The sequence below is a fragment of the Pholis gunnellus genome (assembly GCF_910591455.1).
Source record: "Pholis gunnellus genome assembly, chromosome: 17".
NCBI lineage: Eukaryota > Metazoa > Chordata > Actinopteri > Perciformes > Pholidae > Pholis > Pholis gunnellus.
The window spans coordinates 12,330,068-12,570,987 of record NC_136544.1 but is presented as its reverse complement, the minus strand read 5'-3'; the positions used below and the strand labels follow the sequence as shown (position 1 = coordinate 12,570,987).

At 42.7% G+C, this 240,920-nt stretch overlaps 15 protein-coding genes across 16 annotated transcripts in view; 12 read left to right on the top strand and 3 right to left on the bottom strand.

Annotated features, from left to right (window-relative positions):
* Nucleotides 1-361: 361 nt before the first annotated feature.
* pam16 (presequence translocase associated motor 16) lies at nt 362-3,028 on the bottom strand. The gene is made up of 5 exons (XM_079177522.1): nt 2,919-3,028; nt 2,409-2,493; nt 1,907-2,043; nt 1,474-1,539; nt 362-524 (listed from the first exon to the last, which is right to left on the bottom strand). Exons 1-5 carry the CDS (start codon nt 2,919-2,921, stop codon nt 438-440), a joined length of 378 nt encoding a protein of 125 aa, XP_079033648.1. The 5' UTR covers nt 2,922-3,028; the 3' UTR covers nt 362-437.
* Nucleotides 3,029-3,506: 478 nt separating this feature from the next.
* Nucleotides 3,507-97,634, bottom strand: coro7 (coronin 7). 2 transcript variants are annotated; one of them, XM_079177518.1, is made up of 28 exons: nt 97,513-97,634; nt 95,546-95,642; nt 95,347-95,427; nt 95,087-95,157; nt 94,121-94,307; nt 93,083-93,159; nt 89,330-89,380; nt 71,423-71,506; nt 70,454-70,536; nt 9,718-9,772; nt 9,566-9,623; nt 9,314-9,459; nt 9,093-9,191; nt 8,912-9,004; nt 8,660-8,816; nt 8,370-8,545; nt 8,171-8,279; nt 7,973-8,059; nt 7,703-7,845; nt 7,421-7,525; nt 7,192-7,277; nt 6,919-7,060; nt 6,714-6,803; nt 6,447-6,563; nt 6,177-6,312; nt 5,946-6,037; nt 5,735-5,821; nt 3,507-5,275 (listed from the first exon to the last, which is right to left on the bottom strand). In XM_079177518.1, exons 1-28 carry the CDS (start codon nt 97,570-97,572, stop codon nt 5,267-5,269), a joined length of 2,778 nt encoding a protein of 925 aa, XP_079033644.1. In that variant the 5' UTR covers nt 97,573-97,634; the 3' UTR covers nt 3,507-5,266. The 2 variants fall into 2 exon arrangements, with proteins under 2 accessions (XP_079033644.1, XP_079033645.1); XM_079177519.1 differs by having other exon boundaries at nt 9,093-9,188.
* On the top strand, nt 28,459-51,517 carry vasnb (vasorin b). Its single transcript, XM_079177520.1, has 3 exons — nt 28,459-28,620; nt 35,117-35,178; nt 47,455-51,517. The coding sequence occupies exon 3, from the start codon at nt 47,462-47,464 to the stop codon at nt 49,538-49,540; it is 2,079 nt and encodes a 692-aa protein (XP_079033646.1). The 5' UTR covers nt 28,459-28,620; nt 35,117-35,178; nt 47,455-47,461; the 3' UTR covers nt 49,541-51,517.
* Nucleotides 97,635-98,016: 382 nt separating the features above from the next.
* dnaja3a (DnaJ heat shock protein family (Hsp40) member A3a) lies at nt 98,017-102,419 on the top strand. Its single transcript, XM_079177521.1, has 11 exons — nt 98,017-98,278; nt 98,747-98,883; nt 98,979-99,062; nt 99,156-99,362; nt 99,518-99,670; nt 99,760-99,907; nt 100,259-100,323; nt 100,505-100,633; nt 100,726-100,841; nt 101,008-101,105; nt 101,620-102,419. The coding sequence occupies exons 1-11, from the start codon at nt 98,032-98,034 to the stop codon at nt 101,640-101,642; spliced, it is 1,407 nt and encodes a 468-aa protein (XP_079033647.1). The 5' UTR covers nt 98,017-98,031; the 3' UTR covers nt 101,643-102,419.
* Nucleotides 102,420-103,097: 678 nt separating this feature from the next.
* hmox2b (heme oxygenase 2b) lies at nt 103,098-108,096 on the bottom strand. Its single transcript, XM_079178280.1, has 6 exons — nt 108,035-108,096; nt 106,766-106,876; nt 106,555-106,672; nt 105,894-106,385; nt 105,450-105,573; nt 103,098-105,343 (listed from the first exon to the last, which is right to left on the bottom strand). Exons 2-6 carry the CDS (start codon nt 106,846-106,848, stop codon nt 105,216-105,218), a joined length of 945 nt encoding a protein of 314 aa, XP_079034406.1. The 5' UTR covers nt 106,849-106,876; nt 108,035-108,096; the 3' UTR covers nt 103,098-105,215.
* Nucleotides 108,097-111,721: 3,625 nt separating this feature from the next.
* Nucleotides 111,722-116,179, top strand: tedc2 (tubulin epsilon and delta complex 2). Its single transcript, XM_079178425.1, has 10 exons — nt 111,722-111,987; nt 112,586-112,644; nt 112,758-113,012; nt 113,127-113,250; nt 113,341-113,394; nt 113,486-113,564; nt 113,797-113,941; nt 114,557-114,643; nt 115,580-115,773; nt 115,911-116,179. Exons 1-10 carry the CDS (start codon nt 111,884-111,886, stop codon nt 116,058-116,060), a joined length of 1,251 nt encoding a protein of 416 aa, XP_079034551.1. The 5' UTR covers nt 111,722-111,883; the 3' UTR covers nt 116,061-116,179.
* A 3,565-nt stretch (nt 116,180-119,744) lies between these two features.
* On the top strand, nt 119,745-122,400 carry LOC306709748 (uncharacterized protein). Its single transcript, XM_079178016.1, has 2 exons — nt 119,745-119,794; nt 119,916-122,400. Exon 2 carries the CDS (start codon nt 119,999-120,001, stop codon nt 120,380-120,382), a length of 384 nt encoding a protein of 127 aa, XP_079034142.1. The 5' UTR covers nt 119,745-119,794; nt 119,916-119,998; the 3' UTR covers nt 120,383-122,400.
* A 4,134-nt stretch (nt 122,401-126,534) lies between these two features.
* Nucleotides 126,535-137,500, top strand: ccnf (cyclin F). The gene is made up of 17 exons (XM_079176887.1): nt 126,535-126,719; nt 127,501-127,652; nt 127,778-127,884; nt 127,995-128,062; nt 128,187-128,383; nt 128,687-128,740; nt 129,055-129,159; nt 129,416-129,493; nt 129,947-130,101; nt 130,924-131,088; nt 131,308-131,431; nt 131,722-131,902; nt 132,056-132,143; nt 133,217-133,316; nt 133,418-133,551; nt 135,024-135,202; nt 135,490-137,500. The coding sequence occupies exons 1-17, from the start codon at nt 126,707-126,709 to the stop codon at nt 135,936-135,938; spliced, it is 2,349 nt and encodes a 782-aa protein (XP_079033013.1). The 5' UTR covers nt 126,535-126,706; the 3' UTR covers nt 135,939-137,500.
* Nucleotides 137,501-139,221: 1,721 nt separating this feature from the next.
* On the top strand, nt 139,222-171,418 carry abca3b (ATP-binding cassette, sub-family A (ABC1), member 3b). Its single transcript, XM_079177687.1, has 40 exons — nt 139,222-139,475; nt 140,544-140,642; nt 142,627-142,873; nt 145,055-145,182; nt 146,785-146,950; nt 147,667-147,926; nt 148,007-148,123; nt 148,358-148,478; nt 150,694-150,867; nt 150,981-151,162; nt 152,742-152,888; nt 152,988-153,117; nt 153,247-153,401; nt 153,714-153,869; nt 153,966-154,176; nt 154,361-154,511; nt 155,129-155,227; nt 156,354-156,552; nt 156,650-156,956; nt 157,049-157,322; nt 157,762-157,966; nt 158,112-158,331; nt 158,767-158,925; nt 159,509-159,681; nt 160,899-161,033; nt 161,161-161,355; nt 161,451-161,638; nt 161,757-161,927; nt 162,810-163,006; nt 163,163-163,236; nt 163,584-163,711; nt 167,843-167,951; nt 168,067-168,229; nt 168,492-168,641; nt 168,900-169,060; nt 169,558-169,737; nt 169,825-169,966; nt 170,293-170,477; nt 170,765-170,906; nt 171,008-171,418. The coding sequence occupies exons 2-40, from the start codon at nt 140,589-140,591 to the stop codon at nt 171,193-171,195; spliced, it is 6,543 nt and encodes a 2,180-aa protein (XP_079033813.1). The 5' UTR covers nt 139,222-139,475; nt 140,544-140,588; the 3' UTR covers nt 171,196-171,418.
* A 3,879-nt stretch (nt 171,419-175,297) lies between these two features.
* Nucleotides 175,298-180,881, top strand: LOC306709236 (cytochrome P450 2K1-like; the record flags this gene model as incomplete). The annotated part of the gene is made up of 9 exons (XM_079177303.1): nt 175,298-175,489; nt 177,020-177,182; nt 177,865-178,020; nt 178,099-178,259; nt 178,408-178,587; nt 178,699-178,840; nt 180,136-180,320; nt 180,463-180,604; nt 180,685-180,881. The coding sequence occupies 9 exons, from the start codon at nt 175,298-175,300 to the stop codon at nt 180,879-180,881; spliced, it is 1,518 nt and encodes a 505-aa protein (XP_079033429.1).
* A 6,422-nt stretch (nt 180,882-187,303) lies between these two features.
* Nucleotides 187,304-203,908, top strand: LOC306709235 (cytochrome P450 2K1-like; the record flags this gene model as incomplete). The annotated part of the gene is made up of 14 exons (XM_079177302.1): nt 187,304-187,418; nt 187,500-187,660; nt 187,796-187,975; nt 188,081-188,222; nt 189,676-189,860; nt 190,013-190,154; nt 190,231-190,410; nt 196,924-197,084; nt 197,646-197,787; nt 199,093-199,277; nt 199,431-199,572; nt 199,653-199,832; nt 203,420-203,507; nt 203,851-203,908. The coding sequence occupies 14 exons, from the start codon at nt 187,304-187,306 to the stop codon at nt 203,906-203,908; spliced, it is 2,061 nt and encodes a 686-aa protein (XP_079033428.1).
* Nucleotides 203,909-207,374: 3,466 nt separating this feature from the next.
* Nucleotides 207,375-210,610, top strand: LOC306709506 (cytochrome P450 2K1-like; the record flags this gene model as incomplete). The annotated part of the gene is made up of 7 exons (XM_079177684.1): nt 207,375-207,489; nt 207,575-207,735; nt 207,904-208,083; nt 208,299-208,440; nt 209,864-210,048; nt 210,202-210,343; nt 210,411-210,610. The coding sequence occupies 7 exons, from the start codon at nt 207,375-207,377 to the stop codon at nt 210,608-210,610; spliced, it is 1,125 nt and encodes a 374-aa protein (XP_079033810.1).
* Nucleotides 210,611-212,316: 1,706 nt separating this feature from the next.
* LOC306709507 (cytochrome P450 2K1-like) lies at nt 212,317-217,801 on the top strand (the record flags this gene model as incomplete). The annotated part of the gene is made up of 9 exons (XM_079177685.1): nt 212,317-212,532; nt 213,713-213,875; nt 214,637-214,792; nt 214,878-215,038; nt 215,205-215,384; nt 215,599-215,740; nt 217,045-217,229; nt 217,383-217,524; nt 217,602-217,801. Exons 1-9 carry the CDS (start codon nt 212,341-212,343, stop codon nt 217,799-217,801), a joined length of 1,521 nt encoding a protein of 506 aa, XP_079033811.1. The 5' UTR covers nt 212,317-212,340.
* Nucleotides 217,802-218,911: 1,110 nt separating this feature from the next.
* On the top strand, nt 218,912-233,191 carry LOC306709234 (cytochrome P450 2K1-like; the record flags this gene model as incomplete). Its single annotated transcript, XM_079177301.1, has 17 exons — nt 218,912-219,103; nt 220,361-220,523; nt 221,094-221,249; nt 221,336-221,496; nt 221,655-221,847; nt 222,027-222,161; nt 223,433-223,617; nt 223,761-223,902; nt 223,980-224,159; nt 228,437-228,465; nt 229,007-229,169; nt 229,740-229,895; nt 229,982-230,142; nt 230,672-230,813; nt 232,435-232,619; nt 232,773-232,914; nt 232,992-233,191. The coding sequence occupies 17 exons, from the start codon at nt 218,912-218,914 to the stop codon at nt 233,189-233,191; spliced, it is 2,685 nt and encodes an 894-aa protein (XP_079033427.1).
* Nucleotides 233,192-237,460: 4,269 nt separating this feature from the next.
* The window catches only part of LOC306709508 (cytochrome P450 2K1-like), a gene marked incomplete at its 3' end in the record, with an annotated part of 5,430 nt that continues 1,970 nt past the window's right edge, over nt 237,461-240,920 (top strand). The window contains exons 1-6 of the mRNA XM_079177686.1: nt 237,461-237,667; nt 238,809-238,971; nt 239,733-239,888; nt 239,962-240,122; nt 240,289-240,468; nt 240,683-240,824. Of these exons, the coding sequence (XP_079033812.1) occupies nt 237,476-237,667; nt 238,809-238,971; nt 239,733-239,888; nt 239,962-240,122; nt 240,289-240,468; nt 240,683-240,824 (994 nt within the window). The 5' untranslated portion in view covers nt 237,461-237,475. The remainder of the gene's footprint in view (nt 237,668-238,808; nt 238,972-239,732; nt 239,889-239,961; nt 240,123-240,288; nt 240,469-240,682; nt 240,825-240,920) is intronic.

Genomic DNA, 240,920 nt, shown 5'->3' with positions numbered 1-240,920 from the left:
GAAAAGTGTTTAATAAAGTTGTATTTGATACAACTTGTGTATTCATTTCTGTTCCAAAAATATAATTTCCATCTTATAGAAATGTGCATATACACCATCACACACGTCAACGGAATAAAAACAATCATATCATCCTGATTAATAGTCGACAAGCTGCACTTTCATTCACTGTATTCAGTGTGTCGGCCATTAATATCCACAGTACCTGAAACAAAAATACATTTCTTTTTGGATTTAGGTCATTTTAAACCATAAATACCATCTTACATATGACTCATCTAAAAAAAAGAAATAAGCCCATATTATATTGTTTGTGCTTAAAATGACATCCATTGCCCACAAAATGCCACAGAGTCAAGACTAGAGAAAAAGAGAAGGCTTTTATTGGGATATAATTTACAGAGGATGGGGAGAGGAGAGAAAGGGTAAGCATAATTTCATGTTTCCGTTCTCGGCTGTGAATGCGGTTTGTCTTGCGTCTGAATACTTAGTTCCTCATCTAGACGCTCTTTAGCCCGCACCACCTGCACACAAACAATAACAATAATGACCGAGTGAAAGAAAAGACACTTAAAATAAAGAGAAGACACTTAAAATAACACTATGGTTCACTCAGAGCAGAGAGCGAGAGATAACAGTAACGTCATTTTAAACACGACACAGTTCAAAGAGTGGATTCCTCCCACACATTTCATTTGAGTCATTTTTTTATATTTTGGCCTAAATTTTCTCTTGTAAACTGATAGTTGCAACAGTTGATGTGTTGAAACTGCAAAAAAAGATGTTAAATATTTTGGTACAGCACTACACTGCCACACTACAATGACTAAAGCCATAACTTCACGATATGAAAGGCAAAGGTTAAATCTTCTTAGGAGAATCAGAGAGTCAGTCAATCTTAAAAAGAATTTACAAAACTGTGCCAACATTCAACTTCTTATGGTCATCAGCTGGACTGCAGGTTTACATATAAGGTATCATCTTAAACCAAGGAGGTGCTAATCTTACTGCACAATATTTGACGTGCTAAAGGGACGGTTTAGATATTTACAAGTGTGGTTGTATGAGGTACTCATCCACTTCTCCATAGTCAGTGTTGTACCTCAGTCTGTAGACGGTGGTCAGCAGTGTGCTGCTGAGGACAGTGGCAGCAGCTAAACAGGTATTTAAACCACCTAAACATAATGAAGATACACTGACTATGATAACTACCTCATTCAAACCCCACTTCACAGAAATCAAAACTATTCTTTTGAGGTCTTAAGCCATGATTTAAAATATTTGGTTTGATGGCTTCCTGATGCCGTATTCGTTCTATATGTTCTGATGCTGTTTTTGTATTTTAGTGACCTAAAACACAATTGCAATAAAGTAATATCCGGTTCTCCTCTAAATGATAATTTGCCTTCACTGTCCACTCAACGACACATTGGAAAATCATTGTGTAGCATCCTAAAAAAACAGAATACTTACTTTTGATTGGAGGTAAAATGACCCGCCCACTGACTTGTCATTGGATTTAAAAAGGTGCTCGTAGTTCTGGAAGAGAAAAACACTTTTTAGAACAAGGAAGGAACCGCGACCTATTTTCTGATCATTGTTACAACACAAGGTAAAGAAACATTTGATAATGTTGATGAATGGTCTAATAAACTAAGAAAATAAACCATGCTTATTAAAACTGTGTTCCTGATGTTAAGCAACACGTTATGGGGGCTTTGTAGCACACGCACGCTACAATGAAGGGAAATCCTGGAAACGTGAAACACATTTTGATATGGCTAAAAAAGATCTGTAACGACCGGACCAATGCTACATTGCTAAAAGGCTCGATGGCTCTGTAGCTTACTGCCAACACTTTGTTAGCTACAAAACTCTAAAAAGGAGACAGCCGGTGAGTTTGCACCTTCTCAATCTCCTCAGGGCTGAGTGTGGAGATGTTGAGGATTTGTTGTGCCTCTTGCAGGCTCATCCCAGTGATGCTAGAGGCTGCGGCAGAGTGCTGACCCGCACTGTTCCTGGCCTTCGCTGCTGCTTGACTGGCTGCGAGAGAAACAACACAAAAACTCACAACTTCAGTTCGGTAGACAACACAAATAAATGTAAAGGGCAAAACGTGTTTTTCATAGAGCTAAAACGATTTAACTAAGTCTCTCTCCAATTGACCTCCATTGTTGTGCACACCAAAGAGCAAACCTGAATCCTGTCCAAGCTCTGATTAAGTGATTTGATTGGTTACAGGTGTCTTCACAGGTGCATTCTGGGTGCAGGTGATTTCAATGGTAGTGTTGAGCAAACACAAGTTGTGAATGTGTCCAATGTAGATAACCGCGTGAAGTTATTTGCAAAAAAGTGGTTCAATAACATTTGCAAAAAATATATAGTAATATTAAACACATGGATCATACCTGCAATTTCCTGCTGTAAAGCGCGAGCAAACGCACGTCCCACCACCTGTGCTCCCATCACAATGATCTGTGCAAGATATTTAGCCTGCAGAGGAAACGAAACAACGTTTGCAAAGTGTAAATCACAAAACGCAATTAGCAGACGTAACTCCACATTGACAGTTATGGAAACCTAAAAAAGAGAGCGAGTTAAAGTCACTCAGTTGTCCTCATTTTGAACAGTGACGTTAGAGTCCCACATCAGTCCAAAATCAATGTCATGATAAGGTAATGAGTGTCTGCAGGTGATGATGTAAGGAGCACCTTTAATTTAGCTGTGGACATTAATAAACATACATTTTGGCACATTATTTTCTCCCTAAATCAAATTCACAACGTCCCTGTGAAGAGGCAGCTACCTTATGTAACGTTACATGCGACATGACACCGCTGAAACACACGTCTCATGCTAATGCTACTTAGCATGATAGCCTGACTCACTAACGTTAGCGACAGCAAACGTATTCTTACCATTTTATAAGATTACACAGATCCTCGAGACAGTGAGCGGCTGTCTGTTGTCACACATGTACCCCAATGAAGGTTAGTTAAGGGTCAGAGTTCAAGGAAGCGCCAACAGCACAGAGTTCAAGAGAAAGCAGGCGGACAGCGTCGTTTATAATACTGCCACCTAGTGGCCTGGAGGTCAACTGCAGCTTATTTTCTCTCTCTCTCGCCTACATTATCATACCCCTTATTCTAATAACTTCACTTTATTTCTCTTTAGCAGGTAGACATGTTTACACATCAGAAAAAAATATATATTTTAACAGCTCTTTATTGTATTATATTAGTGTATTACTGAGCAAGAGTTAGTCTAGAAGGCTCATTTCCATCTGTCGTCCCTGACCAGATGTTACCCTCAAACTATAATAAAAATGTATTTCATAACATTAATATAAACAATATTATGCACAGTATAGTAAAGAACACAATCAATTTGTTTGTATATTTATTCTTTTTTGTATAGCCAAATGTAAATGCATCTAATTTATTTTATGCACTTGTATATTTTCTGTCTCCACCGAAGAGACAATAATGCAAAAAGGAAAAGTAGTATTTGGTTCAAATATGTTTTTATTGCGAGACAATATTGAAAAAGATTCCACAAACCATTCCTCAAGTACAACAGACAAAACAACAACAATGCTCTACTCAGTGTATAAAAAGGAAGTTATCTTTAACACAATGGAAGGCAGTTAATCCAATCCGAATATTACAAAGTATGGCATTTGAGAATCACAAGCACATACAGTGTACACCACACAAACACAGACGACACCTGCAGGTCACCTGTTCAACACGACGTGCATGACGTGCATGACCGTGCACGGCTGAATCGATGGTCCATCAGAGGTTGTTAACAGTTGGTGGGTTCAAGACTTGATTATTGCTGCAGCCCTGATTGGAGATTACATGATACCTGTTATGCAAGTTATTAATACTATACTGTTATTGGCTAATTAACACCATGAGTTAACATTAGATAAGAAAATTAGCTCATTTAAGTGAGGAATATCCCCAAACAGTCTGGCAACAAAGATCATGATTAAACGTTGCCCAGCACAAAAGAAAAGAAAGAAAGTAAATAATCATCTCAGAGTATACAAAGGTCCCTCTAAAAACTCTAAAAGAAAAGAGGCGGTTTGGCACCTTAGTTTCATTAACCTTTAACCCCGAGTTATAAGACTATAATAAGACTACCGCATGGCAAAACATTTGATCAATTCTATGAATAACACAATATTGTTAAAATGGCATTTTACTCTATCATTGGCTAACAAAGAAAAAGTGAACTTAATGTTGTCATAAGAAATCCCAGTTCATGGCCAAACATGAACACTGGTGACCCTGTTGTATCCTCAGTGTGGTTTTTGCTGCTGAAGGCTTGGACATGTTACAGTAATCCTGTGTGTGTGTGTGTGTTTTACCTGATCGAACAGGAAGACGAGAGATTCACTCATGCAACGAGATCATTAACAACATTACATCCTTCAAAAGACACATTGTGAATAAATGATCGGCCAGTATAGAAAAAAGAAAGAAAGAAAAAGCAAGCAGTGGTCCACAGCTGGAGGTAAATGTGCACTCACGGAAAACAACTTTGTTACGCAACGACACACAACCTGGCATCTTAGCAGAAAATAACAGACTGGGCACAAGAGGAGGCCATTCTTTTGAATATATCAAGACACCTCAGAGTGTTTTACCGTGCTTAAACCCTGGCTGCATATCACAGTGTGGTCTGTTACAACCACTGGTCCTGACTTAGAAGGTTGCTTTACCAGTTTTGAGGCGTCCTGATTTATGATTTCAATGGACTATTTTCAGACTATGAACTATTTTCTCATATTTAACTGTTGTATTATCCGGCATGGTGGGATTTCTTTCCAAATATCATGAATAGTAGCTGACGATATAGTAATAATAGTAATCATTCAGAACAAAGCAGTTACTATGTCAGATTAATCCCAGAATGATTTCAGAAATAATGAAATCATTCAGAAATCATTCCTTAAATCCTAAAAGATGATTTTCATAAAACATTTCATGCAGTCGGATATGATGAACACCAAACTAGACAACATGACACTTGATTTCCCAAACCTTTACAGATATAGTGATGGATACTGATACCAGAGGGTGCTAAGATTATTGAGATTTTTTTTTTTCCCCCATATCATTTTCACATCGTACAGTATTCTTTGTGCGCGCCGTAGGATGAGATGTTCGCTGATTAAGCTCCGAGGACCGTAGATAAGTTCTCTCTTCTCTGCAGTTGGCACCAGGATTGAATCAAAGGCAAGATGGCGTCCGCTCTAGTCATCCTGGACGACACAACAGGCACAGTTACCAGAGATGGATTAGAGACTTGTAATACATTTGCTTTACTCGAGTACCTCGTCGGCCCCTGCTGTGTCAATACTTTAGTAGTTAGTTAATAGTTAGTTTCAATAAACCAAAACGAGAAACCAAAATTATAAAAACATTAGCAATAATTGTTGGATATTAGTTTAAGCCACCTAGATAAAAATGTAAAGGTTTTTCACATTCCTTAAGTAATGCTGGAAACAAGAGCAAGAGACAACACATGATAAATATCTTATACAAATATCAAAACACAACCAAGTTACATCATCCAAAATCACTGAGCGAAACTGACGATGAGAATCACATCAGTGGCCTTTCCTGCACATGTGCACAGGGCTTCATTATACACCGGTGGTAAAATAACTAGCTTAAAGCATGACATCGAGTCGAGAGCTGCTTCCATCACATTCACTCACCCACTCGTCCTCGTCGACCCCCTGGAAGGAATCCTGTGGCAGCGGCTCGTCCATGTTCCCCAGCTTAGCCACCATGGCACTGAGCAGCTGGGCCACACAGACACACATTCAGCGTTAAAACACAAATATGCCGCTACGTTTATTCAGCGGTGGGATTTTGACGTGCGTCGTAGATCATCACGACACACACGAGATGGAGCATCATCCTCACCTCCTCTTTCTTCTGTTCATCAGTCTTCTCCTCCAGGTAAACGGACGAGGGCAGATATTTCCTCACAGGAGCCTCTTTGGGGGCCTCACTCACTGAAAAAACACACAAGAGTCAAAATCAGAAACCACAAATCCAATATACGTACATGTAGACTGTAGCATCTCCATCTAGGTAGAGAGATGTGTTGGACAAAGCCCAATGGTGTGTATTGCATATGGTCCATGTCAGCACCTGGCGTCATGTCTTTAGGCTTTAGGCTGATCTTTTTGTGTTGGCCGTTGGAGCCCGACAGCCAGGCAGAGGCCGTCAGTGCTGGTTCCCAGGAGACAGCGGTGTCGGTGTACACGTCGTCTTGGAAAAACTCTTTCTGGAGACACAAAGTCACACACACACACAGTTATTTATATTTTATATAGTAAAAGCAATAGCCATTTATTAGAAATAACCATCAGGTAGGAAAGTATGCAGTATTAAATCAACTATGTGGTGTAGCTGGCTCACTTTGACCCGTGGCACCCGGAAGGCCACTGGCTCTATAGCCGTCTTGGTGATTATGAGTCCCACAGCTATCTCCACATCACGCACATTGCACTCTGACTTGGGCAGGAAGGCCAAGCCCTGCAAACGGGAAACAATCAGGAAGTGTCAGAGTTTAGCGAAGGGTATCGTACCACTCTGGCTGTCCATGTGCAGCATGCAGACGTGTGGTGACAGACAATTGAAATATGACGAAGATGAATGAAAGCACGAGGGAGTTCAGCTCAGTACCTTGTGTGGCTCGGGAGAGTTATAGCTGCTGCACTCCATGAAGTACGGATCTTCAGCGACAATCTCATAAATGTGCACTCTTGTATCACCCTGGAGAACAAATCAAAACACACAGGTTGCATCTAATTCTCATGTTGTTGTCACTTTTGGTATTCAAATGTGCCCGATATGCAGTTATATTTAGTCTGTTTTTATTGTTGCTTACTTTTGCAGTGAGGATGACCACGCTGGTGTCGGGGTCGTAGAAAGGGATGAGTGTGGAGGGAGAGGTGTCTATGTTGGTGCAGGCGATGGATCCAGAGGACACGGAGTCAGCAGAGTACAGGGAAAGTATTCTCTCACTGCGACTGCAGAAGGACGACAAGGAAGAGTTCATGGTCTTCTGAACACGTACATCGCTCTTACATATACTGTATATTACAAATGTTTGCCAGCTTTGTAACGCTTTGACAAAGAAAGTATTTTCCATGCTCAGTACCTGTCAAATCCTGACACCAACAGGTACTTGCCCTCACACACCCACACCACACGAGCTCCCCTGTGGCCCTCAGGACCTGGGCCCTCCTAAAGAAGAAATATAAGAGAATTATTCAAAGATTTAATTAGTTAATGAAACAAAAAGAACATGTGCTAATACACACCTAAAAACAAATCTCATCTTTTCTTTTAATTGCATGCTCCCATATTCTCTGATGGGCTGTACATACCTGCACAGGCGCAGTAGACTTGCGGGGGTCGTAGATGCGAACTTTCCCATCTTTGCACACTGTGGCCAGGAGCTTGCCATCTGGGCTCCACGCCATGCAAAAGATCTGAATACAAGCAACAAGAAGGAAGAAGAATGGGAAGCTCAGAGGCTACAATGGACAGTTGATGTATTTACTCCAGTGTGTGTAAAGCGAACACATTCAAAATGTCCAAACTGTCATATGTGATGTTTTACTCTTGTGTTCAAAGATTTGATAAAGTCGTGGATCTTGGTCACCCACCTGGTCCTGGTGTCCGGTGAGGAGTTTGACCTGTTCTCCGTTCTCCAGGTTCCACAGTCTGACCGTGAGATCGTAGGATGAAGACGCCAGGACTCCGCTGGCCAGAGGGTGGAACTCGATGGAGTAAATCTTCTCCGTGTGGCCTACGAGGGGTTCACAGCAGCTGTCAATCAACTTGACTTCTACTGTTGTTCGTCAGGCTTGTCAATCAACAATCTGTCATACAGAAAACTAAATTGGGGTAATTTCGGTAGGTGGGCCCGGTCCTACCTTGCAAGAGGACCTCAGGCTCAGTCAGGGTCTCTTTCAGCCCTCCTTCTGGTATCTGCCACACCCGGATCTTTGCATCGTCACCAGCTAGCACGAATCACACACACACACACACACACACACTTATCAGGTCAGACAGTCGATAACAACATACAGCTGCAAATGCTCACACCTACACACTCTAACGTATTGACTTACCCACAACAAGCCGCTGTGTGTCAAAGGGGTCCCAAGACAAGTCCACCACGTTAACAGAGTTTTCGACGGTGGGCATGGCTGTGTCAGGTAGCCTGCCAGTCTGAGAGCGCTGAGGAGAGGAGACTCAAATCAGTCAGTCACTCACTCCACATGGATACCGAACACAGTTTTTAAATGTAATCTCCGGCCGCTGCCGTACCTCACAGACGGCGATCTGGCCCCCGGAGATAGCGAGGGGCACTGCCACGCGTTGGCGGTTGACACAGAAGCCGTCGGACTCGCCCGGTGTCGTCAGGTTGAGGCCTCGCAGGTTGGTGATGTGAGTGTCCCGGTGCATCACTGCACCCTGGATGTGACGGAACTTGGAGGTCGGCCCTGGATCAGAGATAATTGTAATTCAACAGATTTGTCACTAAAGAAACATTATTATAAAAAGGCCGACACCAAAATGAGGAATGAGAGATTTTGTGTGTGTGTGTGTGTTTGTACCCAGCAGGCTCTGGAGGGCCTTGGTGCTCTGGCTGGGACTGGGGAGGAAGCCTGAGGAGAGACCGGAGGTGGAGGAAGGAGAGCGGGACGGGGCAGCGCTGCTGCTGCTGGGAGTGCTCAGAGGACTACTGGAGGTGGAGCAGCCACGGGCCGGATCCTGTGGAACAGCAGGGTGGCCGTTAACTTAATTTAAAAAAAAAAGATGGCGGTCGATAAAGCCTTAAGGGTCAGTAACACTTAAACGTTTTCTACCTCCTTGCTCCCCCCGCTGGCCAGCTCCTTCTTTTTTGCTGGTGCAGCCTTTGATTTGGGCGGTTTGTCTGGTTGGAGGCTGACTTTCTCCACCTGAGGACAAACAGAGCTGACAGTTTGAGTTTGCGTCCCTTCAGTGTGACGACTGGATAAACTTGTTGAGAGTGTAGCGATCCTTTACCTGCTTGTTCCCTCCCTTCCACCACTCCTCAGCAGACATGGCTGGAGTCGTGCCCACTGTATCTGGGTAAAGATCTTCATGAAACTCCTGGCTTGACTGCTGTTAAGACAATGAAGCGCACACAAGCATGCGGATGTGAAAACAAAGATGTAAACCACTCGCATATGTTATGAATCTGCTGTACGTGTCGGCACGTCAGTCATTGCTGTGCACATACGCACCTTGCGAGGGACTTGATAGCTGATCGGCACAATGCAGCTGTCTGTCAGCTGAAGGACACGCATCACCTCGCAGGACAGGACATCCAACGCATGCTTGGGCACCAAAGCAACTCCGCGTGATGAGGTGTCCGTCAGACAGTGGCTCACTATAAAATGTACGGGAAAAACAAAACAAAAGAGAGCGGTCAAATACCCGGAGGGAGAGCTGAAATAATCGGAACCGGACAGATGAACGGAGAAACAAAGCTTTACCTTGCGTGAAGAAAGGATCAGACGCAGACACTTCCAAGCAATCGATCACAGCTTCTCCCTGTGTGAGAGGAGACATCGCTCAGTCATACACTGTACTGCAAAGCACGACTGTCAAAGAAAACCAACAGTTAGAATAATAATTAGTGTCTCACCATGCCAGCCAGTATGAGCAGACCGGTGTCTTCATCAAACAGAGGGATCACCATCCTGAAAGCAAAGAGACGAGACACGTTCAAATGATGCTCACAAACAGCCCACTGGTGTGGTGCACTTTACTCTTTACACCTCAGTATGTCACAGGGTCGGAGGTTCTACGAAGGCGCCACTAGATGGAGCAGCGTGCTCAGGTTTAGGGTAACAGTGGTAATACATTGTCCAGTCACATCACACAGCTTGTGTTGCGATTTCTTCCACTGATCTGTATCTGCCGTTTAGGAAAAGAGTCAGACTCTGTTGAAAATGTACAGCTAAAGTACAAATAATAAAACGCCACATAATAACCAGGCTAAAAAAATATGGGTTTTTGGTTTACGTTTGATAATATCAATATGTTCAGCTCCTCTCAGATCTATGGAAGGCTGAAAGCTGCATCGCCAAAAGTTTTGTCTGACAAAATGTCCCAAAACCCAAAGATATTTAAGTTCACTATTAAACTATGAAAAACGACAAATCCTCACATTTGGAAAAGCTGCTACAAAACGCAGAAGAAATAACTTGAATTACAAATCAATTAGCAAATCGACAAACCATTTAAGCTCTGCCTCAAAACCTTCACCCACGCTAAACAAGGCCACAGTCACCTGCTTCCTCTCGTGGTCTGAGGTAAGAAGATTGAGGGATGAGGAAACTCAATGAGCTTTAGACTCAATGGGGGGAAAACAACTGGGCTTTAGTAAATAAACTAAACAGGAAGTAATGGCTTCGACAGAATCATACTTGCACAAACACAAGCAAGGCTGACAAATCTCTCCCTCTCTCTCTCTCTCCGTCTCCTTCGTACTGTGAGTCTTTCAGTCTCTCACTTCATCAATGAGCAACAGTCAGCATCCAAAGAGGACAGAGCGTGGCGGCTGATCTGACCACTTCACATCACAGAGAGGCCGAAAGAAGTGGAGAGCGCTCAGTTCCGGTGATTGGCTTCTGACGACGACCTGTATAAAGTGCTCCTCGTGAGGAATATGCCTCCACGTAAACTGAGAGCGACAGACTGGTGATGTAATGCTCCAATTATGACAGTATAATGACAGACCTGGTTTGGGTATCTTAAGCAACTGCGCTTGGTGACACGCAACGGTTTGTGCTGCGTACAGGAGTCACACACACAGAGAGAGAGTCTGAATGTCAGCGGTGTCGTTATATGAAAACAGATTTTCAACAAATCTACTCGAGTCCAAGATTCACTCTGTCACTAAAAACCTGCTGCCACGAGGCTGCGGTTGGAATAGCTCACATCCTTTTGTTGGGCTCACAAATGTTTTCCAAAACAACGACGACAAGAATTTGGGTCTTATGTTACAGTTTGGGAAGTGATTTTGCTCTCGGGCAGTTTTTAGCAGACGGAGAAACAACTGAACGCCGGTCGTGATTGGGAAGGCGTTCAAGTATTTGGTAAACTAACCTGCCAAGAGGAAATGGTCTAGAAAAACGAGAGCGTATTTGTATACTGTATTTGTGTGAAAGGCCTCTTTATTTGGCAAGGATCAAAAGATAAACTTTATTGATCTCACAAAGGGAAGTATAGATAAAGAAGATATTTATAAAGACGGATAACTTTAACTCGGAGAATACTGTGAATGTAAATCTCATGCTAAAGCGTCGCTATAACCGAGGTATTTACACAGCCCCTCTCTCCTTGTTTACTCTACCTCTCTTTATTCATCCCAAGCATCTGTCTTTCAACATTATAGGCCAGTCCCAGACCTGTACCCCCTCGTCTCTCTAATACCTCTCTCTCTCTCTCTCTCTCTCCCTCCCTCTGTCCCGGGCCTATAAATTCAGCGAGGGGCGGCCACGCTTCGTTAGGGCGACTGTGTGTTCCCATGTCGGAGTCAGTCCACAGGGAGTCCCTAAACACCTCCATTCCCACACCCCTCTCCGCTGCCCGTCTTCCACTTCCTCCCCAAACCCGTTCCTTTCCTATTCAACGACACCGCCACCTTTCTCCCCCCGCGGCCTCTTTCTGCCTCCAATCCCAAATTGGTGCCTCCAAAATTCCCTCACTTTCTCTGCAGAGCCTTATCTCTAGTTTTCTCACAGTAAAACGGACAACAAGTCAAACAGCCACATAATAGGAGCGGAGCTTTATCACTGATAATGGCCTCTGTTTACTATCGCTTTCATGCTCCACCTCACCAACAGCCCATTTTCCCACACAGGAAAAAACACATACGCACATGCATGTGCATATTTACGCCCACAGATGGAGAAGCACACGAACATACATGTGCTTCATGCTGTATGTGCGCATGCAGTAATGAGAGAGTAACAGTGGGTGAAGTGTGGGAGCGAGCAGGCTTATTGCGAAGATCTCCATCACACGGGCTGATTATGAATGAAAAGAAATTCTATTACAGGCCTTACTCATGCTCTTAGGCGAGAGGCTGAAAACAGGAGTGTGTGTGTGTGTGTGTAGTACCGGATCCAGCCTGACACACTAATCCAGACATAAGCCCTTTTCCGTGTTGGTTGTGTGACTAGGACAGGTTTAACCACACACACACACACACAGATACACACACACACACACACACGTGCCCTTAAATAATATGGTATTTATATAATGCTGAGGGAAAGCTGTGTGACATTAACAGCTAAAAAGGATTTCCCCCAAAAACCGACAGACTACGGCGGCCAAGTGTCACACTCTCAGGGCTATCTGCACCCACTAACTTCTCAACACCTCTCCAAGCTCTTCCAGCACGCCGCGATGAGCCCCCCTAGACGCTTCAGAAATCCCCCCCCCACCCCCCCTTGGCTTCAGTCTGTCACTGACACTCTGCTCCTATCGGAGTTTACACTAAACAGAGAGCGGAGAGAACACGCCTCCCGCCTCGTCTGCCATCGCCTCGCGCCGCCTCTCTGACACGGACCCAGCGGCACATCATAAAATGAGACTTCTGCCCATGACAGCAGCCTTCAGCACCAGCAGATATGACGGGCATATTACTCCACTCTAATGTGCATCTGTGTGTGTGTGTGTGTGTGTGTGTGTGTGTATGAAAGGGTCAGAGTCAGCCCAGGTATATTATGATTATGAGAACTTGCTTTCGTTTGATAATGGAAGCGATAGGGTGACTGGGTGGAATAACTGACTAATAGAGGGCCAGACGAATGGATGTGCGAATGACAGACAAGCGCATGAACTTGTGCGTGGCTATAGGTGTGCGTTTGAAGTGCGGAGTGCACGCGATTGGGCATCTGCAGCTGTGGTTGTGATGGAGGGAAACCTCAGAGTTGATGAGAGTTCAACCGAGCAAAAAAAAAATGTCATTGGACAATAGGAGCAGGCACTGCGTCAAATTATAAACACACACGACAAAATCATTCCAGAAACACAGTCAAGTGCAGAGAGGTGAAATACTGCATTGTGAAAGAATGCCGCGTATGTGCTTACAAGCATGACAAAATAGGTAAAAGTAAGAAAAATGCACACACGTCAACGCGCTCTGTACGCTTGTGTGAGCACATATGGATCCAGATAGCATCAGACGCACAGAGAAGCGTATTATATACAGTATATAGGTAGAGCTAATGAAAGCAGTCTGCAGAGGTATAAGGTTATGGGTTGAGCAGCAATGACCAGATCGGTATCAGTCAAAGGGACCTTTCTCCCGTTGCATGAGATCATGGCCTAAAAACACACATTAGAGAGCACAATAAGCTCCAGTCGACAGGTAGGAGCTGGACAGAGAGAGGGAGGAAGTCTTTAGGGAATATGAAACTAAAACAAAGCAGCTGCTTGTCTACATCCTTTTCTTTTTTCTTTAAGTCTTCAGAGGGTCACTCTATTGCTCTTAGGCACACACGAGAAGAAATCCAAGCATCCTAACAACCTATGAAAAGAAAATAAAAGTTTCTGTAATGAACTGCTTCATCCTCATTCTTTTTTTCTCTCAATTGTAAGTTTGATACACATATTTCTGTCTATTTTTGTATGTTTGTCGCTGTTTTTGTTTCCCGTTTAAGTATTTTTTTAATGTAAATTGAGGGTCTAACTATAGAGGCTGCGTATGTTGTACGGATTTGACTAGATTCCAGTCGAATGGTGGTAATTTAAACTCTTAACATTTGTTCAAATCACAACCATTCTGACTCCTCCTAATCTCAGTCTGAAGGTGAGAGATCTGATTCATAAATCTCACCCGCTTTCACGGCCAAATCATGGTCATAATTAGGCTTTGAAATTAGGTGGCGTGACCTCTGCTTTATTTACTGTTCCTGTTATTTACATTCCCTCCTTTTCCTCTACGTCATCCACTCCTTCTTTATCAGTCCCCTGGTTATGTCATCCCAGTCAGTGGGAGTGAGCGAGTGGTGAAGCAGTATCTGGAGGTGAAGGGTCTGCCGATCTGTGAACTCAAGCAGTCCACTCTATCAGCCCTCCTGCCTCAAAAGACTGCGGGCCTGCAGCTCGTCCAGCTGTCCCAGCAGGCCTCTGCTGTCCCACTGACACAGCAGTGACACAGTGCTTTAGGCTGAAACTAGAGCCGCCATAAAATAATGTTTGCTTTATCGCACAGGGTTACGAGGACATTTAGGGTCGGCCACAGCAGGAACAGAGGACGTGTTGTTGGGAGCCTTTAATCACAGATTCTAAAGTGTGAGAGCGCACATTTGTTATATCAGGTCAATACACTTTTCCCACACTCACTTGGACATCAGATTCAATGAAAGCTCAGGTCTTTTTGTCTTTTTAGTAAGAATATTTTGGTCTAAGATATTATTCTGCTCAAAATTTGACATCAAAGGTGACCGTCGAGCATCACGATGAAGTGATTCATTACCTGCCGCAACAGCAACGCCGGTATCGTCCTCCGAGTCTGTGTGTGAGTCATCGCGGCCAAATGTAGTCCTGGAAACGCTTACTGTAGCGGGAACTATGTACCGCGGAAGCCGGTTTGAGTACTTTGCCAGGTGCTTTTATTTTATGTCTGTGGACAGATTATTTCACTGTGATAGCGTCGCAAACCGTGCAACATGCAGTCACGACACTTTACAGGCGTGTCGTCAAGTTCACAACGAAGGCCGAGTTAGAAGATGGCTGTGGTCCGAGAAAGGGCGCCAGAGGTAGGGCGGTAGGAATTGGGGAGAGGGCCAGTATAAATATCCATCACAGGGTTTTACAGAGACGTGTGAATAAATGTGGGTGCTATATTGAATATATCTACCGATCTAATATGTGTTTTCATGTTACAATAAAACAGGACTCGTGTCTACAGCCTTGCAATCTGCTCTGTGAGACTGTACTAATGTCAACATGCTAACACGCTCACGATTACAATGTCTGTGCCAAATTTGATGATAATCAATCCAACAGTTGTCAAGATATTTCTCTAAAAAAACTAAAATATCAACCTGGAGGCAAATCAGAGGATCACCAATGCCGTCAGGATTTATCCTTGAATGTCTGTGCACAATTTAAGGACAATCCATCCAATAGTTGTTGAGATAATTCCGTCTGGACCAAAGGACCGACTAACACACTGCTGCCATTATGACCATTATAAGAGCACGAGGCGGACCATTTTAGGACTTGCAGGACAGAACTTCATCTCTCCCACACATACACACAATCAGCAGCAGATTAATAATGTGGCGGATCTGTTGTAGTATGAAATTAATCAGTAAAAATATGCGGTATGATGAACAGTTGGCTGGAACTTAACAGCTGCGTCTGCCATTTGAAAGTATGACCATAAAAGCGCAGGCCTTTCCATTATTTTTCGTGATCACTCTCATATAACCAGCAGATTATCTATTTCTTCTTATGATAACCTGCCGTCTTCCTGTCTTTATCGTTTGTTGTGACAGAACACACTCAGTTGCAGTGTTATTGCTCTTGTTTAAGGGAGTTGGACACAGCTAATGGTTTTATGCACACTTACGCTGCAGGCCCATGGGTGCTCACATTACCCCGACAAAAGAGGGATTGGTGCGGAATAATCCACTGGTGATTAAATTCACAACGGAACGACACCAGGCCTGCAACACCGTCTCCAGGATGGTATATCCTGGGTTGGTGTCCAGTGTTCTGCAAATATGTGAAGAGAAGTCCTTTCCATAGGAGAGCAAATGTTTCAGAGGAATTTGTGAAAAGGTCATCTAAACAGCAAACAAATGGTTTGGCGATGATTGGTCCTTTCAAACTCCGAAGCATAACAATCCCTTAAGAAAAGGACCAAAGTGTGCCAAAAGCAAATAAACAATCTATCACAGCAGATGAACTTTGCCACCTTTGTAAGCTCAAGAGAATCACAGATCAATCAAAGCTATGCACTTGTTCTGCCTCGATGTGTACAAATGTCTCCATTAGCAGCATCCGCGCTCCAAAGCCGGCACCACAAAAGCTGAACCGCAGGGTCACAGCGAGGGCGACGTCAAGAAGGCTTCAACTCACAAGGATTGAATGCTACAGCGTCATCAATTCACATTCATTCGACCGTCCTCACTTAACACCAGTTGTACCAGTTGTGTTGTTTATCTCTGGACACGTGGAAGCATAAAGAATGACTTGGTTACTTTTAGCTCCAGCAAACAGAGCTGAGAATCAGTTTACCTCAAAGAGGCTCTTTAAGAAGTCCTAACACGGTTTTTAAGGTATTTCCAGAATCCTCAAAGGCTATTCTGCTCATTTAAATAAATAAATGTTCCGTCCACTGCATGATAACAAAGAAGTCGACTGTGATTCCAGATAAAGAGATATATGTCCTTATTTCTTTTGTACGACACAAGACAAAATAAATCACTTTTATCTTTTTTTAGTGTAAATGCATACTTAAATTCAATATTTTCCTATCCAGCTGGTCTTTAAGTATTACCTTTGAGACAGGTGCTGTTAATCATCTTTCGGAATAACTGATCTTTCGCTCTGGGGCTCTATTCACAACGATAACAGATAAGAGGCCCACACTGGGCTCACTGTAGCTTCTCATATGGTCTTAAAGGCTAAAACACAGCTCTGGTTGTTGTGGCACTGAATGCAGCTTCTAAGTCACGATGAGCTCGAAGGATCCTCAGCAGGAATTTAAGTCCAGCTGCACAGTCACAATGCAGAGATGTGAAATGTTCTTAAGTGCAACATTCTTTCTCTCCGCTGTGTTTGAGCCTGTGTGTTTTGTTGCCAGCGTGTGTGTGTGTGTGTTTAATAAATATGCCGGGTCTGCCTGCCTAGCTACCTTCAGTAGCCAGTTCATTAGAAGGGAATTAGAGTTGACGCACTGCGTTCCTGAGAAGGAAAGAAAAGCCAGGATTGTTGGTGGAGGGGCCAGCTGTGGCCCCTCTGAGCACCAGTGACGAGGCTCTCAGATAGGCTGCCAAGCGGCTGCTCTCCCCTCTCTCCTCGCTTCACCGGGCCCCGTCTTCTGGCCCCTGACAACCAGCACACACACACACACACAAGTACATGTAGTGGCACACATGCATGCATGCTCAGGATTTAATTAAACTCACTGAGTCCCATGTCAACAGGTCTGCAGTGACCCCTCTGACACCCCCCCCCCCACACACACACACACTCCCAATTCCACATACGACCACATGCAAAGTTGCCAAAATGCAACGGCTTCGGCACTTATTTCCCTCCTGTCCACAAGAAGCAGAATAACACTTACATTACCATGCCAGCTTGTCAGTACAGCTTCATCTTCACACTGAGACAAGCAGCCCCAATCGGGCGCTGAACATCTCTCGGTTAATCCCTCTTTGCAGGTGGAAACAACGAGCCCACACCGTGACAGTCCTACCGCCTTTGCAAAATCTCAAGCATGTGTAGAAAAACAACCCCTCGCAATATAGTAGACACTTAGAGACAGACTGTCTGACCGCGGCATGTTTTGGATAATGTCGACATGATGAATTGATAACCTAATTGTTTTTTATTACAGAAGGTGACCCAGAGGGAGAAAACACAGGGCTCTAACTGGTGAAACAGATTACACAGACCTATTTAACACACAGAGTTTTACTTATCCCGGGTAATTAAGAGATACATCAGAAGCTAATCTTTAAAGTGACACTAAATGTCTACGCACACACACTCACAAATACTCGGCGTGGTAAACTGGGTCCAGACTGGCTGAGCTATAAAGCCGCCAGGTCGCTGGTCGTAAAGTGGCGAGAGACCTCAGCGCTGCTCTGTGGACTGGGAGGGCCGAAGGTGGGGGGTGGGGGTGGGGGTGTTGCAGGATGTGGGTGGGCACGGTATACAAACTGAATGGGAGGAAAGGTGTGAGAATACTGGTGAGAAACCTTTAAAATGCACACGATAAAAGAGAGCTTTAAGGTGGCTGACAATAAACAGCATGTGTCCAGTATATTAGAATGTGCGGAAGCTGTTGTTTACATCTGTAATGTACGAGGTGCGTCTCTGAAGTGCCGGTGGCTGCTCGCTGACGGAGCCCCAGGAAGAGATGCGTTCCGCGTTAACCCCCGGGGTCCAGCATCAAGGGCCCCGACTAGATGACCATTAAACGACCTGTCGGCGTGGGCCTGGGAACCGATCAGCAGCCGCGACGGCCTCACAGGAGAGAAGAGAGAGGAAGCGCAGGCACAGGACGACAGAAAGAGGAGAGGTGAGGGTCACGACTGCAACGGCCCTCTCAGCGGAGGAAAGCCCGGTTTCCCGTCACAGTTGCATTTGAAATGCCCGAACACAGACAGAGGTACACATGTTTCAGAGGAAGTGAGAATAGAGAGCAACCTGTTCTGCACTCTCAACTAGCAGCTGATGGATTATCCACCATTATTAGTACTTCACAGATGTTCTTTGATCGGCAAACTCTTTGCCAGTGACGCACAAATAAATTATGAAAAAATGACAATGAAGTCTGGAGGCTTCTCTACTTTGACAGCTCACAAATTGTCTGAAGAAATATGCTTTTGGCAATATAGAGTTGCCAAAACCATAACTCTCTTTGCGAGACTTTCGCCTCGAGTACAAACCTGCTTAGTTTGCAAGTTCAAATAGAGAAAATCAAGTTTTCCATTCAGTTATCCCCTTTCATTAACAAACATCTGTCTCTTCAGGTTAAGCGTTTTATTAGCAGGCTCATTACCTTCTCTCTTTAAAATACAAGCCAATACTAATGGCAAAAACAGGAATACTTTTTTTTAACAAAACAACATGAAGCCAGGGTGGGAAATCCCAATAATAAATCTGAACATAAGATCAAACCAATGATGAATGAATAAAACGTATTTCTTTGATATGATGCAGATATAGTGGACATTTAGATTGCACATAATCTGTACCAGTATCTGACCTAAAAGTACCTCGGTTTAAATCCACTTATTCAGTGAATAAACCACAAAATAGAATGTCAGGCTATGAATCAGTCGTAGACATAATGCATTGCACAGTAATCATTCTGCATGCCAGAGGTTTAACTCAAAAGTAATGATCATAAGTTCAGCTTTGACTTGGCTCCGCTGGGTCAGTCACTCCACACGGCTTGGATTTGTTTTAGGGAACGATGTCAGTCTTAGGTGCACTCTCGTCTATTTTTCCTACCGTGGAAAAGCCGCAAGTGCAAACTGTTGCCGATCTGCCATGCACACACTCAATAAGGTCTGCTTTTTTAAAAACACAGTCCAGCAGCAACAGGCTCGATGACTTACTGCCCCGTACAAATCCTCACCAGCAGACACTCTCGAACCGACACTCGGCTGCAACAGCAGCATCAACAACGGCCGACGGTTTGGAGTACGACACAACACGGCGATATCACATGATCCCTTCGTTTATTGATGAATATTTTGTTGCTCAAACGCTGGCAGAGCTTGACTTGGTACCAAAGCTCACATTGGACGATCCAAAGCATTTTCAGACCGTACACATGCCCTCATGTGTGTGTCTGTGCGAGTCCTTCACGGACCGCCAAGGCAGAGTTATTGCAAATGCTAGAACCATAAAACCCAGTGATTTACGGACACAAAACATTACTGTTCAATATTTGTTTTTCCTTAAAAAGCCAGAGGACATGTGTGCAAATGAGAGAGAGGGGTCGACTCGAGAGAGGGGACGAGAAAAATAAAGAGAGAAATATAAACCCTAAAACAACGTCTTCAGCTCGACTAGAGCTACAAAAACATTCTTGAGGCCTTCAACAGAGCGCCTTTCATCGATCGGCATCCGCGCATGTTTTGGCTCCGTGGTGTCTTCCACGTCTGCTTTATCAGAGTCAGTTAACAGAGTTTATCAGTCCCGCTGTCTCCCAGCCGGTGGGTCTCTGGAGCCACGTGATCTGACTCATCTCTCTGTGACACACACACACACACACAAAAACACACACACACACACACACACTTTGTCGGCTGCGACTCTTTGTCCATACTTGCTCTATCTGGTCCATTTAAAAATGCCACTTTATCACTCTCTTCCCCTGCATTGCTCTCTCTCTCTCTCTCTCTCTCTCTCTCTCTCTCTCTTGTCTCAAAAGCAGACATTCCATTTCTGCTGTGTGAAAAACTAGCATCTACAAAAAAAAAAACACACATTTGGAAAAAGGATTTATCAATTGTACGGCATTCCAAAAATAAAAGAATCATCATTTTTCTAAAGGTTCAACAGCCTTAAAAATGATTTCAGCATCGTCCCCTCAGCCCGCCTGAGGCCCCAGACCTTGGCCTCACCTTTCCACTCTGTCCCGGCTGGACCAGCTGAGCACGAAAGCCTGTGTTTTACTGTCAGTGGGTCCAACACACCCACACTAAATCATCTGCTTTAATGACCGAAGAAGGGATTTGTTCAGTGAAAACCAATAAAAAGCTCACAGAACGGAGCAGATTTACTGTATCGGGAGACGGCGAAAGGCTTAGGCAGGGAGCAAAGAAAGAGATAAACTGAGCGAGACAGAGAGTAGTGAAGAGATAAGATCACTATCACATTCGTGCAGTAAATCATAACAGCTATGTGTTTCCTCATACGTGTGTGAGTGTGCAAGTGCCCTTATGAGAATGCTTTGAGCTTTATCACGGTACATCTCGGCAGAAAAGAGAAAGTTCGAGATTTTCTGACCACCCATGCAGAGTAACCATAGCTGATCCACAGTGTAGTGTTGCAGTCGTACCAGGCAAACATACATCAACCACTTCAAGTGTATAAACCTCCCATTGTGAAGAGAAGGGGTTGTGGTCAGAACACAAAACTATGCGTTTGACAAAAGGGAGATGCAGTGACGATGCGATCCACCATCTCTGACTAAATGTTTGCAAGCCCACATCCAGCCTCGGCCCGAGCCCTTCCACCGCTGCATGACGGGGCCGCTTTCGGGCAATTTGTTAACACAGCAGATGCGTGTTCCTCTGGAGGATAAAGCTAAGTGGCGCTCATGTTGCAGTGAATTGCGCTCAGATGGGCTTTAGCCTCGCAAAGACAAAAAGGAGGCTGGACGGTCATGAGATGAAAGAAGAAGAAAAAATAAAGAAAATCCAAAATAATAGACCTTAAAACAGCCGACAATAGAGACAAGACGCTCTTTCTTTTCATTGAATCAACTTCTATTTGACCTCTCCTCCACGTCACGGCCTCCGCATCCATCTTTTCCATCCATCAGCGCTGTGTGTCACAGCTCTGAGGAAGGCTTGTTATCTGTGCGCTTGAGTGTTTGTTTTTATTTAACCTCCTATATTTAACCAGGCAGGTCAGCGCCAAACTACTCAATGATCGTCTGGCAAAAGCCAAAAAGCGCTGTTAAAAAGGAGGCAACGGTATCGTCATCAAAGAGAGGCCGAATGAGAAGGAATGAAAAACGAAATGCATAAGTGCAATAGGAATGGCGCCACAACAGTTTGGAAACAAAGCAGCAAGACCACACAGTTTGCATGATGGGTGGTGGGAAAAAATGAGATAAATAAATAATGTTAAAGAGAAATACCTGTAATAGTGTGTGTGCATTTGACTACATGAGTGGTGGGACTGTGTGTTTATGGGGAATAAGGACTTGCATGCAGCATGACTGAGTTTTAAACATTTCCCAGTGATTTCTTTTAGAACGACCTTCCTCTACAAAGGACGGTGCGCTCATACCACATCACATGACCAACCAACCTTTCTGTCTGCCAGAGGGCTGAATAGGATCTGACTGACGGTGAGTCAGAGCGGTTGAACTCTTGAAGTTGCTTCAGAGATATGGATTTACATTTTAGAGAAAGGGCGGCATCTGCACTCCGAAACAAAGTGCAACTGCATGACCTCTATACTAATTACAAATATATGCAAAGAATATACATATGAGTAAAGTAAAGTTCACTAAAACTTTTGATATTACACACACAGCCTACACAGACGCATGTAAATTAATTCACAACATGTAAATGACCCGTCTGACCCGACGTGACCCGGGACACATAGTTGCTCTCATCCCTCTGATTGAGTTTCTGTCACAGCGCTATTACAGCAGTGCAGTCATAGTGAACATACTGTACCTAAGCTGCAATTACTTCCTTGCATTAAACCACAGGCATGCTGCTGTTTCTCAATACCTGACATACCGGAGTGCAGGGTGAGAGGAAGAGTAAAAGGTAGGAGGGAGGAGTCACAACAGGGAAGCTAGGAAAGGAGGAAATGAAGAGGGGATTGGGAGGAGGGATGAAGAAGAAAGGAGGGTGGAGTCTGAGTAGAGACTATATTTTGTTATGTTGCTTTTTTCATGAAAGCCTTGCTGTCAGATTTAAGTTGAACTGAAAAAACAAAGAGTGGGAAAAATTAGGGAAAGAAAGAACAACTACAACGACGACAAAAAGAAAAAGACGGTCATGGGAAACTGCCACTTCTGGATGACCTCCCTCAGTAACCGGGGGATGGGAGGTCACCCACGCGCTCCCTCTAGCCGACCTCTTCACTCTGCATCTCACCCCTTCTCCTTTAGGCATCGCTGCACTCTCTCCTCTTCCATCGTCACTCTTATCAGAGCCCCAGCGACGAGCAGAAATCCCTCTCTAAACTGCTCCATCACGCCAGAGCAGCCACAGCAGCCACACGCGTGTCTAGTTTAGCAGACTAGAAGGCTGAGGGGGAAACATGTTCTCAATAAGCTCGGTAATGGAAGTTTGTTCATGAAGGCTTCTTCATCCTTTCAACAATAAAAAAAAGGAGTGCACTAATGGCTTGTCCAGCTCTGAGGCATGCACGGCCCAGCTGTGCGATCTGTGTCTCTCCTTAATGAGAAGTGCCAGCGAGCACAGAGTCAACAGACTAGTAAACCTCAAAGTGAACTGTGGGCCGACCTCTCTAGGTCTCTCTCTCTCCGTGTGTGCGCTTGCTGTCTCGCCCTCCTCTGCGTGAAACAAACAAGCTCCTGCAATCATTAAAAGTTTCGGGAACAGATTTTGTTTTTGGAGGTCTTTGTGTTTGAGGGCCTCTTCGTGTTGTTCACGGAGATAAGTGGTTTAAATGAAGCTCTCAGCTTGCTCCAATGAGGCCCAAATGCCATGACGGGGGGGGGCCAAGAGGAAATGACAAAAAAGAATTACACTGAAAAGCACAAAAACAAAACTATTAAGAAGCGACAAACAGGAGCCGGACTTTTTCATATTATGATATCCTGTCTGTGTTTCCTTAAAGCACGGGTTGTTAACACAGCCTGTCTAACACTCCCTCCAACTGACAAATGGTGAGAAAGGGCAAAATGATGCTTTGGGGTGAGCACCCCTCTGCCCTCTTCACCTTAAAACTGAACTTCAGTTTGGGACACATATCACCCCCCCCCCCCCCACCCGTGAGCCACTTTGGTTTCCAATTAACCAAAGATGAACTACACAGTATGTGAACAGGATAATAAAATGTGCACTTGTTTTTATAGTGTTATACACAAAAGGTTCCTGCACAGAAGACAGCTTTATGGGGAACAGATTGACTTATGAAGCTCGCAAGAGACGATAGGTGGGAAGAGTCAACATTTCACTTTTATCTGATTGGGTGCATTTGATTATAGCATTACGTGTTTGTTCTCACACAAACAGTGACAACTTCTGCTTTGAGTACACTCATTATTCCCACTCTCTGTTGGCCGTGTTCCTGGTTCCCATAGCAGCAGCTAATTAACCATGGATGTTCCTAGCTTCTCCCTTCCCAGGTTTCTCCTCCTCTGCGTGGCACTCCTTCCCACGGATGTTTTTTTTTCCTATACCTACCGGGCGCTGAGGCGCTGTGGGAAGAAAGGCAGCCGGGGTCGAGTCTCACGGCAGCCCACACATACTGCCGTCAGAGCGCATTTACGTGTGACGGGAAGACGTGTAGTTTTGGACAGAGGTGGGGGGGGGGGGGGGGGGGGGTGGCATATGTCTGCACAAAAACACACATGAGCGCAGATACCAATACATATGCAGATATACTAAACACTAACAAAGAGCACACTCACATTCCCACCTCAGCCTCTAAAGCACAGAGAGAGAGAGAGAGAGAGAGAGAGAGAGAGAGAGAGAGAGAGAGAGAGAGAGAGAGAGAGAGAGAGTCTGGGAGAATAATGAGCTGGGGCTCTATCAGAAAATAACCCAGGACGATCATTCCCAGGCTTTCCTAATGGGAACGCAACGCATCATTCCCAAAACCGCTCCCCTCGTCTTTGTGCTCACTAATTGTGCTGAAACATGACTAACTCCGAACCTTCCTAGAACACAAAAGCAATGTCAAAGGAACAGCCCACTACACAACTGAAATGTAATCATTATCTACCCACCAAACCTTTATAGGACCACCAAACATAAAGCTGTTCCGCCCACAAACTTGTTCTTTGTTTATAGAAGCAGCAAAAAAAAAAAAGTCATCTCCGTCAGCTGTAGGTAAAATAATTATTTTGCATCCCACAACAGCAACTTCTTCGAGGACTAAAGCTTTGTTACTGAGGAAACATTAACACGTTATATGTTGGATAAGAAAGTGGCCTTGTTTGGCAACAGAATTCGCTGCACAAGCTGTTTTCAGACATTTGAGGGACACTTCTGTTTGTGGAGCTGTAAAAAGATCATCCCGCCATCTTCAATCTCTCAAATTGTTGTTTCAACCGACAATGTGGGAAGTGAGGGAATGAGGGAATGAGTAATTTTGTGGTGAACTACTCTCCTACACTCATTCTCGATGACTCTCTCCTTATCTCCTCCTGCAGCGACACTTTCCTCGTTTGCTTCCTACTTTTCAAAAAGTAAAAGCCCACAGGCATGATGTGAACAACTAAACACAAACACCTGGAACCAAGACGTGTGCTCGTGTTTCTGAATGTGCAGACAAGAAGATGGAAGGTATGACTGTGGAGTATGAAGTTGTGTTTTCATGTTGGTCTACAGTATACAGTATACAGTATACAGTATGATACAAACATATAATTAGTGACATAAGAGTATAAAAAGCCACTTTGCTTAGGGTTACTTTTTTCAAAGCAAGTACAGTAATAGAAACAAGATTCTACCACTTATTAAAAATGTAAGAAAAAGCATACCAAACTGTAAAAAACAAAACTCAAGGACAAAGACAGATTAGTCAGTTAGAGTCAGTTAAGCCTTTCTGATAAGCTCTTTGTCCCTGTTAGCACCGAGAGATAAAACTAATCCATCAATCGCAAATACAAGTGTTTCTATCTCTGCGTGGAGTTAAAATATGATCTGATCTTCACAGTCATTTTGATTTGGCAGTGGCAATACTTCTGCATCTGCATCTTTGACTTCTACCTTGAAGCGTGCCTGACAAAAGTATAAATTCCAAACAATAAATCACGTCTCAGATAAGATCCTGAAGCTGAACTTGAAATGACGTTGAGCAACAGTGTAAAAGTTACAAGAAAAAATGAAGTCATGAAGTCAGAAATGATGAAGCAAATGTTGGGAAAAAAAAGTGAGGCAGTCAAAAACAAAAAGGCCGAACTAGGGTGAGGAAAGAGAAAGTGATGAAAGTCTGCTGGTTGACGAAACACTTCAGCGTTGAGTTTGCGCACACACACACACATAACAAATTTGCACATGAGTGAACGCAATAAAATCTGAAGAGCAAGAGAAAATGTGAGTATAAGTTCAGTGGTAGAATGTGGAAAGGGTATTATTGGTAGAACTAAATCTGACAAGAAGAAGAAATCCCTGTCACCTCCCAAATATAACCAGCGTGATGCTGTGTGGTGCCCCGAGCTTTTAAACCGTTAGCGGGCTGCGGTTGGCTCAGCAGCAGACCAGTGTTTTTACTGGTTCCCCCCTGGGCAGCGTTACGGAGCCCAACGTGCTGACGGAACATTCAGTGATGCCGTTACAGCCACCAGACTGTGATTTACCACCGCCGACCGAGCGCCTGCGACCGTCCTATGATGTACAAATGTGTGGAACAGACTACACAAGACTTTCCCGCTCTGGTCCTTTCACTGCAGAACAAAGCGGTGGACTTCAAACACGACGAGATGATTTCTGTTTTCGCCACATCTGGTTGTTTTCATATTTCATATATGCTGCTGAGAATCTACTCCAAGTGGGTCGGCAAATAATTCATTCTCAAATATTATGAATTGAATGTTAAAATAAATCCTGACATGTAGAAACATTGTCAGGGTTGAGGGGGAGATTATATTCTATAATTACAGTACACAGAAGGCATTGTGGGTTTTGAGGCATGATTCTGATAAATATCATTCAATATTAGATTAACAAATAATCCAATAATGTAATATCTCCCCACAATGATTATATTCTTGAAGTATGGAAAGGGCTTTGTAATAGCATTTAAACAATTACAGCAGGGGGTAAGAATTACAGAAATATGACAGAACTAAATACCCGAATTAATTTAATGAGTCAAAATGAAAATAATCAGAGAAGTTCAGGCTTTTGGTGGTGGCTACTCAACCATGTATTGAATCAATTGATTTCCAGTTTTGTAAAATAAATAATGATGGGGTGGAGATTTATTTGAATTGACAAAATATTAACCCATATTTAAGAAATATCGAACCACATATTAAGTTAAATGTCAGAGTTAACTCTGCCATTACCTCAATATGGATGTTGGCATTGCAGCACTGTGTTTAACACTGGACTCACTCATCTATTTATTTATTCTAGTGCGAGTTGTGGCAGCATTCAAATCACGCCGACTTTGAATTGGAGATTCTGCAGAAAATAAAAAAACAGCCAGTTGCCAGTTTGAAGGAGAGTCTTTGAGTACCTGAGCTCAACACACATGAACTGAACGACTGAGATGAATGACTCACCCTCAGTGTTGCCTGGAAGACCTCCGCTCTGGTGTTATTGTTTGGACACGGAGCTTTATGTTTATGGGGGAGGAGAAACAGAGATGGACAGAGAACGAGCCCTGATTTTGGGAGCCCGTGTGATTAAGTGCAACAGGGTAAGATTTACTCCCTTCTTTATTTCTCCAGAACACGTAAAACTAAGTTGTGGCTACGACTGAGGAGCCACATCTGGAACCCTGCGGGACGTGCGTGAAATCATTTCTCTATTCCTGCAATTTACTGTAATGCCTTGCAGATGGCACAGTGCATGTGTGTGTGTGTGTGTGTGTGTGTGTGTGTTACATGTAATAACTCTTACAGTAGGAGCACAGGGGGGCAGGAGAAAGGCACGAGACTTTGTGGAGACTGCTATCAAAAAGTAAACGGTCCAAAATACATAGAAGCATGGCTCAAGTGGAAGTCAAAAGTGTTCCTTGTCCAGAGGATACTGAGGGCGGTTTCAGGAGACACGTGCTCCAGTCTGGGGGCCTGTTCGTTGAATATTTCTTCCTGGAGTCTCTACGGCTTCAGCACATGGGTGAGTGACATCACCACAAGGAGAATGTTGCCCTGGTTTCAATTATTTTTAACAATTTCTTGTCAACATGTGGAGAAAACAGAAGCTCGGCACAAACGTGTGCATGGGTCAGACTTGCGCCAGTATATAAAGCGCTGCACACAAGAGGCCTCAGGTGTCCGGTTAATTCTGTGACATGCGGCTAAAAGTACACGTCGGAGGTGACCCGTTTCCTGAGAGCTATCACCTTACTGCACCTTGTTGGGACAGGCTGACATTGAAATAGGCTGCCAGCTGCCGACGGGTAGTTTGTCACTGGCGTTAGGAAGTATTCACTAGCTTTCTCTGTGAATGAAGCGACCATATGCGCTAATGTACACTGCGTATACGCTGTGGAGGCAATGGTCAGTATATTCTCATATGTCAATGGACATATATCACTTAACAACTAATGTTTATTATGTATTCTAGTTTAAAGGGATGTTGTGCTTGATTTGCCCTTTCAGACTGCCGGTAAGCATAATACTGAAGCCTCTCAACTCCCTTACTTTTCCTGCAGAGCCGGTAATTAAAATTCACATTTGAAAAAGCAAAGCAAGGTAGTTATTAAAGTTAATAGTCATTCAAGTGGATCGTAACCAATCTTTCTGGACAGCAAATAATACGCGTCACTGATGTATTTAGCTTGAAACAGGTCGTGCAGGTAGGCATTACAATAACTGAAAGGAGGCTGGAATGTCTGTCCTTAGCACTCACACGAGCTGCAAGGTGAGCTGCTCGCTGCTCTCGGGTCTGTGCAGGAGTGCGCTCTGCTGCCGCGCGCCTCGCCCCGCCCCTCCCATCCCTCCCAAACTCTCCTCTGCACACCAATAAAGCGCTTTTTGTCCGGGGAGGCAGCACTTGAGCGCATTCCTTGACGTGGAGGTCGGTGTATCTCTCCAAGGATTTGATGAAGACCGTCCGTTACAAGTTTGATACGTTCAGAGAAACTTTTTTTTATTGAGAGCGCGCGCACACGGAACACTACAAGGTCTTGGGAGTTATATCGGCGAACTGCTCCGCTTGGATAAAGACACGAGCGCGACTGCGCTCACAACTTTACTTCTTCGAAGTTCAGGGTAAGAGATTACTTTGGCTGATACAATAAGGATCGACATGTAGTGTGTTTGAGCTCTGACGCTTGGAACAGGACCAAGACGTGCGTAAAGACGCGTTAACCGGGTTACGTTGACGAATGCAATACGGTGGAGTATGATCAACTTAAAAAAAAACCCATTTTAATAGATTAACTGCGCCAACAGTGTAAAATACAAACTATTTGTCAAAGTTTATGTCCCATAAATATAAGCCACCGCTGATCGGTGTTCATTCGTGCAACAACTCCCTTTACAGAAACTCAGAATAATTCAGACACTCACCGTGTGTCTGTTATGCTCAACAGTAAGGTAATAAAAGTATAAACAATGCTTGTAACATACAGTGTTTTTTTTCTCTTCAATAGACACATAGCATCCCTGTAAAAATGAAAACAACAACCTATAGTTCTTTGTTGTAAGGAGTTACAAATCAACATGACCGCTCCAGTGTCTTATTGAATGTAACATGGTTTTATTGGCGATGTGGGTAATGACAATAAAAGTGTATTTGGGAAGGCGAGCGTGTCCGCGGAGCAAAAAAAAAGCAATCGGGGCGGTAACGAGGCGGGCTGGTGTGGGACCGCAGGACGCCGTGCAGCATGCAGGGGCCGAGCCGAGCGTCTAGACCGCACCGAGCCTCGTTCACCGCAGGGGAAAAGCTGTTTGGACCCACGCTGGGGACCGTCTCATAACAACAGAGTTCAATAGGACACAAGCGTTGAAATGGTTTCTATACGCACGGGTCAGATAATGCAAGTATGTGGGCGGCCAAGTGTCAGTCATACGCATAATTGGTGCCACCCTACGATATAAAATAGATCTATAAACAGCTGCTACGGGTATGAAGATGGATCCATGATTTAATTAGAATAAATAAAACATTCATCATTGTTACCACTTGATTTTTAGCTGAAGGCGAAATTATGTGTGCAGCAGAGCAACGAGCGATGAGGTCAAATTCCTGAAAGATTAAATCTCAGAGTGACCCCCCCACTCCACTCAATAAACTAACATCCAATGAAGTGACATGACACAACACGTTTGGAGCTACAAAGACCCGCAAGTGCATCTGTTTTCTCCAGATAAATACCATCTCATCTTTCCAAATGTTATGCCAATGTATTCTGTGATTCTCTGAGAGAGGGACCCTTATATTCTTAGTTTTCAGCAACAATCATGGAAGTGTTTGTACTCTGGGCGATAACCACAGAAACAAAAGATCAAACCAGTCCTCCTTAAAGAGGTAATCTCACTGTAACACTGTGTAAAATAACAATTTAATGATTCTTAAATATATTATTATATTTGATGAAAAACCAGAACCAACCAGAAGCCCTAAAACCAAACTGGGAATCAGTAATCCATACATATTTTGTCTGAGATGCTAAATTAATGTAAGCGCAGTCTTCTGACCACGACCCCTCCAGCTCTTAGTCCGATTACCATCTTTTACACAGCCCCCCACAAACAGGCAAGGAAAATTGCCTAATCTTTCCTGGGGGCAAATCAGGCGGCGCAAACTACTCCAACAGCCCCCGCTATTAACCCCTACCGCTCGTTTCCTCACAGGCTGTCATTATGCTATAGGAGAAGCTACTGTGTCATTGACAGTATATAACAGTGGCAATTGGTTTATATTAGGCTACCAGACACAGCAGAGCAGCCACAGGAGGCCAATTATCCGTCACTAATGTGGAGAACTTTCCGGCTACACGACGATGCACAGATTGTAACAGTTACAGCGGTTGTTATTTACTGGTGTGAAGCTCACTGCAGACCGTTGTGTTCGAACGATCGCTTGTTGTCACTGTGACACTGAGGGGAGACATTACGTCGCTATATGAGGAGAGACACGGGGAGAAGGAATAAATGAGGTGGGGTAAAGTTTACCTGTGATGTAAAATTAAAGACACAGCTTGCCATCAATATTAGTTTGACTTTGGCGATTAGGTGTGCAACTGTGTGTGCTGGTGTGAGCGAGACACACATATGCACACTGGGTGGATTATCCCGACCTTTCATGTCTTTAAACGTCGGTCCATGGACGGGAAGCATGACGAAGGCGAAGTATAGCCCTCTGTCCTAAAACCCAATTTAAGCAATTAAGCACAGCCCTGCTGTCGAAACAACACTACTCCTCCGGGATCCGGTTACCACCATTGTGTCAGTCTGTACTTTCTGTTAATCACGGCTGACATTTCATTATCTGTGCCAAAGAGCTCGGGTGAAAAGAGCACCGATGTCTAAATCTTCTGCCGACGATGAATGACAAGTTGTTTTTCTTCATTAGCTGTGTTGAGACATGACTATCTGCAAGACATCTCACAGGAGAGCCCCGTGACGCCTGTAAATATTTTTGCCGCTCGTCGTCTATCTCCAAGCCGGCTGAGAGCAGAGGACTTTTCACATGGCCGGAGCTCCGTTTTACGCCAATTAGGGGCAGTGCCTGAAGCATCTTACCCTCTGCATCAGAGGGATTAGAGGGTTAAAAGTCAGGTGCTGAGGCGAGGAGGCCTCGGGAAGGGAGGAGAGGAGGGATATGGGGAGGTGGAGGTAGAGGAGGACCAGAGTGGGCCACTCACACAGCAGGCAGAGAGAGGGAAGTCGACAGAGCAGAAAGCTGGAATATGTGGGTGTGTGTTTGTTTTTCCTCAAGGCCATGTAACAGTGAGGGCTCATCTCACAATTAGCAAGTGTGTGGAGAGAGACAGCGAGAGAGAGAGTACTAGATGTTCCTCCGAAGAATTAAAGGCTTTGGTGTGCCCGTTGTCAGGTAGTGTGTGTGTGTGTGTGTGTGTGTGTGTGTGTGTGTGTGTGTGGGGGGGGGGAGGGGGGGTTCCCTGGTTGACAACCAAGAGCCGCTCTCTCAAAGAGGCGTCTTAAATAAAACCCCCGGCTTCAAATGGCCTCCGCCTCACACATCAATGCTGACCCAGCGGTATGCGGAGGCAAACCCCAGCCTGTACGCCTGCCAAGCTAAATTGAAGAAGAGCTTGCCGATGCAGCCAAATGATGCGTTCAGAAGAACCACTTCAAAACCTTGCATAAATACACACACACATGCGAAGGGATCTGAGGGCTTTGGAGTGCCCCAGTTTGAGCACAAACCTCAAATAACGGCTGTCCTCCGTGTCCACGGATCCAGAGACACACACACACACACACACAAACACACACGCTCACTGTCGTCAGATCTGTCTCCTAAAGCAGAAGAAACTACTCGCTCAAGCTTTACCTTAAATGCTATTTTTTAAAAACAATTTCACTCGAGTTGGAAAATCTGCAAAAAGCCCAGAAAAATCCCCCAAACTCCTAAACCAACAGCAGTGAAGTATTGAGGGAGAGCGAGAGAGAGAGAGAATGAGTGAGAGAGAGAGAGGATGAGAGGGAGGATGATCATCCCAGAAAGCCACCACAAATTGCTGCATTTCAATGAGCCCATAAAAAAAAGAAAAGAAGAGAAACAGCTCTTAATCTTAGGTTGTAATTACCTCTGGCCAGCACTGTAATTAGGAAATGAGCCTTGAACCAGATCTTCCTGGGCAAGAGCAAAGCAAGGGCGCGCACACACACACACACACACACACACACAAACACTGTTTGGCCAAAACCAGAAGTGGGAAAGACAGTTTGAGAGGAAGGTCAAATATTGAACCGCCGAGATTAACATTAATGTTTTACTGAATATGGATCGAATGATAAGACGGCGGAGTAAATATGTGAGGTGTGTAGCTACCTGCGGGTCAGTGTGTTCTACTCGCCCTCAGGTCACGGACTGTCTGAGACCTCATTCATCACAGAGTGGTGACACACACACACACACAAACACACACACACACACACACACACACACTCTCTCTCGCTCTCATGTAGGCACATCATACATACAAGCTGGCACGTACGCGCGGAGCCGCTTTCTCGCATTACATCAGTCGACGTTGCCGTTTTCTCGTCCCCTTTTGCTTCATGTCTATTTCCGTCGCAGCCAGCGACACAAATAGTGTTGTTATCTGCTGCTGTCCGCACCTTGACAGAGAGCAAGAGGCAGCGGGCGAGAGAGAAACCTGTGCACACATACGTGCAAATGTGTTCATCCGAATGCCGCTGTGCGGATCAGCCCAAATCTCAATCACTCAACACTGAAATCAACAGCCGAGCGGTTGCGACGGTGCCTCGTGTCACAGCTTGTCACTGGTGTGCAAATTCAACGTGCGAGAAGCGCGGTAAATATCAAGCAAGGCAACACACCTACAGCTGAACAGGAAGCTTTGCTCTGTTTATCCCAACCGTCATCTGCAGGTTTAGGGTTTGGACTGAAGCTTTGAGCTGTAATTTGTACAAATTGCAGACAGTTTTAGATGATGCCACTACAAAGTGGTTCAGACATGGAGACCAGACTGCTCCGCTACGAGATTAAACCAGGTGGTGGGGGGGGGGGGGACACAGAGAGAAAAAGAGAGACGGAGGAGGAGAAGGGTGAGGCGATATTTATGTTTAACAGATGAACACAGAGGAAGAAAGAAAATTATAGTGAAGAGAGAAGTATCAGTCCTCTACAGAACAGCTCCTTTAAAAGAGAACACATATACAAGTAAACAAATGATGGCGAAATGTGAGAAAATAAGAGGTACTACCAATGATTTGGCAGTGTGTTGTGGAAAGATGTGGAGAAGGCGGCCTGAGCTTCAACGGCATAGCAAGACGGGAATATTGTTGTCGGCAGTTTTGTCTTTTACGAAAGCGCTCCAGTCACTCACGAAGCTTAGTGGCGAAGATGATTTGAATCTATTTTTAGTGGCGAGTTCCACTCTGTGAGCTAAATATTTACAGCGCAAGTCAAGGGATTGTCTTAGAGGGAGACACAGTGACCCTCGGGAAACTGACCGCGCACGAGAGGTTCAGCGTCCTCAAAACAGTAGTTACTCACAGAAGGTCGGCCGTAACCCCTGCATGCACTCACCCACTACCACGCATGCGTTTACCTGAACAGACCAGTGAAACGTATGCGAACAATCCAAAACTGGTCACACACACACACAAAAAAAGCATGCACAAAAGCCTCTTTGCGGCAAAGCGAAACCCTCCCACAGACAAATAAACACGTGGATGCAGAGAGCAGCGAAGGCCTCGCAGTAGGTCAGCTACGGCACATTATTCTCAGATGTAAACACCGCGAGCTGCACGGTGACTCAGAGATGGTATATGTAGAGTGAGGTGAGGTTTCAGGTGTTACACAATCATGTAGAACACGTGGTTTGTTCGTCACGCTGTTTCTTCTTTTGTTTGACTCAGAGCTTAGGTATATGAAGTATGGCTTGAAAAGTGGAAACATAACTGGAAGAGTGAGTCTAGCGTCGCTAGTACGACTAGAGATGATATATGTGCACAATTATCTCAGAAACTGTTTAATGGCCGGGCCTTCAATCAACTTTATGAACATTTTAAAAGTCTGCCGTTGTTAAAGAAGTGTGGGGAGCTGCTCTTTGGCGAAACGTCTCCCGTTAATAAAAACGGCTATCAAGTGGTCACTTTGAGTTTCCCCAAAACCGACTCGCAAGCCCGATCCAATAACCGCCGCTCAAAAATAACGTTCAATACCAGTTAATACTGTATTCATTCAAAGCAACAAACAAACGGGCGCACGCACAAACCACTCTGGTCACGAGTAATGAGACGCTAATCAATAAAAACACAGACAGTGTGGTCAATTTGGGCCTTGCCCGCTGACATCACATACAATTAAAGCTGCTGTTGGCTTTCATTGGAGAACTGAGGGCCTGGATTTGTCTTAAACGCAAACACACACACACACACACACACACACTTAATCAAAACAGTTGAGGTAAAGCACAGGCAAAGGAAATCAGAGAAGTAAAAACGTTATACCCGCTTTGAAATATTAACAAATGTTAGTCTTTGTCGGAAATGTCGATGTATATCACTTTTACATTGGATGAACACCTCATTCAGGAACAGCTTAAGTGAAGTGAAACTCAATTAATCTTGCAGATCACACCAGAAACTGTGCTGCAAACACAGTACAACACATAGGGGCTCAAAGAAGCAGTCTTGTGTTTGCTTAAGTCAACGCTCCACACACACACACACACACGCACGCACGCACACACACACACACACACACACACACACACACACACACACACACACCTACTCACACACACACTCTCGGGCCGTGGGTGATGCGCTGATACCACAGCACAAGGAGCTGACAGAGTGGAGAGTGGTCGGCCCGCATTCTTCCGCTCCCGCTCTGTCATTCTCTTGTGCTGCCACACGGCCTGCCAGCACTCAGCACGCTCCCGCACACAGCTGGAATCCAACCAATTAACAGGCAAAAAACTTCCTGTTTAGCTTGCGAACAATGCATGACAGGACGGGGGAGGGAGTGCTGGATTCCAAATAAAAAAATACGTACACACTGTCTGGCTAACAGGTACAACTGTTGTGTTGTTTCCAGGGAAGGAAGAGCCGAAACCGAGAGGAGTGGAGCGAGAGTAGAGGAGGAAGCTTCTTCACTGGGTGAGTGAAGTCATTAATTACATCTGAGATTATGAATGAGCTTTGGCCGGGTACCAGACTACTAACCTGCTGTTGACTCGCAGGAATAGTTTGTCATTGTAATACAAAACAAACAAACAAAGCCAAACGGAAGCAAAGACACACCTCATAATAATACACTTTGACGATTTGCATCTATAAACCCCAAATCACACGCTGTAGGCGGTCCGTAATGTGTTAACTGTAACACCCTGCTTCCTCAACAGGGTCCTTTCACACGACTCTGAGCCTTCTTTACAAGACTGGCAGGAGAACAAGAGCAGCTCTCTTCACACACACACGCACACACACACACACACACACACACACGCACACATATATACAGGGTTACAGGGAGGCTGTGTAGGGTTGCAGACTGAGGGGAAAGGAAAAAGAGAAGAAGGGAAGAAGTTTGGAGTTTAGCGGGCCTGTGTGGTTGCTGGAGTTGTCCCAGAAGTGGGCAGAGTGTAGACTTCTCAGTGCATGCAACCTTGCAAATATCTCCAGTAGTCGTAAAGGCTCATGGTGTGTTTGTGTGAACATTTCTTTGGACAGAACTTGATCAATTGAAACTAATTTTCCCTCTATGACCAGTCATATTTAAATGAATACGTCTGATCCTACTATATTAGGAGGAGCTATTGTCATATTATAATGATTGCCTTTTTATCCAAAGCCTGGTACATCTTATTCCTCTGTGCCTGTGTATTGATTATGTGTTTCTGTTAGAAATGGTATTTTTAAACGTTTGCCTGTTTTACATTCCCAGAACGTTGTTAGAACAAGAAAAAAACTAAACTAATAACCCTCCTATATGTGCCGGCGTTATCTCCTGCTATCGAGTCTGCTGTAAAAACTCTCGCTCTGATTTTCTTTTCTACTTTAAACCCCCCTCACCCTCAATGGTGCCTCATTCCTGTGTTGTGCTAGTTGTCAATGAGCTGTGACAGGAAGTGTGTGTGCTTGTAAAGACACACACACACACACATAGCGCAGGACAAGACCGTAGCCTCGGCCCTCTGGACGCACACCGCTACTCTCGCTAATTGCCTTACAGCTCCCTGCACGTCTCTCTGAGCAGCCCCCTTGTCCTCAGGGGACAACAAGAGAAGAGAGCAGTGGGGGTGCACAGTTCTTATTCTGAGGTTGAGGTTCAGGAATTTGCGTATAGTGCTGTAGATTATTTGCTATACAGGCAATTCTTCAATGTTAAAATAAACAGTTTCTGCCTTGATCCTTTAATTAAAGTATCCACATCAAAGCCGGTACCGATGAATTGAAGCCAATCCTGCGTGTGGTTCACCTGCATTTCGCTGCCACACCTAATGTAATGTATGTTTGAGCGTGCAGTAATATATGAGTGCGTGCACGATACGAGGCTCCGAAACGCTGTTAGCGGTCTGAGTTTTCCCATTAATGCGACTTGTAGCTGCGTGCGTTAAAACATCCAGACATGGTGTTGAGTAACAGCATAAACACAACTTCTCCCACTCAGTCGGTTTGCCCATTAATTAACGTCCCGACACCACGGCGAGCATGTGTAATTGTCGGTTAATATAGTCGATATGTTCTTTACCTAAAAGCAAACATGGAAGAGCAAACAAGGGTGCAATGCAGATACTCAAACACACACACACAGACTCATTGACATCAGAACACACACAAGCAGATCAGTGAACGCACACAGGTACGCATTGTTCTGCATGTTACAGGTCAGCTCAGGAATCTACTGTACTCCGTTAATGACGCGTATGAACGGATGTGAAAGCTAACAAACTGCTCTTTATAGAGACAAATTGCCATTCACTGTTACAATAACAAAGCATCATTCATTCCCCCTCTCTCTCTGTGTGTGTGGCAGTCTGACAGGTCGTCTCAGGTTCTCCGTTTATGACACAGACATACAGACACAAATCCTGCACACTGAAGGCTTAAATCTCCCTCACAACAACACCGAGAGGCCTTCTTTTGCTAAACTCAATGAACGGCTCAAGCAGGCGTCAGGGTAAAGGGCCCTTTAAAGGGACCAGTGGTTTGCTTGTTTATCCCGTTTACTAGAGATCACATGGCAGGCATTCATAGGTTTCCATTGACTTTGCATACAGTATGGAAATCTATTTACAGACTGTTGAAACTTGCTTGAGCTGTAAACACAAAGTCTGCATCGTTTTCTGAAAAGTCTTAACTGTTGTTACGACGAGGTGATTCAAATCAAACTGAACTGAACCTGCACAGTGACAACGTGACAAACCGATAAATCCAAACCTGTTCTGTGTGATGTGGGAATTAGAAGGAGTTCATAGTAATTTTGATGGTCTTCTAAGAACTGCACAATGACTTCCTCAGTGTGCCTTCGGCAGATTTAAGCCTTAAGGCTCACTTATTTATTTCTCCACCTCTGTCACTACCCTCTTCTCCCTCCTTCTCTCTCACACCTTGTCTGTGCTGAATATGAGGAATCTCCCGGCAGTGAGCACCTGCTGCAGGCAATTGTGGAGTTGAGGGTCAACGTTGTCTTAATAGACTGTTGCTGACTGATGTCTTCACACTCGCTGCGATAGTGGGGCCCACTCGTTCAGTCAGTGGCGCACGCATGTCAATGTGACAATCAAACTATACGGATTAAAGACTGATTTTGGCCTTCGATATCAGACTTCCTTAAGCTCACAGTGGAAAATGAGAATTTAATTCAATCTTATAGGAAGTATATAAAAGTTCTCCAGCTATGGAAAAGATATGACCACATTATTCAAATCAGATGTGTGTCGAAGCAGCCACTTTGAATACCTAAAAGACAATCCCACTGGTAGCAATTCTGTAAAAAAAACAAGTCTTGGGTACAGGAGGTAAAGGCAGGGCGACCCGAGGCCATGCAGGAGAGTCATGTCGGGGGATCTGTGCTGCCTGACTGCTGGTTTGCCAGCCAGCGCTGGCGCTGTACCAACACAGGCAACCGTTTCACAATGAATTCCTTTGTGGCATCTTAATCAGCAGCAGCGATCTTCATTTCACATTTACTTTGTATGTGTAGGCGCATTTTTATTAGAAGGAAAAAAGCCTCCAGGCCAGAATGACAAGAAAAATCACAAACGGTAACTCTCAGAAAAGGTGGGGGTGTGAAGTAGGGGGGGGGCCTGAAAAACAGGTAGCGCTGCACAAGGCCTGGAGGAGGCTGCGGGGAAAAAAACGTTAATGCGGAAAGATCACTGTATACTTACAACATCACTTATTAAATTTCACTGACAACTGAATATGCACATGGCTCAATCTTACTTTAAAAGAGGGCTAGGCAATATATTGTATCAATATTTGATTTTCTTCATATCGCCCAGATCTACTTTCAACCACTTAATCCATTAAAACATGGACTACTACCAAACAGGTTATGGGTAATAGTGAACAAATGTCAATCAGTTTATCAATAAATCACTTGTCTCATTCCTCTACCTGACATAGTAATTATCTTCCATGTTTTATTGCCTTAGACTTCAGCAAAGTTTATTTACTGTCGGGCCTTAATATAACCCTTAACATATCTGTACATTGCCCAAATGAAGGACCGCCCCGTGTCAATGAGCTGTGAGTTTGTATGCGTCCTTTCCAAGACTGTACGTTTCTATGCTGAAGGTAAATAAGTTGCATGTTTACCTGTTAGCACGGGCGCTGCACTACATTTACCATTCCATTACTTTAGCCTCGGGCTCCTCACAAGCTCCTCCGCCTAATGAACACTTTGACAGCTACATAGTTGCCACGAGGCCCTGCGGGGCTGTTCATCAGATTCCAGTCATAACCTTGCCAGCTACACACACAAACTTGAGCGAGGGCAAAGAGGTGAGCGAGAGGAGCGAGGGGTGACGAGGCAAAGAATCTTAGAAGTAATTGTGCGATGTGGCACCTGTTAGCTGTACAAGTGTTCGTGTGCACGTTCACCGCCAACGCTTTGACTGAATCGGAATCGGTCGAGGCCTATTTGACTTGTTGGAGGCCAGAGGCTCAGATAAGTAATTACAGTATGCGACAGTAAGTGGAAAGATGATCCGGACGCAGAGACAGACAGGTTGAGGGATCATGTGCGCGAGTGTCTCCTCGGCGAGTGCGTGCGACACTGTTTGTCTAAGAAGGATAGTCAGCCTGGCTGTGAGCCGCTCCTACAGTCAGTCAGTGTGCCTGCCTGCCGCCTGACTCATTCACACCCTCTGATTTAGCAGAGCTCCATTTTGAACTCTTACACAGGGGCGGTTGCGACAAAGGACAAAGGCAGAAAAAAAAAAAAAAAGGCGGCAACATCCAGCGTGGTCCAACGCTTGATCTTCTATATAAAGACCAAAAGAAGGATAGTTCAAGCCCTCTGTCCAAAGACGTCCTGACAATGAGGGAAAGACCTTTTTATCTGTGATATAAAAAAAGGTAATAAATCAAGTGGCCAGGGGACAGACATTGCAGTCGTGTTGGAACTGGAAAAAAAGTCAAAAGGGGTAGTCAAAGTGTGCGCATCACTCCGGGCTTGTGGCTGAGTGATAAAACTGGTCGGCCCAGCCGTTTCTAACCGCAAGCACACACACACACACACACACACACACACACACACACACAGCACAAACATCGCCATGTCCCCGCTCGAGGCCGGGCTCTCTCAGGCGTATTTGGAGAGACCAGTTGGCTTTGGGTGTTTGGGTGTCATGACTGGACATGAAGGCACAAGACGAGGCCTGGAGACAGTCCGAGCTTTGTGACACGAGGATGTCGTATTTACCGTTTCCTGGTGATGTTGTCCTTTTGGACTTATCAGGCTGTTACTACTGCAGTGGTTTGGTTTGCTGCCGTGTCTGGGCAAGGGGGTGACGATAAACAAGAGAAAGAGAGCGAGACGGAGAGAAGGCAGAGGGTTGTTGTTTGGGACCGATTCATGCCAGGTCGAAAGGTAGACTCAGCAGAGTAGTGGAGTCATGGTGTTTAGCTCACAGACGACATAAAGGAGGCACCAGATTGACAAAAGTTGTGCAAACACCACAGTAAAGTCATAAAACAGATGAAGGCCCATGCTCTGACATCCTTTGTGTCTGTGTAATGTGAGAGTCCTGTGGTTAAGATCTCAGACAGATTGGATGCGACTGTGACCTCAATGACCATCTGTCCCGAGAGGCCACAGGGCAGGGTGCGGCGATAAAAGACGAGTGTCAGTGTTGAGACATCCCTCAGTGGGCAAAACAAGAGGACACTGTGTGCAAACCGAGAGAGCAGAGAAGAAGAGAGAGCCTCCCCACATGTGTGCCTTTATAAAAAAAAAATAAAACAGGAGGAATACAACAAAAGGAAAAGGTCTCGCCTGCTCCGAGGCGGAGGCGTGCAGCCGGCTGAGGCCGGAGCTTTGAGCGCAGGTCGCATCTTTTACTACGACACGCTCCAGAGGTTTTGAGTTTCATGTTGCCCCGGAGGAGCGGAGAAAGCACCTGTTGTGGAGACGAGGATCAGCAGGCTTCAGGTGTACGCCGGGTGTAACCGGAGCTGGGTGTGCGCCCCGTGTCGAACAGGGCCTGTTATCTGTGTCGTCTGGGCCGCGGTTACAACAGAAGACACAGAATGCTGAGCAGCAGTGGAAACATTAATCTGAGTCTGACCTCTGACCTCAAGGAGTCGCTCTCTGCCTCACAGGCTTCGTTGTCCTTTGGACTGATGCTATCTGACCAGATGAACTCGGCAGAGGAATGACTGCCTTTTGGGTTCCTTTCCTTTTTTTTGTGTCAAGATTAATGTTCTATTTTACAAATCAAACAAAAAGTTCTTGAGCACAAAATGGAATCGCACGATGTAACAGAAAACCAAACACAGAGTTGCCCTGTATCCCTCCTATAGTGCAACAAATATACATTGTTTTTGAGAGGTTTTACTATTTCACTACCCTCCCCTTCACCCCTGGACTGTATATTATGCTCTCTTTCAAGTCCCCCAGCTGCAGGCTCTAATGGTAAGGCTTCACACTGTCCTCATAGGCAGGCCTGGTTAAAAGCATAAATCCTGAGATGAAAAGGGCCGCCTTTCACACCAATAAGAAGCTGTTTTCCAACTCATTTAGACGTGCGGAGTGTACGGAGCAAAAAGCGTAGAATGAGGGAAGGCATAACAAACAAAACAAAGTCTGTAACTAGGAGGTAGCCCGACAGGAACCTGCCTTCTGGTTTAGTTGCTGACTAAAACAACAACCCTTTGATATCAATCTGCACTGACACAGATGGATGTGACTATTACAGGCTCTTCTCTTGTGGTCAGCCTGAAATCAGTTGGAAAGCTTTGTTTGCACAGAACATTGTAAATCTATTATGGCCGCTAATTTCCCTTCATACCACTACAAAGCATACCAATGATATCGCGGCTTCAAGATGAGTATTGCCAGTGACAAACATGAAACTATCATCCCTCTTTAAGTCCACATGTCCTTATGCAGCCCAGCCTTGATGTTAAGACACCTAATCTGTTGGTTGTCTTTTCACAAATTTGAGCATCTTAGACATTTCTAAGCTCTAAGATAGACGGATGCAGCTTACATTGACAGGACTAAATTACAGAAGAAAATAGCCTTTAGCTGTTGCGTGACCAGATTTATTTTTCAGTATAAATAAAAGTAAAATAAATCTACATTCCTACTATGCTGCCCCTAAATGGAAAACCTAGGACGAGGATTAGGCAAACACGTTTCCGTCTTCAAACACGACTTCCTTCCTGATCATATTCTGTTTGCTGATGTTACATAGTTTTACCAACAGGTAGAGTGACAATTAGCACATACCTGTGACAAATACTTCGCAGCATTACATGCATACCGACCGACTTACATTAACATAGCTGGCATTTTCAAACTCATAGTTGCGTTACGTGTTTCTGCACAAACACGCTCCCTTCTCTTCCGTCCTCCTTCCTAAGTAATATCCGACACAACTCTTGTTTCACCGTGCCGACTCTCTCTTTGACCCCCTTTGTCATGTTGACGGATAACCCACACGGGACTGGTGATAACGAGGTCCAGCTTTGGAAGGGACGTTGCTGACACTGGACAGGGATTGGGATGTGGATGTCAGGAGGAGAAGTCCTTTGTCTTCTCATCGGGCCAGGGATTGGAAACGGGGCGAATTTGGCTGCCAAAGTTATCATTTACAACAATTGTGTATGAATGTCCCTGTGGTACTGTGGTAAATCTGCACGAGGAGCTGCTGTAGTAGTATATTTTGGTAGTGCAGTGAAATGAACCCCAAGACCTACAACACCGTAGATCATACTCTAATGCACATACCACAAGTATTGTTCCTTTAACAGATTAAGTCCCAGAAGAGAAGGGGCCTCTTTGATGAGAGTATGCACTCTGTAGTGTGCAGCCTTATCCCCTTACTGTGACTTGGCGTGGTGCCCCCCCCGTAGTCGCTGCTGAATTATGCAAGTGCACAGTGACCTGCCGATCCTCCACACCCACACACACACACACCGCAGTTTTCTTCCTCCTCTTGCAACCTTCATTGCCCCTCAGTGTTGGCCTTCAGCTCTGAAGATAAGGGCTCTTGACGCTTGGCCTGCCGGGATTTAATTGCTGAAGCCCACTTCACCCTCGCCAAGCCGGGCCTTATCCACCTCTCCACCCCCGGTGCCCCTGCTGACAGAAACCTGCTTTTGTCTGCACTGATCCCCTGCTTTTCTTCCTACTCATCTTCAAAAGAAAGAAAAGCAGGATAAGAAGTGAGCCGAGGAAAATGCTTTTCTTCCTTTTCCCCCCTTCTTATCGCCTCTTTAATTTTTCTTTTCAAAAAGGGGCTGTATTTCACTCAGTGTTGCGCAAAGACGTTCCCATGCTTCTTTCTTCATTTTCTCTTTACCGGTGCTGCCCCCGATGTGATTCCACGCACTCATCAGCCAACACGTTTTATTCCAATACAACCCACAAAACTTTGAAGTCACGCATTAAGAAAACAGAGATGCAAGAAGAAATGTTAGTTAACAGATTTGAATGCCAAGCAAAGCCATCATTTATCCAATCCATCGTCTGTTTATGAACCCTGAAAGACTCCCTGTTCTTCTCTGAATGCCAAGCCAGTGAGATAGACAAACTCACTTTTTCTAACTCAGCTGCTGCCGGTCTCAGGAATGTCTCAACAAGCGCGCAGGGGAGCAAAAAGGAAATTACAACTCAAGAGAGGAGGAGGAGGAGGAGGAGGAGGAGGAGGAGGAGGAGGAGGAGGAGGAGGAGGAGGAGGAGGAGGAGGAGGAGGAGGAAGGCAAGGAGAGAGAAGGGGGCATTCCTCCTTATGCATGATGACATGCCTGTCTTTCTGCTGTCTCTCTCTCTCTCTCCGGGCCCTCCACCTGCACACACTTCAAAACACTACAGCCTCACAGCCACATACTGTGGATCCAAACTGTAGTGACGCCACAATTGTGCCTTATCTTACCCCCTGATAAGACCTGCACAAGTCGCTCCTCTCGAGAAAGAAAGAAAACAGGAGACTATTACCGAGCAAGCTACGGTTTTATCTGTGATCTGGCAGTATTCACTGACCGAACCCCTCCCCATCCACATCCACCACAGTTTCTCCTCCGCTGGGTTATCAGATCTGCTTGGCCCAGTTTGGAATGAGGCACACTCAAATAAACACTGTGCCCCGGGGAGCTACGTTAGAATCACCACGTTGAGTCTGTAAGGAAAATACTCTTCAGTTTTTATCTCACTCTCCTCTCACGGCTGCCTTGATGTTGTTGTATGTTCTGGCACCGAAACCCTCATAGTCGTCTCTGGCACGGATATAATGTACCAAAGTCAAGTTTCTCCATCTCCGGAAGGAATGAGATTGGATTCTTTTGGTGTTTGTTCTAAACAGGCAACCTTGAACATAAAGTATGGCTACACATACACACTGCATGCGCACTGCAGCCATACTTTCTATCATCTTCATTACTGAGCTCTGTACTGAGACCTGTCTTTTCTACGCAACTCATTTGAAAAGATTTTGGAGATTTCTTTTAGAAATCAGGGTTCCAAATTGGTTCTTCCTGAAGGGCTGAGGTTCTACCCAGAACCATTTGCTTCTGGGTTTTCAAGGGTTCTTTGTAAGACTAAAGTTTAAGAACCATTTTTAAAAGGAATGCCCACAACCCTAGAAACTGTGATTGTGGACTATGATTGTTGTGGGCTGCCTTGCACCACATCAATCCTGGTCCTTTAGAAGCATCATGAGGAACCCTGGGTGGGTTCTCGATGAAACCCTTGGAATATGGGTTCTTATTGCGCTTAGAAGGAAGAAAGGTTCTGGATAGAACCTCCAGAGAAGGTTCTGGGTGGGACAACACACCACAGAGGTGTTTTCCGTAGAGGTTCTGGGTAAAACGGATTCCTCAAGGAACCAAAACAAAAGCGGAAGAACCCATTCAGCTGTAGCCGACAGCCAGCTGTGGCCGTCAGACGTTATTGTTTTTTTTCTGGACAAGACTTTCCATAAACAATTGCAACAATTAGCGGGTCCAACTTTTCTGCATGACTGTCAAAGTTCCGGTAGCTTTTCAGTGCCGTCAGTAGGCGCTGACTCTGGAAAGTAGTTAGCTGATGTGGTAAATCAAGCCTCGAGGCTCAAGTAGGGTCATGTTATTGACGTCTGGCTGCACAGAATGACATGTCTGCCCTGTCTGAAAGAGTTATCTGAATAATAAGAGTGAGGTGTTGGCAGTGGGTTTCAGGGGAATGCCATGACTGCCTTTAGTTTATACACTGGAGAAAGAAAAATAAGACATCAGGGAATCTTTCCAAGGAGGCTGCAATTTCAAGGAGGAGCAGAAAGAAAAGTAAGCTGAAGGAGAAGGAAAATAAATGCCATAGCTGTGGTGTGAGGAGATGATACCCTTTCTCCGCCTCAACCCCCACCCCCCACCCAAAAAAACCTTCATCTTCTCTCCAAGTTCTGACATTTGAGGCAGTGATTTTTTTGGGTAAAGAAAATGTCTCATTAAACAGACTGAGTGAAAGGAAAGAGCAGGAAATGAATTGTTAAAAGGATACATTATTTAAGTTGGCAGCAGCTCTGAAGCTACTGTAACACACGTAGATAAGGGTTTTTCTCTATTAACAGAGGACAGACTAAGTAGGCATTGACACCAATATTTAAATGAAACACAACTACATCAATTTTGAAATAAATAAGAAAAATAAGATTTGCATATAGGAAAGGCAATTAGACAGATGGAGAAAAATATGTGCATTTATTTCCCAACACGTATGAACACACTCACAAACAAGAACTGTCTTTCTACAGCCTGGTTCAATGTTTGTATATCTAATAGATGCAAGAGTGCAAATTATATATATGTGAATGCTGTAACTTTAACGGAAAAGAACACAACATGAGGAATATAAAATGTCTGAAACAATTTCTTTGACATATCTTGTGTAATGGGCCACAGCCCCTAGGTAAAGTGGAGCAAGAACAGAATGTTCCTCGAGTAAAACTGTAAGTCACACATACTTGGCTTTTCATTCAGGTATTTGTGCAGTAAAGACAACAACAATTGCACCATTCAAAGCCCTAGAGCATAAGCTCCCTCAACCAGCCAAGTCGAAAACATACAGTCATAAATGTTCAAAATGTTTGTAGACAACTTTTTACTCCCCTTGCCTCCAAACAATACACTTAGATTACGACATTAACTAAAGTAATAACAGGACACCAGGGGAATATTGGGTGTATTTGGGTGTCTCGGTTTCAGGATTACGGACAAAGAAGTGCTTTCTATTGACTCCCTAAAAAGTATGAAAAAAAGACGAGACAAAACAGCGGTCTGAAGAAGAGAAATGGTTAACAGATAGAGATGTTGCCTCTTTCCCCCCCAAGGCCATCTCACTAGATAGCAGAAGATGATAAACTGCCACACAGACTCTTGTCAGCAACTAGTTTCTTCTTTATCTCCCCTCATTCCTCTGTCCTTTCCATCATCCCCTCCCTCCTTTTCAAAGACTGAGTTGTTGAAGCTCTACCGGGGCGTTTGTTTTGGAAGGCTTGGGTTCAGGTGAAATGGGCTTAAATCACAGTAACATACATCCTGATGATCTACAGTACTCTTTTCGGTTTCTGTGTATTTCATCCGGAATTAGAGAAACTTGTCTGGCAAGCAGCAGCACCGGCCGCCAGTCTACGTAATGGCAACATACAAAGCGTGGTATTTATATAGCGTCTATGGTTAGAGAAGCAGCTCCGGCGTATCGGTGAAGCGACTCTCCGAGTTTAGAACGCCACAAAGTAAATCATCCACAGATGCGTGGCCACGTGCAGCACGGCAGATATACAGCCAAACAAAGTTGACACGGTATGGATGTATGAAACTGAAGAGAAAAGAGCAGTGTTTACGGTGAATCATTGAGAGGACGTGTGCAAAGCTTTTCAACTGTTTCAGTGGCTCTGGAGGGACAGAAAAATGTTCAGAGCCACTCTGTGTTTTCCCTTTGATATCTCAGAAACGAAGCATGTTGGATTTGTTCGTTGCTGCTGTGTGCCTTTTTGTTTCATAGGCTATGAAGTCTGTCATAAACATAGGGAGAACAGTTCACTGTGACCCCACTACAACCACAGTGGGTGCAGTAAATAGCAGTGGGTGGGCGGTTTACAAATATCAATTTTTTTATTAAGTACCAACACATTTTGTCATATATGCATGTGTGGCTGTGGTCGTGCAAACACACCTAGAAATCAGTAGGATCATTAGAAACAACAGTTTTGGCATGACGTAATACTATCTATTACACAGATTATTCCAGGAAGGATCTGGCACTCCTTTAGCCAGAAAAGCGTGGCAAGATGCCACTATGTCAACTTCTCCCAGAGTTTAGTAGAAAACTCCCTCGGACGCCTGATGTCACGGCTACAGCCCTATTGTTTGAGAGACCTTGTGACAAAAGACTGACTTTGATCACTGGCTATGCAGAGTTAAACCTTTGATGGTAATCTCACTCTTTGAAACGCATTAAAAGCCACAAAGTGAATCAATAGTTGACCTAATCTTGTTTTACAAACTATATACTATAGGAAGAACATTTAGATTGTAAAAGAAGTTCAACATTATGCTGCGTCTGTTCCACATTGCTTTGTGCAACAGCTGAATGCTCCTAAACTCAAACGTGACCCGAATATTATGTGTACTACTGTTGTATCTTGTTTATAATCTGTCAGCATTTACTATATATTTCTCTGGATTGTGCAGGTAATTGACAGATTATGTGTTCTGTTGTTATAGGCTGAGCATGGAGAGAGAAAGAGTCTGCACCATGAAGATCTTCCTCACTCCACTGATGCCCTTTCTGCTCTTCCTCATTCTTCCTGATGGCACCTGGTCCAGCGACTGCCCAGAGGACTGCGCCTGTTCCACGCCAGACTCCATCTTGTGTTTCCAGAGACGCTCCTCTACCATTCCCAAGGAAGTAGACCCAGCCACAAAAAGTCTCTACCTCTTTGCCAACGGCATTGAGGGCTTGACAACTGAGGACTTTGATGGCCTGGAAAACCTGGAGATGCTGGACCTCAGTCAAAACAAATTGACTGAACTTGCCGATAGGGTGTTTGAACCTTTGACCTCTTTGAGAAACCTGGACCTGTCATCCAACCAGATCACCCACGTTTCAGAGGAATGCTTCCAGGGTATGGCACTGCTTGAGCGCCTTTATTTGTACAGTAATCATATCGAGACCATCCACCATGATGCCTTTAATGGCTTGGAGCACCTTCTGGAACTCAAACTGCAGGGCAACCAGCTGACATCACTGCCTGCTCTCTCAATGCCACGACTACTTCTGCTGGACCTTCGTTTTAATGTCTTACCCACCTTGGGTCCTTCAGATCTCCAGACCCCAAACCTTGAGTCGCTCAAATTGGGTGGTGTGGGGCTCATCAGCCTGAATAAGGAGCTCATACGTAGTCTAAAGAACCTCCACGAACTGGACATCTCAGGAAACCAACTTGAGTCCTTTCCCTCAGCGCTAAAGGAGACCCAGGGTCTGATTCACCTCAACCTGGCTGGGAACCCGATGGGCCCTCTTAAGGTTCAGGACCTGCAGAACCTTGGAGAGCTGCAGACCTTGGACATTAGCAGCCTCAGTTTGCAGAGCCTTCCTGAGGAGTTCACCCAGCTCTTACCCCACCTCAGAAAGCTAACAGTTGCAGAGAACCCCTTCAACTGTCTCTGTACCTTAGCATGGTTCCCAAGATGGCTAAGAGCCCAGAGCATCACCCTGGACAGAACAGAGGAGACCCGCTGCCATTTCCCACCTGTCAATGCTGGAAAGGTATTGGAAAGACTGGAGCACAGGGATTTTGGCTGTCCTACTACAACTACAGTCACCACTAGTACTGTCAAAACTACCACTAACCTGCCTGTTCCTGTCACTACCTTCCCAAGTACTACTAGAGCTATTCTAGTCCCCAGGGCCAGTGACAACCCTACAGACAAAGATGACTCTCCCTTGCCCCCTGTCCCTGTATCCCCCAGTAGCAGCAGTATGGACCCAGGCGAGGAGCAGCATTTCTGTCCCCCTCACACCTGTCTGAATGGGGGTACTTGTCGGTTGGACCAGCATGGTCAGGTAGAATGTACCTGTCCACATGGCACCTCTGGCATGTATTGTGAATTCCAAAACCATCACCCGCCTTCACCACCGGAAGCTGACGACCCCATGGCAACTGCCAGTGAGGATGCGCCAGACATCAGCTCACATCGAGCAACCACAACCTCGATCCTGCTGGACCTCCACCGCTACATTGAAATGCGGCCTAACATCCGTGGAATCCGCCTAACCTATCGTAATCTCTCTGGGCCAGACCGCAGGCCGATTCAACTCAGCCTGCCGGCATCCTTCTCAGAGTACATACTCAGAGGCCTGCAGCCCAACTCCACTTACACGGTGTGTGCCAGTCCTTTAGGTGCCCCTAGTGGCACGGACAGTGTCTGCACTGAAGCCCGTACGGTCGCTGAAAGTGTCAGCAACCATCGTCGACAGATTGACGACCAGAGGCTGACAACTATGCTGGCGCCTGCCATTGCCATCTTGCTACTGCTGGTACTCATAGCAATAGCAGTGGGAGTGGTATGCCATCGTCGCAGGAAAAGGGCCAAGGGCCACCTGGACCTAGACTGTGAGCCCTCCCAGCTAGAGTTGGATGGAGTGAAGGCTGGTTTGGACAACGGGGCATTGCCTCAGAAACAGCCCCAACCCATGATCCCTGAACCTGCTGTTCAGAATGGCAATCTGGAGTATGAGGTGTTGCTACTACAGGATCACTGTACATCAAATAACAATATGACTTCACACAAGCCCTCCTACTTTTGACACCTGGCTTTGACTAATCAGACCTAAAAGGAGGATTTTTTTTTATTCTTCAGCTCTGTTTTCCACACTGGTGAAATACAGAGAGCAGCAAATGCAGTTGTGAAAGTGGAGGACACAGTATCAACCAGGCAAACATAAAAGGAGAAACTGGACATATATTTAACTCAATGCCCTCCGGTTGTCTTAAGTAGACTTTAAACATGTTAAAAAAACCTTGGTTTGGACTTTAAAAAGCATTGAAAGTGCCTCTACTCCATTTACATCCGTCCTGCTTCAATAATATTGCCTCACTCACATTGCCGGAATGGCAACCTCTCAGCTCCCATGCAGTGATGCTGGGACTGATGCCGTGTTGTGATTGGCTGAGACCTAGGGTTAAGGGACATGGCGACCTCAGGCCCTCCTTTATCTGTTCAGAAAGGAGAGTGCACTGAAATGGGTTTGTGCTGCCCTTTCCCCATCGCGACAGCCCAACTAAACACTATAGCAGCAATTGTTGTTGCTGCATGTTGTAACTCCTCAGTACTACCCCAAAGGGATCAGTGCTTGCTGTGAATGACCTTTAAGACACCAAATGAAGTTATGCAGAGAAAATTGCTGATGCTTGTATTCTTTATTTGGCTTTAAACTATTTTTGTTTTTGTATGTATGTTTTTTATACCTGTGTCTTTGTTATTTTGTATTGTGCAACATTATGACCGATAACAGCCCTCTATAGTCTCCTCTCCCCCACACACACACACACACACACACACACACACACACACACACACACACACACACACACACACACACACACACACACACACACACACACACACACACACTTCTTGTGACTAACAGACAAAACAGCAGATTAAAATCTTTGAAGATTAAAACTCGTTTGGTACCAGCAAAGTCAATCAAAGGGCTTTACCCCCAGAATGTCAGACAGTCTAAGTAGATGTGAGTCGGGACAGACTCAAGACTAAATCCCCCTTCTTGATTCTGAAGCCCTCAGTCTGCTTTGCCACCACAAAGGGAGAAGGTAAGCGGGATTACAAAAGGTACAGAGGGAAGCAGTTGAATGAACGCCTTCTGTTTCGGTGCTGCAATAAACTCCATACAGTTTGTAGTTTGCCTTAATTACAGTAAGCACTCGAATGACTATACAGCAAAAGAACTTTAGAGACTTTATTTATTATTTATATTCACCGCAAGGGGAAACTCAGTTTTATCCCGGAGCTACAATTCATGTACATCATGCTACTTGGCCTGGCCCACAACAAGCAAATAATAGTGGTTGTGTATTGCGTTTCCTTTGAGTAAGTGAGTTTTGCTCACTTACACCTAACAAGACTATGTCCATGAGAGGTGCAGACTTCTTTATAATATTTTGTAGAGGACAATGAGACTTGCAAAGTGAGAGATCTACAGGAAGGTTATTATGCAGACAGAGTGCTAAGATCCAAATCTGTGAATACAGGGCAAAGAAGGACTCAAAGTAACCATTTGTGCGTGTGTGTGTGTGTGTGTGTGTGAGTGAATGTGTGTGTTTGATTGTGTGTGCGTGTGTAGATCTGTCAACTTCAGTGATAATGCAAGTACGTGTTCCGTCTTGTGCAAAGACCTGCAGACATGAAGTTACTATCAGTTACCCTCTTTATCTGCCCGCATGTCAAAGAGTACTTTAAGCCCCAAACAACGCTACCTATAGGCAAACACACCAAAGACACATCTGTGAATGTCGGTAAAGTTACCTACCTACAGTATTCCCAGTGCACAATTAACAGTTCCCTGCTAACATGTCTTTATAACACACACACACACACAAACAAATGCAACTGGAATAATTGTTTGTCAAATAGAATACATTGAAGATAAACACAATTATTTTCGATGTGATTGTTAATTTTTTCCCTGTTTATTTTGGGAAGCTTTTTGTTGTCATTCATTCTTTTTTTTTTATTTTGTGAACTTATTTGTACAAGTGGAAAGAGCGATATTATCATTAAATGAATATCCAAAAATAAAAACAGGTCAAGTTGTCTTTTTTGTAGTTTCCACCTTTTTGCTTGTAAGAGGAAGGATTAGATTGACAGGCAACAAAGGGGATTACGTTTGTCATTAACTTCCCTTTCCTTTTAAGCCATCACTCAACGGTGCGAGAGGAGAGATCACAGGAGGGGGAGTCCAAGAAAGAGAGAAGGGAACAAAGGTACAAGTGTAGGTGTATTTATGCTGGATCTCAACCACACATAAGTCAGTTTGTGTGCGTTTGTGTGCGTCTGTGTGTACACGTGCTTGTGTATTTGTGCTTAGTACATTTCAATAGTGGTACAAGTGCCAAACATCTACGTGGACATTCATGCGAGTGTATGTCACTCCCTCTTTAATGTCTGTACAGCGTAATAACAAAACAGAGTCTACAGACTGTCTGTTCTTTGAGCTAAATGATAATGTCAGCATGCCAACATGCTCACAATGACAATACCAACATGCTGATGTTAATCAGGTATAGCGTTTACACGGGCGGCAACTTCTGATTCTGACAAGTGAAGCTAATGCAGTGCCTTAAACTGGCATTCTTTCTAATGAACAGCAGGGGTGTGTGATCGTATAGAAGTCTATGAGAAAATGGCTCTACTTCTTACTTCATTTTATTACCTCAGTTAACATTAACATTGAGTTTATAGTCTCAATCGCTAGATTAAAGTCCTCTTCAATAACATGATGATTTAGTAAAACATGGTACCATTTAGAGTAAAATACACCATAACGCAGGGGATGCTTTAGGGCACAGCTACCTTGTGATTGGCAGTTTGAAACCACTTTGTTGTCCTTGTTTTCGTCTTAAAATTTGAACCCCACCCTCTCGCGTCACTACTTGCTGCAAAAAAACACGATGACATCAGCGAAAATCCAAGATGGCGAGGGACAAAATGCCGAATTCGAAGCTTCAAGACGGCAGCCCACGAACCAATGGGTGACGTCACAGTGACCACGTCCACTTCCTTTATCCAGTCTATGCATGTACACCATCATAGTGTAGCATGTTAGCATGATAATGGACGCTAATTAGCAATAAACAAAGTACAACTGAAGAGGAGGATGTCATCAGTTCTTTAGTTATTTGGTCATAAACTAAAAAGCCGTGCATCCATCCCCACTTTCCAAGGTGATACGATTAATAATTAATGTCTAAGTGTTCTATAAATGTATTTGATTCTCTTTGCTACATTCAACAGTGCACCACCATCCTAAAGACTGTGTAATGTGTGCTTTCAATGGACAATAGGTCTTGGAATTCTTCCATGCCAGCAGTGAGCTGAAGGCAAAATGGAAATAAAGATTATGATTGAAAACACTCGTTGTTACGGTTGTAATTGTATTTAACCATTGAAAATGACTCACTGGTCTCAGCCTAATGAGTGAGCATTGTTTGCAAACCCACGCAATAAAGAGGCTGACCACCCATGCGTTTTATAGGAAGGATGCTGGTAGAGGATTGATGCAGCATGCACGCACGTACGCCCACAAACAAACATGCATGCATGTGCTGGCCTATAGCTGGGAGCTGTTGTGCAAGGTCCCATGTTTACAACACAAACCCATAAAACAGCACCACTCCTGTTATATCAACTTGCTCAGAGAGAGCAAACTTCCTAGTGACATAAAAAGGAGAAACCCCCTGGGGGGGGGTCAATACGTTTAAACGTCTTTGTCCTTCCTCCACTGTTGTAAAGGAACAGCGTGTAGCATTTGGTGGATCTATTTGGCAGAAATCAAGTACGTTTCCTTTAGTGTACAATCACCTGAAAATAAGATTTGTTGTGTATCCGTTACTTTACAATGAGCCGTTTGTATTTACATATGGCCCCAATGTTTCTACAGTAGCCCAGAACGGACAAACCAAGCCCTGGCTCTAGAAAGGGCCTGGAGAAGTTCCAGTTGGTTACAATCTGCAACCTTACTGCTACATGTCGCCAAATCCTACACACTAGACCTTTAACCTTGATGTGTCCTGAATTTTTTAAATAAAAAAAACATATTTGTTTTAAGTTATAAAGGAATGAATCCTGTTTCAGCCTCTCATCTGAATAAAATAGAAGGAGTCTGTCTGTATGGACGTCTGTCCTTCAAGTCTCTGACAACGGTTGAATCAATCTATATGTAAATAATGGATACACTGGGTGGACTCCAAGTAAAAGGACTGATAGGATACGTAGATGATGTCAGATAATAATAATAATAATAATACTACCTGCAGCTGAAAGAATGCATGCATGTTTCTGTCTTTCTCTTTGGACAGGCATCTGCAAATGGTCATGTATGTAAATAACAAAAAGCGCGAACAGCGCGCAAGTGTGTGTGTGTGTGTGTGTGTGTCTGTTTCTCTCCTTTCCTTCCATAAAACAATCCCTCTTTTCTTTCCCTGGCTTTAAGAGAAACCTGGTCCCTGGATGAGGTCCAACTTTTACACTCACACTCAGCCTGCGCGGCTCAATGGCCCCTATTGTAGTTTCAAGGGACCTTTTTTCACAACCATCAACCCCCCCCAAAAAAAAGATTCCACACAGAATTATTTCTGAGTAAATATTTTTTCACTCCCCTCCGTTCTGTCTCTCTCTTACTCTCTATTTTTAAGTTTCTGACTTCAGAGAGGCTAGAATGCAGCCAAGGACAATGTGTTAAAGCACCAGGTGATGTGGCTGCAAGTAGCTTTTGTATTTGCTCTGCATTTCCCAATATCTTATTCAAATGACTTCGTTTTTTTTCTGCTTCTCTGTTTTCCATCTTCCAAATATCCCTCCGGCCCTTTCAGCACAGCTGACTCCCCAGTAACCTTAAACCATCTCTCCAACATCAGCCAAGAGTATTTACAGTCAGCAGTTGGGAGCTGACTGTTGACAAGATGAAGCACTGAACTGGTCATAAACTACAAAAAAAAAAGACAAATTGAAATCTCAAGCTTTTATTCTCTTATTCAGTTTCTATGATGTTGCTACGTGCTGATCAACAAGCGCCAGGGAGTTTAAAAGAGGGAATTGAAGCAGCAGAGAGTAGAAGAGTAGAGACGGAAAAGAAGAGCTGAGTAGAGAAAACACACCACCACTTTGTTTTTGGAAACTGGTTCTCTGGCTCCAGTTTTTGGCGCTGTGCTTGTTTCCCTGTACAGCACTCGCTCCAACTCTCCTGCCCCACAATCCCACCTTCCCTCCCTCTACATCTTTCTGAAGCACTAATAACAGTCCTGTCATGCATACAGCTGCCAGTCCGTGCCAGCAGATGGCCCAGATGCTGCTCTGACAAAAAGCAGTGTGCAGAAAGCTGAGCAGTGAGGGAGAAAGAAAAACAGGGAAAAAAAAGAAGTAAAAAAGGAAGAATTAGAATTTGGTTAGTTCTTGGCGCCATACGTTAGCAGGCACACATGCAATTCATTTCAAGTGCAGTTTAATAGATTAGTAGATACAAAAACAAACTGCAGTGTGATTTCCCTAGTGCAAATATTTTCTTCCATCCCAGGCTTGTCATTTGTGTCTTTTTCACTCATTGTCTCCGCCCCTCAGTAGAATATAGACTGACCCGCCTCATTATCATTTCATACTGGAATCGGACAATGAAAGCTGGCAGGTAAGTAATGTATAATCGGAGCGAATCAGGGTCATACATTTGTGTAAATATGGCTCTATGCAGGGCCGGCCTGTGGCCTAAGCAAAATACAGTATAGGCAACTGCCTTGGGCCGTGTTCAATCGAGGGAGGCGCCGATATGTGCATTCGGTTGCGGTCCTGAGGCTGCATCCAAGACTGAGGATATCAGTTTAGAGTTTAACAACAGCTGTAGAGAAACCTGGTCCCAACTCAACGTCATCCTAAAGGCTGTTCTGTCTCTTCATCTTGCAGTCTCACTTGTCTGTGGTTGACTACAATAAACCATCAGGTCATGGATCATGTCATAGATGATCGCGAAGGCTGTAAAGATTATTTTTACACATTTATCTGCTTATCTTCAAATAATCGACTCATCATTTAATCTATGAAATGTAAAAAATAGGTAAAAATACTTCCCATACAACTTCCCTAAGCACGAGGTGATGTCTTCACATGACAGGCCCGAACTCAAAGATATTCAGTTTGCTATATATATATATTTTATTTGTGCATGAAATAACTAACTGATTATCAAAAAAGTTGAGAAATATTTTTCTGTCGATAGATTAATCGTAATCTAATTAATCTTATTCGTAATCTTTAATTTTTGTCCTGATGCAACAACATTCATCCTTCAGTCCAGTTTTCTAAAATGATAATCATTTGGAAGAATAGAAATCCAAAAAAACCCCACTGCAGCTGAGGGATCTTAATTAGTAGATAATCTCATATGTGGAAAATGAGTTCATAGTAAACTTTAAGACAAAAACAGATGTAGAGGAGAACAGTGCAGTGTTAGACTCTCATGTAAAATGACTGTTTTATTGAACCTGCTGTAAATTCAATTTAAGTATTTTAGGACCTTAGGACCCCAAAGACAAATATGATTTAGTGCCACAAAAAGGCTTAGGCTGGTGTTACTGTAGGTTTATAGAAGTAGAAAGAAAGCCGAGCTTCACGAGCACAAGACTCAAAGCAAAATATAAACATAAAATGGGGAAACCTGAAATGGAAAGCGATTATCCAACCAATGCTGAAAGATAAGAAGGAGAGGATGGAAAGAATTAGACCAAATTAAAGAGGTGGAGCGATGATGAAGTGCGAGAGGTCCAAGCAGGGCCACATGCCGTGAAATGCTTACCCGTCTTTGGAAATGGGCAGTGGAGGTGTTGAGTTTGTGTGTGTGTGTGTGTGTGCAGTGGCTTTTATAAGAGCAACTAAACAGAACAGCCTGTCACCGCTGGAAAGCAACTCAAGTGTGCAACCCATTTCAAAAGGAATGGAGGGACGGCGGGTGGAGGAACTTTATTTGTTCAGAAAAATATGAGCAAATCAGTAACGGTATTAACGGAGAGGAGGGGAGGCGGTGGACAGAGGCGGTCGTTGAGGGTGAAAGGGGTGCAGGAGGAGGTCAAGTACGAGCATACAGTGGTTAAGAACTGCTCCATTTTCAAAAACGCGAGAAGAGTCGGTCAAATCCAAATAAGCTCCCGAAGATGAAGCTCGCAGCTCAAGCGTATCGTTTTTCAAACTAATCAAATCCAGTACTCGAGTAAGCACGAGTAAGAATAGCTTACAGCACTCTCCAACTTTACTGGCTGGAGGGCACAGTTTGTTGGATTGTCGTTTTTTACTGAATCAAAACTCGCTATAAAACATCTGGATGCAAATGCTCAATTCAACTTCTAAATGAAATTCCTTTGAGGTCAACAAGACTCTCTGGGATGAGTGCAGAGAGGTCAGGGTGTCACGATAGCCCTGAGGAAGGTCGCTGGCCTCTCATGCCCTTTGTAAGAAAAAAAAGCTGTGATTAGAAGTGATGAGGGTCCGAGCAGTTGCCGTGCACTAGCGCCGGGCAGGCCTCAGGCTTCAGACAATGCTTTCTTGTTTGACGCGGGGCCCAAAACCTCAACACTTCCAACCAAAACCATCTCCAGACAAACGGAAGAGGAGCACGGGACAAGTGACAGTAACTGAGCTGTCATCATTTCTGGGTTGCCTGAAAAAAAAAAAGATTCCGACCTAAATCTCCCATCTCAACAAGAAATAAGACAAAACAATCTCTCATGCGCTCGTACGCTTCTTCTTTCAACAGGAGGCAAACGATCTGGACACAGTGGCTTGTTTGACTTGGAGACCATCGTTTACTATTTCCTCTCTCTCTCTCCCTCCAGTCTCTTCATTCCTCCATTTTTCCTTTTTCCCAGACAGCAACTTTTTAAAGAGCCAAGAACCTGAAGCGCTAACAAAACAGCAGAAGTGTAACGTCCATAACTTAAGAGCAGCACGGTGACGGGGGAGAAAGCCTCCGATACTCAAGACACCGGCAAGACATTCATCAAACACTGCTGTGTACACATCCTGCGCTAACTTTCAAACTCTACTTGCATCATGGCTGCACTGTGTATACACATCTGCAGATTCCATGTTGTTTTGTGGCTTGAGCTCCTGTGTAAACTCAAACTGAGCTGAGCCATAACGTGGGTGGGCATTGGACGGGTACGGGCAAGTGAAGAGAGGAAGAAAAAAAACATTTCACTCAAATTATTAGCTCCACCAACACCAATACAAATAGCTATACCTCACATTATGGAAATAAAGCAACGCCACCTGTAGAGAATTTAAGTAGTTTAAAAGGTTGGCACTTAGACGGGGAATAATGCATATTATTCAAAATGGATTTAAATAATTTCTTCACAATCTGAGCGCTGTGTGTGTGTGTGTGTGTGTGTGTGTGTGTGTGTGTGTGTGGCGACAGGCACGGATTATGTGCCTGTAATCCTTTTCATCACAGTAGGTGCTCATGCTGTCTCCGTGGTAGGCAGCATGATTTACATACTTATATCTCTCACAGGATGGGACCCCCCCCCCATGTCTGAATGGATTAGATGCTACAAGTAAGTTTTTCATGTGCAAAACATGGAATAATATCACAAAAAGCTTTGAAACGAATGACACAAGCTAGAAACCAGTTAAAAGACGCGTTAAACGATCGCCTTAAACTACGTGTGTGTGCACGTGTGTGCTGTCCTAATGTGTTCTGGCACAACGGTTGACGTCTGTAATCCACATCAGTCACACTAATTCCATTTCCCCCCAAACACATATCCACATCCAGCCCAAACACAAGTCTTCACCGGCGGATCATAATAATAGCCGGCTCAAACATCCTGCTGCCACAGGGCTGGGGGCCACCTGACCTCTGACCCCCCCCCCCCCCGCATGTGAACTCCAACTCGACAGGAATGGGCCCCGTCAACTTCCGGCCAACAAACACCTGTTTGTTTTCTAACCGCTAATAACACCGAGAGGGAGGGAGTGAGTCATTACACTCAAAATGTTGATCTGCTAATCCCGTCCGTAGGGAGGGTCTGGACAGGCACAAGTGTCTGGGTGCTGATTAGGAGTGAGCTGGCGAATGAGTAGCAGACCAGGATAACGTTGATTTTTACAGACGGTTGTCTGGTAATTAGGAAGCTGGTTTACATATCCTGAGCTGTCGGGGCTAAACGGTGACCAAGACACACAGAGGCCCTTTTATAGATCTGAAGTCTACAGCGTCAAAATTTGACAGGTCAGCTTGTGCAAACTGAAACATGCTTGAAATAAACCATATTTAATATCAAAGGTAGACCCTGTTGATGATGGAGATTACAGAACACAGAAACATTGAAAATGTGTCAAAATAAGAACCTAGAGAACAATTTGCAAGAAGCAAATATATATTTTTTGTCAAATGTAATTATTTTCACAACATGGACAATGGACCACAAGGAAATAAGTATTGGACTTTATTGTGTAACTCTTGTAGTTGTGTGTGATTTAATTGTGTCCTTCTCATTGTGAGTCTTCCCCACAACTCAGCTCATGAAACTAATACTTTTTGATAAACGTCAGTCAAAACTCAGAAATATTTGTTAGAAGTGCAACAGTTTGCAGCCGCAGTGCCGAGCAACAATAACACATCTTTTACAAAAAAAATGGTCACTGCAAAGGATTAGCTTTCTGACGCAAGTTGAGTTTCACGCTGGACTGATCAAGTCAATGCTATGTTTTTAGAAAATGATAGGCAGTCATCTAAAATATACTCAATTTGTATTTCATGAGCTAAAACATGCTAAACCACCAGTATGGCCCTTTAAGTATGGCCTAAGCTCTTCACTGCCTCAGTATGTGGACCCGCAGCCACAGCCGACCTCGGTCTGGTCCAGTTGCAGTGACGGATGTGACGGAACGGCCACTTACAGCCCACAGCTCCCCGAAGCCTGGCCAGGGTCGGAGAGGGCATATTTTGGAGAGAGCGAGAGAGAGAGGGAGGGTGGTGTGCTGGGCTGGGTGGTGCGATGGTCACAACAACAGAGTGAAAAACTAGCCACCGCACAAGGCAAACATAAACATGGGACACCCGCTGGGCAGGCTGACGCCACGTGCCTGTGTGGGTGCCTGCCAGCCCAGGCTGTGGGCACGGACGCCGTGTGCCCCAGTGGGGCACCTCGAGTCGATGGGTTCATCCCTGTGGAAAGTCTGCATCAGCCCGCATGGAGCCCACTGTGGCTAAGAGAAGGTAGCGATTCACCAGACCACCCCCCCCCCCCCCCCCCCCCCCCCCACACACACACACACACGTACACACTAGCCATCACTTCCCAAGTGACCACAAGCTAAATGTATCCTCCATGCACAGCACAAAATAGCATAACTGTGGGGAGGGAGGGAGAGAGGCGAAGGAGAGGAGGGGGGGGGGGGGGGGGGGGGGCTGATATGAAGACATAAAAGTAGAGGGTTGAGATGGAGGACGGAGAAGTGATGAATGGACGAAATAGGACAGGAGTTATTATGTGTGACCAAAGGGGGAAACAATTTCATAAAAGAATGAGTATCGAATGCAAGATAAGGGGCGAAGACATGAAGGCACTGAAGGAGGGTCTGGAAGATGGATGGAGCACTCCTGAAAAAGAGCGCATGACAGCAGATAGATGAAGAGAACGGGGAGAGGTGGGGGGGGGGGTCTCTCCAGTTCAACCGCAAAATATTTTCCCTTTGAAAAAGGATATAATTTAAACAAACCCACTGAAGGTCATGAGCAGAGCATGCGGTGCCAACTCCATCCCAGAAGCCAACACATTTTTTCTTCCCCCTTTCCATTTCTGTCCGTCTTTCTTTCGTTCTGTCGCTCTTTCTGTCTCTACAAGCACCCTTTCCATCTGTTTTTATGGGACCTACTCCAATCACCCTGGATTTCAGGTTGGGAGACGCTTGCGTGTGTTCGTTGTTCAAAGACAGTGTGTCTTTTAGCAATCTTGGTTTTTGCAGCGCGCGGTTGGCAGGAAGTGGTGTGCCACTCCAGTTTCAACGTCTTGCATCCCCCATCTTTATTACGGTCAAAACACAGAGAATAGTATAACAGCAATAGTGGAATGGGCATAGTATGGCATACAGGCCGGGGAAAGGAAGGGTTTTAGACATAAAAGGCATCGTGATCAGGGTGTGTGAGCAAAGAGTAAAAGAAAAAGTCACAACAAGCAGCATTTTCCACACTGTTATGCTAATGTTATATGACGAAGACAGATACCACTGAAGAAAACATTGTGACATGACCTCTTCCTCTGACCAGCATGGAACAGAGCAGCGGGCCAGTAGGTCGGACGAGGTCAGACGTCAGTTCAAAGTGTAAAGACATATGTTGACAAAAGGCTGGCGTTGAAGTTCGGAAGACACAAATGACTGAACTCGCTACATGTGTTTATACGCGTGTGCTAGCTGGCACAGTAGCTAGCTCGTAGCTCGAGCGTGGAGTCTGCCAGCTCACAGCTGTGAGTCCCCACAGCGTCACAGAAGCAGTGGGCCGTGGACGCGCCATTATGGCCAGGATGTGTGGAGAACAGTTAAGAATAACACAGGCCACCTCACCAGTGCACGTGTGTATGAATTTCTCTCGCCATCGGTCCATCGAGCCTGTGTTGTTGTTTTTTTCCAGTCGAGTGCTAATGAAAGCTCTGCTCCTCTAGAACGCCACCCAGGCAGGTCAGAGTGAAAGACCCGGTAGATCCCGAAGCTTTGTCCCTCCGGCCTCTGAGGAACAAGTGGTCCCTTAAATATTTTCCAGCGACAGGGCCTCCCTCTGTCTCCGGGCTGGTCTTTTGGTCAAACATGTTTGTCCAAGGTGCTTTGTGAAAGAGTTGCTCTTTCACTCTCACTCCAAGACCTAATCCACACAGCTGGCTTATAAAGAAACCCACTGGAAAGGGAAAACAGCAGGATACAGCAAACATGGAGGTACCAAACTGAGCAGGCACATCTGCTTTACAATGTCTTGTTTTTCAGCGGCAAAACACTCCCTACTTCCTGGTTTGAAATGGAAAATAGAAACTAAAAAGGAATAAAGCTGATAAGAGAGAGATCTCTTTCAACAGAAGACATTGTGACTACACTGTGATTTAAACTGAACTGAAGAGCAACTGAATCAAATAAGAATGTTTGTTTTAAAGTGTTGCTATCTTGTTAAAGTATCACCGATGCTGCGCCTGAACGCACGGCTAAATACAGACACGGATGATTTGGCCTACGTCACTCCGCCTGTCAAATCCTGCTGAGTGACGATGAATACTGTTTGGCGATGGTCTACGTGCGCTGAAAAGGGGTAAAGAAATGGCAGACCCGTCCAGGCATGTACGTGCCTATGACAGCATGGCATGTACTATGAGAATACATGTGTGTGTGTGCGTGTGTGTGTGTGGGTGTCGGACCAACTTGCCAGTAGGAATGCAGCCCCTCCAGCTCACAATTGGGCAGCTGTGTGAGAAACACCTGTGCACTCCTCAACACACACAGACAAAGTGCATTGGAAGAGTGCCCCTATGTTGGACTTAATGGAATTGACAAAGCTCTCCCTGTGTGTGTCCCCCACACACATTTCAATAGATAATAGACCAGGACAGGAACCACTTTCAGTTGACTTTTGCAACGGGATCCCGGGGTGAGAAAATCCACCGACTTTATATGGGAGACGGCGCACCACAGCAGGCCACCTCTTCATAATCATCCATGGTGTAGTTCTGTTTGGCAGCTCCATTTTCACCCTGACGCCACAATTTAACAGCTAATGAATTGAAATGGCAGATTAACATGCTAAATGAGTCTCGTAGCGTAATTAGGATGCCTTAAACGTAAAACAGTTTCTCCAAATCAACAATCACGATGAAGTCTGCTTTCCTCATCTTTTGTGGCAGGAAGGGAAAAAAGAATATAGCGGACAAAAGACGACAAAGGCACAATAGAGGGCTTACACTCCCCAACTCTTACAAGACTCTACCTCCCACTTGTCCCCAACTCTTCCCCTGCCACCGCAGCCTCGCACAAAGCCTCAGACTGACTAATTGACCTCGCTGAAATAATGTTAAGCGGCTTCAAACAGAGGACCTTCAGTTGATGTTCGAGCAGAAAGGTCCACAGAGGTTTCCTTAAGAGCACACAGACTATACACCAACTGCTGTTCCCCCTGAGGGTCCTCCATCTTTTCTTCACTTCTCCCACTCCAACTTGCTCTGCACAATGGAGAATTATTTTTCCTGGCCACCATCACCTTCTCAACTCTCCCACCAATTACATTTTGATGACATTTTTTATTTTTTTTAATCTGCTAAGGCCACTTGCACGGACACACACGGACACACACGGACACACACGGACACACACACACACACACACACACACACACACACACACACACACACACACACACACACACACACACACACACACACACACACACACACACTTTGGCAGAGAAACCGGGAGGCCGTGCAGGTGCAGAGCAGCTTTTGTTGTCATAACATTTCCATAGAGACAAGAGAAATCTGACAGCGTTCAGTCCTTCCTCGGCTATTTTCCTCTCTGTTGACCACGCACCATTACACACACACACATGAAGATAATCACATACTTATAAGACAAAAAACCCACCTGTGCGTCTCAACCTCTGGTGCGTCGACACAATTGAAACACGGTGAGGCATTATAGCATCCAGTCATTTGACCAGTTATGCAACGGTGAGCAGCCGCCCGCTTCAGCACTTTTCCCATTAAACTAAGCGTGGCGTATTACTCCTGCCTCAATGACACAGACATGTTTCCACAGCGCGGGCAGACAAATAGGGCCACGTGGGAAGTGACATCAGTAAGGAGCACATGTGGCCCACCTGCCACCGGCCAATCGCGGAGACTTTCCCCTTCTGTTTTCTTCATTTTCAGACAGCGGTACTGGCCATGACGGGCGCAGGATCACTGGTTTCTATCATGGAAACATGATCATAAACGACAATACAATGAGCAGACAATCCACCGAGCCTATAAAACGATAGGAAAAGTCTGCTCACTCAAAGGAGGACTTGCTATTGAGCCAGATGTGGATGAGTTTTTCAACACAGATCATTCACAGATGTGTAAAAGCCATTGGCGGAGATAATATGAGATTAGCTTTGGCATCACTATTTGCACTAACACTTGTTTTGTTTTTGTCTGAATATGAAATGAAACGATGACTCTGGTGTTTAAGAACCAAACATAATGGGATAATTGGCTGCTCAAATGTTTCTGGAGCAGGTGCATTTTACTTCATCATTGATTCACGCACAACAGAAGAAGAATCGGAATGGTGAAAAGACCATTTCCAATCAAAACTTTGGATGATGTACAGTAGGTGTAGATATTTCAAACACTACTCCCAAGAGAGGATAACCTTAGAGGGGTTTTCACAATATGCAAATACCAAGTTAGGTCTCCAGGATACAAAGGGCTGATTACAGTTAACAGAAATACAGGATGAGATCTACAGAGTTCTGGAGTGGTGTGGACAGATGAGGCGAAGATCAACATGTACAGTACCAGCTTGATGGGAAGACATGGATTGAAAAATAAATCTCAAGATCCAATAAATCCAGCCTCATCTGTCAAGAGGCCTTTTACCTTAGTCCCCTCTGACAGCAGATGAATGCAGAAACGTCTAGCCTGCTAAGATGTTAGCAAATGCAGCAAAGCTCATTGGACAATACATCATCGTGCAGCAGAACAATGATTCTAAAGCCAACACTAAAACCACAGTATCCTCACAGCTCATCTGATTTGGATGTAAACGCCTTCAAATTGGAGCTGAAAGTCAGCCTTTATTCAACAGAGCCTACAGAACACAGAATGTGTCTAATGCGTATGGATTGCATCAGAGGCTTAAAACCACTTTAGATCAAATGGAGACTCGGTTTCATCTTGGACTGTGTATTTTTAGAGGGTCTATCTGCATCTGTACATATGAATCAACTCCTCCTTGTCTGCGTGCATCAATAAAGCAGTCTCTCCATCACTCCCTTTGTACCTTTATTATTCTTTGTGAGGCTATGAGGTGTGCGATGACATGCTGCCAATCTGCAGCAGTCCCAGAGGCAGCAGCGGAGGCCAGGCTGCAGGGCAGAGGAAACCCTCTACTAATGGGAAACACACTCCCCCCCCCCCCCCCCCTCGCTCAAATTGCTCTTTCTACCACAGCAGAGCGAGGTGGCAGGCGTCCAGGAGGCCACTGGCGTCCAGAAGCGAGGCATGATCTAAAAACGGGAGCCCTGCCGCGCCACGGTTCCTGACTCTCGTGAAAGGGACAATCATGAGTCTTATAAAACACATGCATGTGTTGAAAAGGAGTCTCGGAGGAAGAAAAGGGGGAGGGGGGGTGTATAAAAATGCATCAACAGAAAGAGAGTAAGACATAGCAGATCAAATGAACAAGGAAAGGAAAGGAAGGCTTGGTAAACAGATGGATATAGAAATACTGAAGTAAATGATTTAACAAATGGGGCACAGAAGAAACTTTTGTATGATCTCATTGAACCTGCCATTGCAGCCCCTCCAGAAATAGCATCCCATCACATCGATACTTAACAGCAGTGTGTTTATTCATTTCCTAGCATTGCATCCGTCTCTTGTGAATAATAATGGGCTGTGCTGTTTCCACTTTGGCCCTGCATCTACTAGCCAAACCCAGCCTTCTTCACATCTCGATCAGATGCTCCGTTCCTGGATATCTACCCCATAGAACGGGGAGAACGGTGCTGAAATGGACTTGGGATGGCCTAAAGTAGGCTTTTGGTAGGGCAAAGATCCCAAACGTTATTGCGAGTGCATTTTTATTAATAAAAAAGGGGAAAAAAAAGGGGCATTTTTCCAGATGTTGGAAAATATGCTATATCTGCAGCTGCAAGTGCACCTCCGCTGCTGTTTAGTGAAAGATGGAAAGTGAAGTCTGACACTGTCTCAAACACAGACAGTCATTTTTGCAATTACCTTAACAGCATTAAGACGTGCCCGACTGACACATAATGCAGAGCAGCTTCCCTTGACAAATCATCTCAAATTTAGTCTGCATGAAATTCTAATCCAAACCATAAAAGAAAAATAAAGGTGAATGGAAGAAAAGAAGGGGGGGGGGGGGGGGAGGAAGGAGGTAGCTGAAGGTGGGAGGAGGGAGGGGGGGGGGGGGGATTTTTTCTATTTTTCCTTCTGTGGCGAGTTCACACAAAAGGGTCCTTCTGATCCCTGGAGTGCTGAGCACATACCTGCGGGATGAAATCAAAACCCTCTGTGAATTATATTAAATATCCCCTGCCAAACGCTCCACATACTTCCATGTGTTTTTACCAGCGCGGAGAGGCTCCATTAGGCTTTGCTCTAAAAAAAAAAAAAAAAAACTTAATTAGAATCCCAGACACCGGCACCTTCAAAAACTCAGCTCCCTCATTCCATTTCCTCTGTGCAGGACAGAGAGAAAAAACAGCGAGGAACAGAGGAGTGAGGGACAAATGGGAACAAACAGGTCTAATAGGCGCCCAGATATGGATTTAGAAAAAAGGATTCACTGAAGGATAGCGGCTGTATTTTTGACAGGATAGGAATAAAAGGCTAGCTAACGTTAGTTGATCGCAGGGCATGGAAGGGGAACAGATGACTTCTTCAACGAGGTGCTATGGAGTAAAAGGCTGTTGCCACGTGGGCTTCAATGAAAAGGCCGTTAAAGCCCACAGAGGGACAATATATAAAAAGTATATATATATAAAAATAAAGAGGGGATTTCAGAGCTCCCTCCTCCTCCTTTTTCGTCCTCTTTTCCTGGTCAAACTCCCCCTCGACTGAATCACAAACTGAAACCCCAAATGACTAACAGATTCCAGACACCATGTTTCAACTGTCAGAACGCAGAGTTTAGCTTCTTTGACTGAGCGTGTGCGGTCACATCTTTACCCCCAAGGCCATCCTGGAGAGGGGGTGCAGCAGCTCAACTATCGACTTGACCCTGAGGTTTGCCTTTACCTCCACCTTAAACATGACTTCCAGAGCTGTACCCCGAACAACAAAGCTCCTATCTGTTCCCTCGTATGGAGTGAACTTTGAGAAAGGGGCAAGGTCAAACGATTGTTGAAACATTCTGAGGCATTTTCTTTGGGTTCTGGTTGTGTTAGCGCTGCTGCAGCTGCACCTAATCCCCAAAGGAAAGCCTTCATCTGGGACTGATTTTAGAGCGCCAGGGCCAGGATGGAAGAAAAGAGGGGGGGGGGGGGGGCTGTTCCGTAAAAAGGCCGATTCCCTTCTGGGGCACAAGGCTTCTTCTCAATCCGTCTGATTAAAGGGAGTTTGGCTCAATTACACCCAACGACTGGGCCCCTCTCCCAGGCACGACCCTGCTAGGAAAACACACAGGAATAGATTGTGGAGAGTCAATAGAGGGTGCGAGTACGTGCATCACACCTGGGGCGCTCCCCTGCATCTACCGCAAAACTCTTTCTCCGCCAACGGCACAGCCTGTCAGCGGTCCTCGCCTCAGAGGGCGAGTTCTTTGTGTAACCCGTGACTGGGTTTGGGGGAAATTGTCTCTCCGGCGGACAGGCTCACGTCCTCTCCAATCGGCAGCGTGGATACCGGTGGGCATCGGGGTCCCGGCGGTCTGTTTTAATCAGACAGAGCAGCCGTGATGAGAAGTATATGACATGTTCAGGCAAGAACTTTCTCCGAGATTCAAGTTTCGTCACGCTGAATTCTGACCCTCGGAGAGCGCTTTATGACACCATTACAAGCTATTTTACAGGCACACGTCCCCCAGACTTCGCTGCGTTAATGCTGAGTGCGGTGAATCGGTGTGTGTAGCTGCTAAAGCGGAGGAGTGTGGATAATTGTCCTGACGTCTCGAGCATTTACACGGCAAAGCTGGTTGCAATCGTGCCCGGTTGTAAAGTTCACTGATTGCAGCTGGCTTAGAGGCCCAATTAAACTCATTATTATAATTCGGGGTTTATAAAAAGGGAAGAGGATGAGGGGGAGAGCGGTACACAGAAATACACGTTGTTCTCCAATGTCCAGATCTGTATGGAAAACAGGCAAGCACTAATAGCTAGCTCGGCACAGTTAAAAGCACCCCTCTCAGGCCCATCACCATACATCCCTCAAAGTTTCAGTCTTCATTTCAGCCCAAACCAAAAAATAAACATTCCCCCCTGCCTCCATTATTCTCCGTCCAAATTATATTCCACCCACAACCCCATATTACTGGCTCAAGCTCCCGGGGCTCCTCATGTTGTGACACTCCAAAGAAAACAGTCCTACTGAATGTTGTGGACGAGCAGAGCTAACCTGATACAAGCCAGCCCGCTGCTCCGATTACACACCGTGTTTACCACGGCCCTTTTAATTAAAAACAGGCAAGGGAAAAAAAAAAAAAGAACAAATCCATCTTTATGTGCACCTCAGGGCCTAAAATGACAGGGAGGAAATGCCCCGTTTGAGATGTTTGACTTTGAGCTTCATCAGCGGGCACGGTTCAATCTATCAAGTGCAAAGAAAAAAATGGAGACAAGGTCTCCTTTTGATTATTGCGTAATGTCTATTTCATAGCTGCTTTATTACACATAAGACACACACGCACTGAGGCAATGCTGAACAAAAGTATCCACAGAAAACCCACCGTGATAACAAACTATTAAAAACCCTGAAGGCCAAAGGGAACTGGAGGGCAGCCCGATGCAGAAAGCGGAATGAAACTTCCCTGTAAAGTGAGATAGTGGATGAATAGTGGCTGGAATGAGTGTAAGGAGGCATTATAAAACTTTGATTAAAGAAAAGATACAGTAAGACTGAGTTACCAGCCAGTAATAACAAACATTTTGACCTTGACCGTTACCTACAAAAAGGCCAGCTATTTCTGTTATCAGCGTTTGCTGATTGCACACTACTCCAAAAGTGTTTGATGGACAGGACTAAATAAGTAGTAGTGAATACATTTTCCCCCCAATTTAACTCCTGACGCCTTGTTTATTTCTTGACAGTGTGCTGGATGTGTCCCACTGTGGAGATTAGCAGACAAGAATGGAACCTCGGCAGCTTTGGTCAAAAGCCCAGACGGGACCTCGGTCAATGCTGCAGCTTCATTTAAACAGAGGGCGGGGGGGGAGAGTTGCGAGGGAGAAGGGTGAACGAAACATTGTAGCAAAGAAGCTTAAATGAGAAAGAAGGGGAAAAGGCAGAATGGCAGTAAAGGGCAAGGTCTCATCTGCCATTTAATTGCCTACCTGTTTTATATCAGTGCTGGTCTACAGGCATCTGGCCTTGGGAGCGATCACTCCCTGACGCAACATACCGGCATATGATAGCATGATTGAAGTGATTTAATACAGGACACACTGCAGATGGGTCGGCAGCACACACCCCAGCAATTATGTCTAATGAAAAATAATCACAGTACATTGAATAACTAGTGTTAAATTACATGAAAACCAAAAATGGCTTTTTCTTAAACTCAGAGCTAATGTGTCTAATGAATCTAATATGGATTCTATCAAGAAAGTGTGGACGGACACTAAAGAGAAAGGAATGCTTAACAGCTTGTCATCAGATGAGCTAGAAATGCTCACATTCTCTTCATCATCACAACCACAGACCGGAGACTGCCGACAGTAAATAAACTTCAACATTCCTCTGTCCACCAGACACCAGGGAAACAAAACCTTGCAATAAAATTAACTAATTAACACTATCGTCTGTGGTTTTCTCAGACACCCACTTCCCGATGCGCTGTTTCGTGTTTTTTTTCCCCAGACTTGTTACTGGTATGACGATGTGTATCACAATAAGCATGTTTGCTTTGGTAATAGGAAGAAAAGAAATGTACCAACAGCGGCATCGGATATCCACCATTTCCATGACAAGTATGCTGGCACCAAACAATGCGATGAATTCCAAAGATGCACTCAAGACAGGCCACTATCTGTCTCACTCAAATGAAGGAGGAAGTGGAGGAAACGGAGACGAGTGGCGAGCAGAGGGAGGGGGGAGAGCGGAGGGTGTTATTTAGGACCCTGCTGTGTCAACTCCTACACGTCCATCACACACACACACACACACATACCTAAGGGAAGGTAAAAACAATCACATTCCTAAGATGAAGCTTCCCTGCTATAGTCTTGGGCTAAAGAAAATGAACCGTATACTCCTTTTTACATACATTTACATCAAATATCCTGTATTATCTCCATACTTTCTGGTCCTTGCTGCAACCAAACATGGGCACATACTGACTCTCATGTATCTGTGCCAAAGAACAGATGTGGAATCTGTGCTGTCACAGCTTTACCAAAGAGAGCTGTGAGCAGCTACCTTTCTGCCTTTTTACGGTAATAATCATTATCATACATCCACCACAGCGTGCTGAATCGCCTGGCAGAGTACGGTCTGCTCCGGTTTGGAATGACTTGGCCCACCAAACTGTCTAGAATAGCACTAAAATGCATGATTTGAATCTAACAGAGGGACCCTCACTCCCACCCTCTCTCTCTTCTCTTCCCTCCTCCCTCCATCTTTCCATTCCTCTCATCTCTGGAGCCCGGCCACGCTCCCGCTCTCCTCCGGTCCTCCGCAGCCCGTGTTTGGAAAAATAAACGGAGCGATCTTGGAGAAGCTCGCGGGCAGAAATGACAAGCGGTGAGCTGAAGGGAGAAGTGATGATGTGTGTAAACCGCTGGCCTGACCCTTCGCAGTGATTATGGACAGAGGGGCGCAGAGAGAGAGGATAGGAGTCTCTGTGTGCGTCTCCGACCCAGGAAATGGCCGGAATGTGAGGGGACGGTGTCAAGAGCTCTGGGAGGTCTGCACGCCCCTCCAGCTCCACAATGTGCGGAGGCCCCTTCGTACATCGCTCAATAGCGGCAACTAAAACACTGTGTCAGTTATGGCGGGGGGGGGGGTGCAGTACTCACCCGCTGGAGATGCCGAGTGACATCGAGCTGACCGAAGAGCTCAGCTTCCTGCTGTCCCAAAGCCTGACCTCCCGACTACGCATCTACACACACAACATGAGGAGTTACCGTAAGTACTGTCAACACAAACAATCATGTCAACAGATGAGGTCAAACTAAATCAAACTCTCGAGTTAGAAAGAAGTTACTCTTATGAATCATCATGATTTTGCAGTAATGCATGATGGTAATTTGCACTAATTTATACTGCGTCTATCTGTCTCAGAGGCCAAGGCCATATATTGCATGGCATGCAATGTGTGCATGTGTGTGCATGATAGTGAACATATGTCATTCCATTGTTCACTTTTTCTGATGGCACTATATAGTGAACAAAGTTCACATTTCATGACTTGAACACTTAAAATGGTAGAGAGAAAATATTGTGTGCAAATAAAGAGCACTAACAGCTTAATAAGCAAACCTTGTTAAACTTCTGTATTCCTCCTAAAACATGAATCAATATTGTGAGTGTGTGTTGTTGTTGATAGAAGGTATCAGGGCATTTGTACATTACAGTCATTTAGCTGATGCTTTTATCCAAAATGACTTACAATTCAGATGCTATCATACCTACTGGAGCAATTTTGGGGTTAAGTGTCTTACTCAAGAACACATCGACGTGCAAGCGCCGGATCCGGGGTTTGAACCGCCAACCCTCTGATTGATATACGGCCCTGCTCTCCACTCAGCCACAGTTGTACCATTGTTTCAGTATTAATATGAATTAATTCATATTTTATTGGAATTGAAGGAACGACCCTATCATTGTAGTTAACTCATAATTACATTTAACAAACAGCAACTTCAGTTCCTAAATAGTCTGTGTCGGTTCTCATGGTCAAACCCCAGAACTTACACACATGTTATTATGACAGATTATAAATTAAGGACTCCAGGTCAATGCAAGATGTAGAAAGAGTTTCTCACCATATCAAAGCCGGTGGTGAGTAAAAAGTCGTCTTTGACCCACAGGATGCGTGAGTCCTTGTTGTTCTGAAGGCTCTTGGCACTCTGTGGGACAAACAATGAAACATTTTCAAACAGATGACAAACTAGGACGAATTAAACACATCTGCTTGATCCTAACTTCTTGATGTCAAAGCCTCTATGATGAAACCTATACTTTTAAAAATAACCTTGAAGTATAGTTCAAGATAACGATGGGGGTGATGAGTGAATGATTCGCAAAGAAGACAAAAGAGACAGAGGGAAGACAGACCTCTGACAGATCCCTGTGGTTGGACAAAACAGGACTTGTCCCATGAAAGGAGCGCTTGTTATTGTTGATGTAGCAGACAAGGTGACTTCTGCCCCCGAGTACATCTTAGATTACCAAACTGTGACTCTGCGTCTGTGTTCGTGGCTCTGGAACTTTTGTTATGCCGTTTCCATGGGGAACATGTGTCAAAACAGCGCTGCCGTTACGGGTTTGATAGGTGGTCTTCAAATGTAACAGCTAAAAACAACTGCAGGCATTGAAAGGAGAGAATGTGCATGTTTGTAAAGACAACATGTAAAAAGAGGAGCGAGAGGCAAGTGGAAGGGTCCATGTCAGTAAGTTAATGTGCTGTGAAGTCATAGATTTACTGTAATTGTTAACGTGAGGACAATTAACTACTTCAAAGTGCAGTTTCTAAGTAACACGGTCTTTAAACTGCCCTAAAATCATGTTATTTACATCCTGACTTCTTGTAGAGTCTCACAGTCAGTGAGTGAGCGCCTTGGTATCTGTGTACTAATTCTAGAGTTACAGTGAGCTTTCCCATAAGGCATAGAGGTCAGCGATGGGGTTTCCATGGAACAGGAGCCGTTAGCTCCTTTGGTCCACTGTGTCTCCCCAAATTACTGTTGTCATTTTTATGGCCACACTCACCCTGAGGAGCGTGGCGTATGGCTGGAGGACAGAGGCGTATTTTCTAAGGCTCGACACTCTCAACCTTTGAACGGAGTTTCGCCTCATTCTTGCGTCACTGTCAAATTGCAGATGACAAATTGTGGAAAACAAATGGGGAGAACCTGAGCTGCCATGTTGCAGCCCTGCACACGAGGTGGGTTACAGGGCAACAGGACTCCGATGACGTAGTTTCAGTCCAACGGGCACTTGACAAATCTACAACCAAAGCCAACTGTTGGACAAACGGGGATGAACACAGACATATTAAATCCAGCTTGAGCACACAGAGGGACACAGACATGTGGGCTCTATCAATTCTAGCTAAAAAGCCCACTTCCTCTTCTCTATTTCCTGACGTCACTCTGGCCACACGCCGTGGGCCAAGTGGTTTGAGGATCGACTGCTGAAAGGGAGGAACGGAGGTTCTGGTTGAATCTCTTTAAAAAACGGTCACGAAGGATTTCATCGCTGTTTGCTCTTCCCAAATCTTCTTTCCTCTCAAGTGTGCTTCTGACTCCGATACATGAGGACAGTAAATGACACACACACACACGCGTCAGCTAGCTTCGGGTGCAGCTGGAGTTGCAGGGACAGAAGAAAATGGAGGATAAGGGCGGGATTTTTAGAAGAAGCGTCCCGGTCAGTGAAGCAGAACGAGCTATAAATCATCAACGCTGTCAGTTGAATGTGTGCTTATAGGCCACACTGGTGGTTCAAACCAAGTTTATTGTTGTCAGCTATGAGGAGGACTTGTGTTGTTACATATGTTGAGAGCACACACCGACATTAAATCACGTTTAAAAAAAAAAAAAGAAACATCCTCAGATGTGCACTTCTGCACCTCTCTCAGGGATGATGCGTCTCTGTCCGTACCAGTGTTTTATCGAACACCATCTGTATGCAACACAGATGTTTTCTGGCTCCTGGTGTGTTCCCAAATAGCTTCATACACTAGGAGGGATTAGAAAACACTCCAGTGACCTGGCTTCTCAGACACGTTTCTGAAGGTGCACTACCAGAGCACTGACGGAGTTGATAATAAGTCCTGGATTGAATAAACATTTAAATCGTGTGTCTCAAGATCATTTTTCAGCCCGCAGTCAGCCGGTATGCCCCGTGCAGGTAACTGGACTCATACATGCCTTGTTAGGTCCCTGGAAGAGAGTCATTTGAAAAATAACCCAGATGTACGAGAGAGGTCCAGAGTAAACGAAGACCTCCAGAAAAGCGATAGATCAGAAAAGAGCAGGGGAACGAGAACGGCTAAAGCAGGCACAGTGTAAACAGACACGAAGGTAATTCATTGCCATCGAGCTGTTCATCACCGGCACCGCGGGCCGATTTCCTTCCAGGGGCAAGACAAGGCAGAGTTGGTACTCTGACCAAACTAGGAACCAGACGAGCTCCGACTGCTTCTAGGAGCCGTCTGATTCATATTTCTGGCTGGCAAGCAGGAGATTCCAATTGTCTTCATCATGTTACATGCGAGAGTAAACAGCATTACATGCTGCATCATCACTTCTTCCGCCATATTCCAGCATGACTATTGCTGAGCACCAGATGAGAGTGTCGGTCTGTGTTTGTTAATATCTAACATGATGAATAGAATCCTTTGAACGACACTAAGCTCACGTTCAGACTAAAGCAAAACGCAGCGCCTTCATTCGTTTCAATAGAGCGAGTCCACCGGCTCAGTGGAGGTGCCAACGTAGGCTCAAAGAGTTGTAATAGATGGAATAGATCCAGACATTTCACCTCAAAATATCAACCTGCTGGTGTGAGTCGGGGGATCACCATTTCATCGTCTGGGGACCATAAATGTCGGTACAAAGTTTCATAGCAATCCATCCAATAGCTAGTGGGGTGTTTCAGCCTTTACCAGAGTGATGGACTGACCGGCGTTAGCTTAGCTAAAAGCTTCAACATGTACACATTGTTATCCTGCCTTTAGACCCGACTGTAAAGTGGGGAGGACAAAAAGACAAATCGCTCCTTGAGGGAGTCAATAAAAAAAAAATTCTAAAACTCTGAAAATATATCACCTTTCTGTGAACCGGCTCTGGAGCAGACGGGCTTAGTTTTGCCATTACAGCATCCCTCAGGCCTCCACTACGCCGCCTGAGCCAACCAGCTTCAGGCCTGAAGGCAAGTAAACCGGCCTGACGTCTCTCACTGCGGACAGCGACGCATGCTCCACAGATCACACCGCCATGATGTCATCCGTCACCCGGATATGTTGGCACGTGCAGCTTTTGAGCCGTTTGACAAAGATGTCATCAGGGCTCGGCAGCTCGAGCGATAAAAGTGCATTTGAGGATTAAGGGGTCCGTGCTGGGACGCTCGGCTCACCTTTTTCCAATAAACAGCGTTCCAGCTTAAGGAAGCGTAACACAGCCGTTAGAAAGCTATATTACTACTAACACCGCAGGGCAGCCAGAGGACACAACATCTGGACTTTGTGTGTGTGTATAGAAATGTTGCCAAACAGTATCTCTCGTCTGCAGTCATAAATTTAAACTCGAATCCCATTCACCCAGAGCCCCCACGGCTAAACCTATCAGACATGCTACAAATCGATCACGACACACTTGGAAAAACGGGGAGAAAAGGAGAGGACGAGACAAAAAATATATATTTATACGTTTTTCTTAGCAGCCTGAACAAAGGATCCAAGCAGATGGGATTCGCAAAGAAGGATGAAAAGAAAAGAGAAATGCGCGAGTGACTTGACAAAAACCGCAAAGGAGGTGCAAAGGATCTGTTACACCTGTTTGAGTGGCTGGCTCATATGCACAATAGAGGAAACGTCACGATATATGACAATATTACCAACACAGGTGTCTGCATCAAGAGGTGGGAAAATACTTTTCAGACATGAAAGTGATGAGCCCGGATCTTTAAACTATTAAGATGGAAGAAAGAAAAAGGAAAGTGTTGGTTGCCGTGATAATCTAGATTAAACCTAAATGTAGAGTACGGATGAACACAGGAACGTGCCAATATATTAAATATTCCTCCCAATAAAAACAAATCAGAATCCCTCCATTTCCTCAGCTATTTTACCTCTGAACTTTCAACAGACTGAGTTCACATTTATGTCACTCACGGAGAATGTTGATTCACCCACCAGGACGAAGATCAGGTGTCTCTCTGTGCACATATGGGAACCATCACAATCTCTGAATCTCTCCCTCGATCTCTCTTTCTGTCCGTCTCTCCACCTCTCCGTGTGTCATCTTAATGGGGGTGTAAGTGTTTAACAATGAGTGCGAGTGGTGCAGAAATGTATCTTGTGTGCTAGAAGAGTGAGTGCTTGTGTTCTCAACTTCCTCCGGTCTTATTGTACAGTATGATGGCAGATCCTCCCGAAATGTGCAAAGTCATTTGTCATTTCACAGCAAGATTTTAGAGGTTAGACGCTTTTTGTTTTTTTTGTTGCCGGTGCACTATTCCTTTTTAACAGAGTAGTTCAACATTTTGACTAAAATACCGCATGCTTATTCACTTTTTTGCCAAGTGTAAGCTACCATTCTTCTACCGGTTTGTTATATATGAAGCTACAACCAGCAGTCGTAGTAGCTTAGCTTAGCATAAAGACTGGAAACAGGGGGAAACAGCTAGCCTGGCTCCGTCCAAAGCCAACAAAATCCCCCAGCAACTCTAAACCTCATCAACACATTAAACGTTTAATCTGTATAAAAAAGAAAATGTAAAAGTGGCACTGTACAACCATGTATGGTTGTACAGAGCTAAGCTAGCTATTACCATCCATATCCAGTCTTTATGCTAAGCTAAGCTAAGCTAAGAGGCTGAGACTCGACTAGAAAAACAATATTGTAACTTGTTAAAAACTTTGATTGCAAGACAATTTTTGAATGATAAATATATGAATGTGTTTATGATATATTTTATATTAACGAAAGGAGTGGGTTTGCTGGTTCTTGTCCCTGCTTTGCTGTGTTTCGTCCAACAGGCAACAACACAGGCCCAGCTGCAGCCACTCATCTCTTCAACCTTCTCCTTATTTTCCCCTCACTCCGTCTTTTCACTCTTCTCACAGAATCATCACTCTTTTCCTTTAATTTCCCCTCCTCTAATCAATAACTGATGCTTTGAAGTCTTCTCATCCAGGGTAAATTAGTCCTTTCGGCATTTACTTGGTTTTCTTCATCCTGTCCTGTCTTCATGGCCCATTTCAGTTGTGTTTCCGAGTCGTGATTTAATATATTGAATGTAACTCTGCCTCTACAGAAGCACACAGGCTTCTAGAAATAGGACAGAAGGGGGGAAAGAAGAAGAGAACCAGGGGGGGGGTCAGAAGATGGAAATCAAACCAGCCATTTCATTCCTTCATTTACTCTGCCGCCTACAGCCACTTTTTCCGACGTTAATTGGAACCATCTTACATTTCGCTAATTTCTCCAAGAAGTCCACAAGCCACAAGCCCTTCTCTTATTTATTTTTTTCCATCCTCCTTCCTCCGCTCTCTCCCTTCCTGAAGATGAAAAATGAATGTGCGAGGTCAGAATCTGGGCAGGGAGCGTAATCTAAGGAAACGACAACATGGAGTAAACCCTTTAGGTGCAGCTGTAACAGCATAAACCTGAGGAGCGACCCCACTGACATACATCCTGAACTCACGATGAATGAACAAGTGTCAGCTTATACTGTACATGCAACTCTTCAGCAGCAAATGCAAACACATAATAACTATTGTGTAATTTAAAACTTCAGCTAAGTCCGACTTCCACTGATTCACCTCCCAGACTGTTACTGCCGTCATACTTTTTACCTATTTGTCTTGCCTGCAGTCATTCTTTCCCCCCCTCGTCTCATTTCCTTTGTGTCAGCAAATAAAAGCTTTGTGCAGTAAAAAAAAAAAAAAAAACTAGCTGAGATGTGAGCCAACAGGCGTATGAGCACCGATATGGGGCCAGGTCTATTCTACAGACACCAGGCAAGACCTGCAGCCCCTGGGGAGGGACGAGTGATACGAACTGGACGGATCCCCAGTTAAATATAGTATCCAGCTAGAATGGGATATCCAGAAGTCTTCTCTCTTTTCTATCCCTTAACTCTCCCTCTTAGCCTTAATGGGAACAAGCGCGCAGGGATACAGATAGGACACAGAGGCGGATACAGAATAGAGAGATAACCAGTGGGAATTTGGCAACCTTGGTTTTACACTCAAGGCACATCAATCTTATGGGGATCAGGAGGGATTTCCTTATTTTCATTCTCCCAAGTAGGCTACTACATATCCTATGTATCACATATCCTATATTTCCTTTACCATAAGGTGACAGGTGCAGTCCTGTCATGGATGTTGTTACGGTTTCACTTTTGGTCTCAGAAAAATCAAATATTAGATGTGAAAGCCACATTTACGCATTAATAAAGTGCTTATTTTCCACATGCAAAATGAGCAGATTGTTTTCTCAATCATTTGTTTAGTGTATAAAATGTAAAACAAAACGTTTCAAATGTCTTTTTTTGTTTGCTGGGCCAGAAGTCCAAAACCCTAAAACATTCTGAAGTATTCTGGTATCATCACATAATACAAAGAAAAGCCACAAATGTTCACATTTGAGAAGCTGGAACGAGAGAATGAGTCTTTTTTTTGCTTCTTGAATAATTAAACAATTACCAAAAAAAGTTTCCCATAATTTTTCTCTCAACAAATTGATTAATCAACTAGTTCCAGCTCTCTAAAAATATCATGAATCTCTATACAAGTAATTACATTTTTCTGGCCGACAGGACGGAGAGCCGACTCCACTGTGACCCTTGGAGACTGATCGCCACCGACTGCCCGCCGCAAAGACGTCACCCTGTGTCTGAAGAGGGCAGCAAAAAATACTGGCCCTTGAAATCATTCTACTCAACGGAAAAATAAATCAAGAGGGGCAAAGAAGTAGATGGAAAAAAACGGGCATTTATTGTTCCTGATAGTGGACGACAGAATTAAAGAAAGACAAAGTGTTGGGAAGAGAAAGAGGCCGTGAACGAGGCATAAAGAGAGCTAGAGTGCAGGTTTGAAAGATGTTTCAGGGCTTCATTGAGTATAAGATGTGTGGTTTGTCTGTGAGGCCGGAAAATAGGACTTATGTACAATCACTCGGGTAGCCACAGTGCAGGAGGCCCTGCTTTCTCACCGGTGTAGGCTTTCAAGAGCTGGCACTCCGCTACCACTGCTGCTGCAGTCTCTCTTCTATCATCATTTCAATTCATACACTTTCCAGATCACCTCAATGCAAAGGGATACAATTATGTTAAAGGCAATTAAAAAAATATGTTTCCTTCAGGTGACAGCGATCTATGAAATGAATGGATGAATCGACATATGCACAGCCAATAAACACATTATGAAACTGTGCAATTTAGTGTTGGAGAAGTAATCTTATCTGGCGTAAAAAAGGGGCAAACTAAACTATTGTTTAATATTATTGGGAGAGTCATGAATCAAACATCGAGATGCCGGAAATGTGTTTTCCAAACTTATATCCGAGTCCTCCTCACTAGGTTCTGGCTGCAGTGAGGCAGACCTGCGTTGTGATTTTCTTGGTGCAGGCTAAGCGTACAAATCAGTTTAACTGCCCTGCTAAGTGAAATGAAACACTGAAGTGGTAGGAAGGCTGTGATTATTGAGCCACGGTGCTAATTGGGCCGTGTGGCCACAGTCAGGAATTCAGCCAGGCCTACAGTGCCAGTTGAGGCTGTGGTCGCCCCACTTTGGGGGGCTGGGGGGGGGACAACCGATTGGACCCAATGACACCACACTGTGGGGGGACTGGCCCCTCCTGCACTGTGCCTACTGGCAGGGGCCTCTATCTGGGAAAACTAGCCGAGGTCATAGAGGCTGGTCTTGGATCAGAGCATCATACAGAGCTGGTCGGTTCCTGGAACTAACAGGATTAACGGGACCACTGAATTTGCCTGAATGTGCGTTTCGGTCCAAAAGGCGCACAAGAGAGCCAGGAGAGATTTTCAAGTGCATGTTTGGTGATCTCTGGAGTTTTTTGATGGTTATGGCGGTTGAGGTTCAAGCGATGAATATTCTAGAGATGCACTTAGTGGTCGTGGTCCTTTAAATCCCAAACAGAGATCCATAGGACAGTAAAGGGCGCTGTGTGACAAGAGGATGATGAGAATGATGCAGCCGAGAATCTGCACGCCAGACCTGCTCCGTAGAGACAAAGAGAGGATTCTCTGCGATGGTTCTGAAGAGCGGGAGCACACAACACACAGCTAATCATACCCACACTGTCGGAGACACCACGAAGCCTCTCGAGCCCCGTGGCCTGGCCCGGGCCCTCCAGTGCCTGTTGTCATTTACGGCTCTTTCATAGCTGCGACGGATACAGCCGGCTGACTTTGCGCCCTCCCTTGAAACCACTTCACAGAAGCTTCACATCTTCAAAGCACCCCCACGCGTTTGCAGAGAAGCATGAATCGTGCACAACGGGATTCGCTCGGGAGGCACATGTGTTCGCGTAATTTGTGTGTAATCACGGAGCCCTTCGCCCTGTGTAAATACTGGAGGCTATTCTTTTTGTTTTACAATCTTCCCTTAATCTACTATTTGTTTGCTGTAGTCAAAGTGCGATATTGGAACTTTCCTGCATCCACTTCAAGGACTTGAGGACTCATTCATATCGAAGCAGAACTCTGCAACGAATGGAGGAAAAACAAGTTTAATGCGATTATAATTACAGCAGCAGGTGTTGGCCTAAAGTGACATGCATGTGCAACGGGATCAAGTGAGTAGCATGCTAACGAATGCCGAGTCTTATATATTTTAAACACTAGGTATGATTGCAGTGTATTCTCTATGTGCAGCAGCAGAGCACGGGGCAGCTGACTGACAGCTTGATTGATCACCTCATCTTCACTGTGCCAACAAAACGGCTCGATCTCCGGCAGAGAAGGCCGCCCGGCGCTGACTTTACCCGAACACTCCCAGCTTCACTCAGGGAGAACTATTTAGCTCTCGCATGAACCCGCAAACTGTAGCACAACCTGTTGTCTTAAGAAGCTCAATTAGTAAAAGATGACACAAGTTGGCTTTCTTGTTGGAAAAGGATGTGGCATTCATGAAGACATGTGTGAGCCAGATTCTAGGGCCCCTATGCTCTCACAGAAACAGTGAACATAGAGGGGAAAACATTCAGCACCGATGCAGGTGTGCAGCTGTGGCTCAGGGGATAGAGCGGGTCATCGACGGCACTGAACAGCTCGAGACACTCCCCTTTAAAAAAAACTGTTTTTACTTCGGTTCATAAAAACACGAGGTTGAGTCACATGCAAGTAAATTAACACTGATCACAACTGAATGAGGAGTCTTATTTGATCAACTCATTGAGATTATGTAATATGGAAAAAATAGTCAAGATGCATCCCATGTTAAATTGTGCTTAAGTGTTTAATATGATAATCGTATCAACAATGTTTTCATGTCACCAATGATTTATGGCGACACTTTGGTGAAATACCACTTTGCTGTTTTTGAGTCTGATCCGTTCTGTTATTTTGGCAATTATCTGTAATTACCCAGTCTTATTTTTACATCCAACATAGTGTAAAGAATTGGATTAAAACTGTTTCTAATAATTACAGAAGACTGCTGAAATAACAGAAACTCCTACAAATACAATTACGTGTAGACCAAATCAAATACCAGGTGACATAAACCCAATAAAGTGATTTACAGTAATAAATGTCGACGATATGCAACTTGGCTGTGTCTTAGCGAAAGCTAAGATATGCGATTTTTCAGTGGGAGCATGGTCCCCAGTTAGCTATCTAACTGAGAAAAGCACAACATGAAATCGTCAGGCTGTCTGTCTAAAAACTCTCACCTCTCGTTATGCAGCAGCCCTGTCTGACCTCTTAGCGAACCACCGGTACGATTCAGCGAACACATGGAGGATGATGGAAAGAGCACCGGCGTTTGGTCGAGCTAAGGTCAGCTAGCCTAGCCTCGGATCGAGCACACGCTGCGCTTTATTTCCCTCGGGGGCTCTCTGAGGTTGGTCTCAGCTGTGTCTGGTTCTCACTCTGTCTACTGTACGTGGATTTATATCCGACAGTCTGACAGGTTCTGCTACGCTGTCCGGTCTGATTCAAAGTAAAGATCTGTCAAGCTGCCCGATGACTGACGGAGGCCTGATGCGCACATTCACACTCGAGCTGTACCCTCACAGGACAAACATATGCCTTCAGCTACTTGCATGCCATCAAACCACACACTTAAACAAAACCACAGTAAAATGATCACTTGCAAAACAACACAGGATAGACACAATTAACAACAAGCCCATTCACACATTTGCTGTTCTGAAAACCCGACTTCTCCCTGCTCTTGTAATACCTCTCGGAGCGGCAGGCTTAAGCCAACTTTAAAGCAAAGACAGAGCAACAATTTGCGTGTTTAAAATAAAATGGATGATGGGAACAGAGCAGAGGGTTGATTAAAGCCACATTGAAGATCCTGAAAAGTGAAGGTCAAACTGAGTCACATGTGAGCTGCGAGATGCTAATGTTGTGATTCATTTCTTATATTAACTCAATCAAGACGTTTCTTTTCTCCAATTCAAAAGGGGTGACAAAAAGCGGAAAAAAAAGTGTCCCATCTGAACTGATCTCCCCAAGTAGTAATGATTATTTCATGATGAACCTTTCTTCTCCCAGCTGTGACTGGCATCTAAAGGAGGCACTGATCACTAAAGGACTCTTCACTCTCAGGACGCAGCAAAAGCAGCTAATCGTCATCAATTTTCTGGCTCCAGGTGTCACCCACATGTGTGCGTAGGGCAGTAATTAGCCGAGTCCTAGAGCAGCCAGCACACTAATGAGGCCCCCGCTCCCCAAACAACACACACATGTGAGCAAAGAGCTCCGTCGCTGCCAGCTGGCACCCAGTCTTACCCCTTTTTCCTCCAAAGAAATTCTTCCAGCGCTACCTCCAGAGCGCACACACACACACACCCACACAAAAAAAACCCTGTTGATTTGCTAAAGCAGCTAAAACCCTTCAAACTTCAAAACTCATCCACGTCTCTTTCAACTGTGCACTTCTTGACCCCTTCAGCTCATTTTCCAGCAACCAGCCCGACCAACATTCATTAACTCATCCCTCTGTTTACACCCACGCACACAAGACGTAATTCAAACATGACATCAAAAACCAAACCCGACGCAGGATTATCTCCTGGTTTACAGTGAAAATAAGCACATACGGGAGTTAAGCCATAAAAACTGAGCATTGACGTATCAGTCGTATTTGAGACGGACTCCATCCACCGCGCTAATGGAATATCCAGATTTTGTGCCACTGTTTTTGCCCAGCTGTCCAGGACAGCTAAAGTCCTGTTCCCTCATTAGGAAAGACTGCTCTCAGCTCTGCCAGAAGCATTCAAAACTGTAATGAACACTGGCAGAGGGGCAGCCAGTATCACAGGGAGCTGAAATATGGTGCGAGAGGAGAAGAAAGACAGAAGGAAAAGGAGGGGGAGGGGGAGATCACAACATCTGGGCTGAGTTAACCACTGGCTATTACCAAGTCCTGAACCCAGGGTCAGATGGAGAAAGATGCAGGCACAATGCACCATGCAGAGGGACTTTTGGGAACAAGGCAAGCCCTATGAGTGAGACAATGAGGGGAGAGAGGGCAGAAAAAGATAGGATAAAAAGAAATGAACTCCTATTGGTATTTTAAGTCATGATTATTGCATTTGCATGCAGCATAACGGAGGCCAAGATGTCAAGCCAAGCTCTGACTAATAAGAGGTGACATAGAACTACATTGATATGAGCAATGAGAAGGTGAAAGGTCAAAGGGATTACAACGGTTAGGTGGGGTTCAACCTGCTAATTGGCAGCTTGACCTTTGCACAATTAAAAGGCATATTTCCCGCCAGGTGTAATCGTGTGTCTATTTTTAACAAGACCTGAGATTTCCACAAGCAGGGGACAGAGTGAGTGCATCGCGGTGTTGCTATGAAGAGATCATTGTCAAAAAATGTGTTCATGTGAATATTATTATTTTTTTTTTTAAATTGTGCGCTTCCTGCCGTCCTCTATTCACCGGGGAGATGAAATGTTTTGAGGAGAATGCCGCTGTGTGTACAGAAGTTTATTTCTGCTGTGTCATGTTTACATTTGGAAAAGAGAAATTGATGTTAAACACATATTATTCAGCCACACTACACGAGCAGAAACAGGGCAGCAGTGAGAGAGACTGGACATTAAATCACAGGTTATCACGGAGGGTCTCGTTCCAGCCAACAAGCATGATGGGATATGTTGGCTGTATATATGAATAGTTTCTTAAACACAGAAGCATTTTTGGCTCGGTTTAAGGTAGAATTATGCAGCTTGTGCAGTTGGAATGTGGAGCTCAGCATTGAGTAAGGCTGTAACATATTCCTGGAATGAGCCCCCCCGGCTCTTATATTTCACATTTCATAATGTTGACTCTATCGCTATGGTGTTAGTACTAAACATTCGCCAAACTCTAAACAAGTTTCATTCTGCGGGAAATATTAAAATCTCATTCTCTGGCAAGCGTTGACATTATGTGAGAAAGAATAACTTGTTGGTACAATAGAATAGTGAACCGTTTTGGTGGACTGAGGGTGGAATTTCCACATCTGTATCAACATTTTTTAAATAACTAAAATATTTTATACGATACTCTTTTCGACACTGAAGGATGAATGAGTCTTTGAGCTTATCCTCCCCAACCGGTGGCTCAAAGCCAACAGACTGCTTATTTAAAGGCCTGCAGCCAAATATTATTCAACTAATCTGTGTATTATTATTTCAAGTAAAGTCAATTACTCTATAAAATGTCTATTAACCAATTAGTCTCCAATTACTGGTTTATAGTAAACAATGAATTAGTTAGCAATCCATACAGATTAGAGCACAACCCATGTTGGAAAACAATGAAAATATAAAAATATTTTCTTAAACATAACCCAATAATTGTATCACAGACTTTTAAAGAAAATTGGGTAGTTTTGATACAGAATATTATTAAATGTTAAATATTAAATACAGCTCCTTTAAAGAAAACGCAACAGTAAACATAAAATTGATAGTTTTAACAAACTTTGCTCAAATTTAATTATTTTTCATAATAATAATATATATATATATATATCTAAGAAAGTAAAATGAAAACATCTTAACTTAAATTAGGCAATTTTTCAGTAAAATATACATAAAATGCAGCCTTAAAACATGGTAAATGAAAAAATTTACCAATCTGTGATAACCAAATATCAGCTAATAAAATCTGCTCCCAATATATCGATGTGGCTTTAGTGCAGATATCACAGCTGACATCTATTGGACAGCAGCACTTGTCAAGTAGAAGAAAACATACTACAAGCCGTTCAGTTCAGTGTATTCCTCCATTTCTTGTACACAGAGATACACAAGTGAACACAGGAGAAGGGGAAATACAATAAAAGCAGTCGATTAAAGAGGCAAACACACTAAAATGAAGTTCTTCCACTTTCTTCACATCATCTCCCTGCGTGCTTCTCCTTCAGGGCCCTCTCTTTTCCAATCATAAGAATTCAAAGACACATGGATAACACAGATGTATAAACAAAGTTCATTTTGCCAGTAATGAGAAATATAGAGAGAGACACACACACACACACACACACACACACACACACACCTACCAGTGAGTGCAGACTGTGTAATTTATGGCAGGATATAAAAGATGGTATGAATGGCTGCTCTCAGCCACCTCTAGCAGTGAAACCGCTGTGCTTTTCCTTGGCCCAGCCCAACGAGCCCAAACCCATTCCAGCCCCTGCTCCTCTCTAATTTCACCCAAAGCAGCAGAAGCTCGAGCTGAAAAAGAGGAATCTGGCCCCCGAGTCCAGCAAACTATTCCCTTTTTCCCGTCTCCCTCCTCTTCCAGAGACCGCAGATCGACGGCTCTACGGCCAGCACCGGCCCGAAACTATGAGGGGTATTTTCAGCCCTGTAATTTGAAGCACACATGGTATACACAGACAGACACACACACACTCGCATATAGAACCCCACACTCGGCAAATACACGGCCGTTGGGGATAGATCAAAAGATGCAATAACACGGGAGAAAAGGGGGAAACACAAATGCCCAATGAGGCACGTGTCCCATAAGGATCAGGTCTTTCTTCTCTCTCTGTGTGCTGGTCGAGGCTCAGTACAGGAAAGCAGGGCGGAGGCCTCTAACTACATGGAGACGGGAAAGAAACTCATCTAAAAACAAGAGGCCTGTGTAGGGAGTTATGGCCAGGAGGGCAGAACCCAGAATAGCAACAAAAAAAACAGCTTACATATAATGTTTATCTTTGGTGCTTGATGATTCTGTGCTTGCTTTGTGTGTGATTTATATCAATATATATATTAATGGACAGACTGGGAAATAAACAAACAAAACTAAAATCTGAAATTCAATCTACTCTTCAGTGGTGGGACAGGATGCCACATGTACGGGGACACACTCTCTTTCTGTGCCAACTATCTAAATACAACCGCCTGCAGGCTCGCGCACATGCATACACATACACACACATACACACACACACACACACACACACACACACACACTTGCACTGATTACAGATGCAGCATACACTGCTCCTCCTGTCCAAGACCTTAATTACCCTGCACCGTCCTATTTCCCATAAATACGGCAAGGGCAAGGCTGTAATTAGGGCCTATATTTACCCCACCTGACTAGGGGAGAAGCCAGTTCAGTGCTGGCCACAGGGATGAGCCAGCCCCACTCGACTGCACTGCCACGGGTGGAACCAGGACAACAGTGGACGCACATGAGCTCCGTCCCGGCTCAAGGGCTGGGACCTGGGGAGGATGGGGTGGGGGGAGGCATGTAGGTAAAGTATGTATGTAGATGTAGATAACTACTACGCTTCACTTTAACGCCCCGCAGCTGCTGTGAGATATCCTTCCCCAGAAATCCTGTAAAAGAGAAGACTTGTGGCTCTTCTTGATGAGGACGGCTGACTGGCTCTCATGTAAAGAGGCCAAACAGAACTCTAAGTGAGGTTACAAATCCAAATAGCTTGGACACTTATCCGCCCCTTTGTGTTTACTTTGTGGCCATGTTGGCTTTTCCCTGCCATCACATCCCATCTACAACAACAAACTGCGCCCTCGAATCAGGAACAAACCAAGGAATCTCCAGCGTAACCGCTGAGACGATGTGAAATGTTGCGTTTCATGGTGTTGAACACTGCTTTGCCGGTCCGTGTAGAAATTAGAGCTTCACACTCTCCTGTGCACCCAAATGACTTGCCTCGTCGTGTTTTAATGCGTTTAGGATTCATCGCCCTAAGCACTCTTTAAACCTAAAGCAAGGGAAGAGCAACCCTCTAATAACTCTTCTCTGGTTTGGAGGTGGTGAAGCATGTGTGGGGTGCAGAGGAGGACAGCGTGCTGACTCAGGCGTTCTCCCTCCTTGGTCTTCCTCTCCGTGGCAGTGAGACCAGAAGGATTAATGAGCGGGTGGGAATGAAGGAGAGAAAGAGAGCAGTGAGACCAGCAGACGTGGCTCAATGGTCTCTCTGTGTCCTGGTGGAACAGCGGTCGACAGCAACCGTTTTTTTACACCGCAGACCATTCATCATTTGACAATGTTGTTATTAGTTGTACCACTTGTCTTGTTGCGGGCTCTGCCTTAAGACTGAGTTCGAAAATGACAGAAGGAGAGGGAGAAAGACCGAGACAAAGGAGATTGTAGAAATAGGAGAGCTGGCTTAAAAACTAAACTAAACCAGAAAAGAAAAATAACTTCATTCTGCCCGTCTGTCATTGTGGTTACATACGAAATAAAAAAATACACATCTCTCAGCAACCCCCAGGTGTACTGCTGAATGATGAAAAGTGGTGATGACGGACTGGTTTCCTCATTACCTACCTCTATTCATTTAATAAAGTCGGTATATTGTTGTTGGGGGAGTGATGAGGAAAAATGCAGCACAGATTCAAAGTTGTACAAAACTGTTTTTTGTGGAATCACGGGACAGTTCATATAAAAAAATACTCTGTTACAGGTAAAAGTCCAGCATCAACCTCTCGTTATGTTATCAAATGTTATATTATTTGAAAAGTCTAAGAAGTAACTATAGACACCAGTAGAATGTAGTTTAGTATAATATTTGCAGTGTAGTGAAGTGGTAGTCTAAATAAAACGAGCGCAGAACCGAAAATACTCAAGTAAAAGTCAAATATCTTAAAATTGTGCTGTGAGCAGAGTACAGGCAGTCCAGGAGTTGAGAAACTTAAAACACATTGCTGGGTTTAAATCTGGACTTTGTCGCATGTGTTTCCTCTCTTTCAGTCTGTTGCTCACCACTGACAGCGATCTAATGAAGTCAGAAATACCGTAGAATTGGCTGGAATGTCCCAGCAGCTCATCCCCACCACCAGTAACCACTGGGCTCCAACTGGAGACGCTAAACTAATGAGACCCTTGGTCTGCAAAAAAGGGGATTTACATCAAACTTCAGTGCAATTTTATTTGTTTTGTCAAGTGACCGAGGACAGCATTCATTCAGGCGATGTGGAGCGCTGCTGAAGAGCTTGATGTCCGCATTGCACGTCGGGTGAGAAAGAGGCGGAGCCTTCGCCATGGAGAAAAGTCAAACAGGTGGCGAAAAAGCGGCGTGTTAAAAACCATTGTTAAAAAAATTCCAACACTGACGCACCTGATGTAAACATCCAGGTTCAAACACTGCAGGGGAGCCCGCCGACTCGGCTCACGTTACTCTGAACAAACACAGACAGCGTATGCATTGTGCTCGCACTCTGTATAGTGTAGACGTACAGTTCTGAGGACGCCACGGAGATGAAGAAAAAACACTGCCGTCTCCCTCCCTGTCAAGAGTCAATGACATCACATACCTCTGAAAACAGTACGTCTTTCATGGAGGTGTCAAAGTTTCAAAAACACATTCCACACAACACATGGTGGGAGCACACACACGCACACACACATACACACACGGGCTTTCCAGGTAATTCTGTGGTCTAAAATGTAATCTGCTGCCGGGATGTAGTGTTTTTGCAGGATTCCTCCGACCTAAAGGCAGACCGAGCATCTCAGTAATTAAAACACCCTGGGAGGTCCACCACTGAAAGCTGTGAGAATATTTGCTCTCCATTGACCGGCCTCTCACAACACTCGTCCGCCCTCCCCTCACATCTTCATCTCCCCTCCACACGCAAACACTCCACTTCCTCATTGCTGCTGCTGCTGCTGCTGCTGGCGGCGGTGGTGGTGGTGTTGGAGTCCTATTGGCTCAGGCCTGGTTGTCGCTGGTGAGAGATTTCCAATGAGGAAAGGACAGAGCGGTGAGAGTGGAGAGGTTCATGGTCAGTTAGTGAGGGATGGGCAACCGTGGGAAGAGGAGAGCAGCGACTGAAGCACATCCATAAATCAATCGAAGAGAGATCACAGAGAGTGGCTAGTGGTGAGCTGGGTTACTGTCAACATGTTTATCACTCGCAGTAAATGGCAGTGGAGGGACGGGGACTATTTTTCCCCACGGTTTTCCTTAAATATAAAGTTTTGTCCGTACTAAATAAATGGTTTCCTAAGCTGGACGCAGAGAATGAAATGAGCACCTACCACCTGCCAAAAACAGGGTAAATATTGTCTTTGGCAGGTAAAAATGGCAAGAAACTTGCCACTAAGGTTGATAGGTTTTCCTTACATTAATAAATGTTATTATTAAAAAGCTATTCCTAAATTGTAAATACACATGGATTGAGGTTGCGCGATATATATCCTTATTTCTACTGTTTGGTACCAATACCTCAGTGGTTACAATTCTAAAGCGTTTTAAATAGATTTCTGATCTGATTTCCCTGTTTTGGCAGTATGAGGGCTTTATTAGGGGACTTACCTGAACAGGTGTCAGCTGGGCTCTGGGGTCAAACACTCGCAGCATCTTGTCCTAGACAGAGGACACAAAACACAAAATTCTTAAAACATACATATACACCATACAGTTGAATCGACACCTCTCCAGTTTCAAAAGCTAAACATTACAACCTTCATGAAGGAAGGCTTTATTGCAGGACTTTTGTATTTATATGCATTAGTTTTAGCAAGGTGTACCTGATAAACTGACTAATTAATTGTAGAATTAAAGAGGTTGTGCAAAGTCAAGATTTAAAATTCTCACAACGAAAGGGGAAAGGAATTAAATGCTCCTCAGTTAGCTGTATTTATTTTTCTAACGAAGCTTAAATGGAAAACTGAAATATGAAAGCCACATATTAAAACCGTCACTAATAGAGAGCCTCCACCTCAGTATAATTAAGTTAAAGAAGAACACGAGCGCTCTGAAGTTTCGCCATTTATCAGCGTGATCCGACTGATTCATCGTTGGCAAATGCAATCCAGTGAACTCTCCAAAGTCTTGACCCCGGTCAGACACAAACGCGCATTTGGCATCAATCACGGCAGCCAATCAGAGCGCCTCCTGCATGAACGAGGAGGAAATGGGGCCTAATGGGATCAGGCTGTGACCAGGACATGCGTGTCTGCAGCCGTGTCACTCAATACCGCCGCGTGATCACAGCAGACATGCCGGGCTGATGGCAAGTAATAAGCATAAAGGACTTAGACTAAACCAAGCACAGACCTAACTCACATATACACGTCAGAGCCAATCAGGAGGCTGACGATGACAGTCAAGCACGTACACACACACACACACACACACACAATCTATACCATCAGTCTGTATCCAAATGATCAGTGTGAGCTTCTGCTGCTCTTCACAGCAATCCAAGACGGGTTTATTTGCTGTTTATTAGCTTGAATAGCAAACAGGGGGATTCTTAATGTGCTCTCTCTCTCTCTCTCTCTCTCTCTCTCTCTCTCTCTCTCTCTCTCTCTCTCTCTCTCTCTCTCTCTCTCTCTCTCTCTCTCTCTCTCTCTCTCTCTCTCTCTCTCTCTCTCTCTCTCTCTCTCTCTCTCTCTCTCTCTCTCTCCCCACCCACGAATGTGATGCCCCAAGGCGACGTCTTGAGGCCTCTGTGACCTGAGGTCTAAGCTCAGGGCTCAAGGACCAGTGCCAGAACAACACACACACACACACACACACACACACACACACACACACACACACACACACACACACACACACACACACACACACACACACACACACACACACACACACACACACACACACACACACACACACACACACACACACACACCTGTTGCACAAAATTCCAAAAATCTGGCTAAAGCTATATCTGACCTGTCAGCATTCTCTGAGCGTACGAGCACAGGACACTCACAAGTTCTGGTAAACTTGACCAATCATTTTGGTAGAACTAGGACTTCAACTAACAAGTATTTTCAATATCAATTAATCTGCTGTTTATTTCCTCCAATCAATGAATTGTTTCGTCAATACAAAGTCAGAAAATAGTGAAAAATGACCGTTAAAACTGCCCAAGTGGACTCAAATGTCTTATTGTAGAAGCAACATTTAAAAACCCAACTCAAATATATTTAGTTTACGGTCATGTATTACAAAGAAAAGCATCAAACACTCACATTTTTGGCAAAAACAAACTCCATAGCCATCATTTCAGTTCCCTGACCTTGCAAAAATCCTTACTACCCTTAATAACCAAAAACACACATATCTACTGTACATATCGTATGTATATATACAAACATACATTTGCCATATTAACATCACTCACTGGCATATCAACCCAAGTGTTGTTGTGCAAACAACATCATGAGGGGGGAAACTATCTGGCTGTGCAAACACACAGATGAGAGGCAACACACACACACACACACACACACACACACACAGAGATGAGAGGCTACACACACACACACCACCTCAACTCATAAATGCACAGATGGAGGGCCAGCTCAGCGGTGTGTGCATTTGTCTGTGTGTCTGGTGCTGAGACAGCAGCTGTTTAATCAAAGTGACGAAGCCTCATTCTCAAGCTGCTGTTAATGAGTTTTCTTCTGCACACAACTTTCACATGTATGCACACACACACACACACACACACACACACACACACACACAGACACAGACACAGACACAGACGCTGGGAATCTTCACCCAGGGGTGCTCTCTTTCTCTCTCTCGTCACTCGTCAAACACGCCGCGATGCCAGCCCGTCCCGTCCCGGTCTCCCACAGTTACCGGTGCCGGAGCCCGTTGTGATTGGCAGTTTGAGACTGCAGGAGTTCAGCTATAACGTGACATTTTTAATTCAAGGTGGACCGTGGACCATTAATCCAGCGACGCCTCGCTTCTAAACAGCACACCGTCCCGTCCTGTCCGTCATTCGGATAAACACTCGTTCTGCCTGGAATGAATGGCGCCTTTCTCCCTCTGAGTATGTCATAAATATACATCTCTCTGGGTCCAAACGAGGCCTGTCATGATTCCTGCTCTTTAGGGTGGTAGCCTCTCCCCCCCCCCCCCAGCCCTGCACCCTAATGTTTACCCTATGGGAGGGACGAGGGATTGGACACACATGTTGGCGGGTTATATTTGCTTTATTAAGTTGGATTGGAGAGATTGAAAGGGGCCTTTTTTGGGGTTAAAAAACACCAGAGCCCAACAGGGCAAGAACCCCAGAGGCCCCTGACTCTGATCTTGGCTCACATTTCCATCCCCCTCCCCCCCTTTTCAGGTGCCTGGTTCCTTTTTCAAGGCTGATGGTCGGGGTGGTAGCTCTGGCGTGGATGGTTATCCTGTCAAGGTTAATGTCGTGATTTGGACGGGGCCGGTGACGGGCGGAGTAATTTGTTACCTGTCAGCGCGACGACAAACAACAGGGGCCGGACTGACAATCATACCCGTTAATTACACACATGTGGTGGATTTCTCTGTCAAAGTGTATCCGTCTCAAGCACGAGTAAGCTCATAGTGCAAGTACAGTGAGAACTTCACTGCGGTGCGCAATCAGTGACTACAAACAGCAGTTAATGAATTATGTTAACATCCGCTGATGGAAACGCCTCTAGCCCTTCCTATAAATCAAATATATTCATGAAGCAATATAAGCTAAACTCATAAATTCCTTTTTCTCTGACCCGCTACTCATAAACCCGTACCACCTCCTACACAGAGTATTAACTAGCTAATGGAAAGCCCATCACGCTGTGTGATTATTTCCTGATGACACAGATGAGAATGGGGGCATATGAATGCATAGAAACACCTGACATGTGTCTTCATAGATGTACCATGTTAACAAGTTAATACAGTTTACAGCCTGATTACGAAAATCTCCTCAGGCTCTTTTTTTATTAACTGCTGCCAAGATTTGTCTTTCTTTTTCATCATTATTACCGCATTAAAACAAACTGGCTATTATCTTTTACGTCACAGGGCTTTCAACGTTTATTATTTTTCCCTCTAAAGAATTGCTCCCCGATTCCTAATCAAATGTGTGATGCGATCCCCGCCCTTTTTTACGGTGATTACCCCTGTTGACATTTTGATGAAATGAACCCCCATATAAACAGATAACGGTGAGGCACGCTATGCCGAAAGTGAGCCACTGGCAGCATCTAGTGGTCACAAACCGCAACTACAGCAGTCAAACCGGTCCATAGAAATACATATATGTGCTGCAGGGCAGGTTGTTATTACCTTGCAGGAGGAAGCCAGCAGGGAGCCGTCCCGTTTCCAGCTCAGACTCTGCAGCTGGTCACCGTGCTGCTCCAGAACTGCAGACACAGACATCATCGTTTAGGGAGGTGAGAGAGGGACAGTGTTCATAGTAGGAGAATGTAAAAAAACACACTGACGAGACAAAAGGACACGACAGAAAACATCTGAGCGATCACTGCGGGAGAAATGCAGGGGAGAGACGAAGCAATAAATAAAAGCACGGACAATTCAGAAAACACACAATGGATGATTTAAGAATGGACCACGAGGATGACACGTACTAGGCTGCGGTGCCACAGCACAGCTGGTGTGAATTGTTCAGTTTCAGTATGACGCCAAACGGGTGCAAAGAGATGAGAGGTGCTCTTGTTAAGACAGTTACACAAAAAAGTGATTTGAAATGAACAAAAAAAAAAGTTAAAAAATAATTCACTCATTCAAAAGTAGAGTTGCATCATTCAGACCTCACTCCTCAAACACATGTGGATGAGGAGCGAGGGTGATGAAAGACAGCTTGTGGGGTGGGGTGGGGTGGGGTGGTGTGGGGGGGGGGGGGGGGGGGTGTACAGCTCATGAAAATTCGGATCAGCAGTGAGCAGCAGCCAGGCCAGCTGTCATGGGGGGGGGGGGGTTGTGAGTGCATCCTGAGGCCAGTCCGGGGAGACTGGGACCAGAACAACCAAAACATTACCTCTGCTGCTCCAGCACTTAGACAGAGCCACAGGGCTGTAAAACGTAGGAAGCGTCAGTCAGACTGTCCCCAAACTAAGAAAGGGGAACCCACTCCACTCCCAAATATATAAAACTCATGTTGCACAGAGACACAAAACAGAAATTAAAGACTAACTGACAAGAGACTGAAATGTCAAACGCAACAGACATAATACGACAAAGACTTTGACGAAATTAATTTTGGTTGTTGTCGTTTTAATACAAACAACAAATAAACAAACAAACATGCGTGTGTGTGTGTGTGTGTGTGTGTGTGTGTGTGCGCTGCTTGCCAGCTGCAGATACCTGCTAGTGGTGCATCCTGGCGGCTGGTGTCCCATATCAGGGGGGACTTGGTAGCACCCACAGCCAGCAGGCCGGAGGAGGTGGGGTGGAACAGCACCAGCTCCAGCCGGCCCTGACCGGGACGCAAGGTCAGCTCGGGACTGCTGGGCTGCTGCTGCTCTGGATCACACAAACGCCACAGCTTCACCTGAACACACAGAGAGAGACAGAGAGAGACATATCAAAACAGTGGGTTAGCAGCGTCACTTAGACTTTAAAATTGAACTAAACCGCAGGAACTTTTCTCCAAGAAGCCACACAAGACGAGATGGACGGAGCAGAGTTGGAAGAATTCCAACAGCAGGCATCTAAAAACGTCAAGATGCAGCAACGCAGCCATGAGATGAGGGGATGCAAGTCTGTAGCAGTTTGAGCTAAAGGGTAACACAGCACTGCATACATTTGGGTTTTGGGTTCAACTTTGGATTTCTTGTTGATGCTGGCATACGAGTGCAGCTGAAACGGAAAATAATTTGAAGTCAGTAAAAACACTCGTATTTCGCAAGTAGGCGCATTCTCTCAGAAACAATATACCGTGTTGGCAACGGATCAGAGGAATGAGGAAAAGTGGTCTGCAGATGCTGGGTACTGCAGACCACTCCGGTGTGTGTTGGAGGTCTGTGTGTGTGGCAATTAGTTGTGTGTGTGTGCGTGTTTTCACGGCTCCCTTTTGGTAAACCGAGCTGCTGAGTCTGAAGATGCAGACCCGCTCTCAGCAGATTCCAGTAAGCTGGGGCACCTGTGGCTGAGGATAACGTGCTGAGGGGATGGAGTCTTCAAAAGAGGGTTATATAAAACACCAAAAACCTGAGCCAGTTCATATCCCATTCAAAAAGCCCCGGGGCCAGGAAAAACAAAGCCTCAGAGGATGGAACGTGGACTTGTGTGTATGTACACAACAACAAGATCCATACGAGGAAATCTCACCGTTTCATCTCCGGAGCACGTTGCCAGGAGGCTTTCATCAAAAGGAGAAAAGTCCAAATCGGTCACCAGATCTGCCAGAGAGGAAAATATAAAAACATAGATCAGGGTCACAGCTGTCACACTTAAAAAGCATTTTCTCATATGATTAGTTTTCCTTAAAAGGGAACAGAGCGTCCTTGAGGGTGGCAGTTGTGCGTAGGAAAGGGGACAAGGGGAGGAAAGGAAAGGAGAGGACTGTGACGTGAAAACTGAAACACTACCAGAGTGGCAGGAAAACTGCATGACCGTCCATTGGCCGTCTGAACCAGGTTTGACGGAGGACAGGCCGAGCATTCCTCCACCTGCAGACACAGAAAACGTCGTTTGATCATACTTTTAAAACCTGCTTTCTCAGTCTTTATAGTGCGGATAAAAAAACAAAACTAAAAAGCCCTTTTTGTTTGACTCTTAAAGCCTTACCAGCCTGCTCGGTGTTGAAGGCCACCAGCTTGGAGCTCGCTTTGATGTGGCTCCCCTGGCAGGAGAAGGAACCAGCTCGGACATTGTTGATCCATCCCTGGATGTAAAAAAGACACGGAGAGCACGAGTGAGAGGGAGCATAACGGGTGAAACAAGGGTGTGATAACGCGCGTAGATGACTGGGGTCAGACAGGATAACAGAGAGGGGAAAAATGAAATGCCATTCTAGCCCAGGAATCCAGAAGAGTGTTTACATGTCCACACAAGAGCTCAGCCGACGAGCTGCACTGAAGAATCCAACAGAAAAGCATCTGTTTCCTAATATTAGGGAGCACACATGACCAAGTCGCTGTCTCAATCAGAATTTAAAAAAAAAAAAGAAACAGGAAGGATCTAGCTGAGAACACACACATAAGTGGCTCTGAATGAGCAAAGTGTTGAGGAAGTGCGCCGCCCAGCAGAGAACTCTTAAAAACCCTCTTTCAACATTAACAGACGAGAGCAGCAAAGAGGGCCCGAGCGTCCGCGTCACACGCTCCAACAACCACCAACTGTTACAGGCCAACCATGACACACATGTTGACCAAAATGATGCACATGTTTGGATTACATATTCTACAAATGTGCATGTCAAAAGACCAGGAGGCAACAAATGCGTCACTGGTGCTGTGTTAAAAGTATGATCCCAATAAATAACTTCTTCTGGTTTAACCACATGTGAGCTAGTGTTTATTATCATCATTCTCCTCACCATTAGTGATGGCGCTGACTACCTGCACAGCTGTGTATAATTTCCTAAATCTCTCCAGAACTTCAAACAGGTATGACTCTCCATTAAGACAAAACTTGTTCAGCATTCCAGAGATAGAATTGCTGCATCTGGAGCATCATTTCCTGCATGATGGCACTTTTTCATTTTACAAAAGGCTTCCCTTAATTTATCCATTTGGATCAACATGGACCAGATCTGGTGTGTGTTTTTCCTCTGGATTAAAGAGACAGACCCAGGATTAGAAAGCCTCGACTGATTAAATTAGACTACACCTGTAAACTCTCTCAACCATGTGGAAAACTCAAGCTGTTGTGGAGAGTCCGAGGAGAAAATGTCCCACTCGTCTTTGCTTTCTTGTCTCTTTCCTGCCTCTACTCTCATTATTCTGTCTTCTACAGCGTTTGACGTGACAGCTCCCCGTCACATGACCTCAGCACCGGAACTGCCGCGATCACACGTATTCATTGGTCTGTCGGGCTAGTTTTAACATTCAAGGCAGCAAAAGCACCACCTGCTGTCTCCGAGCCTGTGCAGAGATTGGGAGAAATACTCCACTGTCTCTGTAAATACCGACCATTTCACTACCCTGAATACAAACAAAAAGGTAGAGGATTGCAAAATCCACCTCAGCAGGGAGAGCTGCAGGCGGTGCAACCTGAAACAAATCTGTTCCAGAGGACGAGAAAAATGGCAGATTTGTCTATGCTAGACGCTCCAGTCCCGTCCAGACATGTCGCCTCTTGCAGCCTACAGGGCATCTATCACTGAGAGACAGTGATATAGCACTTATCGCATTTTCCATTCAAATTGTTTATTTCTCCCTTTGGTTTGTCAAATCTCTGCAGTCAAAAAATATGTGCAACATCGCATGCTTGTTGACAAAGCAATGAGAAACTCTGTCAGCTACGGTTATAATATAACAGCATGATGATGATGGGCGTCACTGCATCATCTTCCGATGAGGCTAACAGCTCTGTGCAACCACATGGCTCGTGGTTTTCTCTACAGTTCGTCTGAATACCGGTGCGTTAGTTCAGATAGTTGTCTCGATGCTAAGCAGCCTTCCAGATGCAGGAAGTTCAACATCCCTTTGCAGGCGTTCCCCCAAAACACAACTTCAGCAGCACGGCTAACAACCAAAGCTAACGTTAGCTAGGACAACTCGCTCTTCTCAGACGTTTCGTGAGCTACTCACGTCTTTCTTGGCAATTTTCGGAGTGGTGTTTTTGAATTTGGAGGTCTTAAAGCGATTCATGCTGCTCTCTCAAAATTGACTTTCGTGCCTTCCGGGTGTCTCTGTCGAGCTGGTTGGTACTCGGCAGAGGACTCTCTGTTACAGCTTGACAGTTCAGTTTTGGCCGCGCGGTGTCCGCTCGCTTTGCTCCACGGATCTGTCCGCTTGGGCGGTGTTTTTCTTTCCAACCCGCTATAGAAAACCCCTGCTCTGTCACGTGCTGCCTTGGGTCTTAAAACATGCGCATCCTTTTCTTTTACTTCACATTTCTGATGCTCTTTGACACTACGAAACTGATAATGTTTGTATACGTGTACTCAGTCCTATTTGTTTACTATTAGAGCCCATTTGAGTAGAGTTTGTAAAAAGAAACAGGAATATTTAAGATCAACTTTTGCAAACTCGTTTTTCTTGACAGAGCATCATCTTGAGTCTGAATATCTTTGCGCTCTCGGGTGACACGCCCACTCCGTGCCGGGCATGCGCAGTGAGTCAGGAGCAGCGGCGACGAGTGAAGGAACCATGGCGTCCTCGGCTGCCCGGTGCTCCTCACGCTGGATTACAGTCTTCGTGTCCTCTGGACAACGCAAGGCCGCCGGTGCTGTCGTCTGCGGAGGCCATGGAGGGGTCCGCAGTATATCTACACTGGGAGCGGAAAAACTGTGGCGGGGAGGGAACCTGGCGTGTGGAGGAGCAGGGAAAGCGTTGACATTGAGAGGGCTGTCAGGTGAGTGGTACTGGCCTATGCTAGGCTAGGCTAGGCTAGATGTCTGGTTTACTCATGTGACGCAGGATAAAACAACCAACTTAACCTAATTATTTTTTATAAACAGCGACCATTTAAGATGAGATGAGCTTGTATCACAAAAAAAGCATTTGTTTCGCAAGGTTGAGAGTGTCTATGATATGTTATGCAACTTCGGTTTGCAGTCATCAAGTTGAATTTGCAAAGAGGTGATGTCAGATTTTAACAGTGTTTCATCTTATTTTAACCGGAAGTGCAAGAGAATCATCCTCAGTTTTACACACGTTTGTATTTTCAAGAAATATTGCAGATCTGCTGGCCTGTCATCTGATTTGTCTGCAGTACCTTCAGAAACAGTGAATAACAATGCAGACGACAATATATATAGCTGCCATACTGTTCTAAGTGGTGTTAACTTCCCCTTTTTCCCCCTGTTTTGACACATTTCAGGCATCAAATCGCCACATGCTGCCTCCACGCCATCCTTTCACACAAGTGCCGTTGCTCGTAGCAAGCAGGACTTCTACCAGATCCTCGGCGTTCCTCGCACAGCCACCCAGAAAGAGGTCAAGAAGGCCTACTACCAGGTCTGCTCCAGCCGGACGTATATTCAGAGCTTGCATTATTGGTTCTCAGTTAACCAGTCCTCACAGCGGTTGACGGTGTGTTTGTTGTCCCTCAGATGGCCAAAAAGTATCACCCTGACACCAACAAAGACGACCCACAAGCCAAGGAAAAATTTGCTAAGCTGGCCGAAGCTTACGAGGTTTAGTCTCAAGCATATTCATCTCTTCCAGTTTAAACAATCTCATTAGAATTACAAATGCACCTCTGAAACATTGCTCCGTGTTCCTCTCAGGTGCTGAGTGATGAAGGAAAGAGGAAGCAGTACGACGCGTACGGCACAACGGGCTTTGACGCCGGTCAGGCGGGCGGAGGGCAGCACTACTGGTCCGGACACGCCAGCAACGTGGACCCCGAGGAGCTCTTCCGCAAGATCTTTGGGGAGTTCTCTGGAGGCCGTGGCTTTGGAGACTTCAATGCCATATTTGAGCAGCCACAGGAGGTCAGTGGGTTAGTGTGAATTGGAAAGTACAGTCAAGGAAGGCCTTTTCACGTTGCTTTTTAGAACCCCTCTGGTTCTCATTTAGTAGTTTTTTTTGTTGGTGCATATTCAGAGTGATTCATTTCTAACACCCTCTTTTTTTCCCCCCAACCCAGTACATCATGGAGCTGACCTTCACTCAGGCAGCAAAGGGAGTCAACAAAGAGTTTTCCGTGAACACAGAGGCCGCCTGCCAGCGCTGCGACGGTAAAGGCAATGAGCCGGGCACCAAAATCCAGCACTGCAGCACCTGCAACGGCTCCGGCATGGTAAGAGCTCCGACACGCTGCCTCTTTGTTTTTCAAAGTGTTTGCGCGTTGTGTTGTGTCACGTCACGCATGTTTTGTCCATACTACAGGAGACGGTGAACACGGGCCCGTTTGTGATGCGCTCCTCGTGTCGTCGCTGCGGTGGCAAAGGCACCGTCATCGCCACTCCCTGTCACTCCTGTCGTGGGGCGGGACAGACCAAGCAGAAGAAGACTGTGATGGTTCCCGTGCCCGCAGGTCAGTCTCACTCGACCGTCTGCTCGACTGTTTACGCACTGGAAATACATACAGTGGGTTTCTATTAATGAGCGTGAGAAGTCACCCGGCAGCATTATTAGCCAAAGTCAGAAGCAACAACTGTTTGCTCTGCTGCAGGTTTTCCTGAAACTGCAAATATTCTCCCACACGTTAGAAGAAGAATACATAATTTGAGGCTTGACTGTAGTTTAATCTGTGGGTTTAACTTCTTCACAAATCATAATGGCTATAAAGAAAGTAAAATAATGGGGTTTCCCACTGAACATATTTTTAAACTTCTTTAATGTCAGTCGTGTGTCCCGCCTAACGGTGGCTTGTTTTTGCTTCAAGGCGTGGAGGATGGTCAGACAGTCAGAATGCCAGTTGGTAAGAAGGAGGTCTTCATCACGTTTAGGGTGAGTATCTTCATCAACAGCCCAGAGTTAAACGAGCTCTCTACGATGTGCATGTTCACGTCAGAGCCGCTGTAATGGCGTCGTCTTTGTGTGACCTACTGCGAGTGTGTTGACCAGTAAGAATCATTGAGCTGTCTGCGCTCTTTGACTTGGTTGTGATGTGTTCTGGGTTGGGGTCCAGGTCCAAAAGAGTCCCGTGTTCCGGAGGGACGGTGCAGACATCCACTCCGACCTGTTTGTCTCGGTGGCACAAGCGATCCTGGGCGGCACGGCCAGAACACAGGGCCTTTATGAAACCGTTAACTTATCAGTAAGTAGACATTCTCAGGCTTCTCCTCTCATGGGGAAACATTTCAGACACATGCGGTGTAATAAATGGCTGGATCTTTTCCTTGTCTTCAGATTGCTGCAGGCATCCAGACAGACCAGAGGATTCGTCTGTCAGGGAAGGGAATCGCCCGAATCACCGGCTATGGCTACGGAGACCATTATGTCCATGTCAAAATAAAAGTACCCAAGTAAGACTCGTCAGACAAACGCACATCTGGTTCAACTGCTGCATTTATGCCAGATGGCGACGCTGGCCTTGTGATTGAATACAATGACTTGCTGTAGTCTTGGAGAAATGGGATCAAAACTATTGTTGCAATCACAAAAACCATAACACACCGACTTCCTGTGTAGGACGCTGACAGACCGACAGAGAGCTCTGCTAACGAGCTATGCGGAGGACGAGACGGAAGTAGAGGGGACGGTCAACGGTGTCACTACCACCACCACAGGTGAGAGGACGATTACCTGCCTGTCCCTGTGCTGCTGCTGCTGCTTTGCTTGGTCCATCTCCGATCTTCTACGATGGGGGGGTTAAGGAAAGAAGGTTTGATTTAGTCGTGAGCCTGGCTGACGCAGTGTTAATCTCTGTCCAGGTGGGGGCAGCAGTGGTTAGCGGTCTGAGGCAGGGCAAAGCAGGCCTTCTTCTCCAAATTAAAGAAACTGTTTAGCTCTTCCTGACAGCCACAAACCAGGTAGGACTAGTATTGTGATGCATTACGCAACCCTCCTTTTTTTTGATTACTTTTCATTATTTGGTTTGTGGCTGTCGCATTAAAACACTGATGCATGCACCCCTGCATTCAGCTGGATGTCTCCCCAGTCTGTGATGTCCTAGATGTCTGCTATATACGTCGTCATTTGTCAGACTTGGCCTGCCTTGCCAGCTCAATTTTAAAAAGTTCAACTTCCCAAGAGTCCATTTTAAATCCTCTTTTTTTTTTTTTTTTTCCTCTCCTCTTAAAGGTAAACGGTCCACGTGGAACTGAGAAACGTCCTCGGTAGATCAGAGGGCAGCAGGGAGGACGGGGTAAGGCCAGCACAGCCACATCATAAAGGGACTAAAGGGACGGGCGGTTGAGGAGCATCGTGTGTTGGAAGAGGCCTACATAGCTTGTGGACGGACCTACCTACCTACCCAGCCCTGCGGTGAATGAGCCGGAGGACCACCCACTCTGTTCCTTCTTGCCAAAGTGAATCCACACACGAGAGGATGTTCCTGTGCACCATTCACCTCTCCTGTCAGATGTCCGTTGTGGTCATTTGGGTCACGCAGCATTCGGGCGCTGTTGGTTTTCTGTTAATTCCCTTTAAAAAGAAACGTGATGGCGGAATTCATGTGCACAGAAATTAATTATTGTATTGAAAAAGACTTATGTGGGATTAAATGAACTTCCTGTTGTTCATCCTTTTGTTCTGTATGCTTTGGGTGTGTTTTCATGAATGCTTGGAAGTTGAATTTACCCCAAAAGGTCTCAGCGCCGTCTGTCCTCGCAGGTTGAACATCACCAGACTCCATGTTTACCATTGAGTTCAGGTGTTGCACACTGCAGAGCTGTGTCTGCAGTTTAATTTTGGCTCGGTTTCCTGAACTGTGATGACCGAACTCTGTCCCTCTTCCAACCCTTTGCATCACGAGAGGATTCTGCACCTTCATTACATTTGTACATTGTTGTGCATCACACAGTTGCTTCAATGTGTCTCATAGAAGAGATGTGCTGTACTGCTATAATAAAGCTAATGGTCTGAGAAAACCACTAAAGAAATGGCACTCTGAGTGCTTTGTCTCCATCTAGACTTGAATATATGAACATATTTTGTTCATCTTCATTTAGATACAAATATAATGCAATCAAAACACTACTTAACTGCCTCAACAGAAAACACCACAAAGGTGGGATTATTTTTTTTTGCAGAGCTATTGTATTAGATTAGATTTAAATGTTGCTGTGTATTAAATAAACTAGCCTGCATTTTTACTTTTGAATAAATCTATTAGCAATTTCTTTCAAAGTGATGTTCTGTGGACATTCTTTCTCTAACAACTTCTCAGGACTGTGAGGCTGCGCCACAGGGCACAACTTACACAAAGGGGCTCTATGTTAGCATGCTAACTAGCTCACAGTGACGATGCTAACGCTTGACCTTTAGGTTTAATTGTTCACCATCTTGTTTAGCATTTTAGCAAGATAAAATGCAGCTGAGGCTGATGGGAATGTCATTCTTTCTCCATTACAAGCATTTATTTCTTATACCAAAATATATGATCTTTTCAGAAGTCTATGCCAAGTTATCTGACTAAGCAAGTTATCTGGCTAGCATAGCTAGTCAAGATGTGAAACCCTTTACTATGGTTATTACTATTGTTGTAATGCTAACAAATGTGTGAAAGCCCTCAAGGTCTGTGCCAAGAAACCAAAGAAGTATGCACTGAACATCATTTATTAAGATTTTTATTGCAATTTAAATACCAGTCCTAATGAATCACCTTCATTTCAGTGAACAGGAAAAGAGGATTTGACACAATACACTCCTGGGGTTTCACTCTCATAGAACGGGAGTAGTCTCGCTAAACACTATAAATCTTTGTCCAGTTAGACACACTAAGGGATTAAGAGCGAGTTAGTAAAGTTAATAAAAACAAAGTTATCAAAATGAATTAGTCAAGCATCCCACTCTGTAATCTAAGGTTTAATCAATGACCAAAACTCCTGAGATTTATAGAAATCTTCCCCTCAGTACATCCCAAATACACTGCAGCATTTTGACACATCACACTGGCATCGAAAAATAAAATAAAACATGGACGTTGAGCTAAAGCGGTCCCTGTACTTTTCCTCCATTGTTTTGCCATCTGCCTCCAACATTAACCTGAGACTCTCAAACACGTCATCACATCGTCATTGTCCCTCCATGCCTGCTAGACTCTGAATTACCTTTCCTAATGAAAGAATACTGTACATCCAAACTGTACATTATGTGTGAACATGTGCAAATACACAAAGCTTCTTGAAATGTTTCCTTCAGCAGGTTTCCTTTGGTACTCTGCATCAAACTAATCCGAGCAAAAGGAACTGCTTGGAAAAAAAAAAAAGTGTACTTTATTACTGTGTGAGGATAAATATCTAACTTCAATTGCAAAACAGTGCAAATACACCGCAAAACAGTACACACGGAACAATATATTCCTCCTCATCAGAGTTGTGCATTACTGGGAAAGTTGATCCCACACTTACAGCATGAACACGAAATGAAAGATGATTACGTAGTTTTAGTGATGATGCATGCTGGTATATCCATAACAAATGGATACGTAAGCAAGAACTAGGCTGCTAAAGGACATACCTACAAGTACCTAACCTGAAGTAATCCTTCATAAACCACTCGAGACATTTAGCCTTCATATAGACAATCTTTGACATTAGAAAAAAAAGATTATTTCCTTTTAAAACAGCAGCAATCACCTCTGAGAACCCCTTTGTCCTAATATAGGCTCCTGTGGCAGGTCAAACAGAATCATCCATCCTGTATAGTTAAGCTATGCATATACAACAACAGGCAGTTTGTTATTCATAAATACAAGATGCCATATCATAGAATTCAGAAACAGAAATAGTACATTTGAACATGCATTAGTAGAGATTGAAATATGTGGTATAATCACTGAAAGGTGTTTATTAAATCGTACACTTGTTGAAGTGTAGGTGTGCTGTATTGTTATTCTATCACCCGTCTCATAGTACGACCTGTACAAACGATGAGGAAATATTTGAGGCAATGTTTGAACCGTGAAATGTGATCATGTATTTACATTTTTTTAAAAAGAACAGAACTGCACTGTGTTTTAATGTTATCGTTGGAACTTCAATCAATGTGTAGAAGTGAAAACAAATACTGTTCATTATTATTGACTCATACATTACTTCCTCTCTCTCTCTCTCTCTCTCTGGTCAAATTAAGATAAAAAAAAATAAAGGCCTCATTCAACATCAACTCAGCAGTCTGCCCAGCAAAAACACACTGTGCTATTATACTCACGCCATGCATACCATATGCATAGTATGTTTCCCCAAGAATGTATGTCGGTAATCCATTCATCACAGTTAACAAATTATCACCGTTTAATCAATTACACATGGGCAGCCTCTACGTCACCATGATTCTCAACCTGGCAGGTCCATTTTTAAATTGGGAGGCAATGTAACGTCACAATCAATTAGGTGTTAGCATCGTGTGCTTCCACACTGGAAGTGTGAAGGATGGAGGGATAGTGCAGAGGAGGTAGAGAAATAAAAAGACAGGAGGATGAATGGTAACAAGGTGGAGCTTAATGGATGGATGGCTGGAGATGACGACTTAAATGGTCCTACGGAGCATTTTACGGGAATTCCATTCGACAAGAATCGGGTTCCACGTTTAGGTCGGACACGCAACACTAAATAAACTTGGACCTGTTCAGAATGTTTGTGTGAAACTACGAAATGGTCTACGACTGGATGGAGCTTTTCTAGCACTCCTTACGGTCCGTTCTCCTCCCTTTTCTCTGACAGCAGCAGGCTGGATCACATCAGGTACCACGCAGCCAATCCGGCCAGAGCAGCGAACCACGTAGCGAACAGCACCTGTCCGGTCGGGTGTCGGAGGACAGCCATGGCGAGCTGACAGGCGTACGCCGTTCCACCCGACGCCGCTGAGGGAGCACGAAAAGCAAACTTAAAACAAGATCCCCCCCGACAACACCTTTACAAAAAGCTTTATCGGGACACAGAGCTGCAGAGAAAAGCATCAAAGCGTACCCGTTTTGGCAGCATAGTAGGGACACTTGTTGACGTCTCCACCCATCGCTCCATGGACAGGCATGCCAGCGTCCAACACCTCCTCCGGGATGGTTTTACCGATCTCTTCCAGCTCGTCGAACACCTGCCAGCACAAACGCACAGTCGCTGCTGTTATCAGGCTTATTGCAGACTCTGTATTCTAGCAACTGTTCAAGGACGAAACAACCAGACAGTCGCGTCTGTGTTTGGATAATCCAGCAATATTTATGCAATATACAGAAACCTTATATTGTCCTATGACCCAACTCTACATCGAACAATAAGGTTTATTATACATATAACTTTAATACGTTTTAAATTTCAATAAATCCTCATTTAACCACTTCACCACACACCAGGGAACCGATCACCCACTCGCATTTTCATCTCTTTAACCCCGAGACCTCGTCCCTGGACCCTTACCTCCATGTTGAACTGGAAGGCCTTGATAGCCTCGTCTACCAGCCTCTTCTTCATTTCCATGTCCAGCTCCAGCTCGTTCATCCGACTACGGTACAGCTGCTTGAATGCTTTGGCGCTATGGATGCCATCGAACTGGTAGAATTCGAGGCCCTCCCCCGTGGACGGCAGCTTCATGGCTCTCTGCGCCACCTTCTTCAGCACCTGCCCCCCGGACAGGTCCCCCATGTAGCGGGTGTAGGCGTGGGCCACCAGCAGAACCGGGTCTTCCTGGCCTACTTGATGAATGCGGTCCACGTAGTGCTGGGTGGCCTGGGAGCAGCTGACCTGGCTCTGCCAGTCGGGGCCATAAAAGTACTCGAGGTCACGGGCCAGGGCCTCTTGGCGGTGCAGCTCTGTCGGGAAATACAGAGGGGCAAAGTGGGGGTGCTCTTTGTTCCTTTCAATCTCCTCCTCCATGGCTGTATACGTGTAGTAGAGCGCCACGGCACCAAGCTAGGGAAGCAGGAAGGAAAAGTTACGATGCAATAATGCCCGTTTCCTTTTTCCAGTTTTAGATGCTTCTTTTTATACCTACATGTTTATTACATTTATTTACTCATCTTGTTTAGCACTCAATCCATTTAAATTGTGACAATCCCTCGCTGATTTTCTTCAGACTGACCTTGAAGAGCTCTTTGCGGATGCGTCCCCTGAGGAAGTCTTTCACAAACTGGGTGTTCTCAGCCTTTTCGTGAACCTCCTTGGTACCCGCTGCCAGCACCTCAGACAGATCCTCAGGACTGGGGAAGAAAATAAATGGGGGGTATAATGTGTGTTTGACAGAACCACAACAAACGTGAATATCATGTCACAATACTGGTGGGAGAATTTACCTGAGGGCGTCTTCTTTTCCCTCATATACAGGCCCTGCTCCATTGGACACACTGGCTGTTGTCGCCATCTTCTCTGCGGACATTAGTGGTGTGTTTCTGTCTCTTAGTTCCCTAGAATCAGTCAGCAAATCAGCATTATTGACATTCAAATTACATATTTTAGTTTCATCATATTGTGCACAGGAATCTTGACAAAACATGTTTATATTTGGAGTATATTGCTACAGGTGGGATCAAGGCGTACGCAACAGTAACGTATGTAAGCTTGCATAATGCATCATTACTTTGACCTTTAGTTGCAGCTGTCTAAATGCGTCTCTCGAGTCAAGATTGTGTAACTGGTTTTCAGAATAAACAAGGAACAATGTCACGCTGCAGGGCCCCCTGTGGTTCTAGAGGGCTGAGGTATTGTGCACTGAAACAATAACAACCCATGGGGCAACATACATACATACATACATACATACATACATACATACATACATATATATATATACACACTACAAAGTACTTAAAACGTGTCCAGAGGCAGGGAGAAAAGGTCACAGAATAGAATGTAGAAAAAAACAATATCACAGTAAATTGCCAATTACAGTCTAATCAGGAAACAGGTGGGGGCTGATGTCCCCCCCTAATTCTAATCACTGTCACTGGTGTGAGGGTCAAAGGGAAGATGGCAGTAAGTTAATTCAGCTGCTTTAAGCCTTTGACCTTATTTACTCTAAGAGGGAGATAAGGCAAAGTAAGTTGTGAAAGCTAATGCAGTCTGGCGGGGGCTGGCTTGATTTACATGGGAACTGCTGTTTTTAAAAACATCCAGGCATGAACTACATGCAGCCAAACACAAAAGCAGCACACGCAACACAGCGCAGGCCCTTCTGGCGTTTACCACAAGTCCCAAAGAATAGCTGTTGTTGTATGAGGCGAGTTATTCTCATGATTTAAATCCAGTTTAGTTCCTCAATGTAATCAGAAATCACACCCCCCTCGAGCCACCCTTCATCGAGACACGAATGCACGTCTTGTTTGTTGGTCCTGACGTCATCTAACCTGCTACGAGCCTCGTTCTGACAACAACAGCTAACTTTGCTGGATGACGCTAGCTAACTTAGCTAACAGCTAGCTAGCAGTACAACAAGCTAAACAGACTTAAGATTTCACTCGCGGGCATTAACGTCACATTACATTGCAGGCTCGAGGTGTTTATTAACCTATTTAAGTATATATTAACAGGTTAGAAAGCGTTGATATCATATTGACGTTACAAACCTTCACCCCACTAGTGTACAGAGCGGTCCGCCGGGCCAGTTAACTACAAATCAGGCTAGAGATTCAGGACTGAACTGCACTTCTAACTCCGCCCCCACCCGGCTGATGGCTGTCAGGCGCGTGCCCACAGGAAGTGCTGAGGATGCAAATTGGTAAACAGCTACCAAATGACTACTGTACTGTACTACTTCTGTTGTACTACTTATAATACTTGTATAATTTGCTATTGTTGTCTTGACATTTATTTTTCAAGCATTGGAAAGTTAAAACAAACTGGATAAAGAAGCAACAAAAGATTGGTGCCGCAGGTGAAAGCAACATAAATTGCTGCAGCTTAACCCCGACATCATACATGTCAGTGTGTCTCTTTAGTGCAGAGAGGATGTTGGAGTCAAAAGTTGTAGATAACAAACAGCAATGTCATACTTAAGGGAGTGCAGTTGAGTACAATGAATTCAACTTCTCACATTGTTTTCTTTTTTTTTGATCATGAGATAATAAATAAAAGTGAATAACAATAGTACGACAAAACAGTCACATAGCCTAACAATACCATAAACCAACTAGAAATACTTCATAATAGCAGCGGTCAATAGGCCAAACATCTCACTTGGGTGCCTCGAAGTAAGTAAAAGACCTATGTGACCAACTAGACTAACTAAATGTATGTAACTTCACAAGAAAAAATCCTACACGCACTTAAACTTTATTACATTACAAATCAGCTTCATGTCATAGTAGTAAAATAATAAGTCAAGGCATGATAATGGACATAATCATATGATTAAAAAAAACAAAATGGTTACTGGTAAACAGGTACAGTGAAAGTCAATGTAAACTACAGTATGAAACACACAAACAATACGACATTTAGATAATCATACAAAAAGCGGTGTCTCTTAAGATAACAGGCTGTGCTATATACATACATATGCTAGATACTGTAATGATCATTTGCTCGTGCAAAAGCCACATGATAATGAATACAGAGTATGCTAGTTTACTGGTAGTATTGACTTAGTGTAAAGTTATATTTTACCGGTAATATTGAATCATACCTCTCACATCACAAGAAGCCATAAACTACAAAATCATCACCAAGACAAAGGTCTAAGACCACATCAGCAGACTGGAAGAAAATAACCACAAGATGGCATTCACTTCAAGCAAATCTGGTTCGGCAGGATTCTGTTTCACAAATAGTTTGAATACACGGATCAAAAAGACCAGTTAAATCTTTCTTTTGGCTGATGTTGTAGTTTAAGTAATGTTTTGTATGGAAAGTAGAGACATTGTGTAATAACACTTGATTCTGTTTGTTTATATTGTGCATATGTTTTTGTTTTTTTCCTGGAAATATTATTCCATCAATAGAAATCCATGAACTCTGAAATTGAATACCTTCTATTCCTCTCTGGTGCCACTGAAATTATTCCAAAGATAACATAACAGGATTGTTGATATGCAATTTTCTTTGTAATGACGATGCTGCAGTGTTGTTTAACTGGCTTAGTTCTCATAGATTTTATGGAGTGTCAGTATAGAGTGACCCTGGGTCAGTCACACTTGGAAAGCCCTTTCCACAGGGCTGCCTGAAGACCGCGTCAACAGATTTGAAGCTGTGCCAGATTGACTCTCTTGCTTGTGGACACTCCAGTAGACACATGTCTGTCAACACAAGGCTCACACCTTGTAACGTTTTGAAAATTTAGCAGATCCAAAGACCAAGAAATGAAAGAATAAAGCTACTTCTATGGAGTTAAATGGAGGAGTTTTGATCCACAACAGATCTCGATACCAAAATGCTTGTTGTTGAGTCAAACACTTTTGAAAGACTGAAGAAAAGAATAAATTGAGTGTACTGTGAAAATACAGAGGGCTTCCAGATTAACATACACCCCAAACACATTGTTGACAAACAGCTTCTGTCATGTCACCCTGTTTACGACGTGCTGGTGGGTTATTCTGCCAATTAGAGGCCTCGTTTTTTCAGGTGTTTTGTGTACATTATGTTTCAAACATGCTGCTCATTAATTATGTAGAGGGTAGTTGTTTGTTTGCTGAGCAGATTGTCCACCGGGTTAATGATTGCATGCAGGGCGTATTTAATCATGTGTGTTTGTGTGTGTGTGTGTGTTTGTGACCGTCAAAGCCTGATATTAGTCTGGCAGCCGGCTGCAGTGTCAGATGCTTGGTTGGCGTGGCAGCTGAGAACCCCCCCCCCCCCCCCCCCCTTCTCGTTCTACTACTGAGCCACAGGAGGCTGGTGGGGGTAAAGATGATTCACTTCCCTCCTCCAACAGGGCCAGCAAGCTGTTGCCATTACAATAAATTGCTTTGGGAAGTGATTCTGTGCCAGCAATGCAGTTCAATAACTGAATTAAACGCTCTGATTGGGGGAAAATTGGCAAATTTGATATCCTCTTGGATGCTAATTTGACCATTTATAGATGAGAATCTAACAAAACAAAATGTTTGGCAACCATGTTCACTGAAGGATTCTTTGACTCTGTTTTGCTGCAATTTGGTTTTGTTTGTCACGCTGGTCTGCCGAGGACCCCATATGCGGGATATGCTGATGCCTTGGATATCAAAAACACTCGTATAAACACGCCTCAGAGGAAATGCAGCTGGAGGTCCATTACATCGGACCACTCGTTGCATAGCACTTGTGATCTGATGCTTTTGATTACATCATGGCAATCAGAAAAGCCGAATGAATGTGGCTCTAATGAGGGAAACATGAAAGCAGTACAAAAGCTCAAAATGAGATACAAAAACGACAAGAATATAAAATAAACTCATTAGGAAAAATGAATGTTTAGCTCCACGTGAACATGAGGTAGTACGTTAGTAACAACGGTCCTTGTTACTGGCTGATAAAATGGAGGCACTGATCTTAGTCATTGATTGTGACATTGCCCCAGATATTTAGTTTGTACGTATTTACTTTTCTAATACAACAAACGAACTAAAGTAGACCTTTGCAGAAAATGCACAGGTGTAATATATGATATTAATTATGGCGTTGCTCCATTTCGACGTGCCACTATAAGCCAGCATGCACAATAAATGTAATGCAGTCATTATTCACGTCATTAGTTACACCTGTGCGAGAAAGCCGCTCCAGATGAGTGCTCAAATCCGATGCATTAGCTTTCACTGTACATGGCCAACAAGAGGATCTGAATCATTTGGACCATTTACAGTGTTACATAAATCAACAACGAATTATCCTAGAGTTAGTCATATCCTATTTTTAATAACTGTAACTCACGGTGACATTTAAACAGGCTGCTTGGGAACATACTGACAAAATGTAATGATTGTTGTCATCAAAATGACGAGCAGAGCTCTTTAGTGTAGGCCTAATCATGTGCAACTGGTAGCCTAATTCCCATTTTATGACACATTTAAGTCAAGTATGAGCAGGACCTGATTAATAAAAGATGCAAGCATTCATTTTGTTCTCATCTTTCTTCCTGGTGAAACTGTGACACTGAATTTCATATAGCCTACAATCTACATGTACACATAAACAGAAAGAAAGCATGGTACGAACAGGGTACAAATGAGCTGTTGTGGCAACCGGTGTCCCTGGTAACGACAGCACTTCTCGCGAGAACTTTGAACGTGAGAACGGACAAACTTTACTTCCGTATCCGTTAAACTTTAGATTCCGCGGGTCTGCACGAAAAAGCATGTTGTTTTAATGGGAAGCCGTCAACCAACGATACATTCCATACTTTTGCGACAGATTGGTAGTTTCAGTAAACTTTTGCAAACGTTTAATTCCGAGTTTAAAACCAACAGTTAAACAGTTGTTAGTGGTTTCTTGAGTGCACGAGCATGTCGCTGCTGTCCCTGGTTGAGCAAGCTATCAAGTCTTGCAAAGTTGAACAAGCCAAGATTAACGACAGCATTCTACTCTACAGAGAACTATTACAGACCCGGTAAGTAACGTCATGCCCCACATTGATTAACCGTCACATGTCTGCAGAGTCTCATGTAAAACATCTGAAGTTAACAACTCTAAAACGATCATGTCAAGTCAGAAATTATTCATATAATAACAATGACATAATGTTGAAGATCTATCAGGTGGTGCACCCATCTGGCGCTGTGGCTTAGATGGTTAAAGCGCCTGTCTAGTAAACAGGAGATCCTGGGTTCAAATCCCAGCAGTGCCTTTTCCAGCACAACGTATCTGCCCAAGGTTCCTCATTGCTGATTTGTCACTTCTGCCCTAATGGTGACTTATTATTAACAATAAATTGTCGGACAGTAAAGCCAAAGATATGTACGTATGTAATTCAAAATACACACTATCTGTGGTAAACTGCATGTATCTAGATAGTAAAATTATATTAACAGAAAAGTCTATCAATGAACAATTGCATTGTGGGATTTTCCTCTTAATACTGAAAGTATTTACTTAGTAGGTTGTGCACATTTTATTTATTCTTAGTATATATTGTTGCCCAAATTGAATGGATTGTGCTCCTCTTGGTTCTTTTTAAGTGTGTAGTCACATGAAGTCTTTTCCCACAGAACGCCACAACCACAGACGGGCTCTGATGAGACCCAGTGTGCAAATGATGCTGCTACAGGTAATTAAAAAAAATAAATTTGTCGTCATGTGCAAATGTTCTGATCACGTATCCGGAGACAGGTTAATTGGTAAAATAACTAACCATGTGTTTGCATGCTGCTATCTTCACAGAAACAGATAGCTCACCAGGGGAAAAAGAAGATATGGAAATGCTTGAGCGAGCCCTGGAGAAAGCCCTTCGGGTCCGCACAGGCACAGGATGTTCTAAAAAAGCCTTGAGCAAACAATCTCTACCTCGAAAGGAACCCGGCACTACAGCTGTCGCATGCAAAGAGGGAACGCAGGCATCTGCTGCTTCTAAAGGGAATCAGTCCACGTCCAGATCGGCCTCTAAATCTGCCGCCTCAAAAGAGCACAAAAAGCCCGGTACGTCAGTGCCCACCATGCTGGGCTCAAAAACCTTCAGCTATAGCCGCTATCCTGGACGTTGCAAAACCACAATTCATAGAAACATAACCCAGAACTGTCTTTTGTCTGCAGCTGGGGTTGTGGATCACCAGGCGGCAAGGAAACCCCAGCAGGCTGTCTCCACTCCTTCAAATGAAACAGTGCAAGTTTCACAAACAGAGGAGCCTGGAGCTCACGGTTCACTTCTGCTGAATGGGTATGTTTTTACACAACTGGACCACAAACCACTGGGGGTGAACATTGATTTGCTGTTATAATCATTCAGTTTGCCTTTGCTTCATGGCAGGAAGGTTTCGAAACAAACCGTGAAGTGGAGATCTCTAAAGAGCAAGCAAAACCGGTGACCAAAACCAGTTTGTTTTAACACATTTTGGAGCAGATTCAACAGTTTCTGTTTGCACACTAAGTTCCCCTCTTTACACGATGTTTAGGTTATGGGACAAAGTTGTTGCCCTACAAAGGAAACCTGAGCCTGGGAGGAGTCACTTCGTGGACAGAATGAGAGCTACGGTATCCTTCCTTTTTCTAGTGAAGCCTGTCGGAATGAGCTGGAAGCCTCGCGCTTGTTTTCCGTGCTGCTGAGTTTGGAAATATACTCTGATGTCGCAGTTACAATTCCACTGAGTACCGCTGTGCAGCAGAGCTAGACTGTCAAGAGTCTGCGCAAATTCGATGAATACACTTTCAGTGTTGATACCCGCCGTGTTTTTCCTTGACCCCCGCACCTCTCTGAACCCTCTAGTTCCCCAGGGATTGGCCACGTGGTTCCCCAGATCAGACCAGGTTTCTGGTCGACAGGCTGACTCACCAAGGGCACGGCCTCGCCCAGCACTTCCAGACAACAGAGCTTTTGGCCAAACAGACGCGGGAATCAACCACGGAGCTGGGTAAAAAGCCTGAACAGATGATGCACGCAAACACACAAAATCAGGAGTGAGGAGAAATGAAGGCGATTGATGACACAAGTGTGTGTGGGTGATAAAATGATAATTTGGGAGGAAACTGCTCAGGGAGTTGGCAGTAAGTGACTTTCTGAGAGCTAATTAGACTAATGTACCGGTGATGAGCCTCCGCCAATCATGCTCAGGAGCCTGGAATGAGCAGTTGAGATATCTTCAGGTGACGTATTATGGAAATGTACCAATACATTCTCCTGCTGGGTCTATCAGGAGTAAAACAGGTGGGTCAGATTTTGAGCTTGGATTTCATATCGGATGAGGTCATTTTGAACCTTTTTTAGAACCTAACGATTTATGCGGAAGACGTGGAAGCACCGACCAATCGGGGCAGAGAGTCCAGAAGGGGGGGGGGGCTTAGAAATAGTGTTCTGTGAACACTAGAAACCCAAAATACAAGTATGCACCAGAAAATGAGCATAGTATATCTCCTTGAACAGTCGCACAGACTACAAACGTGGGACTAATTAGCACAGGGCAATTAAACCAAACAACTCCACAATCTCCTGTAATAATGCTGTTTCATTGTTATGTATTTCTCTGCAGGTGGTAACCCACACAGCTACGATTCCTGTCTGAGGTTTCCGATGACTGCAGCAAAGCTCCAGAACTTTGCAAACCAAGCGAAACAAGGTAGGAATGAATCCTGTTTCCCTGGCAAGCAACCTACCTTTTCAAACCACTTGTTCCCTCTCAAAATAATCACATGTCAATCTGACTTTGGTTATACGAAGGGGGGGGGTCAGGAGTAGAGGAACAAACGTTATTAAAATGACTTATTCCACAGCACAGACGTTGGTAGAGAAATCCCGACCCGGTGTTTGCGTTATCGTCACGTCTGGGTTTCAGGGTATCGCTCACTCAGAACCCCCAGTATGTAACATGGTGTACTTCCATTACCTTCAGCGATACTGTTGTAATGAAGCTGAAGGCCCAGAGAGTTTCCACTCACACCACTCAAACGACCGTATCATCTTCAGGGAAGGGCTGTTGTTTAAGTTTAGCAGTAATGGCTCCAGTGCAGCACAAGCATGTCGCTAAAGCCGGTGTGAGAGAGAAGTTTCCAGTCATTTCTAGCTCCCTGCTTTACCCCCCCCCACACACACACACCCCACACACACACACACACACACACACACGCGCACACACACACTTCCGGCTTGTGTTGCGAGCACATGCATCCAATCTAGCGTCTCACATCCACAGTAGTTTTATTTCTGTGAGTTTTATTTCCAAGCGAGGGATTAATCGTTTATTGCATTTTGACGACATTAGAAAAATGGTTGTGGCTGAATGTGGCGTGCTAACGAGCTAATGCAGCCTCTCCATCTTGGCGCATGGAAAATGAAAACAGAGCCGCAGTGAAACCTCAGTGCCAGATCAGTACTTTCCTTGGCCTCGACAGATCCCCCCCCCCCTCCCCCGTGACGGTGGAGTTTTCAAAGCTGTCTATCCTGGCGTGGCTAGGCAAGGGCCTAGCTATTTAAAGCTGAGGCAGCGGAGCAGAAAAACGTTTTAGGGTACGGTTGCTCACGCTCGCGCTCTAAAAATAACCATATTTTCCATCAGAGTGGGAAGCATGGGATCGATGGAGGCCAGAGGGAGGTTGTCTTTGCCCCACCGGGGCAAATGGTGTGTGGGGAGACGGGATGATCGCAGCCCTGCCGCCGACTATAACCTACACGACAGAGGCCGAACTCCGAGAGCTGGAGACGCTGAGGATGAGGGTGTCGCTGCTGCAACAGGACATTTACCTAGAGCAGGTGAGGGGTGTGGGCTTCAAACACCTGGTGAAACAGCAGTTCAGACACCCAATTGTGCCGATGGTGTTCGGTTCTGAGTTACGGTGAACTATCTACTGAGGAATAATGTGCTGACAGTCTCTTCTTCTGTGTGACAGGCTATATTGGACTCCCTGTCCCCTCAGCTTTCCTCTATAGTGCCTGGGCCTGGATGTCCCAACCCCAGTGTGCTGAGACACATGTACTCCCTGCTGGCTGAAGGAGGGGAGCGGTTCCCTGCCATTGTCCTGGACTCTGAGCCTGACTGACTACGGAGCATATTACACATGTTACACACATACGACTACCTCTCAGTATAATGCAATCCAGTGTACCACCAGTTGAATCATTCCCTTCTGTCAATAAAATTGTAAAAATAAAAGAAACATTTAACCCTTCAGTTCATCTGACATATTATTCAAACTTGGATTCATATTGTTTTTACTAGACGGCAATGATTTATATTTTTGGACATGCATTTACTACATGATGCCAGCATGTGGCAAATACGTTTCATGGTCTGGATATTTGTAATTCCAGTTCATCTTCTCAAATATATTTCAGCTTAAACCGGTTGGGTTTTATTTTGCTGATGATTCATTGCTATTTCTATGTTTCAATTATATTTTGACTCAGATTTGAGTTGTATAATTGTACTACATAACAATTAATACCTAGAATAACGTGTCATGGAAAAATGTGACCCTAGGTCGGTAATGGAGCTCTTGCAACACTGCCTGTACCAGCAGGTGGCACTCAATTCACAGCAGAAGTGATCATAGAAGACACTAGCAGGTGACTTGTGTTAATTGCTTCAATCAGTCAATAAACAGCCAGATGGAATTCAGTCTGTGACCTAGAATTACATGTGGAAATTAGACTTCATAAGATACTAACAAATACAGGCTCTTTGTCCTATTTAGAAGGCAGTGGGGACGCCGTGACTTGAGTCTCGTCCTCCATGTGCTCTTCGTACTTTCTGGCAAATCAGAGATTCTGTGGAGCTCACAGGGTGAATGAATGTGTTCGTTAGTCATGAGACGGACCTGCAACCTCTCCACTGTGAACCCCCCAATACTCCACCATAGTGTTTCTGCACATGGTGTGTTTGATTTCCATGCCGGTCTTTTATAAATCTACATTGAATGATGTGTAATGCGTGTATGGAGCCAATGCGATGTCTCTTGTGATCTAAGAAGATTGGTAATCGTGGTTTTTGCCCCCGCCACGAAGGCTGTGTGAGGGCGTATGTGAGATGCAGAAAGACTTGGAGAGGCCTAAAAGGCTTCGTGCCCACAGATGACGTGTGGATTGCAGGGGCTGTGCCAGACTGGGCAACAGGTGGCGCTGGGTTCACACAGCAGGACGTGGGTGTTTGGGCCTTACTACACTCATGTACACACAAAAAAGCAGGGACGTGCACACTCGAAGCCAGCTGAGTCACAGAGATGCCCACCAGGGGCCTGGATCGCTGCGTGCCGCAAGCTGGAAATGGCATGTCTCCCTGAGGAGAGGAATAAAAAAGATTATAAAAGGGAGGTGAAGAGTTTAGCTTCACTTTTCTACCCGTGTAGAAAACAACAGGAGCACAATGACGATTGACAACGTCTCCTGGTTTTAAATCAGAAATACAGTCACACATGTTTGCAAGATCTCCTCCTCCAGAAGTGTCTCACCACTCGTGGATTGCAGTTGTACGGGACTGTGGAAATGCGCTGCAAGCTTCTGGTCCGCCCTAGCGGTCTTGGATCAGTGTGTGAGAAAGGAGGAAAGGAGGAAGCCGGGAAGCATCCTTGAGAGCGTGTCAACACTACACACGGGTCCCAGAGGGAGTGGTGCCTACGCAACTCAGCCTTCCTCTGACCTGCATACATCAGCTGCTGCCTGGCTCTGGCTCTGGCTCTGGCAGAGCTCTCCCACTCCCACCAGCACGGCCCTGTCCAGGTTAACCGTGTCTCACGCGTTTGTCTCGGTTTTTTTCTCACGCCTCTTTTTGTCACATGATGGAAGATCCCAGTCAATTCTAATTTCCATGGAAGAAGCTCCATTTTCTTTCCCATGTCGACACGGCTGTGTGCCACACGTAGGCTTCTCTCACTCGGAGTGGGACGGAGTTGAATAGTCTTTTCTTTGTCATACACATTGCTTCCTACTTGTACTCTTTTCTTTCACCCTTTTCCTTTTTCGCTTTTTGTTCTAGCCCCAGTCAACAGCAGTGCTGGAGTCCCAAGTAGAAATCCACAGAGACTGAACAGGGCTACCAAGAATCCACTTCTCTCCTTTATAGGCCCATTGAACATCTCTTTTCTCCGGTGCTCCGCCCCTCACAAACACATTCCTCACTTCCCCTCTGTTACTCCTCTTATTGCTGTTCCAGCTCTGTTCCAGAGTGAGCTACAGCAGGGATCGTTAAATGGAAAGTTCGCCCCAAAATAAGAACATCTTTTTCCCACCCACTGTGCTATTTATCAATCTAGATTGCTTTGGTGTGAGTTGCCTAGTTTTCGTCCTTGGAGATGTCCGCCTTCTCTCCAACATAATGGGACTACATGGCACATGACTGGTGCTCAATGTGTATTTCTTTATTTTGGGGTGAACATCCCCTTTAAGTCAACGTGGTCACCAGTTATTAGGGTTCATTATTTGATCCACCCGCTATTTATTAGGTTGAATTTTATTTTAAGGCAAAGCAGACAGTGTCTAAACTAAGGAGCAGTTTTCCTGTTCATATATGGAGGCAAGTTGGGCATTCATATGAAAATAGATGCCTTTTAATCCTATGCTATGCTTACGGATGCATAGAGATGTTTCTTTAAGCCCATAATTAAATCGTATTGGTTTCTGAGTTGTTCCTCACTCATATCTCTTTAGATACTCAAGATGCCATGCACTGTGGTTTTTTATACCTGCAAAGATGACTTTTTAGACCTGTAGTGAGGTCAGATATTTTTTGTGACACAGCTTTCATGCATAGCAAAGAGGCATGTTGTGTCATTATAACACATTCCTCCTTAAACACACTCGAAACCACCATTCTCTCTGCTGGGATTTGTAGGAAAACAGTACGCATCAATTCCGAAAGCCATTCAGCAGCAAACTGCCACAATCAATATTAAGTTCACAGTTCATTTTCAAAAAGCATGGAAGGAAAAAAGAATTGAAAAATCGAGTAATGCCTGAAGATAAAAACATAGACACACATTTATCCTTCCCTAACATAGCGTTTCAGATGTGGAGGAGGGAGGTTGTCTGGATTGATTTTCTCTTCGTGGAAGAGAGAGATAGTGAGGGGATTAAATACTACTTGGTTACCTTCCATGCAGGTCTGGCACCAGCAGCGTGTGTGGGTGGGAAAGCAGTGCCTGTGTATTTCTCTCACGTGTGGCCACACTGATTAGTTTATAGACTTACATTATAGAGGCATTTGATGTCCTGCTGTAAATCACCGTCTTCAGCACGGAGGAGTGTGTGGGTGGTCATAGGATTTCTGTTTGCTGTTGGTGCAGTGGAAACACCGTCACTATGTAACTGTCATGTGGAGGTGGCCGTGATTGCACATTTGTGCTGTTGTGGTGCGAGGTGAGATGGAAAAAGTTACTTTCCAATCTGACATTTTGTGGGATTCCCCCCTTTTTTTTCTAATTTCCAGGCGGCAGTGAGCTTCCGTATTCATCGGGGGAGGCTTTTACACTGCAGGAAAAGAAAAGAAATGACTGCAATTGAAAGTCAGCGATTGGGAGATGAGGAAAAGATGGAGCAGTTAACTCTTCTCCCCTCCCCCTTCCTGTGCAACGTCAAACCCTATTCTCTCTGCTTCAATGATTGACGTCACACGAAAGGAGACCAATCGGAGCACCCAGACTTCCCTGTTTTTCTTGCCCAGCTCCTCCCCTTGCCATGGTCCCGTATATATCCCCCGCCACTACATTCAGCAGAGTGTACAATGTGCTGCCAGAGAGCCGGCAGAGAGACAGCAAGAGAGGGAGGGAGAGAAGGGGAAAGTGTGAGTGGATTTCAGCGCTGACTTAGAAGCCTTCATCTTCAGTCATTTCTCCGGTGTCTTAGAAAGCTCCTTCTCCTTTCTCTCTTTTTGTGCCTTCCTCTATTTCTTTCTGCCTCTCCAGGCCAGAGCTGACTGCGAACGTGATCCAAGAGGCCCGCACACGCTGCAGCCTGGCTTCGGGATCCCCCAGCTCACAACATCAGGATGGGCTGTACAACAGGCCACCTGGCTTGCCAACCCCAGACCAACACGGGACAGGAGGGTCAGGCCCTGGAGGCTGGCGGGGCCAAAGTCCCTGAGGTGCTGTCCTCTCTGGAGCGTCTGTCCCAGGCCACCGGTGGCATGGAGAAGTCCTGGTACCGCTGCATCTTTCCCTTCGGAATCATCTCTCTGGTGATCGGCGTCGCAGGAACCGGGGTGACCTACACCTATAATGACCTGCCTCAGACGAAAGTGGTGTCGTTGGTTCTACTTGTCATGGGTCTTTTGCTGTTGCTGACGGCCACTGCCTGTTGGATTGTCCACAAGAAGAAGAGAAGGAAAAAGAAAGAGGGAGGCTCGTTCACCTCTGAGCAGTGTCCCCTGTGAAGCACATGGGGGAAAACAGTGGTAGGAACTTGAAAGTAGAGACATACCAACTGCTGGGAGCTCAAGGGTTGGCTAAAGAAGCCGCCACTTCACCTCCTCCCAGCGCCAAATCCCCTCTATTCTTTATCACAGAGTTTTGGCTCAGCTCATACCGGAGAGAACTTAAGCTGAGAAATCATAGAGAGTGGAAAGACAGTTAGGCAGGAAGTGTCTGTAAAGTTTGGACCATTTTGGATTGACAAGGAGGGATCACCAATGCCTCACACGCTCTTTTATCATCAGACGGCAGGTGTCCAGTGTCAAAACAACCTCAGAGGAGACACACACAAATATGCATTGCACACTACATGCATATTTACACACACGGATACATGGCCCTCGCGGTCCTCGCTCACATATGCACTAGCGGTCACAGTGGGAGCTCGAGCAGACACCTAACACGCTATGCAGAGCTGCTGCCGGATTCAATGCTGGCGTCACTAGGCACGTCAGTCACAGCATTCCTCTTGCCAGGACAGGTGACTCTCCAAGAGGCCAGAAGTGGGCCAAAGACGGCAACCTGATACCCGGGCCGAAAGAGCAGGGCACCCGCGTCAGTGGCCAGCGTCATTCACTCGTCCTGTGACACCGCAGCAATGTGTTGGGAGCTTTTTTTACGCAACGGGAGAGTGGAACTTGAGTCCAGCAGGATCTTAGTGGCATCTGTGTGAACGATGAGCCGGAGAGGGCAGAGGACCTGCTGGGGAAGTGGAAGGTGTTTGTGTGTGTGCTCAAATAAAGATTCTGGTGAACTGAAAGTCTGTTGGACCTTTTGGGCTTCGCTACTGAGAAGCAAAAGATTTGCACATGTAGCCATGTTCACGCCAAGCGAGAGGAACTTCTAGTCAAGCAACATGTCTCCGAAAAGGCCTTTTGTAGCTTCAGCTTCACACTACAAAGGAGCGGGGCACTGACTTTTCTGATTGCCCTCCTTTCAATGTGCGCACATTTACGCCCAGCCTAGTGTCTTCGTGGGGCACCTCAACCTCACACAGGACAGGCCAGGATTACTGAAGGACACTACCCGAGGGGACATGCCACTGTAGGGACACTTTGACTGATCCTGCTCCCCTGGGGCCCCTCCCGCTTGGTGCCTTGAGCAAGCACTCATGGAAAAAGGCTCTGTCGCATTCCGCCGTTTCCATCTGAACCCCTGAGAATTTCCCCCCCCTTGTTCCCTCTCTCTCTCTCTCTCTCTCTCTCTCTCTCTCTCTTTACCCCAACAGGACTCTCCTCATTCATCCCACATGCCTTCCTCTATCCTAAATCCCCAGTTTCTGACTTGATCTCCTCCTTTCCCCATTGTTATATAGCCCAGCCACACACACTTAAATGTAAGGCTCATAGTACACAGACATTTGTCTTTATCACTCCTTGCCAAAGAAAATGTGATAGTTTTGCTCTCATTGTGGAAAGTATTGAAAATATGGTACAAGGCTGTGGATACTGATTACTCTTTGTGCTCTAAGTGTCTCTGGGGTTTCCCTTTCATGTACTTTTTTCTTTCGGAAAGAAAGAGTGAATGTAGCTGCGCTCAACTCCACGGCTGTGAATAGGTGCTTTCTGTTGCTCTGTGGTCTCACAGGATGAGACACACTATGGCTTTTTTAGTCTTGTCTTAAATATTCTCGCCACTGAATGTAAAACATGGGACGGAAAATACAAATCACAGAAGTAGAAAGTGCAAATCACAGCATGTTTAGGAGCTGAAAGGAGTCCAGTCAGTTTGTCTCCATGTGAAGGACCGCGCAAAAGCACTCCATTACCCTTGAGAACTATTATTGATCACTGTTTTGTCGATTCTGGCCGCCAGATTGGTGACGTTGCAGAGTAAAATGTGTCTATGCATCCAGAGGTAGCAGTTAACACACAATGCCAAAGACCGCCCTGGAGGCCAGCTGCTTCAACATGCAATCGATCAGTCCTCTCTCACACATGTCTTCGCGGCTCACTGTGCATTTAGATGTTCTGTTGCATACTGGTTGTCAGCCAAACTCTATTAAGCTAGTAGAAGGGGGGGGGGGGTAATGGTGGAAGACAAAAGCAGAGCTTGGGAAGTCATTCCTTTCACTTAAAGGTGGGAGTGGGGAGCTATCCCTGCGGTCAGATCCGGTTGGGATCCGTCATCCTGAACAGAGCAGTATTATTCTTGGGGGATATAATGCATTACTGGCAGCAGCAGTGAAAATGCCAAGATAATCGATTTGTGTAGTAAGTCCTCTCTGAACCTTCATGTACTGGCAAAACGACATGATGTGTATGTTCCTTTTTTTTTAGCTCAGTGCAGTGTAGTAAATTGTGGTTGCATACTTGTACTTGTAGCTGTATTGTGACAGTGAGTTGACACTAAATATTAATGGCAGGTGACCAGAATTAGTTTGATAGAGATGTGAAGTGATTTCCCTTCTGCCTTTTGAAAAAACTAAAGGGAAAGTCTACTTCGCTCTGCTGCGGGGGGGAAATACTCCCCTCACCCAGTAGACAGCCACGCTGTCTGCCAACGCTGTTTGTCACGGGCGAGTGACACGAAATATGTCTGTTTGTGTGCCCTCTAATATTTGGTGCTGTATATATGACAATTTTATATTTTTACTGTATATTTTTACTTATTTGTTGTATTAAATAAATGTTACCTGAACTGAACTGTGAGATTCTACTTTATTGCCTGAGGTGAAAGTCCCCGAGTATTTATTAAATACATCACTTTGTAGTAAACCTGTTTTCTTTGGGAGATTATTCAGAATCATCCAAAGGGAAGAGGCGATAAGCTCTCTCACGATCAATCTAGTGAGGAGAAAATGAACTTACAGTGTTTTTACTTTATTTTGAACAGTGTGCACATTAGATTATAGTTGTCACCTCACTTAACCATGTACATAGAACATTAAAAAAAAAAACATCTTTGGTTGACGAGACCACCTCAGCCTCCCCTGTGCTTGAAATTTCGATGCTGTATATAGACACATTGCCATGTGCTGCCAGCTTGAATGACTTGGTCAGATACCCAGAGACATGTGTGATCCTTTGGTTGTTAGGAAAACAGGCGGGCCAGAATCGAGCAGAATAAATGACACCCCCTACTGGCATAACACAGGCAAACTACCCACACATTGACAAACCTATTATGTGCGTTGTCATCGCACAGGCCTGCCCAGCTGGTTCAGTTCACCAGGAGTTTATTTTGTATTTCATGTATTTGGTCATTCAGTGCTGGGAAACGGCTTTGGGTGTGGAGGGAGCAGTGTTTAGGTCTGGATAAAGAGGCCGACGGGGGGGCAAAGTGCAGATGAAGTGGAAGTGGTCAGCTGGACTGCTAGGGTCAACACAGATTACAGGAAACCAGATGGGAGCAACTCATCCGCCTCTCAATCTCCAGAACTTGGCTTCAAACCTGAGCATTCAGTGCTATTTGGCTTTTTATCATCGTTTGAATTATGCAAAGCTGATATCAGTTTATAGTGCAAAGCCAGAAAAACAGACAGCACGAAGTGACATCACAGAGTCTGGATTTGATTCCACGCCGGGGCCTGATGACTTCATTCATGTTTTATTCAAATTCCCGATCAACAGCATCTGTGCAAAAATGCTGTCTTATTGAATTAGTCACTGCCTGCTGTGACATTTCCAAATGAAGCTTTTGTTACATTTAAATTCTGCAGCGGTTTTGGAGACAGGTGTGGATGGAAATCACACTGGCCAGACAGTCACATTAAATCACAGGCAAAAATGAAATTAAAATGCAGTCTCAGTGTAGATAGTGTGATAGAATCAAATGTGATGAGAAGCTATTGGATTTAATCACTCACACACTTAAAGAGAGTACGGAGGGGACTGTCACATGCACCGAACGCTGATTGTTTTCGATCATTTCTGGACATTGCCAATCAAACAAAAAGATATTACAAAGTGTTTTTCTACCCCCTCCATGAATAACCGTACTTCCCATCTTTTATCTTAATCTCCTCAACAAATGTCCGCCTTATATACAACAAAAAGCTTTTTTCAAAATGTGTTCTGCTCTGTATTTCATTAATGAATACCGTGCAGCATCAGCAGCGCTCCTATGAAGTCATCGCTCTCACATCAAACCCAATTACTTCCTGTGGGAGGCGGCAGCTTTACAACAACACATTTTCAGAAGAATTATGCTATAAATAATGATTGCTCAGGGAGCAGAACTGTAGACTTGGACCCACTGTTTTGTGAGCACATTGTGCATTGTTTTATTGCTATAATTGTTTTCAATTTAGGCTGAAAGCACCAACTGATCGCTGTCCCCATAGCCATTACTGGTCACTTTGTGTTTTACTGAGAAAATGGTTGGGGTTTCTATGGAAACAGTAACTCCATCCAATTGACGATGTCACAGCCTCTGCCCCGTCTGAGGTCACTCACAAGATCATTTAATTATACAACACTTCCAGTAGATGCAGCAAGAATGACATGCCTCAATGAATACAGAGATAATTTGAAGACATGTGTTTTCTTTGTTCACCATCACACATAGGCTGCTGTTCACATTTATAGAAGAACACGAAGAATTGTATTAATTAGGCTGTGAAATATATATAAAAATATTGTTTGTTTCAACCATTCAGTGATTGTGGTCACATTGAACTAAAGGTATTTCAGGTGATGATGAGAGTGGATGAGCTGCAGATCAATAGAGAGCCTGAAAGGAACAAATGATTTCTCCTGGCAGTGTACTCTGCTCCTTTATTACCCGCTTCAAAAGACCAGCAGTGAAGAGGACACTATTCAGCCAAAGTCTATTCCCAATGGGGATCCAACACAATGGTTTTAATCATCCTGTCATTTCTGCAATTTCCTCCAAGGCAGCTGCATCAGAGTCCAAACCAATCTGTGGCTTTTCTTTTGAAATCTCTGCTCTGTCAAATACTGATGACATTATACATTTTAAGTGTGTGTGTGTGTGTGAGATGTGCGAAAGAGCAAGGCAACCGACAATATGATTTCCTACTGTGCTTCATTACAAGGAACACATCAATAATCTTATTTGTACCACCAAAGTTTTCTTTTCTTTACATTTTATACATTTTTGCTGTGGATTTCTCTTGATTAACCCTAACAGTATCACAGCAATTTAATATGCACTTTCCGCTTCATATTCTGTGGCAAAGTCTGCAAATGCTTATGTGCATTTGGCATCATCTTTGACCTCATTAACACTTCTAGCTCTGTCTGACAAGAGACATTTGACAGCAGTCATTCATTTCATTATCAGTTCCGTCCGGGGCAATAGCTACAACTGAGGGCACAGTGATGGATTTCTTTAAGACTAAATATCGTAAAATTCACTCTAAATTGATCAACAGGGATTTGAAAGCTTTTTAAAAACAACATTCTGACCTTAATGCGGGGAGATTAAAATACAATTTACAGAAATGATCATCAAACGGCTTAATGAATAAATATAATGTTAAATTTTTTTGTCAGCTTAGCCAAAACGGTCAAAAAAATCAAGTAATGCTCACTTCACGAGCAATCTTTTTTTGTGCTTTTTACATCCAACATTTGTAATCTCACCGTGCCATGGAGAAACACAGGCCAGATCAGTTCTAAGAAAACAATGTGGTACCAGGAGCCGGTGTTCAAAGCACTTTCTCTGCTTGATGTCGGAATAGTTTCGGTGTTGCCATAATAAAAAGTCATCTCTGGATTTGTTCGACGCTGTCCCTTTAAACGGGGTACCTTTAAACTGCATTTCCTGTTTAACTACATTTCCCACAATCTACAATAAATAGGCGGCTCTGTAGACGGGCTTCATAATCAGGTCAACCAATCATATACATTCACTGGCGAGCGCGTAGTTCGAAATGGCGCTACGTTGTCCAATGATCTTGGGATATTGTTCAGTTTATAAAATCTGGCCAATCGGTACTACCGGTCTTGGTGCTAACCCAATCAGAGGGCTACAATGTGGTAGATGGGCGTCACCGGGTCTGACCAATCAGATTGAATCTTGCGTTTAAACGGTGAACGCGGGCGGTGCTAGAGTAGCTTTGGGGGCGGGTCCAACCAAGTGAGGACTCGTGCTTGAATTTGAATTCAGGCGAACAGCTAACAACTTGTTAACATTTTAGCCAACTACTACAGCACACCAGAGGCAGTGAGCAGTGGTGTAACACTGTAACAGTTGAAATATTCTGCACGTCTTATATGTGTGTAATAATTAGCTAGTATCACCGTAACGTTTGAATCGCCGCTCAGTGCTGTAACATTAGCTACAGGCATCGCTGTTTGAGGAGGGATACTGCACTTGCAATGAAAGCGGGCGGTAAGTAACTTAAGTCCACTTAAACTAACTCTTACTACCACACATAAGGGCACGACGTAATGTAAAGCGAGTGTTTGTGAACGTGCGTTTAATTCTCGTAATTTAACAGAGTTAGCACTGGTTATTACCTCCTAGCCAACTCCAACGTTAACTCGGGGTAACATTAGCCATGGGTACCTTCTGTAAGAAACTAGTTTCAAATGGCTTAATGCTGGCAGTATGTGTGTCCCTCCTGCACTGTAAGCTGTGCTAATTAAAAAAGCAATAAAATAACTCATTTTAAACTTGGTAGTCGTGACCTAACGTTAGTTGCATTTGAAGCTCAGGAGGGAAATTTGGGCGCTCACTTGGTTTGACTTTAGTCAGACGCTCAGCTCGCCGTCGTTAGAAGGCTGTTAATGCTTACAACACTTTATTAATACGATGTTATAAGCTTGTTATGATACTTTTTTTAGGTAATTATCCTTCCAGGAATTTAAATATTTGAGCATTCAAACAGAGAGTTTGAAGATGCCGTACGTTAGGCTTTTTTTTTTATGTGGAGCCATAACCTTCACCGTGGTGTGTGTGTGACTATCAGCTACTGGCCTGCTTTAAATAAAGTACAAATATTTATTTGACATTAATGTGAGAATGAGTTTGTGGGCCTTGCACTGAGATGTGAAATGCTTTTGGATGATTGTGTGTGTGTGCACTATATTGCTTCTTGCACCCATGCCAAAGTATTGGAAACTTGTTCTTGAAGTGTCTTAACTTTGAACTACCCTTTTTCTGTCCTTAGTCCACTGCCGTTGTTCAAAATGCTACACTGTTCCGGCTCGGAAGCGTGTGCGTAAGCGGACCCCATCCCTCACGTTGCTGTCTCTACCTGAGGAGGTCCTCCTCTGTGTGCTCCAGTGCCTCTCCGCTGAGGACCTGCTGTCTGTCAGAGCCGTGAGTAAACACACCGTGCACACTGTAACACTACTACCCGACCTCTAGCGTGTGTGTGTGTGTGTGTGTGTGTGCTGTGTCATCCCACGTTTGGTGATGGACTAATTGTCTTGACCTCTGCACAGGTTCACTCCCAGCTGCGGGACATTGTTGACAACCACTCCAGTGTATGGGCCCGGGTCAGTTTCAGGGACACGTGGCCATCCCCCAACACCTTATGGCTGTTTGAGAGGTACACTCACTTCTGTCAAATACAACAAAAAAAGCACCCAGCTCCTGAAAAACAGATGTATTTCTTCTCTTCTGCGTGAGTTTTAACCTGAAACATCGATCTTCTTTCAGAGCTGCTGATAAAGGGAATTTTGAAGCTGCTGTGAAGCTAGGGATTGCTTATTTGTACAACGAAGGACGTAAGTTAAGCACTACACAACAAGAGCATCCTGGTTAAATTAAGGCCAAAATGAAACTGGGACGTGAAACCCTCTTGATGATTTCCACAGCGCCTCACTCTTGTGCCTTGTTTCTCTCCACCAGCGTTGTTGAGCGATGAGGGGCGAGCCGACGTCTGCGGCCGCAAGGCCTCACACTTCTTCAGCCTGGCAGAGAGCCTGCGCTCTCCCACGACGGATCCCTTCATCTGGGTGTTTATTCGCCCGCCGTGGTCGCCCACCGGCAGCTGCTGCAAGGCCGTGGTGTTTGACCGTCTCAAGGCTGAGTGTGACAACAACGTGGTAGGTTTGGCTATTCCCATGTAAGAGGATGGAGGATGAAGCTGCATTCATTTTTTTTAGCACGAATAATGTTCTTAAATTGTCCTTTTCTGTTCCTTAATGCAAATATGAGGTCAGACAATATGATGAGCTTCAATGCTTTTGTCATGACACCACCAAATAAAGCTCTAAACAAGGCTGATCTTTTATTGCCCAGCATTCACGACTCTACGACTGTAGAGCAGAATGCACAGTGTTTATAAAGTAGATAATTCAAATTATATCAAGTACGTGTTCATTAATTCATTTTCCTCTGATCCACAGGAGAAGAGAGGACCCTTGTTGCACTGTTTGGCCCGAGTTTTGCAGCTGTTTGAAGTGAGTGTACCAGTGAGACTGACTCGGTCTCTGTTTGGGTGTCGCCAACCAGGTTTCTATTGGCCTCTGGTCAAAGTGTATCGCTCACAGGGGGTTGTTCGACTAGTTATTAACGGCACAGGTGGGGTAGTTGTTGTTTTGATAGTATGAACAATGACTTCACATCACTTCTGGTTGGTTTTCCGTTATCGCGTCACACAAGCATTAATGCGTCGACGAGACGATGTTTGACCGCTTTGTTAGCGTCTAAGAACGGAACACTTTGTTTAGTGAGGTCTTTCACTCACATCTGGAACCGTGTTACCTTCTTCCAGGGCAATGAAAGATGCTCGGAGGCCGTATCTATGTTGGAGGAGTCGTCGCAGGCTGGCTGTCTACAGAGCTCCTACATGCTGTGGGAGCACAACCGGAAAGCAGCGGTGAGTGAGAATCTCTATTTAGTTTTCTAATCGGAGTTAAACTTTAACACGTTGACCTTATTTATTTAGGCCACTGTACAGTTTCTCCATGTCAAGAGTTCATACATGCATTCAATTGATTAAAAGACTAACAACAAAACACAGTTTTTATTGATAGTAGCAAGTATATTCATTGAGAAATGAGGTCAAACAAGAGATGAATTTGTGTTTTTAAAATATATATATATATATATATATATATATATATTAATTTCAGGTGGCAGATCCAGGCAGGTACCTCCAGTGTATCCGAACCCTCAGGGACTATGCTGGCAAAGGATGCTGGGAGGCACAGGTGTGTGTGTGTGATTGAAGACAGAATTACCAGCATATTGATGCAGCAGTCGATTTAATGTCTTGTGATGTCCTTCTTTGTCTTTATTGGCCCTCGGTGGTTCACCGTAATGATGCAAAAGACACTGATGTGTTTTCTCTTTTGATGGCTTTGCATCCGTCATGTTTTTGTTTTCATTTGTCTTTCATTTTCCACTCCTCTATTTGTCCAGAGGTGTTAGTTCTTATTGAAGCATATCTGACAGTGTCAAGAGATCGCCTTTTCAAAGCTTTGCCCAAGCTGCTCCATTGAATCAAATTCGACTCATCCCAATCACAAGCTCTGTAATCACAGCAGCAGACTCTTGCAGTACTCTGCCTCATTGTTTATCGCGTGATCAAATTCAACAAGCTGTCAAGCCATTTACAGCCGTTCTGAAACATTTGTTGAACGGATGATGTCGTCTTTCCGCAGCTGTCCTTGGCTAAAGTGTGCAGCGGTGGGAACCCGCTGGGTCTGGACTCAAAGGCCTGCTCTGACCTGGTGGCTCAGCTCTTCGGTTCCTCTAACCCGGCATCACGACGCTGCTCTCAGGGCATCCTGAGGCAAGGCATCAAGGACACCATGAGGTACACAGCACCTCCACCATGATATCACTGGCATGCTCACAGATCATTGTTGTATTATTATCCGTCTAGACAATTGAATGGTCCTGTTAGTCATTGCGATGACTCACTGTGTTCTGATCACCCTGGCTTTCTTTAATGACATTACTGAAGAGTAGATGTACCAGAACAGCAGCACGAGTGGCTTCTCAGAGAATAAAGTGAAACACAAAACACAAAAGCCTTCAGGGAGATTTCAAGATTTTACGATCAAATAATGTCTGCTAGTTTAGGGCCTCCACAAGCCAGTCCACCAGTAAAGAGATATATATATATATATATATATATATATATATATATATATATATATATATATATATATATATAGCTCCATTATGATCCATCTTTGTGTAAAAGGGCTGTGCACACCTCGCGTATGAAAATAGATAGAAGACAGGCCTGCTAGCCTGACACACAGGCTACATTAGAAGCGTAGCATACGCGGAGTGGTTTGCAGAGCGTCTGCTGCAACACTAAGCTTCCGCTATAATCAACTGGCTGCAGCAGGCAGGCGAGCAGGGGGTCAGTTGTGCATATGCTCAACGGAGAGCCGCTCCACAAACGTAAAAATACGCCGTCTTGTATTTATATTTGTACGTCATCTGCACAGAAATGGGTCATAAAATGTCTATATTTGAATTCTTTATTAAACTAGGAAATGACATAATGACTGACGATGAGAATATTGGCAATTTGTTGGCATTCATTTTGCCAGAACCAGTTAAAGACTTTTTGCCCTATGGTTACACTGTCATTTCTTCAATTTCTACTTGTCTGCCTGTCCAGGTACATCCTGGTGGACTGGCTCGTGGAGGTGACCACCATGAAGGATTTCTCCAGCCTGACGCTGCACGTGACGGTGGGTTGTGTGGACCGTTACCTGGCTCTGCGCTCGGTCCCCAAGGCTCGCCTCCAGTTATTGGGAATCGCCTGCATGGTAGTGTGTACACGGTGAGAATGCACACATGCCTTTTCATTCTGACATGTTTATTTATTTCACTTTTAATGAAATGGTTGTAATACAGTTTTTTTTCAAGGGTTTATGTTTTTAGGCTCTTTTGGGAAGTTAGAAATAGTTTAAGGATCCTTTATTTTTTTTGGGAATAAATACATTTTAGTTATAGTTTAAAATCCATCTTTTTTTTAACGTTCGGTTCTTTTTGTTTTCAGCTATATTAGTAAAGAAATCCTGACCATACGTGAAGCCGTCTGGCTCACAGACAACACCTACAAATATGAGGACCTTGTTCGAATGATGGGGGAGGTCGTCTCTGTGCTGGAGGGAAGGATCAGGGTGAGTACAACCAATGTCCTCGTATATTGTAGAGGAAAGAAGACCCCGAATAGTCGACGTTTCAAACTTAGGAGCCTGATTCAACCGCCAATCTCAGTCCAATCTTCGCAGTAGCGGAAAAACGTTTTTTTTCTTCTTTTTTTTTACTATTTTCCAGAGATACATAAAGATTAAACTAAGGGGTGTCAATGGCCCCAAACGATGTCAATTCTTAGTGGCGATAAAAGATGTTAAGAACTGAATTTGAACCTTTTTGAATATAAAGAGTGGTTTCATGCACTTCCCCTCAGAGCCCCACGCTGCTGGACTACGGTGAGGTGCTGCTGTCGCTGCTCCCTCTGGAGAGGCGGACCACTCACCTCTTCAGCTACGTCTGCGAGCTGTCGCTGCTCTACTCCGCTCTCGCCACGCCACCGCCCTCCAAACTGGCCTGCGCTGCACTACTGCTTACACGAGCGCTACATCACTATGGTAATAACACACACACACACACACACACAACACGCCTGTTTGACAAGCACTGTATCACCCGTTAAACACAGACACGGATTGCAAATAGAGTTCACAGCCTCAGTCGAGTGTTAAGTTTACGTTGACTTATGTCTGCTGTCTCCATCTCTGCAGCTCCCGTGTGGCCCAGCCAGTTAGTCGACTACACCGGCTTCTCCAAGGAGACCCTGGCCTCCCTGTCTGTGCTGCTGTATGTCAAGTGGTAAGTGTCTCCACTTCTCTCATCATCATCATCCTCATCCTTCTCCTCCCGCTCCGTCACCCAGTCTGTCGAGTCACAATCAGCACACATCTTCTCAAATCATCGTCCAAACAGTCTAACCCAAAAGCTAATTGCCATTGTTGCCGCGGAAAGTCATGTCGGCTTTGTATTTTGCATTGCATGTGTTATTTTCTTCACAGCCGAGAACAGGAAGATGATGCTAATGGACTAGAAGTATTAATAATAACTGAAAAAGCGTTGAATAAACCATGTGATCACGGTGGTTCACTTTTCTCTCTCGTGAGCCTTTAAAACAAACCAAAGGGAACTCGTAACCCCTCATCAAAGCTTCCATATTTCAAGAGCCGTGAGTGCTCCCAACAAAGTGATCTTTACCGTCTCAAACGGTTTAGTTTGAATATTTCAAAAGGCCCGAAGTGGTAAAACGATACAGTATCAAAAGGAAACGTTGCCCAAAAACTAAACGCAATCTATCGATTTAGAAAAATGATCCACTGTGGATACAACGTTAAAAGAATGGTGGGGTAAACACACTATATATTTGACTCTAAGCTACAGAAAATGCCATTAGACACCTCTCAGTCCAGTTTCAGACTGTTACTGTACCTTCATCATGCTTTTCCTCCCATGGATTGGTGATTTGTACACTGTTGTCAGCAGGATCATATAGCCACAGTGATTAGATGTAAGATTGTCTATATTGTCTGGTGACCAAGAAAATGGATGGCCATTAAGGTATTGAAGCCCCGAGAGAGCGGCGGAGTCATGAGAGAGAGAGAGAGAGAGAGTGTGTGTGTGTGTGTGTGTGTGTGTGTGTGTGTGTGTGTGTCCATCAGTGAATCACCAACTGAGTCACACAAACGTGCCTCAGGGTGAGTCACTTTGGTAGGTGAGCGTGGTATCGACAAACTGTATTTCTCAAATGGACAAGTAACGAGATTTGTCCCCAAGAGCGGATTATGAAGATGCAGCAAAGCAAAGTGGATGAGACTCACTCATTGTTCTTCCCTTTGTCTCCTCCCCCCCCACCCTTTGCTCTCTCGTCTCCTCAGTTTCAGTGACGACGTTCCCAAAGATTACAGGCACGTGTCTCTCACTGGTGTTAAGCAACGGTTTGAAGATGAGTCCTTCCAGCACATCAGCAAAGAAAAGGTAACACAACACACACTTTTTTTTTTAAAATTGTAGCACAGCGTGTCTCTCAATGGTTGTCTGAAACGGGTTTATTGATATGATTTCTTGGCTTTGACAAGGTGATGGATTTCAAAGAGCTGTGTCAGATCTTGGAGATTCCTGAGGTGGAGCCTGAGATGGAGCCTCCCAGTCCCACCGGTCACCCAGCGGACATCCACACCTTCCTCGCCTCTCCGTCCAGCACCAACAAGAGGTAAACCAGTAAGCAACACACAGATTCCCCATCACAACACACTGGGGCGAGGTGTTATATTAAAAAAATAAAAATAAAACAGCAAGATAGCCACAAGAAACACTTAGATATAGATCAAATATATTGATGCATATATTGTGCATTGCTGTGAACACTCGCACATTCTATGTTGCATAATGCAGTATAGCCCGCTGGCCCCTAGACGTCCTTCTGTTTCTTTATTAAGTAGTCCTCCTGTGAGAAATCTCACTCTTGCTTCGCTTGCATTGCTCTCTAATGGCACTGAGCCATTGGGCCACTGTTACTTTTAATCCCATTGTTTTATGGTGTTATCCAATATGTTCACTAACTTATATTTAGTCACTTTTGTTACTTTAGTTTGCACTCTCTTCTTACAGTCAGGGCCTGGACTTTGCAGAACAAAATAACTTGTCTTGATGATAATGCGAATGACACTTGTTTTGTTTTTTTATATTGGCATTGCTCCTCTTAGTACTATCTCGCTGTATTTGATCCAAATTAGATGTAGGTGACACAATCTAACAAAAATAAATCTGTAATATTTATCTGAGCAGGAAGTTAAATGTTTGTTGCTCTCAGTCAAGTGATTTCAGAAAATTGTACTAATTGACTGATGACATCTGAGACCAAATGAAGACGCTGTTAAAGCTACTGTTCTCGACAATAGGCCATGGCGATATGGAGAAAATCAGTTATTACAATATTTTTGGCCAAATACCTCAATATTTCAAGGGTTGAGTTTTAACAAAATATTTGAGACTTTATAAAAGATAATGTGGCTATAATGACTAAGTTGGTTAATGCAAATAATAGAACAATCTGGTAAGTCCAGGAAATGTCATTACTTCTGAAACTAGGAAAAGATAACAGTTCCTCCATATTTTAATCTAGTTTCATATCACTATATCGATATATTGCCCAGCCCTACGTGATCGTATTGCTCTAACCAATATCCCAGATGAAGACATCTCACAATATTTGTATTGTATTTACATACTAGGACTGTGTTGACCAAAGGAATCCATAGTCGTCTAACTCGAGTAATTGGAAATTGAAAATAAGTAATTCGGCATGAAAGAAGCATAAAAAAAACCAGACTAATCGATCTTAGTCGACTGAGACCAAAACCAGTGATTAGCCGACAAAGAGGAGGCGGCCCTATTACATACTGAAGCTCCCAGGTCTACAACACGTGTTGAACATGAAATCAACACATCCTTCAGTATTCAAGGCACCTGTGTGACAGGACGTGAGGAATTCAGCTACTAGAAACAACTAGTTTCTCTCTAGAAACAACTAGTTTCTCTCTCCTTGCTCATTTGGCAGTTCTGATCCCTGCCGAGGCTCCCGTGCTCGGCAACAGACAGACGGACTTATTAAACTTTTGTTTGTGCCATCTGTGAGACGCTCCGATGACTCACTCTAACGCACTCTCTCCACTTCCTCCCTAGGAGACGCGATGACGCCATGCAGGCCCACAGAGCCAGCTTCGTGGCCACACCCACAGCGGAGCTGTCCAATCAGGAGGAGACGCTGCTCGGCGACATATTGGACTGGAGTCTGGACACTTCCTCCTCCGGTTATGAGGGGGACCGGGAGGAGGAGAGCGAGGGAGAGAGAGACTGCGATTGTGAGTGTTGAGGGAAAAGAAGGCAGTTTCTCTGCAAAGCATATACATTAAGTAACCCATATATATGCATAGAGAGGAGAATAATGCATGAGTCATTCTCTCAGTACATTAAGCAACTCAAGAGGATGCGGCAGTTGAAAGCATAATAAACCAGCACATTATTCAGGCTTACTGTCGTGGACAAATGACGATGGTAGCTGTACAGTGCGTCAGGCTCTCTAGTTTGTGTGAACGTAACCCAAAAATGATTCATTGTTTTAAACTCGGACGCTTCTCTTTTTCCACAGCCTCCATGATATCCATCAAACTGCACTCGCTGACTGACGCAGACGAGACACTGGAGCACTGCAGAGCCTTGTCCAGCGACGAAGAGAGCTTCTCTGAAGCGGAAAAGGAGGTGAGCAAGGACCGCAAGGAGGAGGAGCCCCTCTCCTTCCCGACAGACCGCCACAGTTCAGGGTACTCCTCCGTCCAGAGTGTCAGCCCCTCGTCCACGTGCTCCTCCTCCACCCTCATGCCTTGCACATTCAAGACCGTTACCGCTTCCCCGGGCACCGCCTCCGCCAAGGCCCAGCCAGGCTTCCGCCTTTTGGTGCCCATGCAGAGGCCCCGGGGCACCTCCACCAGACAGGTGAAGAGGAAGAACTCGGCAGCTCACAGCGGAGGTGAGGTGGAAAGAGAAGAAGAGGAGGAAGGAGACGAGTATTCTGCCAATGCAGGGTTTCTGAGCCTATAGGGGGGGGGCTCAGTTATGATCCGTCAGCACTTTTCTTCAGTTCTCAATGCTGTTACCGGTGTCAGCCCGCACTGAGCCGTCAATTGCCTGAAGATCAAGATACTTTCAAGTGAGGGAAAACGAACGAATTAGCAGGAAACTCGCCTTTCTACCACGTTTCATTTCATTTACACGTTTACATGACATGGCACAATAACATACCTCCCATAAACCAAGCCGGTCGGCTCTGAAACCACTGGAACACGACTCGACTCTCCTCAGGAACCTTTCTGTTGCTCCACAGCCTTCTGCAACAACCTATCTCAGATCTCAGATCGCTGTAAAAGAAATGAAACCTCGTGGGCTCGTTTCGGGGGAGGGGGGAAAAAAGAAGAAAGTGTTCATTGTTCAAATCACATTGTGCTGAAATCTTAAACATAGCTGTCATGTTATTGTGATTGTTTTGGTTATCATAGTGTCTGATACGCACTGTCTGTACAAGACGATCTTGTAGTTGGTGAATGTCATCATCCAGGTGACGACTGTCTGTCACCTGGTTGATGGAAATATCTGCATCTGAAGCCTAAAAAAAAAAAATGATTGTATGAACTCTTTGTTGGGTTTTGTCCTTTTTTAGTTCTACGTGTGTTTGCCAAAGGTACTGTTGTGGTGTCACTCACATTTTCAGGGGGCATCTACTTCCATAGAAACAGCTGTGAAATTACTTTTCTTTTAGTAGTCTGCGTCTTCTAGAGTGCATATACACATTTCATCCATATTACCCGAGGAAGTTAAAGATAAAGTGTTCTCTGCATAGATTTAAATGTGCGGATATCTACCCTACCAGTTTAATCCATATTACCTAAAAGACCGTTAGCGCACTAATCCCATCAGGAACAACATGTGTTAAGATGTTGACGTTAAGGTGTGCTGATAATGTAACCGACCAAGAAACACCAGCTGGATGAGTGTCGTACAAACCGTAGCCTATCGTCCAGATGTTTTAGTGTGACACCGTCATTAACTAATCGGCTCAAATGTAACGGGGCCCTCGATGCATCGTGAAACTCTTAACATGCCGTGAGTGATAAGTTGGACTTAACCCACTTTTCCTCCCGTCGGAATTAGGTCTAGCACTTTTATCAGCACATTCAATGAAATGTAAGAATTTCCCCGCTTGAACAATCAATACGTAAGTGTTTTTGGATGGATTTGCTTTGCCTTCTTGGAGTGAAAGGGAACTTCAGACACTAAAGGAACATTTTCTTTTTACCTGACGGGGTTTTGAAAGTGCTGTATGCCTCATTCAGGACACACAAGTCTGTGGCTGACTGTAAATCCATTTTTAACTGTTATGCCTGGCTGGTTATAACCTGTTTTATAACCTATGTTTTAAAAAAATGTACATAATACTATATGTATACATGGAGAAAGACAAAGGAACATGCCACTACTACTTGAAATTGTTTTCGCTTCATTCCAAAAAGGCAGTTCTCTTTGTGAAACTTGTGTTTTTCTACAGTACAGTGTTTTCTCTATCGACCTGTGATGTGAATATGTAATTTTGTATTGAGTTTAAATAAAATAAGCCATCATGCAAGTTTCCTTTCAGTGTTTCTTATCGTGCCACCACGCAAACACACGGTTTAATTTGTCATAAAATGACTCTAAATGATTGTTCTTTTCCTTAACAAACTGCTTTTGTTGGACTTAGTGAGAACTCTCAGCAACATGAATACAAGATGTTTTTTAAGAAGAAACAATTAATCCTTAGATTAATTGTTTCTTGTGTTCAAGAGCCATACCCATAGAAGAAGTTTATGTCACAACCAAACCTCAACTAAATAATTTAAATTCAAGAACAGCTTAATTAAGAACTCAACAAAGCGGACTAACTGTTGACTAAAATAACTGTCTCAGAACTTTGTAACTTTCCCTTTAAGTAGAACCAGACTACATGGACAAACACATTATATATAATTTTAGGAAAAAGTTATCCCTGTTTATTTTCCAACGTGAAGGTCTAAATGCTGAAATTCTGGTGAAGAAATACTGAATCCTGTTGGGAAAGTCATGAGTCTAAAGATACTGGAATCAGCCTGTCAAACATAAACTCTCAGGTTGTTAAAACACATATATTTCCAGGATAGATTTCCGAGGACAGGCCCTCCATCTTCAGTTATAGCTATGGCCCTGCTATTAAAGTGCCACCGATTTTACTCGTAAAGTTCAGTTTACTTCTCACCCTTTGACAGCCAGTGTGTGTGTGTGGTGGGGGGGGGGGGGGGGGGTACGGGACATTTTTATGTCTTCTGCAGCTCTGGAGGAATTTTTCTAACATCTGAGAAAATAACCTCAAGACTTCAAAGCTGTGTTACAAACTGGAGGAGTGGAGTTTGAAAGATGAAGTCCTTCACCAAGCAGGGACACTCTAATTAAGAGACATTGAATTGCACGAGGGAAACTGGGATCCAGACATTTTGAAGTTTCATAATACGGACTAAATTCACGACATTTCAGCTGAAACGATTTAAACTGATTCTTGTTTACAACTGTCCGTACAGCTGGGGCAGCCAAACCAAACGCTTCTAAATAGCCAGCGGGGAATTAGAGAAAAGGAAACTAGAGTATGGCTTCAGCATATATTCTACTGTATGTTCTACTGCACATCCTAGTTGTCGACTAAATGTAATAAAATTACCTCTGTCTTGGCACAGAAACTAATATTTTAGCATTTCTGCCTGTTCTGTTTGTTTCATCTTAATGATTGACTTTATACATTTTACATTTGCATCATAATCTTTAAAGGGGACCCTTAATTCTGTCGGTTTTTAACTTTAATTATTTACAGATTTACACACAACATAATATTTTAAGTGGGCACTTAGGCCATGCATTGTATTAGAGGTTAAAAGTATTAAATTAATTCAAATTAATCTGAATTAAGTATGTCACATGCAATGTAACTGGTTGAAAACTACACACTTACTATTGTTTGGCCTGTTACTCCTTAGATTTTTTCTGGATATATGACCAACAATCCCAAAACTTGAAAGTATTATAATATATAAATAACATAATAGAGAAAATGATTGAAAGCAATACAACACAGTTATGTCAGAAACAACGCAGAAGGGCAAAACCACTACTCGTACTAAAATTGTAGTAAAAATGTAAAAAAAAGTACATATTTCTTGTTTTCTGTGCGCCCAGCTGTTGCGATCACGTGACACTCTGCTCCCACTGTGATCACGTGACCTGTACTTTTGCACGATGAATACACGGGCTAACGTTGATACAGTAGCTGGTGCAATGTCATCGCCTCGCTAGCAGGCAGCGACCTGGAGGGTAAGAAGCACCCGGGCAGACTGACGTGCTGGGCTGCACTACTGCGAGCAGAGCCTCGGCGGTGTCGGCGAAGGAGGAACCCCCGCAGTGATGCTTTTCTCATCGGTTTGACACACAAAAAAGGAGGAATTGTATTCACCTCGACAGGAAGAGGGACCGCAGTTCGGGAAGTTAATGTGCCGAAGCCTGCTTTTTTTTTTTTTTTTTGAGGTAATTTGACACATTTATGTCTTAAAGTTGCTTCGGCGGGGACATTCGATGACGTATGGGGTGTCGAATGGTATAATTTCGCGTTGTATTTTGTAAATACCGAGCTTTGTTTCTCGGCTCCATCATTAGCATTCGTCAGAATCCTTTGGGATTGACGAACAAATCGATCGTCCAATCAGAAGGCCCCAGACGGCTGTGTTGGACCAATCAGAGAAGAGCAAGGCAGGTTCCGGTTAATCAGGAAAAAGGTCCACGTCTGTAATGGCCTTATTGTTTTGCTAAAACATACTGATTGAGAAATGGTTGCCCTAAATAACTTAAATTACATGGATAATACATACAAAAGGAAAAGGACGTAGCCTCCCAGAGTGTGATATTCAGGCAGTTCCAGTATGACCAGTTTGATTACATTATGAACTCAAGCGCTGTGCTGTGAAATGGGACTCCAATTAGGTCCCACAAGACTCCCATGAGGCCAGTTGTAGAAGCTTTAACAGCTCGTATTTATTGATCGTCCTCTTTGGACTGTCCCTAGTTAGGGAGGTGACTACAGAAGTATTAGCAAAAGTTATTCTCGTGACATGTGAGTTTATTATCTGTTTTATCAGCGTCTTGCAGTCCTGTTTCGACTGAAACAAGAATCCCCATTGGCCTGTAACTGGTTCAGCTTGTGGATGTACATTTTTTTTAATCTTTTCCTTATATAGGGATGGTTTTAGTTTAGGTTTAGTTAGCATTTTCTTGCTGATGTCAACCTTTTCATTTAATTGTACCACTTAGACCTGTTTCCCTTCCCCTATCATGTGATTTTCTTCACTCATAACTTGTTTTGTGTACAGTGCCGGGACATAAATACAACATCATGCTTATCACGTTACTGTCGATTGCTCAATTTCACTTCTCTTATTTGTTTTCTTGAGTTATGCTAAAAAGAAACTGAGACCCGAAACTTTTACAGTCGTCACTGCGGTGGGAAGCTGTTTCGAAAACGCAACTAAGCTTCAAGAAACCTCCATACAAAGATTGAATTGTACATTGAGCTCTAACCTCAAACCTTTCTATCTCTAGCCACTGTAGAAGGCTGACTGGACTGCGTCCTGTGTACCGCCCAAAATGGCTATCGTGCGACAATTCGGACTGCTGTTGTGGAAAAACTATCTTCAGCAGGTGAGTTGGAGGGGAGGTGAACCTACACTCAGCTTGCACGTGTCCTTGTTTGGCGCCGACATCGTTTTGCGACTGTGAATCGTCAGAAGTATTGGTGTTTACCGAGCAGAGGCCTGCATGACAGTATTTGCTAAGTTATAGGCTCATGGGACGTCATAAATACAGTGAAGTGACTAACATTTGACAACTTGTGATGTTCGCCAGCGACATGGAAACTGGTTGCCTTGACCTCAGCAATATACAGAGTGCCTGCACTGTTGTTGTGACTCGGGCTCCAGCTAGGTCAACATGTTGGTGGCTGTCACAAGCTTTTCCAAGCCTTTTATGGCTGTTTTTAGGGGAACGGATTCATTATTCTCACAATACAATACATGAAATGCAGCCGTAGCCTCTGAGACGATACATTAATAGAATATCAACAACAATAAAATAGAACAAATTATATAAAAATAGAACTAAAGGAAAACTAACTTATATTTACTATATACTGTTTACATACAGAAATATATATTATCCTTTTAGTTATTTTTTTGCTTTACTTTCTAAATTGTGACATAGATCATGTGACTTTATCATGAGACATTATGTAACTATAGATCCATGTGTCTATACTGACATAAACAAAACTGATAAACATACATTTTAAGGAAAAAGGAAAAAGGGGATGAAAAGATCAGAGTAGTTTTATGTAATCTGCAAACACTGGAGATGCACATGAACTTCTTCGACGTTGGTTGACATGTCAACACACAGCTCAAAATACCCAAGAAAGCCGTGACGTTGGCAGTTCATCTGAGGTCTGAACCATTATGTGGTTTATTGAAAGGCGCATCATCCAGTCTTCAGTTTGCAGAAGATCGGAGTGTATTTATTATCCGTGCCAGTGTGTATCGGTCTGAATGGCAGCTTGCATAATAATTGAATTGGCTATCTGCTGCGTAGTGTGCGTGGTTGCTCCATCACCCTTTATCCGCTCCCTGCTGCGTCTAGAGACTACAGCGACTCCATTAGGACCAGGCAGGAAAAACTCCATCTTGGCTGCAGAAAAACACACACTAGAGTGCATGTATACCAAATATAAAGCATTACTTACTTTGCGATGACCTTTTATTTCTGGGCCACGCTGCTTTTTGTGTGGTGTCCTTATCCCCCATGGACAACCGGCTACATTTAGAAAAGTTGAGGTCATGTTGACATATTTCCAGCTCAGCAGGTTTCCGTTCTTTTCAAAGCGCTCGACTCATGAATGTTATCACTCTACTTGTTCTTTGTTTTACAACGGCATGTTGTCTAACCAGAGCAAAATGAAAGATTGTCTGAACCGAAAAAGAAAATCACACAAGTAAATAAAAGACATAACATAGTGCAAGTTGAAATACAACAAATATAAAATATTTATACATTTGTGGGAGACATAATAATCTGTGGTTGGGATCTCTGATTGTAAAAAAAACAACAACAATATCAGCTAGTATTAAATGATACGGTACCGGTAGTTCTGTGTGTCAATACTGATCGCAGAACAATATTCGCTTTCATTCCTTACTTTGATGAGTGTGTACATATTTTCAACGATGCATAAAATGGAGCGACCTCAATGAGTGCTGAAAGGGGAAGGTTGATATTGGCGCCCTTCTGGGTTTGACTGTAATGTCCTGAAACTGTCCAAGTCACTTTGTGCTCCAATCACTCAACAGTAGGAGGCCGTCTGTCAACTGTCTGTGAAATCATTTCTGAATAGTGATCGATGCCCAGACCCCATCTTGACTTAAAAAATGAGATGTAGTCAGCATTTTCAAAGCATATTCAAAATTAGGAAATGAAAATAGTTAATAATCTCAATATCTTTTCAGTCTGTGCCTCATATTTCAGCTCAAAATGTTTTTTTTTTATCCTTAATTTTACACCCTTGAACCCTAAGCTTCTCATTCACTCTTCCTTTCTTTCCTCATACACCTCTATCAACGCTATTCTTGCTCTCCAGAAACGTCAGATCCTGGTAACTCTGGTGGAGATACTCCTGCCCCTGCTCTTCTCTGGCATGCTCATCGTGCTACGCCAGAAGGTGCCTTTTAAGGACTTCCCAAATGCCACGGTCTACGAGAGCTACGCCGTTGACACGCTACCAAACAGCTTGTTTCGAGGCTTGCAGCTGGCCTCCGTGCCCAGTACCTCCAGCGTGGTGCGTCAGTTGACAGAGGATGTGCGACGCAGCCTGATGCTCTCCTCAGGTGTGTATTGGCGGCAGGGAATGGGTGGCAGGTTTCAGCGCGACGATGTAGGCGTGTTTAGCACATTAGCTTAGCTTAGCATAAAGACTGGAAACAAGGAAACGGCTAGCTTCCTCCAAAGTTAAGAAAATGGGTTTAATAGCGCAACTGAAGCTCACTGACAAACTTGTTGTCTCTTGTTTTGTTGTTTTTAAAGGGGGTTATGTGCAGAACAATTTGCTAAGCTAAGTTTACAGGATGCTGGCTGTAGCCTTATGTTCACGGGACAGATATGCAAGTGGTATTTTGGCATGAAAGCAAATAATTACATTTCCCAAAATGTCAAACCATTCCTTTCACATGGCCATTCTCCGAACGTAACGCTTCATAAAACACGTTTACATTTCAGTGACCACATTTTAACCCCAAATCTTAAATAGTTTGCCAAAGTTTGTTGGGTATTACTGAAAGGAATTTAGATAAAATATAGGAATGGGTTGCTTCTAAAACCTGGATACTGTTGCAGCAGAGCCTAATGTTTACATCCCCAGTTTGAGCTGTTAGTAACACCATTACTATCAGTGAAACAAATGCCACAGACTTCACAACAAGTCGGTCTGGAGGTGGTATTACCGGTTCCTCTGGAAAACAGCCCTTCATGAGATCAACAGGCCGCACCCTTCTCTCGTGTCAGGCTGTATCACTGGGAGGTTAGATATGGAAAGAAAGGAAGCTCACACACTTTAATATCTTACCCTCCTCTCTCAGGACACCTACACTCAATTCTCTCTTTAATTCACACACTCGCACCTCTGCGTGACCAGCTGTTCAGATGAACTTGCAGACGGTCTGACTGACGGGCTGTTTGTTTTCACGCTGACAGACAATCAGCAAGAGGGACACATAGCAGCAGTGTGAGGCAGACAGATATGTGTGTCTGCAGGTGTACCCAGCTGTGTGAGATCTCAGCTCCCCGACATTAATGAATAATTTAGCTGGTCTCCGTGCTCAGAGGGAGAGGTGGAGGGGGACGATCGGGGTTGAGTTTGAGCATGTGATGCACACAGAATGATGTGTGTCTGACACTGAAAAGGCCCTCTGATGTTTCAAATGTCACAGTTTTACATAAACAACAAAAACGATTGTTGAACTGGGACCACTAACGAGTGTTTGTTGTGAAGATGTTGAAATGCCTTTTTATACGTTTTTATGTGGTGCATTGTGAAATATGAATTGTGAAATGAGAGTTCCTGTATTGTGAAATCAAATTTTTGTTGTTGTAAAAAACAATATTTGACTTCTTCTTGTGTAGATCATCAATGAGAGAAGTTATGTTTTTTTGTACTATTATTATTCAACTGATGAACCATTGCTTGCTCACTAACATTCATGTACTCTCCACACGTGCCTTAAGGTGTTACAGCTGACTCAGGTTGAGTGGAGGTGTTTGTATTGTATTAGCGTAGCTACCTTGCAGGTTATTCTGACAATACATTCACTAAAGATCAGCATCACACCAATTTGTAAGTCTATATGGATATTTTGTTTTTATAAATGCAAATATCTGGATGTATAACTTTAAGCGAATCCTGATTTACATTTTTTTTCAAAGTAGTTTACCCCTTTTACAACTGCAAAAGTAACCCCCGCATACAATTACCCCCGGTTGGGAATAACTGGCACACTACAAACCATTTAAGCAGTATTCAAGTGAAGAGCAGTGTAGCAAAGGCAGGCTTGAACTGGTGCGTTTGTCAGCCCCCTGTGCCCTCTGTGAGTCTGCTGACAAGTGTTTAGTTTATGAGATTGACCAAGATTTACCTTCGGGGCCCAATATTTAACACCGAGGTCCTTTGCCAGACTCAGAATACCTTCACGAGTGCTTGATAAGTGGAATAGAAAATATGCAATTGAGAAATCCAGTTCTGTTGTCTTGATAATATTGCTCTTAGAGCTCAGTATGCCGACAGCATCTCGATCCTAGGCACCAAGGTCTCGCAATGAGAATAGGCATGAAGACAGACGTACGTGAGACGAATGCCGCGCCACTAATGCGATGCTGTTTTAATCTGTGTGTGTGTGTGTGTGTGTGTGTGTGTGTGTGTGTGTGTGTGTGTGTGTGTGTGTGTGTGTGTGTGTGTGTGTGTGTGTGTGTGTGTGTGTGTGTGTGTGTGTGTGTGTGTGTGTTTATTTCTTTTCCAGTGCGTGGCTTTGAGACGGAGGAGCAGTTTGAGGACTACGTGAGAAAAAACTCTAGCTCAGGAAAGCTACTGGCTGCTGTGGTGTTTGAGCACCCTTTCACCCACGACGATGAACCTCTGCCCCTAAAGGTGAAAGGCAACACACACACACACACACACACACACACACACACACACACACACACACACACACACATACACATACACACTGTCACACACACTGTAGCAGCTTGACTCTTGCGCCTGAGGAGTGGTGCATTGTGTTGTTGTCTGGTTAAACGATGCAACACAATGACATGTTTTTTGCTAAACTGATCTCAGTGTGAGGACGATTAAATAATTTAGAATTACAGTTTGTTATCAGTTTGACTGGTTCAGGCCCTTTTGTTCTGCTCCCTTTGTTTGTTTTGGCCAGCTGGTAGCTGAAACACACACAAGTCTTGGACTAACAAACAAGTTCATGTTTACGGTCCGGTTCATTATTAAGCACCACAGTGTAAGGTAACGTGGTTGTGACGACCAGATTTCTGTCTGCTCTGATTTAAATAAGAAGTAAAAGGTAGAGAAGAGACCCGACATCACATAGTATGAGACATTTATCTGGCTTCAGACAGCTCGAAGCTCATTGAGCGAGAGATGAACTCCCACATTCTGGGTGAATCATCTACCCGTATCTATGACTTTATTGTCCTTGTAGAAAGTTCTTCCTGGTGCCAGGGCCCATGATGTGGGGCACTAGCCCGCATTACGTTTTAAATATATTTGTTCAGCTTTAGTATGACGGGGACAAAACACAGGAGCCAACTGAAGGTACAAATTATAGTAATAAAAATACATTAAATCAGTAGAGGTAAGAGACATTAAGCTCACAATCTGATGCAGTAATAATGTGTTTGATCATTTAAAGGTAAAAATACAGTGGATTTTAAATGTTAGACATATATTTGGATTTTAGTTCAACAGCAGTCAGTAGCTTTATTTCAGCTAACATCGTCACTGAAATGCTGTTGAAACACGTCCACTATACTTAATAGATTTAAATACTTTTATATTAAAAAACAAAAACAAATTAACTTTCAAACTACATTCTGCTACCTCACCCAGACCCTGCTAACTATATAATATTCACATATAATCTCCGATATTATAGGGATCATGTGTAATCTGTGACAGCTGACATCAATTGTGAGTCACAGCGTTATATTTATATAAAAATAACGCTGTGAAGGACATGCAGATTTTTTGTTTTGCGTGAACTTTTAAATGTATGAACGTGAGGGCAAAAAGACGCCATTCAAAGAAATGACACATAAAAATGGTAATTTTTGATTTTCCTGAGGAACCAGGATTTACATTCTGGCGGATGGTAAACAGCCGCGAATGAATGCGCAGCGAGACGCATTCAGTCCACTTTGATACGGACTGAATGGATGAGGAAATGAAACTTCATCTGAGGGTTAATTTACTCAGAGTTTTGACTAACCCTGCTATCTAAAACTCTGTTATACTGTATAAAGGTCATTTGTTTAACAAATGATAGGAGGCCCACAATATTTCACACAGTTCGCCACACACAGACGATGTATTCAATATGCCGAAACATACTGTACTGTACCACTCTGTCATTCTCTGCAGTGAGTATGCTTATGTATTGCCTGATTCATTCACTACTTGAAGCCAAGTTGATAAAGATGTCCTCTCCCCTCTTTCTTTTTGCACTCTCATATACAGGTGAGCTACCACCTGCGTTTCAGCTTCACCCCACGCAGCGCCCCACCCAAGGAGAGGTTGGAGCTGAACCCAAACAGTGACCTCGACTGGCACACGCTCAGCCTCTTTCCCCTCTTTCAGCTGCCGGGACCGAGGGAGCAGTATGACAAGGAGGGGGGCACGCCTGGTGAGAACACGGCCTCTTACTATTACACCCTCGACGTTTAGTATCTCTTTATCTTTCTCTCCCACTTCACCCAAAAAAATCACGAGAGGGTCTTTCATCGCAAAAAAAAAAACAACCTTCACATTTGATATGGGAGGTAGCCAGATTAGCCCTTTTAAGCAGCCACAATATTAAGTCAAAACAGGTTTTTATATTTCTGATAAAGCAGACTATGACTGATGAAAAACACTTATTTTCCACAATCGAAATGTTGTGATGATCAAAATCATTTGTGGGGCATTAGTGAGGTGTCGAGCACCAAATATCCTCAACTTTATCTCTTCCCATTTGTCTGTCAGGATGTCTGATTTGTTAAGCGTAAATGACGGGATTATGATGATGATAAATTGGGGATGACACTGTTCTGCTGTGGCTCTAACCCTTTTTAATAATAAAGTTTTAATATCGAGAGCCTAAAGAGGGATGCTCTAAAAGATGAAGTCATCCTCTCCGCATAATAGAACTGACGAGCTTTTAGAGTCGCATAAATATGGATTTCCAACCTCCACATGCATAATAACGACTCACGACTTCGGCTCCACTTTGGTTCCCCAAGGCCTCTCACCCATTTTCATGTTAACTTTTAGAGGGAAGTTGGAAGGACTTTGCCTCATCTCTTTGTAAGTGGGGTTGTGCCACAACATATTTTCTACAGCGTTCATATTTCTCTTTTTAAGGTTATTTTCGGGAGGGTTTCCTGGCTGTACAGCATGCAGTGGACCGAGCCATCATGCGCTCTTACAACAGAACGGCTGCCGCCGCTCTGCTGCCACAAGTCAGAGTGGTCGTGTCGCGGTTTCCTTACCCTGCCTTTATATATGACGTCTTCATCCTGGCCATTCAGAACCAGCTGCCCCTGCTACTGGTGCTCAGCTTTACCTACACCTCCCTCAACATAGTACGAGCTGTGGTGCAGGAGAAGGAAAGGAAGCTCAAGGTTTGTGTTTCTACAAGGGACGCTTTTTTCTGGGTTTTGAAATTAGTGATTTCAACCGTTTTTCTTTTCATGCGTTTCAGGAGTACATGAGGATGATGGGCCTCAGCAACTGGCTCCACTGGAGCGCCTGGTTTCTCATGTTCTTCCTCTTCCTCTCCATTTCGATGTTTTTTGTCACCCTGCTCCTTTGTGTCCAGGTGAGTTAGTGTTACAAAGCGTTGTTGCATTCCAGCACGTAATACCTTCACCCCATGTTTAAGCAGTACAAATATGTAGCTTAGCTGTAATTCTCAAAGCAACACTTCATACGGTGTGAGTTTAAACTAAGTGAAACCAAGAGGAAAAGAGAGTTAAAAATGTAATTCATAATAATTAAATATTGACCAATAGCTTAAGTGCACGAATGGGTTTATTTCTTTCTGTTTTTTTAGGTGAGCCCTTATGGAGCAGTTCTGTCCTACAGTGACCCCACGCTGGTCTTTGTCTTCCTGCTCGTCTTCACTGTGGCCACCATCAACTTCAGCTTCATGATCAGTGCCTTCTTCTCACGAGGTGTGTGTGTGTGTGTTTCTTTGTCTGAATTAACATTACATAATAATAATAATGATGAAGTTACTCTTTGACTGTCTGTTTCTTGCCTCTTTGTGTACTGTGCTGTATGTGTGAGGTCAGGTGCTCTTAACAGGACACTCTCTGGCTCCATTTAGCTGAAATGCACTGTGTGTGTGTGTGTGTGTGTGTGTGTGTGTGTGTGTGTGTGTGTGTGTGTGTGTGTGTGTGTGTGTGTGTGTGTGTGTGTGTGTGTGTGTGTGTGTGTGTGTGTGTGTGTGTGTGTGTGTAACACTGCGTAGGCTCTCAGATGTAGGTCAAAGTGTCTGCTGTTTGCTCCGCGCCCTCCTCTTAGCGAGTTCAAAGCATAGAAGCAGCAATAAAAGGCACATCAGCTATAAAAAAAAGCATGTTAAAACTCAGCAAAGAGCTGCTCAAAGACACTTGTACAGTCTGTATAGATCAGCTGTGAGTGGGTAAACGTTTAGGTCCTGTAATTACTGCCACATAGAATCTGTTTAAGCTTCTTGGCTTTGTTCACTTTAAAAAGGAGGAAGTGTATTGTTCTAAGTAGTTCTGAGTGCTGTCTGTCTTCAGCCGCTTCAGAAAACTATTTAAATCCCGTCTCTCCTTTCTCTTGTTCCCTTCCCTTTCCGTCTTTCCGTGGTCTTACTCATTCAGACCAGCATGTGAATGAAAAGTGTCTCCTTCCAATTTTTCGCAACAAAGCAGCTCCGATTGCAAGCGCTCGGCACAGCCTCAGTTTTTATGCAGCCTCTTGCTTCTTTTAACAAAAGACGAGAAACTAGTTTGGCTAGGTGTCTAACAACAAACAAATGAGAGTTGGATTTTGGTGATGTGGCTGTGGAGGGTCTGTCTGAGTTTGTGGACTGGAAACGCTGGAGTGAAACAGGCTATTTTTAATTTTCTGATTATCTGAATTGCCTGGAGCTTGTCTTGTCTGAGTTTTGAATCTGGTCCTGTTTACTCTGTAATATTTTGTTATTACATTATTATTATTATTTGTTTTGCACTGTCCCTATGTAAGTCTATTTTGCAGACCACAGGAAGAAAAGCTGCTGCACTTCTTTTCTTTTTTAACTACAATTATAAGAAACATTCACCCAATTATAATTGGTCATGATTAAGCCTTAAAGGCGTTTGTCCACAGGGGCTGAGTTGAAGTAGTTCTGCCCTCTGAGTAATGCAACGTGCTCTGTCACCTGCCCATTTTTGCTTTGACATAACGAGATAAGGTTTCTTCGGTGACATTTTTAAATCCTGACCGGTTCCTCATTCCTTCTTCCTGCTTGCTCTGTCTTCCCTCAGCCTAGCCTGTCTGTGGTCCATGAATAATTGCCCAAACTGTGGTATTTAACAGTCTGACTTAAGTCAATAAAATTGAGTCAATTAGTACAGATAACGTGAGCTAAATAAACTGCATCATCGTGTTGTTTTTCCTCTGGCTCTGTACATACATATAAAAAGGCCAACACGCCGAGATCATTGCATAGCAAATGAACCCCAACCAGGTTAAAGGGTATTACATACACATAATGATTTGTAGATAGAATAGGAAAGAGGCAGCGACGAGGGTCTTTTCTGAAAATAGACCAAACTAACAAAGGATCCTTGAGTGCCCTCTTTGGCCATTTTTGAACAAAAACAGATTTTTCCTCTCTTGGTTGTCCTTTGTGTGAACAGCTGATTGGCTACTTCTACCCACTCACTGATGTACTTTTTATGAGAACATAATGGCAATTAGTCAATGCGTCTTCCACACCGGCTCAGAATGTCACATTGTCTGTCACAAGTGCTCTTGCTCTTGCCCCGAAATGGAAGCAAGAACAGCGTTGAAAGTCTTTCATTCGCCTCATCCACAGTTTCTTTCTCCATTTGTCCACCGTCTCTCATTTGTCCTCCCTAATGCTTCCTTTGAACAGCACTCACAGACTGGCTCTGTCAATCAGGGAAATGGGTTTTGCACCAAAGGTTCTACAAATAGTACAAAAAGTTGTGTGTGTGTGTGTGTGTGTGTGTGTGTGTGTGTGTGTGTGTGTGTGTGTGTGTGTGTGTGTGTGTGTGTGAGCTTGTCTAGCGGCACAGCAATGTTCTTCTGTATCTGTGGCAACAGACAGAGTGGCGAGAGCTGTTCAATTCACTATTTTAAGGTCCGTTGTTGTTCAGCATCTCTTTTTTTTCTCTTTTCTAACTGCAGCCAATGTAGCGGCAGCAGCGGGCGGCTTCATCTATTTCCTGAGCTACCTGCCTTATTTGTTCCTGTGGCCACGCTACGACTTGCTGAGTCATGCCCAGAAGGTGTCAGCCTGCCTCATCTCCAACGTGGCCATGGCCATGGGAGCTCAGCTCATAGGAATGTTTGAAGGCAAAGGTGAGACTTGAGGTTGTATTTAACGTGAATTTTGTAAATTTCTCAGTTCCTTTCCTTTTTGAAACAGCATTCACATTTTTTTTTTTTTTATCTCATCCCCCTCCCCTCTGTAGGAGTTGGAATCCAGTGGTCGACCTTGTTTGACTCTGTGACGGTGGATGATGACTTCTCCATGGCCCAGGTGTTGTGCTTGCTGCTGTTTGACTCTGTGCTCTACGGGCTGGTGGCCTGGTACATGGAGGCCGTGTTTCCTGGAGAGTACGGAGTCCCTCTACCGTCTTACTTCTTCGTACTGGTATGTTTCAAAGCTCGGTGGCTCACACATGCACACTCGCATTTACTGGGGATGCAACCAAATACAGCTGCATTAGTGGGATGAATGTATGAACAGAGGATGCATTCAGAAGCGACGTTTCAGATAATGTTGTATTCTCCTCACAGTGCCTTTATTCTTTACTGCAGTGTCGGTTAGTATTTCAAACATAAAAGACGCAAACCCCTAAAAAATGGGGAAGTTGTGTACAAACAAAATATCGCCTAATCATCAGGTCGGTTCGTGTAATCATCTTTCCCTAAAACTGTTATAATTCGCAGTAAAACATAATGTCAAAGTTCAATAGATTTTGTGCAGTGATGCTAGTAACATTTCAAACCACATGTATTGATTACTTCATATCGTGTTCAACTTGTGAGGTTGGATATTATTTTATTTTATATATTTTTAGAGTTCTATTTATATTTCTTAAAAGAACTTTGTAATCAAATGTTGAATATGGTGTTTATTTTTCCTAATCTAAAAAAAGATAAAATCCTTCAATGCACAAGCGTTTTGTATGAATATTTGCGGAACTATTCACTGTCTGGTGGGGTTCATACAAGGTTTGGTCGATAGATAATGATACAGATACTGGTAGTAGCTTTGTTTCAGAAGATGCAGACAAATTAACACATACTTGCTCATTCACCTCAATAAAAAACACGAAACTTAATACTGTGCAGCAAAAAGGACATGGCCAGTGACGTATGTTGAAATGCACAAACAAGCATTTTTACATTGTGATTTAAAGTTAAAGACACATTATCATGTCGACAAATACTGCAAGTGGGTGATGATCAGCACTTACAGCATCAGCAGGTAGTTGCAAGGTCAAGGTCTCCTGTAAGAGGAAAATTGCCTTAGATTAAATAAATTGCTGCAGTCAGTGAAAGTGGCTCTGATATAGTGACGGGGGGGGGGGGGTCACAACATATCGGCCAGAGGAAGTCTTTGGGTTCAGCTGGCTAGAATAACAGGAAGCGTCTGAGTCTGTCGAGCCAACACAAATACGGTTTATGATTTTAACAACTATGGACCATCACGAAATGGGGTGCCGTTACACATACACACACACACACACACAAACGCACACACACACACACCTTTTTCCCAGTAGTCAGGAATTCTGCCAGCAGGGCGTGGATACGATGTTGACGCACCTTTTGTCCATTGTTTGTGTGTGTGTGTGTGTGTGTGTGTGTGTGTGTGTGTGTGTGTGTGTGTGTGTGATTTAGAAAGTGGAAGTTTGACTCTGGTCTTCAGGAAGTGCACCAGAGGAAATCATGTACATGAACAATGTTAATGCCGGCCCAATCTCTCTTTCTTGTGTTTTTATGAATGATCTTGTTCCTCTGCTTCCCGTGTTGCATCCTGTAATTACTCTGCTTCGCTGAAAAATCATGAGGAATACACACATACAGTGTGTGCAATATATGATGCCATTTATGACTTTGCAAAGCACTCTTTTATTCAGCTTCCAGTTTTAACCCGCTCCACTTCCTACCTCTATCTATCCCCCTCTTTCTGTCAATCCCCACATCTGCCTCATCTCCATCAGCCTTCATACTGGTGCAGCAGTCCCCGAATGGCTTTGGTGAATGAGAAAGAGGAAGAGGAGGATGCAGAAAAGGCTCTGAAAGGGGAGTTTATAGAGGAGGAGCCAGCTGGACTTGTCTCCGGGATCAAGATTAAACACCTCGCTAAGGTGAGCAGCAAAACAGACACCCCAGCGGGTCAACAAGGTTACTCTGCCGCCGTACCTTTTATCCTCAGGTAAATGTTTTGGGGTTTATCCCATCGACAGGAATTCAAAGTGGGCAACAAGACACGGCAGGCTGTGCGGGATCTCACGGTGAACATGTTTGAGGGTCAGATCACGGTGCTGCTAGGACACAACGGTGCTGGGAAGACCACGACACTGTCCATGCTGACAGGTGACCAGCTGGTGTACACACACACACACACACACACACACACACACAATCAAACATAAATGCCTCGGAAACAACCTGAACTCAACTGATTGCCTTTGTGTGTGTGTGTGTGTGTGTGTGTGTCTGCAGGGCTGTTTACTCCTACCAGTGGCAGAGCCTATATCAACGGGTACGACATCTGCCAGGACATGGCTCTGATCCGCCGCAGTCTGGGACTCTGTCCCCAGCACGACGTACTGTTTGATAACCTTACTGTCAGAGAGCACCTGCTCTTCTACGCTCAGGTACTCGCACGATCATGCACTTATACACAAGAACACACACACGCGCACATACTTGAGCTGAATCTTTGTTTTTGTCAGGTGCTAATTAGTTTTTAAATCATAAGTGAAAGTGTATTGTGAGGTGTTCACATTGTTTTAATATCATAAATACACTCCCCGGTCACTTTATCAGGTACATCTGTACCATCTAATGTCATCCAGCTCTGCCATAAATACTACCTTTTTATAATGGCCAGTTTTTGTTAAACTTTCCGAGAGGTTTTATTTCGACTATATGTTTATTATTTGTGTGTTGATGTGCTTGATATCCAGCTGAAAGGCTTCGCCAAAGACAAGATTCCAGACGAGGTGGACCGGACCATCCGTATCCTGAACCTCGAGGACAAGCGACAGGCTCGCTCCAAGACCCTCTCTGGTGGCATGAAGAGAAAACTCTCTATTGGCATTGCCCTCATTGGAGACTCCAAGGTGAAGAAAGTCATGAGCATTATTCACTCTCATTACATCCTTCCGCCCGCATTGACCACGTCTCATCTCTTCATCCCTAACCCGGTCCTTCTCCAGGTGGTGATGTTAGATGAGCCCACGTCGGGTATGGACCCGTCAGCCCGGCGTGCCACCTGGGACCTCCTGCAAGGGGAGAAGCACGGTCGCACCATCCTGCTCACCACGCATTTTATGGACGAGGCCGACCTGCTCGGCGACCGCATCGCCATCATGGCGGGTGGAGAGCTGCAGTGCAGCGGGTCGCCACTCTTCCTCAAGAACAAATATGGTGAGTGGGAGGTGGCTGCAGTGAAATGTAACTCTCAGTTGCCATATATGTAGTAAGCTTTATAAATCATGCTTTTCTTGCTTTATAATTCAGACCTGGACATTCAGGAGAATTGAAACTCCAGTAATTCAACTACATATCTGTTACAATTAATTATACAGGCCTCCTTTCTTCTGCTCACCAGGTGCTGGCTACCACATGGTGATAGTGAAGGATGCTCTTTGTAACGTGTCCGAGATCACCCGCCTCGTCCACATGTATGTTCCTAATGCCACACTGGAGAGCAGTGCGGGGGCTGAGCTCTCTTACATCCTGCCCAAAGAAAGCACCAACAGGTGAGTCAGTCACGTCTTTGTTCATTCATTCATTCATTCATTCACAATAACACAGTGGAAAGTGTGAAGTGGCCTAGAAGGTAGAAAGACCATTGACACGAAATCACACCTGCTGACATAATAACTTCTGTGAAAGGGGCCGACCTGCACTTACTCTGGGTATGTGATTATGATGAATACAGATAATAACCGTATGGATTTTTCCCTCTTTGGCTCTTTTTTTTTTATTAGAGCAATACAAAAAACTGGTATCAGTGTAGTAAATATACAAAAATTGTCTCTTATTTTACCACAACCTTTACATTTCTCTTTCCTTTATTTTTTCCCCCTTTTATATCCATATCTCCCTTTGCTTCATTTTATGTAGTTATATACTGAAAATCTATATTTTTCTCCCCACGATTTGGACTTTGACGCCACACTGACACTAGTTACTGTTCTATGATTACATTTAATGCGGAACATGAGGCAGAAATCTATGATTTCAAAGCCCAACGATACAAGGTCACATTTGGCAACTCATCCATAGCTCACATTGTTGTATATATACATTTGTCCCACTGTAAGTGTCGTGTGTAATGTGTGTGGGTGTGTGTCCACTTTGTGTTTGCTCTCAGGTTTGAGCTGCTGTTTGCTGAGCTGGAGATGAACAGAGAGGAGCTGGGCATCGCCAGCTACGGAGCTTCAGTGACTACTATGGAAGAGGTTTTCCTCAGGTGGGAGAAATATGACATGGGCGGATGTGAATGTGTCTTCTAATTCTGTAGGACCTGACTCAAGGACTAACTCTCCTTATGCTGGGTACATTTTCAGCTAAGCAGTAATGCGCAAGAGGAGGTATTTTAATTCAAAAGAAAGCGGGTTCCATATACTACCTATATTTAAAAAGGCCTGTTATAGTAGCTCTGCAGTCATACATCTATTTTGGAATTCATGGAGCTACAACATTGAGCAAACCAGGGATATGGCTGATGTGTTCGCTTTCTCTCCTTTGCGCACACATCTCAGTCCCAGCTGCTTACTGAGCAATTATTTCTGCTTCCCCGTAGACTTGACATGTGTATCTGTGGCAACAAGCGGGAGAGCGCTTTCTCTGCAGACCGCTAACAATGCCTGCTACTGTATTTCAACTATAGTATGTCATTGTGATTATCTCACAGGCCTCATTATTTTCAAGTCACACTGAGAGTCCATCAGTGTGTTCTGGCCTTAAACCCTGAACACCAAAACATCAAACGTGACACCAACATGACAAGAAAAGCTGCTGTTTCAACATTTGGTCATTTAGCTCCCTCCTGGCGTACAATTCCTTGCCAGTTAGAGAGTAACACTGCTATCATTAAGGTTTCTTTAAAATAATGAATCCCAAATTAAATACTGTATCATGATCTTTTATAATCTAAAACATCTGATGACCAAACGTGTCAAATTAGATTATGTTTTATCATTTGTGACATACGAATACTATTTGGTCCAAAATCTTATTATTTCTTTTAGTTTGTTCAGAATTTTGCTCTTCCATTCCACAGGAAAGAGGTATAGAAACTAAGGATCAATGGACTTGTAGGAAGATATATCTGGGCTCAGAAAGGCACACAATATCTGGCGAGATGAGGGTGTAAAAAACGGCTTTATTTGCGAGCAGCACTGCAATTCTTCCCCTTAGTGAGCTGCTTAAAGAAAAGAAAAATCGATCGAGTGGATGGATTGAAGGACATCACACAATAGAGCTGCTGTAGATCTAGTTGTTGTTATAGACTTCACATGTAAGGCACCTTTTGTTCCTGTTTTTCCTATTTTCAGTAAGTTGATAGATAAGCACATATTGATTTGTGTGTTCAGGGTGGGAAAGCTGGTGGATTCTAGTTTGGACATCCAGGCAATCCAGCTGCCGGCCCTGCAGTACCAACATGAGAGGCGCTCCCATGACTGGACCATGGATGACGCCAGCAGCATGAGCGGCATGACCGATGTCACCGACTTCACAGACAGCGGCACGCTCATTTCAGAGGACTGCTCCAACATCAAGCTGAACACCGGGGTGAGGCCAGGGGAAGCAAACTGATGCTTTTCATGTTTTTTTCTGCACATCATTCACTTTGCTCACATTTCAGTTCCTCTTCTCCTCTTCCCATCAGGCCAGACTACACCTGCAACAGTTCTATGCCATGTTCCTGAAGAGGGCGCTGTACAGCTGGAGGAACTGGAAGGTGATGGTGGCTCAGTTCCTCGTCCCTTTGGTCTTCACCATTTTGGCCTTAGTTGTGGTTCGCTCCTTTCCCAATCACCAGGACGCTCCTCAACTGAGGCTGGCACTCGGACGCTATGGTTCCACCAGGGTGCCCGTGGCTCTGCAGCCTGGGGTGGGTCCGCTGGCTGCTGCCCTGGCAAACATGTACAGTTCACAGCTCTCTGCCCAGCTTGGCCAGCTCGTCAACATCACGGGTAAGCATCGTGAGAGAGACTCGGCTTTACCGGTTAGCTGAGTATTTACTGACCACGTTCCCCCTTTTTTTTTTTTCCCCGCTCCCCGTCAGATTTCACTGATTACATCCTGACCCAGGCGGAGGAGGAAGGCGGCAGCTTTAACGAGCGCTGTGTGGTGGGTGCTGCTTTCCGTGGCAGCAGCCGCCAATATGCAGAAGCCACAGCCTACTTCAACAACGAGGGCTACCACACGCCCGCCACAGCCCTCATGATGGTGGACAATGCTCTGTTCAAACTGCTCGCAGGGCCGAATGCTTCCATCCAGACGGGGAATTACCCAATGCCACGCAACCTGTCTGAGAACGCCCAGAGCCAGCTCAGAGAGTGAGTGAAGGGAAAGGGAGACAAGTTCTATTATGATTTATTTATTTTTGGGCCAGTTTTCCAGCATTCATGCTGCATGACAAGAAAAGCCCCGCGACATGAATGTCAGTCAATTCTGTTGCACTTAACTGGTATATATTCATCGCCACTTATCTGAGGTTACGGTATGAATTGAAAATCTCTCAGGGGAAAAGAAAATAACTCAAAAGGGATTTTGATATAGATTCAAACCCCAGGTCTTTTTGTGTAGCAATCATATTAACAAGAAAGAGAAATTAGTATTGATTTTAAATTATACATCAACAGGAATGTGTTTTTTTGTGCTATTTGTTTGCCTTTCCTTTGCACCATTTGTCTTCAATTTCTTCCTGTCGTGAAACCCCTTTTCACCTCCTCCTCTCTTTTTCTCCCATTTCTCTTTCTTTTCCTCCATCTGCAGGGGGAAGACGGGTTTCATCATCGCTATAAACCTGATGTATGGTATGGCCTCCCTGTCTAGCACATTTGCCCTTCTGCTCGTAACCGAGTCCTCTATCAAGTCCAAGCATGTGCAGAAGGTCAGCGGTGTCTACCTGTCAAACTTCTGGTTCTCTGCGCTGCTGTGGGACCTGATCAACTTCCTGCTGCCCTGTCTCCTCATGCTGGTCAGTGTGACATCCGATTAATCGTTGTAATAAAGCTAGTGACACTGACAAGCTAGTGTAAACAGTTGTCCTGTCGGAGAGTACAGCATGCATAAAATAGATGTATTGTACAGTCTCTTGACTTTACTTGTTTCCTGCTTCTCAGGTGGTGTTTCAGGCATTCGGAGTCAAGGCTTTTATAGACAACAACCACCTGGTAGATGTGTTGCTATTACTGCTGCTGTATGGCTGGGCTGTTGTGCCTCTTATGTACCTGCTCAGCTTCCTCTTCTCCACTGCCGCTTCTGCCTACACACGCCTTACCATCTTCAACGTGATCTCTGGCACGGCCACCTTTCTGGCTGTCACCATCATGGCCATCCCAGGTGAGGGGAAGACACGGGCTTCTTGTTTTATGCTCCGGCCAATATGTTATGTGCTAGAGTTAAGGATTTGAAACGTGTTTGTGTTTGGCTGAATACATCTTGAGTGTGTTGGATGGCGCAAAGGGAAAAAGCACTTGCCCACTTGTGTCCCTCATTGCATACACATCTGTAGTATTTGTGGTGGGAAGCCAATGAGGGATCATGTTCCAGTAACTCCTACTGGTTGATTGAGATGCCTGTGTGGAGAGGAGTGGGTTTTTCAAATATTAGTGAGGAGGCTATTGGCTGTCCAAAGACTCCGCAGGTCAACGTGGGACTTAGTGAGAACCACCACTGAATATGGTGAATTGACAATACAATCAAGAGGAAAGTGGCGGGAAATGTACACAATAAAGAAAGAAATGTTTCGTTATCATTCTTGTTTCTCGTCTCCAGAGTTGCACCAGCTGGACATTTCGCACTTACTGGATAAGCTATTCCTGATCTTTCCAAACTATTGCCTGGGCATGTCCTTCAGCCAGTTCTACAAGAACTACGAATTCATCTCGTTTTGCACCCCCAGTAGATTCAGCCAAAAGATGTGCGAAATTTTAAGTAAGTACAACCTAAATGCAGCCTAAGAGAATGAAGAGGTCTTTTGTTGTTCTACGTATAGGTGGTACAGTGTGTGTTTTTACTTGTAAAAGTATGCAGACCTGATTTTACCATTTAATATGTGATATATGTTGTTGGAGATATAATTATGATGAGTCATAATGTGGGTGTCAGTATTACACACACATATGTTTACAATATTATAAAAATAATGATGTATCCTATGTATAGAATTTCTTTCAACAAAGAACACCGAGATGGAACAGATTGACTTAAAAGTTTATTTTCACTTCACACATTCAAAAGTTTGTTTGTTCGCTACAAGTTGAGTGTAGTTTACAGTAAACTAGGTCCTCTTGTGACGAGGACAGCTACAACAACTACTTCCTGAAATGGAAAAAAAAGAGGGGGCACAAATGACCAGACTATTTAACTAAATACTTTTTTTTTTTTTTAGGCTGCAAATTGTATTTTGTAGTTTTGTTTAAATCGCCAAATTCAACACAAATGAAATGTTCAGATAAACCCTGCATATGTATGCTCTTCATTTACCTGACATGACTCTGTATTCTTCTGCTTCTAGACATCACGTACCAGAGTAACTACTTCTCGATGTCGGAGCCTGGTGTGGGACGCTACGTCGTGGCCTTCTCACTGCAGGGTGTAGTCTACATTATTCTGCTGTTTGTCATCGAGCTGCAGTGTGTCCACACTCTCCGGCGACTCCTCTCCTCCCTGTGCAGAAGACGCAAACAGGTAGATGGATTGTGTGGAGCGGTGTCAGTGTGTTTTTGTTTTTGTTTTGGTTTGGTGGAGCGGAAACTTTTCAGTTTCTTTCCGAAATTTCCCGGCAACCACAGCTAGCGCTGCGCAGCAACAATTTTTTCAAAGTGTGGTTCGATATATTCAAACTGGAGCCTGAAAAAGAGAAGTCAATGAAGACAACCAGAATAGTTTGTGAACGGTCTGTGATCATGCAGATTTGAATCAATGTACAGGGAATAGACGGCATGTTGTTAACACTCCATGAGAAGTATATTTTAACTGAAATAATTGGTTTGTAGTACGTTAAGTGGCCGTTGGCAACAATGGTCACTCATAAAAGAGGCACTTTGCAGGCTATAAGAACTTGAGCATGAGACGAATAACAGAACAGAAGAAAGACCCTTAATTATCTTCCATCTAAGTGCAGATTTCCCTGCAAACTGATTTATTATATCAAGGGTAACAGTCTTGAATTTAATGAAAGTGATTTTGATAAATATGTTATTTGTCTTTTCCAAAATGGATACATTTCAAATATCGCTTCTTACATAACGACACCAGAGCCGCAGCCACGCTGAAGGGTTAACGAGGTGTTGCTTCACACTTCTAAGATCTATAACCACCTCTGCATTCATAAGCACATAGACTTAAATATAGGGATAAGTTCATATCTCATCTGAACGACTGAAACTCCTCCATCTGATTTAAGAAAACACTCGTGAAACTGTGTTTTGAAAAGCATTTATTGCTGAAATTATTACTTTTTTAGGCGATTAATCGACGTTTTTAGGGATTTTCTTTATCTTACACAATTGTATTTTAAATTGAATATCTTTTGAGTTTTAGACAAAAAAGGCAATTTGAACACGTTGTCTTTGGCTTTAGCAAATTGAAACTTTTTCATTATTGTGATTTATCGAGAAAATAATTGGCAGATGAATCGATAACAAAAACAATAGTTAATAGTTAAAGAGAGTTAGAGTCAAAGGTTGTTGCTCTTTTTTTGCCTAATTGTGTACCTATTACAGAATACTCCTTTAGGCTACTATGCAATAGTACTATATGAATTATAGTAATATAATACTATTACACATTTATATGTATTATAGTAAGACATGTTTGTACTATTTCTGCCTGAAGGCATACAACGTCTCCTGGAGTCCCTTTTTACTGTGACGTGGTGTTTGATATTTTTACTTGTGTGTTAGTTACCTCTAATAGAGGACGCAGCACTGCTTCCAGAGGACAGGGATGTGGCTGAAGAGAGGAAGAGGGTCCTGGATTGCCAGCCAATATTAGAGTCTATGGTGGGCAGCCCTCTCATACTGCAGGAGCTCAGCAAGGTACGAAGCACAGGAGTCTTGTCCTTTGTCTGAATGAGACGGACTGCCTCAGTGTTGAAAGATGTGCGTTTGTCTCAGTGAGATACGACATGGTGGTACAGACCCGCTGTTATCTCTCCCTTCTCAGGTGTACAGCAGCGGGGAGAATCTTCTGGCTGTGGACAGGCTGTCGCTCGCCGTAGGGAAAGGAGAGTGCTTCGGCCTCCTGGGCTTCAATGGAGCAGGCAAGACCACAACCTTTAAGATGCTGACGTGTGACGAGAGCGTTACCTCCGGAGACGCCTACATTGATGGATACAGCATCTTGAGGGACATTAAAAAGGTAAGAGCAGAGGGGGATGGAAGGAAAGGGCATTTTATTAAAAAACAACGACAAAAGGCCAGATTTGACAGAGAACATGTATCTCTGGACTGCAGGTGCAGCAGCGCATTGGTTATTGCCCGCAGTTTGACGCCGTGTTGGACCACATGACAGGAAGAGAAACTCTGAGTATGTATGCCAGACTCAGAGGAATACCAGAGAAGTACGTGTCTGGCTGTGTGGAGAATGTCCTGAGGTCGCTGCTGCTGGAGCCTCATGCTGATAAACTGATCCGCAGCTACAGGTCGGTAGACTGCTCTGAGCCTTCCCGTTTTTTTCTGTTATGGGCTTCGCCTGAATATTGCTCCATTTCTTTTTAGAGCAAGTGCATGTAAATAATATGTCATCATCAATATATGCAGCGGCGGTAACAAGCGGAAGCTGAGTGCAGGCATGGCTCTGATTGGTGGGCCTCCGGTCATCTTCCTGGATGAGCCTTCGACCGGGATGGACCCAGTGGCCAGGAGACTGCTGTGGGATGCTGTTACACGTACACGGGAGTCTGGAAAGGCCATAATCATCACTTCTCATAGGTGAACTTAATAGATTTTATTGGATATCAGCAGTGGTACATTTACTTAAATACTGTACGTTTTTGAGGTAGCGGTCCTTTACTTGAATATTTTCATTTTGTGCTATTATATACTTCTACTTTACGTAATTTCAGAAGCAAATAATCAGTGATGGAAGAAGTAGTCTGATCCTTTTACTTCGATAACAATACTCAAAGTAAAGAACAAGTACCTCAAAATTGTACTTCTGTATAGTGCTTGAGTGGATGATCTTGGTTACATTCCTCCACTAAAAATATTGCACTTCTTACTTAACTACATTTAGCTATATTTACTATTACTGTTACTAGTATGTGTGTGTATATATATATATATATATATATATATATATATATATATATATATATATATATATATATATATACACATATATATATATATATATACACATATATATATATATATATACACATATATATATATATATATACATATACATAATAAAAGATGATGCAGTATTAAAGATGAAACTACCCAACAGTATATAAAGTACTGTGCTTCCACCTACATTTCATAATGTTATTTAGACAAATATGATAATCCAGTTATATAATATAATACTGTTACTGGCAGATTTGGGGACTTTCTTTGCTAGATTTAGTGACTTTTGGAGCTAGTGCTGCTAGCTGCTTTCATCGGAAAAGAGCTGGCAACACTGGGCCGGATTTTTCGGTTCGATTTCACAAGATTACCGATTTGGTACTACCAATGTGACTTACACTAAGTAAAAGATCTGAATACATCTTAAAATAAGTTTTGTTCTACATCTTGATGCATGAAAGGGAGACGACGTGTGGGTGTTTACAACTTTTACCTTGTCTCCCTGATATGTTCGCGCACCAGCATGGAGGAGTGTGAGGCCCTGTGTACCCGGCTGGCAGTGATGGTCAACGGTCAGTTCAAGTGCCTCGGGAGTCCCCAACACCTGAAGAGCAAGTTTGGCAGTGGCTACACTCTGCTGGCGAAAGTACACATAGAGGCTGAGCTGGAGGACAGTGACCTGCAGCTTTTTAAAGACTTCATCGAAAGTACCTTCCCAGGTCAGAGGCATACAGTTAACATTTACAATGATAACCAAAAATAACCAAAAACATAACTGTAATTATGTTTTTAACCACAGAACAAAGTGTATTATTGTAGTTGCATGAACAGTTATCATTCTACATTTGAACGCTTTTCATTTTCTCCCACCACAGGAAGTCAACTAAAGGATGAGCACCAGGGAATGGTGCACTATCATTTGACTGACAAAACCCTTACCTGGGCCCAGGTAACTTGTTTATACAGAAATACAGTAGTATCTCTGCACTTGTGCTGTGTTAGGGCTCCCTCTAGTGGACAGAATGGTACACAGTAATGCTTAAACGCTGTACAGAACTCAAACATGCTTAGCTGTGTGCACGGTCATGGTATACACTTGTAAAAGAATAGAGAATGTAAAAAATATGTAAGTAGCTGTGTGCACACAGCAGAAATAACTTGTATTTATTTGTATTTTCAATGTTCAAAAGTTGCAGACTGTAGCATTAAATTGTGACGTTGGCACAACGTGTTATATAAAACCGGAGATGCATTTGTATCACACTATTCTACGTTTTCTCCCTTCCTATTCTCCAGGTGTTTGGCACTTTGGAGGCAGCCAAAGAGAAATACCAGATTGAAGACTACTGCGTTAGCCAGATATCACTGGAGCAGGTGTTCCTTAGCTTTGCTCAGTTCCAGCACTGCACTGAGAGTGGTAGGAAGTAAGTGGAGCGAGGAGTCTGTCCATGCATTGTTCATTTTCTACAGTGCTTTGTGTGTGTGTGTGGAGGACCTGTGTACATGGACCTGTTACACAGCAGGTGTGTACACAGGCCGGGGCAGGTTTTATCTCCAGCTCCATTTTTACCTTGACCACCAGAACACACACACGCACACACACACACACTGGGCCAGTTGCATCAACTTCAGCATTTCTACTACTGTATCACGTCGGTGTGTCTTTGTTGGGTCATTCATGATGTTGTTATTGTTGCTGTGTGACGAAGGAAGTAGGAGAATTGGGATTATGACGCGTGTGGGATCAGGATTATAACCAAGTAATGAACTCTTGCACCTTTCCAGTGACGTTAAAGACAATGACACCATTCATCAGATACTACAACTACTCTGAAATGTGTGTGACTGGGTTTATTTTTGTACACTTGTGTGTGTACAGCTTGTCTTTTGTTATTTATGATTGTATTTTATTGATCGTTTCCAAGAATTTGTGCTTTTTTTTTCTGTGATAATCGCAAGTGAATGAACCACTCCATTTGATACGTGTATGTAATCATTGCACACCTTTGCGCCTTATCTAACTAATGAAGGTTCTTGTTTCTTTATATTGCCCTGTACAAAACGCCTGGTGATCATTATGAGCCTCTTAATGTTGTTGCCAGATGTAAATAATGTGACGTGTTCATGGTACTAAGAAAAACACTGGCTCATTCAAGCCAGAGCAGAACATTTACTCATTTAAAGACTGTTTTGGGCACGTTAATGAATGCATGTATCCAATATGATTTACAGAGTGCATGATGCTGGAGGAGCAGAGAGCTGAAAACGATAACTAGAAGACCATTAACCCTCAGAGTACATTTAGTCCGGTCTGAGTACATTTAATACGCCTCCATTGCCATCACAGTTTACATGGAAGCTATATAGAAAAAAATATAACAATTGTGTGACACAGAAGATGTTCAAACGTTGCAGTAAAACGGGAGGTCGTAACGTGAAATCAAGTCGTATCAGACCGCATGTGATTGATCTGGGCCCAAAAATTGCAAGACTGTAATAACCTTTGAGGTGTTTTTCTACATTTTTGTCATTTCTCTTGCTCTGTGTGTGTGTGTGTGTGTGTTACAGAGAGTATGGAAACACATGATTCCTGATTTCATCCAAACTATAGTAAAACAGTGCTCTAATAGTCCTTAAATATTATAACTAAGAAATTGTTATTGCGCAGTGGACAAACTACTACTGTGTCATCTTTAATGTAGAGCTGCTCCTTCAGGGAACTCCAGGAAATGCAATTCAAAAACAAAACAGCTGTATATAGAAACTTAAAATAGATGCCTTGTTCTGAGGAAGAATGATCAGCTCAATGTTTGGTCCTCTTTCCTGTGGATGTGCCACTATGAACCTCATTTCAGAGCCCAATTCATCACAGTCTCAAAGCCTTGATTGTACTTAAAAGACGTTGTAAGAGCATTTATGTATTCTGTAGGAATATTTAGAAAAAATCCCACGCATATTGATGAGACATGGATTCTCAGTTGCCTGCTTTTCATCCACGTTAGAGATCAAAAATGGTATTCTCTGATGAATCAGTGATCACATGAACTTGAGGGTACAAATGACAAAATCCCTCTGAGTTCACAGATGTGATATGAATGTATTTACTGTCTTACATGAAAGCAAAAAGCACTCACAGTAATCAACTTTTTTAACAGCTTTGTATGATTTACAGCGCTTTCTTCATGTCACCAGATGTGTGAGTGTGTGTGCGCGAAGTAAAGTAGAAACTGACATTCCAGAAAGGCACAGATATGTGGCTTATTGGTCTTTTAAAGGATTTAACCTCCTAATTTAGACTTTTGTTACATTTGTTCATGTTTTTGCACAGTTTGTTTTCTCATTACATGTATGACTCGAATCAATTGCAATGTTATATACGTAAAAATGGAAAGTTTTGCTCTGCTGATATTGAAGGATTGAGTTATCTTGAAATACAGTGCATCATATTTAAAAAAGGGAATTTACATCATTGTAACTGTACTGTACATGTATCATGAAACTGACCAACTGTATATGTGTCGCTATTCTTTTTAAATTAAATAATGCTCTATGCAAATGGTAGCAAATACCAGTTCCTGGTTGTGGTGGAAAAAACTATTTAATAGTACCGAGTGAGTCCTATGATACTAAAGTTAAGAACATTGAGAAAGAAGAAGTTACTCTTTGAAGTGAAGGTTCAGTCGTCCTACAGAGCGCAATGCAGTCTGAAGGAGGACGAACCCAGGGTGCAGGTTGTGCACGACTTACAAAGGACCCGAGCACAGGGTGGGGGTAGGACGAGTCATCGCTAAGACATCTGGACTACAGTGAGCATTCTGTGGTACTGAATGGTCGACTGTCTGCATCCCCATTCAGCCCCTTACCTAAGCTGACAATATCATGTCCTTGATTAAGACACACACACACACACACATTCAACCCGAGAGGACCCTCACTGACCATTCATTCACCTTGTTTATAACTGGGAGTCCTAAAACCTTGTCTCGCATGACAAAAAGGGCCAAAACACTGAGTGGTCTGACAATAATAATAGATAAATAAGTCACAGTGGAAATTTGCCATCACATGGTCTAATATTTCCAGTAAGTGACACTATTGATACTCCTTTCTTATAATCTATTTCTATGACTTGATACTACAAGGGGTAAGGGGAAAACATAATAACTTTTAACCTTCAAAAGCATCACTTTTGGCCTTTGAGAGGCTACCTTAATTGAAAAGAAATACAAAAATCGAAGACTAGGAGTACTACGATGCATTTATGGAGTTAATCTTTTATATTACATGTGGGTTTAATGGGTATAAGTATGCTGCACTCCCTGTGTCTGGAGAGTGACAAACACCTTTACATTTACAACAATGCCGGTCAAAGTGATGGGCATAGTCTGTGGTCTCCACTGCTGTTGTACAGACTGATGGGCATTGAGATGCAGAGCCATCCATCGCCATCGACATGTTGGGACAGGGAGAGCTGGGGGCTAGAAGAGACCCTGAATAGAAAACAATCTCCCTCGTCGGTGTGTTTCTGGCCTGGTTGTACAGGATCCTGAGCCCACTTCTGTAGGCCTCCTCTTTAGCCCGACGAAGCTGCCTGAGTCTTGCAGTAAACCAGGGTTTATTGTTTTTACGATGTCACAGTGTCAGTGAGCTCATCCAGGCCTGTAGCAGCAGCCTCAAAAACACTCCAGTCAGAGCAGACAAAGGAATATGTTGTAGAATAACCGTACGAGACCTCATATCATTTGATACTTTGAACCCAGCTTGTATAAACATGTTTAAAAGATCAACAGAGCATGTCCCAGGAAAACTACAGACAAACATCATTTGTCCTGCCAAGAGTGTCAAACTGACACTCTTGGCAGGAGAAAGAGGACATGACGTGATGGGTGGACCAGTTTTGTATTATTTCAATCAAAGGGATTTGACTGGTGGACTGTGATGTAAGGTACAGTCCACCAAAAGTTATAAAGTCAGACATCAGAACTTGGATACACGAGAATAAACGGTCTCCGCTGGTTGTTAGCGTCTCTTCTCCTAATTTCGGCCACAAGGCAATGGTGCTGTTTTTGCCACAACATTATCCCTTGTTGACAGTCTAGTGGTCTGCAGGGGAACTTCCCCCCGTGACTTCTGTCGGGAATTTTTAACCTACTATACAGGTCATCGTGTAGATTTTACCCTATGATTAAATGTACCTGAAATCTGAGATGTTGTGATGTTGAAATTCTGTTCTTGGAACGAGGTCAACCTGCAAAAACGTGTTGCTCGAACCAAACAAGTTATTCAACTTTGGCTCTCCTTTGAGATTTGGTGCTCCCCTGAGAGTCAGCTGAGCCGTGATTGGTTGTTAGAGGATTAGTAACCCGAGACCTTGTGCAATGGTATTCCATATATAATTGAGCTTGTGTTTTAACTGCAAGGTTTAGTCGGAGGTGAACCTTAACAGCCGAAAAAATGTCTCTTTTTGAGGATTTTGTTGTCTACCTCTGCTCTAGTCCCACCGCTTTGTTAGGGGTTGTTGCTCTCCTGCTCGTCCTACATCTTGTTTCCAATAGTTTCACCTCCCGGGCATTCGGAAAGGTGCCTCCAGGTCCGAGGCCTCTTCCCCTGCTTGGCAACCTGTTGCAGCTCGATCTCAAGAGACCTTACATTACCCTGTGTGAGGTGAGTTACGCTATCGGATCGCAAAACAAATCCATTTTGTTATATATTTGAAGGTCCTTTTGTCATTAGAAATGTCTTTACACGATCTTAGACTCTACATTTTCTATTTTTACAGCTTTCGAAGAAACATGGGTCCGTGTTTACCGTCTACCTTGGAACCAATAAAGTGGTGGTCCTGGCTGGATACAAGGCAGTCAAAGAGGCTCTGGTCAGCTACGCAGAAGAGTTTGGAGACAGACACATCTCCCCGATTTTTTATGATATGAACCAAGGTCATGGTAGGATCTACCTTTATATACTCTTCAATATACAGTGTTTACTTTTTAGCACAGAACCAAATAATATGAATGACCAGTTATAGCTAAATCAAGTGCACACATATCCTTGTATTTGTCATCTGTTTGATCATACACTGTTTTTAAGTTTCAATATTTACATTTCTACTTTGTTTATTGAGGCATATCACTGATGCGTGTTGAATCTAATGATATCCACATGACTAGTACAGATTAAATGTAACTTGCGTGTCATGCTTGATAGGAATTCTGTTTGCAAATGGTGAATCATGGAAAGAAATGCGACGTTTCGCCCTCACCACCCTCAGAGATTTTGGGATGGGCAAAAGACTGTCTGAGCACAAAATCTTGGAGGAATGCCAATATCTGATCCAAGAGTTTGAAAAGCACAAAGGTATGGAGTTGAAATATACAACAAATAGCAGAAGGTCACATCTTAATGCTGAGTGACAGTTCCTCCACAGGGTTTGTTATTTTATATATACCTGTGCTCAGAAAATGGTACGCTGTGCTCAAATCATCCCCCATATTCTAGTTTTTCTTGTAGCCAGTGTAAGTCATGGTGGGGTTTGCTTTAATAGTACAAGACGATCATTTTCCTTTTGCTTTTACATCTCAATCATTTTCGTTATCTTTCACTGCCATTTCACAGGGAAACCATTTGAAACAATATGCCCGGTAAATCGTGCAACATCCAATATCATCTCCGCTATTGTGTACGGCAGCAGGTTTGAATACAATGACCCCCAATTCAAAAACATGGTGACAAGAGCCAACGAAATCATACGCATTGCGGGCACTGCATCAATCCAGGTGACCTTCGTATTTACTTTTTTTAATTTGCTGCAGTTTTAAGGGGATTGCACACAAGCAGCGGGTAGCTGATGAAACTGTGAAAGGTTGTACAGAATGGTAAACGGCATCAGCATTTTGTAGCAGTAGATTCATATACATATGGTCCCAACAGAAGGCTGAGTATCGTCTGCAGACCTTTTCACAAGATTTAGGCTAGTTCTTTCAGATTAGGGTAAACATCAATTACATCTTTACACATAGTGTGCAGTGGGACCAACTGTTTTGTGGATTATTTAACTGTGTCAAACAACTGATCAAAAGTGTCTAAATGTTAAATATGCAGGTTATGAATACATATACTGTACGTAATGGGGCACATAGAACAAATCTTGCTATCTAATGTGTTAAAACAAAACATGAAGATTTTGTATTATTCTATGAATTCTACTTGGGTTGTTGTTTTCGTGTACATTGTATTCACTATAATCTTTGTTGTTTTCACTGTTACGTCCCAGCTTTACAACATGTTTCCCAGGCTGGTCAGTTGGATAAAAAACCGGCAGCTTTTATTGAAACTTATTGCGATGACTGTCAGAGATGTCAAAGAATTACTGATGCCTCTGAAAGAGACCCTGAACCCTCACTTCTGCAGGGGGCTTGTGGACTGTTTTCTGATCCGGAAGCAGAAGGATGAGGTAAGACACCGTCTTTTGAAGTGTTCAACCATCAAAAAGAGCTAATGCTCTGCTTATTTAATGATATATGGGCATTCTTTCTCTTAGGACTCTTGTGTTAAGGACACTCACTACAATGAGAAGAACTTGATATTCACAGTGACCAACCTGTTTTCAGCTGGTACCGATACCACAGCGACTACACTGAGATGGGGTTTGCTGTTTATGGCTAAATATCCTCATATGCAAGGTAAAGAGAGGGTTGAGGCTCATTGGTGTGCATTTATTATTCACCTGTAGACCCTTTAATAGCCTGCTTGACAACGATAAGGTCAAAAGAATAGGTCCATAGAAGAAACGTTTTAGAGGAACCTTTTAAAAAATGTTTGTACAGATTGTGTTTTATAGTGATTTGATTATCAGGATTTATAAGTCATTTGGAACATGTTAGAATGCTGATGTTGGCACTTAGCTCAGAGTAGGCTACAGCTTCACAGAGGTTGCATGGCTGTGTGGACTAGTCTTGTTCAAATGAATGCAGACAAAGAATATCAATTTATTAATATGCGAATCCAGACCAGGTCCAGGAGGAGCTGAGCAGGGTCGTAGGAAGCCGTCAGATCCAGGTCGATGACCGGAAGAGCCTGCCGTACACCGACGCTGTCATCCATGAGACACAGAGACTGGCCAACATTGTCCCCATGGCCATTCCTCACAAAACCAGCCGAGACGTCACCTTCCAAGGCTTCTTCATCAAAGAGGTCGGTTGCCCACATAATAATAATAATAATTATTATTTATATAGAACCTTTAAAAACAGAGTTTACAAAGTGATTTGATATAAAGCAATATAACAGTCCAACAAAAGCAAGACAAACTAAGGTCAAATTTAAACACTGATAAAACAGTATAATGGATGAAACAACAAAAACAATCGACAGATTTCAAACAAACAACAATACAAATAATAATGATAAATAAATGTTCATCAACTTCTGAAAAGGTGAAAAAGTGCTTTCATTCTGAGACTCTCTTCTTTTGCCAACAGGGGACTACTGTGTTTCCTCTTCTTAGTACTGTCCTTCACGATGAGAGCGAATGGGAGAGCCCAACCTCTTTTAACCCTTCCCACTTCCTGGATAAGGAGGGTAAATTTATCAGGAGGGATGCCTTCATGCCCTTTTCTGCAGGTACACACAACTTTGTCAGGGTTTTGTATTTTAGGGATTACAGAGAATTTTCACACCGTGTGGTCCAGTTTCACTCTTTGCAAATCTCTTTGTTCTTGCAGGTCGCAGGGCGTGTCCTGGAGAAAGTCTGGCAAAGATGGAGCTCTTCCTCTTCTTCACCTCCCTCCTCCAGCGCTTTCGTTTCACTCCTCCACCTGGAGTCCCAGAGGATGAACTGGATCTGACTCCAGCTGTGGGCTTCACCCTCAACCCGAAACCTCATGAGCTGTGTGCCGTCAGTCGCCAATGAGGAAGAGAGCTGTAGCATGGCATTATACTGTAACTGTACTGCCCATGATGTGAATATTGTTTAACTCACCCTCACAGGCAGCAGAACATATACCGAGTAGCCAGAAAAGTACATCTATTTGTGTAAATATACAACAGTGGCATATAATGGCTAACGAGCTGTCTCACTCTAAATGAGTGCATATACGTCCAAATTCCACCAGATTGTTGAAACTGTATACAAATTACAAAAAAAACACACACTTAGGCTAAACACGGCTTCATTAGCTATATATATATATATATATATATATATTCCTGCTTCCAGGTCACTGTTGATTATTTTGACAAAACAATGTACTTGGTTTTGTAGAATTTGGCATGGGTTTACTTTCTTATGTTGCAGAAATCGCATATCACGTATTAGCCCACTATAAATAAATCAAGGCTTGCCTCTTCCTATAGCCCGCTGTTGCGGCTCCCTGAGGCTACATCCACTACTACCCTGAGCCTTCCACTTAGCCCTCATTGTATTCATATTAGTTTGTTGCACTCATTGTATTCGTATTAGTTTGTTGCACTCATTTTATTCGTATTAGCTTTGCGTGTTATCTCGTTGCACTTATTGTATGTTTGTTTCTGCACTGTACGTTTGCTCTGGTTTATGCTCTTAGATACTTGTTTAGCAAAGGATATGCACTTATGACTTCTGGTGACTAGTAGTTCTCTTGAATACCGATGTTAAATACACTTATTGTGAGTCGCTTTGGATAAAGGCGACTGTAATGTAATGGAGTTTGGAGTTTTAAAACGATCTCCACATGGCGTTTCAGCATCGTATTCGAGATGATTTCCAGCCAGACTAACACGCTTCAAAACTAATATCACGTGACTATACACGTACACTGGGCACGAAGGTGCTGGTGTAAACAGGATGTAGATTGGTTGCTTAGTTAAAATAATACGACAGAGTAATAAAGGGGTCTTTAATAACGAAAGGTCGTGCTTGATACTTTTCTCATAGTTTGTCAAATAAAATGTGCGCCACATCCTATTACGCCTTGCCCTGCAGGTGGCCAATCATATATTTGCAGACCTCCGCCCTCGGTAAAATATAGTAAGCTATTATGTTGAGCACGTTAAGAGCTCTCTGTTCCTGTGTGTGTGTTTGTTGCTTTAATCGTGGAGGATGAGACGGAAAAAGAAAAAGAGGTTCTGGTGAAGTGTGGGAAAAGTGAATAAAGTTGCTGCCGTCTTGGTGCAGATTATTTTATTATTATCATAAAGTATTGGCGCAACATTAACCCTCGGTAAACTATCAATGGATAAATCCAAAAAAAGAAAAGTCAAGGAGGTAAATAGAGAGTTTAATTCTGCGTGGACGTATTCATTTCCTTTCACTGTCAACGACGCTGGTTTACCTGTATGCTTGAAATGTGGCGAGAAATTAGCAAACAAAACATGTAATGTTTAATGTCACTTCCAGAACAAGCACACAGCATTTGATGAAAAGTATCACGCTGAAAAAGAGCGCTTTCTCAACTGCTGCAGCAAACTGAGCAAGTTTTTTTTCTTGTTAGTTAGAAATCAGCTATTCTCTGTGGGCTCTGTCGTTCAACTGGAGTCAAAATCACTCGTCCGATTAATCGTATTCATTTCCTTGAGAGAAATAAACGTGAGAAGAAAGCTCTCACATGTCTTAAGGTATTTTATTGAACAGACACTTGGAATAATTCAGCTGAATGGTCAGCTCTTTTCCCACGGATGGTTCGGAGGTGTAACAACAAGTCAAAGTTTTAAAGAGTATATATGCTGTTGGAGCCATAATGTGGTTTTATTGTTTTCTTTTGTTTTTGAGGGTAACACAGGGTGAATTTGTGTGCAGTACTGGCATGGATCAGTGGGTGGCACATTGCCCTGAAAGTGCATTTAGGTAAGTGCCTGGTAATGAGCCAGGTGTGTGTGTGTGTGGACGGGAAGCCAACAGTTTTTGACCGTCTTAGAACAACTAGTCATATCAAGGCAACTTGTTGTGTCAATGTGGAGTCGCAGGTGATATATTATCCAGTCCAGTATCCTGTGCTTCTGTTATGGTGTTATGTAACCGGAATAAATGGATCAACGGATCGAAAGAAAGACAGCGCATTGGACAATGAAATGTTTGTGGAACACGCGTCCGAACAAGTTCTCCCGTTCACCCCCCAGTGGCATTTAGATAGAAAAAACGGATATTGGTTAAAGTCACTACATATGCTTCACACAAACACATTTTGTCCCCCACCCCTCTCATCACACTACACCAAAAGGTTTCACACAGAGGTTTGTTCATTAATGTAAAATAGCACATACGATCGGCCAAAAGCATTTTTCTTTTATGAACCTCTCTGCTGACTGAGACCAGCCAGGAGTACAGAGGACAGGAGGAATGACTGATGTGGTTGTCTGTGTTCATCAGTCTTTATAAACTTCACTAAAGTGTTATTTATTTTATTATTTGTTTCCAGGGAGATATTATTGACTTTATATCGTGACTTTGTTATTCTAAACATGTGTTCCTGCTCTATAAAACAATATTTAGATATATTTGAAATACAAATTCTGAATTTATTTGTTTTTAAAGTTTAAAAAAGTATTTAGTCATGTAGAAAAAGCATAGTATTGATAACCGTAGTTCTTATTGTTCTAAAATTCTAAAGATAGCTACTGTAGTTCTCCAACATGCTGGGAAAGGGAGGGGTGAACAGAGGGGTTGCAATCTGCAACACGCCACTAGATGCCACCAAATCTTACACACTGGGCCTTCACGGTGTGCTGACCTTTAAAATGGATTCGTGCTATTCTCCTTAAAGTGACAAGCTGCACACTGAGTTTTGCTCAGCTTTTTTCAAATGAAATGTTGACCTGAAGTACCGTTAAATGGTTAATTATTAACATCACTACTGCAACCGATGCTCCGTTTCAAGTAAACTCAAATGTTGATTGATAAAATGTCAACAAAAGCGTCATTTTAAACAAACTAACACGAATAAAAAACAGCTTGTGAACAAAAGCCTACACAAACCCAACAAAACAGCAGTGGCAGTCAGCGAGAGTCGCTATGGAGCCGGACCTAGAGTAAATAAAACAGAAGGTAAAACCCACAACAGCTATGCCTCAACTTAAAAAAAACTAAAGTTAACACCTACCCAAGCATTGCACATGACGGGCACAACCTGTCACACCAGGGGTCAGAGAGGAAAGACACAGCTCATCGGTACGGCTTATGTAGGGGGCCAAACAAATTGGGAACAAGGAAGTAGGAGGCCCTACAGTAGCCCAGGAGGGACATTTCATCACCAGATACAATTGTAAGCATTACAAAATGTCTCCTTCAAGGGGACCCCCGTGTTTCCTCTTTTGACATCTGTTCTGTGGGATGAAAGTGCACCTTTAATCCTGCCCATTTCTTGGACAAGGATGGGAAGTTTGTCAAGAGAGACGCCTTCATGGCCTTCTCTGCAGGTTAGCTACACTTCTAGGTTACACTTTGTTTCAATACCAATCAAAGTTCTTCAAAAGTTCAAAGCAAATTTACAAATTATTTAATAACTTCAAGGCAGGATAAAAAGCAAAAGCAGGCTCAAACTAACAGTGGTGTGTGAAGTGAGTAATTCAGCAGTGTAGTGCCTGAGTGGGAAGTGTGTATGCAATGTTGTATAGTGTAGAAACAAACCATAATCTCAAGAGAGTATAAGGAGAGAGGGACACACTCTTCTTCTTCTTGTTTGAGGTTTATTGGCGGTTGGCCATCAATGAATTGGTGAATTACCGCCACCAACTGGTGAGAGGGACCAACTGAGACTGAAGAGAGGTTTTAACAGAGTGCACTGGCACACAGGGCCCATGTGTTGCCAGTGTTGCTGATGAGCTCAGGTGTTTCCACTCTGCTGATGACCCTCTCCCACACCCACCTCCAATACCTGCAGGGAAAGACAATAAAAGTGGAAGGGAGGAAGCTGAGGGTATATTTGTGCATAGCACAGTGTCAGGTAACATTTAGACAAAGCTTCACTCTAATACTCACACAACATAGAACACAGAAATATTGTCTCTGACTTTGTAGAGAGTGTAACTTACTGGCTGTCATGGAAAGCCTTTTACTGCAGTCCCCCACTACACTCATTATACTGGGCGTTATTGGGATCCTCCTCGTCTTGTATATATATTACCTCGACCTTGAGCGTGACAGAAGGGAGCCTCCAGGACCCAGACCACTGCCTGTGTTTGGCAATTTGCTGCAGCTGAATCTTAAGTCACTCCACAGCTCTCTGTTTGAGGTAAGTGATACTAAATTGGCTGTATACTGCATTGTTCAAAAGTGTGGAACAATCTGTTATTTTGGTGTTTTAAAACAGATAAAAACAATATAATTCAGACAGAAATGGTATTTACATTTAGAATAGTCTTGCCTCCCAAAGTGTATATACATGATTTAAAATGTAATTTAGTCTTTTGCCCCTCTAGAATACTGTCACAGTATACCCCCTCCTGTGATTTTTATTTGTTTTCCAGTCCAGAAACATACAAGTGACCCAAGATCATATTTGAACCGCAGTCGTGCGATCACCCAATAAACATTTTGGAGAGATGTTTTTCTCAGGGCCCTCTGCCGTCTACTTGGTGGTTAGATTGAACAGGATTTGTAAGGCCATTGGATGTTCAGCTGATATTCCCTGCTCAAATTCCAATAGTGCTACATTTTCACTAACCTATTTTTAAGAATGCCTTTGATAAAGTAACACACCTGTAAATTTCAGCTTGTTTAGGCATTATTGTGCACTAGACAGTGAAACAGGAACCTGTTCCTGGTCATATGATTTAAAGTCTGTCTTTGTTGCTAAGCTTCAACTTATGGTACCAATCTTAATGACCTAAAGACCTTAATGACAACTTGTGGTCAATCCTCAAGAGGCGGGTGGACAAACCAAAACTCAGAAACTCCAAGCATTGATTATACAAGAATGGGCTGCCATCAGTCAGGATTTGGCCCAGAAGTTAATTGACGTCATGTCAGGGCGAATTGCAGAGGTCTTGAAAAAGAAGGGTCAACGCTGCAAATATTGACTCTTTGCATAATCTTAATGTAATTGTCAATAAAAGCCATCAAAAACGTATGAAATGCTTGTAATTATACTTCAGTATACCATAGTAACATCAGACAAAAATATCTAAAAACACTGAAGCAGCAAACTTTGAGAAAACCAATACTTGAGTCATTCTCAAAACCTTTGGCCAAGGCTGTAATGTAGGATACTAGATGTTTCTGCCACTTTACTGCAGCTTATTATTATTATTATTATTATTATTATTATTATTATTATTATTATTATTATTATTATTATTATTATTATTATTATCATCATCATTATACAGGAAAAAAATCTAAAGGGAGGAAAAAAGCAAATATCTAACTGGTAAACTGTCCTGACTTAGTTGAAACGGGTTTACAGCAGGTTCTTGTTCTGCAGCACATGAACGAATCTCAATTGCAATAATGAATAGAAACTGAAACAAGAGAACAAAACATTAACGGCTATACAGGTGTTTGCAGTTTTTCCATCAAATTGTATTTAGATGCCTGTTTGCAATTTGTATCTGTCCACAACAGTTATTTTAAAGGAAGTATTTGATTAAGTGCACGTGAAAATGATCTAGTGATGCGTTCCTTTCTACTTTGTCTGTTTGGAATTAAGAGTAATGTTGTGGTGATTTCAATACTAAGGCTGCAAAACTTAATAACCAGACAATATCTTGTTTGTTTCTATTCAAAGCTGTAACGATCACTGCTTTTTCTTTTTTCTTCATAGCTTTCCAAGCGCTATGGATCAGTGTTCACAGTGCATTTGGGACCCGAGAAAGTGGTAATTCTGGCAGGATATGAGACCGTGAAGGAGGCACTGGTCAACTATGCTGTGGAGTTTGGAGACAGACAAGTCCCTCCATATGTCAATGACATTAGCGGCTCACATAGTAAGTATAAAGCAATGGATTTTTATTAATAACTCACAGTATAAGTTCATGTAGGTGACGCATACATTTGATCCAACGACAATGTTAACATCACGCAGCTCATAGTCAACAGCTGCTGCATAAGGTACAGTTGTGCTTTGAGCTAAAATTTCATGGCAATTCATCCAATAGTTGTAGAGATATCTGTCTGGAGAATACTAATAGACTATCCGACTTATATTTCCATCGCTGCAGCCTTGGAGCTAGCAAGAGCTGTCTGCATAAAACAAGAACAGACTGGACATGGTTGTTAAACTGGGTGGCAAAATAACAGGGAAACCAGTGTGCGGTAATACTTGCATGATAGACCAGTGCATCATGAATTGTACTCACAATATCACAGCAGATCAAGTGTACGCTCCAAGACCTGACTGTGCACTTTCATCTTTAAGGCGCCGGTATATAATGCCCAGGATAAAAGAGGACTCATGATTAACCCACGCAGCATTCAACTGCTTAACAAGCTTTGATCACATGATCTGAACTCTTTTGCGATATTCTCGTATGCTCTTTGTGCATAGCGAAGTCCCCTGAGAGAAATCATTCAACTTCTTGCTGACTTTTTTTCTGAAATTATTGTAATCTGATTTCAAATGGTTCAAATAACATTTGACAAGAACATGTGTACTTGATTTCACTTCAGGTCCAGGAATCCTATTTGCCAATGGGGAATCATGGAAAGAAATGAGACATTTTGCTCTGACCAACCTGAGAGACTTTGGGATGGGCATTAAAGCGGCAGAGGAGAAAATCATTGAGGAGATTTATTATCTGAAGGAAGTGTTCAAAAGACATGAAGGTAACTCTTCTCCTGTATCATGTCTTCATAAGGATTTTATATTGTTTGTTTTGCTAATTTATTTTTTGTTTGTTTCAGGTAAACCCTTCAGTGCTACCCAGTCAATAAACTGTGCAGTTTCCAACATCATCTGTTCAATTGTCTATGGCAGCAGATTTGATTACAGAGATGCAGAGTTTAAACGTATGGTAGACCGAGCCAATGACATCCTTCGACTTTCAGGCTCTCCTTCAATACAGGTACCACTTTGTCTTTCATTAAATACACTTTAAGATGTACCTTTAGTGGGTTATAGTGAGAATTAGACTCATGGCATGCATATTGACCTTTTTTATTGTGCCTTCGTGATATACTAAATAACATGTTGTTCTCTATTCAATTAAACAGTTGTACAACCTCTACCCCTGGATATTTCAATATGCGAGAAACAGGATGCGTCTCAGGAAGAATGTTGCTCAAAACCAAAAACAAATCAAGCAGCTGATCGGACGTTTACAAGAAACTTTGAATGTTCAGAAGTGCAGAGGATTTGTGGACTCGTTTCTGGCACACAAACAGGAAATAGAGGTATTAAAATCAAGTGGGATATCATACTTGTACATCACTGGACGAGGAAAAATGGTTTGAGCTCCTTTTTTAAAATGTTAAGTTTTAACACTTTTTTCACCTGTTAATAAGGCTTTAGGGACTACGGAGTCATTCTACAACATGGAGAACCTTGTGTCAACTGTTAGCGACCTCTTTGCGGCTGGTACTGATGCGACAGCAACTACGCTGAGGTGGGCTCTGTTGCTCATGGCCAAATATCCTCAAATACAAGGTAAGTAAAATGCTTCGTCCGCTTGCATACAGATGCAGTCCCCAACTGTTGTACTTTAGGTCATTTGATGCAGTCAAAGATTGCTGCATGTTTTTCCATCTGTTCTCTCCCTCTTTCCTGTCAAAGGTCCGTGGGTTGGATTTAAACACTTTGGGATTTCCAATGAGCCCACTTTTTCTGGGCCATAGGGAGCCTGTGACTAGTAAATACAATCATGTTTGTTCTAATAAAATACAGTTACCTTGCAGTAAATTATCTGCCCAACACGGGGCGGTGTTAAATCTCTTCGATATACCATAGAGTCTGCACCATGTGTGCAGTTTTAATTGTGCTCATTACATCCTGACAGTAATCAATGAATCAAATGCTGTAATGCTAACCGTAATAAATTATTTCTACCTGCTTAAATTCCTGACCTAATTCCTAACGATAGCCATGTTTGTTGTTTACGTTCATTATAATTTTTGGCCAATGGTATGACGAAAGATCAATGTCAAAATCCACAAGCACAAATGAGAGCCACGCACGTGTGTAGAGGTCACGTGTGTGCAACTCTATCAACCTCTCGCATTAATGACTTTTGAGAGTACGTTCACGTCACTCCACGTAGAAAATCTCTGAGCAAAATTGAGGCCTGTGAGGAGAAAACCATGCGTTTAGGGTGAAGAGCTGCTCTTTGGCTTTGGAGGAAGGCCTGAAGGGACGGGCTGTCAGTGTTGTCAGCTCGGCTACATGTCTTGCTAAATTTAGCAATTTTTGGAGCTAGTACTGCTAGCTACTTTCATCGAAAAAGACCATTACTAGTTCTAGTTTCTCTACCAACCCTGCCTTTAACATATCCTGACTGCTGCAACCCAGGAGAATTAGTTTTTACTCCCAAACGGTAACTTTACACTACAATTAACTAAAGATTCAATGACGGGTTCAATTTGTTCTGTCCGTGGTAGTATCTCCATTTAAATGTAATAACCCCATAGAAACTGTATGCACCAAGAGTATTTTAGATATAAATAAGAAATTACTTAATTTCCTTAGTTTTGACCTATTGCTATAAGTGCAATGTTCAACCAGCTGGTCATAAAACTACACTAATGGCATTGAGAAGGATTTGTTCTCTAACTTGTGCAAAATTCTGTGATCTAACAATTGCAGTGTCTTGTGGAGTGTGTTCACGCACTTGATTTGTTTCTTTGAGGTTTCGGTAAAAAGCAATCATGTCAGTCTTTCTAGAATTGGTGAAAATAACTTTACTGCTGCTTTGTGTTTTAGTCACTGTCTTATCTTCTAATTTCCAGACAAGGTCCAGGCAGAGCTGAGCAGGGTGGTTGGGAACCGTCAGGTCAAGACAGAGGACAAGATGAACCTTCCCTTCACTGACGCTGTCATCCATGAGACACAGAGATTCGCTAATATCCTTCCCACCGCTATTCCTCACATCACCAGCGCAGATGTGACTTTTCAGGGCCATTTAATAAGAAAGGTAAGAATCTGACTGATGAAAACAAGTCTTCAGTTAACGCAGAGTAATGAAACATGATGCGATTGCATACTTCATTATATAAAGATGGTAGTCTGTACTGCTCTTTGAAACATTGTAAGCATTAATAAATGTCTCCTTCAAGGGGACCCCTGTGTTTCCTCTCTTGACATCTGTTCTGTGGGATGAAAGCGAGTGGGAGAGTCCACGCACCTTTAATCCTGCCCATTTCTTGGACAAGGATGGGATGTTTGTTGAGAGAGCCGCCTTCATGCCCTTCTCTGCAGGTTAGCTACACCTCTAGGTTACACTTTTTTTCAATACCAATCAAAGTTCTTCAGATTATCTAAAGCTTGTTCTCTCACAGGACGGAGGGCGTGTCCGGGAGAAAGTCTGGCTAGGATGGAGCTCTTCCTCTTCTTCACCTCCTTCCTCCAGCGCTTTCGTTTCACTCCTCCACCTGGAGTCCCAGAGGAAGACCTGGATCTGACTCCGGCTGTGTGCTTCACCCTCAACCCGACACCTCATGAGCTGTGTGCCGTCAGTCGTGAATTTCTAAATTAGTAGTCAAGCATTGTCAAACACTTTTGCATCGTGGAAAGCTTTTGAGATTGTAATGCCACTGAAATGGTAACACTGCTGTCCACTCTGAAACCAGCTTATTAAACACATTTGATCTTTAACTTAAGTGCTGAAGCAAGGTTTGTGTCTCAGTAACAAAATGGGATAACATTTCTTTAACCTGTGAATTGACTACTCTGTCACAATGAGCTAATTTACTGCTGCACCAATCAAACTGCTCAAAGCTATATATTGTTGATTCATTAGTCAAAACATCAAAGTGTTGAAACAAAGTCACCATAGGGCAGACATTGTTATTGATATATCTTATGTTATCAATATAGCAGCCATCTTTGGATGTTTTTTGTCAGCTGTAAGACCTCACAGCAACACCTTGCACTGCATTTCATTTAATTCCAATGTTGGATCACGATGAAGGAATGGTAAACTTGTATTGTGTATAATGGCCTTAAATAAAACTTGTAATACTCGTCTACTTAAGTCTTGAACGGTCCCACATTATGTGCTTGGAAAGATTTCATTTGGCACATATTACAACACATTCCAACTCTTCAAATAATTACGCTTGGTCAGTGACCCGAAGCTTCCATTGGCGGGCCGTGCATTTTATACCTGGGCATTCACTGCTGTCATTATGACGCTACGATTATTTGTGTCGTGTCCAAATGAAGCGCAACGCCTACAAATGCACTAAGTGCAGATACATAACTACGCCGAGATTGTGTGTCTCCTCTCGAACTACTGCGCGAGTAACCGCCTGTGTGCTTTGGGGCGGCGGAGGGGCTCACGGCAGCACCCGCTGCTCGTTTACGACAGTAACTAGAACGGTACGTGCTTTGACGTCTGAGTCAAAACACTAGAAAAGTCTCAAACGACACCAGAAAAAGTCGTTAGTAGCTTTTGACAAAAAAAATCACCAGGAGGGTTCGGAAAGTCGCCAGATTTAGCGAGAAAGTTGGCAACACTGGCACTAACTAAATGTGTCCCCAGTGCAACATTGGACGTGACAATAGTTCCTATTACGTATAAAACCAAACAAAACTACATCTTCATAAAAACAAGTTGTACAAATAATGTATAAACAAGCATATTAAAGCTACTGCAGATGTAAAAACAACTTACCAAAGCTGCTGTTCACTATTTTAAAGACTAAGTCCATTATCTTTGTTAAAGAGTTTAATCTCACGGTGGTTCAGAACATCCGTGCGTTTTAGTTCCAGTAAGAAGTCCTCGATTTATGGACGCCAGTAAAGACAGTCAAGTCTCCCCAGTTGTATTTCTTGAATACTTCTTAATGCATTTCAGGCAGCAGATATTGGGTTTGTCACCGCCCAACATGTCACACTAGCCCATTGACCAATCACGTATGGCTAGGCCAGCTAGAAGGCTCTGACATGTCAAACTAAAGATCTGATTGGTTGAAGACTATGACAATCAACTATCGTCCCCATTCACTTAAACTGCAAAGGGATTCACTGGTGAGTCTGCAGGCTTTGGGCCTCTCTCCTTACCTAGAGACAGAGGTGAAATCTGATTGGATAAAAACTCTACTTAAAACAAGCTGCACTGGAAGCAAAGCAACTGAGGAAGACAGTAGCTGTGCAATGAAAAAATAAGCTAATGGGGAAAACAATTATAATACATGTGTATTTATGAAAAATTATAAAATAGCTATAACTTTGTGATTCTGTCTAGGCCAGCAGAGAAGGCCTTGCAGGCCCTGACGGCCCACCACTGGAAGCTTCTAACTATGATTCTCTAGGTTTCCCTCTAGCGTCAGTTTTGGACGTACAGAGATGCCTCTCTGTTTCCAATTGTTATATTTAGTGTCTTTTCCAAAAAACTTCTGTCTTCACAGGGAGTTAGGTTTGGGCAACAAAACCACTTAAATAGGTAAGCATGTGGTTGACGTTAACTTGACTGACTTAACGATTGACGCCAATACCGAGTGACCAACGACTCACGTGACTAACGACTGCTGTGACACAAGTTGCTGTTCGCTTCGCACGGGACACGATCAGTCCTGTGTTTTTTTGACCCATCCATCCTTGCTGACTATCTAGCTTATGACACAGGTGGGTTTTTACATAGAAGTTAGTAGAAAGTCTGGTGCATCGGCATCAGATGCTGAGAGACACTGAGCAACTGTCGGTATTTGAGTTGGGGCTTTGTACTTCTCAGCAGTATGCTCAGCGTGTGTTAAATTCAGTTTTACAGACCTTTAGACTGGGTGTTAGGATCGTTTTAACAATTCTAGATTAACCAAAGGATAATCTAGAAGAATGCTGTAGCTGTTTGGTCATTTGCTGCAGCTGAATCTTAAGTCACTCCACATTATGCTGTTTGGAGAGTAAATAATATGGAAATCTACTTTACACACTGCTTTTCAGAAGTTTAGAATTACCCATTATGTTGAGGTTTGTCTTCACTAATGGCTATTTTACCATAAAGATAAAAACAGTATAATTCAAATGAATTTCCCCTGGGGGTGAATAAAGTATCTATCTATTTATCTATCATCTATATATCTTCTTTTATATAGTTGATTGTCTATGGACTTTTTTTTATAATGAGATGGCTTCATTTGCCGATATATTCCTGCTTCCAGGTCACTGTAGACCATTTTCACAAATGATTGTACTTGGATTTGTTGTAATGTGTCATGGGTTTACTTTCTTATATTGCAGGAAGGGGTTGAAAATCACCTCATGTATTAGCACACGATGAAAAAATGTACACCTTCCTTGTCTTATAGCTGATTTCTAATTCAGCCTGCATCTGAAATTACAGTAATGTACACTTGTATATCATGTTTTTGTGTTGTTGAAATAACTACTTTATAATAAAACAATACTGGACACACTCTTTTTTTCAATCTTTTGTGATGAATGTCAATACTTCTTCTGGCTGACTTGTTTACCCATGGTGCCATGGTGGTACAGAAAAGGAATGGTTCGTGCTACATAAATTTGTAAACTGTACTAGTTATCCTCAATAAACACTTGTCACAAGTTTTTATAAAGTAACACTTAATTGCACTTAATTGCTGTCAGTCACCAATGAGGATGGGAGCAGTAGCTATTTAAAAAAACAATATCAAAAGGTATTACTGTTTTGCTCCATCACCCGGACTAACAGGAGGCTTGCCAGCTGTAGGTAAATATAGTACAGAGTAAGTCTTATTCTGTTTAACCTTTGGACTCTGTGACGCAATCAACTTAACAGTTGTACATTTGTCACAAACCAGGCCGCACAGCCATGATAAACACAACCAAGCAAATTTACAAATGATTTAATAACTTCAAGGCAGGATAAAAAGCAAGCTCAAACTAACAGTGGTGTGTGAAGTGAGTAATTCAGCAGTGTAGTGCCTGAGTGGGAAGTGTGTATGCAATGTTGTATAGTGTAGAAACAAACCATAATCTCAAGAGAGTATAAGGAGAGAGGGACCAACTCTTCTTCTTCTTGTTTGAGGTTTATTGGCAGTTGGCCAACAATGAATTGGTGCATTACCGCCACCAACTGGTGAGAGGGACCAACTGAGACTGAAGAGAGGTTTTAACAAGAGTGCACTGGCACACAGGGCCCATGTGTTGCCAGTGTTGCTGATGAGCTCAGGTGTTTCCACTCTGCTGATGACCCTCTCCCACACCCACCTCCAATACCTGCAGGGAAAGACAATAAAAGTGGAAGGGAGGAAGCTGAGGGTATATTTGTGCATAGCACAGTGTCAGGTAACATTTAGACAAAGCTTCACTCTAATACTCACACAACATAGAACACAGAAATATTGTCTCTGACTTTGTAGAGAGTGTAACTTACTGGCTGTCATGGAAAGCCTTTTACTGCAGTCCCCCACTACACTCATTATACTGGGCGTTATTGGGATCCTCCTCGTCTTGTATGTATATTACCTCGACCTTGAGCGTGACAGAAGGGAGCCTCCAGGACCCAGACCACTGCCTGTGTTTGGCAATTTGCTGCAGCTGAATCTTAAGTCACTCCACAGCTCTCTGTTTGAGGTAAGTGATACTAAATTGGCTGTATACTGCATTGTTCAAAAGTGTGGAACAATCTGTTATTTTGGTATTTTAACACAGATAAAAACAATATAATTCAGATGAATAGTATTATTTACATTTAGAATGGTCTTGCCTCCCAAAGTGTATATACATGATTTAAAATGCAATTTAATCTTTTGCCCCTCGAGAATACTGTCATAGTATGCAAATATTGACTCTTTGCATAAACTTAATGTTGTCAATAAAAGCCATCAAAAACGTATGAAATGCTTGTAATTATACTTCAGTATACCATAGTAACATCAGACGAAAATATCTAAAAACACTGAAGCAGCAAACTTTGAGAAAACCAATACTTGTGTCATTCTCAAAACCTTTGGCCAAGGCTGTAATGTAGGGTACTAGATGTTTCTGCCACTTTACTGCAGCTTATTATTATCGTCGTCATTATACAGGAAAAAAGAAAATATCTAACCGGTAAACTGTCCTGACTCTGTTGAAACGGGCTTACAGCAGGTTTGTGTTCTGCAGCACATGAAGAAATCTCAAATGCAATAATAAATAGAAACTGAAACAAGAGAACAAAACATTAATGGTTATACAGGTGTTTGCAGTTTTGCCATCAAATTTTATTTAGATGCCTGTTTGCAATTTGTATCTGTCCACAACAGTTATTTTAAAGGAAGTATTGGATTAAGTGCACGTGAAAATGATCTAGTGATGCGTTCCTTTCTACTTTGTCTGTTTGAGAAACTTCTGAACTAAACTATTCCAAACAGAGGAGAAGCAGCAGCACCCCCCCCCCCCCCTTGCTCTCTTTTTTTCCATCAGCAAGCAGGGCCAGAATCAATTGGTTCAGGTTAAAATCAAAAGTATTTAATGTCTAACAGAAGCCAAAACAATTCGCAAACTGAATTACACTATCGACCGTAAAACAAACATAATATTCCATGAAATATGAGGCCCCGTTCGGGCCACAAGACCGACGGGTATGGCTGCCCCATGACCAGAAGGAGGTCTGAGGACCTTCTGCAATTCGAAGATCCTTTGTCCCTGCGGAGTCTCTCAAAAGTATCATGTTTCACATTTCTCAGCCAATCGATCAGCTCAGTTATTGGCCTAACCCTTCGGACTTCCGTCGGCCATCTTCTTGACCCATTCCTCCCTCCTTGAAGGCTGTGCTCAGAAACTTTTCAATAACATCCCCCTCTCACTGATTTTTATTACTTTATGGCGGTGTCATAAATTCTCTGGTTTCTCTCACAGTGCACAATACATTCAGTAACTCTTTTTTTTTTTTTTAAGTTTAAACCTTCTACAAGTAAACATATTGTAACACAGAATATCCATTCTAGGAGCACTTTAAACTTAAATTCCTCACAGAATTAAGAGTAATGTTGTGATGATTTCAATACTAAGGCTGCAAAACTTAATAACCAGACAATATCTTGTTTGTTTCTTTTCAAAGCTGTAACGATCACTGCTTTTTCTTTTTTTCTTCATAGCTTTCCAAGCACTATGGATCAGTGTTCACAGTGCATTTGGGACCCGAGAAAGTGGTAATTCTGGCAGGATATGAGACCGTGAAGGAGGCACTGGTCAACTATGCTGTGGAGTTTGGAGAGAGACAAGTCCCTCCATATGTCAATGACATTAGCGGCTCACATAGTAAGTATAAAGCAGCGGATTTTTATTAATAACTCACAGTATAAGTTCATGTAGGTGACTCATACATTTGATCCAACGACAATGTCAACATCACGCAGCTCATAGTCAACAGCTGCTGCATAAGGTACAGTTGTTCTTTGAGCTAAAATTTCATGGCAATTCATCCAATAGTTGTAGAGATATCTGTCTGGAGAATACTAATAGACCATCTGACTTATATTTCCATCGCTGCAGCCTTGGAGCTAGCAAGAGCTGTCTGCATAAAACAAGAACAGACTGGACATGGTTGTTAAACTGGGTGGCAAAATAACAGGGAACCCAGTGTGCGGTAATACTTGTATGATAGACCAGTGCATCATGAATTTTGCTCACAATATCACAGCAGATCAAGTGTACGCTCCAAGACCTGACTGTGCACTTTCATCTTTAGGGCGCTGGTATATAATGCCCAGGATAAAAGAGGACTCATGATTAACCCACGCCGCATTCAACTGCTTAACAAGCTTTGATCACATGATCTGAACTCTTTTGCGATATTCCCGTATGCTCTTTGTGCATAGTGAAGTCCCCTGAGAGAAATCGTTCAACTTCTTGCTGACTTTTTTTCTAAAATTATTGTAATCTGATTTCAAATGACATTTGACAAAAACATGTGTACTCTATTTCACTTCAGGTCCAGGAATCCTATTTGCCAATGGGGAATCATGGAAAGAAATGAGACATTTTGCTCTGACCAACCTGAGAGACTTTGGGATGGGCATTAAAGCGGCAGAGGAGAAAATCATTGAGGAGATTTATTATCTGAAGGAAGTGTTCAAAAGACATGAAGGTAACTCTTCTCCTGTATTATGTCTTTGTAAGGATTTTATATTGTTTGTTGTTTTGCTCATTCATTTTTTGTTTGTTTCAGGTAAACCCTTCAGTGCTACCCAGTCAATAAACTGTGCAGTTTCCAACATCATCTGTTCAATTGTCTATGGCAGCAGATTTGATTACAGAGATGCAGAGTTTAAACGTATGGTAGACCGAGCCAATGACAACCTTCGACTTTCAGGCTCTCCTTCAATACAGGTACCACTTTGTCTTTCATTAAATACACTTTAAGATGTACCTTTAGTGGGTTATAGTGAGAATTAGATATTGACCTTTTTTATTGTGCCTTTGTGATATACTAAATAACATGTTGTTCTCTATTCAATTAAACAGTTGTACAACCTCTACCCCTGGATATTTCAATATGCGAGAAACAGGATGCGTCTCAGGAAGAATGTTGCTCAAAACCGAAAACAAATCAAGCAGCTGATCGGACGTTTACAAGAAACTTTGAATGTTCAGAAGTGCAGAGGATTTGTTGACTCGTTTCTGGCACACAAACAGGAAATAGAGGTATTAAAATCAAGTGGGATATCATACTTGTACATCACTGGAGGAAAAATGGTTCGAGCTCCTTTTTTAAAATGTTAAGTTTCAACACTTTTTTCACCTGTTAAGGCTTTAGGGACTACGGAGTCATTCTACAACATGGAGAACCTTGTGTCAACTGTTAGCGACCTCTTTGCGGCTGGTACTGATGCGACAGCAACTACGCTGAGATGGGCTCTGTTGCTCATGGCCAAATATCCTCAAATACAAGGTAAGTAAAATGCTTAGACCTGTTGCAATCAACTGGGGTACTTAACATAGTAGTAGAAGTTAAAATATAAAAATGTTACCTTAATTTGATGCAGTCAAAGATTGACAGGAAAGAGGGAGAGAACAGATGGAACAACATGCCACAAAGGTCAGTGGGTTGGATTTCCAAATGCTTCGACCGCTTGCATACAGATGCAGTCCCCAACTGTTGTACTTTACGTCATTTGATGCAGTCAAAGATTGCTGCATGTTTCTCCATCTGTTCTCTCCCTCTTTCCTGTCAAAGGTCCGTGGGTTGGATTTAAACACTTTGGGATTTCCAATGAGCCCACTTTTTCTGGGCCATAGGGAGCTTGTGACTAGTAAATACAATCATGTTTGTTCTAATAAAATGGTTAATTGCAGTAAATGATCTGCCCAACACGGGGCGGTGTTAAAACTCTTCGATATACCATAGAGTCTGCACCATGTGTGCAGTTTTAATTGTGCTCATTACATCCTGACAGTAATCAATGAATCAAATGCTGTGATAGCCGTAATGCTAACCGTAATAAATTAATTCTACCTGCTTAAATTCCTGCCTGCCTGTGCATATTCTGCCCGAGCATTCATTGCTTGTCACTGGAGTCTTTCACAAGCTGCTAGCTTGGCAGCTGTGAGTAACGATAGCCATGTTTATTGTTTACGTTCATTATAATTTTTGGCCAATGGTATGAAGAAAGATCAATGTCAAAATCCACAAGCACCAATAAGAGCCACGCACGTGTGTAGAGGTCACGTGTGTGTGTGCGCGCAACTCTATCAACCTCTCACATTAATTACTTTTGAGAGTACGTTCACGTCACTCCACGTAGAACATCTCTGAGCAAAATTGAAGCCTATGAGGAGAAAACCATGCGTTTAGGGTGAAGAGCCGCTCTTTGGCTTTGGAGGAAGGCCCGAAGGGACGGGCTGTCAGTGTTAACTCGGCGCCTGTCTTGCTAAATTTAGCAACTTTTTACTATTACTCTTGCTAGTTTCTCTACCAACCCTGTCTTTAACATATCCTGACTGCTGCAACCCAGGAGAATTAGTTTTTACTCCCAAACGGTAACTTTAAACTACAATTAACTAAAGATTCAATGACGGGTTCAATTTGTTCTGTCCATGGTAGTATCTCCATTTAAATGTAATAACCCCATAGAAACTGTATGCACCAAGAGTACTTTAGATATAAATAAGAAATTATTTAATTTCCTTAGTTTTGACCTATTGGCATTGAGAAGGATTTGTTTTTAACTTGTGCAAAATTCTGTGATATAACAATTGCAATGTCTTATGGAGTGTGTTCACGCAATTGATTTGTTTCTTTGAGGTTTCGGTCAAAAGCAATCATGTCAGTCTTTCTAGAATTGGTGAAACTAACTTTACTGCTGCTTTGTGTTTTAGTCACTGTCTTATCTTCTAATTTCCAGACAAGGTCCAGGCAGAGCTGAGCAGGGTGGTTGGGAATCGTCAGGTCAAGACAGAGGACAAGATGAACCTTCCCTTCACTGACGCTGTCATCCATGAGACACAGAGATTCGCTAATATCCTTCCCATCGCTATTCCTCACATCACCAGCGCAGATGTGACTTTTCAGGGCCATTTAATAAGAAAGGTAAGAATCTGACTGATGAAAACAAGTCTTCAGTTAACGCAGAGTAATGAAACATGATGCGATTGCATGCTTGATTCTAGAAAGCTACAGAAAGATAGTAGTTTATAGTGCTCTTTAAAACATTGTAAGCATTAATAAATGTCTCCTTCAAGGGGACCCCTGTGTTTCCTCTTTTGAAATCTGTTCTGTGGGATGAAAGCGAGTGGGAGAGTCCACGCACCTTTAATCCTGCCCATTTCTTGGACAAGGATGGGAAGTTTGTCGAGAGAGACGCCTTCATGCCCTTTTCTGCAGGTTAGCTACACTTCTAGGTTACACTTTTTTTCAATACCAAAGTTTTTCAGATTATCTAAAGCTTGTTCTCTCACAGGACAGAGGGCGTGTCCAGGAGAAAGTCTGGCTAGGATGGCGCTCTTCCTCTTCTTCACCTCCTTCCTCCAGCACTTTCGTTTCACTCCTCCACCTGGAGTCCCAGAGGAAGAACTGGATCTGACTCCAGCTGTGGGCCTCATCCTCAACCCGACACCTCATGAGCTGTGTGCCATCAGTCGTGAATTTCTAAATTAGTAGTCAAGCATTGTCAAACACTTTTGCATCGTGGAAAGCTTTTGAGATTGTAATGCCACTGAAATGGTAGCACTGCTGTCCACTCTGAAACCAGCTTATTATACACATTTGATCTTTAACTTAAGTGCTGAAGCAAGGTTTGTGTCTCAGTAAGAAAATGGGATAACATTTCTTTAACCTGTGAATTGACTACTCTGTCACAATGAGCTAATTTACAGCTGCACCAATCAAACTGCTGGAAAAGCTATATGATATTTTTGATTCATTAGCCAAAACATGAAAGTGTTGAAACAATGTCACCGTAGGGCAGACGTTGTTATTGATATATTTTATGTTATCAATATAGCAGCCATCTTTGGATGTTTTTTGTCAGCTGTAAGACCTTGCACTGCATTTCATTTAATTCCAATGTTTAATCACTATGAAGGAATGGTAAACTTGTATTGTGTATAATGGCCTTAAATAAAACTTGTAATACTCGTCTACTTAAGTCTTGAACGGTCCCACATTATGTGCTTGGAAAGATTTCATTTGGCACATAATATTACAACACATTCCAACTCATCCAATAATTACGCTTGGTCAGTGGCCTGACTCGTCCAGTGGCATGCCGTGCATGTTATACGATTATTTGTCGTGTACAAGTGAAGCTCAACACCTACAAATACACAAAGTGCAGATGCATAAATACGCCGAGATTGTGTGTCTCCTCTCGGACTGCTGCGCGAGTAACCGCCTGGGTGCTTTGGGGCGGCGGAGGGGCTCACGGCAGCACCCGCTGCTCGTTTACGACTAACTAGAACGGTACGTGCTTTGGCGTCTGAGTCAACACCAGAAAAGTCTCCAACAAAACCAGAAAAAGTCACTAGTAGCTTTTGACAAAAGTCGACGAGGGTTCGGAAAGTCTCCAGATTTAGCGAGAAAGTTGGCAACACTGGCACCAACTAAATATGTCCCCAGCGCAACATTGGACGTGACAATAGTTCCTGTCTCACATAAAACCAAACAAAACTCCATCTTCATAAAAACAAGTTGTACAAATAATATATAAACGAGCATACTAAAGCTACTGCAGATGTAAAAACAACTTACCAAAGCTGCTGCTCACTATTTAAAGACAAAGTCCATCCTCTTTGTTAAAGAGTTCAATCTCACGGTTGTTCAGTACATCCGTGCATTTTAGTTCCAGTAAGAAGTCCTCGATTCATGGACGCCAGTAAAGACAGTCGAGTCTCCCCAGTTGTATTTCTTGAATAAGTTTTAATGCTTTTGAGGGCTGAAAATGTCTGCTCGACAGAGGCAGCAGATATTGGGATTGTCACCGCCCAACATGTCACGCTAGCCCACTGACCGATCATGGATAGAAGGCTCTGACATGTCAAAGAATTCGCCCAACATGTCAAACTAAAGATCTGATTGGTTGAAGACTGACAACAATATCGTCCCCATTCACTTAAACTGCAAAGGGATTCACTTGCGAGTCTGCAGGCCTGGGGCCTCTCTTCTTACCTAGAGACACAGAGGTGAAATCTGATTGGATAAAAGCTCTACTTAAAACAAGCTGCACTGGAAGCAGAGCAACTGAGGAAGACTGTAGCTGTGCAATGAGAAAATAAAAATATTAATACATGTAGTGGATTTATGGAAAATTATAAAATAGTCATAACTTTGTGATTCTGTCTAGGCCAGCAGAGAAGGCCTTGCAGGCCCTGACAGCCCAGCACTGGAAGCTTCTAACTATGATTCTCTAGGTTTCCCTCTAGTGTCAGTTTTGGACGTACAGAGATGCCTCTCTGTTTCCAATTGTTATATTTAGTGTCTTTTCAAAAAAACTTCTGTCTTCACAGGGAGTTAGGTTTGGGCAACAAAACCACTTAAATAGGTAAGCATGTGGTTGACGTTAACTTGACTGACTTAACGATTGACGCCAATACCGAGTGACCAACGACTTATGTTACTAGCTACTCACGTGACTAACGACTGCTGTGACACAAGTTGCTGTTCGCTCTGCACGGGACACAATCAGTCCTGTGTTTTTTTGACCCATCCATCCTTGTTGACTATCTGGCTCTATATATTACGCAGTTGCTCTGACTGTCTAATTATGACACAGGTGGGTTTTTACATAGAAGTTAGTAGATAGTCTGCTGCATCGGCATCAGATGCTGAGAGACACTGAGCAACTGTCGGTATTTGAGTTGGGGCTTTGTACTTCTCAGCAGTATGCTCAGTGTGTGTTAAATTCAGTTTTACAGACCTTTAGACTGGGTGTTAGGATCGTTTTAACAATTCTAGATTAACCAAAGGAAAATCAAGAAGAATGCTGTAGCTGTGTCATGGGTTTACTTTCTTATATTGCAGGAAGGGGTTGAAAATCACCTCATGTATTAGCACACTATGAAAAAATGTCGACCTTCCTTGTCTTATAGCTGATATCTAATTTAGCCTGCATCTGAAATTACAGTAATGTACACTTGTATATCATGTTTTTGTGTTTTTTTGTTGTTGAAATAACTACTTTATAATAAAAAACTACAGGACACAGTATTTTCTTCAATGTTTTGTGATGAAAAAAAAAAGTAATTTTATGGTTTTAATAAATGGAAAAAATATATTAAAAATGCTTTTAAACTTTGATTTGGTCTGTCAATACTTCTTCTGGCTAACTTGTTTACCCATGGTGCCATGGGTAAACAAGAAAAGGAATGGGACTTTGCCTCTCTATAGCTATCCTACTACATGCTGCATAAATTAGTAAACTGTACAAGTCATCCTCAATAAGCAGTTCTCACTAGTTTTCATGAAGTAACACTTAATTGCAAAAGGAAGAAAATCATTTGTAAAATGGGGTAACTTAAAAAGGGTAAAAAGGGTAACTTAAAAAGGTATGAAAAGAAAAATATGGGACCTAAAGGGAGGGAAAATGGACAAAAGGAAAAAAACTGGATCACAGGGCTGATGTGTTGCCAGTGTTGCTGATGAGCTCAGGTGTTTCCACTCTGCTGATGACCCACGCCCACCTCCAATACCTGCAGGGAAAACTGCCATAACTAACGGAGTAACAGACAGACAGGGTCGTCACACATTACCAATAAAACAATACAAGTGTAAGGGAGGAAGCTTAGGGTATAAATTACCATATCACAGTGTCAGGTAAAATTAGAAAAACAAGTTTCCCTTTAATACTCACACAACATAAAACACAGAAATATTGTCTCTGACTTTGTTGAAAGTGGAACTTAATGGCTGTCATGGAAAGCCTTTTTCTGCAGTCCCCCACTACAACCATTCTACTGGGCATTGTTGGGATCCTACTTGTCTTGTATGTGTTTTTCCCCAACTTTGACCATCAGAGGAAGGAGCCTCCAGGACCCAGACCACTGCCTGTGTTTGGCAATTTGCTGCAGCTGAATCTTAAGTCACTCCACAGCAAGCTGTTTAAAGTAAGTAAGTGATATTAAATTGTATACGGTGTATACACTGCTGTTCAAAGTGTGGAATCACCTGTTATTTTGATGTTTTTGATACCATTTCAACCTAAATAAAAACGGTATATAATTCAGACAGACATTCCAATATGAATCTGATTAACGCAGATTTTTTAACAGTAACATGATTTATTATAAGATTTGAAAATAGGACTTTCATCCATCTAATAGTAGCGATGCACCGATACTGATATTGATCCGATATTGGATCGGGTATTGGTGACAATTGGCTGATCGGGTATCGGATACCATTATTTTATTAAATAACAATTCTGCACATTTATATCTCTGTATTTATTTGTTATGTTTTTTTCCGCACGTGTTCCTTTTGCTCATCAGACCTCCCCTTTACCTAAACCTCAGCTGTTCTTCTGGCTTTTTGTTTTTTGACCATTTTTGTATGCGTGTTAATTCTGCTGGATGCCTGTTCTGCTTTGAAGTGAGCCTCGATAAAACTTAGATATTTTTGCAAACTCAACTCTCTGGTCTATTCTCTGCGCTTGAGTCATATTCTGATCATCACATCCGCACAGTGAGGCATACAGCTTATCAAATATACACTAGTATCGGATCAGTACGTCGTATCGACCATTAACCGCAGGTATCACTATTGGTATCGGGACTGAAAAAGTTAGATCGGTGCATCCCTACCTAAAAGCTTTAAAGACCATTAAAAAATATAGAGTGGTCCTCTCAGCCATTTGATTGTACTGGATCAATCTTTTTTGGGACTCAATTACAAACTATTGTTTGATTATGAATTATATAGAAAAATGGAATTGATAATGGGATTTTTGACTTTTTGAGTGATGGATCACTGTACTGTAGGATACAAGATGTTTCAACCACTTTACTGCAACTTATCATTATAAATATTATCATTATATTGGAAAAGATTAAAAGAAAAATAGCTCAGCAGTTAAACTGTCCTAACTCAGTTGAAACTGGTTTACAGCAGGTTCCTGTTCTGCAGCATATGAAGGAATCAAGTGATGGACCGTGCATTTTATACCTGGGCCTTCAGTGCTGTCCTGCAGCTGAAACACCACCTAATAACCTCATGATGGCACCAAAATTGTGGGAAATATAATGTTTTCGGTGGACTGCGCTCGCGTAGGAGACACCGGGCTGTGACCGCTCAACCCGGAACAAAAAAACCACAACAAGAAAACAGCTGAGGCCCCGCACTTCTAGGAGGCTAGGCTAAACTAGCTTAACAAACAATAACTCCATGCATGACGGTATGCTTCGTAATTAACGGACAATGCATATATAGTCCAAATCTATATAATTAATACAATGATAACAACAAACTCACAAGAACCAGAACAGAGCATGATAAATCAAACCAGCAACACTGCAGCGGAACACACATTCTGCTACACACTCAAGGACCATTCAGATATTAGATGTAAAAAAACAAACGCAGTTGACTTACCAAATGCTGTTCACTTAAAGACAAACTCCATCCTCCTTTCTTTGTTGACAAAGAGTTTAATCCCACGGTTAAATCCCTACTCACAAATCCGTTTCTCCTCCTCCTTCAGCCATTGAGTGTAAAAAAACAAAACTAGGTAAAAAAAAAAATCTACACATACCGCAACCACATACAGGTGGTTGCATTATTTCAATCAAATGGTATTCATATGCCTATTTGTAATAGAGGTTATTGCTTTAATGTGATGTGGGATAAGTTATAATGATCACTTCTTTTTCTGTTTCATAGCTTTCCAAGAACTATGGATCAGTGTTCACAGTGTATTTGGGACCCCAGAAAGTGGTAATTCTGGCTGGATACAAGACCGTGAAGGAGGCACTGGTCAACTATGCTGTGGAGTTTGGAGAGAGACAACTCTTTCCATTAGGCAATGACTTAAGTGGTTCACATAGTAAGTATAAAGCAGCGGATTTGAGTGATAACCACTCACAGTATAAGTTCATCTAGGTGACGCATATATTTGATCCAACGACAATGTTAACATCACACAGCTCACAGTCAACAACATCTGGCACAGTTGTGCTTTGAGCTAAAAGCTTCTTCCATGGGTGGCGCTGTTTCAATTGCTCCGCAATCCAAATATTGTGTATTTTAGAATACAAAATGAGTTCATACTGTTGCAAGGCATAGTTGTTGTGATTAGCCTTGGTAATGTGTGTACAAAGACAACAAAGTGTGATAGCCTGGGTGATTGCATTAGCCAGCCTTCGTCACTGATTCGGATAACTATTGACCCCAGGGAAGGAACTCCTAATCCTTTTTGGCCTTCAGGCAGCGGCAGCAGGGAGACAATTCTCTTGTTGGGGTGATTGAGGAAAGTTGACATCTGATGGTCTTCAGGCCAGGTAGTCCCTCTTGGTGCTATTCCTGAACCAGGCAGTGGTTCTGCCTGTCAGGACAGTCTTCATGGTGCAGGTGCAGGAAGCAGCACCTTGAGGAGCAGCCTGAAGTCCGTCATGCATACGAGGTGGTTGAGACACTGACAGGCTTTTTGCATAGTTAGAAGTTGATGAAGTCTTTGACAAGCCTCTGAACGTACTTCATCATTATAGAAGTCAGGGATTTGGGGGATTCATCCTTTAGGAACGATGAATGTACCAGATTGCAGAGCAATTCATCCAATAGTTCTAGAGATATCTCTGTCTGGACAAAAGCAGTAGACCGACCAACTTATTTTTCCATCGCTACAACCATGGTGCTGTAACGATGTAATCCGATTTCAAAAAGTTCAAATAACATTTGAGAAAAAGATGTGGTCTTCATTTCATTTAAAGGAATCTTTTTTGCCAATGGGGAGTCATGGAAAGAAATGAGGCGTTTTACTCTGAGCAACCTGAGAGACTTTGGGATGGGCAAAAAAGCGGCAGAGGAGACAATCATTGAGGAGATTCAATATCTGAACGAAGTGTTCGAAAGACATGAAGGTAACTCTTCTCCTGTATTGTATTATGTATTTATAAGGATTTTATATTGTTTGTTGTTTTACTCATTCATCTTTTGTTTGTTTCAGGTAAACCCTTCAGTGCTACCCAGTCAATAAACTATGCAGTTTCCAACATCATCTGTTCAATTGTCTATGGCAGCAGATTTGATTACAGTGATGCAGAGTTCACATGTATGGTAGACCGAGCCAATGACAACATTCGACTTTCAGGCTCTCCTTCAATGCAGGTACCACTTTGTCTTTCATTAAATACACTTTAAGATGTACCTTTAGTGGGTTATAGTGAGAATTACAGACTCATGGGGCCATGAGCATGCATATTGCCCTTTGTATTGTGCCTTTGTGTTGTACAATAACATGTTGTACGTGTTATTCTCTTTTCAATCACAACAGTTGTACAATATCTACCCCTGGATATTTCAATGGGTGGGCAACAGGATGCGTATCAGGAAGAATGTTGCTGAAAACAGAAAACAAATAAAGCAGCTGATCGGACGTTTACAAGAAACTTTGAATGTTCAGATGTGCAGAGGATTTGTGGACTCGTTTCTGGCACACAAACAGAAAATAGAGGTATTAAAATCAAGTGAAATATCATAATACAAGGTTTGAATCTATAGTTATTCATTATTTTCTTTTAATGATTTAATTGATGATTAACATGAATTCATAAAACATCACCTCTGTTCTAATTCTATGAAAACGGCCGATAACTGGAGGATGAAAAATGGCAAGAATGTCTTTTAAAATTAAGTTTTAACACATTTAGTCTTTCATCTGTTAATAAGGATTTAGGGATTACGGAGTCATTCTACAACATGGAGAACCTTGTGTCAACTGTTGGCAGCCTCTTTGCCGCTGGTACTGATACAACAGCAACTACGCTGAGATGGGCTCTGTTGCTCATGGCCAAATATCCTCAAATACAAGGTAAGTAAAATGCTTAGACCTGTTGCAATCAACTGGGGTACTTAACATAGTAGTAGAAGTTAAAATATAAAAATGTTACCTTAATTTGATGCAGTCAAAGATTGACAGGAAAGAGGGAGAGAACAGATGGAACAACATGCCACAAAGGTCAGTGGGTTGGATTTCCAATGAGCCCAATTTTTCGGGGCCAAAGGGAGCCTTTAGACTAGTAAATACAATTTTCATGTTGTATTTGTTATGTTTGTTCTAATAAAATCCAGTTACTTTGCAGTAAAATATCTGCCCAACCGTGGGCTCTCTTTGATATACTATTGTGTCTGCACCGTGTGCAGTTTTCATTTTGCTCATTACATCCTGACAGTAACCAATGAATCAAATGCTTTGACAAAAGAAATCTGGTATCTGTGACTGTCGCAGGACTGTAATAAGCCCGAACAATCATTTAATTCTACTTGCCTAAATTCCTGCCTGCCTGCACATATTCTGCTCGTGCATTCATTGCTCGTCACTGAAGTCTTTCACAAGCTGCTAGCTTGACAGCTGTGAGTAACGATAGCCATGTTTGTTGTTTACATTCATTATGATAATGTCAAAATCCACAAGCACAAATGAGATCCGTGCATGTGTGTAGAGGTCACGCGTGTTCAACTCAAACAGCCACGGACACTAATTACTCCTTTCACATCACTCCATGCAGAACATCTCTGCTCACATGAGCAAAATTGAAGCCTAAAGAAAACCATGCTTTTAGGGCGAGGAGCATCTCCTGGTGCACGACTTCTGTCACTGCTCTTTGGCTTTGGAGGAAGGCCCGAAGGGACGAGCTGTCAGTGTTGTCAACTTGGCTACGGTCCGGCTAGATTTAGCACTTTAGGAGCTAGTACTACTAGTACTAGTCTTTTCATTGGAAAAGCCTTTAACATATGCTAACTGTTGCAAACCAGGATAATCAGCTTTTACTTCCAAACTGTAATTTTAAACTACAACTAACCAAAGATGAAATGAAATGACAGGTTCAGTTCATTTTGTCCATATCATCCCTATTTGAATGATATATTTAATTGCTATGAGTGCAATGTTCTACCAGCTGGTCATAAAATTACACTAATGGCATTGAGATGCATTTTTCCTAGCTTGTGCTAAATTATGTGATATAACAATTGCAATGTGTTGTGCAGTGTGTTCACTCAAATCACTATAAAAAGCAATTATGTTGGTCTATCTACAGAATTGGCGACAAAAACATGGTTTACTGCTGCTTTGTTTTTTAGCCACTGTGACTTCTTTTTTTTTTCTAATTTCCAGACCAGGTCCAGGCAGAGCTGAGCAGGGTGGTTGGGAACCGTCAGGTTAAGGCACAGGACAAGATGAACCTTCCCTTCACTGACGCTGTCATCCATGAGACACAGAGATTTGCAAATATCCTTCCCATCGCTATTCCTCACATCACCAGCACAGATGTAACATTTCAGGGCTATTTCATCAGAAAGGTAAGAATCTGACTGATGAAAACAAGTCTTTCAGTTTACTCTGAATAGTGAAACATGATGCGATTGCATGCTTGATTCTAGAAAGCTGCATAAAGATAGTAGTCTATAGTGCTCTTTAAAACATTGTAAGCATTAATAAATGTCTCCTTCAAGGGGACCCCTGTGTTTCCTCTTTTGACATCTGTTCTGTCGGATGAAAGCGAGTGGGAGAGTCCACGCACCTTTAATCCTGCCCATTTCTTGGACAAGGATGGGAAGTTTGTCAAGAGAGACGCATTCATGCCCTTCTCTGCAGGTTAGCTACACTTCTAGGTTACACTTTTTTTCAATCCCAATCAAAGTTCTTCAGATTATCTAAAGCTTGTTCTCTCACAGGACGGAGGGCGTGTCCAGGAGAAAGTCTGGCTAGGATGGAGCTCTTCCTCTTCTTCACCTTCTTCCTCCAGCGCTTTCGTTTCACTCCTCCACCTGGAGTCCCAGAGGAAGAACTGGATCTGACTCCGGCTGTGGGCTTCAGCCTCACCCCGACACCTCATGAGCTGTGTGCCGTCAGTCGTGAGGGATTTCAAAATTAGTACTCGAGCATTGTCAAAAGCTTTTAGTGGAAAGCTTTTGAGATTGTAATGCCACTGAAAAGGTAACACTGCTGTCCACTCTGAAACCAGCTTATTAAACACATTTGATCTTTAACTTAAGTGCTGAAGCAAGGTTGGTGTCTCAGTAAGAAAATGGGATAACATTTCTTTAACCTGTGAATTGACTACTCTGTCACAATTAGCTAATTTACAGCTGCACCAATCAAACTGCTCGCAAAGCTATATGATATTTTTGATTCATTAGCCAAAACATCAAAGTGTTGAAACACTGTCACCGTAGGGCAGAGATTGTTATTGATTTATCATAAATTTTATGTTATCAATATAGCAGCCATCTGTGGATGTTTTTTTTCAGCTGTAGGACCTCACAGCAACACCTTGCACTGCATTTCATTTAATTCCAAATATGAATCACTATAAAGGAATGGTAGAGTTGTATTGTGTATTATTGCCTTAGATAAAATGTTTAATACTCGTATACTTACCTCTTGAACAGAGAACGTTTCCACAGCGTAGCTTGTAATAAAGAATTATTCGTAATCCTTATTTTGGTTTCAGTAAATTTAATTTGTCCATTGATATTCCTTCCTCCCCATCAGCTTCTGTCCCTGCATATTCGATTCCTTAAATAAAACAAGTTTGTCTCATATAATACAAGTTAACCAGGACACATATGTTGGGATCTGGCAGGAGCATGTTTTGTTATCAACAAATATGAAAAGTAAATTATTGACCTAAATATAATTATCAATCAGATTATTAACAAATAACGGGGCACCACCCTTAGCTCAGGGACCAAAAAGCAAACGCAATGCACAAAGTAATCACAGAAAGCTGCTCTTTAAAGTATAATAGTTTATTAAATTCCAACAATACTGAGCAAGCCATTACTATCCAAACTAACTACTATACAATTACAAGCCTATCTAAAAAACGTGTGTGCAAAGGAAAAATGGCGTCCGTTATTACGCTACGCAAAACTACAAAAATGGCGGTGAGGCCACGAGTATCTAACTGAGTAATGAGGCACACAATATAGGCCACGCTCACACATCACGTGTGTCTGAGATGAGCATAACAGCACAGCCTATATGAGTATGTGGTTGGGTTAATTCAAACAATAAGGAAAAGCAAAAACACTCAAAGAAGGTAGATCCTCACCGCCGCAGTAAAATACAGCAACGGTTACTTTATCACACAGAAACCCGACTGACGAACTTAGATTCGGCAGCCGCGGCACTGTTTTTTTTCAACTGATAAAGTTACAGTTTACAACCTTACTCGAGGGGACTGATCTAAACGCAACACTATTACAGCAACAACACAACAGTAACTGTTGGAGTCAAATATGGTGTTGTAAATGCAACTGCATTTCTCTGTGTGTACGTTGGGTGGCGCTGTATTAATGTCCTGGGCGCAGTTATATAGGTCCTGAGCTCACCGTGCTTGTCAGGTGTTTGACCCCGGAAGGGCAAAGGGTTTTGACCACTATACGCTAATGTGGTGTGCGAATACAACTGGTGCATTTACTTCGGTGGAAAGAATGGGACTTTTTGTACGTTGTTCCACAACAAAGAATAAACGAGCTATCTATCGCAAACAAACTTGTCTGTGATGAATTACCTAAAGCAACGCACATCACAGGTAATCTAGACGTACAACGAGCGCGTCAACCAGGTCACTCCAGTGGGAAAGACACCTCAGGAGCTTACAGAACAGGACTGGGCTTCTTTAACAGTAACTTTACTCAGCATTAACGGAACTCTGCGGTCCGTAGAAATACACAATAACATGTTAACAGTACACTAAACTTAAAACACAACAAACAAGGTTACAAACACACTATGACCTATCTCTGCCCAAACACAAGCCTCTTACTTTGAAAATGCTTCGTAGCGGTCGATGTGGTTCTTTGAATTTCTGTTTTGGGTAACACTATAATAACTACACACTATGAAGCATTAGTTAAGTATGAGTAAACACTTAATTCATCATTTATAAAGCATTGTTCCTACATTAACACTCATTAATATGCAATTCATAGCAAGTTATAAATGTTTTATTCTTGATTAATAAGCTTGTCTATTGTGTTTCATGATTTTTTTTTCATCCTTTTTAAATGATGGATTCCCCATTTTTAAACTAAGTATTATATGTATTACAAACCAATTATTGAGGAGTTGTAGTTGACTAAGATCATTTTTAAAGTAAGTAAATGATTAAGATCTTATTTAGATACACATTATTCATGCATTTATATATATATATGTGCAGTCAGAAAGTACGTGGACAGCAACATATTATAGTTGAAATTAACTGATTTGGCCAGTCACAATTACAGTACACCACTGTTTGTTTGGCCAGCACCCGCTGCTCGTTCACGACAGTGCAGAACGATACGTGCTTTCACGTCGGAGTCAAAACACCAGAAAAGTTTCCAACAACACCAGAAAAAGTCGCTAGATTTGTCGCTAGTAGCTTTTGACAAAAAGAGTCACCAAGAGGGTTCGGAAAGTTGCCAGATTTAGCGAGAAAGTCGCAAAGTTGGCAACACTGGCACCGGCTAAATGTGTCCCCAGCGAAACATTGGATGTAACAATGGTTCCTATCACATATTAAACCAAACAAAAATCCATCTTCATAAAAACAAGTTAACCAGTAGAGGGCTTCACCGCAGGCATCCACTCCCGGACCTGTGGAAAGTCTCACTAGCACGTGGTGTGTCCCAAGATGGCGCCAATTTTGTCTTTTGCTCAGAATGAGGCAGCAGTGTAAGCCGCCTACTCCACCGCCGAGGGCTAGGAATGGGACAAGGGTGTGTAGGTGCTGGGGTTATCAGTCAGGGTGTGTCTCCTCCTGCTGACCTCCCCCTGGTCAGGTGCCGAGCTGTCGCTGTCGTCTGAGAGGGATACGCTAACGGCTTGTATGATTGTTGTTCATTCCTAGCACTACACCCTCTAACACAAGTTGTTCATGTTAGCTCTGCTCGAGTGGGGGACGGTTGTAGAATAACCGTACGAGACCGCATATAAATTGCTACTTTGATCCCAGCTTGTATAAAAATGTTTAAAAGTAAACAGAACATATCCCAGAAAGGTACACACAAACATCATTTGACCTGCAAGAAGTCCCAACCTGAGTCAGTCAGGTGAAGGAGGGCATGACGTAATGAGAGGATCAGATGTGGTTTGTATTGGTTCAGTCAATAAGATGTGATTGGTGAAATGTGGGATGAGGTTTGGGACTACAGTATACAAGTCATGTGTATGAAACTTGACTCTTTGGATTCATTCTAAACATCTCCTTGTGGACACAATAATAAACGGTCTCTGCTGGTTGCTACTCCAACTACTACATCTCTTCTCCTCATTTCGGCCACAACATAATGGTGGTGTTTTTGCCACAACATCACCTGGCGTAGAACGTCACCTTCCTACTACTGCTACTTTGTTTCAGAGGTCAGTTGCCTACATGAATCCACACACATTTGTTACAATTCTTAAGACGTGAATCAGTTTAACTCGCTGCAACTGTTTGTCCTTGCAGGTCGCAGGGCGTGTCTTGTAGAGAGTCTGGCCAGAATGGAGCTCTTCCTCTTCTTCACCTCCCTCCTTCAGCGCTTTGCCAGTTTTAGGTAAATATAGCATATATAGTAAAATGAATTCTGTTAACAAACCTTTGGACTCTGTGACTCAACTTAATAGTTGTACATTAACTAAAGGACAATAAATGTGTAGGGGAGGAAGCTTAGGGTATATATATATGCATCTCACAGTGTCAAGTAAAATTAGGACAGAGCTTCACTAATACTCACACATCATAAAACACAGAAATATTGTCTCTGACTTTGTTGAAAGTGTGGCTTACTGGCTGTCATGGAAAGCCTTTTTATGCAGTCCCCCAGTACAATCATTCTACTGGGCATTGTTGGGATCCTACTTGTCTTATATGTGTTTTTCCCCAACTTTGACCATCAGAGGAAGGAGCCTCCAGGACCCAGACCACTGCCTGTGTTTGGCAATTTGCTGCAGCTGAATCTTAAGTCTCTCCACAGCACTCTGTTTGAGGTAAGTGATACTAAATTGTATACGGTGTATACACTGCTGTTCAAAGTGTGGAATCACCTGTTATTTTGATGTTTTTGATACCATTTCAACCTAAATAAAAACGGTATATAATTCAGACAGACATTCCTATATGAATCTGATTAACGCTGATTTTCAAACAGTAACTTGATTTATTATAAGATTTGCAAACAGGACTTTCATCCATCTAATAGTAGCGATGCACCGATACTGATATTGGATCAAGTATTGGTGACAATTGGCTGATCGGGTATCGGATACCATTATTTTATGAAATAACAATTCTGCACATTTATATCTCTGTAAACCCCAGCTGTTCACCTACCAGTTGCCAGATTGTCTCAGTCATTTCCAAAGTTGAGTTCTCCTGTGTTAGTAACTATTCCTTTGATTCCTGAAATCTGGTTTTGTGCTCCTGTTTATATAGAGTTAGTAGTTGTTAGGCTTTTTGTTTTTTGACCATTTTTGTATGCGTGTTAATTCTGTTGGATGCCTGTTCTGCTTTGTTTTGAAGTGAGCCTCGGTAAAAGTTAGATTTTTTCTCTCTGGTCTATTCTCTGCGCTTGAGTCATATTCTGATCATCACATCCACACAGTGAGGCATACAGCTTATCAAATGTACACTAGTATCGGATCAGTACTTCGTATCGGCCATTAACCAAAGTGCAGGTATCACTATTGGTATCGGGACTGAAAAAGTTAGATCGGTGCATCCCTACCTAAAAGCATTAAAGACCATTAAAAAATATAGAGTGGTCCTCTCAGCCATTTGATTGTACTGGATCAATCTTTTTTGGGACTCAATTACAAACTATTGTTTGATTATGTATTATATAGAAAAATGGAATTGATAATGGGATTTTTGACTTTTTGAGTGATGGATAGCTGTACTGTAGGATACAAGATGTTTCAACCACCTTACTGCAGCTTATTATCATTATAAATATTATCAATATGTCGGAAAAGATTAAAAGAAAAAATAGCTCAGCAGTTAAACTGTCCTAACTCAGTTGAAACTGGTTTACAGCAGGTTCCTGGTCTGCAGCATATGAAGGAATCCAGTGACGGACCGTGCATTTTATACCTGGGCCTTCAGTGCTGTCCTGCAGCTGAAACACCACCTAATAACCTCATGATGGCACCAAAATTGTGGGAAATATAATGTTTTCGGTGGACTGCGCTCGCGTAGGAGACACCGGGCTGTGACTGCTCAACCCGGAACCAAAAAACCACAACAAGAAACAGCTGAGGCCCCACACTTCTAGGAGGCTAGGCTAAACTAGCTTAACAAACAATAACTCCATGCATGACGGTATGCTTCGTAATTAACGGACAATGCATATAGTCCAAATCTACACGACCGTTCAAAAGTTTGGGGTCACTTAGAAATGTCCTTATTTCTCAAAGAAAAGCACTGTTTCTTTCAATGAAGATAACATTAAATTAATCAGAAATACACTCTATACATTGTTAATGTGGTTAATGACTATTCTAGGTGGAAACGTCTGGTTTTTAATGAAATATCTACATAGGTGTATAGAGGCCCATTTCCAGCAACTATCACTCCAGTGTTCTAATCGCCTTAGAAGACTAATTGATGATTAGAAAACCCTTATAAAAACAGTTATGCTGGTGAGAGAAGCTATAAAACTGGCCTTCCTTTCAGCTAGTTGAGTATCTGGAGCATCACATTTGTGGGTACGATTATACTTTCAACATGGCCAGAAAAAGAGAACTTTCATGTGAAACTCGCCAGTCTATTCTTGTTCTTAGAAATGAAGGCTATTCCATGCGAGAAATTGCGAAGAAACTGAAAATTTACACGAAATTGTCTGGGTGACCCCAAACTTTTGAACGGTACTGTATATAATCAACACAATGATAACAACAAACTCACAAGAACCAGTCATATATACATATGACAACAGAGCATGACAAATCAATCCAGCAACACTGCAGCGGAACACACATTCTCCTACACACTCAAGGGCCATTCAGATATTAGATGTAAAAAAACAAACGCAGTTGACTTACCAAATGCTGTTCACTTAAAGACAAACTCCATCCTCCTTTCTTTGTTGACAAAGAGTTTAATCCCACGGTTAAATCCCTACTCACAAATCCGTTTCTCCTCCTCCTTCAGCCTTTGAGTGTTAAAAAAACAAAACTAGGTAAAAAAAAAAAAAATCTACACATACCGCAACCACATACAGGTGGTTGCATTATTTCAATCAAATGGTATTCATATGCCTGTTTGCAATTTGTAATAGAGGTTATTGCTTTAATGTGATGTGGGATAAGTTATAATGATCACTTCTTTTTCTGTTTCATAGCTTTCCAAGAACTATGGATCAGTGTTCACAGTGTATTTGGGACCCCAGAAAGTGGTAATTCTGGCTGGATACAAGACCGTGAAGCAGGCACTGGTCAACTATGCTGGGGAGTTTGGAGAGAGACAAGTCTTGCCATTAGGCAATGACTTAAGTGGTTCACATAGTAAGTATAAAGCAGCGGACTTGAGTGATAACCACTCACAGTATAAGTTCATCTAGGTGACGCATACATTTGATCCAACGACAATGTTAACATCACACAGCTCACAGTCAACATCTGGCACAGTTGTGCTTTGAGCTAAAAGCTTCTTCCATGGGTGGTGCTGTTTCAATTGCTCCACAATGCAAATATTGTGGAGTTTAAAATGCAAAATGAGTTCATACTGTTGCAAGGCATAGTTGTTGTGATTAGCCTTGGTAATGTGTGTACAAAGACAACAAAGTGTGATAGCCTGGGTGATTGCATTAGCCAGCCTTCGTCACTGATTTGGATAACTATATACCCCAGGGAAGAAACTCCTAATCCTTTTTGGCCTTCAGGCAGCGGCAGCAGGGAAACATTTCTCTTGTTGGGGTGATTGAGGTAAGATGACATCTGATGGTCTTCAGGCCAGGTAGTCCCTCTTGGTGCTATTCCTGAACCAGGCAGTGGTTCTGCCTGTCAGGATAGTCTTTATGGTGCAGGTGCAGGAAGCAGCACCTTGAGGAGCAGCCTGAAGTCCGTCATGCATACGAGGTGGTTGAGACATTGACAGGCTTTTTGCATAGTTAGAAGTTGATGAAGTCTTTGACAAGCCTCTGAACGTACTTCATCATTATAGAAGTCAGGGATTTGGGGGATTCATCCTTTAGGAACGATGAATGTACCAGATTGCAGAGCAATTCATCCAATAGTTCTAGAGATATCTCTGTCTGGACAAAAGCAGTAGACCGACCAACTTATTTTTCCATCGCTACAACCATGGTGCTGTAACGATGTAATCCGATTTCAAAAAGTTCAAATAACATTTGAGAATAAGATGTGTACTTGATTTCACTTTAGGTAAAGGAATCTTATTTGCTAATGGGGAATCATGGAAAGAAATGAGGCGTTTTGCTCTGAGCAACCTGAGAGACTTTGGGATGGGCAAAAAAGTGGCAGAGGAGAAAATCATTGAGGAGATTCAACATCTGAACGAAGTGTTCAAAAGACATGAAGGTAACTCTTCTCCTGTATTGTATTATGTATTTATAAGGATTTTATATTGTTTGTTGTTTTACTCATTCATTTTTGTTTGTTTCAGGTAAACCCTTCAGTGCTACCCAGTCAATAAACTATGCAGTTTCCAACATCATCTGTTCAATTGTCTATGGCAGCAGATTTGATTACAGTGATGCAGAGTTCACATCTATGGTAGACCGAGCCAATGACAACATTCGACTTTCAGGCTCTCCTTCAATACAGGTACCACTTTGTCTTTCATTAAATACACTTTAAGATGTACCTTTAGTGGGTTATAGTGAGAATTACAGACTCATGGGGCCATGAGCATGCATATTGCCCTTTGTATTGTGCCTTTGTGATATATTAAATAACATGTTGTACGTGTTATTCTCTATTCAATTTTAACAGTTGTACAATATTTACCCCTGGATATTTCAATGGGTGAGCAACAGGATGCGTATCAGGAAGAATGTTGCTGAAAACAGAAAACAAATCAAGCAGCTGATCGGACGTTTACAAGAAACTTTGAATGTTCAGATGTGCAGAGGATTTGTGGACTCGTTTCTGGCACACAAACAGGTAATAGAGGTATTAAAATCAAGTGAAATATCATAATACAAGGTTTGAATCTATAGTGATTCATTATTTTTTTTTTATGATTTAATTGATGATTAACATGAATTCATAAAACATCACCACTGTTCTAATTCTATGAAAACGGCCGATAACTGGAGGATGAAAAATGGCAAGAATGCCTTTTAAAATTAAGTTTTAACACATTTAGTCTTTCACCTTTTAATAAGGATTTAGGGATTACGGAGTCATTCTACAACATGGAGAACCTTGTGTCAACTGTTAGCAACCTCTTTGCCGCTGGTACTGATACAACAGCAACTACGCTGAGATGGGCTCTGTTGCTCATGGCCAAATATCCTCAAATACAAGGTAAGTAAAATGCTTAGACCTGTTGCAATCAACTGGGGTACTTAACATAGTAGTAGAAGTTAAAATATAAAAATGTTACCTTAATTTGATGCAGTCAAAGATTGACAGGAAAGAGGGAGAGAACAGATGGAACAACATGCCACAAAGGTCAGTGGGTTGGATTTCCAATGAGCCCAATTTTTCTGGGCCATAGGGAGCCTTTAGACTAGTAAATACAATTTTCATGTTGTATTTGTTCTGTTTGTTCTAATAAAATCCAGTTACTTTGCAGTAAAAGATCTGCCCAACCGTGGGCTCTCTTTGATATACCATTATGTCTGCACCATGTGCAGTTTTCATTTTGCTCATTACATCCTGACAGTAACCAATGAATCAAATGCTTTGACAAAAGAAATCTGTTATCTGTGACTATCACTGGACTGTAATAAGCCCGAACAATCATTTAATTCTACTTGCCTAAATTCCTGCCTGCCTGCACATATTCTGCTCGTGCATTCATTGCTCGTCACTGGTCTTTCACAAGCTGCTAGCTTGACAGCTGTGAGTAACGATAGCCATGTTTGTTGTTTACGTTCATTATGATAATTTTTGGCCAATAGTATGAAGGCAGATCAATGTCAAAATCCACAAGCACAAATGAGATCCATGCATGTGTGTAGAGGTCACACGTGTGCAACTCAAACAGCCACGGACACTAATTACTCCTTTCACATCACTCCATGCAGAACATCTCTGTTCACATGAGCAAAATTGAAGCCTGTGAGGAGAAAACCATGCTTTTAGGGTGAGGAGCGTCTCCTGGTGCACGACTTCTGTCACTGCTCTTTGGCTTTGGAGGAAGGCCCGAAGGGACGAGCTGTCAGTGTTGTCAACTTGGCTACGGTCCGGCTAGATTTAGCACTTCAGGAGCTAGTACTGCTTGTACTAGTCCTTTCATTGGAAAAGCCTTTAACATATGCTAACTGTTGCAAACCAGGATAATCAGCTTTTACTTCCAAACTGTAATTTTAAACTACAACTAACCAAAGATTAAATGAAATGACAGGTTCAATTTGTTCTGTCCATGGTATCATCCCTATTTGAATAATAACACCTGGAAAAAGAACCCCATTGAAACTCTCTGCACCAAGAGTACTTTAGATATAAAAAAGAAAAATTACTTAATTTCCTTAGTTTTGACCTGCTATGAGTGCAATGTTCTACCAGCTGGTCATAAAATTACACTAATGGCATTGAGATGGATTTCTCCTAGCTTGTGTTAAATTCTGTGATATAACGATTGCAATGTCTTGTGCAGTGTGTTCACTCAAATGACTATACAAAGCAATTATGTTGGTCTATCTACAGAATTGGCGACAAAAACATGGCTTACTGCTGCTTTGTTTTTTAGCCACTGTCACTTCCTTTTATTTCTAATTTCCAGACCAGGTCCAGGCAGAGCTGAGCAGGGTGGTTGGGAACCGTCAGGTTAAGGCACAGGACAGGATGAACCTTCCCTTCACTGACGCTGTCATCCATGAGACACAGAGATTTGCAAATATCCTTCCCATCTCGATTCCTCACATCACCAGCACAGATGTAACATTTCAGGGCTATTTCATCAGAAAGGTAAGAATCTGACTGATGAAAACAAGTTTTCCAGTTCACTCTGAATAGTGAAACATGATGCGATTGCATGCTTGATTCTAGAAAGCTGCATAAAGATAGTAGTTTATAGTGCTCTTTAAAACATTGTAAGCATTAATAAATGTCTCCTTCAAGGGGACCCCTGTGTTTCCTCTTTTGACATCTGTTCTGTCGGATGAAAGCGAGTGGGAGAGTCCACGCACCTTTAATCCTGCCCATTTCTTGGACAAGGATGGGAAGTTTGTCAAGAGAGACGCCTTCATGCCCTTCTCTGCAGGTTAGCTACAATTTCTTTCAATACCAATCAAAGTCCTTCAGATTATCTAGAGCTTGTTCTCTCACAGGACGGAGGGCATGTCCAGGAGAAAGTCTGGCTAGGATGGAGCTCTTCCTCTTCTTCACCTCCTTCCTCCAGCGCTTTCATTTCACTCCTCCACCTGGAGTCCCAGAGGAAGAACTGGATCTGACTCCGGCTGTGGGCTTCACCCTCAACCCGACACCTCATGAGCTGTGTGCCGTCAGTCGTGAGGGATTTCAAAATTAGTACTCGAGCATTGTCAAAAGCTTTTAGTGGAAAGCTTTTGAGATTGTAATGCCACTGAAAAGGTAACACTGCTGTCCACTCTGAAACCAGCTTATTCAACAAATTGTTTCTTTAACTTAACTGCTGAAGCAAGGTTGGTGTCTCAGTAAGAAAATGGGATAACATTTCTTTAACCTGTTAATTGACTACTCTGTCACAATGAGCTAATTTACTGCTGCACCAATCAAACTGCTCGCAAAGCTATATGATATGTTTGATTCATTAGCCAAAACATCAAAGTGTTGAAACACTGTCACCGTAGGGCAGAGATTGTTCTTGATTTATCATATATCTTATGTTATCAATATAGCAGCCATGTTTGGAAATCATTTGTCAGCTGTAAGACCTCACAGCAACACCTTGCACTGCATTTCATTCAATTCCAATTATGAATCACTGTAAAGGAATGGTAAAGTTTTATTGTGTATTATGGCCTTAAATAAAACTTTGAATACTCGTCTACATATGTCTTGAACAGAGGACGGTCCCACATTATGTGCTTGGAATGATTTCATTTGGCACATAATATTCCAACACTATTCTGGTGACAGACTTTAGCGACATGACATGACGAGGCGAGTGTGTAAAGATTTAGTTTCCTCCACAGGCTTGGTGTTTTAACCACACAAAACAGCCCATCAACACTTTCCTACGCTCGGGGTTAATGATGTCCTTAGTTAAAATCGTTGTGAAATGTTATTGACTTATGTTCTCACTTCTAGCGGGGAATATATACTATTGTAGTGATCTAATGTCATGATCAAGGGGAGGATTGTAATGGTATTTTTTTACATAGTATATATTTCTACTTACTTAGTATATATTTCTACTCAGTATATTGTATTCATGCATGAGTCATTTTGCTCTGAACTTCACCGTGTCTCTGTTGTGCAAAAGAAGAATTCTCCCTTGCCTGCTCACATAGATATCTAACTGTTGTATGAGAATGTTCCACCACCAAGGCCTTTGGACCGCTTGTTTTGGTTGCTGGCCGTTTGTTTTTCATTGTTGTTCCTGTCAGTCTGAGACCAAAAGTCTGTAACATCGGCCATCGGCCCCCACCTTTGCTCATTCTGCATAAAGAAAGCTTGTTCACTTTTTTCTTGGTTCTTCCTCTCTGAGACTGTACGCATTCTGTTGTGATGATTGAACCTTCTCTGCGCAGAGAATAAATACTTAAAAGACAACCTGGTTTTGGTGTTATGTATTTCAGCATTGAAAGACTCACGCAAAGTGGGTATAGGAATTTTTTTCCACCACAATGATTGTTGTTCATTCCTAGCACTACACCCTTTATCACATGTTGTTCATGTTAGCTCTGCTCAAGTGGGCGACCAGGTTTATGTTGTAGAATAACCGTAGGAGACCTCATATCAATTGTTACTTTGATCCCAGCTTGTCTAAACATTTTTTAAAGATTAACAGAACATATCCCAGAAAAGTACACACAAACATTACTTGACCTGCAAGAAGTGTCAACCTGAGTCGGTCAAGTGAAAGAGGGCATGACGAGGGCATGACATGATGAGAGGATCAGATGTTGTTTGTATTGGTTAAGTGAATACAAACCATATATATGTATCTCACAGTGCCAGGTCAAATTGGGGCAGGGCTTCACTCTAATACTCACACAACATAAAACACAGAAATATTGTCTCTGACTTTGTTGAAAGTGTAACTTACTGGCTGTCATGGAAAGCCTTTTTATGCAGTCCCCCAGTACAACCATTCTACTGGGCATTGTTGGGATCCTACTCGTCTTGTATGTACTTTTCCCCAGATTTGACCATCAGAGGAAGGAGCCTCCAGGACCCAGACCACTGCCTGTGTTTGGCAATTTGCTGCAGCTGAATCTTAAGTCACTCCACAGCACTCTGTTTGAGGTAAGTGATACTAAATTGTATACGGTGTATACACTGCTGTTCAAAGTGTGGAATCACCTGTTATTTTGATGTTTTTGATACCATTTCAACCTAAATAAAAAACGGTATACTTCAGACAGACATTCCTATATGAATCTGATAAAAGCTGATTTTTTAACAGTAACTTGATTTATTATAAGATTTGAAAATAGGACTTTTATCCATCTAATAGTAGCGATGCACCGATACTGATATTGGATATTGATCCGATACTGGATCAGGTAGGCCTATTGGTGACAATTGATCATGTATCGGATACCATTATTTTATTAAAAAACAATTCTACACATTTATATCTCTGTATTTATTTGTTATGTTTTGTTTCGCACCTGTGTTGCATTTGCTCATCAGACCTCTCCTGTACTTAAACCCCAGCTGTTCAGCTACCAGTTGCCAGATTGTCTCAGTCATTTCCATAGTTGAGTTCTCCTGTGTCAGTAACTATTCCTTTGATTCCTGAAATCTGGTTTTGTGCTCCTGTTTATACATAGTTAGTAGTTTTGTTAGGCTTTTTGTTTTTTGACTATTTTTGTATGCGTGTTAATTCCGCTGGATGCCTGTTCTGCCACAGGTATCACTATTGGTATCGGGACTGAAAAAGTTAGATCGGTGCATCCCTACCTAAAAGCATTAAAGACCATTAAAAAATATAGAGTGGTCCTCTCAGCCATTTGATTGTACTGGATCAATCTTTTTTGGGAATCAATTACAAACTATTGTATAATTATGAATTATATAAAAAAATTGAATTGATAATGGGATTTTTGATTTTATGAGTGATGGATAGCTGTACTGTAGGATACAAGATGTTTCAACCACTTTACTGCAGTTTATTATCATTATAAATATTATCAATATATCGGAAAACATTAAAAGAAAAAATAGCTCAGCAGTTAAACTGTCCTAACTCAGTTGAAACTGGTTTACAGCAGGTTCCTGTTCTGCAGCATAAGAAGGAATTACAATACGAAATAGAAACAGAAACAAGAGAACAACAACATGTTAACAGCTACACATACAGGTGGTTGCAGTATTTCAATCAAATGGTATTCATATGCCTGTTTGCAATTTGTAATAGAGGTTATTGCTTTAATGTGATGTGGGATAAGTTATAATGATCACTTCTTTTTCTGTTTCATAGCTTTCCAAGAACTATGGATCAGTGTTCACAGTGTATTTGGGACCCCAGAAAGTGGTAATTCTGGCAGGATACAAGACCGTGAAGGAGGCACTGGTCAACTATGCTGTGGAGTTTGGAGAGAGACAACTCTTTCCATCAGGCAATGACTTAAGTGGTTCACATAGTAAGTATAAAGCAGCGGATTTTAGTGATAACCACTCACAGTTCATGTAGGTGACGCATACATTTGATGCAAATGTTGTGTAATTTAGAATACAAAATGAGTTCATATTGTTGAAGGGCATAGTTGTTGTGATTGGCCTTGGTAATGTGTGTACAAGGAGAACAAAGTGTGATAGCCTGGGTGATTGCATTAGCCAGCCTTGGTCACTGATTCGGATAACTATTGACCCCAGGGAAGGAACTCCTAATCCTTTTTGGACTTCAGGCAGCGGCAGCAGGGAGACAATTCTCTTGTTGGGGTGATTGAGGTAAGTTGACATCTGATGGTCTTCAGGCCAGGTAGTCCCTCTTGGTGCTATTCCTGAACCAGGCAGTGGTTCTGCCTGTCAGGACAGTCTTCATGGTGCAGGTGCAGGAAGCAGCACCTTGAGGAGCAGCCTGAAGTCCGTCATGCATACGAGGTGGTTGAGACACTGACAGGCTTTTTGCATAGTTAGAAGTTGATGAAGTCTTTGACAAGCCTCTGAACGTACTTCATCATTATAGAAGTCAGGGATTTGGGGGATTCATCCTCTAGGAATGATGAATGTACCAGATTGCAGAGCAATTCATCCAATAGTTCTAGAGATATCTCTGTCTGGACAAAAGCAGTAGACCGACCAACTTATTTTTCCATCGCTACAACCATGGTGCTGTAACGATGTAATCCGATTTCAAAAAGTTCAAATAACATTTGACAAAAAGATGTGGTCTTCACTTCAGGTACAGGAATCTTATTTGCCAATGGGGAATCATGGAAAGAAATGAGGCGTTTTGCTCTGAGCAACCTGAGAGACTTTGGGATGGGCAAAAAAGCAGCAGAGGAGACAATCATTGAGGAGATTCAATATCTGAACGAAGTGTTCGAAAGACATGAAGGTAACTCTTCTCCTGTATTGTATCATGTATTTATAAGGATTTAATATTGTTTGTTGTTTTGCTCATTCATTTTTGTTTGTTTCAGGTAAACCCTTCAGTGCTACCCAGTCAATAAACTATGCAGTTTCCAACATCATCTGTTCAATTGTCTATGGCAGCAGATTTGATTACAGTGATGCAGAGTTCACATGTATGGTAGACCGAGCCAATGACAACATTCGACTTTCAGGCTCTCCTTCAATGCAGGTACCACTTTGTCTTTCATTAAATACACTTTAAGATGTACCTTTAGTGGGTTATAGTGAGAATTACAGACTCATGGGGCCATGAGCATGCATATTGCCCTTTGTATTGTGCCTTTGTGTTGTACAATAACATGTTGTACGTGTTATTCTCTTTTCAATCACAACAGTTGTACAATATCTACCCCTGGATATTTCAATGGGTGAGCAACAGGATGCGTATCAGGAAGAATGTTGCTGAAAGCAGAAAACAAATAAAGCAGCTGATCGGACGTTTACAAGAAACTTTGAATGCTCAGATGTGCAGAGGATTTGTGGACTCGTTTCTGGCACACAAACAGGAAATAGAGGTATTAAAATCAAGTGAAATATCATAATACAAGGTTTGAATCTATAGTTAATCATTAGCGTTTTTAATGACTTAATTGATGATTAACATGAATTCATAAAACATCACCACCGCTCTAATTCTATGAAAATGGCCGATAACTGGAGGATGAAAAATGGCAAGAATGCCTTTTAAAATTAAGTTGTAACACATTTAGTCTTTCATCTGTTCATAAGGATTTAGGGATTACGGAGTCATTCTACAACATGGAGAACCTTGTGTCAACTGTTGGCAACCTCTTTGCGGCTGGTACTGATACAACAGCAACTACGCTGAGATGGGCTCTGTTGCTCATGGCCAAATATCCTCAAATACAAGGTAAGTAAAATGCTTAGACTTGTTGCAATCAACTGGGGTACTTAACATAGTAGTAGAAGTTAAAATATATTTGGATTTCCAATGAGCCCAATTTTTCGGGGCCATAGGGAGCCTATAACTAGTAAATACAAATTTCATGTTTGTTCTTATAAAATCCAGTTACTTTGCAGTAAAAGATCTGCCCAACCGTGGGCTCTCTTTGATATACTATTGTGTCTGCACCGTGTTCAGTTTTCATTTTGCTCATTACATCCTGACAGTAACCAATGAATCAAATGCTTTGACAAAAGAAATCTGGTATCTGTGACTGTCGCAGGACTGTAATAAGCCCGAACAATCATTTAATTCTACTTGCCTAAATTCCTGCCTGCCTGCACATATTCTGCTCGTGCATTCATTGCTCGTCACTGAAGTCTTTCACAAGCTGCTAGCTTGACAGCTGTGAGTAACGATAGCCATGTTTGTTGTTTACGTTCATTATGATAATGTCAATAATGTCAATGTCAAAATCCACAAGCAAAAATGAGATCCATGCACGTGTGTAGAGGTCACACACATGCAACTCAAACAGCCACGGACACTAATTACTCCTTTCACATCACTCCATGCAGAACATCTCTGCTCACATGAGCAAAATTGAAGCCTGTGAGGAGAAAACCATGCTTTTAGATTGAGGAGCGTCTCCTGGTGCACGACTTCTGTCACTGCTCTTTGGCTTTGGAGGAAGGCCCGAAGGGACGAGCTGTCAGTGTTGTCAACTTGGCTACGGTCCGGCTAGATTTAGCACTTTTGGAGTTAGTACTGCTAGTACTAGTCCTTTTATTGGAAAATCCTTTAACATATGCTAACTGTTGCAAACCAGGATAATCAGCTTTTACTTCCAAACTGTAATTTTAAACTACAACTAACCAAAGATTAAATGAAAGGTTAAATTTGTTCTGTCCATGGTATCATCCCGATGTGAATAATAACACCTGGAAAAAGAACCCCATTGAAACTCTCTGCACCAAGAGTACTTTAGATATAAAAAAGAAAAATTACTTAATTTCCTTAGTTTTGACCTGCTATGAGTGCAATGTTCTACCAGCTGGTCATAAAATTACACTAATGGTATTGAGATGCATTTCTCCTAGCTTGTGCTAAATTCTGTGATATAACTATTGCAATGTCTTGTGCAGTGTGTTCACTCAAATTACTATAAAAAGCAATTATGTTGGTCTATCTACAGAATTGGCGACAAAAACATGGTTTACTGCTGCTTTGTTTTTTAGCCACTGTCACTTCTTTTTTTTTCTAATTTCCAGACCAGGTCCAGGCAGAGCTGAGCAGGATGGTTGGGAACCGTCAGGTTAAGGCACAGGACAGGATGAACCTTCCCTTCACTGACGCTGTCATCCATGAGACACAGAGATTTGCAAATATCCTTCCCACCGCTATTCCTCACATCACCAGCACAGATGTGACATTTCAGGGCTATTTCATCAGAAAGGTAAGAATCTGACTGATGAAAACAAGTCTTTCAGTTCACTCTGAATAGTGAAACATGATGCGATTGCATGCTTGATTCTAGAAAGCTGCATAAAGATAGTAGTTTATAGTGCTCTTTAAAACATTGTAAGCATTAATAAATGTCTCTTTCAAGGGGACCCCTGTGTTTCCTCTTTTGACATCTGTTCTGTGGGATGAAAGCGAGTGGGAGAGTCCACGCACCTTTAATCCTGCCCATTTCTTGGACAAGGATGGGAAGTTTGTCAAGAGAGACGCCTTCATGCCCTTCTCTGCAGGTTAGCGAGCTCAGATAACAATTTCTTTCAATACCAATCAAAGTTCTTCAGATTATCTAGATCTTGTTCTCTCACAGGACGGAGGGCGTGTCCAGGAGAAAGTCTGGCTAGGATGGAGCTCTTGCTCTTTTTCACCTCCTTCCTCCAGCGCTTTCGTTTCACTCCTCCACCTGGAGTCCCAGAGGAAGAACTGGATCTGACTCCGGCTGTGGGCTTCACCCTCAACCCGACACCTCATGAGCTGTGTGCCGTCAGTCGTGAGGGATTTCAAAATTAGTACTCAAGCATTGTCAAAAGCTTTTAGTGGAAAGCTTTTGAGATTGTAATGCCACTGAAATGGTAACACTGCTGTCCACTCTGAAACCAGCTTATTAAACACATTGTTTCTTTAACTTAACTGCTGAAGCAAGGTTGGTGTCTCAGTAAGAAAATGGGATAACATTTCTTTAACCTGTTAATTGACTAGTGTTATATTCAGTTTTACAGACCTTTAGACTGGGTGTTAGGATCGTTTTAATAATTCTAGATTAACCAAAGGATAGATTAATCTTAAGTCACCTAAGTATGTTTTATTTGGAGAGTAAATATTATGGAAAACTATTTTGGTTATATATTGTGTGTGTGTGTGTGAGACACACACAGCTGTTCAAACTATTCAAATTAACCATTATTTTGAGGGTTGTCTTCTATAATGGCTATTTTACCATAGATAAAATGTTGATGGACTTTTCTTTAGAATGAGATGGCTTCAATCGCCGATATATTCCAGCTTCCAGGTCACTTTTGATTATTTTCACAAATGATTGTACTTTTGTTGTAATGTGTCAAGGGTTTACTTTCTTATAATGCAGGAAGGGGTTGAAAATGGCATCGTGTATTAGCATCTGAAATTTAAATGTACATTTATATCTAATTTCTTTATTATTTTGGTCCATGTGTTTATTTAAAATTTTAGAGAACTAATCTAAAAATACTGGACACACTCTATTCTTCAATGTTTTCTGATGAAACAAACAAAGTAGTAATTCTATGGATTTAATCAATGGAAATATGTTAAAACTGCTTTTCAACTTTGATTTGGTCTGTCAATACTTCTTCTGGCTAACTTGTTTACCCATGGTGCCATGGGTAAACAACCCATGTGCAGGTGCTTAAAAAGGTATGAAAAGAAAAATATGGGACCTAAAGGGAGGGAAAATGGACAAAAGGAAAAAAACTGGATCACAGGGCTGATGTGTTGCCAGTGTTGCTGATGAGCTCAGGTGTTTCCACTCTGCCGATGACCCACGCCCAAATTAGAAAAAAAAGCTTCACTCTAATACTCACACAACATAAAACACAGAAATATTGTCTCTGACTTTGTTGAAAGTGTAACTTACTGGCTGTCATGGAAAGCCTTTTGCTGCAGTCCCCCACTACAATCATTCTACTGGGCATTGTTGGGATCCTCCTCGTCTTGTATGTATATTACCTCGACCTTGAGCGTGACAGAAGGGAGCCTCCAGGACCCAGACCACTGCCTGTGTTTGGCAATTTGCTGCAGCTGAATCTTAAGTCACTCCACAGCACTCTGTTTAAGGTAAGTGATACTAAATTGGCTGTATACTGCATTGTTCAAAAGTGTGGAACAATCTGTTATTTTGGTATTTTAACACGGATAAAAACAATATAATTCAGACGAATAGTATAATTTACATTGAGAATAGTCTTGCCTCCCAAAGTGTATATAGATTATTTAAAATGCAATTTAATCTTTTGCCCCTCGAGAATACTGTCACAGTACCCCCCCCCCCTGCGATTTTTTTGGTGGTTAGATTGAACAGGATTTGTAAGGCCATTGGATGTTCAGCTGATATTCCCTGCTCAAATTCCAATAGTGCTACATTTTCACTAACCTATTTCTAATTTTTAAGAATGCCATTAATAAAGTAACACACCTGTACATTTCAGCTTGTTTAGGCATTATTGTGCACTAGACAGTGAAACGGGAACCTGTTCCTGTTCATATGATTTAAAGTCTGTCTTTGTTTTCAAGCTTCAGTTTATGGTACCAATAACTGTTTTCATTTATATTTCTTATTCCTAATTCTTAAAAGTATCTTTGTCTCTTTCTGCACTTTCAGTTGTCTGATTTAACCATTGTACATTATTTTGTTCTCCATGTACACAAACATGACTTGTTTTTGCAAAATCCTTGATACAAAGTTACATCTATTTGTAAAGAGGATCTTCTAAAAACTTAAGGCACGAAAGACCATTAAAAAATATAGAGTCGTCCTCTCAGCCATCTGACTGAAGTGGATCAAGCTTTTGTGGCAGTTAATTCCAAACTTTTGAACGGTGATGTATTAAAAAATTGGATTTGATATCACTCTTCAGGAGAGGAGGATTATATGAATAACTTCGTAGGTTATGAGGTGTTTTGGCCACGTTACTGCAGCTTTGTTCATCTGTGTATGGAATTAGAGTAAAGTTGTGGTGATCTCATTGCTACTAAGGCAGTACAACTTTAAAGTTACTGAGTCAACCAGTTACTGGTTGCAGTTTTTCCATCAAATTGTGTATATATGCCTGTTTGCAATTTGTATCTGTCCACAGCAGTTATTTTAAAGGAAGTATTGGATTAAGTGCACGTGAAAATGATCTAGTGATGCGTTCCTTTCTACTTTGTCTGACTGGAATTAAGAGTAATGTTGTGATGATTTCAATACTAAGGCTGCAAAACTTAATAACCAGACAATATCCTTTTTATATATATATATATATATATATATATATAAGCTGTAACGATCACTGCTTTTTTTTTTTTTTTTTTTTTTTTTTTTTTTCCCCATAGCTTTCCAAGAACTATGGATCAGTGTTCACAGTGTATTTGGGACCCCAGAAAGTGGTAATTCTGGCAGGATACAAGACAGTGAAGGAGGCACTGGTCAACTATGCTGTGGTGTTTGGAGACCGACAAGTCCCTCCATATGGCACTGACATTAGCGGCTCACAGAGTAAGTACAAAGCAGCGGATTTTTTTACAGCTCATAGTCAACAGCTGCTGCGTAAGGTACAGTTGTGCTTTGAGCTAAAATTTCATGGCAATTCATCCAATAGTTGTAGAGATATCTGTCTGGAGAATACTAATAGACCATCCGACTTATATTTCCATCGCTACAGCCTTGGAGCTAGCAAGAGCTGTCTGCATAAAACAAGAAAAGACTGGACATGGTTGTTAAACTGGGTGGCAGAATAACAGGGAAACCTGTGTGCGGTAATACTTGTATGATAGACCAGTGCACCATGAATTTTGCTCACAATATCACAGCAGATCAAGTGTACGCTCCAAGACCTGAATGTGCACTTTCATCTTTAGGGCGCCGGTATATAATGCCCAGGATAAGAGAGGACTCATGATTTGTCCCACTCTTTTGCGATATTCCCGTATGCTCTTTGTGCATAGTGAAGTCCCCTGAGAGAAATCATTCAACTTCTTGCTGACATTTTTCTGAAATTATTGTAATCTGATTTGAAACGGTTCAAATAACATTTGACAAAAACATGAGTAATTGATTTCACTTCAGGTCCAGGAATCATATTTGCCAATGGGGAATCATGGAAAGAAATGAGGCGTTTTGCTCTGAGCAACCTGAGAGACTTTGGGATGGGCAAAAAAGCGGCAGAGGAGAAAATCATTGAGGAGATTCAATATCTGAACGAAGTGTTTGAAAGACATGAAGGTAACTCTTCTCCTGTATTGTATCATGTCTTCTTAAGGATTTTATATTGTTTGTTGTTTTGCTCATTTGTTTTTTGTTTGTTTCAGGTAAACCCTTCGGTGCTACCCAGTCAATAAACTGTGCAGTTTCCAACATCATCTGTTCAATTGTCTATGGCAGCAGATTTGATTACAGAGATGCAGAGTTTAAACGTATGGTAGACCGAGCCAATGACATCCTTCGACTTTCAGGCTCTCCTTCAATACAGGTACCACTTTGTCTTTCATTAAATACACTTTAAGATGTACCTTTAGTGGGTTATAGTGAGAATTAGACTCCTAGCATGCATATTGACCTTTTTTATTTTGCCTTTGTGATATACTAAATAACATGTTGTTCGTGTTATTTTCTATTCAATTTTAACAGTTGTACAACCTTTACCCCTGGATATTTCAATGGGTTGGCAACAGGATGCATCTCAGGAAGAATGTTGCTGAAAACAGAAAACAAATCAAGCAGCTGATCGGACGTTTACAAGAAACTTTGAATGCTCAGATGTGTAGAGGGTTTGTGGACTCGTTTCTGGCACACAAACAGAAAATAGAGGTATTAAAATCAAGTGTGATTTCATAATACAACGTTTGAATCTATAATTATTTATTACTTTTTTATATAAATTCATTAAACATCATTCTATATCTATGAACACGGCAACAACTGGAGGATGAAAAATGGTTTGAGCTCCTTTTTTAAAATGTTAAGTTTTAACACATTTTTGACCTGTTAATAAGGCTTTAGGGACTACGGAGTCATTCTACAACATGGAGAACCTTGTGTCAACTGTTAGCAACCTCTTTACGGCTGGTACTGATACGACAGCAACTACGCTGAGGTGGGCTCTGTTGCTCATGGCCAAATATCCTCAAATACAAGGTAAGTAACATGCTTCGTCCGGTTGCAGACAGATGCAGTCCCCAACTGTTGTACTTCACGTCATTTGATGCAGTCAAAGATTGCTGCATGTTTTTCCATCTGTTCTCTCCCTCTTTCCTGTCAAAGGTCCGTGGGTTGGACTTAAACACTTTGGGATTTCCAATGAGCCCACTTTTTCTGGGCCATAGGGAGCTTGTGACTAGTAAATAAAATACAGTTACCTTGCAGTAAATGATCTGCCCAACATGGGGCGGTGTTAGATCTCTTCGATATACCATAGAGTCTGCACCATGTGTGCAGTTTTAATTGTTCTCATTACATCCTGACGGTAATCAATGAATCAAATGCTGTGATAGCCGTAATGCTAACCGTAATAAATTAATTCTACCTGCTTAAATTCCTGCCTGCCTGTGCATATTCTGCCCGAGCATTCATTGCTTGTCACTGGAGTCTTTCACAAGCTGCTAGCTTGGCAGCTGTGAGTAACGATAGCCATGTTTATTGTTTACGTTCATTATAATTTTTGGCCAATGGTATGAAGAAAGATCAATGTCAAAATCCACAAGCACAAATGAGAGCCACGCACATGTGTAGAGGTCACGTGTGTGCACTCGAACAACTTCGCTCATTAATTACTTTTGAGAGTACGTTCACGTCACTCCACGCAGAACATCTCTGAGCAAAATTGAAGCCTGTGAGGAGAAAACCATGCGTTTAGGGTGAGGAGCTGCTCCTTGGCTTTGGAGGAAGGCCTGAAGGGACGGGCTGTCAGTGTTGTCAACTCGGCTACTGTTTTGCTAAATTTAGCAACTTTTGGAGCTAGCACTGCTAGCTACTTTCATCGAAAAAGGCTATTACTAGTACTCTTGCTAGTTTCTCTACCAACCCTGTCTTTAACATATCCTGACTGCTGCAACCCAGGAGAATTAGTTTTTACTCCCAAACGGTAACTTTAAACTACAATTAACTAAACATTCAATGACGGGTTCAATTTGTTCTGTCCGTGGTAGTATCTCCATTTAAATGTAATAACCCCATAGAAACTGTATGCACCAAGAGTACTTTAGATATAAATAAGAAATTACTTAATTTCCTTAGTTTTGATCTATTGCTATAAGTGCAATGTTCAACCAGCTGGTCATAAAATTACTAAATTACACTAATGGGATTGGTAAAAAGCAATCATGTCAGTCTTTCTAGAATTGGTAAAAATAACTTTACTGCTGTTTTGTTTTTTTAGCCACTGTATCTTTTTATTTTCTCATTTCCAGACAAGGTCCAGGCAGAGCTGAGCAGGGTGGTTGGGAACAGTCAGGTCAAGACAGAGGACAGGATGAACCTTCCCTTCACTGACGCTGTCATCCATGAGACACAGAGATTCGCTAATATCTTTCCCATCGCTATTCCTCACATCACCAGCGCAGATGTGACTTTTCAGGGCTATTTCATAAGAAAGGTAAGAATCTGACTGATGAAAACAAGTCTTTCAGTTAACGCAGAGTAATGAAACATGATGCGATTGCATGCTTCATTATATAAAGATGGTAGTCTGTACTGCTCTTTAAAACATTGTAAGCATTAATAAATGTCTCCTTCAAGGGGACCCCTGTGTTTCCTCTTTTGAAATCTGTTCTGTGGGATGAAAGCGAGTGGGAGAGTCCACGCACCTTTAATCCTGCCCATTTCTTGGACAAGGATGGGAAGTTTGTCAAGAGAGACGCCTTCATGCCCTTCTCTGCAGGTTAGCGAGCTCAGCTCACACTTTTTTTCAATACCAATCAAAGTTTTTCAGATTATCTAAATCTTGTTCTCTCACAGGACGGAGGGCGTGTCCAGGAGAAAGTCTGGCTAGGATGGAGCTCTTCCTCTTCTTCACCTCCTTCCTCCAGCGCTTTCGTTTCACTCCTCCACCTGGAGTCCCAGAGGAAGACCTGGATCTGACTCCGGCTGTGGGCTTCACCCTCAACCCGACACCTCATGAGCTGTGTGCCGTCAGTCGTGAATTTCTAAATTAGTAGTCGAGCATTGTCAAACACTTTTGCATCGTGGAAAGCTTTTGAGATTGTAATGCCACTGAAATGGTAACACTGCTGTCCACTCTGAAACCAGCTTATTAAACACATTTGATCTTTAACTTAAGTGCTGAAGCAAGGTTGGTGTCTCAGTAAGAAAATGGGATAACATTTCTTTAACCTGTGAATTGACTACTCTGTCACAATGAGCTAATTTACTGCTGCACCAATCAAACTGCTCGCAAAGCTATATGATATTTTTGATTCATTAGCCAAAACATCAAAGTGTTGAAACACTGTCACCGTAGGGCAGAGATTGTTATTGATTTATCATAAATTTTATGTTATCAATATAGCAGCCATCTGTGGATGTTTTTATTTCAGCTGTAGGACCTCACAGCAACACCTTGCACTGCATTTCATTTAATTCCAAATATGAATCACTATAAAGGAATGGTAGAGTTGTATTGTGTATTATTGCCTTAGATAAAATGTTTAATACTCGTATACTTACCTCTTGAACAGAGAACGTTTCCACAGCGTAGCTTGTAATAAAGAATTATTCGTAATCCTTATTTTGGTTTCAGTAAATTTAATTTGTCCATTGATATTCCTTCCTCCCCATCAGCTTCTGTCCCTGCATATTCGATTCCTTAAATAAAACAAGTTTGTCTCATATAATACAAGTTAACCAGGACACATATGTTGGGATCTGGCAGGAGCGTGTTTTGTTATCAACAAATATGAAAAGTAAGTTATTGACCTAAATATAATTATCAATAAGATTATTAACAAATAACGGGGCACCACTCTTAGATCAGGGACCAAAAAGCAAACGCAATGCACAAAGTAATCACAGAAAGATGCTCTTTAAAGTATAATAGTCTATTAAATTCCAACAATACTGAGCAAGCCATTACTATTCAAACTAACTACTATACAATTACAAGCCTATCTAAAAAACGTGTGTGCAAAGGAAAAATGGCGTCCGTTATTACGCTACGCAAAACTACAAAAATGGCGGCGAGGCCGCGATTATCTGAGTAATGAGGCACACAATATAGGCCACGCTCACACATCACGTGTGTCTGTGATGAGCATAACAGCACAGCCTATATGAGTATGTGGTTGGGTTGATTCAAACAATCAGGAAAAGCAAAAACACTCAAAGAAGGTAGATCCTCACCGCCGCAGTAAAATACAGCAACCGTTACTTTATCACACAGAAACCCGACTGGCAATCTTGGCAGCTGTGGCACTGTTTTTTTAACTGATAAAGTTACAGTTTACAACCTTACTCGCGGTGACTGATCTAAACACAACACTATTACAGCAGCTTGAAATAATACTCTTATACCAGCATTGAAGCAACCCAATTATCACAGCAACAACACAGCTGCAACTTTACACAGCATTAACGGAACTCTGCGGTCTGTAGAAATGCACAATAACACGTTAACAGTACACTAAACTTAAAACAAAACAAACAAGATTACAAACACACTATGACCTATCTCTGCCCAAACACAAGCCTCTTACTTTGAAAATGCTTCGTGGCGGTCAATGTTGTTCTTTGAATTTCTGTTTTCGGTAACACTATAATAACTACACACAATGAAGCATTAGTTAAGTATGAGTAAACACTTAATTCATCATTTATAAAGCATTGTTCCTACATTAACACTCATTAGTATGCAATTCACAACAGTTTTAAATGTTTTATTCTTGATTAATAAGCTTGTCTATTATGTGTTTCATGATTTTGTTTTCATCCTTTATAAATGATGGATTCCCCATTTGTAAATGAAGTATTATATATATTACAAACCAATTATTAAGGAGTTGTAGATGATTAATAAGATCATTTATAAAGTGTAAGTAAATGATTAAGAACTTATTTAGATGTACATTATTCATGCATTTATATATATATATGATTCAGATATGCACTAACAGGGTCGATGTTATTATATGCTTTATAATCATGTATTAATACTGCAATTCATGATTAATTCAGGTAGTTACTAGTCGTTAGTAAAGTATTTTGTGTGACCTCATCTAAAGTGAGGACTAACTAAGCCTTACAAAGCTTAGATAGGGCATTCAATGCCTTAATAATCCTCCTCAATAATTGGTTTGTAATATATATAACACTTAATTTACAAATGAGGAATCCATCATTTATAAAGTATGAAAACACAATCATGAAACATAATAGACAAGCTTATTAATCAAGAATAAAACATTTAAAACTGTTATGAATTGCATACGGGAATTCTTCGGAAGTAAAGGGAATTTTCTTCCTAATGACCTGCAAATGTTGAATTGAATGGGAAGAAAGTGGGGCCTAGAAGTTATCCGTCTCTTTCTCTGAAGATCCCTCAAATGTCTTTAAGTATTATATTGAACAGACACTGAGAATAATTCAGCTGAATGGTCAGAGCTCTTTCCCCACAGATGGTTCGGAGGTCTAACAACACAGAATAGTTTAACAAAGTATTATATGCACATTATCTCCTCCCCATCCCCCCTTCGCAGATGTCCTCGGTCCGCCGATGCATCCACCAAGGCCAAGTTCCCAGCCTTGGTATTGTTTTTGTGGTAAGAGGGTTAGACATGAAAATGCCTTCGAAAGCATTGGCTGTTTTTGTGAGTTCTAAGCAACTCCATGTTGTAGCTAGCGAGCACGGGCACGCCCGGATTTGGTTTACGATTTTAATATTTTAGTACCTTTAATACTGGCCCAAACCAACTAAAAGCCCACAGATCCTCAATTGGTACACGTGGCAGTTAATGACGGACTGTGACAGGATTACCCCAAGATTACAAAGTTTATTACATTAAATACTTTAAACAGGGTATTAAAAACACAGGAAATCCATTCCATCCAATATATCTAAGACAGTAAAAGGTATATGTCCAGTATACTTCATGCCACAAATTACAGTAAAAGAAAGGAGTGCTACGGGACGAATGGTCGTAGCCGCAGACAGAGAGGAGAAAGTATACTGGGACAGAATACTCACCCCCCCCCCCACCCCCCACCCCACACCCCCCCACCCCAAACGCACAGCAAAGCAGAAGGGTAACGAAACAACTCGTGGAGGGAGTGCAAAGAAAACTATACCACCAGACACACGATTATGGGGGTGTGAAGCATGAATGAGGTCAGTTGCCTATATGAATCCCCACACATTTGTTACAATTCTTAAGACATGATTCAGTTTAGCTCTTCCTCTTCTTCACCTCCCTCCTTCAGCGCTTTGCCAGCTTTGGGTAAATATAGTATAGTCAAATGTATTCTAACAAACCTTTGGACTCTGTGATCCAAAAAACGTAACGATTGAACATTAACTAAAGGACAGTAAAAGTGGGTATATATATAGACATGCATCTCACAGTGTCAAGTACAATTAGGACAGAGCTTCACTCTAATATTCACACAACATAAAACACAGAAATATTGTCTCTGACTTTGTTGAAAGTGTAACTTACTGGCTGTCATGGAAAGCCTTTTTCTGCAGTCCCCCAGTACAACCATTCTACTGGGCATTGTTGGGATCCTCCTCGTCTTGTATGTACTTTTCCCCAGATTTGACCATCAGAGGAAGGAGCCTCCAGGACCCAGACCACTGCCTGTGTTTGGCAATTTGCTGCAGCTGAATCTTAAGTCTCTCCACAGCACTCTGTTTGAGGTAAGTGATAGTAAATTGTATATGGTATATACACTGCTGTTCAAAGTGTGGAATCACCTGTTATTTTAATATTTTCTATACTATTTCAACCTACATAAAAACGGTATAATTCAGACAGACATTCCTATATGAATCTGATTAAAGCTGATTTTTTAAAAGTAACTGTTGTGTTTTTACAAGATTTGCAAACAGGACTTTCGTCCATCTAATCCGATACTGGATCAGGTATTGGTGACAATTGATCATGTATCGGATACCATTATTTTATTAAATAACAATTCTGCACATTTATATCGCTGTATTTATTTGTTATGTTTTGTTCCGCACCTGTGTTGCATTTGCTCATCAGACCTCCCCTGTACTTAAACCCCAGCTGTTCACCTACCAGTTGCCAGATTGTCTCAGTCATTTCCAAAGTTGAGTTCTCCTGTGTCAGTAACTATTCCTTTGATTCCTGAAATCTGGTTTTGTGCTCCTGTTTATACATAGTTAGTAGTTTTGTTAGGCTTTTTGTTTTTGACCATTTTTGTATGCGTGTTAATTCCGCTGGATGCCTGTTCTGCCACAGGTATCACTATTGGTATCGGGACTGAAAAAGTTAGATCGGTGCATCCCTACCTAAAAGCATTAAAGAACATTCAAAAATATAGAGTGGTCCTCTCAGCCATTTGATTGTACTGGATCAATCTTTTTTGGGAATCAATTACAAACTATTGTATAATTATGAATTATATAAAAAAATGGAATTGATAATGGGATTTTTGATTTTATGAGTGATGGATAGCTGTACTGTAGGATACAAGATGTTTCAACCACTTTACTGCAGCTTATTATCATTATAAATATTATCAATATATCGGAAAAGATAAATAGAAAAAATAGCTCAGCAGTTAAACTGTCCTAACTCAGTTGAAACTGGTTTACAGCAGGTTCCTGGTCTGCAGCACATGAAGGAATTACAATACGAAATAGAAACAGAAACAAGAGAACAACAACATGTTAACAGCTACACATACAGGTGGTTGCAGTATTTCAATCAAATGGTATTCAAATGCCTGTTTGCAATTTGTAATAGAGGTTATTGCTTTAATGTGATGTGGGATAAGTTATAATGATCACTTCTTTTTCTGTTTCATAGCTTTCCAAGAACTATGGATCAGTGTTCACAGTGTATTTGGGACCCCAGAAAGTGGTAATTCTGGCAGGATACAAGACCGTGAAGGAGGCACTGGTCAACTATGCTGGGGAGTTTGGAGACCGACAAGTCCCTCCATTTGGCACTGACATTAGCGGCTCACAGAGTAAGTACAAAGCAGCGGATTTTTTTACAGCTCACAGTCAACAGCTGCTGCGTAAGGAACAGTTGTGCTTTGAGCTAAAATTTCATGGCAATTCATCCAATAGTTGTAGAGATATCTGTCTGGAGAATACTAATAGACCATCCGACTTATATTTCCATCGCTACAGCCTTGGAGCTAGCAAGAGCTGTCTGCATAAAACAAGAACAGACTGGACATGGTTGTTAAACTGGGTGGCAGAATAACAGGGAAACCTGTATGCGGTAATACTTGTATGATAGACCAGTGCACCATGAATTTTGCTCACAATATCACAGCAGATCAAGTGTACGCTCCAAGACCTGAATGTGCACTTTCATCTTTAGGGCGCCGGTATATAATGCCCAGGATAAGAGAGGACTCATGATTTGTCCCACTCTTTTGCGATATTCCCGTATGCTCTTTGTGCATGGTGAAGTCCCCTGAGAGAAATCATTCAACTTCTTGCTGACATTTTTCTGAAATTATTGTAATCTGATTTGAAACGATTCAAATAACATTTGACAAAAACATGTGTAATTGATTTCACTTCAGGTCCAGGAATAATATTTGCCAATGGGGAATCATGGAAAGAAATGAGGCGTTTTGCTCTGAGCAACCTGAGAGACTTTGGGATGGGCAAAAAAGCGGCAGAGGAGAAAATCATTGAGGAGATTCAACATCTGAACGAAGTGTTTGAAAGACATGAAGGTAACTCTTCTCCTGTATTGTATCATGTCTTCTTAAGGATTTTATATTGTTTGTTGTTTTGCTCATTTGTTTTTTGTTTGTTTCAGGTAAACCCTTCAGTGCTACCCAGTCAATAAACTGTGCAGTTTCCAACATCATCTGTTCAATTGTCTATGGCAGCAGATTTGATTACAGAGATGCAGAGTTTAAACGTATGGTAGACCGAGCCAATGACAACCTTCGACTTTCAGGCTCTCCTTCAATACAGGTACCACTTTGTCTTTCATTAAATACACTTTAAGATGTACCTTTAGTGGGTTATAGTGAGAATTAGACTCATAGCATGCATATTGACCTTTTTTATTTTGCCTTTGTGATATACAAAATAACATGTTGTACGTGTTATTTTCTATTCAATTACAACAGTTGTACAACCTCTACCCCTGGATATTTCAATGGGTGGGCAACAGGATGCGTCTCAGGAAGAATGTTGCTGAAAACAGAAAACAAATCAAGCAGCTGATCGGACGTTTACAAGAAACTTTGAATGCTCAGATGTGTAGAGGGTTTGTGGACTCGTTTCTGGCACACAAACAGAAAATAGAGGTATTAAAATCAAGTGTGATATCATAATACAATGTTTGAATCTATAATTATTTATTACTTTTTTATATAAATTCATTAAACATCATTCTATATCTATGAACACGGCAACAACTGGAGGATGAAAAATGGTTCGAGCTCCTTTTTTAAAATGTTAAGTTTTAACACTTATATTTTTTTCACCTGTTAATAAGGCTTTAGGGATTACGGAGTCATTCTACAACATGGAGAACCTTGTGTCAACTGTTAGCAACCTCTTTACGGCTGGTACTGATACGACAGCAACTACGCTGAGGTGGGCTCTGTTGCTCATGGCCAAATATCCTCAAATACAAGGTAAGTAACATGCTTCGTCCGGTTGCAGACAGATGCAGTCCCCAACTGTTGTACTTCACGTCATTTGATGCAGTCAAAGATTGCTGCATGTTTTTCCATCTGTTCTCTCCCTCTTTCCTGTCAAAGGTCCGTGGGTTGGACTTAAACACTTTGGGATTTCCAATGAGCCCACTTTTTCTGGGCCTGTTGAAATCAACTGGGGTACTTAATGTAGTAGTAGAAGTTAAAATATAAAAATGTTACCTTAATTTGATGCAGTCAAAGATTGACAGGAAAGAGGGAGAGAACAGATGGAACAACATGCCACAAAGGTCAGTGGGTTGGATTTCCAATGAGCCCAATTTTTCGGGGCCAAAGGGAGCCTTTAGACTAGTAAATACAATTTTCATGTTGTATTTGTTCTGTTTGTTCTAATAAAATCCAGTTACCTTGCAGTAAAATATCTGCCCAACCGTGGGCTCTCTTTGATATACCATTGTGTCTGCACCGTGTGCAGTTTTCATTTTGCTCATTACATCCTGACAGTAACCAATGAATCAAATGCTTTGACAAAAGAAATCTGGTATCTGTGACTATCACAGGACTGTAATAAGCCCGAACAATCATTTAATTCTACCTGCCTAAATTCCTGCCTGCCTGCACATATTCTGCTCGTGCATTCATTGCTCATCACTGAAGTCTTTCACAAGTTGCTAGCTTGACAGCTGTGAGTAACGATAGCCATGTTTGTTGTTTACGTTCATTATGATAATTTTTGGCCAATAGTATGAAGGCAGATCAATGTCAAAATCCACAAGCACAAATGAGATCCATGCATGTGTGTAGAGGTCACACGTGTGCAACTCAAACAGCCACGGACACTAATTACTCCTTTCACATCACTCCATGCAGAACATCTCTGCTCACATGAGCAAAATTGAAGCCTGTGAGGAGAAAACCATGCTTTTAGGGCGAGGAGCATCTCCTGGTGCACGACTTCTGTCACTGCTCTTTGGCTTTGGAGGAAGGCCCGAAGGGACGAGCTGTCAGTGTTGTCAACTCGGCTACGGTCCGGCTAGATTTAGCACTTTTGGAGCTAGTACTGCTAGCTACTTTCATCGAAAAAGACAATTACTAGTACTCTTGCTAGTTTATCTACCAACACTTTCTTTAACATATCCTGACTGCTGCAACCCAGGAGAATTAGTTTTTACTACCAAACAGTAACTTTAAACTACAATTAACTAAAGATTCAATGACGGGTTCAATTTGTTCTGTCCGTGGTAGTATCACCATTTAAATTGAATAACACCTCGAAAAAGAACCCCATTGAAACTGAATGCACCAAGAGTACTTTGGGTAAAAATGAAAAATTACTTAATTTCCATAGTTTTGACCTACTATGAGTGCAATGTTCAACCAGCTGGTCGTAAAATTACACTAATGGCATTGAGATGGATTTTTTCTTGCTTGTGCTAAATTCTGTGATATAACTATTGCAATGTCTTGTGCAGTGTGTTCACTCAAATGACTATAAAAAGCAATTATGTTGGTCTATCTACAGAATTGGCGACAAAAACATGGTTTACTGCTGCTTTGTTTTTTAGCCACTGTCACTTCTTTTTTTTCTTCTAATTTCCAGACCAGGTCCAGGCAGAGCTGAGCAGAGTGGTTGGGAACCGTCAAGTTAAGGCACAGGACAGGATGAACCTTCCCTTCACTGACGCTGTCATCCATGAGACACAGAGACTCGCTAATATCCTTCCCATCGCTATTCCTCACATCACCAGCGCAGATGTGACTTTTCAGGGCTATTTCATAAGAAAGGTAAGAATCTGACTGATGAAAACAAGTTTTCCAGTTCACGCAGAGTAATGAAACATGATGCGATTGCAAACTTGATTCTAGAAAGCTGCATAAAGATAGTAGTTTATAGTGCTCTTTAAAACATTGTAAGCATTAATAAATGTCTCCTTCAAGGGGACCCCTGTGTTTCCTCTTTTGACATCTGTTCTGTGGGATGAAAGCGAGTGGGAGAGTCCACGCACCTTTAATCCTGCCCATTTCTTGGAAAAGGATGGGAAGTTTGTCAAGAGAGACGCCTTCATGCCCTTCTCTGCAGGTTAGCGAGCTCAGCTGACACTTTTTTCCAATACCAATCAAAGTTTTTCAGATTATCTAAAGCGTGTTCTCTCACAGGACGGAGGGCGTGTCCAGGAGAAAGTCTGGCTATGATGGAGCTCTTCCTCTTCTTCACCTCCTTCCTCCAGCGCTTTCGTTTCACTCCTCCACCTGGAGTCCCAGAGGAAGAACTGGATCTGACTCCGGCTGTGGGCTTCACCCTCAACCCGACACCTCATGAGCTGTGTGCCGTCAGTCGTGAGGGATTTCAAAATTAGTACTCGAGCATTGTCAAAAGCTTTTAGTGGAAAGCTTTTGAGATTGTAATGCCACTGAAAAGGTAACACTGCTGTCCACTCTGAAACCAGCTTATTCAACAAATTGTTTCTTTAATTTAACTGCTGAAGCAAGGTTGGTGTCTCAGTAAGAAAATGAATTGACTACTCTGTCACAATGAGCTAATTTACAGCTGCACCAATCAAACTGCTTGAAAAGGTATGATATTTTTAGCCAAAACATCAAAGTGTTGAAACACTGTCACCATCGGGCAGATGTTATTATTATTAATCAAATTTGTTTAAAAGGGACCATGTACAGTTTAAACATAAATGTCTCCATTCGAGGCACTGTACCAGATTAAATGAGCATAACTTTGCACTGCATTTCATTTAATTCCAATTGTGAATAACTATAAAGGAATGGTAAAGTTGTATTGTGTATAATGGCCTTTAATAAAACTTTCAATACTCGTCTACTTACGTCTTGAACGGTCCCACATTATGTGCTTGGAATGATTTCATTTGGCACATAATATTCCAACTCATCAAATAATTACGCTTGTTGTACAAATAATAATATATAAACGAGTATATTAAAGCTACTGCAGATGTAAAAACAACTTACCAAAGATGCTGTTCTCTATTTAAAGACAAAGTCCATCCTTTCTTTGTTACAGAATGTAATCTCACGGTTGTTCAGTACATCCGTGCCTTTTAGTTCAAGTAAGAAGTCCCTTGATTCATGGACGCCAGTAAAGACAGAGTGTCCCCAGTTGTATTTCTTGGAATACGTTTTAATGCGTTTGAGGGCTGAAAATGTCCGCTCGACAGAGGCAGCGGATATTGGGATTGTCACCGCCCAACACGTCACGCTAGCCCATTGACCAATCACGTATGGCTAGAAGGCTCTGACATGTCAAAGAATTCGCCCAACATGTCAAACTAAAGATCTGATTGGTTGAAGACTATGACAATCAACAATATCGTCCCCATTCACTTAAACTGCAAAGGTATTCACTGGTGAGTCTGCAGGCTTTGGGCCTCTCTTCTTACCTAGAGACACAGAGGTGAAATCTGATTGGATAAAAGCTCTACTTAAAACAAGCTGCACTGGAAGCAGAGCAACTGAGGAAGACGGTAGCTGTGCAATGAGAAAATAAGCTAATGGGGGAAAAAAATTATAATACATGTAGTGTATTTATGAAAAATTATAAAATAGCTATAACTTTGTGATTCTGTCTAGGCCAGCAGAGAAGGCCTTGCAGGCCCTGATGGCCCACCACTGGAAGCTTCTAACTATGATTCTCTAGGTTTCCCTCTAGCGTCAGTTTTGGACGTACAGAGATGCCTCTGTTTCCAATTGTTATATTTAGTGTCTTTTCAAAAAAACGTCTGTCTTCACAGGGAGTTAGGTTTGGGCAACAAAACCACTTAAATAGGTAAGCATGTGGTTGACGTTAACTTGACTGACTTAACGATTGACGCCAATACCGAGTGACCAACGACTCACGTGACTAACGACTGCTGTGACACAAGTTGCTGTTCGCTCTGCACTGGACACAATCAGTCCTGTGTTTTTTTTACCCATCCATCCTTGCTGACTATCTGGCTCTATATATTACGCAGTTGCTCTGACTGTCTAATTATGACACAGGTGGGTTTTTAAATGGAGGTTAATAGAAAGTCTGTTGCATCCAACTGTCGGTATTTGAGGAGTTGGGGCTTCGTAATTCTCAACTGTGTGTATGTGTGTGCGTGTGTTTGTGTGTGTGTGTGTGTGTCACACAGCTGTTCAAATTAACCATTATTTTGAGGGTTGTCTTCTATAATGGCTATTTTACCATAGATAAAATGTTGATGGACTTTTCTTTAGAATGAGATGGCTTCAATCGCCTATGTATTCCAGCTTCCAGGTCACTTTTGATTATTTTCACAAATGATTGTACTTTTGTTGTAATGTGTCAAGGGTTTACTTTCTTATAATGCAGGAAGGGGTTGAAAATGGCATCGTGTATTAGCATCTGAAATTTAAATGTACATTTATATCTAATTTCTTTATTATTTTGGTCCATGTGTTTATTTAACATTTTAGAGAACTAATCTAAAAATACTGGACACACTCTATTCTTCAATGTTTTCTGATGAAACAAACAAAGTAGTAATTCTATGGATTTAATAAATGGAAATATGTTAAAACTGCTTTTCAACTTTGATTTGGTCTGTCAATACTTCTTCTGGCTAACTTGTTTACCCATGGTGCCATGGTGGTACAGAAAAGGAATGGGACTTTGCCTCTCTATAGCTATCCTACTACATGCTGCAAAAATTAGTAAACTGTACTAGTTACCCTCAATAAGCAGTTCTCACTAGTTTTTATGAAGTAACACTTAATTGCAAAAGGAAGAAAATCATTTTTAAAATGGGACAAGGGTAACTTAAAAAGGTATGATAAGAAAAATATGGGACCAAAAGGGAGGGGGAAAGGACAAAAGGAAAAAAACATCAGCCCTGGATCACAGGGCTGATGTGTTGCCAGTGTTGCTGATGAGCTCAGGTGTTTCCACTCTGCTGATGACCCACGCCCACCTCCAATACCTGCAGGGAAAACTGCCACACTAACGGAGTAACAGACAGACAGGGTCGTCACACATTACCAATAAAACAATACAAGTGTAAGGGAGGAAGCTTAGGGTATAAATTACCATATCACAGTGTCAGGTAAAATTAGAAAAAAAAGCTTCACTCTAATACTCACACAACATAAAACACAGAAATATTGTCTCTGACTTCGTTGAAAGTGTAACTTACTGGCTGTCATGGAAAGCCTTTTTCTACAGTTCCCCACTACAACCATTCTACTGGGCATTGTTGGGATCCTCCTCGTCTTGTATGTATTTCTCCCCAACTTTGACCATCAGAGAAAGGAGCCTCCAGGACCCAGACCACTGCCTGTGTTTGGCAATTTACTGCAGCTGAATCCTAAGTCACTCCACAGCACTCTGTTTTAGGTAATAATCTGTTATTCTGATATTTTAACATGGATAAAAACAATATAATTCAGACGAATAGTATTATTTACATTTAGAATAGTTTTGCCTCCCAAAGTGTATTGTTAGAAAAATTCACCCGAGACCGATGGAAAATCATTAAACAGGACATTTATTCTTGCAAGAAGGAGACAGAGTTAATTTACATACAGTATACATGGATCAAGGCTGCTCGGAGATCTGTCTCCGAGCCTCAGCTATTTATACTCAGTAAACAACATTTTCATTTATATTTCTTATTCCTAATTCTTAAAAGTATCTTTGTCTCTTTCTGCACTTTCAGTTGTCTGATTTGACCATTGTACATTATTTTCTTCTCCATGTACACAAACATGACTTGTTTTTGCAAAATCCTTGATACAAAGTTACATCTATTTGTAAAGAGGATCTTCTAAAAACGTAAGGCACGAAAGACCATTAAAAAATATAGAGTCGTCCTCTCAGCCATCTGACTGAAGTGGATCAAGCTTTTGTGGCAGTTAATTCCAAACTTTTGAACGTGATGTATTAAAAAATTGGATTTGATATTATCACTCTTCAGGAGAGGAGGATTATATGAATAACTTCGTAGGTTATGAGGTGTTTTGGCCACGTTACTGCAGCTTTGTTCATCTGTGTATGGAATTAGAGTAAAGTTGTGGTGATCTCATTGCTACTAAGGCAGTACAACTTTAAAGTTACTGAGTCAACCAGTTACTGGTTGCAGTTTTTCCATCAAATTGTGTATATATGCCTGTTTGCAATTTGTATCTGTCCACAGCAGTTATTTTAAAGGAAGTATTGGATTAAGTGCACGTGAAAATGATCTTGTGATGCGTTCCTTTCTACTTTGTCTGTTTGCAGTGGCGGCTGGTGGAAAATTTTCTAGGTGGGGCCATCCAACGATTTGGCCCCACTCTGAATCTATTTGAGGACGCTGATTGGCTAAATTGTATGTCACTCATTTATATCTTTAATCAGCGATTGGCTAAACTGCTTCATAGACCCGCCTCGGTGGGGCCAGCCCCACTAGGTGCGCGTTCTCAGACGTGCACACAAGCGGAGATGACGAGCAGACCGGCTGCATACAAAATCCCCATCAAAATAAAAGCGCAGGATTTTTTTTTTTTCTTTTTTTTTTTCGAGGCTAAAGGTGGGGCCAGGCCCCATGGCCCTCTATTGACCATCCGCCACTGCACAACATAAAACACAGAAATATTGTCTCTGACTTTGTTGAAAGTGTGGCTTACTGGCTGTCATGGAAAGCCTTTTTCTGCAGTCCCCCAGTACAACCATTCTACTGGGCATTGTTGGGATCCTACTCGTCTTGTATGTACTTTTCCCCAGATTTGACCATCAGAGAAAGGAGCCTCCAGGACCCAGACCACTGCCTGTGTTTGGCAATTTGCTGCAGCTGAATCTTAAGTCTCTCCACAGCTCTCTGTTTGAGGTAAGTGAAATACTAAATTGTATATGGTGTATACACTGCTGTTCAAAGTGTGGAATCACCTGTTATTTTAATATTTTCTATACTATTTCAACCTACATAAAAACGGTATAATTCAGACAGACATTCCTATATGAATCTGATTAAAGCTGATTTTTTAAAAGTAACTGTTGCGTTTTTACAAGATTTGCAAACAGGACTTTTGTCCATCTAATCCGATACTGGATCAGGTATTGGTGACAATTGATCATGTATCGGATACCATTATTTTATTAAATAACAATTCTACACATTTATATCTCTGTATTTGTTTGTTATGTTTTGTTCCGCACCTGTGTTCCATTTGCTCATCAGAACTCTCCTGTACTTAAACCCCAGCTGTTCAGCTACCAGTTGCCAGATTGTCTCAGTCATTTCCATAGTTGAGTTCTCCTGTGTCAGTAACTATTCCTTTGATTCCTGATATCTGGTTTTGTGCTCCTGTTTATACATAGTTAGTAGTTTTGTTAGGCTTTTTGTTTTTTGACTATTTTTGTATGCGTGTTAATTTCGCTGGATGCCTGTTCTGCCGCAGGTATCACTATTGGTATCGGGACTGAAAAAGTTAGATCGGTGCATCCCTACCTAAAAGCATTAAAGACCATTCAAAAATATAGAGTGGTCCTCTCAGCCATTTGATTGTACTGGATCAATCTTTTTTGGGAATCAATTACAAACTATTGTATAATTATGAATTATATAAAAAAATGGAATTGATAATGGGATTTTTGATTTTATGAGTGATGGATAGCTGTACTGTAGGATACAAGATGTTTCAACCACTTTACTGCAACTTATTATCATTATAAATATCATCAATATATCGGAAAACATTAAAAGAAAAAATAGCTCAGCAGTTAAACTGTCCTAACTCAGTTGAAACTGGTTTACAGCAGGTTCCTGTTCTGCAGCACATGAAGGAATTACAATACGAAATAGAAACAGAAACAAGAGAACAACAACATGTTAACAGCTACACATACAGGTGGTTGCAGTATTTCAATCAAATGGTATTCAAATGCCTGTTTGCAATTTGTAATAGAGGTTATTGCTTTAATGTGATGTGGGATAAGTTATAATGATCACTTCTTTTTCTGTTTCATAGCTTTCCAAGAACTATGGATCAGTGTTCACAGTGTATTTGGGACCCCAGAAAGTGGTAATTCTGGCAGGATACAAGACCGTGAAGGAGGCACTGGTCAACTATGCTGTGGAGTTTGGAGAGAGACAACTCTTTCCATCAGGCAATGACTTAAGTGGTTCACATAGTAAGTATAAAGCAGCGGATTTTAGTGATAACCACTCACAGTTCATGTAGGTGACGCATACATTTGATGCAAATGTTGTGTAATTTAGAATACATAATGAGTTCATACTGTTGAAGGGCATAGTTGTTGTGATTAGCCTTGGTAATGTGTGTACAAAGACAACAAAGTGTGATAGCCTGGGTGATTGCATTAGCCAGCCTTGGTCACTGATTCGGATAACTATTGACCCCAGGGAAGGAACTCCTAACCCTTTTTGGCCTTCAGGCAGCGGCAGCAGGGAGACAATTCTCTTGTTGGGGTGATTGAGGTAAGTTGACATCTGATGGTCTTCAGGCCAGGTAGTCCCTCTTGGTGCTATTCCTGAACCAGGCAGTGGTTCTGCCTGTCAGGACAGTCTTCATGGTGCAGGTGTAGAAAGCAGCACCTTGAGGAGCAGCCTGAAGTCCGTCATGCATACGAGGTGGTTGAGACACTGACAGGCTTTTTGCATAGTTAGAAGTTGATGAAGTCTTTGACAAGCCTCTGAATGTACTTCATCATTAAAGAAGTCAGGGATTTGGGGGATTCATCCTCTAAGAACGATGAATGTACCAGATTGCAGAGCAATTCATCCAATAGTTCTAGAGATATCTCTGTCTGGACAAAAGCAGTAGACCGACCAACTTCTTTTTCCATCGCTACAACCATGGCGCTGTAACGATGTAATCCGATTTCAAAAAGTTCAAATAACATTTGAGAAAAAGATGTGGTCTTCATTTCAGGTACAGGAATCTTATTTGCCAATGGGGAATCATGGAAAGAAATGAGGCGTTTTGCTCTGAGCAACCTGAGAGACTTTGGGATGGGCAAAAAAGCGTCAGAGGAGAAAATCATTGAGGAGATTCAATATCTGAACGAAGTGTTCGAAAGACATGAAGGTAACTCTTCTCCTGTATTGATAAGGATTTAATATTGTTTGTTGTTTTGCTCATTCATTTTTGTTTGTTTCAGGTAAACCCTTCAGTGCTACCCAGTCAATAAACTGTGCAGTTTCCAACATCATCTGTTCAATTGTCTATGGCAGCAGATTTGATTACAGTGATGCAGAGTTCACATGTATGGTAGACCAAGCCAATGACAACATTCGACTTTCAGGCTCTCCTTCAATGCAGGTACCACTTTGTCTTTCATTAAATACACTTTAAGATGTACCTTTAGTGGGTTATAGTGAGAATTACAGACTCATGGGGCCATGAGCATGCATATTGCCCTTTGTATTGTGCCTTTGTGTTGTACAATAACATGTTGTACGTGTTATTCTCTTTTCAATCACAACAGTTGTACAATATCTACCCCTGGATATTTCAATGGGTGAGCAACAGGATGCGTATCAGGAAGAATGTTGCTGAAAGCAGAAAACAAATAAAGCAGCTGATCGGACGTTTACAAGAAACTTTGAATGCTCAGATGTGTAGAGGATTTGTGGACTCGTTTCTGGCACACAAACAGAAAATAGAGGTATTAAAATCAAGTGAAATATCATAATACAAGGTTTGAATCTATAGTTAATCATTAGCGTTTTTAATGACTTAATTGATGATTAACATGAATTCATAAAACATCACCACCGCTCTAATTCTATGAAAATGGCCGATAACTGGAGGATGAAAAATGGCAAGAACGCCTTTTAAAATTAAGTTGTAACACATTTAGTCTTTCATCTGTTAATAAGGATTTAGGGATTACGGAGTCATTCTACAACATGGAGAACCTTGTGTCAACTGTGAGAAACCTCTTTGCGGCTGGTACTGATACAACAGCAACTACGCTGAGATGGGCTCTGTTGCTCATGGCCAAATATCCTCAAATACAAGGTAAGTAACATGCTTAGACCTGTTGCAATCAACTGGGGTATTTAACATAGTAGTAGAAGTTAAAATATATTTGGATTTCCAATGAGCCCAATTTTT

Coding starts and splice junctions, on each gene's coding strand:
- pam16 (XM_079177522.1), bottom strand. Junction 1,540..1,906: donor GCCCTGAGGAGATTGAGAAG/GTGCAAACTCAC, acceptor TTTCTCTTCCAG/AACTACGAGCACCTTTTTAA. Junction 525..1,473: donor CATTTTACCTCCAATCAAAA/GTAAGTATTCTG, acceptor GTTTGTGTGCAG/GTGGTGCGGGCTAAAGAGCG.
- vasnb (XM_079177520.1), top strand. CDS start 47,462: ATGGAGAGAGAAAGAGTCTGCACCATGAAGATCTTCCTCACTCCACTG.
- coro7 (XM_079177518.1), bottom strand. CDS start 97,572: ATGAATCGCTTTAAGACCTCCAAATTCAAAAACACCACTCCGAAAATT. Junction 95,158..95,346: donor GCAGTTTTCCTGCCACTCTG/GTAGTGTTTCAG, acceptor CCTCTCTGGCAG/ATCTGGTGACCGATTTGGAC. Junction 6,313..6,446: donor TCCGGGTGCCACGGGTCAAA/GTGAGCCAGCTA, acceptor TTGTGTCTCCAG/AAAGAGTTTTTCCAAGACGA.
- dnaja3a (XM_079177521.1), top strand. CDS start 98,032: ATGCGCAGTGAGTCAGGAGCAGCGGCGACGAGTGAAGGAACCATGGCG. Junction 99,908..100,258: donor GATGGTTCCCGTGCCCGCAG/GTCAGTCTCACT, acceptor TTTTGCTTCAAG/GCGTGGAGGATGGTCAGACA. Junction 101,106..101,619: donor TGTCACTACCACCACCACAG/GTGAGAGGACGA, acceptor CTCCTCTTAAAG/GTAAACGGTCCACGTGGAAC.
- hmox2b (XM_079178280.1), bottom strand. CDS start 106,848: ATGTCCGCAGAGAAGATGGCGACAACAGCCAGTGTGTCCAATGGAGCA. Junction 106,673..106,765: donor GGAAAAGAAGACGCCCTCAG/GTAAATTCTCCC, acceptor TTTCTTCCCCAG/TCCTGAGGATCTGTCTGAGG. Junction 106,386..106,554: donor TCCGCAAAGAGCTCTTCAAG/GTCAGTCTGAAG, acceptor CTGCTTCCCTAG/CTTGGTGCCGTGGCGCTCTA.
- tedc2 (XM_079178425.1), top strand. CDS start 111,884: ATGTCGCTGCTGTCCCTGGTTGAGCAAGCTATCAAGTCTTGCAAAGTT. Junction 112,645..112,757: donor TGCAAATGATGCTGCTACAG/GTAATTAAAAAA, acceptor CTATCTTCACAG/AAACAGATAGCTCACCAGGG. Junction 113,013..113,126: donor AAAAGAGCACAAAAAGCCCG/GTACGTCAGTGC, acceptor TTTTGTCTGCAG/CTGGGGTTGTGGATCACCAG.
- LOC306709748 (XM_079178016.1), top strand. CDS start 119,999: ATGGGCTGTACAACAGGCCACCTGGCTTGCCAACCCCAGACCAACACG.
- ccnf (XM_079176887.1), top strand. Junction 127,653..127,777: donor ACCTGCTGTCTGTCAGAGCC/GTGAGTAAACAC, acceptor ACCTCTGCACAG/GTTCACTCCCAGCTGCGGGA. Junction 131,903..132,055: donor ACGAGCGCTACATCACTATG/GTAATAACACAC, acceptor CCATCTCTGCAG/CTCCCGTGTGGCCCAGCCAG.
- abca3b (XM_079177687.1), top strand. CDS start 140,589: ATGGCTATCGTGCGACAATTCGGACTGCTGTTGTGGAAAAACTATCTT. Junction 152,889..152,987: donor AGATTAAACACCTCGCTAAG/GTGAGCAGCAAA, acceptor TCCCATCGACAG/GAATTCAAAGTGGGCAACAA. Junction 161,928..162,809: donor ATAATCATCACTTCTCATAG/GTGAACTTAATA, acceptor TTCGCGCACCAG/CATGGAGGAGTGTGAGGCCC.